At 39.3% G+C, this 215,764-nt stretch overlaps 3 long non-coding RNA genes across 5 annotated transcripts; 2 read left to right on the top strand and 1 right to left on the bottom strand.

Annotated features, from left to right (window-relative positions):
* Positions 1-34,688: 34,688 nt before the first annotated feature.
* On the bottom strand, positions 34,689-40,437 carry LOC130706076 (uncharacterized). 2 transcript variants are annotated; one of them, XR_009006471.1, is made up of 5 exons: positions 40,332-40,437; positions 37,667-37,878; positions 37,213-37,294; positions 36,094-36,216; positions 34,689-35,356 (listed from the first exon to the last, which is right to left on the bottom strand). It is a non-coding gene; the product is annotated as an uncharacterized LOC130706076 (long non-coding RNA). The 2 variants fall into 2 exon arrangements; XR_009006470.1 differs by lacking the exon at positions 40,332-40,437 and adding an exon at positions 38,769-38,906.
* An 18,932-nt stretch (positions 40,438-59,369) lies between these two features.
* Positions 59,370-78,549, top strand: LOC130706127 (uncharacterized). 2 transcript variants are annotated; one of them, XR_009006535.1, is made up of 3 exons: positions 59,370-59,444; positions 74,045-74,253; positions 77,958-78,549. It is a non-coding gene; the product is annotated as an uncharacterized LOC130706127 (long non-coding RNA). The 2 variants fall into 2 exon arrangements; XR_009006534.1 differs by lacking the exon at positions 77,958-78,549 and adding an exon at positions 76,369-77,002.
* A 23,371-nt stretch (positions 78,550-101,920) lies between these two features.
* LOC130706078 (uncharacterized) lies at positions 101,921-198,253 on the top strand. The gene is made up of 4 exons (XR_009006474.1): positions 101,921-102,030; positions 111,974-112,084; positions 154,834-154,892; positions 198,118-198,253. It is a non-coding gene; the product is annotated as an uncharacterized LOC130706078 (long non-coding RNA).
* The last annotated feature ends 17,511 nt before the right edge of the window (positions 198,254-215,764 follow it).

Genomic DNA, 215,764 nt, shown 5'->3' with positions numbered 1-215,764 from the left:
TACAGACTGAAAGTGAGGGTATGGAAAAAGATACTCCATGCAAATGGAAATCAGAAGAAAGCTGGAGTAGCAAATCTCATATCAGACAAAATAGACTGTAAAATAAAGACTATTACAAGAGACAAAGAAGGACACTACATAATGATCAAGGGATCAATCCAAGAAGATATAACAATTGTAAATATTTAGGCACCCAACAAAGGAGCACCTCAATAAATAAGGCAAATGCTAACAGCCAAAAAAGGAGAAATCGACAGTAACACAATCATAGTCGGGGACTTTAACACCCCACTTTCACCAATGGACAGATGATCCAAAATGAAAATAAATAAGGAAACACAAGCTTTAAATGATACATTAAACAAGATGGACTTAATTGATATTTATAGAACATTCCATCCAAAAACAACAGAATAGACTTTCTTCTCAAGTGGTCATGGAACATTCTCCAGGATAGATCATATCTTGGGGCACAGATCAAGCCTTGGTAAATTTAAGAAAATTGAAATCGTATCAAGTATCTTTTCCGACCACAAGGCTATGAGACTAGATATCAATTACAGGAAAAAATCTGTAAAAAATACAAATGCATGGAGGCTACACAATACACTACTAAATAATCAAGAGATCACTGAAGAAATCAAAGAGGAAATCAAAAAATTCCTGTAAACAAATGACAATGAAAACACGATGACCCAAAAATCTATGGGATGCAACAAAAGCAGTTCTAAGAGGGAAGTTTATAGCAATACAATCCTACCTCAAGAAACAAGAAACATCTCAAATAAAAACCTAACCTTACACCTAAAGAAATTAGAGAAAGAAGAACAAAATGACCCCAAAGTTAGCGAAGGAAAAAAAATCATAAAGATCAGATCAGAAATAAATGAAAAAGAAATGAAGGACACAATAGCAAAGATCAAAAAAACTAAACCCTGGTTCTTTGAGAAGATAAACAAAATTGATAAACCATTAGCCAGATTCATCAAGAAAAAAAGGGAAAAGACTCAAATCAATAGAATTAGAAATGAAAAAGGAGAAGTAACAACTGACACTGCAGAAATACAAAGGATCATGAGAGATTACTATAAGCAACTATATGCCAATAAAATGGACAACCTGGAAGAAGTTGACAAATTCTTAGAAAAGCACAACCTTCCAAGACTGAACCAGGAAGAAATAGAAAATATAAACAGACCAATCACAAGCACTGCAATTGAAACTGTGATTAAAAATCGTCCAAAAAACAAAAGCCCAAGACCAGATGGCTTCACAGGCAAAATCTATCAAATATTTAGAGAAGAGCTAATACCTATCGTTCTCAAACTCTTCCAAAATATAGCAGAGGGAGGAACACTCCCAAACTCATTCTATGAGGCCACCATCATCCTGATACTAAAACCAGACAAAGGTGTCACAAAGAAAGAAAACTACAGGCCAGTATCACTAATGAACATAGATGCAAAAATCCTCAACAGAATACTAGCAAACAGAATCCAACAGCACATTAAAAGGATCACACACCATGATCAACTGGGGTTTATCCCAGGAATGCAAGGATTCTTCAATATACACAAATCAATCAATGTGATAAACCATATTAACAAATTGAAGGAGAAAAACCATATGATCATCTCAATAGATGCAGAAAAAGGCCTTTGACAAAATTCAACACCCATTTATGATAAAAACCCTCCAGAAAGCAGGCATAGAGGGAACTACCTCAACATAATACAGGCCATATATCACACATCCACAGCCAACATCATTCTCAGTGGTGAAAAACTGAAACCATTTCCTCTAAGATCAGGAACAAGATAAGGTGGTCCACTCTCACCACTATTATTCAACATAGTTTTGGAAATTTAAGCCACAGCAATCAGAGAAGAAAAAGAAACAAAAGGAATCCAAATCTGAAAAGAAGTAAAACTGTCACTATTTGCAGATGACATGATACTATACATAGAGAATCCTAAAGATGCTACCAGAAAAGTACTAGAGCTAATCAATGAATCTGGTAAAGTAGCAAGATGCAAAATTAATGCACAGAAATCTCTTGCATTCCTATACACTAATGATGAAAAATCTGAAAGAGAAATTAAGGAAACACTCCCATTTACCATTGCAACAAAAAGAATAAAATACCTAGGAATAAACCTACCTAAGGAGACAAAAGCCCTGTATGCAGAAAACCATAAGACACTGATGAAAGAAATTAAAGATACAAACAGATGGAGAGATATACCATGTTCTTGGATTGGAAGAATCAACACTGTAAAAATGACTATACTACCCAAAGCAATCTACAGATTGAATGCAATCCCTGTCAAACTACCAATGGCATTTTTCACAGAACTAGAACAAAAAACTGCACAATTTGTATGGAAACACAAAAGACCCTGAGTAGCCAAAGCAATCTTGAGAAAGAAACACGGAACTGGAGGAATCAGGTTCCTGGACTTCAGACTATACTACAAAGCTACAGTAATCACGATGGTACGGTACTGACACAAAACCAGAAATACAGATCAATGGAACAGGATAGAAAGCACAGAGATAAACCCACGCACATATGGTCACCTTATCTTTGATAAAGGAGGCAAGAGTATACAATGGAGAAAAGACAGCCTCTTCAATAAGTGGTGCTGGGAACACTGGACAGCTACATGTAAAAGAATGAAATTAGAACACTCCCTAACACCATACAGAAAAATAGACTCAAAATGGATTAAAGACCTAAATGTAAGGCCAGAAACTATAAAACTCTTAGAGGAAAACATAGGCAGAACACTCTATGACATAAATCACAGAAAGATACTTTTTGACCCACCTCCTAGAGAAATGGAAATAAAAACAAAAATAAACAAATGGGACCTAATGAAACTTAAAAGCTTTTGCACAGCGAAGGAAACCATCAACAAGACGAAAAGACAACCCTCAGAATGGGAGAAAATATTTGTAAACAAAGGAACTGACAAAGGATTAACCTCCAAAATTTACAAGCAGCTTATGCAGCTCAATATCAACAAAACAAACAACCCAATCCAAAAATGGGCAGAAGACCCAAATAGACATTTCTCCAAAGAAGATATACAGATTGCCAACAAACACATGAAAGGATGCTCAACATCACGAATCATTAGAGAAATGCAAATCAAAACTACAGTGAGGTATCACCTCACACTGGTCAGAATGGCCATCATCAAAAAATCTACAAACAATAAATGCTGGAGAGGGTGTGGAGAAAAGGGAACCCTCCTGCCCTGTTGGTGGGAATGTAAATTGATACAGCCACTATGGAGAACACTATGGAGGTTCCTTAAAAAACTAAAAATAGAACTACCATATGACCCAGCAATCCCACTACTGGGCATATACCCTGAGAAAACCATCATTCAAAAAGAGTCATGTACCACAATGTTCATTGCAGCTCTATTTACAATAGCCAGGACATGGAAGCAACCTAAGTGTCCATCGACAGATGAATGGATAAAGAAGATGTGGCACATATACACAATGGAATATTACTCAGCCATAAAAAGAAACGAAATTGAGTTATTTGTAGTGAAATGGATGGACCTAGAGACTGTCATACAGAGTGAAGTAAGTCAGAAAGAGAAAAATAAATACCGTATGCTAACGCATATGGTATCTAAAAAAAAAAAAAGGTTCTGAAGAAACTTTGGGCAGGACAGGAATAAAGACACAGACATAGAGAATGGACTTGAGGACACGGGGAGGGGGAAGGGTAAGCTGGGACGAAGTGAGAGAGTGGCATGGACATATATACACTACCAAATGTAAAACAGATAGTGGGAAGCAGCCGCATAGCACAGGGATAGGGGTCAGATCAGTAATGTGGGACTGAGACAGACTTCCCCACTGGTCTCCTCAGATCTCAGAAAGCCAGGCCGTTCTCAACACACTCTGCTTTTCAGGATTTGTCCCCAAACTGAGACGCTACTGTCCAGTCTCTTGAGCAGCCGACGAGCGAGAGTGACCCCCTCTGCCTCCATCTCTCTCTGCCAGAACCTCCCAAGAGCCAGAGCTTTACTTCCATTCTATTACATGGAGATTGCAATGTTTTTAGCTCAGCAGAAGCCAAAGGCTTGGAGTTAAAAACAGACAGGAGTGATTTTAGATCATCAATTTCACAGCCAAGTTTTAGAGAAAAAATATATTTGACCACTGAACCTTCAATCTTGGAAATAGAAAGTTATAAAATAGGCAAAATATTGCTCAGTAAAGGGCACTAGCCTATTGGTATCACAGAAGCACTACATAAAGGGTGACAGTCTAATCCCTGCTGAAAGCAATTCTGAATTAAAGAGGCTAAAACCGGAATTTTGTTGGCTTTCCAAAACCTAATATGTAAGGGGCAAATCAATTACTTCAATTTAAAGTGATATGGAAACATACTCAATCCAGGCAACTTTTCATCTCAATAAAGTTCTTTATAGCTATTTTTTTTAATGAGGTACCGACTACATCCTAGGCTTTATACTAGGTGCTTTACAAAATTTTTAAGAACTTCTTCCAATTCCTAACATTTCAGTTATAAGTGTTCCCATTTAGAGATTTGGCGAATGAGAAGCTAATGGTTAAAAGCATATGTTCTGAAGACAAAATGATTATTTTACCTTCTAAGTCTTACTTTCTTCATCAATTAGATGGAGAAACCAATTGTGCCTGCCTCTAAGATTGCTGTAAAAATTCAAAGTGGAGGCCAAGAAATTAAAGTTGCCCATGGTGATAAAGAGGGTATTGGTGGAGTACACAAAACATTGTAAGGGTGAGGGTTTTGTGTCCAGGCAGCAAGTCAAATGTCCTTTGGAACACTCTTCTTCAAAAGCTGAAGAGAGGGGCTTCCCTGGTGACGCAGTGGTTGGGAATCTGCCTGCCAATGCAGGGGACACGGGTTCGAGCCCTGGTCTGGGAGGATCCCACATGCCGCGGGGCGACTGGGTCCGTGAGCCACAACTACTGAGCCTGCGCGTCTGGAGCCTGTGCTCCGCAACAAGAGAGGCCGCGGTGGTGAGAGGCCCGCGCACCGCGATTAAGAGTGGCCCCCACTTGCCGCAACTGGAGAAAGCCCTCGCACAGAAACGAAGACCCAACACAGCTAAAAATAAATAAATAAATAAAATTAAAAAAAAAAAAAGCAAGGAACATGACTTAAAAAAAAAAAAAGCTGAAGAGAAATAAGAGGCAATTTCTAGAAGCTCAGAAATATCCACTCCTTGATACATTTACATACATATTTTAGTTGCTCTGGGTGTAAGAGCACTTTAAAATCAGCATGACAAAGCAGTATTTTGCTCAAAAAGGGCTTTTTTCTTCTAATCATTTAAAATCCAGTTGAAGAATCTGCCAAATCCAGAATAATTATGTGAGAGAGCTAATCTTCCTTCCATAGTTATAAATTATGGAAAACAATGTTCCGTTTCAGCTCCGTGGAGTTTTGACCACAAAGCGCATTTCGAGGGTCACATACCACCCAACAAAACTGGGCTATCAGGATACTCAGACATGTTAGCAAAAGAAAATAAACCAAGACGTTGGGAGAGAGATCGCCTACAAATCAAGCACACACAGAGGTGACACAATCAAGTGACCCACTGGGAAAGCAATGCCAGCTGAAATAAAGGTGCTGGACCCCTTGCTGCTACAGAACTGTTGCCACCTTGGACTGAACAAAAATAACAGTGACGATGACGATGATGATGATAAGAAAGTTCAAAATTACCCCTGGTCACAAACCTCTTTCTCAGCTATTTCGCTCTGAGAGCGGCTGCCATATCTTTATGGGGTGACCGGCGACTGGCTGGACACGCGGACGACTTCCAAACTGAAAAACGCTTACACATTCAAGTCAGTGGCAGAGCGGAGTCAAGGAAGGGAGAATCATTCTTCCAGGAAAGAAAGTGAGTAACACTGACATGCCATTTTGGAGGTGCTGGAGTCTAAGTCAGCCCGTGCTGCCCCGGGTCAGAGGTCATGAGAAAACCAAGAATTATCCATCCCACTCTGGACAGTCCAGAACTACACCCTGGAAAGTTTGAGGCCAACTTCCTATGAAATGAAATATTTAACCTAAGTCTTTAGAGAGAGTGAGCACTTACATTTGGAAATTCTGGGTCTTGCTGTTTCCAGTATTTCCTTTTCTTCAATTCCATTCATATAGTCATTTTCACAGTATCATAATTTTCACTCTTTATTTTCAAAGTGGTTGTAAGCTTTGTGAAGATGGTTCTAGTTTGATTCCATGAAGAGTATTCCTTCAAATTTGCAATGAAAAAACAATATGCCAAGTAAGTAATTATCACCGATTCATGATCGAAGCCCCTCTTCTCTCCGCTGTCAACTCCCCACAGGCACAAACTGGGAAATCATGACAGAGGACACTATCCAAACCCTCTTTAACTGTCGCAGTTCAAAAACACGAAGCTGAGATAATTCTCCTAATCACAGCCGTTAAAAAGCTGATTTTGAGGAATAAAGGACGTGAAGGGAATTCTTCCCAGCAACTCGGAGAGTTATTTAGGTCCTCCAAACAGTCCAACTTCTAGAGAATTATTAAGGCAAAATAATAAAAAGATGATATGACTCAGGCATTTTTAAAATATCTATCTTTTGTTCCTCAGTAGCTTTTCAAATGTTGGGTCAAGTCACCCTCTTACGAATGCTCAGCCCTCGCACACTCCTGCACGACGGCGCCAAGCCTTCCGCCGGATCTTTGTTTCACAAGGAACCGGTGCACAGAACGCTCAGCCCTCGCACACTCCTGCACGACGGCGCCAAGCCTTCCCCCGGATCTTTGTTTCACAAGGAACCGGTGCACAGAACGCTCAGCCCTCGCACACTCATGCACGACGGCGCCAAGCCTTCCCCCGGATCTTTGTTTCACAAGGAACCGGTGCACAGAACGCCCAGCCCTCGCACACTCCTGCACGACGGCGCCAAGCCTTCCCCCGGATCTTTGTTTCACAAGGAACTGGTGCACAGAACGCCCAGCCCTCGCACACTCCTGCACGACGGCGCCAAGCCTTCCCCCGGATCTTTGTTTCACAAGGAACTGGTGCACAGAACGCTCAGCCCTCGCACACTCCTGCACGATGGCGCCAAGCCTTCCCCCGGATCTTTGTTTCACAAGGAACTGGTGCACAGAACGCTCAGCCCTCGCACACTCATGCACGGTGGCGCCAAGCCTTCCCCCGGATCTTTGTTTCACAAGGAACTGGTGCACAGAACGCCCAGCCCTCGCACACTCATGCACGATGGCGCCAAGCCTTCCCCCGGATCTTTGTTTCACAAGGAACCGGTGCACAGAACGCCCAGCCCTCGCACACTCATGCACGACGGCGCCAAGCCTTCCCCCGGATCTTTGTTTCACAAGGAACTGGTGCACAGAACGCCCAGCCCTCGCACACTCATGCACGATGGCGCCAAGCCTTCCCCCGGATCTTTGTTTCACAAGGAACCGGTGCACAGAACGCCCAGCCCTCGCACACTCATGCACGACGGCGCCAAGCCTTCCCCCGGATCTTTGTTTCACAAGGAACTGGTGCACAGAACGCCCAGCCCTCGCACACTCATGCACGATGGCGCCAAGCCTTCCCCCGGATCTTTGTTTCACAAGGAACTGGTGCACAGAACGCCCAGCCCTCGCACACTCATGCACGACGGCGCCAAGCCTTCCCCCGGATCTTTGTTTCACAAAGAACCGGTGCACAGAACGCTCAGCCCTCGCACACTCCTGCACGACGGCGCCAAGCCTTCCCCCGGATCTTTGTTTCACAAGGAACCGGTGCACAGAACGCCGAGCCCTCGCACACTCCTGCACGATGGCGCCAAGCCTTCCCCCGGATCTTTGTTTCACAAGGAACTGGTGCACAGAACGCTCAGCCCTCGCACACTCCTGCACGACGGCGCCAAGCCTTTCCCCGGATCTTTGTTTCACAAGGAACCGGTGCACAGAACGCTCAGCCCTCGCACACTCCTGCACGATGGTGCCAAGCCTTCCCCCGGATCTTTGTTTCACAAGGAACCGGTGCACAGAATGCCCAGCCCTCGCACACTCCTGCACGACGGCGCCAAGCCTTTCCCCGGATCTTTGTTTCACAAGGAACCGGTGCACAGAACGCTCAGCCCTCGCACACTCCTGCACGACGGCGCCAAGCCTTCCCCCGGATCTTTGTTTCACAAGGAACCGGTGCACAGAACGCTCAGCCCTCGCACACTCATGCACGGTGGCGCCAAGCCTTCCCCCGGATCTTTGTTTCACAAGGAACTGGTGCACAGAACGCCCAGCCCTCGCACACTCATGCACGATGGCGCCAAGCCTTCCCCCGGATCTTTGTTTCACAAGGAACCGGTGCACAGAACGCCCAGCCCTCGCACACTCATGCACGACGGCGCCAAGCCTTCCCCCGGATCTTTGTTTCACAAAGAACCGGTGCACAGAACGCTCAGCCCTCGCACACTCCTGCACGACGGCGCCAAGCCTTCCCCCGGATCTTTGTTTCACAAGGAACCGGTGCACAGAACGCCGAGCCCTCGCACACTCCTGCACGATGGCGCCAAGCCTTCCCCCGGATCTTTGTTTCACAAGGAACTGGTGCACAGAACGCTCAGCCCTCGCACACTCCTGCACGACGGCGCCAAGCCTTTCCCCGGATCTTTGTTTCACAAGGAACCGGTGCACAGAACGCTCAGCCCTCGCACACTCCTGCACGATGGTGCCAAGCCTTCCCCCGGATCTTTGTTTCACAAGGAACCGGTGCACAGAATGCCCAGCCCTCGCACACTCCTGCACGATGGCGCCAAGCCTTCCCCCGGATCTTTGTTTCACAGGGAACTGGTGCACAGCGATTCAGTTTTCACATGCTGTGTGTGTGTGTTGCTGTGTGTGAGTGTGTGTCTCTTCTCCGCCGTGGAGTAGGACTGGCGAGTTTAAAATTGAGTGAATGATATAAACTAGTTATTCAGTACTTGCTATTTCTTACATTGTCCCGTGTGCATTTTTCACAGGTGGTCACAGGAATCTCTCTCCCCTCACGTGCTCTACGCTGTGCTGTGCGATCGCCCCGTTGAGGGTCCCATCCCCTTGAGTCTGGGTGGGCCGTGCGGCTCCCCAAAGCTCTCAGGCTGGGAGAAGCCTGAGCGACTCAGAGAAGCCAGGTGTGTGTGCTCTGTCGGCCTCCCTGCTGAGCCCTGCCTTCAGTGCGTCCCCGCCCAGGTGCAGACATATGCGAGATTCCAAATTGTGGTCCTTCAAATCGACCCCAGCGGAGGCCCCAGAGACCATGGAGCAGAGATTAGACATCTTGCTAAACTCTGAGTTCCCGAACCACAGACACTTTGGGGGAAATAAAATGATTGAGATTTCTTTTGTGCCAAGTCCCAGGTGCTATGTTTAGGCAATAATAGTAAATTAAATAGAACTGGGTGCCATGAAGTGAAGAGCTGCCAAAACAAACCCTAACGCAGGCAGAATTTGTCTTGAGACTATGCGTGATGTAGAAGTCTGAAAAGCCTGTGGTAAAGTGAAATATTGCCACTGAAAGACACCCCCATCCTCATTCCTGGAACCTGTGAATATAACCTTATTTAAAGTTCTTTGCAGACTTGATTAAATTAAAGATCTTGTGATGGGGCAATTATAACTTACCCAGGGGGGCCTTAAATGCCATCACACTGTCTTATTAGAGAGACGCAGAGGGAGGTTTGACACACAGATAGCGAAGAAGGTCATGTGAAAACAGAGGCAGAGATTGGAGTGATGCAGCCACAAGCCCCAGAAGCTAGAAGAGGCAAAGAATAGATTCTCCACTGGAGTTTTCAGAGGGAACTCTGCCCTACTGACACCTTGATTTTGTCCAGTAAAACTAATTTTAGACTGGTTCTCCAGAACCGTGAGAGAATGATCTCTGTTGTTTTAAACCACTCAGCTTGTGGTAATTTGTTAGCAGTCATAGGAAAGCAGTAGCCCACAAAAAGACAGTCCATGAAGGCTGAAAGACACTAAGGAGATTGTTATTGGAAAGTAGAGGAAAGGAAACCCTCAGTCCTGGGGAAAATCAGAAAAACACCAATGAACTCAGTAAGCTGGGTAAGGGGGTTTCAGGAGAGGAGCTGGGTACGTGTGGCTTCTCTAGCTGGTTATGGTAGAAGGTGAGAGGAGACAGATGAACCGAAAAACAAACTATATTCCGTTTTCAAGAGCAACTACAGACGGCTTAGGAAAGCAATTCAAGACAGAAAAATCTTAAATAAGAAAGGATCTTTGGTTCAAATATTGAACCCAGAGTGCTAGCAGGAAAACATCATCACAGAGTAAAGATGAAACCATATGTCTGACTGTGAAGACCTCAGAAAGGTTTACATTCATGACCTGCAGACACATTCAGATGGACAAACAGCTTTCTAAGGCTCTTCAGGGTCTACCTCTGTTAAGGAAAAAATTAGGATTTTTAAAAATCTTAATGATGTTATTCCAAAGAAGTCGCACAAGTGGCCAATGTAGAAATGGGCTTATCGCTAAGAGATTTGTGAGTATGGATTTTCTCTAAAGCATTAGGTTCATAAGTTGAAATATAACAAACCCACAAAGGTCTTAAAGAAGTGTATTCACTGAAACTAAAAGGAACAGAGATAGTACAAAATGATGAAGTCTTTGAATCCCTGAACTTCTATAGGCAAAATACAGGATAAAAACAAAAATAAATAAAGAAACAAACAAAAATCTGCTCGGCTGTAAACATGAGCTACAGCTTATGAAAAAGAAGAATGTCTTTGGGAGAGGAACGAAGAGCCCAGGATGGATCCAAAAGCCTCAGAGAGCATCTCTCAGGTTGTAGGTCTAAGCCTTCATCAAGGAACCAGTAACATGGTCCTGCTGGATTGCAGAATTGCTATGGAACAGTGATTCTATTTTTGAATAGGAGGGTCTATTTTGGTTATCATAAATCTGACCATCACATATTTGCTATTTTGGGGACAGATAACCTGTCTCTTTTGTTCTCAGATCAGATTGAGAGAAACCATACTTGAGGAATTGCATCCAAGGTGTCTTATCTACATGTCTCCTGATTTAGATGACAAGAATCTGGACCTTGAGCCTGAGATGAAAACCAAAATAGAATGAGACTTCTAGAGTCTCAAAAGAGAGTGACTGTATTTTGCAGGCTGTGAGATTTGAACTCTTGCGGCCCAAGGGTGAATTTGGCATACTCTATTTCCTGAAGGTGGCCACCAAATGTTTCCCCCACAGAATACTTTTCTGAAACGTGCTTTGCGACTCTCCCATCAAGCAATGCAGTCTGTTCTTCTTCCCTTCAATCTGGGTGAGCTTGTGCGGGTTCAGTCAATTGAGTACAGTGCAGGTGCTGGCGCATGACCTTCAGGTTGGGTCAGCAATCCCGTGCTGCTTTTGTGGTCCGAGTCATTGGAGACACTCACTCTTTGGACACCGCCTCTGGGATGTTCTCCCACACTGTGCCGTGGGTCTCCTCACCCACATGGAGGAGCCATGGCCAGAAGTCCCCGACAACAGTCCCAGCTGAGTCCAGCCTTTGCGTTACCCCAGGCCAGATACCAGACATGTGAGTGAAGAACCCTCCAGATGACTCCAGCCCTCAGATATCTGAAAATCCCTCAGCAGAGGCCCCAGAAGTTCTCTGGCAGTCCCAAGTCATCCCTGCTGGGCTCTATCTGAATTCCTGACCAGTAGAATCAGTGAACGTAATACAATTATGCAGTTTTACAGTAATTAATATGGATAGTTTGTTACATAGTAACCAAAACAAGGATGATCAAAGAGTACCAAAGTAAAAGAAGTCACTAAGGAAACTTCGGAGAGGTAAACAAACATTAATACTACAACCGATCTTGTTTACATGCCTCAACAATGTCAGCAATTGGGCTTTTCGTGGGATATGAAGGTCCTGGAAATGGATAATGAGGCCATTAGTGCTCCATGCACCATATGCAGCTCCTGATTAATACGGGAAAACCAAATACATGCACAATAGCGGCACGGGGGAAGCATGCCCATCAATACGTTTTGTGTCATTATTAGAGAGATGCTTGACAAAATGTTAAGCAAGTCGTTTGTTTTCAAGTCTGCCTGATTTGCCAAAATACCAGTGATGTTTGAGCAAGGGGGTTGGAGGTGGGGAGGAGGCAGAGGGGAAAGGAATTTTAAATTATCAAAGAAAGTTTCAGCCCAAACCATTTTAATGAAAACAAGACTTTATAGCAAAGTTGCCAGATATTCCAGTGGATTCAAAACATTCTTAATTCTTAACAGCACACAGACGCTTTTTCTGTGATAACTTGCTTCCTTCACAAACACACGGATGCCTTTTGCAGGCAGCATGCTACCACCGGGTAGGTCTTTGCATCCTTTGTTGAAAACGTGGCTCAGTATTCGTGCATATGAGAAATACTCGGTTTTAGATCAAATTATATCCTCTTTACAAACCAATGTTTTTTTCCTTTCTTTTATTATTATTTATTTTTGGCTGCGTTGGGTCTTCGTTGCTGCGCGCAGGCTTTCTCTAGTTGCGGCGAGCGGGGGCTACTCTTCGTTGTGGTGCGCAGGCTTCTTGTTGAGGTGGCTTCTCTTGTTGAGGAGCACAGGCTCTAGGCACGTGGGCTTCAGTAGTTGTGGCTCGCGGGCTCTAGAGCGCAGGTTCAGTAAATGTGGCGCACGGGCTTAGTTGCTCCAGGGCATGTGGGATCTTCCCGGCCCAGGGCTCGAACCCGTGTCCCCTGCAGTGGCAGGCGGATTCTTAACCACTGCGCCACCAGGGAAGCCCATAAACAACGTTTTAAAAGGTGACAGAATCAATGTATTATTCTGATTTGGCACACGACAACCTGCTCAAATAAAGGGGAACAAGACTTCCAGGTGAGCAAGTCTCCTTACCCTAAAGAACAATCACAAGTGGATGCAATTATCCAAGGAGGCAACAGGTTCATGGTTAAGAACTGTGTCAAGAGGAACATGGGCAGGTGTCACCAGGCGTAAACAATGGGAATTGGACCGTTCGCTCAGTGCAGTGGGTCTCTATCTTTGCAGGACAAATGACCAGAGCCTGAGCAGCTTCAAACGACACCTGTTTACTAACTTACATCCCACAGACCAGAAGTCCAGAGGGGCGGACCCCCCTGCTCAGTCTCACAAGGCTGGATGCCCGATGCTGGGCTGGGCTGGACCCCCTTGGGGGTCGGGGGAAGAACCTGCTTCTAAGCCCATTCATGCTGCGGACAGAGTCCGGTACCTCCACGGACTCCCTGCCTCACGCAGAACCCTCTCACGCTTCGACTCGCTGTGACTGAGTCTTCTGCAACCAGCTGGAGAAGGTTTCAAAAGGCTCATGTGACTAGATGAGGCCCACCTTCACCACCTCCTATTTTAAGGTGAACTGGTTCGTCATCCTAACATCAGTGGAAGCACATTGTTGAAAAGAGGGAAAAAAAATCCTCTAATTTACTTTCAGCCCTCCCTGTATAGATGGCCAATTTCAACTCTTCGGCACTGTGACCTGTCAACGGGGTCTGAGTTTCAGAGTCACAAAGCATACTTTGAGTTCCCCCTCTGCTTCTGACCAACTCTGTCATGTCAGATATATCCCTTTATCACACTGCATTTGTGAAAAAAAGGAGGAAATACTACACATTCCACAGGGTTCATGTGAGAATTAAGTGAGCTAATAAGTGTAAAACGTATCTCGTCCTATGCTTTTTATTGACCTAGTGAGCACTCAGAAGAAATCCCCAAGCTCTGTCTGCCCTTCTTCTATAAAATTACAGGTGAGCTATAAATATACTGTCTACCCCCATCACCTCAGGTATTCAGCATCTTTTATCAGTATTCTTTTATGAGCATCCATTATGTGTCAATCTTTTGCTGCATGTAATACTCAAATGAAGGCAGAGCAGTAAATCACCGGCAAATGAATATTTAAAGTTAATTTTAAATATTAAAATAAATCTAAATATAATTCCAGTATTTATGGAGTTGGGCTACACCAGTTAATATCAATGTATATTTAGTGGGAGAATTTGACAAGTGTAAAAGAAAAAACTAATAAACATCTGGTAAATTTGATTTCAGGAGTAATGCCAATAAGCCCTGGAAATGTTCTATTAATTTTAGAATAAGCTTATTTTTTTGAGAGTAGACCCTGTATTAATCATATCTTTCTCTATTAATTTATAAACTAAGTTACTAATACCTATATTTGTCATTGTTCAGACAATTCCAGTGATGTAGATAAGTGTACTTACTTCCATGTTGCTGATGAAAATTGAGAATGATTTAAGTAGCTCCTCCAGGATCGTTAAATACGTTAATGGCAGGATCTGGAAAAATGCAGAACAGTCATCTCTTATTGCAGAGCAAGCCCCAAGTCTTACGCAAACCCATGCACCATAATGCTACCTTCAGTGTCATTCTCACTCCTTCCAAAGGTTTCTACCCTCGACTGCATGGAGGCAGCTTGTTGAAATGAGATGAAAACAAACCAAATTCAAACATCAAGTTAACCCAGGTCACAGTTTGGTTTAAGAACTGAGAACTGCTTGCCAATCCAAAGTGCATATCTTATGGGTTCAGAAATATTATCTTCCTAAGTTTATTTATTCCTATTTTTCTGTACAGAGCATCATAGAAAAATCATCCACTTTACATTCAGTTGTTGGTAATAACTGAGGTATGGACATGGAAAGTCACAGAGATCTGAAGGAAAACAGATGTTTCTGGGTTTTTTTTTTCACCGATACTGAAAAAAAAAATGCTTAGAAAAACATGTCTTGCTTGAGTACAATTTTCTCCAGAAGACAAAAGTGAAAAGAGCTGCATTTCTCCTGTAAATGAATTCAAAAGCACCAACTATGAAAAACTACCACCAAAATCATCATACTAGACCAGACCAGAAGGTTGGCATTTATAGAGACTCATCTGCAACTATTCCAGAAATTTGGAAGCACAGAGCTGGTCTCTATCATTGGAGTTGCAAAAGGAAAAAAAAAGCTAAAAGGATTTTGGAAATGGATTACTGGGGAGAACTCTAAAATTTTATTTCCCAATTAAAGTTTTTTAAATTTCTGGAAAATTTCTATCTTTTGGAAATGTAGGTGAATTCAAAAATTAGAGTTATGATTATTAATAAATGATTGAGAAGTCACACATATTAAGATAAAATTTTAAATTAGCTTTCAAGAGGTAAATGCAAATTGTTTTCCTATTTGGATAATTTGTCTAAATTCTCTTTGATTCTTTGCTCATTCCTTTCTGTTTGGCCGGTATATTTCCAATAAAATAACTCAAGCTACATAAGACTCCTGCTGGGCTGAGAGCTGTATTTCAATTGCCAAATCGCTAGTAATCCAAAGTACCAGTCACAGAAATACTTTGTCAATTAAAAAGTTAAGATGGAAGTTTTACTAGTTCTTATGAACTAGCAAAGACTATTATAACAAAGACTTTATTAAGGAAAACCTAGAATGTAGAAACTCTTTTGTAAGTAAGGCTGTTTTCATAGGATCTACAGAGAAACAGGTAGGTTTTTAATTCAGGAAGAATACAGTATGATCAGATGTTACATATTATATTATTTTTCTTCCTTACCCTCAGTAAAGCTGGTTTGACTCTCAAATTAGTTTGTGTACATAATTAAATATTTCTTTTATCCTTATGAGTAAAGGACAAATAACTTAGCATTATTTTATCCAGTCTCCTCTCCCCCATTTATCACTGTATTTCAAATTAAGCACCACAAATATTCCTGAAACACTACTCTGAATATATTACCTGCCTATGAATTTACAATATTGCCTTCCAGATCATAAGCAGAATCCTTTCCTTAGCGTTCAGAGTGCTCTACAAAAATCCTCAGAGGATTTTCCCACTACTATCCAGATTTTGATCACTTTGGACTGGACCCTTCACTTTTCCCACCACTACACTTTCCTGTTTGGGGATAGCCGTCCCGTTGCTGCTCACTTGATTGATACCTTATCTTTCCTAGTAATGCCACAACTTCTCAAAAACTATTTTCAAACTATTTTCAAATCAAACCAGATTATAAAAAGAACGTAACTCCATTCTAAAACATTCAGAAAATACATGAACCTAGGAATTAAATTCACTCTAATTCTATCATCAAGAGATACTCAGTTAACATTTTGATGCAACATCCTTGACAGACTTTAAATTTTGTTGTAGTATATACTTTGAAAATGGTATCACGCTGTACATAATATCTCATAAGCTATATTTTCACTAGCAACCACCCTACAGATATGCTAATATATATCTTTTCACACCTCATTCCTTGACTACTTCTCTGTGTATCCTTCACCTTTGTGTTCCCTGCAGCATCCGACACGGAGTGTGACATGCAGTCACAGAGATCAATGTACAATCAGTAATATACTGTAGTTTTGCAACTTTTGTCTATTTACAACTATTGGAATAAAAACAAATTCAGCGATGTTTAGTCACTTAATTAAATTTTATATAACATTTTGTTTTGTATATGAAAAACAGATAAGAAAATTTGTCACCTAAACAATGTATTTAATAGTTAATAAATTATTTTATTAATCACAGTACTATTACATAATTAATTTGTAATGAATAAATAATAATTAGCAAATAATAGCATATTTATATTATGTAAATAATACAAATACTCAAATATTTGTTAAAATAAATTGTATCAGAAAAGACTCTAAAAAGGAAGATAGCTCAAGAGAGAGAACCTTCTCAAACAAAACAAATTCTGATGATAAGATCTTTAAAATGATCCATATGACCAAAATAATGGGGGCAACACACCAAAGCCAGTATTTTGACTGCATGAAAAAAAATCTCTGAATGGGCACCAACTAGTGTGTTTCAAACCTGAGCAGTGGATGGATCCATGTTAAAGAGGGACGTGGGAATCCCTTGGACATGAAACTGCATCTGGGGATTCATGATCTCTGCTTCACGGTTCAGGTAACTGGCTTTGATTTTTTTTTTTTTTTTTTTAAAGGATTTTCTTTTATTTATTTATTTATTTATTTATTTGTTTATTATTTTTGTCTGTATTGGGTCTTCGGTTCGTGCGAGGGCTTTCTCCAGTTGCGGCAAGCGGGGGCCACTCTTCATCGCGGTGCGGGGACCGCTCTTCATCGCGGTGCGCGGGCCTTTCTCTATCGCGGCCCCTCCCGTCGCGGGGCACAGGCTCCAGACGCGCAGGCTCAGCAATTGTGGCTCACGGGCCCAGTTGCTCCGTGGCATGTGGGATCTTCCCAGACCAGGGCTCGAACCCGTGTCCCCTGCATTAGCAGGCAGATTCTCAACCACTGCGCCACCAGGGAAGCCCCTGGCTTTGATTTTTAAACGCGCATTCACAAAGCAGGAACCAGTTAGAAACATCTGGTGTGTTCTTGCCACTAGCTTACTGTAGAGCAACAATTATGCACATACATGATTAAATTACTTAAAAACCTTTTTTGCATGCTAGAACTGCGTGGTTTCTAGCTCAGCTGGAGAATAAAAATAACTTCTCCATTGCAAGGGGATCTAGACGTGACAAACCACGTGGTGTTTGCAAGGATGGCCCCAGGATATACCATAATTTAAACTGGAGATGACTGTATGCGGGTAGCGGTTATGTTCACCTTGAATAGAGAACATAAATCTTCCTTTTTCTTTTACTCTTCGGCTTTCATTTACCAATTCCCTCGACCAAATTCCTTCCTCATTCTCTGCTCCTAGCACTCCTCTATTTCAATCTCATGGAAACCATTGTACTGGAGGAAAGGGACGAAAAATGTAGATTCACTCAAGAAATCGTAACAGGGACTTCCCTGGTGGCGCAGCGGTTAAGAATCTGCCTGCCAACACAGAGGACACGGGTTCGAGCCCTGGTCTGGGAAGATCCCACATGCCGCGGAGCAACTAGGCCCATGAGCCACAATTACTGAGCCTGCGCGTCTGGAGCCTGTGCTCTAGAGCCGGTGAGCCACAACTGCTGAGCCCACAAGCCACAACTACTGAAGCGCGGGCGACTAGAGCCCGTGCTCCACAACAAGAGAAGCCACCGCAATGAGAAGCCCGTGCACCGCAACGAAGAGTAGCCCCCGCTCGCCACAACTAGAGAAAAGCCCGCGGGCAGCAACGAAGACCCAACGCAGCCAAAAATAAATAAATAAAATAAATTTATGAAAAAAAAAAAAGAAATCATAACAATTATAACAAGACTGTAGATATTAATTCACACTTTTTGCTTTGTCTAGGTTTCCACATTAACATTGCTAGATAATATAAAACATTAATAATTTAAGAAAAATAGCCACATATATAACAAAAGTAATGAAATTGTTCCCAATGTTATGATACAGTAATTAATACATTTTAAATACTGAGATTGAGTTAAATGTTTTAATAGTTTTCTCAGTTACTATGGAAGTTATGAAATGGATTCTCAACAGATCAGGAAAATCTATTCTTATCTTTAATGTATTTTAGTCAGTTTTTTTAACATTAGGCTCACTAAGAAATTGACATATTCACTTTAGTTTTATTCAGAATTCCTCACTTTCATTCTGCATAGATTTATTTTTCTTAATTGAAATTTTTATTCAGAGCTTAGCTTTTAGGAAGAATGAATATAAAATGCACTGTGCTCTTCTATCTAAGGTATTCCAGAAATCTCTGCATATCCTTATATTTCATCACCAGAAAATCATGCTAATATTTCCCTTAAATTAGTATTACGCTTGTTTATTTCCTAGGAAATGGTCTCCTGTGAAGATAGTAAAGAAAGACTATATTCCAGAAATAACACAAGTCACCTTTTTTTCATTAAGACTGTATTTTTAGAGCATTTTTAGGATCACAGCAAAGCTGACAGGAAGGTACAGAGATTTCCCAGACGCCCTGCCCCATACATGCCCAGTCTCCCCACAAGATGGTCCATTTGTTACAACTGATAAGCCTACTGACACATCATCATCATCACCCAGGGTCCACAGTTTATCGTAGACTCCACTCTCGATGTTATACATGCTGCGTTTGGAAATATGTAAAATGACACGTATCCATCATAACAGTATCATACAGAGTATTTTCACTGCCCTAAAAATGCTCTGTGCTTTGCAGACATCCATCTTCCCCCCCACTTCCTTCCAACCCCTGGCAACCACTGATCTTTTTCTGTCTCCATAGTGTTGCTTTTTCCAGATTGGCTTCCTTCACTTAGTAATAAGCATTCATGGTTCCTCCATGTTTTTCATTTCCTTTATTCAGTCATGCAAAAAATGTAATATTTTTCTATACTATAATTTCATCTCTTTTGAGGCAGTATGTGTCTGATGACAAAAAGAAATAAACATTGGCCAACTACGGAAGAACTCTCATCCCAGATTAACATTCAACTACATAGCCTCTTAGCTGTGACGTAATACCTTGGCCTTGGGAGAGAGCACCTATAGCTGGATACTGACGTCCGCTCACACGGAACCCTCTGTGAGTTACTGTACTTTACAGTCCTTGGATGTAGTCAGCCAGGAACACCAGCACGTGCTGAGATGCCTGCCTTCCTGGATTCTCCGTTGGTCTGTGTGATCTACATCTTCCTTGACTTGACTCTGAGGGACCTCATTTTCAACCGCCCCTAGCCTTTGGGGGGACTTTGAGAAACACAGAGATGGTTTTCAAACCTCCAGAGGCAAATGAATCTTATCCAGCCTTTTCTGTCTCAAGAAGTCTTGCTGCCATTTCTACACTTCTGCTACTGTGACAGGTGGGCACACATCAGGAAGACCCCATCCTCTGCTTGCTCACTTTCTCAAGGAAGCTGAAAGCATGCTTCTGTGTCACATTTTCTCAACTCGAGGCTAAACCTCCAAAGGCTACTCTGGAGATGGGGTAGGGGAATGCCTGGTCCCTACACAGATACACTCCCTGGGCTCCTCTTCTCTCTCCAGTTTTTCCTCCTTTTCCAGCCCATGGAATCTTAAATATGATCTAGGTGGTTGAGGGGAGAAAAACCAGCTCTTACTGTATATTCTTTGCTTATTGTTTAGATAGGAAACCTTGGCTCTTGCTATTCAATGGATAGAGATTAAAACTCCAAAAAGGCCTTTTCTCAATGACATGTACTCTGCCTTGAGGTTCCAAAGTCTATTTAAAAAAAAACAACAACAACAACCAAAAAAGCTCATCAGATTGCTTGTATCAGTACTGCAAGAATCTCTACCTGAGGGCAGTAATATAAATCACCATTTCCCCACTGCTCCCTGAATTTGAGAAGGAGGTGGGGAAGGATAGAGATAGCTGGGTGTGCTAGAACTGAAAAACACAGTTAAGTCTTTATAATTTCACTCTGCCACCCATGTAAAGTACTCAGAACAGTGCCAACTATATAAGCACTGATATATTTCACATCCACAGGAGATTAGCAGAGCATATATTATCAAGTTTACAAGATAAGGAAATTGAAACACAAAGGTTTACTTAATGCCTAACAGTCTCAGGCAAGTGGGAGAGGCTAAAACAGCTTCCCTGATCCTTTTCTGTTTTCTTTCCAGGATACTGTGTGGCCTCAGGGAGTTGGTTAAGAGATACTAATTTGTTCTTCATGTGCGCCAAGGCAGCAGTTCACAAATCTGTCTTCTTTTAAATAAAAATTCAACAGGTCTAAGATCAAAATACCACTTTTGAGATATTTTGCAAGTTATAAGCCTTTCCCTAATACTATGCCAATCTTTGAAAAATGGATTTCTCTGCTAATAGAACATGTACAAGAAGGTACAAGAGCTTGAAATCTGTCAGTGTCTCAGTAGGCTGCACCAGAGTAACACTTTGGGAATCTTTTGCACATATTTCACATATATTTCTATATAACTCCATATGTCTAAGAAAACAGGGCTTGAAAGGGGTATAAGTTTTGTAAGTGTGTGAATGTGAAAAAGAGTGTGCCTTCACCCCCAAATCAACTTTCAGGATGAGAAATAAAGTAATTAAAGAAACAGTGTGATAATATTTTTGCTAGGCAAAATTGTGAGGCCAAATTTTAGACATTTTGTTAGCTCTGTGGACTTTCCTGATATTATTTATAAAGGGCCAAGAAAAAATATAATAAGTGAGGATGATAAGTAGATTTCAGACTCACATTGATTTTTGTAGAGCATAAAGGAATATTCGATTCAACTGGGGCAAAGTAGATGGGAAAAAATTTCAAGTTCCCAACTCCCAGAAACTTGGTCAATATATATGATACACTTCTACAATTCATTTTCATAAAGAGGGCTGAAAAATGTCAATGGTGAAAAAAATGGAGAATTAATTTAATGATGTACTTTTGTCTAAAAAAATACCACCTGACTCATCTCTTTTTCTCTCCTTCCCATCTCACTGTTACTGGAATGACTTTTTATTTTGTGAAAAGAGAGAGAGAGAGAGAGAGAGGCGGGGGGTAGGGGGGAACTTACTTAAGGAACTAAATATTAAATATTTTCTCCTATAATATATTTAATATAACTACCATTACTGATTAATAAGACATCTCCATAGACACACAAGTGTAAGATAATCATTTTCTCTGTGGTTGCATTAAAACTGCTGAATACTAAGATGTTCTGAAATTGCTACTTTGTCAGCATCCATGAGAAAATCCTGTATTGAATACTGAGCAAATAATGTATCATAACCTGTTAGATGTTCCATAACAGCTTGAGAAGCCACAACATAAAATTTTGTACATGGTGACCTTATAAGGAAAGGCTTCATGTAAACTTCGGAAACATGCTGATGATTCAGGAGGAAATGCATTTCTCATCTAAGCCATTTTGTTCTGTTTCATCTTGTGTGGCTTTTACTTAATATGCTTTATTCCTTTTTTTTTTTTTTTCCTTTGAGGAAAAAAAATAGAAATATTTTTGAACTTCATTTATGTGTAATAGTGAATTTAGGCATATGTATATGTGGTGACTACTGAAACTGTGTTTGGGAACCAAATCTAAGAATTCTTTGCTTAGTGCTAGATTCCCAAAGACTCTCCATTTTTTCTAAAAGTTGTATAGTTTTATCTTTTATATTAAATCCTTGTTTCATTTTGAGTTAATTTTGTATAGAGTATGAGGTTTGGATAGAGGTTCATTTTTTTCCTATTGCTCCAGCACCATCTGTCAAGAAGTCTATCCTTCCTCTATTGAAATGCTTTTGTAACTTTGTCAGAAGTCAGTTGGGCTTATTTGTTTAGATCTATTTCTGGGCTCGCTATTCTGTTCCATTGATCTTTGTATCTGTGATTCCACCAATTCAACACAGTCTTGATTACTATAACTATATAGTGCATCTTGAAATTGGGTAGTGTAATCCCATCCAAGTTATTATTTGTATCTTTTGCTATATATTGAATGTTTTCAACTATTATTTGTTCAAGTTCTTTTCAGCCCCATCCTCTTTCTCCTGTCCTTCTAAGACTTCTATGACACAAATATTAGATATTCTGTTATACTCTCAAGGATCCCTTAGGCGCCGTTCATTTTTTTCCAAGTCTACTTTCTCTCTGATTTTCAGATTGGCTAATTTCTCTTGTTCTATTTTCCAGTTCACTGATTTTTCCTCTGTCTTCTCTATTCGGCTCTTAATCCCATCTGCTGGACCCTTTATTTCATTTTAATGTTATTCAGTTCCAAAATTTCTATTTGGTTCTTCTTCATATCTTCTATTTGTTGATACTTTGTATTTTGTGGTGAGACTTTTTCATTTATTTCAAATGTGTTCATAGTTGTTCACTGAAGCATTTCTATGGTGGCTGCATTAAAATGTTTGTCAGATTATTCTAACATCTCTGCCGTCTTGGTGGTACAGTCTATTTACTGTTTTCTTTTTAAATTTAAATTGTAGTTTTCCTGGATCTTGGTATGATAAGTGATTTTCAGTCAAAACCTGAATGATTTGTGTACTAAGTTATGAGACTCTGGATCTTATTTAAACCTTCTATGTTAGCTGTTTTGGGGAAGTGGGGATTGCTGCCTTGTTACTTGTAGCCAGGTTGGGGTAGAAATCTACTTGGCTTTTGTTGACAACGGGGGCAATAGGGAGAAGGGAGGGAGGGAGGTTCCTTTTTACTCCTGGGTTGGTGGGGCTTCCATCTTCCCTCTGGGTCTCCACTGACACCACTCTGGATGGGAGGGGTGGGAATTCCTTCTTTACTGCTCCCCATTTGTCCTCCACTGACACCATGGCATAGGTCTCATTGCCACCAGGCTGGGGTGAAAATCCACTGACAAAACTTCAGCAGCAAGTGGGAGGGCTACCTCATTACTGACCGATGGGATTGGAATCCCTGGAGCCTCAAACTTCTTCCCCTACACTGAGTGGGGAAGGGGTGCAACATTACCACCTGGCAGAGGTGAAAGTTCCAGCTCCTAACTTGACCTTCTCTGACATCGCCTTGGCAGGTGGGTTGGGGTCCCTCTTTACAGTCTGATGGGAGTGGAGGTCTAGGCTACTCACTCAACATTTACTGACATGGGTGGGGTGGGAGTAAGGCCACAATATTTTCTGTGGTTTTTGACTGGAGTAGAGTGGTTATTGTCTAAAACTTTTCTTTCTAAAGTGCCCTCTCCCTGTCTTTTGACTAGAGCAAGGAGGCTTTTGTTGGGGCTTTTTTTGTCTGCACCTGTTGGTGGGTCTGGATTGCCAGCTTCTTCATCTCCAAGTCTGGGATAATTGAGGGTTAAAGGAAAACAGGGGAATGCACCCCTGTTTTAATCCTTGGGTCCCAAGTTTCCCAGCTAGTACTTTTTCTTCCCTTCACTTTTAGAGTTTGTTATGTATATAACGGTTGTGGTTTTTAGTTGTCCTTAGAGGGAAAAAGAGGGAAAAGTATGTCTACTCCTTCTTCCCAGAAGCAAAGTCTTTTGGTGTGATTTTTAAACAGTGCTGTCTCAAAGGCATAAGTGAAAAAATTCACATTATCAGTGATTTTACAAAACACCATCAGCCCCAAGTTGAAACTGCCATTGGAGAACTTTCATGAGGAACTACTATAGGGAACCTACACACAGAAAATACTATTAAAGAGTATTCTTAAGATTAAAGGCATGTTAACATATATAGTAATCCCATATGTCAGTGTATTTCCAATTACCTAAAATTTACTTGAAGAACAGAACACTGTTGGCAGACTACTCCAAAATGATAATTCTCTCTCATATTTTTGATGGGAAAGAGGAAACCATATAACATGAGAAATGCCTTTGCATCATCAGCCTGAACCGAATGACTTTTCCCACAGTTTGTTCAGTTTGTGGATATCGTTTTCATCTGACTTCATCAACCCAGTTATCAAGGTGAAAATCATCCAGAAAACTGCCTTCGGGGAATAAAGATGTTGAGCAGACCACTGAGGCCCATAAAGAACAACTTGCATCCCAGACGAGAAAATAATTTTCATCCATGTTATTTTCACTTAGGAGGTTATCGCATCATAAAAACAGTAGATGTGGAAAACTAAATGAGAATTGGCCACAAGAATACAAATGCTCTGAATGGTGAGAAGAGCAGTTCACTGCAGAGGCTCTGGTATTTAGTATAAGAAGTCTGAAAAAGGCGTAATCTGTCTAAAAGTCACTTTTTGTGTAATATTTACTTGAGGCCAAGATTCTGAATGAAAAATAGCTATACAATCAATCAGGTAGTTGTTTCTAATTATCACAATTTTGACTTTATAGAAGCATGGTCTTGAGTTTAGCATCAATTTTGGTATGCAATACACTATGCATAAACATGCATACTAAAGAGGAAACTAAGGACGGGTGAGGGGAAGGGATCATATTAAAATAGCTCAAATGTTTTCTAAAAATATGACTTAGAATCTAACATTTGGTGAAGACTGTATATGCTTTGGACTATATGATTTCAACTAGGAACAGGGTCATTCTCATGCTTTTTCACCATCTGTTTGCAGTCATAAATCCAATTGTGAGAAAAATTCTACTCTTATGACATCTTTGTGTTAATTGAGTTGTGCCCTTTTTTGCAGTAGTTGGACATTTCAGGGTCACTAAAAGGGGTAATTTAATCAAGATGTAGGGTTCTTTCATTCTAGATACAAAGAGATGCAATGATGGTTTTTTGGTGATGTCGACATCCTACAAATCTACCTCAGTTTACACAGTAACTCACTTAGAAACTGTCCCCCTAATGACTTAATTTGCTTAATAAACAGCATTTCCAAGTTTCCTTTAATAAAGGCTCGCTGTGGATTCTTCCCCCAAATGTGCTGATTGTGTACAGAGTCCTTAATAGCATCAACATTACCTGCTGTCTGAAGCCTTCCTTGATATATTCAAATAAAGTTCACTGATCTGTCCTCTGTGCTCTCAAGACTTCCTACATATATTTACATAAGTGGTTCTCAACTGGAGGTGATCTTGTCCCCCAAGGAACATCTGACAACGTGTGGAGACATTATCAGTTGTCACAAGTGAGGGAGTGCTCCCGGAAGCCAAAAATTTCAATCGTGACAAGATGGAGAAGCCATGATCTAGCTTAAGTCACCCTGCCGGCCACACCTGACCCTGGATTTTCAGTTAACGAGGACGTGGCTTTATGTCCAATTCCACCCTGCCTGCCCCACGCTGCAACAGCCACTGCACCCGCTCGCCTCCTGCCACACCAGCTGAGTCCAGAGGAACCTCAGGGGTTCTGCTTCCGATCCCAGAAAATTTAATATGTTTTCTTAACTCACGTCTTAGGTGGGGTTCCTTTCTCAGGTTGTGTCTACAGCACGTTTCCATTTATAAACAAGAGTGAGCAAGGGAATGACTGTCAAAGATGCCCTAGTAGATGACCTAGCTGTCAAAGACAGTCTTTTCTGCCCACATGGTATAACAGCAGTCTTAACTCCTCCTGATAAACAGGGTCAGTTGCCGGAGCCTGGATGGTGACTCTTCTTCCTGCTCACCTCTGGCATGAGAAACTCAAAAGTCACCAAGAAATAGTCATAACATAATTAAATCCTTGGGCTTGTAATTGTCTGGTTTTTACTGCTCTGTGGATGCAGGAGGTGAAGGTCTCTTTATCTGTAGCCAAAGAGACCCTCTGACTTTCACACTTCCATTTCAATTGGTGATTAATACCCTTCAGTCTTTTATTTTCTTTCTCTAGTTCATCCATGGTACTCACGAGAAGCCATCCATTTCCACTGTTCTTATATCACCTTCCAGTCTTCCAAACACCTGTGGTATTGCACTGCTGTTGTCCCAGAGCATTCCTTTCCACCCACATCCCATCGCAGTTCTCCAGGAATGAAAGTCTTAACAACTGAAATGCTACAACAGGCAATTAGCACTCCACCTACGAACTGGATGGAGTACTCGTTGCCTACAAACAGTTAGTCGTGAGTAATCGAGCACCAAATCTCACGTTAGAGTCTGCTCCTTCTACTAGAGTGAGGAGCTAGCTACACCACAGCACAAGAAGCGATTGTACACATCTTTTCCCAACTCTGCATTCAGTCAGATCTTCCAAGGTGGGTGTATTTACACCATGGAAATTGGCAAGAACCACAAATCATGGCGTATTTTTTCCCAGAGAGCCAGTGCTTTAACATTTACCTGCACACCACTGGTTTCCTCTCCAGTCCCCTCTGGCACCTGCTGTCTTAGGTTGTTTTCCTGGAAAACAGATTTTGAGATGAAGATTTGTCTGCAGGAAGTTTATTGGGCTATTAAGAACAGTACCTGTAAGGAAGTGAAGGAACCAGCATAGGCAATAGGGAAAAGTTAAAATATAATGCAGTCTGCTAAAAGGTTTCAGACAATCCCAGGAGTTCGAGTTGGGATTCCCCAACAGAGTGGCTCAGAATTGAAACGGGGAGCTGGACCTTTGTGTGCCTGCACTGCTGAGTCAGAGGATGCTGGTTGCCCCAGCCGGGTGTGTGACCTTAGGGAGCCAGTTCCCTTCAACTGAGGGCAATTCCTGGGGGGATCCCAGCTGTGAGCCATAAGTGGCCAAAAAGCATTCCTGAAACATCTGGGAAAGTGAATGTTTTGGTCCTCAAAGTGGGATGCTGAGCAATTGTGTGCCTCCTTCTGTACCAATAAATATTCATTTCACTTTATTTCTTAAGTACATCATTTACTTAAGAATCGTACAAGATTCTCTACAGAACTTTCCTGTAGATAAATATTTGTATACATTGATATTTATTTTAATAGAAAATTCCTAAGAAATAGGGTTTTCAAATGGGTTGTGTTAACTTATGGTTCCATTGGCCAAGAGTCCCCTTTCCTTGCACTTTCCCCAACAGTAGTTATTATTAATATCTGCAAATACAACAGCTGAAGAATGCATTTAATTTTTGGTTAAACTGGCACTTTTTTATTGCTAATGAAATTAAACATATCTCATATACCTAGTGACTATTGTATTTCTAAAATTGTAAACTATCTTCTCATGTTCTACCCCCTTTTTCCACTCTGAGTCTTTTTCCTTATTGATTTGAAAGGGCTTTTAAAAATATTATTAGGATTCTAGCTCTTTTTCAGTGTTACACATTGAGAATATTGTCACCAATGGCTTTATTAAATTTTTTTGCTATTGGAAGTTGTTTTTATTGCATACATAATCAAAACTTTCAATATACTTTCTTGCACACTACTATTATTATCACTATCAATATGGCTAAATGTATTGAATTCTTACTATAACGTGGGCACTATTCTAAGTGCTTTGAATTATTAAGTCACAAATCTTTACGATAACCTTATGAAGTATGTGTACTACTGTTCACATTTTCTCAGATGAAGAAACTGGAGAATGGAAAAGTAATTTGCCAAAGCTCACACAGCTGTGACTGACAAAACCAATAGTTTGACCCAGGGAGTCTAACTCCAAAACCTGCATCCAGAATAAATTATATATATAAATTATCCCTAATAATCTCACATCACATACACTTAATGAGCTAAGGTTATGCTACTGCTATATTGCAGTGAATATCGGTAGAATTTAATATAATTAGATTAGGGTTTATTTTTCATGATAAAATTACAGTGTGATGGTATTGGGTTGGAATCTCAGGATATTTTACTTTTCTACTATAATTTATTTATATTTTCTAGGAATTCTAGAATATCCTTTTCCATTACCAAATCATTATAGAATGATTTGGTAATGGAAAAGGAATAAAATAACATTTGGTTTGGAGTGAAAAGGGGGAAAATATAGCATTCACCAAGTGACCAATCATTAACATTTAAATCAGCTCGAATTATGAAAAGGAAAGGAAGAGGAAGAGCTTTTTTTTCTAGCCCTCTTCTTTTGTTGTTCCTCTCCTTACAAAAAAAACTTTAAAAACCACAATGATTTATAGCACTTATGAAAATAAGTATTTCACAAATTTGTTTTAATAATAATTCCAATAATGTTACCATTCTAGATAGACCCACTGAATCCTCAAGATTATTTATACTTCATTGTTTTTGTGTGCTACCTTGATCACTTCTTAACTATATGTTTAAATCGCTGAAATGAGGGTGTTAGGAAAGTTTAGTGAGTTACTAGGACTGACGATTTGGAGTTCATTAACAAAATGAGCAGTGCATTGTTATTGAAAGAAATATCAATTTAAGTGACTGTCAAATTATAGCTCCTTCTTTCAGGCCTGGAAGCAATTGAGTCCTGTACATTCCACACTTCTGAGGAATCTTCTTTTGCATAATCACTTAACCATTTTGAGTGGGCAGCAGTACAGCTTTTAGATCTTTGCTTGTTTCTTTTTCATATGCACTCAAATCTAATTGTAATGCGTATCACTGAAGACAAGCAGTCATCTTTCAGAAACCTCCATTATCTTGGCAAGACTTATTTGATTAATAGCTGCCTGCCCCGTGTCAGGCAGGACTGTCTGTGCTCTGTGTTGGACATCACATCACCCTCACGCTCTTCAGAGGGAACCAGGCCTTTCTATTCTTCTGCAGATGACACCATGCAAGGCACGCATTCCAAAAGAGCATCTCAACAGGTTTTAAGCCTCTTCTACCATTTTCTGCAGTAACTCCATTTGGTGGTTTCTTTAGCTTCAGAACAATTCCAAGGCAGACACTCCCAGCCCTGATGCTGATATTTTAAATGACCTTCCCTGGGTTTTCTATGTGACAGTGCCACAAGGGAATGACGCAGTGGTCATTCAGTCATTTTGAGAGAGCCTGGAATACCCCTGGGGAGCTGTTAGAAACAATCAGCCCCTCCTTCAGGAAATGAAAGGAAGTGCCAACCCAGTGGAAATTTATTTATTACCTGTTTGAAAGCTGCTGAAATAACAAAACATCCTTAACAGACCAACCAGGGCTACACAAAGAAACTGAGGATATTCTCACGTTGGGGCCATGAACGTCATTCAGGCAAGCGAGTGGAGTATTTTGTTATCGGCACTCCCAAAGAAGGGAGAAGGCAACATGGTCATATAAAGTAAATTAAAAATAAATTAAGCATCAGTGAAAAACTTCCCTTGACCCAACTCATGGCAGGAAATCTGCTCAAAGCAAGCCTTGGGGCCAACCAGGTCAACAGCTCCTGCGTCAGAGCAGACGTTCTGTCACATCTGCACTGAGCTGGGAACGCACTACACTCAGGTTCTAGGAGTTAAAACCAGACCTGCCTCGCGAGCAGCTACTGTCCAAATCACTTCTCGAGCCTGCGGGAACCCTCAGGACTGAAAGTTATAATCATTTTCTTTCCCTTCCCAAGGCACAGCTCTGCATCTTAGAGACTCTGTGTGTGGGCCCTGGGGCCGAGGAAGGCCAGCCCCTACCCACACTGTGCTTTCAGTTAGGTCAAGTGGGAGCACTTGTCTCGTCCTTTGATCTTTCTGAGTTACACTGCAGGTGATCCCTCCGCGTTGTAAACCTCTGTCAATGCCTGAAAAGGAGGTTCTTTTCTCCCAATTTACTCTGCCTGTACTCTCTTGTGATAGTGTGTATTCTTGGTCCTCTTTTGAAAGTCTGCCTTGTCTCCAGTATATAGAAGTAAAATTATACAGGAAAACATAGGAAGAAGGAATTCAACCTCAAAGACTGTAACCTAGAAATAGGGCCTGAGTTGCCACCCTGCCTGGCCTGCCCTACGGATTTCAGACTCGAGACTGTAAAATCACCTCTCATCTACATTTCCAGCCTGTGCATCTGCCCTGTGGATTTCGGACTTGCCAGCCCCTGTAATCAGCATTAACTCCAAGCCATGGGCTGAGGTTCTCCAGGAGGATGTGAGCGGCAGGCCTTGGGTTCTGGGGGCCCCTCCCAGCAGCTCTGCTGGCCCAGGCACCTTCACCCCTCGGACTCTGAACGGGGCGCCCTGAGGTCTGGTTGCTGGAAGGCCCTGGAAGGGGAGCATCCTTGCGATGCCGTGCAAGCTCCTCTCCAGCTGGGTGGACCACATCCTCCTTTCCTGGGCCTCCTTTCCTGTCAGCAGTGGGAAGAGCCAGCACGACCAGGAAACACCCCCAGGGCAGGTATGCGACTAGAGATGCCAGTAAGCATGTGCCCTCCAGAGGAGACACCAGGGAGTGAATCCTGCCCAGAGACGCAGAAGCCGTTTTCTGACCCGGAGAACACAGACAGAGAGTCTTGGAAGTAGTCCTGCGGACCAGCCTTTCATGGCAGAGTCCCAGGTGATTGGCAAGGAGGCTCTGAGCCTGAATCTGGAGAGTGAGATTTGAAGAAATGAAAGTTGGCAAATTTAGCCCACAGAGGGACTCACTCTCTCTGCAGAGGCATACTTCTGAGGTGACTCGGACTGGAGACCACCCCCAGGGCCACCTGGGAGGCACGTGCTGAAGACGGCAGAGCCACGTGAAGGAGGGAGCCTGAGTCACTGAGTCACAGCCTGAGCCCCAGAGGAACGTCAGCCCTTCTAGGAACACTAGGATTGAACGGGGACACACTAGCTCCACAGGAAACCTGTAAAATGTCAAGACCTTGCCAGTTTCAACTGATTTCACCTGAGTTCTTGCGAGCGCAATCGAAGTCTCTCATTTCGAGGACACCCTTGAGTCCCCTGCCCCTGCCTGCCCGAGTGACCACCACGAAGGAGAGCAGGTGCCTGCAGGGGACGGAGCTCCCTGTGACCCTTGCAGGGAGAAGCAGCATTCCCTGCTGCAGAAGGAAACTCTAAATCAAGGGACGGCCTCACCCAGGGACGTGATGCCAGGATCGCTGACGGCAGCCCCTCCCCCGTGACGGGACACCCAGGCCGGAGGGCGGGGCGCGGACGTGCGGCAGGACTTGGATCCTCCAGGAGTTCCAGGCTGGTCTCTGGCTGCAGTCGGCTCTTTCCACTCCCTTCGGAGCAGCGACTAGCGATGCCGTTCTCCCGGTGTGCAGCCAGCGGCAGAGCGAGAGCTTCACTGTCTTCCAGAACGTGGCCGCCCTCCCCTCCACCAGCCCGACCGATGCTCCGTCCTGCTTGCCGGGCCTTGTCTTCTCTAGGGACAGAACAGTCCCCAGGGCTCTGCGCAGTCGGCTGTGCCCACGGGACACTGGCCGTCAGCGGAGAAGCTGGGGCCTCTGGAGCCCAGAGAGGCCTGCCGACCTCGCAGGAGCGTCTGCCCTGCCGGCCCCGGGCAGCTACGGGGTCTCCGCTCGCGCCGTCCAGCTGCCTGAGGCCAGGCCCGGTCTCCCAGGGTGTCCCCGGGCGCTCCTGGTCACACACTGCCGGGGTTGTTTCCCCAGTACACAGCCCACACGCTTTAAGGAGAGAACAAGAGTCAGCCAAACGATCATCTGCCGGAGCTGAGGACCGTCACAAAGCCCACGGCACAAGCCTAGGAAATCCTCAGGTCTCCAGGCGTGCAGGCCGGTCCTCTCCGCGGACAAACTCCAGCGACTGGCAGCGCTTAATCAAAATGGAACAGGGGGCTTCCCTGGTGGCGCAGTGGTTGAGAGTCTGCCTGCCGATGCAGGGGACACGGGTTCGAGCCCTGGTCTGGGAGGATCCCACATGCCGCGGAGCAACTGGGCCCGTGAGCCACAATTACTGAGCCTGCGCATCTGGAGCCTGTGCTCCACAACGGGAGAGGCCGCGACAGTGAGAGGCCCGCGCACCGCGATGAAGAGTGGCCCCCGCTCGCCGCAACTAGAGAAAGCCCTCGCACAGAAGCGAAGACCCAACACAGCCATAAAAAAATAAATAAAATAAAATAAAATTAAAAAATGGAACAGGGCTGCACTTGAAGACACAGCGCGCGTTCTCAGAACAGGACAGAAAGGGAGACCCCCAGCTCCTCCCAGCAGGCGCTGTCACCACCTCCACAGGCCACCGCGACCTGGGGCTCGCATCACCCAGAGAGCTTGAGCACCGCGAAGATGTCCCACGTGCCGCCACCCGTGTCCCCCGCGGCTGCAGGGACGAGACGCCGTCCACCTGTACCGACTCTGGCCCCCGGCCTGCCACCCTGGCCCGCCGGCCTCAAGCTCGGACCCCAAGCGCTGCCCCGTGCACCCCGACTCCGGCCCCGCCGTCCCCAAAGCCAAGGGACCGGCGGGGGGGGACCAGGTGAGCTCGGTGAAAAGGGAGGTCGGCGCCCCTTGTCCAGAAAGCCCCTGGCTTCCCAAGAGGCCGCTCTAGGCCCAGCCGGGTGGGTGGGTGCCCCGCCCGGCGCCGGGTCGGGCGGATGATGCAGAGTTCGGGCGCCCACGCGCGCTCCGCTCGTCCCCGGCGGGCAGGGCCAGCGCAGGGAGCAGGGCACGCGGGCCGGCAAGCGGGGCGGGACCGCCACCGCCAGGGAACCCTGATGCCCGCCTCCCATCCAGGGCGACGCGAGCATGGCAGCAGCGGAGGTGCGGCCGGCACCGGGCACCGGGCGTCAGGTGATGGGCAGCAAGGGCACCGTGTCCGTGCAGGCGCGGAGGCCCTCCCGGCCGGCGAGGTGCAGTTCCACCCCGGCCCCTACACCCACCCTCTCGTCCCAGAGTCTGCCACTGTCCTGGGATGCACCCGTGTCAGAAATTAGCCAGCTACTCTACTTGGCCAAAAAAATAAATAATTCATCGGCTGCTGCTGATGACTCACCTTCGGGAACAGACAGCCGCTCCAAGAGGCATCAGCGTCCGTCTAATCCCCTAACGCAAAAAAACAGCTTAGCACTTCTGGAGAACGCAGAACGACTTCAGGAGAAAACAGTGCATGGTTTGAATGAAAATATCTTCAGGAAAGTCTAAAAACTGCTTGCCTAAGAAACTGCAGCATGAAAGCAAAGAGTACCTGCAAGCTGAAGGAACAGAAAAACGTGCTTGAAAACTCAAACACACAGACGAAACAGGTTGTGAACGATAAAAAGAGCCAGTTAAAATCGCCACCTGAAACTGTCCTGAAGGTTGTAAATTTGCCTGATCTCTTTAGAGAAGATTATAGGATGACAGCATCTTGGAATTAGAGAAAAAGTGTGCATTAGAAAAGGGAGATCAACTAATCAGTCAGAAGTTGATTTGAAAAAACTCACGGATGTTGTTATATGTAGATGTTTCTTTTAAAAGACTTGAAGGAGAAAAATAAGAAATATTCAAAAAATTATCTGAAGACAAGACACTCGAATGAAGAATTTACAGGACAAGTAAAAAAAAAAAAAAACTTCAAACTGAGTGAACATTTTTGCAGACTGAAAATTCAGAGCTTGAAAGAGATTCAGAAACTTCTGCCGGAACTTCAGATACCGCCTACATTATGTCGAGAACGTATAATGCAACTTCAGGGAACACTGCTAGAGGGAACGGGCTGCTTACAAACAGAGACCAAGCTCCCCAAAGTGTACGGAAACACAAACTACACAAATCAGAACTCAGCCTCTCCAGGGAGGGATGAAGATGTGGACAAAGAATTGGAAAGAATCACTTTCTTCTATCAAAACCAGATTCTCCTCTGTGGGAAAAGAGCTTATGAAAGTTGAATGGCAGCCCTGCCAACCTAGAGAACGCCCAACAAGCTTAGAAAATGACCGCAACAGACAAATCGTGGCTAAAACACAGTTCAAATTCCAGCCTTCCCTGCGGGAGCCCTTCGGTTCCTGCTGTTCCACCTGCAGCCACAAAGGCCTGCAAGTATCAGGGGGTCCCCCTGGATCATAAGATCCCCAAGGAAGGGGGAGGTTTAGGCTGGGAGGGCTCAGAAATCCGGAGTCACGTGCAGGCTTGATCAGCTTTCACAGCGGCAAACCGCTGATCTTCCACAGCCACAGCGAAACAGTTGCCAGTGTTTTCTCTCTTTAAAAGTAATTTTGATTGAGCTCTTTTTAGTTTAACTGCTTATATTTAATTGACGCTACAATATTTCCTACTGTAGTTTGATAGCATTTTAATTTTAGCACAGTATTTTTCAAATGTGGATTTGTTTAACGTAACTCTCATGAGTACATATTTCCACTTCATTGGACCCTCTAGAATTAGATTGTATACGTATGACATATTGTATTTTGATTTTATATAAAAAGGCCACTATTACTTAAAACCACCTTTGAAGCTTAATATGAATAGAGATGTTTGAAACAATAGAGACCATTTCTGTATGCTAAAAAATATAGTCTACATTTTACACAAAATGTGGTTGAAGTTTCAATACATCTGGTCTACTTCTACCTTCAAAAATATTTGACGCTTCTGAGCTTTTGGTCACAACACTTAACTAAGTTTTATTTTGAGAGAAGGAGAGGTATTACTAGAATTCTTCTCTACTGAGAGAAATATTCAACTGAAGAAGGAATAACAAGAGGGCCACTTTTATTCTCGAAGCAGGTTAAGCACATGGTAATTGTTTTTAACCCGTCCACTTGTTGCACACACACTGATTGAGAACCTACGGCTGTCAGACCCCCGGCTGGGGATGCTGGGCTCACGGCAGCACCGCCCTCAGTCCACGTGCTCTGGAGGGTTCAGGGAGCAGAGACAGGCCGAGAAGACAGTACTGGGGAACGTCAGGAAGCAAACCCTTCCTAAAAGGGAGAAGTCACTACCTGAGGGAGAGCAGAACCTGGTCAGGGAGACAGAGGGAAGCGCATGCTAACTGGAGGAAAGAGGGAAAGCAAACATCAGAACAAGAGCAATCAGGGCAGTCAGGGTGAAACAGCAACTTACCGTCCGTGCGGGCGGGCAGCAGGCATGAAGCTGGTCCGATTATAAAAGGTCTTACCTACCATCCTAAGGCGTCTGGCTTTATCCTGCACTTTGATGAAGGGGTTTGAGCAGGGCATGCTGCAGAGTTTCACCTTAGAGAGAAGATGATGGCTGCTCTTTAGAACGCAAGCCTAGCCTCAGAAACGGGCAGCTAGCAGAGAGGTCGCCTCCTGACCTAGAAGGTGGAGAAGGATGAATGACTTTGGCAGACATCTAGAAGGTAGAACACGTAGGACACAGAATAGACAGGAGGGAGAGGGAAATGGAGAGACAGAAAAGTGTAAAGTTGTTTTGTTTTGTTTTGTTAAGATTTTCCAAAGAGGGATGCCTTTAACTCCGGTAAGATGCACAGAAATATAGACAAATGGGTCAGGAAAAACACATTACATTACCTTTCTGGCTCTGGTCCCCAACACAACCCAGATAACCAGATACACTTAGAAAGAGACCTTTGCCTAGTGTTGCAAGAAAAGGCTTTTTGATCAACTGTTGTGTGTTCTCTCCCTATGTCTCTTTGCTTGAGGGCTTAAATCGGGTTTATCATATTGATGTATGCAAGGCCCCTTTTCCCTCTCTCCTTTTTTCTTCTTCCCTTCTTCCTAGTAATGTAATCAGCACCTGCAAATCTCTACCGTGCAAATCGAGCTCAAAGGAGGACAGTAATCTACATCCAAAATTGCTATTCCTCCGTCTCCATCCTATCACTGCCCCTGAGCAGCCTAACATAATCACCATCTGGAATCCCTTACTTTTGTTTTTATGTGGCTTCATGGTCTATTCATCCCTAAAGTGGAAATGTAAACATTTTACCTCTTTTTAACTTTCTACTTTAACATTATATTGCCACTGGTGTCACATGCCGCTCAGTGCCTTGCTGTCTGTGCTGTATTATTCTCTTTTATGTGAACTTACCCTTGTTTATTTATCCACTCTACTACTGAAGCACATCGGGTGGTTTCCAGGTTTGAGCCTTTTGTACACTTCGGCACATGTTTCTCTTCCAGCGTACAGGAGGTTGCTAACAGGTTGGGGTTCCTCATGTTTTTCAGAAGAGGAGGATGCCGTTACACATTTTCTTCCCACACAGGCTTAAAAAACACTTATTTCAATCTAAGTGATCTGTCTTTTCACACTGACTATTGATCCTGAATCCACGAAGAGTCTCTTTTTACGTCACACCAGAAGGACAAGCCCCGCTGCCGAATTTAGGCTACTGGTTAACGCAGTGGAAAATAAATCAGTCACACAAGTCATGTGAACGAACTGGCCCAACGAGTGCAAACAGGGCACACAGAAGCCCCACAAATCCTCAGCAATGGAGGCTTGCTTGTTTCCTCTAATGGGCAGATAAAAAGTTGGAGTGAAATGTACTCCTAACCCTTAAGACTCTTGTTTTTTGTTTTTTTTTTAACATCTTCATTGGAGTATAATTGCTTTACAATGGTGTGTTAGTTTCTGCTTTATAACAAAGTGAATCAGTTATACATATACGTATGTTCCCATATCTCTTCCCTCTTGCAAGACTCTTGCTCTTAATCGGAGCGGAGACAGGTCCCCAGGCTGATAGGCAGCCAGAGCCTGAATCAGAGACGCACCAAGGGGCGGAGAGGAATGTTCCAAAGCTCTGAGGAGCAGCTGCACCATCGCTTTGCTGTCAGAGCTGCTTCTCCTTCGCGCCTCCCAAAGTCCTAAGCAGTGGACCCCACCTGCACCCCGTAGCTCCCCTGGCCTGGACGTGTCAGGAGTAGATATAACTGCGCAGGACGGAAAGGGGGACTTCAGTACTTCCAACAAGGTCCTGCCTTCTAGGCTAACATCCCCCCTCTGGTGCAGCATCAAAGGCTGTTTCACTATTAAGACATTTATATTTTGGCCTGACTTTCCCACCTAACATTTCTAGAACTTTTGTCTCAACCAAGTTTGAACCACATATTCAAAGAGTTTCTTGCTCTCTACTTTTTTTCATTTCCTCTAATTTCTCTGGAAATTGGGACTTTTTTTCTCTTTCCTAGCAGAGTATATAGTACTTACTCATTTCCTTCACTCATTCAACAAATATGTGTTGAGTTAGACTTGTGAGCCACATACTCTGCTACAGCCCAGAGAGATAATGCTGAAAAAAAGACCAAAATTCCCCTTAAGAATTTTAATTAATCACACTGTGACCCCCCCCCCACCCCATGAAAATTACAACAAGGAGGTGGCGATGGTCCCTGATCTATTCTGGCAGCCCTTGAGTGCAAAATCCTTCTTAAGGGAGTGAAACTGGGTGAAGGGGGGGGTCTGCTGAGGACGAGCCAGGATCTAGAGAAAACGTACTTCCTGCTGCTGCTTCTCTCTCTGTCCCTCCGGCCTCCGCGCCCATCCAGGAGGCGGCATCCCCCAGCCGACCACCACACCACCCAGCTAGGACACTGACCTTCCCACTTCCGTCCTGCCCACCCACCCCCTCCCAACCTCCCCACTACCCTCCTTCTGACTTCACCTCCTGCTGTTTCCACCGAGTCCACAATGACTCACGAGAACTCTTCCTTTCCACTTCCTCAGAAGGTCGACATCCCCCAGCTGGGTTTTCAAGAGGCTCTCTGTCTGGAATTCCCCTCCTCTTGTCACTTATATGATTAAAACTTTCTCATCTTTCAGATCTCAGCCTAGCTGACATCTCCTCGGAAGGTGACTTCCTCAGAAGAACAGAACCTGTAAAAATCATAAATTTGGTTTGGTTACTTCTACATTGTTTCTCTCCAATACCAGTCTATCATCTCCTCAAGGGTGAGAACCATTTTCCCTCTTATGTACCAGAGACTAGCATAGGGCCTGGTACATAATACACCCTAAAGGCAATTTTGCTGAACAAATGAATGGATGGTGTTAAATACACATTTAATTTTTTTTGTCAAATAAAATCTTTGTTAGAAAGATTAATTCCACAGGCAAGAAACAGAAATTAATTGGAAAAAATTTAAATATTAAATGAAACTGTTCAATTCTATATTATATTAGTCAGGGTTCTCCAGAAAAACAGACTCAATAAAATATACATGTACATAAATAAAATATACATATACATATATACATAATTGACTCATGCAGTTATGCAGGCTGACAAGTCCCAAGATCTTCAAGGTGAGTCAGCAAGCTGGACCCAGGAGAAATGATGGTTTAGTTCAAGTCCAAAGGCCATGACCCAGGAGAGCCAATGGTATAGTTCTAGTCTGAAGGCCCATGGTCTCAAGACCTCAAGACCCAGGAAAAGCTAATGTTTCAGTTTGAGTCCAAAGGCAAGAAAAAACCCAATGCCCCAGTTTGAAAGCAGTCAGGCAGGAGGAATTCCCTCTTAAGAGTCCTTTCTGTTCTATTCAGGCCTTCAACTGATTGAGGAGGTCCACCCACCTTAGGGAGAGCAATCTGCTTTACTCTGTCTACTGAATCAAATTTTGATCTCACCCAGAAACACTCACAGACACACCCAGAATAATGTTTGACCAAATGTCTGAGCACCTCATGGCCCATTCAACTTGACACATAAAATTAACCACCACAATCTCCCCGTAACATCACAATTGTTTCCTCTGCATATTGTTGACCTTCAAGGTATCCAGGTGAGCTCAAGTTCATGGTGCAGGGGGGCTCCAGAATACACTATGTGTGATTCCAAGATAGAGGACCCAGTGACTCCTGTCTGCTGCTAGACCAGTTGTCTTCCTCAAGCTGGGATTCTACGCTACAGGTGAATGCAAGAGAACATAACTAGAGTCAAAGCAAGAACCCAGAGCTGCAAAGTTATCGTCACCATCAAGTGACAGAGGAGGAGAAATGGAATTTATAATGCTTATTTATAACAATAAATATTTGTCATTATTATTGAATAAGTGTCATTTACTAACTGCTTGCCAAATACTGTCCTAAGCACTTTACATACAATACCTCATTTAATCATCGTAACAACCCAAGTTATTACTATTGCTCCTCTTACACAGGAGAGCAAACCGTAGCACAGAGAGGTGAAGTACCTCGTCTAAGGACCGAGACGATGAGGCAGGTCAAGGATCCATACCCAGGCATTTCTGCTCTAGAATCTGCACTCTTAGCTAGTGCACTTGACCGCCCCTCAGAGACATAATTGTGCACCAGCTGTTTATACACGTTACCTCTTTAGTCCTACATCAACTCTGCAGGTTAAAATTATTGCGTGAGGAAAATGAGAAAACAAAGACTAATGACAGTGAAGGAGCTGAGGCTGCAATACAAGTTGGTGGAAGAAACTATTTTTCAAACTATATCTGTTTGACCCCTAAACCAAGTCTCTTTCCAAAATTCCTCAGCTACCTCCTCTCTGTGGATTGAATCCAAGTGGGCTCATTCATCTCCAAAGCGAAGTTTCCAATCACACATGAAACATAATCTCATATTGATAGCATAATCAGGATCATGGAATTTTAGTCAGGTCACATTTTTTTCTATGCAAATTGTATATATGCAGTGAAACTGAGTTAAGTATCACTTTTATGCAGAAATCGTTTTACATTTCTGACTTCCCTTTGCTTTGATTATTTTTGATGGTAAAAATTCATCAGTTGGAATGAGTAACGCCAGCCCCTTATTTATAGTTCAGGAAACTTACATGGTGATTTGATGAGTACAAGATACGTCTAACCCCATTATATAGGATACTGAACAGTGAAAGAAAAGCACCTGGCCACAGATTGCTGAGATTCCAGCTTTAACTAGGTAAAGACCGAGGAGTGACCTAGGCAGCTTGACAAGGTTTGTCATCAGGTAAAATCCATTCCACTGTTCTCTGTACTTCCAAAAATTTACTTTTGTGAATGGACCGGGAATAACCTCGTGAGTCTGGATAAGCAACCAGGAATTCTGAGTCCACCCACGCATGTCTTTAAGGGCACTTGAACACGAATAACATACCCTCTGGTGCACATTGCCTCAAGTACTATGAGATCACGGACTCGATCCACTTGGAATAGCAAAATGAAGCAAATGCCAATATTCCTTTCAGCCAAGTCCCATGCTTTGAGCAGGACACTTACAAACAGTGCCCCTAGCCCCCTGCCCACCATTTTCATTGTGTACGGTGCCTCCTAGAATTAACTCATATTCTGTAGGTTGCTTTAATAATAAATTCTAAATACCTCAACCCGCTGTTCCAATGTTCATGGGTATACATTCACTTCATTGTTTTAAAATAGTTACTTGAGAACGATTGTTTACTTTAAAAATATTTCTTCCAGATAACTGTAGATAATTATGATGATGGGCTTCTGTTTAGACACTGTCTGTGAAAATAATATCCAATACATTAAAAATAACATTACAAATCGTCCACATTAGCTAAATGAGCAGCTGTGAAGTGTGTTCCTCAGCAGATATTTCTTAATAGCCTAGATTCCCATCTGCCCAGCATGGTTGCCTAGAAGCTGCCCGGATGACTAGATGTAATACAAGAAAAAACCACCTTTTTGCCTAAGTATATTTCCTCTGTTTTAAATATACACAAACAGTCTACTAGGACAAACTGACGTTATCCCCAGTCTTTTGCTTTCATGAGCAGAGTAAAGCCTGAGGCAGCTATGACAAGGGGAAACAATTCTGATTTCCTAAAGGCGAGTTTTCACTTAAAACCTCAGACAAGTTGAGGTTTGGTTGACAAATGTCTGAGGCTTCATCCCTGGAGAAGCTCCAACCCTCCACCCGCTGATGACACACAGACTAAAACCTTGTACAACCAATTCAGAAATAACTAGCCCACATCCTAGTATGAGCTATAGAGTCTGACACTGACATAATAAAGATGTGCGTTGGAAATACCCTTGAGGGACAGGTCTTGACTGCTGGCACAGTCCACAGTCCATTAGCGGCCAAAAGAAAAGGTCAAGCAGTATTATTTAATTCCGCAACTGACTGTTGTGTTCACTTGGGGTGCTAATATGAGCTCAAAGAAAATAATTCATTCTAGGATGAGTCCCAACAATCTTCCAATCTCTCATGGTACCGACTGACCACACAGAAGCCATTCTACTAAGATGTGCTTTCATTTTCAGTCCCATCATCTTTTTTAGAGGCTCTATAAAAAGATACAGCACAGCGTGCCAAGGAATATAGCTCAGTGATTGTAACTCAACAAGGCATTTGCTCCATTTCCCTGTGGAATGCTCTGCAAATATTTCTCTCCCTTAAGAAACTGATGGAGTTGTACCTGTCAAGAACAACATGCTGCTAGGCTTGGCATTTCCCCAAGTTGTGTTAGGAAGACCTTGAACTTGACTTTGTTATCTTAGCTTGAAATATTTCAACCCTACCATGAAATGGGACAAACCAGCCAAAGGAGTGGGGAGAGGAGCGTATATATATTTTGGAAGAGGAAGCGGCATCTTGTCTTCTGCAATGTATCACTGGCTAAGATTTTTAACTTAAATGTACAAGTTCAAGTTCACACCAGACTTTACTTCTTAAAAGTATGACTTACTGAGGTATGGGAAATGCAGATAGCTTATAGAAATAAAATTGCTTTTTTTTGGCTCTCTCCTGGGTCTTGTAGTTAGATATATCATGTTTCCAAATCCCCCCTTCCCCTGTCACGTGTGTTATTAAACTATGCCTACAACCTTCTCCAGGTCATTAAAAGGAGTATATTATAGAAATAAAAGTCAACTCCCTCATTACATGATAAAGGCATCTTTTCAATGTTTTCTCAATTTAATTCTGTATGCAGGAGTTGTATTTATAAGAAAATGCTTATCTCAAATGACTGATGAAAGAGTTGCTTCCCACTGCATGGAAGAGTTCATGATAGTTCCCTGTTCTTGGAGAGCCACTTAGAGGTTTATTCATTGTGAGCAGCAATCCGAGCTGTGTATACCAAGAGCCAACACACTGTAGCTGACAGGACCTCAGCTGAGAGCATTCTGGAGCTAAGACACAGCAAACCGAAAAGTAACAAGGTGAAATTCTATTAACACTTGGTAGGTCAGAAAATATTATAAAACAGTCAGAATGTAGGATTAAAGTAGATAGTTTGGGGAATTTCTGGAGGAAGTTTCGCTCTGAATTAAAATCAAGGAGTATCGGCAATGACTAGGTTTAGAACATCAGGATAACCCCATGAAAAATATTTCAAATCTAAGTGTCACTTCACATTCGAATTTATTTTAACCTTGGATTTTTCAGACAGCAAATAAATTATCTGCATGCTTTGCAGCAAACTGAACTTTGATACTAATTAGAGCTACAGTTGGGTGGTTTTCAATCGCCATCTGTTCCTTTTTCCTGAAATAGCTTTGGATTCCACACAGCACTAACATTGGAGGTTTGTTCTTTTGTCAAGTAACGTATGGACTTTCTGGACATTCTACAGCATGCCTGAACTTTATAATTTGGCCATAAAATATGTAGGTGAGTATAGGTATACACACGTTTTTCTCTTAAAATATATACTTAAAAATTCAAGCTTTTATGTTATCTTAAAGTACTGAGGTCTCAGGGAACTACTGTGCTCATTTAAAAAGCATCATTCACATTTTATACCATTTTCACTCCCAAGTTTCTAGCCCTGGACCTTAGCTTGGAAAAAAGTCTGCCATCACTGTTTTGGATAAAGAGTTGCTCAGAAGCAGCTTTCCCATCATGTGCCTTCACATCTCACAGAAAACTGAGAACAACGGAAGGCAGTGGGCTGCTAGTCTCATCTTCAAAACAGCCACACCATGGCCACACACAACGGCCAGAAAGAGGAAGGCAGCCCTCGGCTGATGGGCACTGGCTTCCTCAAGCTGCACGCCACTCAGAGCTCAGCAGAATCTGGGTGATGCTTTTTCTGAGTCTCATTCTGTGAGGAAACAAAGGCTGCAGAAGAGGGTACAGGATTGGGTGCTGCCCTGGGGAGGTGGAGCTTGAGGCTGCCATCAGGACAATGGACGTGACAAGTCATCAAACGCCAACCTCACAAAGATGACAGGGAATAAGGCAACAGTTGAGGAATTTGGGATCAGTGAGGCCAACAGGGAACGGGAAAACGTCTTTGAATTCAGGTAGAGTTGACTTTTAATTCATAAATCAGTACTGCACTATCACCATCTTTTCATATTCTCACATCATATTTCTTTCTATCCCTTTCTTCCTCTCCACGTAAAATTTCTGTAGGTACCAAATTACTTGAGTTGCCAAAATGAGATCTGATCGCTCCGGATGAACTGGTCATCTCTGGAGCCTACTGAACAACGGAAATGTGTATTGACCCGATGCTTGTTTAGCATATTCTGAGCCACAGCTGGTGAGCTGTTTTACTCAGTCCTCATTACAGCCGACTGAGACATGTCCCAGGACCCTACTTTCACAATAACAAAATAAAGGATAAGAAAGATTAAGCAACTGGCCCAAAGACACACAACCATTAATTCCCAAAAGAGTGTGGCACCAAATCTCATTCTTTCTTCTCCTCTTTCCATTGTGGAACATTCAAGAAGGAATTTCTGTTTGCCTTTAGTGGTGTCCAACTAGTCAGACCTCGAATCAACTGAGATCGCAGAATGACTGTGTATACGTTATGTCGTATCTACAAATATGGGAAGTAGTTACAAATAACTAAAACTAGGGAAATATTACATCAAAATATCCATTTCTGGCTTCTCTTGAAAAACTCCTATACCCACTCACAGACTGTAAGTTAAGCCCCTAGTGGAAGTCCACTTAGCTGAGGATAAACTTCATCTAATACCAGGTTGTGAATATAGAATCAGACTATTTAGAAATATGTAGCTGCGCGGAAGGAGAAATTATACTAACTAAACAAATGCTCACAATTTGCCTTGCCCAGTGTCACATTTATCACCATTCCTGGGAGAAAGTGTTTGCTATAAACAGAGGGAGAGCAGATGTGATCATTCCTTCAATGTGAGTCGAACTCTGAGGTGGCTTAGGATCCACTTCATCTTCACTTGACAGATACAAGCTGAAGCGTTAGGTACCGCTAAGCGGACGCTCTTCAGAGGCTCTGTGTAATAGCTTTCATTACTTCTTCTGCCCTGGCAAGCAAATCCACCTAAGTCTCAGAGGTCTTTTCTATCCAAGACCTATGAGCCCAGATCTCTGCTTCTTACTGAGACAAAATGCCCACTGAGCACTCCTGTACTCGGCAGAAGCTCTGAAATGTAATTCCCTCGTTCCCAAAACGTCCAAATGCTAGAAGTATCTGATGATTAAGAAGCTTTTCTCTGTGTCAAAGGAAGGTTCATTTCCCATAAGTAAACTCTTGGTGGGCAGCAGGGTATCATTTATAATCCTATATTTAAACACACAAAGTTGAATAGATACTGTGGGAGTTTCTGTTTAACTAAAAATAAAGATGTTTCCTTTAATCTGATAAGTGTTAGGAGTTTTCTATAAACCCTACCTCTGGTCCCACCCTCCATCCCTTTTCCCTTGTTTATTTCTGTCTTATATTTTTCACATCCTGAACCTCTGTCTTTCCTCAAGAACCCTTCCCATTACACTTCACAAAGTTCATGCTTCCTCCAATAGGACGTTATCCCCTGGGGTCCGTGCATCCTTTTTTGTTTTTTTATTCTGAAAAAGACACTTGAATTGGCTTTTAGTTGGGGGCATGAGCATGAGGGGGAACCCCAGGCAGTTGATTTCCCCCCAGGGGTGGCCATGCATCTTTACTTCTCCTCTTCCATTTAGTCCTCAGAAGCAGCATGATGTTTTTTATAAGAGCACTGGGTCTGACACAGCAGAGCTGGGATTATTTACTCTTAGTTGGATGAATGTGGATCTATAGCCGAGATTCCTGAATCTGTAAAATGGGAACAGCACTTTCCGCAGATGTTCCTTGTGAAAATCATATGAGATAACACATAAAACCCACTTACCACAGTGCCTGGTAACTGGCACTCAGTAAATTTTCTTTGTATAACCATCAAGGAGATGTTGACTTTGATTTGAGTTGATGAGGAAAAGAATAAAAATTGTGTTTGTTACTTGCCTTACACCAAAATGGTTCTTATCTCCCACCTGTATACAATAATGCTAAAAATACACCTCAAGAAAAAGTATATATTTTGGAACATGAATATTTAGCCTTGTGTAAAATGTTTCTGCCTTTTTTCCCCAACCCATAAAGTAAGATTAAAATTAAGGCTTACCTTGAAGACTCTTTAAGAATCCAAGTTAAATAAAATATTCTGTGAATTAACATATTTAATTCAATGGGATTTTTTTCCCAACATCACAACAAAGCCTTTGGTCAAAGAGCCTATATTTGAGAAAATTTCTGAAAAAGAAAAAAGAAGTTAACATTACATGCTCTGATTGAATAATCGAACCAAATGAGAAGGAAATGACTTGCAAACAACCCTTTGAGGATCGTAATTTCCAGAAGCAGAAAGTAAGGGTGAAGGGGTTAAGTGACTTGCCTGAGGCCATGCAATTAGCAGTCTGTCAGAGCAAGTAGTTGAGGCAGATTTAGAATCCAATTCTGTATGGCCTGTATGTAAGTTAATATTCTTTCTACTATGTCACATTGTTCAGTAATTTGCCATCAGATTTTCAAGGCCCTCTTCTTCAACATCACAAAACTGAAATTTGAAGCCAATGCACAAAATACAATTATTCTTAATTCCCAATACACTGCAAGTATTTTCAGAAATCTTTATTTTATAATATCAATACTCTAGGGCAGTGGTTCCAAACTAAAGACAATTTTGCTCCCTAGGGGATATTTGGCAATGTCTAGAGACACTTTGCTTGTCATGACTAAGGGGAGTGGGGATGTTTCTACTGGCATCTGGTTGGTAGAAATTAATGACATTGCCAAGCAATTTACAAAACACAGGACAGTGCCCTCCAGAAAAGAATCATCCACCATATAATGTCAGTAGAGCTAAGACTGAAAAGCCTTGATTGGGGCTTTTGCTTCATAGCAAGTGAAACAGACTTACCTTCCAACTAAGGACAAACTTTGCAAATCAATGGAATGTAAGTTCATATTTTTTAAAACACTGAAAAGAAAGTGAATAATTAGGGGAACAAAATCTGAACAAACACCATATTCCACAGAAGTAAGCCTAGCACACAAAACTGGTTTTGCCCTGAGGGCATTCACTCATCAGAAGAAATGGTTACCAAGCCAAGCTCCAGTTTGGGTGGCTTTTCAGGAAGAGGAGAGCAAATCCCAGGGGCCACTCACCCTGGGAGCATCAGTTTGCATCTTCTTCCAGTGGAATCTGGGAGCCAAGGGTTATACACACCCAGGGTTGCTCTGAACTAGAAATGAGTCAGCCTTTGTGCAGACTTGCAGCCCACATTTGTATCTTCCTAAGCTTTAATTTTTACTTACTACCAGACTGGTAGTGCCCAGAGGTGCACCAGTATCTGGCTCTGCCCTGCTTCCAGCCCATGAGAGGATTCACACTTCCTCACCTTTGGAAATTAGGAATGGCCAGATGACCGTTCTGTCACATCTCTTGATGGTACAATTTGGGCTACAGTTGTATCCAAAAATTACAGGCTTAATTCCGCTTCATTCCAAAGACTCCTGTGGCTGCCTGAAATAATTCCGCTTTTGCATGAATGTGCAAGACTCGGTCACCAGGTCACAAAGCAGAGTGACTCTACACTCGCATTCTCAAATTGCCACGATGTTTAATCCTCGGAAGAAGTCACTCTCAGCCTCAAACAAGTCTGTCTTCACGCACACAGATCGTCTTCCTCACTGGCTCTCCAAACAAGCCTGCTGCGTCTGAATCATCAGTGAGTGTGGAGTCCAGATACCAAGTAAATGTGCCACTTAGATATTTACGTTTGTTTTTTATCTTCTTGAACAGCCTATAACTCCATGATGGAGGAACGTACTGCTGGTGCAGGCTCTTTGCCTTATAATTCTTGGCCTGGGGTACAGCACGTAGTAGGCGATAGACATTAGGGGTGGGGTCTGGGGATGAGTGAACAAACTCCAAAAGAAGTCGCCACATAATGTTCCCAGTAGCGATAGTGATTTGCCCTTTGAATAAATATTTATAAGGTGCTCCCTTACGATTGAAAACAAAAATACAATTTTAGGACCTTAAATATGCACATCTGCAGAGATTAAGGAAAGCATACTTGTTACATAACCTCAGGAAATTATGGTCCTCTGTTATTCAGTAGAAGGTCTTTGCCACTAAGGACATCGTTTAAATGGTAACGTTTTCTAAGAAGTAGCTTTAACCCAGGCCTGGCTTAGATCTCTATGGAAAAGAGAATTCCAAAAACAGAGCTGCAAACGGTGTCAGCTTTGTGTGACCAGGTTAGTCCAGGGACACAGTTGCTCTGTGTAGTGGGAAGAAACTACAGCACCATTTAGGGCGAGAAAACAAATGTTGTCTCTTGAAATCTTGTATTTGTGATTGTCCATTTCAGAAACATTAGCTTGTTGGTGAATCTTTCCTTTTGAAATATAAATTATATATTAAGAGACTTGTGTATCTGATCTCTTTAATGGGAACTTCCTCTTTCTTATTTAATGGTGATTTATTATGCAGCTGAATGCATTAAATGTATTAATTTATGAGGTTTAATTCATCTTGCATCATAGAAGGCCACCATGCTTGAGTAATCAATGCTTCACAGCAAATACTATAGATTTACCTTAGAGTGTATGTAATTAATGCCTAGAAACACAGATATTGCTAAGTATATGAAATGTTTGACCCCCTTTTTCTTTCTTTTTTTTTTTTTTTGATGATCACAGGTATTTTTTACTCGTGTTTTTTTAATTTGTTTATTTTCAATTATTTTATTTTACTTTTATTGGAGTATAATTGCTTTACAATGGTGTGTTAGTTTCTGCTTTATAACAAAGTGAATCAGCTATACATATACATATATCCCCATATCTCTTCCCTCTTCCCTTTTTCCTTTAACAGACAGGAAAATGCCTCACCATTTGTAGGAAGGAGATCTCTCCTTCAGGGCATATGTGGGAATAAGGGTGGATACACGTCTAGCTTCAGGGAAGGAGAGCTCCTTGCTGGGAACAGCCTCAAGGGCTACCTGCTTCCAAGCCTGCCAGTGTAGACAGCAGCAGGGCAAGGAGGTATATAGTCATTTTACCTGCTCTCTTATTCCCTCTTTTCCAAAAGGAATATGTATCTGGAACAATGTAAAGATCCAAACCTCACTTGGATTCCTAGGGTCCTTGAACAATGGAGGTTTGGAAAAGGTCATTAGTGTCTATTTTTTACTTAAATTCATCTAAAACATCCTTGTATTCACTTCCTCTGACTACTGTAACATAGGACCACAAACTGGATGGCTTAAAACAATACAAAATGATGTTCCCGCTGTTCTGGAGACTCAAAGTCCAAAATCAAGGCATTTTCCTGATGCTTCCAGGGGAGGAGCATCCTTTGTCTCTTCCGAGCATCTGGTGGCCACAGGTGCTCCTGGGTTTGTGGCAGCATCATTCCAGTCTGGACCTTGTCTTCATGTGGAATTCTCTCTTTGTCCTGGTCCAAATTTCATTCTTCATGGAAGAACACCAATCATATAGGGTCAAGGACCTACACTACTCCAGTCTATCCTCAACCTAACTGAACTAATTACATCTGCAAAGACTCATTCTCAAATAAATTCACGGGCTGGGACTTCAGCATATCTTTTGAAGAGGCACAACGCAACCCATAACAACTCCCAACTAGTCACAGGGCAGACTCAGGCTGAACCACCTGGGTTCTTGCTTTTGTTCTTTGAATTAGCTGAACCTCAAGGAGTCTCTCTTTGGTGTCTTCGTAGCACCGGCTCGTGCCCAGCTGCAACCAGAGAAGGATGTACAGTTCAGCAGGGGCACCGATGCAAACAGAAGAGCACTTATGTCGTCTCTCAACTTGAGTGGGAAATTTTTCTGCAGATAACAGTTGCCCAAAACAAAAACAGGAGAGAAACCCCACAGAGGACGGTGGCTCTAGTTTTGAGAGATCACACACAGACAGAGCCTTACCGTGCAAGCAAGACCAGTTTCATCCGAGCCCCAGCCGTTCCCAAGTGCAAAGTCACACCTCCGTACTCTTCACGGTGCCCCACGTCGTACAGTTCTACATCATCTGGTGTTTCTTCTGGGACTGCATGGCTAGAAGCTGCCCAAAGGCTCAGCAGTAATAGGCTGCCTACACATAACAAGGAGGGAAAGACGAGGTGCAGTGATGGTGGAAGTGGTGGGGATAATCTTCCACACAAAGCCAAGCAACTGGCAAAGAGGTTAAAAGGCAAATGCTTTCACCAAGGCTCAGTTCATAGGTGACATTACGTCATTGAGTCCTCACATTAAGGATGTTTGCTTTAGAGTTATACAGTTTTGAGTCATATAATGGCCTTGGTACACATTGCAACATCAAGAATTATTACCCAGCTATTTGTGGTCATTCCTTTCTCCACAGAAGCAAAGTGGAGGGTGGGTGGAATGGAAGGCATATTGCACTCAATAAATCCGCTTGATTAAAGAGGATATAGGAAACTGGTTTCAGAGACTTCCCGAAGCTGATATAAAAATCCTTTGCTACTTGGGCCAGTCGCTATGCAAGATGTGTGACTGCTTTCTATTAGTGTCCACACCAGTAATTTGCATCCTTTTATGGCTCTTTTTTCAAATGCTCCTTCTGTAGTTCTTTTAAACTTCATTTGCATATCTTTCTCTCTCTTTTTATTTTGAAAATGCTGTTGCTTTTTCTATACTGGAGAATCATTTCAAATCCACCTCTCCTCTATCTATGTTTGGGACAATTTACGTGGAATTTTCCTCCTTGGAGCCATGTACAAAGTACGTTTGTGCTATTCAACTTCTGAAGAGAAAATGTATCTACTGTCTTTTTCTAGAACAAAAAAGCATAGGAAAAAATGAGCAAGTGTGGTACAGTGTATTTTAACTTATCATGAATGAGAAATGTTGCAAATACCTTTAAGTTAAAGAGCACGGAATGAATATGTTACTTGCCAGGTCACATTTAAACAGTTAGTTCATACCTGGGGGATCATCCAAGTTCTCCCTGACCTTGGCAATGAAACAAGAGCAACATTTTTTAAAGGATAAAAATGTTCTCGAAAAACATCCCAGAGGAATCTCATGTGGCCTTATTGTGCTTTCATCACTATCCATGTTTCTCTGCCTATTTCTCTTCCTCAGCCAAGAAATAGGGAGTCTTTTAAAATAAAGGTAGGAAAAATGTCATCTCTAATTCCACGTCTTGGATTACTGCTGGTACTTAATAGAGTCATCATGGAAAGAATCTTCTGAGACCGTGTACCGATTTTACTTCTCTTGAGGTGAATGACAGAGAAAGACCATAAATTGAGAACAGAGCAAGCCACAAATTTCTGAGCAGAATCCACTGGGAGAAATTTCTCTTGTTTATTTGTGTTTGTATATTTTAATGCCAGTGATCCCACTGGCCAGTTCTTCTTGCTCACAAGAAAAGATTTCATGGAATGAAATGAAAGGATGAAGGGTTGAATCAATTAATCAATGAATGAATAAGTAAATTAGAATATATAAAAGGCAAAAATGTTTGTAATCCTATAATTTTTCCCTTCTTTGTAGATTATGTCCTACATTTTAGGGGCTCAAATGCAATATTTTAAATGAATTCATGGCAATCTTGGATTATAGTAGCATTCTACAATATCATTTGCTAGAAAAGGATAAAATTTCAGATCAAGTAGGAATCCACTCAAAATGAAATTTAGAAAATCACATGACTCTCACCCGTGAGTTGATTTCTCTGGATCCTTGCAAGTAGCCACTTTGATTTTAAAAACATTTTTTTAACATTTTACTCATGCTTGAGCAGGAGATTTCATGCTAATAACAAAGATTGGTGACCACCAAATTGGTAGTTACAGTAAGACCCACTCAGTTATTCAAAATGCATAATTTCAAAAAGGTGCTTACTTGATGAAATGAAACCAGTGGACTGAAAGAAAAAGACAAAAATAATGAGGTGGGGTTATCCAGATTGTTGAGATACCCATAGGATCACAATAAAATGAGAGAATTTACCTCATTATTGCCATCTAGGAAGGGTGAATGAAAATTAGACAGTTTATGAAAGTGAATTTTGAGATTTTTTTCAGTAAAGGACAAATTTGTTAGATTAAATGTGTCTTCCGAATGTCTCACAGAATAAATATATTCCAAAAATGTACTGAGTTCCTATTATGTGTCAGGCATAGTGATACAAGGAAGTCAGAATCAGGAGTGAACAGAGAGTGACTTTATGGGGCTTACATTCTAGGGAGCAAAAGAAGCCTAGCGTCTCTCTGTGAAATTGAAGCATGCCAAGGATAAAGTAAAGATCCCAGGAGATTCCAAAGAGGAAATAATTTTTACAGAAGAGCAATACTGTCACTGGCTCCCAGACTCTTATCAACAACCCAGAGTACTTGAAGATATTGAAGAACTGCTTCAACATTCTGAAGGAAAAATAGTTGGAACTGAGAATTCTGTGCCTCGCTAAAAGAGCGACCCAACAATGATTAAGCTTTGCATTCGGGACTGCAGAGGACAAAACGTTCATTCTTCCTTCCTTCTGCCTTTCCCATTCAGCCTGAAGGCTTTCCTGTGCTTGTCCCTACAAAAGATCTGAAAGAGATGCCATAGCGATTTCCTTTCACATAGTAAAGAAGAGCCTCCATTTTAGGTATTAAAATTTTCTCACAGTCTTGTGTCAAATCTAGAAACTTCTCTCTCCCCCATCCTACTCCCCCCAGGTCCCCCTGCGGACAACACACACACATTCAATTCAGGTCTGACTCAGTACGGAGTTGGGAACCAGTTGGAGAACAATGCCCCTTTTTTCCTGTCTCTTCATTCCTCCTCCTGCCCCAAACTCTTCTGCTGTTTCTGAAAACTCTAAATTGGGCAAAGGCAGCTTAAAGTTGGGTGACAGTGCCCGGTAACAACAGAGGCTGCTGCCTGAATCCCCATAGATTGTTTCTCTCTTCGTGTTAATTAAGGTAACCACATTCATATGTGCTGTTATGAAGAGAACCAGAAAATTAATTTTGTTTGGTGAACTTAACTCATTTACCCCCAAAACATAACTGAACACCACCACATTCTGGTGTAGGGCTTTGCCGTTTAAAAGGGCCGTCACATTCCAACTCTCATTTGAGCCTTACATCCCTGTGAATATTCCTATATTACAAAATAGACACCTGAGTTTCCAGCTGGCTCTGTGACCAGCCCAAGGCCATAGGCAGATAGTAGACCAGAAATTTAGCCCTGCATTTTTGGACTGCAAATTCTTCTTTCTATTTCACAAACTCCTTTGTCTTTTCATCTCAGAGTCTCAATATCAGATCAGTCTTTTCCTTCACTCTAGTGTATTAGTGAATCTCTAAATGGGTTTACCAGTTACATTCAAATCCAAGAGAAGAGAAAACATTAATCACTGCTCTCTTCTTTCTTTCCTGGTTTGAAGAAAGGCCTGAAAACTCTTTACAGATGCACTGGAACATGGCGTGTTCATCTAAGTACAAGATCTGCTTTTCGTGGCACGTATAACAATCCCCAGAATGTAATAGGTCTTTCACCCAAATGTTAGCTGAAAGGAGCTACATGTCTTTGCTTTCTTATTCAGTGTATGTTGGGATAATAAGGTTTATTATGTGCACAGAGCAGAGGGTTCTTTATGTGAGTGACTCAATCTTCACAACAACCCTATGAGGTACTATTATCACTCTCATCTTACAGATACAGGAATGGAGGCACAGAGAACTGTAATCTTCCCCAGGCCACGCAGTTAGTATATGACAAAGCCAGAGCCTAGCGTGAACCCAGTCAGCCTGGTCCCATAGTCTGCGGTCCACTCCACTTAGTCACCGCTCAGCTCATGCCTTGCTCAGACTATGTCTATATACTAAATTAGACACTCATATCTCACTAATTCATCAGGCTTGCTGATGGATAATTAAGGGACCTTGTGAAACCACCCAATGAAGTGGGTCGTTTGAATTTCCTTAGATCTCCAGCCTCCTCACATCACTGCCACATTTTCCTGTGTGGAACGAATGCCAGAAATGCACTGAAACAGTCTATGAGTCAAAAAGAACTGAGACATTATTCAGCCCAACATCATTCCACTATAGGAATCTTTATTATAACTTTCCTATAACATCTGACAGTGGCTGTAGGGCTCTGGAAGCAAGAGAACCCTCACATTAGAGGTAGACCACACCATGGCTAGGCTATGCTAATTACTCAAAAAGTGTCCTTATAATGAGTTGCAATTTTCTCCCCTGTGACTTCTACTTATCTTCCTAGTTCTAGTCTCTGAAAAGATGAAAAGAAATGTAATCTTTTTTTCAACATAACAATTCTGCAAATGGAAGCCTAGGGTGGCCTGACTTTCAGACCTGGTCAATTTCCTTTTAATTTCCCCAGTGATCAACAGGCACAAGGAGGAACAAAAGATGGAAGAAGATGAAAGAAAAGATAAGAGATATGAAAGACAGAAGTACAAGTTCTAGCACACTTCTAAAATAGTCCAAGAAATAGACAAAAAAGTAAATAGAAATAAAAAATACTTGAAGATGACATGATCACTCATTTCTCACAATGAAAGAAAAGATGCAGGACCTCAGAATGGGATGGCTCATTGAATGTTGAAGCCCGGTGACATTTTGGAAAGTCTTTGTGTTTTGATCAACCTTTGACATCAGTCTTCTCAACTGCACGAGAGGAGGCAATAAAGCACTCTTTTCAAAGTGATGAAAAAATAATAATTTTGAACATGGAATTTTAGATACAGCAAAAAGTGGTATTTCAATGTGAAGGTGATCAAAAATATTTTCAGGGATGAATGACTACAAAATTTCAGCACAAGAAAACTGACTTTAACATGAGACTTCAATGACAGTACACCAATAATGAGAGGTATGTTTCTGGAAAGGAGCAACAAGGTATAAAGAAGTAGGTGAGTAAAGAAGTAAAATGTATTGTCTTCTGTGTAAGAATAAAACCTCATCTACATAGCAAATCCATGAAAAGCCAGAACTAAAATGCGACAAGGTGATGGAGAGAACAGATTAAGAGGAAAGCACACTGAATTACTCACTTTGCATGGAGAGAAGACACGGGTATCACGAGCCCTAAAATACATACAAGGATAAATCTTAGTAAGAGTAACCACTGGAAGAATAAAGATAGAAATCATAACTTTCAAAGCAACAACAAGAAGAACAAATTTGATCTAGATAAGAGAAGGTAGGGAAGGAGGGGAAAAAATCATGATTAATAGAAAACACAAAAAACAAAATGGCAAAACAAAGTCTGAAAAAAATGATAGTTGTGAGAGATGTATAAAATTATTGATCAAAAGACAAAACTCTCAGCTTGAATTTTTTAGCTACTTTTGAGCCATCTGTGGCTTTTAAAAGACATATTTAAAATGAAAGTATACATAAAGTAAGAAAATAAAGGGATGAAAAACATATGCCAGGTGAATTCAAACAATGCCACTTAAAAAAAGTAGATAGGAATTTTAATACTAAATACAGACAAATTAAAACACATGTAAAGAATTAAAGAGGAAAATTAAATGCTGGTGTAAAAGAACTAAAGAACTATACAGCAAGCAGATGCAGCTAAGATAAGTACATATATATACGTCAGTTTTAAATCAAATTATGTAAAGAAGTAATGACAAAACTTCAAGAAGAGTAAGTGAAAATTGAAATTAGAGATTTTTAAATATTCTTGCAAAACCTATAGATGAAAATACTAAAATGGGCAAAGCTATGAAATATCTGAATAACACAATAAATAAGCTTAAGCTAATATTCCTATACACAGCTTTATATTTCAGAAGGGTATGATATACTTCTTTGGAGGTATAAAAAACAAATTTTTGCTAGGTCACAAAGGAAGCCTCTAAAAATTCCAAAGAATGTACATCGTATAACCTATGATGCTAAGCACAATGCTACAAAATTAGAAATCAATAACAAAAGGATCGCTAAAATAGTCCCATGTGTTTGCAAGTAAAAAGCAGACTAGTAAATTACCTTTGATTAAAAAGGTGCTTGCAATGTAAATTTTAAGAAATACAAATTTGAATGACAATGAGACCACCACATATTTAAATTAATTTTAAAAAACTAAAGAAACACAAGGGAAATTTAAAGCTTTAAACACTGTGTATATCTGTGTATGTATTCACGTATCAGAAAGAAAAATATATTGAAAACAAATAAGCTAAGGTTCAACTCAAAAAGACTCTAAGCACAGAATAAACAGAAAGAAAAAAAGGAAACAATAAAGAGAAAGACAGAAAGCAATGAAATTAAATAAGAAAAATTATAAAACTGAATCTTGGTTTTCTGAAAAAAGTATAAATAGACTAAAACCAAATAAGACAGATTAAGAAGTAATTGCAAAATTTTTAAAATATGTAGAATAAAAACAAGGATATAACTAGAGATAAAACAACTATTAAACTAATACTATGCACAATTATACTCCAATAAATAGAATATATAAGATAAATTTTTAGTACAATTGACAAAATTAATTGGCAAAACTAGCTAATAAAAAACAGAAAATTTTGGTAGACAATAACTTTTACAGAATCAAAAATGGTAATTAATATTTCCTTTAAAACAGTCACAAAGGCAGATGACTTAAAATATATCTTCTAACAAACTTCAAAGAAACAAATAATCCTTATTTTAAACAAGCTTTTCTCCAGAAAAAAAAAAATTAAAGATAGAAAACCTGTAAAGTACTTATTTATTTGTCTTTTATTTATTTATTTTTTTTAATTTTTTTTTTTTTATAGCTACTTTATTTATTTATTTCTTTTATTTTTGGCTGTGTTGGGTCTTCAGTTCGTGCGAGGGCTTTCTCTAGTTAAGGCAAGTGGGGGCCACTCTTCATCGCGGTGCAGGGACCGCTCTTCATCGCGGTGCGCGGGCCTCTCACCATCGCAGCCCCTCCCGCTGCGGGGCACAGGCTCCAGACGCGCAGGCTCAGTAGTTGTGGCTCACGGGCCCAGCCGCTCCGCGGCACGTGGGATCCTCCCAGACCAGGGCTCAAACCCGTGTGCCCTGCATTAGCAGGCAGATTCTCAACCACTGCGCCACCAGGGAAGCCCTATTTATTTGTCTTTTAATTCAATACCTGGTAAGACTAGTACAAAATAAGAAATTACATGTCTCCAAATTAAAATGTTATTGTTTTATATGATTAAAAATTATATATTATTTAACATTATATGAATCTCTTAATTAAAAAAAGCTAAATTAATTCAACTATGTATTAGAAATATAATCCATCATGATCAAATACGATTTATTTTAGAGTTACAAAACGATTCAATATAAGAAAATAAATCATCATAGGTCCTAAAGAAAAATCATTGATCATTTCAATAGATGCAGAAAATGCCTTTGAAGTAAAATCTTTTGTAAAGCTAGAAAAAACAAGCATGTCTTTACATACATTATGTAATAAAATACTCACCACCATTATACTCAGTGACAAACATGAGATATATTCCTTTTTAGTTCTGGGCCAGAGTAACTGGCCTAGAATGTTTTGATCCATAGTCAGATGCATTATTCATTGCACCACTGTCCTCTCAAGAGAAATATGCCCAATAGCAAGTATATAAAATATAAAATATGCCTAGGGAGCAAATCTATTACCAACAGAGTACTGGAAATTCTGGCTAATGTAATAAGACAAGAGAAAGAAGTAAGAAGCACGTGTATTAACAAAAAGAAAAAAAACAGTCATTATCTGTTAAGTAATCATTCTGTGAGAATGAGCAGAGAAGCTATAGAATTGATGAGTGTTTAGAAATTTGAAAAACACATGATCAAAATAGAAGTCCCTCCTTCTGAGTCTCTTGATTATTCCTCCTTTCCTCCCAGATTTGGTAATGTTGGAGTGCGTCCAGAATTAATTCTTGTTTCTTTCTTCTTTAAACATTCTGGAAATCTCATATAGCCTCTTGGTTCAAGATACTATCTTTGTGTTGATGGTTTCCAAATTGAATCTCCATCCCATACTTATCTCCCAAAGAGCAGATTTTATTTCCAACTACCAACTCTACATTTCCACTTGATGTTTGAGAGTTATCCCAAACTCAGGATGTCCAAAACTTAACTCTGAGATTTCTGCCCTAAACCTGTTGTGCAAGCAACTTTCCCCATCTTGGTTAACGGCGATCGCATCTTCGAAGTTGCTCAGGTAAAAATCTTTGGAACTCTCATTGTCTCCTTTTCCTCTCACACTCCATATCCAATCCATCTATATAACCTATTATCTCATCTTTCAAGGTATCTTTAAAATATATTCAGAATCTGATCACTTTGAGCCACCTCCACAGCTCTGGCCCTGACCCAGGTAACACCACATGTCCCTGGAATTAATGACATAGCCTCCAAACAGGTTTTCCTTTTATCCCTTCACAGTGCCTTCTTCTCATTGCAGCAGTGATCACTTATCCTTACAAACTAACTCCCCCTTTACCAGCATGGTTCCCAAGGCCTTGATGAAGGGAAAATCCATGCCCTCTTAAAGGGACATATTTCAAGATCAGATAGGTTGTTCATACATACTAAACTCACTTTAACATTCATATATCCCAAAGTTTAGAAAAGCATTTAGAAATTTGTTTAGAGTCCCAAAGTATTAGGACTCTTTCCTTACACTGACTAGGTAACTCCGGTATCTCTGCTTTATTTACAGTGGACTGACATTGAATTGAGACTTCCGTCAGCCAGCTGAGTAAACAATTGGAAAGAGATCCAGCTGCCCAGCACACAGAATCCAGAATCTCCAATGACTTCACCCATACTAATAAATTTCCTGATTCTCCTTCCTTGGATAAATATCCTACGAATCCATAACCACATAAAGGCTCCAGATTTTTGTTGATATAAATGAACAAAGTCCTGCAATTATTATTTTCATACAGCTTAACTTCCTAGGGTGTGTTGAGATCTGGCTTCAGTCATAAGTCTGGAAACAATGAAGGCCTTGTAGAGGTGGGGCACACGAGGAGAACTGGCTTGATATCACAAGGTAATTGAAAAGGGTATGATGTCTGCAGGAGAGGGAGGGAATAGACTCATCAAAAGAGAAATAAGAGGTCCTCCAGGTGACAATGGAAATTCAGGTGGGATTGAGGGGTTGGGATGCTCCGATTACTCCAAATCTTACCTTAAGTCCCAAAACAATCCTTTGGCTCCTACTATTTCCCCCCAAAATGCCCTGGCATTCACTGTAAGAGATCTGGCATGGCTGTGAGTCCAACTGACACTGTAATTTGATGACCAACAAGATCAAAATGTGCATTGTTATTTGGAATTTTATCAGCCTTTCAGTAGCATTTGTAAGGAAATTTATTAGCTTGGTCTTAGACATTCCCTGGGGATTGATCTGCTTCTTGAGTTGAGAATTTAGGGATCTGAGCTGTCTACTCTTTCTCTTTGATCTGGCCTGTGCTATTGGAAGCAGTTACTCTACCTCAAGCGTTGAAATGCTTTACGTCTTTCATATTCTTCTATGATGGTAGCAGTAGCTTCCCTGAAACACTTACTTGAAACAAGCACCTCACTCCAGGTGATAATGTAATTGGTGGTTTTATCTCAGCATGCCATGTGCTGCAACATTCCCTTCCATGACTAACAACAAGATTTTTGTGGTCCTTCAGCCTCAACTGAGCTCCTCCATCTCCCAAAAACATACTAATCCCCCCACCTCCTCCACTCTTACTCTGTGGGATGTTGTCTTTAGCCCCACTTCTGGTACTAGTTTAGGTATTAGGCAGAGTTCTTGTTACAAGCAAGAGAAAATGAATCTGACTCATTTAAGTGAAATATTAATTACTGGTGTCATATCAGATACCTGTGGAAACTGAAAAATCAACCTTAGAAAATTGACATGAACTAAGGATGGACTCAAAGCCGAGATCACACCACATGAATAGTTTGGTGAGAATGGTAATCTTGGGCACTACATGGAATATCTCTAGATTTGCTCTTATTGTTCATTTCATGTCATTATCCCCTTGTTTTGGTCACCAAAAAAGAAGGGAAAAGTTGCTCTCTCTGCTGAGTTTCTGAAGAGTATTGATGGACCCTGCTTCCAGCATGATTCATACAATCCTCCAAATACATACTGGGGGAGTGAATGACAGTTATGACACCACTATGTGGTCATTCAGTACTATACTGTGCCCATGTGTCTCTGGAATAAAACTTATTCACAGGTAAGTACTCTCAGTTTATCTACCTCCTCTTTGAGACATTTTTGCTTTTACCTACTAGTTTCCTGGAGATTTGCTGTGATAGGCTAACAGCTGAAGCAGAGAACTGAAAGAAGCCAAGAGAGTAAATTGGCTTATTAAAGATTTAAAGAACTGATAAGGGACAGGGAGAGAGGAAGAAGCGAGGGAAGTCAGAACGGGCTGCTGGCATTGTTTTCTTTGGGAAGAGAGAGAGACGGAGACAGAGAAAGACTTTGGATAATTGGATATTGGATATTGGGGGAACGAAAAAGAGGGAGACAGAGTTACCATAACAAGAAAACTTTTGATGAAAGGAATCTTAGGTTGTTTAGGATGTAATTCCTCCTGTTCAAGAGACTGAGTAAAGGCAAAGTTATTTTTTCTGTTTTCTGTTTTTCTATTTTTAGAGTTGTAGCTATGTATCTTTTTGATGAGATACCAATAGGCACAGTTTTATTAAGATAAATATTTAAATAATCCTCTTTGTCCTATTTTATGCATTTTGAGTTGATTCCTACTTGATCTGAAATTCGATTCTTTTTATAGAAGGCATGTGTTCTTGTAGTCTATTGACAGTTCTGTGTACTTTTCTCATGGATGTCTCTTTTTCAGAGGGCTGCCATTACTCTGGACTTTCAGGGCGCTGTTCAATTTCTATTGCAATATAATACTTCTTAATGCCATGCTGTTTTGTTTCACTTTGCTCAATCTCAAATGAACAGAAGTCTATCCACACTCTAGACAAAGACAAAACATACTACAACTGCTGTCTGATTTGATGACATTATAAACTGAGAGGTCTTGAAAAATTATAATCTTGCTCTGCAATGTTTCCACCAACCCCATCCAGAGTGTTCCTTACATGGACTATAGCCGTTGCATGCAGTAAACTACAGTCAATTACTATTTTATTCCGCTGTGTTTTGACCATTGCTTTTGCCAAATGTTTCTGGGAAGAGAAGCATGGAGGCAGGAGAGGTATCGTCTGAGTAATGGAAAGTATTTGAAGTTTTCTAGTTGGTATAGACCTCAGTGTGCAGCCAGTGGTAGATCCATGAACGGTCTTTCTACGTTTTTTTTTCCCAATCCAGAGAGTTCACTGTATTTCAAGTGAAAAGCACTGTGGGCTTCCAATCTTACTGATCAATCCAGTTCTAGTGAGTTTATGGTTAATTGAAAAATGGTCACGATTCTAACAATAGTTTGATTGTGGTTCTTCATTTCTGATGTTCTGAATTCTCTGTGTCATCATATGCAATTTAGTGGGTCTTTACAAGAGAGGGCACTGGATCCTCTGGGACAGATATGCTTTAAAATGGACTCCTTGATGATTTCTTTACACATCTCCCTTTTCCCAGAATAGAAAACGCCCTTGTTGACGGCAGGGATCTTGTCCAATTTCCCCCTGTGTTTCTAGCACCTGTAATGGTACATGGCACACAGAACATGGCTGATAAACGTTTTAGTGTACATCTAAAGTATCCACCAGCACATTTCTGAACAGACTTTTTCTTCTCCATTCCCTCCTTTCCCAGCGACTCGCCCCACTGCTGCCTGACTGTGGTCCTCATCTCTCAAAGGGCACCAAACGCCTTCCTCATTGCCAGGTCCAGGACTCTCTTCTCAGTCCTCACACACATGAGGCTGTTGTGATGACTGAATTTGATGACCATTCTCTCCTCCTTCCAATGACCTTCCTTTGGTTTCTGACACCACTTTCCCCTGGTTGACGTTTCACCTCCTCCTTTCTCCCCAAAGCTATCCCCTCTGCTCCATCGCGTTATCTTAGGGTTTCTCAGGATGTCATGCTTAGTCCTCTGCTTCTCATGCTAGCCTTCTTTCTGTCCAATACCCTTTCCCCAAGTGTTTTCATCACTTCAGCTCTTCTCTAAGAGGGATCCCAGTGGACCCCAATGATCCTTCAAATCCTGATGGAGAAGCTCTGCATCTGTCCCTCACCCCAGACTTGTATTTCTCACTTTTTTTAAACGCTGGATGCTTCATTGGAACTGCACCCTCAGTATGTCCCAAACCAAATGTATAACTCTTCCTGCCATCCCCTCAACTTTCCAAGCTCCCTTTCCTTAGATGTTTAAAGACCAGTTAGTTAATGGCATTTCTAAATCCCCATAGGTTTCTGAACTAAAAATTGAGATTATCCTTAGTCCTTCTTTCCCCTTCTACTCCCATTCCCACATTCACTTTCTTACTGAACCTGGTCAAATATACCAAAATTTTCTCAGATGTGCTTGCTGCTTTCCATCCCAACTACTGCTGTTTGCATTCAAACCCACATCTTTTCTCTTTCTGTATAATCCATCACTCTCTCAATCACATCCACTTTCTATGCCTTCCAAACCATCATTCTGATCACAATGTATGTTTTCCTAGAGCAAATAGTCCCAAACCTCTAGCATGGCATCTAGAGCTCTTTATAATGCCTTGTAGTGTATCTTTCCAACCAACTGGCTCCTTCTACCCTGTTGGTTTCCAGCCTCGCCCTTCTCTGATCATTCTGTGGTCTTCACATCCCTGGGGCTTGGATAATCCTGTTTTCTCCACCTAAAATGCCTCGTCATTGCTCCTCTCTCCCCTCTACTCACTGGCATACCCAATCTGAAATTATTCTATAACCTCAGCCCTGGACTACACTCATAATTCGTGACTCACCACATCTCACTATCCTTTTTTTAAAGTTGTTGACTAAGATTTCAACATGAGTCTGCATTTCCAGCACGGTATTGCAACATGTGTCATCCTGTGGCTCTCCCTGAAATTCTGTGGGTACATGAGAAAGTGAAGGAAACATTCTCAAGATTTCAACACAGTTGAATTTTTAGAACAATATTTGCCATAGCTCTCTACACCTTAATTTGCTGGCTGGACATCCTTTCAACAAATGGGTAGAGAAGAAAACGCTTTTTTTTTTTTTTTTAAGAGCATCTTCTTAGCTGGGGCTTTACATCCTCACAGGTTGTCAGAGACATCTTTGGTCCAGGACAAGCCACGAACCACAGATCCAAAGGATAAAACCATTTCCTGGCCCAAGCCTCACCCTGAGAAGAAAACCTTTTTTTTTTTAACTTCCCTCTCTTCCCAGTGGGTGGAGTGTGCTGGGAGGGTTCCTGGAGTAAAGCACCCCCTACCAGATCCTAAACCTTCTCCTTCACTCTCTTCTGACCCCTCTCCCGCTTCACAGCGTCCACAGCAGTTTGACAAGGTCACACATTCGTCTGTTTTAAAGAGCACACATGATTCTGCCACAGGGTGAGGGAACTACAGGATATCAATCAAGTCCAAAATCAGTAAATAACTATAATCCCTTTTTTGTCAGTGAACGGTTATTTTGTTGTTGTTTGTTTTCTGGGGTTTTCTTGAATTTTATTTTTTTATACAGCAGGTTCTTATTAGTTATCCATTTTATACATACTAGTGTCTAGCTGTCAAATCAAATCTCCCAATTCATCACACCACCACCTCACCCCCGCCACTTTCCCCCCTTGGTGTCCATACATTTGTTATCTACATCTGTGTCTCTATTTCTGCCCTGCAAACTGGTTCATCTTTCCAATTTCTTTCCTTTTCTTTCTTTTTCTTCTCTGATTGCTGTGGCTAGGACTTCCAAAACTACATTGAATAACAGTGGCGAGAGTGGACACCCTTGTCTTGTTCCTGATCTTAGTGGAAATGCTTTCAGTTTTTCACCATTGACAATGATGTTTGCTGTGGGTTTGTCATATATGGCCTTTATTATGTTGAGGTAGGTTCCCTCTATGCCTACTTTCTGGAGAGTTTTTATCATAAATGGGTGTTGAATTTTGTTAAAAGCTTTTTCTGCATCTATTGAGATGATCATATGGTTTTTATTCTTCAATTTGTTAATATGGTGTACCACATTGGTTGATTTGCATATATTGAAGAATCCTTGCATCCCTGGGATAAACCCCACTTGATCATGGTGTATGATGCTTTAATGTGCTGTTGGATTCTGTTTGCTAGTATTTTGTTGAGGATTTTTGCATCTATATTCATCAGTGATATTGGTCTGTAATTTTCTTTTTTTGTAGTATCTTTGTCTGGTTTTGGTATCAGGGTGATGGTGGCCTCATTGAATGAGTTTGGGAGTGTTCCTTTCTCTGCAACTTTTTGGAAGAGTTTGAGAAGGATGGGCGTTAGCTCTTCTCTAAATGTTTGATAGAATTCACTTGTGAAGCCATCTGGTCCTGGACTTTCATTTGTTGGAAGATTTTTAACCACAGTTTCAATTTCATTACTTGTGATTGGTCTGTTCATATTTTCTATTTCTTCCTGGTTCAGTCTTGGAAGGTTATACCTTTCAAACAATTTGTCCATTTCTTCCAGGTTGTCCATTTTATTGGCATAGAGTTGCTTGTAGTAGTCTCTTAGGATGCTTTGTATTTCTGCGGTGTCTGTTGAAACTTCTCCTTTTTCACTTCTGATTTTATTGACTTGACTCTTCTCCCTCTTTTTCTTGATGAGCCTGGCTAATGGTTTATCAATTTTGTTTATCTTCTCAAAAAAAACAGCTTTTAGTTTTATTGATCTTTGCTATTGTTTTCTTTGTTTCTATTTCATTTATTTCTGCTCTGATCTTTATTTCTTTCCTTCTACTAACTTTAGGTTTTGTTTGTTCTTCTTTCTCTAGTTACTTTAGGTGTAAGGTTAGATTCTTTATTTGAGATTTTTCTTGTTTCTTGAGGTAGGCTTGTATTGCTATAAACTTCCCTCTTAGAACTGCTTTTGATGCATCCCATAGGTTTTGGATCGTTGCATTTTCATTGTAATTTGTCTCTAGATATTTTTTGATTTCCTCTTTTATTTCTTCAGTTATCTCTTGGTTATTTAGTACCGTATTGTTTGGCCTCCATGTGTTTGTGTTTTTTACATTTTTTCCCCTGTAATTGATTTCTAATCTCATAGCATTGTGGTCAGAAAAGAAGCTTGATATGATTTCAATTTTCTTAAATTTACTGAGGCTTGATTTGTGACCCAAGATGTGATCTATCCTGGAGAATGTTCCATGCGCACTTGAGAAGAAAGTGTAATCTGCTGTTTTTGGATGGAATGTCCTATAAATATCATTTAAATCTATCTGGTCTATTGTGTCATTTAAAGCTTGTGTTTCCTTATTAATTTTCTGTGTGGATGATCTGTCCATTGGTGTAAGTGAGGTGTTAAAGTCCCCCACTAATTTTGTGTTACTGTCGATTTCCTCTTTTATAGCTGTTAGCAGTTGCCTTATGTATTGAGGTGCTCCTATGTTGGGTGCATATATATTTATAATTGTTATATCTTCTTCTTGGATTGATCCCTGGATCATTATGTAGTGTCCTTCCTTGTCTCTTGTAACATTCTTTATTTTAGAGTCTATTTTATCTGATATGAGTATTGCTACTCCAGCTTTCATTTGATTTCCATTTGCATGGAATATCTTTATCCATCCCCTCACTTTCAGTCTGTATGTGTCCCTAGGTCTGAAATGGGTCTCTTGTAGACAGCATATAGATGGGTCTTGTTTTTGTATCCATTCAGTGAGCCTGTGTCTTTTGGTTGGAGCATTTAATCTCACATTTAAGGTAATTATCGATATGTATGTTCCTATTACCATTTTCTTAATTGTTATGGGTTTGTTTTTGTAGGTCTTTTTCTTCTCTTGTGTTTCCCACTTAGAGAAGTTCCTTTAGCATTTATTGTAGAGCTGGTTTGGTGGTGCTGAATTCTCTTAGCTTTTCCTTGTCTGTAAAGCTTTTGATTTCTCCATCGAATCTGAATGAGATCCTTGCCAGGTAGAGTAATCTTGGTTGTAGGTTCTTCCCTTTCATCACTTTAAATATATCATGCCACTCCCTTCTGGCTTGCAGAGTTTCTGCTGAGAAATCAGCTGTTAACCTTATGGGACTTCCCTTGGATGTTATCTGTCGTTTTTCCCTTGTTGCTTTCAATAATTTTTCTGTCTTTAATTTTTGTCAGTTTGATTACTATGTGTCTCAGCGTGTTTCTCCTTGGGTTTATCCTGCCTGGGACTCTCTGTGCTTCCGGGACTTGGGTGGCTCTTTCCTTTCCCATGTTAGGGAAGTTTTCGACTATAATCTCTTCAAATATTTTCTCAGGTCCTTTCTCTCTCTCTTCTCCTCTGGGACCCCTATAATGTGAATGTTGTTGCATTTAATGTTGTCCCAGAAGTCGCTTAGGCTGTCTTCATTTCTTTTCATTCTTTTTTCTTTATTCTGTTCCGTGGCAGTGAATTCCACCATTCTGTCTTCCAGGTCACTTATCCGTTCTTTTGCCTCAGTTATTCTGCTATTGATTCCTTCTAGTGTATTTTTCATTTCAGTTATTGTATTGTTCATCTCTGTTTGTTTGTTCTTTAATTCTTCTAGGTCTTTGTTAAACATTTCTTGCATCTTCTCGATCTTTGCTTCCATTCTTTTTCCGAGGTCCTGGATCACCTTCACTATCATTATTCTGAATTCTTTTTCTGGAAGGTTGCCTATCTCCACTTCATTTAGGTGTTTTTCTGCGGTTTTATCTTGTTCCTTCATCTGGTACATAGCCCTCTGCCTTTTCATCTTGTCTATCTTTCTGTGAATGTGGTTTTTGTTCCACAGGCTTCAGGACTGTAGTTCTTCTTGCTTCTGCTGTCTGCCCTCTGGTGGATCAAAAAACCTTTTTAATGGAGATCACACACTGTTCTTCCCTTAGAATTTTTAGCCTAATAACTCTTATGCAAAGTGAGGAATAAACTGCATTATCAACACTGGAATCTAGGCCTAGATTTGTCTTGATGTGGGATTCAAGGTTTTCATCTGAAGAAAGTGTGTTAATAATATTCCCTGCTTGCCTCTGCATAAAATTGCTTTGAGGAAATATTTAGCTTATATATGAAACACTTTTTAAATGTATGTATGGTACTATTATGCATTAATTCAAATATAAGTTGAATTATATTTAATATGAAATATATATATATTTGGTATATATATCTGACACACCAAAATCAGATACACACTCATGAGGTTTTCAAAAAACTATTCAAAATTCCGCTAATCAATCATAATCCTAAAATCAATCACTGATCCTAAAATTAATCCATAAGGATACATGTGTCATATGAGTATTGAAGATTTTTGAGAAGTAATATATACTTTCAATTTGTAATTTGAAAAAAAATTTAAATGCGACTAACCCAGACACAATAGTTTATTAACTTCATGTTGACATATTTGGCTGGTCTTGGATTCTTCCAGAGGACATGCATTAATACAGAAAGACAGAGGTGGGAGAGGATGGGCTCTTTGATATGGGTAGAGAATATTACATGGAAGGGAAACTAGGAGAGTATACTTTTATCCAAAGAACATCTACTGTAGACCTAGCCAGCAGTTTTATCCACAGCGGCATAGGTGATCTGAAAAAAAAGGTTCTGGTGCATCCAGACTTTGGCCACACATCACTACTATACGATAAGCTGAGCCCTTGTCAGAAGTATTGCCTTCCTCGATCAGAGACTGATTGTGTTCACAACTTGTCATATACGCCTAATATCACTCTGGAACTCTGCAATTAGCAGCATCCACACAGCACCAGTATCACTAAACTGAATTCCAAGTGGGTAAGAGCTAATTTAAACAAGTATCCTCCAAGAAAGGAAAAGAATCCAACCTTTCAAGTGCTTCATCATATTACACAATATTCACCATAAGTTACATCCTGATTCACTTAATGACTCAGCTACTCTCAGCTTAGGTAAAACATTGTGGGTTTTTTTTGCTCAAAGTTCCAATTGTGGAACTCTTAACCAGTAGGTTTCCCAAAGTGTTTTCTTTGCCCAAAAAAGGGTGCATCTAACATTAAAATGTAGTGTGTATATGATAACTCAGAGCCCACGAGAAAACTCTAACTTCTATCGCTTTAGGATTTAATTTGAACCCTAAGGCTCCTACAGAGAGTTAAATTAAGGGTCTCATGGTTGAATATGGGTCACTCCTCTCCTACAGTTAGTTGATCAACACTTATTTTGGAAGCACTAAGGCAATTTGCAAATCAGAGGGCATCAAATTATTAAGCTGGCTAAAGTTTCAAACCAGCCAATGTTTGCCATACATCTGTTGTTGGAGTCAATGTTCAAAAATCTTTTTTTTGTCTCTGCATTGTAGTTATTTACCCTCATTACCTTATGCTGAATAAGGAGAGCAAAGAAGACCTGAACTTGATAAAATGTCCCCTGAATGATCAAACTACACTTAATTTAAATACTAATAGTAAGAATTCCTATCCTATAAGGGTAAAGTCTATGCAGGTAATCTTTCTACTACTACCAGATGTATCTGTACATGTTGGCTGGGAATGAAACCCTAAACAACATCTTTGTTTAGGGTTTAATGGAGTTTAAACCACTCCTTCATCTCTCTCTTTCATTTATCAACACAGTTGACTTGTAACTGGAGTTTCATATATTCAAGGACCTCTATGGTGCTTTGTTAATCAAAAGCAAACATTTAAATGATCAAGTAACTGCTCTGTCTTTTGGGGATGGTTCTAAAAATTGTGTGGCTCACTTATTTTCCTAAACTTTAAAAATAATTCCAAAGAACTATTGTCCAGTATCTTTCCACTTAATATTAACATATTCTAAATTGAGAAATTCAATGATCTTATAACTTTAAAGTAAGAACTACACGAGCTCAACAAATCAACAGAACGTTCTTTTTTCTTTCTTATACTAGCACAAAAGAAAACGTTTTTCAAGAACTGAAACCAATGCATAATTTTTGTAGAGAAACACTTTTACACAAACCACTGAAAATTAGTGGTTCATGGGTTCATAGTTAATGTTAAGTATCTATCTATCCTTCTTTGGGCACATCTCCAAATTCCAATTCCAGGGCCACACAATCTCAGCCCAATATTTCTACTATAACCCAAAGGATTCACAATCCTTTGCCTTCAGTTGCAACATAATATGAACAGTGAGGCACTTTCATGACTACTGAGTAGTCATTTTCTCCAGACATTTTCTCTTCCCATCAGTCATCTGTTGAACTCCCTCATCTGGCTACCTGAGTGACCAATGATTAACCACTCAAGAGGACTGACTCATCACAGACCTAGTCAACGGCTGATAATAGAATTAGTCCAAAAGAAGCTAGAAGGGCAATAGTGTAACCCAAACTCAACAGAGAAACAAGACTCTGGGGTTCCAGTGGGCTTCCCTGGATGACCACTGATAAACCACTTAAATTCTCGGGGCCTCATCATAAAATGAGGAGTTAAGCCTAATAAGTAACTCTATTATCACGTGTATTACTTGTGGACATCTTAAATATATCCATATCCAAAAATAAACAAACACATCAATGGAATAAATAGAGATACATGAACAAACCCAAATAACTGCATGCATTTGTTTTTATAGATCAAGTAGCATCACATAACAGTGCTAAAAATGTTGCATTTAATAAATTATGTTTGGGTGATTGATACCCTCTTAAAAACAACTTAATTGCATCCCTAGCTTACTTATTAGGCTAAAATAAATTTCTAGGTGGCCCACAAATGTAAATATAAAAAACCAAAACTATAAAATTTTAGAAGAAAACATAGAGAATAGTTTCATCATATCTGTATGGGGAAACCTTTTCTAAATATGTCACAAAACTTCTATGGAAGGACATACTGATGTATTTGACACATTCTAATTTAGAAATTCTGGAATAAAACCAAAGATAAAATCAGAAGACAAACAGAAAACTGAGATAAATATTTATACTACTTATCACATGGGGTTGATTTCTTTAATATGTAAAGATATCTGACAAATCAATAAGTAAAAGGTAAGCATATCATTACTAAGTAGTTAAATATGAAAATGCAGTACACAAAATGGAGTATTAAAAGGGCTTTTATCATATGAACTATACAGAGTCTCATGCAAATGTTCAGATATCACTTCTGGAGTTAAGAGTTGAAGCAATGTCATTTGATTTTTTTTTTTCTAACAATTTTTCATTGATTGACTCTAGCGTGGAAACCACTGAACTAGACATTGCCTAAGATCCACTAACCTCTGAAGTTATGTCTTTGTCTGTCTGTGATCCAACTTATTTTACTATGTCATCTTCCCGACCTGACCCACAAACATCCAACACTGTAGCAATCCTCTTCATTTCTTTAACGGAGGAGCTAGATGTGTTGAGGGGAAAATCAGTCACGTACTGAAACTGGAACTCGTTCAAATTCATGCTTGAGGCCTCAATTACAACTCCTCAATACTTTTAAAATTTTGGGCATTTCATTGTCACATTCACTTCAGCTTCAACATCCTGAGTGATTTCCACTTCCTCACTCCTCCTACTCAGCTTGTTGCTTGTTCATTTTTACCAGATGACCTCATCTCCTTAACTCACAGAAGAAACAGAAGTCACCCCTTGATTTTCTGGCCACCCACCGTTCCATCCCCAAATGCAAACTTCCTAGCATCCCTATCCTTTTTTTCTTCCTCATTTTGGTGTCAGAGGAAGATATGTCTCTTCTGTACAAAGGAAGCACCTTTATCTAAGTTCTGAATCCCAGAGGCTCCTTCTACCTCAGTGCATTCTGCATTATTTTTCCTCTTCTCTCTCTTACATGAGCAACCTTTTCCACTGCCTTCTCTTCTAGCCCATTGGTTCTCATCCGGAAATAATTTGCCTCCTTCCCCAGGGTATTAGGCAATGTGTGGAGACATTTTTGATTGTCACAGGGGAGTGCTACTATACTGGCATCCTGTCGGGATGCTACTGATATCCAGCACACAGCGGCCATGAATGCTGCTAAACATCCTACAAAGCACAAGATGCTCCACCACCGGCAACACGCCCATACACAGTGTATCACTTGGCCCCAAATGTGCCGACGCTTACAGATCCTGTAGCCTACAAACATGTTTGGTCCTTGCTTCCGTCCTTCGTTCCTTCCTTCCTCCTTCCCTCCCTCCCTCCCTCTCTTCCTTCCTTCTTCTTTCTCTTTCTCTGACACACACAAACACACACACAACTACATTTTAAACACATTTTTTCCTAGACCCTTCATCCCTCTCTAGCTATTCTTATCTTTCTCTTCCTTTTTTCTTAGCCAAACTTTTTTGGGAAAAAAATGACTAAAACCCATTGTTCTTGCTTGTATCTAACCACTTAAGGCAATCTGGCTTCACTGAAATCATTCGAGCAACGCTCACTAATGACTTGATGTTGCCAAATCCTAAAACAAGTCTCAGTCTTAGCATAGAAAACTTCTCTGAGGCATTTGGTCTTTGCCTTTTTTTTCCTTTTTTGACAAGTCCCTCTTTAAAACTCTCTTATTCTATGTCTTTGCACCTTACATTCCTACATCTTGGAATAAAAACTTTCTCATTCTCCTTTCCATGATTCTACCCCTTTGTTTGTGGCACAATGATATTCCTTATTCTTTCATCTCTTCTGGTCTTCTAAGGCTATATTTTCAATTTTAAGCTTATTATATCTACCACCTAAAGGCTGATGGAATGTAAATATATAACTTTAAACAAAACAGTTCTGTGGAACTCAAGGCAAATATAACCAATCATCTGTGAGGGTCTCATCCTGTATATCCCCAAAGCACTTCAAATTTTGTATGTGAAAAATGAACTTACATTTTTACACTTGAAAGTAATGTCCATTTCCCTGTATTTTCTATCTCATTACACACATCATTATCCAATCTCCCAAGCAAAAATCCATGCATGAACCTGGAAGCCTTTCCATTCCCTATCATTCCATACAACCTAATCATTAACAATTATGAAATCTACATCATCAGTACCTCAAATATTTCCCATCCAAATGTGTTGCTGCTAGTGCCTTGGTTTAGGTACCCATCACCCCTCATTTGGTTAACTGTAATACCTACTAATTGATTTCCCCATCTCTAGCCTCTTTACACTGATTCAAAGGTCAGCTTTTAAGGCTTTGCTCCAACATGGTCTCCCTTCCCTAAAAACCTCTCTTAGTTCTTCATCGCAAGGGTCAGACTCTGGGAAGTTTTACCAAGCACAGAAAGCTTTAGTACTCTGACCTTTGCCAAGTTCTTAAGCCTTAGTCTACTTTGTTCCTTCCCCTTTGTGTTGCAGTCATACCAACTGCCTTATACTTTCCCAATCTCATCAAATTGTTTCCCATCTCCTTGCCTTTGATTTTTCTTTGAATTTTTAAAAAAATATTTTATTTATTTATTTGTTTATTTTTGGCTGCACTGTGTTTTCATTGCTGCGCACGGGCTTTCTCTAGTTGCGGCAAGCGGGGGCTACTCTTCGTTGCGGTGTGCAGGCTTCTCATTGCGGTGGCTTCTCTTGTTGTGGAGCATGGGCTCTAGCCACGTGGGCTTCCGTAGTTGTGGCTCGCGGGCTCTAGAGTGCAGGCTCAGTAGTTGTGGCACACGGGCTTAGTTGCTCCGTGGCATGTGGGATCTTCCCGGACCAGAACTTGAACCCGTATCCCCTGCATTGGCAGGCAGATTCTTTACCCCTGCGCCACCAGGGAAGCCCGCCTTTGACATTTTTTATCTTGGTACTAGACTTCTATTCTGATTTCAAGACTTAGGTAGGCATCTCTCTAGAAAACATTCTTTTGCATTCTTTGAGAATTAATTGCTCTCTCTCCTCCTCATTGCCTTTCTGCTTTGGACTTGCTTTAAATGTTACATCTGTCACCTTGTATTCCAATTTAAAAATACATTCTTGCTTCTCCTACTGAAGTATGGCTTGCTGAGGAAGGGTCTGTGCCTTGGGTGAGGGGGCAGTCAATGACGTAGTACTAGAGCCTGGAAAAACACTCAGGATGAGGTGCTCAATGAATGTTTGCTGAAGGAAGAAAAGAGGTAGAGAACAAGGCAACCATAAAATTTTTACTAATAAGCCAAGAAACACAGTCTAACAATTTTTAAACTTCAGCATCCATAGCATTTACGAAATGTCTACATACCCTTGGTGGTATACTGAGCTCTGTGCAAGGCAAACTAGTTAAACTGGTGAGGTGGCGTTTAGGTAAATATAAAACTAATAACTAATCCTTAATATTACTCAATTTGATGCAATCCTATCATATCAGAAGCCACATTAGTGAATTACCATAGCCATAAAGTATCCCTTTCTTTAGCATCTCAGTGGATACTGACTTGCCTCAGTTAATTTTGGTTCCTTAGAAACAAGAGCCAAATTTCTTCAAGTGTGCTCTGAGGAACCTAGTCCTATGAAGCTTCCTCAAGTAAAAGGGTCTCATGTTCAATCATGTTTGTGCAACGTACATGTCATATCTCTCTTCTGGAGATGGAGAATGTCCATTAGCATCTAAAAAGCTCCAAGAAAATTATAAAGTAAGGAAATCTTGTTTACACTTGTTGAGTGTAATGTTTCCACGAACTCATTTGATCATGGAACTTCTTTCATGCCTTATCTGTAAAATCTCATGAAACTAGTGTTCTGTGAAACAAGCTTTGGAACATTGGTCAGAAGGCTGGTTCGAAAACATCACAACTTCACCTCCTTCCTGTCATCAATTCTCTCCTGCTCCACTGACCCAAGTGAGGACGGGGCTGGGAGTACTGGCTGGAGGGATGTATATTCATTCCAGAATCCCTTTACTTAAATTTGTTTAACTGAAGTGGAAACAGTCTTGCACTTTAAACAAATCTGATTTTTCATAATATATCATAGGACCAATATGATATGATTATTTTGCTATAAGAATCAGCAGGCAAGGGGACATGCCTTAAAGTCACTTTAAAAGGTCTTCCATCAAGACAATTATCTGAAAGTAAAGTGAATAAAAAGCTGAAGGATCCTATTTCATAAATAGGTAGCACGACATCAAGCTTTTCCATTTCAACAGGGGTCTGTACTGTAGCTACAAAGAGTTATGGAGCTGAAAGGAATTTAGAGATCACTTAACTCAGCCAATTCATTTACCAGTGAGGATTTAAGGCCCAGAGAAGATAAGAGACTTAACAAATATTATTTATATACTTAGAGGAGTTGACAACACAGAGCCTGTGATTTTCATTTCAGTGCTTTTCCTACATTCCACTTCCTGCTAATGAATTTAAGTCAAGGAATAGAGTTCAGGGTTGGAATCAAATAAAACATACACTGATATTAACCTGATACATATTCAGTTTCCTGTCACTTATAAAATGCTGTCATGGGCATCATTCATTATTCCCATCTGCCCTGCAAGGTGAGTCAGACCATCCTTGCTTCCTTCTTACCAAGATTTACAACCTAGCCCTAAGTGAAAAGTTCCCCAAGCCTGTGAGATGATGCCTCATTAAAATGTACCGAAACTTAGTTGTGCTTCCCAGGGACGCATCCAGGAATACTTTATATAAACCAAAGATGGGGTGCATATACTTCAGTGGAAACTGTGGTTCTGAGAAATTCGTGGGAAACCAGAGGTCCTATTAGGCTATTTTCTGCTGCTGCACAGCACAGGCAAAATGCCCAACTCTTAATGGCTAAAAATACACATTTTCAGAAATCCAAAGTGTTTAATTTACATCAAATCTAACAGAAAAGACAAGCAGTCTGGTACATGGGGAGCTCTTCTAAAACCACTCTCTCGAAGACAAAAGAAAATAAGACTGGTATTGAAGTGGAGCCATTCTCCAAACAGCTCCCGTCCGCTGGAACCGAGGCCTCGCTAAATGCAAACGATTAGAGCTTCACGGAAGATTAGAAAACATTCTATTGCAAACAGCTCTCCCAGATCCACAGAAACAGGTCAGTGCTATGTAAACACTTTGCACCGCTTCGTAAACAGATAAAAATATCCAATCAGTTTGGTGTAAACAGATCAACAGCAGGAGAAGCCAGCATCCTTCTCAGATGGGGCTCTGTGGACAAGCAAAGACTCAACATTTGCTGATTTGGAATTGCATTTGACTGTTCTCATTTAATTGGTTACTTTTCTGAAATCAGGCCATTTGTTGAGAAGCCAGTGGCAGGATCACAAGGAATTCAGGGTGGTGCATAGCAAGTTCCAGATACTACTTGCTAACTTCTAGCTCTGCCCCATACTACTTCTGAGACAAACAACTATTTTCAGGCTATAATTTAAAATAGGAGCTGAAAAGGGTGGACGTGAAAATAACAAATGGCTGAGAGCTCTTGGGCAGACCTTGGGGATCATGAGACAGGAAATCTAGGGGTGAAAAACAAAGCCTGAGCATGAGTTCATACCATCCATGATCTATGAAGTATCCGGCATATTCGGCAGAGTAGTTAATTCTCTCTCACTCTACCACAGTATCCTACTCAGCCAACCTAACATCCACCTCTCCTGTCTGCCTTCACACTTATCAGGAGGAAAGGGGAAGTAGATTATGAACAGAGAACGGGTTCACCCCCTCAGACCTGTATGCTATTGCAAGGAACAACTGGATTGGACCCCCCCCTTACTTTTTTGTTTGTTTGACTTAATTTTTTAAATTAAGTTATTTATTTATTTATTTAATTTATGGCTGCACTGGGTCTTTGTTGCTGCGCGCGGGCTTTCTCTAGTTGCGGCGAGGGGGGGCTACTCTCCATTGCAGTGCGCAGGCTTCTCATTACAGTGGCTTCCTGTTGCAGGGCACGGGCTCTAGGCACGTGGGCTTCAGTAGTTGTGGCATGCAGGCTCAGTAGTTGTGGCTCACGGACTCTAGAGCACAGGCTCAGTAGTTGTGGCGCACGGGCTTAGTTGCTCCGTGGCATGTGGGATCTTCCCGGACCAGGGCTCAAACCTGTGTCCTCCGCATTGGCAGGCGGATTCTTAACCACTGTGCCACCAGGGAAGTCCCTGACTTAATTTTTTAAATTGAAGTAGAGTTGATGTATAATATTATATAAATTGCAGGTGTGCAATATAGTGATTCATAATTTTTAAAGGTTATACTCAATTTATAATATTATAAAATATTTACGATACTCCCCCGGACCCTTTGTACGCTTTGCTCAAACGGTGGAGCCTTCGCACTCAATGCCAAGTTTTTGTTACAGATCAGTTTTTCCATAAAACCGTTTTGAACCAATCAGTAATTTCTAGGTTCTGTTTGTTTAAAGTGTAAGAGTTCAAACTTTCACATTCTATTAAAGTTTAGCCCTAAAATGAAAAAAAAAAAAATCCCTATAGCTTATTTTAAACCTTATAGCTTGTACCTCTTAATCCCCTACCCCTTTATTGCCCCTCCCCTTCCCTCTCCCAACTGGTAACCACTAGTTTGTTCTCTACACTAATTAAAAATGATACATGCACCCCCAATGTTCATAGAAGCATTATTTACAATAGCTAAGATATGGAAGCAACCTAAGTGTCCATCAACAGATGAGTGGATAAAGAAGATGTGGTGTATATATGCAATGGAATATTACTCAGCCATAAAAGAATGAAATTTTGCCATTTGCAGGAACATGGATGGGCTTGGAGGGCATTATGCTAAGTAAAATAAGTCAGACAGTGAAAGACAAATACTGTATGATATCACTTACATGTGGAATCTAAAAAATACAACAAACTAGTGAATATAATGAAATAGAAGTGGATTCACCTTACTCTGAAGTGTCTTTGAAGCTCTTTTCATTGACCCAGTCTTTACTGAGTTCCTTTGATTGCCCATCCTTTTACTAAGCATGTGAATAGTAAAATAGAGAAAATATGGTTCCTGCTGTCAAGTAGTGCACTTTATATATTTAAATATATTTTAAAATTGTGTAATATTTTAAAATATCTGCCCATTTAGAATCCCTGCATCCTATAATGGCAGGTGGTAGAAGAAAGGCAGATCACATATATATTAAATATAATACAACACTCACTTTCACCCACAAATATGTGACTCCAGTAATCAATTTTGACAGTTTTCAAGAATCATGGATCTGATACCTCCAAGTGCTCTCGCCTCACATTCGGCTACAGCTGCGGTGACGAGGTACACGTGAGCCGCCGTCATCTTTGCACAGGTGTGGCCAGGACATGCTTCACCTCAGGCACTGGCCCCTCCTCTCCAGCCTCCTTCCCAGTACCTTCTCCTACCAGGAGGCATGGGAAGCCTGCATAGACTATTGGCTCAAAAGCCAAAATGCAGAAGAGCTGACAACCTGTGAGAAAATCCTTGAAAACGGAGAAGAGAAACTCACAGAAAAGTGCTTTTTTTCCTTTCCTCCATCAGACTGGCAGTTCTGAGATGCATTCCATAAAGGTTCTCAGATCATCATGAAATAGCACATCTGTGAAATCACGCATCTGTCACATGCAGTGATCACCAACTGGATAACACATCTTGTATTAATATTCCCTCCTTCCTGGTTGCGCTCTACCGGGCTCTCACGTCTGCTTCCTGGGAGCGTATTCCACATAGACCCCTGCCAGCAAACTTTATCTCAGGTCAGCTTTGGGGGAGACCCAGGTTAAAACAATTCAAATGGTCCCTTGTTGCTTGAGTTGTTTACTAAAGTTCAGTGAAACTGAAATTTTTTACATTTTCTTCATTGGTCCCTCCCTTAGACACAAAATTGTAGGAATCTGGCAAAGATCTCACCCAGAGATTAATCACTATCTTTTACAAAAGTTTCTCTTTACTTGACTCCTTCATGGAGCTAGATCTAAGGAAGGAAGGGAGGGAGGGAGGGAGGGAGGAATCAAAACATATTTGTGAACTCCTTAACTGAATCTGAGAATCCATGGCATTTTTGAGAGACCATTTCCTATGATTAAGTTTTCATGACAATGAAGAATTCTAAGAAGAATTCTATGCTTTGTTTTCATTTATTCTTTTGTTTTCTCTTTTTCAAGCCTCTAACTCTTCTTTCTGGTCAGTTGTGTGGTGGGACGTACAGCAGAGAATCGGGGATGGTACAGAGGGAAGAGTCTGGACCCAGAGTCCATTCGAGCGATGACCCAGACATACCCTGGGAGCCGTGGGGACAGAGACTAAATTAGAGGCACCACTAGAGCTTAAGTAAAGCGTCGTTTTGTGTGTCTTTAGAAAACTCACAAATGGAACATACTGTATACACTGCAAATTCAATTTTTCACTTGCTATTCATGAAAACTTTACGTATCCACTTGTCCTCTTAAAAAGGAGCATAGGGGCTTCCCCGGTGGCGCAGTGGTTGAGAATCTGCCTGCCAATGCAGGGGACACGGGTTCGAGCCCTGGTCTGGGAAGATCCCACATGCCGCGGAGCAACTAGGCCCGTGAGCCACAATTACTGAGCCTGCGCGTCTGGAGCCTGTGCTCCGCAACAAGAGAGGCCGCGATAGTGAGAGGCCCGCGCACCGCGATGAGGCGTGGCCCCCACTTGCCACAACTAGAGAAAGCCCTCACACAGAAACGAAGACCCAACACAGCCATAAATAAAATAAATAAATAAAATTTAAAAAAAAAAGCATAAATGTTACATAGTGTAATGATGTTACATTTTGCTTAATCATTTTTCCTGCTGCAGGATATTTCAGCCTCTTTGATACACATCAAACTGACAGTTATCTCCAGGAAAGGGACTAGGATTGGCCTGGTAATCAAAGGAGGATTAACCTGCATCTATGAATGTTAATGTCTTCACGTGAAAAGACGCTCAACATTATCATCAGGGAACTGCAAATCAAAGCCACAATGAGATATCACCTCACACCTACCAGACTAGCTATCATCAAAAATAAAACAAATAACAAGCGCTGGTGAGGATGTGGAGAAAAGGGAGTCCTCATGCACTACTGGTGGAAATGTAAATTGGTGCAGCTACTGTGGAGAACACTACAGAGGTTCCTGACAAGGTTAAAAATAGAACTATCATGAGACCCAGCGATTCCACTCTGGGTATTTACTGAAGAAAATAAAAACACTAATTCAAAAATATACATACACCCCTATGTTCACTGCAACATTAGTTACAAAAGCCAAGATATGGAAGCAAACTAAATGCCCATCAATGGATGAATGGGTAAAGAAGATGTCTGTCTGTGTGTGTGTGTGTGTGTGTGTGTGTGTGTGTGTATTACTAGGAGAGACTGTTCATAACAGATGTCTCCTGACAAGTAAGTTATTGGTACAAGCGAACTACCTTATTGCAATAATGCTAAGATTCAGACTTAAGCTAAAGATAGTAAGAGAGAGTGGGGGAGGGCAGCAGGGAGAGAGAGAGCAAATTGAGTAAGAGAGTGAGATACAGTTTGGCCTGAGTCCACATCCGACCCTACCACACTGACTTACTCTGGGATATATCAAGCCAGCACAGCCCTCAGAAAGCTAACATATGCCAGCTTGAAAAGGCCAATTTCTGGCATATTCATTTGTCAACATCTTAACAGCAAGCACCTCTATTTTTCCAAAATCTCTTGTGCACATCAAAATGTTTTCTATGCAAATTAAAGGTGGTATTTCCTTCATTCCATCATGGCAGATTCATAGAATCATGCAATGTACAAGATTTTGAATCACTTAGAATTTTATCCTGGTGTTAACTATTATATTTTTTTCATTATTATCGAATTGTACAGAACATAAGTCTAGTAGAATTAAGGGGACAGGTTTTAGAATTAACAGGCTTTCTAGAGAAAGGTAAAGAAGGAGTTTACAGCTAAATATCCCCATTGGAAATGGAAGCCTTACACATGAAAAAAAAGAGCTTAGAGTTTAGGATGTAAGTGAAAGTAACAGATCCAAATGAAATTTACTTCAAAAATTTGATAAAGTTTCATAAAAATATGCTTTCCTTAAACTCGCCAAATACAATTATTAAGATCCTTAATATGTAGCAATAAATCCTATTTAATTATGTCACTATATATGTGTATGGTTGCAGTAGAAAAGATACACGGTGTTTTCCATTATATACAAAGTAATACATTCCTTGGGCTGTAAACTGCTCTCAGAATATTTTTCAACTATCTAACGTTGTTTGCATCGTTATCTTAGATTCAGGTTGATGGTTACACACTACTGTTCTTTCTTAGGAATTCATTCCCATTCAATATTGTTGAGGTTGTATTTTAGGGAAACTTGAAGGCATTTCTTCTCCATACCCTCCTTGCAATCATCCCATTTCTTAACACACAGCAGTGTTTCAGAATAACCTACTGTTCATCGTCTTCTGTAGGTGTCCTGCCACCAAGGATGGCTTCAGTGATGCTTGCGTTGTTCTGTCTTGCAAAGCAATACTAGTTGATAATCATTTATGCCAAACCAAATAAAACCACTCCAAAAATGTTTTAATTGGGATTTTTGTCAATCAAAACTACGCAGCCACTTAATAGTTTAAACATGTTCACTATTAATAGACCTCCAGTTGTCTGGTAAATTGTTGCCAATAACTCAAGCACTTAGTAAGGCATTTGAAATCCATGATGTGTCTTTCTACTTCCTAATTTATTAAAACTAGATTTTAAGAGACTTTGATGATGAATTTGGATCTGGTTCTCTTGTGACAAACCAGTCTTGTGACTGCTTTCTCTAGCTAATAAGTTAGTTTTTAAAATTTTGTCATCTTCTTGGACATATGACTATAAAAGAGATTATGAAAATCTCTCAAGGAATTTTGATGAAAGTCATAGTGTATAGAATCTTAAGCATTTGTTTTTCAGAAGAAGGTAAACATGCTATACACTGAATTATGGAGAGACTGAAGAGTAGACAGTGCTGTTTCTTGTAGCCGTCCTCCTGTAGATAAGAGGTTGGAAGTTACTTGTGAATGTGGAAAAAAAAAACAAAACTAAAAAAACAACAAAAACCCTGTACATTTGAAACCTGGAAGCATCAACAGAGTGTGCTGAACTAATCAGGTCCCAAAGCCAAACATTGTTCTTGTCATTATTCATATGCTAACAAGGTTTAGCTTAGGGTATAATGGTAACCCTCACCGTAATGAGCAAAAATTTCAGAAAAAAAAAGTGTAAAAGTACAAACAGGTATTTCCCTGAACCACTGCTCGCAGGAGGGATGTTAAACTGTGTAAAATGAAAAGCATCTAAATATGGTTGGATTATTTACAAATTGCGCTTCCAGCGAAGAGGGAACTCTTCTCATGAGAAAATGTGGCCTATAACCTTCCTCTCTGCTGCAGTGAAGCACACAGTTCAGAGAGAGCTGAGAACGAAACTCACAGAGGCAGAGACCTTGGAACCCAGCCACTCCCATGATAACATCCCAACTTGGCAACCAGCACTCTCCAGGGCACTTTAAGTGTGGATAAACAGTGAGTAACAAATGTTTAATATTTGAGGCAAACTTTGAGCAACTGCATCATCAGAGATGTGGATGGACCTACAGTCTGTTATACAGAGTGAAGTAAGTCAGAAAGAGAAAAACAAGTATCGTATATTAATGCATATATGTGGAATCTAGAAAAATGGTACAGATGAACCTATTTGCAGGGCAGGAATAGAGACACAGACGTAGAGAACGGATGTGTGGACAGAGCAGGGGAAGGGGAGGGTGGGATGAATTGGGAGATTGGGACTGACACATACACACCACCATGTGTAAAAGAGATAGCTAGTGGGAACCTGCTGTACAGCACAGGGAGCTCAGCTCAGTGCTCTGTGATGGGAGGGGGTGGGAGGGAGGTCCAAGAGGGAGGGGATATATGTATACATACAGCTGATTCACTTCGTTGTGCAGCAGAAGCTGACAAAACATCTTAAAGCAATTACACTCCAATAAAAAACAAAAAACAAAAAAAAACAGAGATGGAGAATCTGAAAGTAGTTTTAAGGGCGCTGGATGCTAGGAGTTTGCTACATCACTTGTGGAGCAGACAAGAATCCGAATGGAAGCGGCAACAAGCCTGGAAGGGGTCATTCTCTCAATGACAACGACAAAGTGTTAGCAGGATTCCCCGTGAAGAGGAAATGGAAATGGAATCTCCTATCAGACATATTTAATGTAACCATTTGGTTCTCTTTCTAGGGTGTAGACACACTCTCAATAAATCTCTTTAAAATATTTTTCTATAGTTCTTTGGGTTAGGAAACCTAGAAATACCTGCCCAGATGGATCCTAATCCCCAGAAGCCTCACATTAAAAAAAAAGACTAATATAAAAATTCATCATCAGAACAGGAGCTCTCACAGAGAGGAAACTATGAGCTGGTTACAGAAAACAGGGTAAAAACTGGACTTCAGACTTCTCCTGGGGAGAACACAGACTGCTGTTACTAAAATGAAGACACAAGGTCTTACCAGGCTGATGCGGGACTGAATCAGAAGTCTAGACCTTTGTGACTCTATGAAGCCTATGAAGATGGAGGGGGGCCTGCAATTCCGGCTCTGGTACTTGGAAGACACATCAGGGAGGTCAAGGGGCAGCTTACTGACAACTAAGAATCTGAATGTCCTTACTGATTAGGCCAGAAACACAAATACAGTCAAAGGGGTCATTTAATTCACAATCTCAAAAAAGACAGCAAATTATGAGTGAAAGATCAGACACTCTAATCACACAGGCTCTGGCTTTCTTATTTCATAGTTTAGAAACATCAGAAAGAAAATGAACAAATGTCTAAAAGGCTGACTGCATATGCTTACAGATAACAAAATAATTGTAGAAATTCTAATATTGAGTAGAATCCATGTTGTAGCCTATATTTTCCTGATATGTTATATTCTTCACACCTGCAAAAAGAACATTATAGCTGAAAAGAAATTAATGTATGTAAAGGCAAATTAGGGCAGCGTCAGTAAGGTGGAACCAGCCCTGAACTTGAAGTCAGGAGGCCTGGGCTTTGGTGTGATTATCTAAAAAGTGACTGTCTGACTCTGAGGAAAAGAAGAAAACTAGTATAAATGCCACACTTTGCCAGCCCTGAGCATGTTGCTGTGTATATGCTGTGCCTCTTAATCATCTTAAAACCTCTGTGAGCGACGTAAATGACTGCTGTTTTACAGCTGAAAAAAGTTCACACACCGTTGTCTACGTTGGAAGAGAATCAATGAAGGGGTTTCTCAACGAGTATAAGTTTTTTTGGTGAGCAGAAAAGATCTTCCTCTGGATCCTATTACATGCCATGATCAGTATTGTCATTTTCAGATAATTTCTGATAACTTGATTCCTATCTTGATCACATATTCACTAAAAGATTCAAAGTCAAATGCATTTTGTTCTTTTTTTTTTAAACAGTTTTTTTTGTTTTGTTTTGTTTCGTTTTGTTTTGTTTTTAAAGAAATTCACGTTCTTTTTATTTATTTATTTATTTATTTATGACTGTGTTGAGTCTTCGTTTCTGTGCGAGGGCTTTCTCTAGTTGCGGCAAGCGGGGACCACTCTTCATCGCGGTGCGCGGGCCTCTCACCATCGCGGCCTCTCTTGTTGCGGAGCACAGGCTCCAGACGCGCAGGCTCAGTGATTGTGGCTCACAGGCCCAGTTGCTCCGTGGCATGTGGGATCTTCCCAGACCAGGGCTCGAACCTGTGTCCCCTGCATTGGCAGGCAGATTCTCAACCACTGCGCCACCAGGGAAGCCCTGCATTTTGTTCTTTAGGTTGAAGCAAAAATTTAAGTTGGGAATCCTAGGCCCCTCAGAGAGTGGTTTGAAATCCACTGTTTTGATTGTTTGAATCAGTGATTCTGTGTGTCAGCAGGAAAAAACCTGATAGAATGTTTTAAAATGAGAAAATACATAAATATTGCTTAGGCTATACACAAGGAAAGCTGTTATTAATACTGCAGATCATTTCTTTTCCAGGCATTTAGTAAACGTTCTCAAATAGTTAAGATGCGTATTTTGGACACCTCTGCAAGTGAGAGTAAGCATTTGCGTTAAGTCAGAGTAGGCTGTCTTCTGACCTGAGAGTGAAGGTAAAATCCAATCTCAGTTATCTGAACTGTCCTCAAGATGTGAGGCCTTGGTCACTCTCAGAAAGAGTAATTTCTCAGATGAGATAACTCATTTCTAAGGGCCTTTTATGGGTCATAGTTTGTACATGGGTCATGGGTTGCACACTCAAAACAGGTGATTGCAGAGAGTTTAATAAAGAAACAGGGAAGCACCCAAAGCTCTCACCCCGTGGGCTTGAAGGGGCAAAGGAAGGGAGTTGTCAATAGATGCTTGCCAAGGGCTGTGGCTTTAAGGGAAGACATGCAGCTTGGCCAACCGATGGCTTGACTCAGAGGGAGAATAAATGCCTCTGCTTTTCTTTTCTTTTATCTTCATATTTCTTGCTGTGCTTCCACTGGCCATGCCAACTGGAAGACAGAGGGAAAGAATGGTCGATGGGTCCAGAGCAGAGTGGTGAAGGGTGGAAAGCAAACAGGTATCCAAAACAAATGCTTTTCTCATAGAAATTCATTTCATCATTCTTTTAATCCTTCATTGTATGCACATTTGTGAGCACCAGTTATATTCAAGATGTAGTACTTCATGTAAAGGTTGATATAGGAAGAGGAAGGAGAAAAACTGCATTAAAAATTGTCCATGTTCTCAAGGAGTTTACAGGATATAGTAAGTATACAAATAACACAAGGCAGAGTATGATACGCATAAGAGAAGTACAAGGAGGAGTCATGGAAATTCAAAGTAAAGAAAGAATGATTGAAGCAACCAGGAATGGCTTCGTGGAGGCACTGCATTTGAACTTGGTCTTGTAGAATAAGCAAGACATTGTCAGAAACGGGTGATGGAGCTATCCCACAAGGAGGGAAAAACGTGCGGGACAAGGGGATGGGAAGATGTAAGCCATGTCCAGGGAAATCTGACTGGAACACTGTGTGCCTTTAAGACATGGGAGATAAAATTTGATAAAACCAGTACAGCTGCCCCAGTACAACATACACGTATGTTCCTGTACACGCACACACATCTGTTTATTAAAACAAGGCTGTGCTAGTGCAAAACTTCAGCAAGTCATTTCTGAGTAAAATACAAATGCTGTGAAAGTGAATTATATAATCTGATATTAGTGTATCCTCTGGTGGAAGGCAAAAATCCAATATGCACCCTGGACATTATTTCTTTTATTCTAGCTTTATTCTAACTAGCACTGTTTCCTGTGCATGACTGCTGTTAGGATAAGAGCACCATCTAGTGTGTTCTGGTCTTATGTTAAGTCCAGGACTTCTTATCTGCTTCTAATGTTATTCGAATAATCTCAAAGATACCAAAACAAACAAACAAGCAAACAAACAAAACCTCCCACCCATTTTGGGGAGGCTTTAAAACTTCCAATTTAGTAGATGGAAATTTGTTGGGATTTGTAGCATTTCTAAAGAATCCCCCTGAAAGAAAATTGCCCTGTCTCATTGGTAACTGAGATGAGAAAAGTTTAAATAGTATTTCTCATCATTTTCCAGTTTGCCCAATTTGGCCACTAAAATATATATATATATATATATACCAAAGTCAACTCATTTTCAGTGGAGAACAAAGGACAATTTTTTCTAAGTACAATTTTAACATGTAAATTAAACAACTCATTACACATTAAACCAATAATCACCATTAAATTATATTTAATTATATAATTAAATTATATAATGTAAAACAACATTAAAGCTATAAGGACTATTTTAGCAATTGAATATGAAGATAAACTTTGAGCCACACATCTTAAACTAACTCTGAAAAATCATCAGATCATGAAACAGGCAAGCTGACACTCAGGAGACTCTCAATCCTGTTTGCCCTGCTGTCGCCTGTTTTAACAGAAGACAGGAGAATGAGGAGAGGCGTAAACAAGCCACAGACAGCAGAGAAAGCAAAGAAGGGAAAGCAGAGAAAGATGGAAGGAATTTGGGGAGGCAGGAGTGCAAGTCACACATTCTATCTCCCCATGTCCCACCCTTCAGAAGTTTAAGTTTCAACATCAGAACTACAATCCCTCAATGATTTTTAACTAAGCCAATAATTTCATTATTAATCAACATTAAAAATATACCAACATAACCAAAAAGAATATGCCTAAGCAGATAGTATTCAGCAGAGACAATGCCCACCCGCAGCTAGGTACTCCGCAATGTACCCAGAACACTGAAAGAGAGAACGCAGCTTGTTCTTTGGTGCCACCGTGATTAAGTCACTCTTCTATTTAAATTTTTGTCTGTTGATACATCTGAAAAGAGCTGATACAAACTCAAATGAAGGTCAATCCAGCTTTTCCTGATGGAATATTTCACGTGGAGAATACGCAGATTGAATGTCAACAAAGAGCAAGGACGCTGAGGTTGCATCTCCCATTGCTTTCTAGGTCTATGCTTTCAGGACCACTGCTTTGGATGGGAACTTGGCCTTCAACTAGAGTACGACACTACCCACGTGGGCAATGGCTTGGCTTGGTTATGGCCTCACATGGCCATATCTTGTTATCAGCTAAATTAAGTGGGAGAAAATTCCCACTTTCTCAATCAAATATATTTGAAGCATACAAATACACCCCAAAGTTCACAAAACTAGTATTGAACATATTTTCACTATGGGAGTCCAGCTGTCACCCTTCTGTGGACACACCATCACCTGGGGAGTTTATTAGAAGTGCAGAGTCCAGAGCCTCATTTTCAGGCCCACCGAATCAGGATCACCTCAGTAGAGTCAGGGATTTGGTATTTTCAGCAAGTACGCCAGTGATTTTGAGGCGGACTATTGAAAGTATGCTTTTATGAAAGCAATGTGAATCACATGGGTTCTTTTTATTCCTCTTGGCCGGTAGAAGATTTTTCTCTTTACTTCACAAAATCACTGTGGTTTTCTCTTTGAACAAAAGACCACTTATATTGATAGATTAATATTGCATAATTTTTAGCAACGGTGATTCTTATAGTTTCTGATACATTTACTCTAAGAGTTCAAAGTTTCAGCATCTGGAATCTTCCATTTAAAACTCTAAAAGTATATTCTTTTAACTAAAAATGAAATAAGATTTTAATAAAGATATAAAATATTTTATCCAGGGTCCACTACAGACTCCTCCAAGACAATGCTCTTTCATTTTCCTCCTTACTAGAAGCCTTGCTATACTCCAGTCACCAAGAGCAACAAGCAGTAACCTGTTCTCAACATCTTATTTTATTCCTTTGTATCTGTTTCTGTTTCTACCTCTGATGGAAGTTTCCTTTCTCCTCAAACCCATCTGCTTAGCAAATGTCAACACATCTTTTGAGACACAGATCAAATGTCACCTCTCTTGTGAATCCTTTAATGAGCTCCCACCCCCATCCCTCCACTGCACTCTGTACACATCACAGAACTGCACCTATTTGTTTACATGTCTCCTTCTACCAACCAAGCAGTAAGCCCTTTGAGAGAGGATGATTTCTTATTCATTTTATAGTCCAATGTCCAGCCCAGAGTAGAGAGTGAAAAAGTGTTTCTAGATTAAACCTGTAAGCGATTCTAATCACCTGGTCATCTTGAAGTCTGGAGCAAAGTAAATGTGGTTTTAAGGTAATAGTTTGAAGTGCTATGGTAAAATACTAAATGTTTCAGTTGTGAAAATATCAAGGTCCTCTTTTGGCCTCAATATCTTTTTTGTAAACTGATCCTTGTTTCCTCATCGACCCCTAATCAAAAAGATATGTATTTGAGGGAAGTAAAAATGTGTGTGCAATGGTAGAGGTGTAGAAGCAGCATCTATAAATCTCTTTCCTAATTTTACTAATCTGAGATTCTTTGAGATGCTTTATTTCATTTTCTTTCACGTATAAATAACAACGTTGTACGGACCTGTTGCTATTTGGGGAAAAGAAAATCTGTCACATAAAATTCATCATTTCCCAGTCAGTTATAGGAGCCTCCAGAATTCTTCAGGGTTTCTTAGAACCAGAAATGTGTCAGAAATGAGAAGAGAGGTCTCTCAGGAGCAGGTGTAGACCCCTAAGTGACCAGTCCAGCAGAGCACATTCTATATCATATATTCTCAAGATATTTGCCGAAATAAACCTACAAGACTTAACAAAGTGAAGAGGTATTTGTTACAGATTAGTATAAAGGAAAAATATTCTGCAGAATTTTACATTGCAAAGAACCATATCAGTAGAAAAGGTAAGAGCTGTTTGTTGTAAGCTATTATTTTTGGTTTGTTTTATTTTAAATATGGAGGAGGAGGGAAAGTGGGAGGAGAGTGAGAGACAGTAATTCAGGATGGAAAAATCAGTGATTTATCTTATTGAGCTCCGAGTTCTCATTTGATGAGTGAAGGACCTTAATCAGGTCATGATTTACTGCTTCACTACTGTTATTTTATTCTGTAGCTAAGATCTTACGGAAAAGCCCTCACGAACTTTTTGGCCAAACCCAATATATATGAATTCTTAATCTGTTAGCAATATAGTATAGGTTTCACTACCTGGTAAGTAATTTGACCTATATGGAGAATTATTTACCTAGGATAATGTTACAATGATTAATAAAATACTTAGAAGTATTTTTTCCAAGCTTGTTAAATAATCTTTACTGTGAAATAGATACCCTCATCACTAAATGTCTTTCCCAGGTTAGTTCCATTATTTCTTTATTTTTAAAGTAAAAATATAAATATCTGTCAGCAAGTACGAAAAGCAGCAAATCAATCAAATTAGATTAAAGCAAAATAGCCCCAAAGAGCTTTATAATCAAAACTGAAAGGGATCCATTTTTTATCCCAGATAAATTATATGCAGGGACATGAGCTCCAAGAATGCATTCCTAAGAAAAGACAGAAGAGCTAAACTTTGAAACAGACATATAGTACAAGATAACACAAAATTATCAGTGATCTTGTGATATCCAGAGTTGAAAAGAATGTATATCTTTTTTTTTTTTTTAATTTATTTTATTTATTTATTTATTTATTTTTGGCTGTGCTGGGTCTTCGGTTCGTGCGAGGGCTTTCTCTAGTTGCGGCAAGTGGGGGCCACTCTTCATCGCGGTGCGGGGACCGCTCTTCATCGCGGTGCGCGGGCCTTTCACTATCGCGGCCCCTCCCGTTGCGGGGCACAGGCTCCAGACGCGCAGGCTCAGTAGTTGTGGCTCACGGGCCCAGCTGCTCCGTGGCATGTGGGATCTTCCCAGACCAGGGCTCGAACCCGTGTCTCCTGCATTAGCAGGCAGACTCTCAACCACTGCGCCACCAGGGAAGCCCAAGAATCTTTTAATCAACCTGGCCTTCCTATTTATATGACAGCAAATGGCTCAGAATCAAAATCAGCCTGCAGCTCCTCCTTCCAAGGAGTGTTTGACAACTCAAAAGGCTGACAGTTTCCAAGTGCACTGCATTATAATGGTTCTTTTCAGCCTGATCCAGGGCAAATTTTCCCATGTAAATTTAAATTTCTGTTCTTCATCCTGATCTCATTTTCAGAGAGCAATTGTCTTTGAGCAGGAACTAATATATCCACTTTTTAAAAGACATTCACTGTATTATATGCTTGAAAGTTGCTGAGAGTATATCTTAAACGTTCTTACCACACAAAAAAACTGTAATTATCTGAGCTGATGGATGTTTTAACTAATCTTACTGGGGTAACCATGCAGCAATAGATAAGTGTATCAAATCATCACACTGTACACCTGAAACTTACACAGTATTATACGTCAATTATCTCTCACTAAAGCTGAGGGGGGAAAGACATTCACACATGGTAAAATGTAACCTTCCATAGAAATTAATCATTATGTTTACCATATCTCTCTGACAGCCATTTACAATACTTTTATCCATATCTCATGTGGTACAATTTTGAACCAATTTCCAATAGAACTTGGATTAAAGGAGAACGTGGATCAGAGCCAATGTGTTGAGGTGCTGGAAACACCAGACCATGTAAGTTACTGCACAGCCCTTGATAAAAACAAAGATTCATCACTTACTAAAATAAAGATCTTTCATTTAGGAAACTATGCCTTTAATTTAGAGATGAACAGGACATGTTCAAATATGAAGGACATTTCAAGGTAATTGATTTTCTGAAAATAAACATGAATTTTTAAAAAAATGTATTGAGCAGTAACTTTCAGTGGGCAATGTACTAGGATTAGGGGTATACCAAAATTAGTAAAACAAAGGTTCTCTCAAATTTTCTTCATCTCAAGCATTTCAAAATACAGCACATTTTATAAATTCAACACATATCTATGACATGTCACTTTAGTGTTTAAAAATGTTTAAGTATAGTTTACTGAGGTATAAATGATATACAACAAAATTCACACATTATAACTGTGCAGGCTGATGACTTTTAACAAGTAACCATATAATCACTACTCCATTCAAGATACAGAAGATTTCCGTCATCAACAGGGGTTCCCTCATGGCCCTTTGCAATCAGTTTACTCAACCTCCCGTCCCAGGCAACCACTACCCTGATTTGTCTGTATAGTTTTGCCTATTCTAGAATATTATATAAATGGAATCATAGATTATGTACCTTTTTTTCTGCCCCTTTTGTTCATCATCATATTTTTGAGAGGCAAGAATGAATACATTTCAGAAGAAATTTAAAAACATCCAGTATCTACAATGTATTAACCAAAAAGTCCAGTATTTTCTTTAAAAAATCAGAAGATATTCAAAGAAACAAGAAATTTTGATCCATAGTCAAGAAAAAAGGTAACTGATAGAAACCAAATTTGAGATGGCTCAGTTGTTGCATTTAAGCAGAAAAAGAGCTTAAGGCAACTTTATATATTTCTCTTAAAAAGGTAAATTTAGTCTTAATGAGTGAAAGGGTAGGGAATCTTAGCAGAAAAAAATGGAAACTATAAAAAAAGAATCAACTGGAAATGCTGGGGTGGAAAAGGACAAAAACGGAAATTTAAAAACTTACTCATGGGCTTAAAAAAGAGCCAGTAAATTTGATAACTTAGAAAATATTTGATTTCAGCAACAGAAAGATAACACAGTGAAGAAAAATAAACAAAATCCTCAGGTATGTATGGAAAAATATATACTAGTCTAATTTATGTTTAATTGGCGCCCTAGAAGTTGAAGAGAGTGAGATTGGGAAGGAAAACTATATTTGAAAAAATAATATACAAGAACTTTTCAAATTTGAGAAAAAACACCAACTTACAAATACAAGAGACTCGGTAAATTACGAATAGTATAAGTATCAGAGAACCCTACCTCGGCACTTCATAGTCATGTTGCCGAAAGTAAGGAAAAAGAGAAATCTTGAGGGCAGCCACAGAAAAGAGAAATTGTGTACAAGAGAACAGGGATAATAAAGATTGCTGATTTTGCATCAGAAACAATGTGAGCTAGAAGATAATGAAATGGCACATTTAAAGTAGCAAAGACAAAATAACACTGTCAGTCAAAATTTCATATCCAATGAAAATATTCTTCAAAGTAAGGATGAGATCAAACCACTTTCAGGTAGACAAAAAAAAAAAAAAAGAGAGATAAAAATAAAATTAAAACAACAACAACAACAAAAACAGAAAACTTTAAAGTTTCCCATAGAGTTCTTATAACACCTTTTCAATCACTAATATTTACAGAGTACCTAAATAAGAATATGATACTTTAACAGTTTTTAAAAGCCCTTTTCCCTTACATTGTGTCCTTACTAGAGATATTAATTTCTTCCAAGGTTATTGAATACCCAACATAAAAAGTGCTACAAGGGTTATGAAGAGGAACAGATAAAAATTGTTCTTTTAAGGAATTTATAGGCAGATAAAAATTTCCTTAAAGTACCATGATACAATGTAGGAAGCAACAGGGACACTGAGACACCAGATAAAATACTGGAAGTATATGGAAAGAAGAGGGAATACTTCAGAGTGGGAGTATGAAAGAGAATTTTTAAGAAGTTGACATTTGAGATAGGCTCTGAGCTGGCGGTATTTGTTTATGGATAAATGGGTAGATAATGGCCATGTGCACACTAAAGAGACAAGAATTAACAAAAACAACAAGATTGGAAAACTATGAGTGTCTACAAAAAACAATGAGCACCTCCATTTGTCTGGAGCTTAAGCTCCAAACAAATGGAAAATTTTAAAGTAGGCAAAAGGTAAGTCTTGGATCATGAATACTAAGAAGGGACTTGTATTTTAGTCTTTGGATAGTAGGAATCATTGAAGATAATTTAGGTGAAAACGTTTTGATATGAATGTATGTAAATGTGTTATGAATGAATACATGCCTTCTAATGATCAGGAATATCACCTAATGTATCATGAAAGTTCAGTACATTTTATGGCTGCTTAATCTTAGAAGAGTCTAAACATAATGTATTTGTGCAGCAAAATGTAATTATCAATTCTGACTTAAAATTTTAGTCAAAGGAAATTTCAGCTCACTGAAACCAAAATTAAAATTCAAAGGGAAAAGCTATAAACAAAATAGGTTTACTCATTTGTAAGCTTACCCACTGTTGTGACAGGTGAAAAAAATTAGATAAATTATTATTTCTTTTCCAGGGATCAAACTCCAGAGTTGATAACCATATGTGTACAAAGTGGTTTTCCTTCAAAGGAAAGGCACAGTGGTTAAAAGAGGAAAGCTGGCCTCCAAGCTGGTCTCTGCCTATAACAAATGTTTCTCAGTATGTATAAAAAAAGGAGTTGGACTAGATATTTTCTGAGGTTCCTTGCAGCTCTAAAATTATGTACTCTAGAAAAGTATTTGCTAATGTCTTGGTAAAAGTTTCTAAGTCCTTTTCCTTACTACTCAAAAGTGATATGGCTTAGGAAGAATCTCTTGCCATCCTAACACGCTTGATATTCTCTTTTTAAAATCCGTTTGTTTGTATTTAACAAATTTTTATTGAGCACCGATTCTGTGTAAAGCACTACACTGGACACTTGGAAGGTACTGTTGAGTAAGACAGACAAGAAGTTTGATAGTCCCTATCAAAATACAAGGGAGTCATTGAAGTAGCTATGGCAAACTTTATATCATAAACCTCTCCTCTGAAGGACAGGCTGACTGAGGATACAGGCAACAGAATCTCTGGGCTTATGGACTCGTTAGTACCTTCCAGCCTTCTTGGAATGATGCATCTGTGATGGGTCAGCTCTATACAATGCTGCTCTTCCTGGAAATTTAAGATAATCAACCACAGACTTCAAATACATGCTGTTTCCGAGAATGCTTACCTACTCCACTACTAGAAAGGAGAAGAAATTAGAAAGGAAGCATTCTAATGACCGAGCTTCTGAATTTTTTACTTACATTCAGGTTTAAAACAATAGGAGTTTTCATAATTAACTGCCTCTTTACCAGCCACATTCTTCCACTTTTACCCACACCCTCCACTGACAAACAGAACAATAGTAAGCTATTTATATGCCAGAGAAGCAATGTTTAAAAATGTTAAACACAACCAATTCTATATGAAGAAAGGCATTAGTAAACTTACAGGCCACAGAAGAAATAGAAATAAACAGGTAAATCATTTCTTCACAATAAAATATAACCAACACTTAAAAATGAGAATACCCAGTTTCGACAAGGACGCAATAAAAGGGACTCCGTTATATATGCTATGGAAATATAATTTGATACAAGACTTTGGAAGGCAGTTTCATGATCCTTATCAAGAAACAAAAATATTCATACCTTTGACTCAGTAATTCTGCTGAGAAGATCTGATTTTTTTTATTGGGTAAAAAAAACCATATAACATGAGATCTACCCTCTTAACAAATTATTAGGTGTATCGTGCAGTATTGCTCACTACAGCACAACGTAGTACAGCACATCTCTAGAGATTTCTCACCTTGCATGACTGAAGCTTTACACCCATTGAACAGCAACACTCCATTTTCCCCTCCCCCAGTCTCTGGCCACCACCATTCTACTTTCTGCTTTGATGAGTATAAAGAAACATCACATAGGTGGAATCGTGGAGCATTTGTTCTATGACTGGCTTATTTCACTGAGCACAATGTCTTTGAGGTCCATCCATGTTGTAGCATGTGACAGGATTTGGTTTTCTTTTTAATGATGGAATAATATTCTATTGTACTTATATAACACATGTTATTTATCCATTCATTTGTCAATGGACATTTAAGTTATATCTATCTCTTGGCTATTGTGAATAATGCTGTAACGAACATGGAAGTGCAAATATCTCTTCAATATCCGGATTGTAATCCTCTGGATAAACACCTAGAAGTGAGATTGCTGGATCATACGGTAGTTCTATCTTTAATTTTTTGAGGAACTTTCATAATGTTTTCTATAGCAGCTGCACCATTTTACATTCCTACCAAGAGTGTATAGAGGTTCCAATTTCTCCACATCTTTGCCAAAACTTATTTTCTGGTTTTTAAAATTATTTATTTATTTATAATGACCATCCTAATAGGTGTGAGGTGATACCTCATTGTGGTTTTGATTTGCATTTACTTGACGCTTACTGAAGTTGAGATTTTCATTCACCATTTGTATGTCTTCTTTGGAGAAAAGTCTATTCATGTTATTTACCCATTTTTATTTTTGTTTTTTGTTATTGAGTTGAAGAAGTTCCTTATATATTTTAGATATTAGCCCTTTATCAGATATATGGTTCACAAAAATTTTCTCCCATTCTATAGGTTGCATATTCACTCTGTTGCTTGCTTCCCTTACTGGACAGAAGTTTTTTAGTTTGATGCTATCCCACCTGTCTATTTTTGCTTTTGCCACCTGTGTTTTTGGTGTCATATCCAAGATCATTGTCAAGATTAATGTTAAGAAGTTTTTCCCCTATATTTTTTCTAGCACTTTTACAGTTTCTGTCTTAAACTTAAGTCTTTACTCCATTTTTATTTTATTTTTTTTATATCTCTGGTATAAGGGTCAAATTTCATTCTTTTGCATCTGACTATCCAGTTTTCCCAACACCATTTGTTGAAGAGACTATCCTTGCTCTATTGTGTATTCTTGGCAACCTTGTCAAAGATCAGTTGACTGTATATATAGGTTTATTGGACTTTCCATTCTATTCCATCGGTCTATACGCCTATCTTTATGCCAGGACCACAATGTTTTGATTACTTTAGCTTTGTAATATGCTTTGAAATCAGAAGCATGAGAACTCCTGCTTTGTTCTTCTTTCTCAAATTGTTTTGGCTATTCAGGGTCCTTTGTGGTTCCAGATGAATTTTAGGATTATATTTTCTATTTCTGTAAAAAACACCATTGGAGTTTTGATAGGGACTACATTGAGTCTATAGATGGCTTTGGGTAGTAGGGACATTTTAACAATATTAAGTCTTCCAATCCATGAACATGGGGTGCATTTCTGTTTATTTGTACCTTCTTTCATTTCTTTCCTTAATATCTTATACTTTTCAATGTATAAATCATTTGCCTCCTTGGTTAAGTTTATTCCTAAGTATTTTATTCTTTTTGATGCTACTGTAAATGGGATTATTTTATTAATTCCCTTTTCAGATTGTTTGTTGTTAGTGTATAGAAATGCAACTGATTTTTGTATGATTTTAGATCTTGCAACTTAATGAATTCATTTATTAGTTCTAACAATTTTTTGTGGAATCTTTAGGGTTTTCTACATGTAAGATTATGTCATATGCAAACTGACAATTGTACTTCTTCCTTTCCGATTTGGATGTCTTTTATTTCTTTGTCTTGCATGATGCTCTGGCTAGGACTTCTAGTACTATGATGAATAGAAGTGGTGAGAATGAGCATCTTTAGTTCATTCCTGACCTTACCGGAAAAGCTTTCAGTTTTTCACCATTAAGTATGTTAGCTGTGGACTTTCCATATATGGTCTTTATTATAAGGAAATGTCATGCTATTTCTAGTTTGTTCAGTGTTTTTTAATCACAAAGGGTGTTGAGTTTTGTAAATGCTTCTTCTCCATCTATTGAGATGATGATGTGATTTTTACCCTCTGTGGTAAATATCACATGGATTTTCATATGTTGAACCATCCTTGCATCCCAGGGATAAATCCCACTTGGTCATGGTATCTGATCCTTTTAATGTGCTGTGAATTTGATTAGATTTACTAGTACGCTGGGTGAAGATTTTTGCATCTATATTTATCAGGGATACTGGCCTGTAGTTTTCTTTTCTTGTAATGGCTTTTTCTGGCTTTGGTATCATGATAATTCTTGCCTCATAAAATACATTTGGAAGTGTTCCTCACTCCTCAATTTTTTGGAAGAGTTTAAGAAGGACTGTCATTAATTCTTTAAGAGCTTGGTGGAATTCAAGGTGAAGCCGCTGGTCCTGAGCTTTTCTTTTTGGGGAGGTTTTTGATTACGGATTCAGTCTCCTTACTAGTTATAGTTCTGTTCAGATATCCTATTTCTTCATCATTCAGTCTCAGAAAGTTATATATTTCCAGGAATTTATTCATTTCTCCTAGATTATTTAATTTGTTGGCATATAATTGTTCATAGTAGTCTCATAATTCTTTGTATTTGTGTGGTAACAGTTGTTATGTCTCCTCTTTCATTTCAAAAAAGTCCTTTTTTTCTTTTCTTGATTAGTCAATTTTGTTTACCTTTTAAAAGTTTTGACAACCTTAAAAGGTTTGTCAATTTTATCTTTTTTAAAAAATCAACTTTTAGTTCTATTTATTTTTTTCCCATTTTTTTCTACTCTATATTTTATTTATTTCTGCTCTAATCTTTATCATTTCCTTCCCTTGGCTAAGTTTGGGTTTAGTTTGCTCTTCTTTTTTTAGTTCCTTAATGTGTAGAATTAGGTTGTTTGTTTGAGACACTTCTTTTTTACAATGTAGGTGTATAGTGTTGTAAGCTTTCCTTTCAGTACTGCTTCTGTTGCATCCCATTTTTGGTATGTTGTGTTTTCGTTTGTTTGTCTCAAGATATATTCTAATATATTCTAATTTCCCTTTTCAATTTTTCTTTGAGCCACTGGTTGTTCAAGAGTGTGGTATAATTTCCACATATTTGTGACTTTTCAAGTTTTCCTTTTCTGTTAATTTTTAGATTCATTCCACTGTGGTTAGAGAAGATACTTGATATGATTGCAACCTTAAATTTGTTAGGACTTGTTTTGTGATCTAACATGTGCCCCATCCTGAAGAAAGCTGTAAGTGCACTTGAGAAAAAAATGTGTTATTCTGCTGCTGTTGGGTGGAAATGTTTTATATATGGCTTAAATTATATAGTTCAAAGCTCTATTTTTTTCTCTGTCATTCAAGCAGATTCCCTCCTAACAATGAGCAAAGCTGCCTACCTGGTTAGCAGCCTACCATGTTAGCAGCCTTGAGTGAAAGCCCAACCAAGAAGTCCTGGAAAAATCTCTGATTATGCCAGCCCACGTCATATGCCTTTCTCTGAACCAATCACACTTTCCAGGAAAATGAGGTAGTGTTCTGAAGACCATGCCTATGCATCTCACTGCATGGCTGACACTGATTTCAATAAGGTAATGAAATGAATTTCCCATAGGAACTGGGTTTCTGTTCCTATGAAATGGGAAGACCTGTAGGCTGAAAATACAGTCGATTTTCTGTCTATCTTAACCATGAAGAAAAATTTTATGACACAAAACTGTTTAGGGCATCGTCATTTATAATGACTAAAACCTTAAGACACACTAAAATATGCATTAATAAGAGAATGGTTAATAAATGATGATATATTCGTATGACCATTAAATTTTATATACAAATAGTTTTATTAACGTGGGAAATGTGTTAAATGTCAAATGACAAAATAAGGACATAACTCTACAAGACTGTCTAGCAGATCACAGCTATACAAAACATTGTAAAACACATAGGAAGACATCTAAAATGTTACAGTACAAAGAGTAGCTATAAAAAATTTTTGTTCTTTTTTTGTATTTTCTTGTTTTACTATAATGAATATGGATTTTATATTTAGAAAATAATCAATATTTTACTTAAAAGAGAGACAAAAAAGAATTTCTTATGTTTACTAGCATTTATGTTTGAAGGTAAGTCTTACAATTAGGACACTGGACTCACAGGAGGAATTATAGGGTGTAATAAATGTTTAAAAGCAGAGGCTTAAACAGACAAATTGTGCTTCAACCAAGTGAATGGAGTTTTCATTTATTTTGAAAATAAAAAGACCGTATTAGCAGGCATTCGGGGACTTGGAGTGGTTCTGCTACATGACACTGAGGTGCCTTTCTTAATTTCTCTATAAGTGGTGCAGGGCATATTGGCACCTCGTTTAAGAAGCTGAGGTGTGTTCACTGTGAAACAGCCTATAGTCAAGTTTTAATAGAGGCAGAAAAGGATGCTTTTGTTCATTAACTCCACAGGGCTCACATTTGGCCTGGAACTTCAATAAAACCAAGAAATAAATGAGACTGAGAAATAAAACTGCATGAACACTGGAAAGGTATCTGTTGATTATGTGGTACTAAATAAAGTAGCATTTCTTTTAACTGTACCTGTTTCTAAGCAAAGTTAGAACTGATGATTCTCCGGGTGTGAGAGACCGATAGTAATTCCATGAAACACCTTCCATCTGGATTCTTGCTGCTACTGTTCTTGCTATTTTAATTTAAAAATCTTATATTGATTTGTTTACTTATTATAACTAGCAATTATATCTCAGATTTAATTTTTATTTTTAATTTTTAATTAACACCTTAATTATGCTACTGTGAACATACTGCCTCCCACTTTCCCTTTGTTCTTCACAGGCAAGCTAGCATGGCATGCTGCTGGTAACGGGCCATGGGTGTCCTCCCTCAGTACCATTGAAGGAGTAAAGACGCAAATAGTGATCAAAACATAAACAAACTAACCTGGCGAAGGAGCAGAATTCACAATGATAAAATCCTAACTTAGGATGTTCATTAGAGTTACAAACTCATTTACATTAGTGTTTTCTAATCATCTGCCATGTTCATGCTCACTGGTACAACTCTGTCCAAAGAACTGGATATGGTCCCTGCTCTGGAGGAGCTTACAGTGTTCTTGCAGAAACGAACATACAAGCCACTGTGATGAGGTTAAAAAGGGGGAGGACCGTAAGAGGGAAATCTGCTAACAGAGCAGAAAGGAAAGGAATGTTAGCTCATATCTGAAGAGTGAACAGCACAGAGAATTTCAGGCTAGGGCTGCAGGATCTTTTTTTTTTTTTTTTTTTTTTGCAAAAAAGTCATGGGCTTATGAAAGTGCACTCAGGAACAGTGGAGTTCAGTGTGACTGCAGCCTAAAGCATGTGTCGAGGAAAGTAAGCTGTAAGCAGATTATTGAGAGCCCGGATGCTGTGCTAGGGACTGAACATTATCCTGTAGACCACGGGAAGCCACTGGAGCATTAAAGCAGCAGAGGGTGGCATGAATAGGTCTGGGCTTCAGTAAAAGAAAGCTTGTGACAGTATGAATGATGGATTTAAAGGGTGAAAAACTATAAACAAGGAGGCCAGTCAGATGCAATAATCCACATGAGAAAAGAAAAGGAAATAAACAAAGGCAGTGGCAGTGGAAATATAAAAAGGGCACACAATCGAAAGACAGTCCAGAGTTAGAACCCACACATTAAGAGTAGTGAAATATATACGGCCTGATTTCTCTGTGTCCATCACTGTATTAAGGGTTCCACACACTTTTGTCTCATTAAATCTTCCTAACAGTCCCATGAGGCACGTTCTGTTTCTTATGCCTGTTTTACAGATTCAGGAACTGAAGATTAGAGAGGTTAAGTAGCTTGCTCAAGATCACATAGGTAGGAAACGGGAGAGGTGGGACTGAACCCAGGTCTAACTGATTCTGGAGCATGACAAATCCCTACAATAAATACCCTCCAACCTGCCTAGGTAAGCATGGGAAATGAGGAAAATGTGGAAATGAAAGATGACCATGTTGTTTATGGCCTACATGACTTGAAAAATGTGAATTCCATTGACTGGGGTAAGGAACATATGAGGGAAAGCAGGTTTCTGGGAAAACATTATGTAAATAAATAAACATATATACGTATACACACACACACACACACACGCATATATAGTGTTGAACACATTTACCTTGAATATTGAAAATACATGGAAGTTTAACTTAAGGCTAATGTGCTCTGAGTCACTCTCATGGAGACTGTTGGAGAAACCACGGCAAAGAGTGCGTTGCCATGGCAGAGCACACGGTTAGAAGACACCAGAGCTGGGGGCAGATGTCTGTGGCATTACTTCCTTTAAGGAAGGCACAAAGCGCGAGGACTCTGAGAAGGAGGAAGGGAAGGAGCTTTCAAAGATGTGGCCAAAGACCCTGGAGAATTCAGGGTTAAGAAAGCCAAGGCAGAAGAAGGTTTTGAACAAGAGATACTGAAAAATAAAACACACCATTTCCAAAAGCATAGTCTCAAATATCAAAGAGAGATCACGTTGCAAGAGAACTGAGGAATGTCTGTTGGATTCAGCATTGGGGGATCGCTGTTGACATTGAAGAAGGATGGTCGGGGGGAAAAGGCATCTGACACCAGACCACTATGATACGCAGCGTGAAGGGCCTGTGAGAAGAGGGTGGCCTCTTCTGGCAGAATTGATTCTTTCCTGGTGAATGTGGCCACCTCTTCCTCAAACCCCATAGCGGAGGGATTACAGCATCACAAAGCAACAGCTACGCTTTTACAAGAACACTCAACATGTTCCAAGGGTTAAGACGTGGGCTTTTTCCTCCTTTAGTCTCTGCTCTAAGCCTAAGAGAGACCCTCAATCGTTTTGTTACAAGAGAAAGCTTGCTCCTCAGTCCTGACGTTTTCTGCCTCTGGAGGACACTCAATCACCATAAGCTACTCCTAGCTGGTTTCTGCCCCTTCACCAACTCAGACCACCTCAGTGAGGTACTTACCCAGTTGGTAATTGGGGAAGGTAAACTGGACAGGCTCAGCTCTTTTCCCTTTATCTCTTTGGGAACCAGCCTCGGGGCAGAAAGAACACAATCACAGCTGCTTTTTTTCCAGGCAGGTCTCCTATCTTTCTGGGGGGCCAGAAGTTTTGAGGGATAGCCTGAAAGACACCAACATTTGGTGTATTGGCCGCAAACATTGCGAAATGAGGTGAAAGCGCAAAGCTGAGTAGGAAAAGAAAATAAATGCATAGAAAGAATTTTAATTGGGGCTAAAACATGTGGTTTGGAGCCTTCACCGTAAGTTTTACAGCAAATACTTTGTTTGTAGCGACTTATATTGGACCAAGTTTCAGCTGCTGTGGCATGGGCCAGCACCTTAGGGCACATGGTATTTTAATCTGGATCTATGGACGCAGATTATGGCCTGTTTCTCTCCGGGACGGCACCTTTCCATGGAGGTAAGTCTAGAAGGGCCCTGACAAAGGTGCTTGAGGTAGCGAAAGCCCTCGGCAGGCACAGGCAGCGCAGGGCTAGAGCTGTGGCTTCCTGACCTAGAGGTACCCTCTCATGTGATACGCTGACAGCGGAAACCCCGACAGAGGCCTGTTACAAGAGAGGTCTTAGTGCTCAAGGGCAGCTGAGGCAAGAGTTAAGTCCAGAGAGAACTGGAGTTTTTCTGTAAATTTGTAGACCCTGATATAGCTGCTTTTAAACTACAAGGCAGCTGAGTCTCATGTGTGCTGGGGACTCTTTCTGAGGTTCTATCTTTAAATTGTTGTGACCAGGCTCTGATAAGCAGCAAGGGACCAATGATCAACTGCCCCAAATTATTTTCTCTATTCACAGCCAAGAAAAGGACTGTGGATTTATGAGGCTTGCCCACAGGTTCAAATGGAAACGACTCAAAGAAATACAGGACAGTTTTCAAAGTGATATAGTTATTGTAGCGGGGGCTTTCACTGGCTTCATAGTATTGTGAGGGAGTCTGCCTGAGAAGCGTAGGGAATTCACAAGCAGAGGAAGGACAGCGTCTTGAGGAGCACAAGACAGACATCTTGGGTCTCATCGGAGCCAAAAGGGCACAGGCGTCAGAAGCATCCACAGAAATTTCATTTTAGAAAAATGTCGCCAATGCTTTTCTGGTTGAAATAAATATGGGCGCAAGATGAAAAACATCACTAAAAGGCAAACTTCTTAGGCTTAGGCCATTCCAGAACAAAAGGCAGAGGCGTTAGCCACAATGGCACAGGATTAAAAATGTCTTTCTGCAAGATACATGGCAGCTATATGAGCAGACAGAGCTCTCTGTCTATACAGACCAAAGTGCCAAGAACACGGAGCTCAACGAGGAAATGGAGGTTAAGAAGCGACGCACGGGCAGATTTCTCCTCCAGAAATGGTAGGTGCGCTGCACTAAACCCCTTTGCTGGAGACTGACCCCTACTAAATTTAAATGAACAAGTCAGAGTTTCTAGTGAACACCTATCAACCAACCAGTGGCATCTTGGTGAGGATAAAAATTGAGACTTTTTTCCATCACCTTTTTTGGGGGCAGCCAGTCTTCCAGCCTCCTCGTATTTTAACCCTGTGTAACACTCTCTGCTGAGGGTATTACTGGACTTAGTGACTCATTTCTGAGAAACAGAATAAGACAGAAGACACAGTGTATGACTCAGAAGTTAGACCATAAACGAAAGTGCTATGTCACTGCCTTGCTTTCTCTCTCTCTCAGATCACTGGCTCCAAGGGAAGCCAGCTGCCATGTTTTGAGGGCACTCAAGCAGCCCACGGAGAGGCTCAAGTTGTAAGAAACTGGGGTGTCTGGCCAGCGGCGGGTGAGAAGCGGTAGGTTGCCCATTACCACGTGAGTGAGTTTGGAAATGAGTCTTCAGTGTTCGGAACTGATGATTACGGCCCTGGCGACAGCTGGACTCACCCTCATGGGAGACTCTGGGCCAAAACCAACCAGAAAACTTCCCCCGGGATTCCCAAACCACGGAAACTGTGAGATAATACATGCTTGTTGTTTTAAGTTGCTAAGTTTGGGGGTGATTTGTCACACAGCAATAGATAAATTAATACTCCGCCTTTCATTTAGAAATAACTGAGTTTTAACCACAGTTTTAGCTAACGTTTAATGAGTTCAAAGGAATTTTACCTGGGAAAACTGTTCTAAGGCCTGAGGATTGTCTGTCTTTCTTAAAGTCAGTTTATATAGGGGCAGCGTGGTTATAATCTTATGTCCTGTTACTCTTTGGACACTAGAAAGACAGATGTATCTGATACCTTGTGTTAAATTAATAAAATGTATGAAGTCCTGAAGAAATAACCCCACTCTCACATATTCAGATACATTGAGAAAAACCTCTAATACAGATTGGGCAGAATAAAAAATTGGGAATTACTTTAATTTCTAACTTTTAACTCGTATTGTCAAGAAAATTAAATTTTAAACATTAATTTCTGAATCGATAGGTGTGGCCTTGAGTTCCCCCTGAGAATTTGAGTGTAGACGAGGGCTTCTATTGAAGTTTTCTGGCATTTTATTATTGCAGCACTTATATATTTTATTATGTCTCTTAATATTGTTATTAAATCTCATTGCAGAACCAGGGCTATGTTACCTCAGAAAGCATGGTTGGACATAATTTGGGATATGGGAAACAGAATAGGGAGTAAATGTTCAACTTTAGAGTGGCCCTGGAGTAGATTCATTAACGGAGCAAAAGACTCATTTTGGAGCTTTTTCAGGGTAAAATGTATCTTTCCCACGAGTGGTCCCAGGAGGATTCCAAAGGACCCGTGATTCGTCTTTGAGAGAGAGGTGAGGAATGGTCTTAGGAACACAATCTCCCAGACAGAGAGAGCCCTGCCCGAGGAGTTAAGCCAGGGAGGAACAAAACAAAACACAGCAGAGCAGGGCAGAGCACACCCGGGGAAGCGGAGGGGAAGTGCCAATGCTTTCTTCCTCTGAAGGCTGTTCTAGTGATAGTACTGTAAAACCTGCTCCTGCCCTGCCCCTTTACTCTGCCCTGAGCAGGTGGAGTGATTTATCTGACTGACAACTTTCAAAAGAAGGAACTGGGCATGCAGAGCCAGCCCAATCGTTTTCCCTCTTGAGAGCTCTCGACTCCCGGCTGCCAACATTCTCCATCGCTCCTGGGTGCAGGCTCTCCCCCAAGACCAGTGCCCTCACACATGCCGTGACTGGGTGGGTAAGGCTGACGAATCTGGGGTTCATTTACCAGGCCCATTGGCCCTTACAACTAAGCCTTCATCAGTTTTTTATTTTAAGCAACAGTTTGATTTTCCATATATTTTACTCTTCATCTTATTCCTCAATTTGTTTTGAATCTGACAAGGAAGAAGAGGGTTATATCCCCACCAGGGAAACCAACACTTCTGTCAAAATTCTAGTAAGGGAAAGGATTTGGTCTGAAATGTTCAAAGGTAATGATACTAAATGTCCTTTTGATTGTATGTTTTTATCACAATCAACCTAAGTATGATTGAGGTGTTCACAGGATGCCCCTTTGGAGTATATATTTTCTTTGTTTATGTAACAACAAATAACACAGGAAACGGTATAACTAATAGTCATGTTTATCCTGTGCTCAAAACTGGAGTTTTGGAGCCAGGCACATATGACTTCTAATCCCAGGTCTGGCAAATCACATAACCTCACTGAGGCCATTTTTAAAATTTGTGTCTTCATGTTCATCTGTACAACAAGGAGTAGCAGTTACTCTGGAGGGTTAATGCAATGATTAAAGGAGATAATATATCCAAAGTCAAGCACAACACAGTGTCTGATATACAGTGGGCACCCAACATATGGGAGCTGTGGTTATTAGATCCTAAATTCTATTTTGTTCTACTCTATAATAATTCACCAAGTACAAAATCGCAAACCAGAGGATTTTTCCATCATAAGGAAATTCTCTGAAACTGTAATTTCCTTAAGATAGTCTTATTATCACAAACAATTGTTCTGTTAAGCTTGCAATTAGTAAATCTGTTACTTTAAGCAAATGTTAGGTTATCATCTCTCCTTCTCTAAATTCATAATGTGCCATTTCAAGGTAATTCAAGCATTCTGTCAGCTTTCACCACTTAATTTGTATGAATCTAGGGGTAAACTGAGGTCAAGGAATAAAGGTCCCCATGGATATGGCTGTAAAAACTCTTTTAATACTTTTAATATTAGATTTGCTTGTAGAATGTCCATGGTACAATTTAGTAAATTCTGGTTTTGCTGCCTTAGTAAAAAGTTTCTAATATCAGTCCATAAGGAATTTTTTGGATAAATTCCTTTCTTGGTAAAATTATCCCATTAGCTGCACAGTCCACCGTTGCGAGACTCTGTTGTGAAAATGAGACTTTAATAACTATAAGTGTCTAAAATTGATCTCTTTCCCAGCATATGGATTTACTGCTGCCAAGCTAAAAAAGAAGCCTTACCTCATATCTTGTGCACAGGGGGAATCTTTTAGGCTCAACCTTCCAAACTGGCTCAGAGATGCTCTGTAAGATACTTTCCCTGAGTGCCTGTGTGTGCACTGGCTGATTTTATAGACTTAAATTTTCCCACACTTCCTAGCTTCCAGCTTACTCTCTCTCCCCTCAGATCCCCACCTCCCTTCGTTCTGTGCCCCAAATCCTCCAGCCACCCCCCAGCTTTTACCTAGTTCCCCAGGACCACACTCAACGTAGGGGAGGAATGGCTTGTAGAAACCATACAAGCAGTTACTTAATGAAACAAGATTGTATTTCTAGCAATATAAGTTCAATATAATGCCATTAAAAATAACAATAGTACTCAAACACAAACTCCATTTTATTGGAGTGGCTTACCTGTGCTTATATATATATTTTTTAATTTCAAAAACTATTGTTACCTGGAATAAAACAATAGTTAAGTGTACAGTTTTAGAAGATGAACATTCCCCTCTTAAAGAAGGAAAATCAGACAAGATTTCCTCATTAAACATTAAAGAGGCTATATAAAAGGAAACACACCTGAATACTATAGTCTTAACACATCTTAAACTCTTTTGGTTACTATAACACAGAACAGATTTTATACTTCCCTAGCAAAATAAACAAAATCTTTTCAAACATTGAGAACAACTCATTTCCACAGATAAGCTTATTCATTGATGGGAACTGGCTATATAATTATATCTACTTCTAAGTTCTTTTCAAAATTTTAAAAAAATATACCTGATGATTCCAAGTACATCAGAGGGTGGTTTAGTCAGTCCTGGGTCCATCCTTGCCTTTCTGCTTAATAACTGTATGATCACAGACAACTTTTCAGTTTCCTCATTACTGAAAGAGAATTAAAAATAGTTTCTACCTCTAGCCTCATCAGGTTGCTGTGAAAATTAAATAAGAAAATGGGTAATGTAATTACTACAGTACCTGGAATATAGTAAATGCTCAATAAATGTTAGCTCTTACCATCAGAGAAAGGGAATGTATACTTATTTGTAAGAGTTTATCTAATTTACTCATGTATTGGCTATATTGAAACAATTTTTTTCTCAGTTTAATTTCCTTTGAACACAGTCGTTCTACAAGCTCAAACATGTACACGGAATTCTTCCTGACATTTCATTACTTTTACATTCCTTGGGCTAACAGCAGGCTTTTAATCTCAGACAGATTTTCACGCCTTGATCATCTTAAAATATTTGCTGAAACTAGTATTCAAAGAAAGTAATGTAGTGACACTAACATGCTTTAGATAGAGGTTTTCATTCCACACAGTATGGAGAAAAAAGTTTGATTGGACCATTTTCAACCTAAGGCAAATTTGGAACTATATCGATTTATTTTGGAGCTCCCTTAATGCCTTCCTTGATAACAAATTTGTGCTTAACTTTTAAAGTTAATCAGAGCAATATCATTTTCCTAGTGGTTAACTTTTTTCTACTGTTTTTTTTTTTTTCTGTTCAAGATCTTGGGTCTCACAAGAAAACAAAAACCAAACCAAAACAAAACAAACAAACAAAAAACCAAACAAACAAAAACTTCTTCCATTTCAACCAAGTACTTTATTCCCTGTGGACTAGACATCTCATTTTTTTTTTTTTTTTCCAATTTTTATTTATTTATTTATTTATTTATCTATTTTTGGCTGTGTTGGGTCTTCGGTTCGTGCGAGGGCTTTCTCCAGTTGCGGCAAGCGGGGGCCACTCTTCATCGCGGTGCGGGGACCGCTCTTCATCGCGGTGCGAGGGCCTTTCTCTATCGCGGCCCCTCCCGTTGCGGGGCACAGGCTCCAGACGCGCAGGCTCAGCAATTGCGGCTCACGGGCCCAGCCGCTCCGCGGCATGTGGGATCCTCCCAGACCAGGGCTCGAACCCGTGTCCCCTGCATTAGCAGGCAGATTCTCAACCACTGCGCCACCAGGGAAGCCCTAGACATCTCATTTTAACTTCCATATTTTTCTTCTCTGTTATCCTCATACTAGAATCATTTAATGTCATAACAGATGTCCTTTATATGTACTTTCAATTGTTAAACAAACCCACCATTCTTGTCACTGTTCTCAGAAGATTCATTCACAAGTCTGTTCTTTCACTTCCAAGGAAACATGAATCATACCATGAAGTACTGTCACTGGCATTTTAATCTTGACTATTGGAGAAGTTGATATTTTCCTCTTAGATTCTCTCCTCCGTGGGTTTTTCTTCAATCTTCTAGTTAATTCTCCAATTAATTTGCAGTGGAAAATCATTGCTATCGCTTTATATTTCTAGAGTGCGTTATTTAAATCTCTAGTTATGCTCCTAACGCATATGACTTGGTATTAGAGTTGGCTTGATTCAAGTTCACCTGCCCATCAGATTACAGTCCCCGTCAGTGTAGGGGCATTGCTAGAATCATTACATTTCTTACAGCCCTTGCACATAATTTGAATATAATAGGCACTTATCAAATGTTAATTGAATTGAATATCATCTCCGAAATGAATATTACTGATTCAGCCACTTACATTTCTTGGTCACATACTACGTGCCAACCACTCTGCAGTATAATTGTGGCCCTGTATAGCTAGTGCTCTAACAGTAGTACATTATGTTGCTCTTTCTTGAATCTCATCCTCATTTTGCCGAAAAGTATTGTTATCCTTTTCTTCTCAAAAAAGGAAAAAAGTGACTCAGAGAGGCTGTGCAAGGCACAGTGGCAAAGCTGAATAATGAATGAACTTGATTTTTATACACACCTCTATTCAAGTGTTCTAGATGATAAATTTGGCAACCTGAACAGTTTGTATACATTTGTACTAGTTGTAACATTTTTTTTTTTTTTTTTTTTTATTTATTTATTTATTTATTTTTGGCTGTGCTGGGTCTTCGGTTCGTGCGAGGGCTTTCTCTAGTTGCGGCAAGTGGGGGCCACTCTTCATCGCGGTGCGGGGACCGCTCTTCATCGCGGTGCGCGGGCCTTTCACTATCGCGGCCCCTCCCGTTGCGGGGCACAGGCTCCAGACGCGCAGGCTCAGCAGCTGTGGCTCACGGGCCCAGCTGCTCCGTGGCATGTGGGATCTTCCCAGACCAGGGCTCGAACCCGTGTCTCCTGCATTAGCAGGCAGATTCTCAACCACTGCGCCACCAGGGAAGCCCTAGTTGTAACATTTTGAAGCCAAAGGGTATCAGGTTACTGGTTACCCAATTCTACCTTTGAATTTTTCAGGTGTAATATTATTAGAATTTATTTCTTAACAATTTTTGAATAATGTGACTAAGCAAGGAGAGTTTGAAATAAATTTCTTTCACCTTGTATACTGTTTATCCTACTTAAAATAAAAGCATATTAGAAACTTGACCAACTAATGCAAAATCTGGATGCAGGTGAGGAAACTTCCCTTCAAAATGGCAGAAACCAATGTCATAACACAATGGGTAGACACAGCTCCCATAGATAAGTCCCTACTGTACAAAATGCTGTGTACTAATTTATCTACAGCCGAAATGTTGGTTTTCCCTCATGAAAATACTGCTCCCAAATTCCACTCTTTCTGAAAAACAATTAACCTGTCAAGTTTAAAGTTTTTCGTTCATAATTTGGACTGTATCCTGCCATTGATATTTATTTTAATCTCCTATTGATTTCTGTGGGAATTCTTCTTGTAGAATTAAGGCAGGATATAGCCTCAAAGGAATTTCTGCAAAGAAGGTTCCCACTTTCATCTCTTTGTGTTGGATTTTTATTAAGTTTAGTTCATGACGTTGTATATTTAAAAATAGGCCTACAGGCTAAAGCTATGATAAAGTCTTCTATTTTTGTATTCAGGCTGAAAGGTCAATGAGAAGTCTCACAGGGAAGAACAATGTTATAAATTATTTTTAACATGTTTTGGTCCAGTTTCTAAAAAAATCAAAAGGTATTTATATTATTTTAAAATGTCTTTTTTACTTTATATATCCCCAAATGTCTATCTCCCATGAGATTTCTTTTTAAAATACCCATTCAAACCATGTTTAAAACATTTTAAAACACTAGATATAATATTAGGTAGTCATTTAAAATTATAGTAATGATGACATAGAATTATGGATCTTGAGAATTCTTTGGAATGAGGTTAAGTTTGAAAAAAGGCAAAGTAGAAAATTATATATATAAATATTTATAGTAATGTAAAAATGCACATAAATAAAGATGGGTAGATCACAGAAATTTTAAATTTGTGTTATAATTAGTGGATGTTATGCCTTATCAAATTTCCTAATGTTTTGTATTTCAGGTAGTAACGTTAAAATTCAAATGCAAACAAATAACATAACTTACCTTTTAAATTCATCAGATTCATATGAACTTAAAGTCATGACAAAAACTGAAGTGAATAAGAGCAAGGTTATTAAGAATATGCTGGTATTTCAATTTTTAAATTAGTGGTCCTTGGATCACTTCTAGAGCACCTAGGGGCACATATTGTCATCTCGTAATCTTTTTTTAAAATTTTCTGGTGTCATGAAAATCTCTTAGAAGTTATGGAATAACAATAAAATTTGACCAAGACAATTTCTGATGCTGCTCTGCCCACCTGATAGATAGGGTTATTGTCTGGACCAAATGAGAGAATGTTTATGTAAGTACTTTTAAAAGTACATGTGAAAAGCAGCATAATAATTTTCATCGTTACTCTGAATACCTTCCAGATTAGATCTCTAATTTGATCTCAGTTATTTAATAAAGAAATGTCATTAAATGAAAAAAATTTTGAAGTTTTATTGTAATGTGTACTCACGTTGTTCTCTGTCCCTCAGGAAGACACTGATGCTAAAATGAACTATTATTTTAAAGACACTCGTCTTGGGAAACTCTCCTGCTGAGGAGGAAATGTCCTGGTTCCATTATGAAAACTGCAAATTAACCTCATCACTGTATTTAACTACAGTAGTTCCCCCTTACCCGTGGGGGACACGGTCCAAGACCCCCCAGCAGATGCCTAAAACGGCAGGAGTACCAAACACTATATGTGTCTCTTCCTATACACACATACCTATGATAAAGTTTACTTTATGTTAGGCATAGTAAGAGGTTAACAACAATAATAGTATAATTGAACAATTATAATAATATACCGTAATAAAATTTTGTGCATGTGGTCTCTCTCTCAAAATATCTTATTGTGTGAACTGAACGCCTTTTCCCTCTGAAGTATGCACTCACCACACACACGCATTTGAAGTCTGAGGCTCGACAGCAAAACTAGCACGAGTTTCTCTTACCTTCTTCACAATTTCACGGACGGAGGGTTCGTTCTTATCGTAGGTCTCAGCAACCTCAGCATAGGATTTCTCTCCTTCCTTACTAAGTGGAGAACTTTCACCTTTTTACTTAAAGGAAGGACCGTCAGGCTTCTCTCAGGCATCTCCGAATTGCCAGCATCACTCTCATTTGGGGGTCATTGCTCGGGAAGATAAAGGTCACTGGAACGCAAGTACCGCGATACTGAGATCGTGGCTCTGATAACCCAGGGGCCAATGAGTGACTAGGGGCGGGGTTCGCTGGACAAAGGCGTGGTTCTCGCGTGGCCCCGGCAGCTGACCTCGCGAGACTTCATCCCGGTACTCAGGATGGCGCGCGATTTAAAACTTCCCACCGCGGAAACCCCGGGAAGCGAACACTGCGGATACGGAGGGACCACTGTACCTGAATTGGTGGTAAGAGTGTGAATGAAGTAGAGCTGAGTCGCTCACGTCCTTTCTCCATACAGAATTCAGTTTGGGGAGTGTGGTCAGCCGACTGCCTTTGAGCCAAGGTCACACTCTTTCCAGAAGGCTCGTGGACGGTGGGTGCCCAGCAAGGCCGGGGCACAGAGGCCTGTCCACTTCCGCCCAGCTTGGAGCCTCTAGCGCGCAGACCTCGCTCTGGAGCGCCCCGCGGCCCGGCAGACATTGTGTCCGATCTGCCTCTTCTGCATCGTGGCCTGACCGCTCCTCTTGTGCAATCCCGCTTCCTCCTTTTCTCCTTCACAAAAATCCTCTGCAGTCCTGTCTCCACACCAGTGTCTGCTTCCCAGAGAACGCAGCTGACTCCCAGAGTAGCTCAAGAAAGCCAGCAGCAAAGACGTGGTGTCAGGACTGGCTCGCTGGCCACCATTTGGGACTGAGGACACCAGCCCGAGCGCTCCGTGACCCGGGAGGAAGCCCAGCTGCTGGAAAGCTGCTGGTGGCGACTTGGGAGCCTCTTCTTGCGAAGGAAATGTCATGACTGATGGAAGCAGTGCACAGGACAGTGGATTTAGTGGTTGTCATTAAGTCATGGCGCTGTCCTTCCTAATGAAAAGCTAATAGTATTGAACAAATAATTGAAAATCAAATGTGAAGACCAGAGGGCCTCCTTGGTAGCCTAAAAGAGGCCAGTTTCCTCTCTCGGGAGAGGAGAAAAAAGCTTAAGACAAAACTAAGGATTTAGACCATAGTCACTGATCTTCAAAGACAATTGAAGGTTTAGCTGAAGCAGGCCTGTTACACCAAGCTCAGGGCCCTGAGATCAGGGTATCTGGGTAGATGCCTCTTGAGATTTTGATTCCCCACATTTTTTTTGTTATTATTATTCCTACACCTTATTTGTCAGAGCACTTTTAGGTTCACAGCAAAATTGAGTAGAAAGTACAGAGAGTTTCCACATACGCTCAGCTCCCTGCTCGGGCACCCAGACTCTTTTGAACGCTCTGAGCCTGCACAGGTGAACCCCTCCCGTGAAGAACGGGCCCTGCACCCACGGAGGGGGACAGCACGGCGCTCTCCACCGCAAGCCCACAGGGGTTCTCTCAGGATGTGCTCGTACCCCTCCTGTGGCTGCCAGGCCTATAGGCGTGGTTAAGTCACAACATCACCCGGACGGGGACTTATCAGACCTGCTAGAGGAATAAAGGGCCAAGGCCACAGAGGAACCGCAGGAATTAGTCAGCATGACCAACAGCCATGTAGGATGGCAGGAGACAGGGAGTCCTTGTGGGATCGCAGTGGGAGGTTTTCTGATCAAGGGGACTGGCAAATAAGATAGGACCAGGGAGAGGTTATTGACCTGGAGCGTTCTCTTGTGATATGGGACTTAACCCCCTGCCAAGAACCGCAGGGGAGGATGCAGAGATGGCTCCTAGCAGCCTGGAGAAAGCAGTGATCCATGTTGAACAGAACTGAAATTCCCGAATTGCTATGGCAGATTGTAGAGAACTGATTAAAAGGCGCAGAGAAGTGGGCCTGCTAGAGTGGTAATATTTTTGTGAGGCCAGGAAATCATTCAGGTTTTTTTTTTCCTTCCACAGGAAGGCTCAGGGGATACTGGGCACTCAAGAGGCTCACAAATTAACCGGTTAAGAGGACATCAGCTTCACTAGGAGCCAGCGGTGACTGTCGTGTGCAGACCAGGACTGAGGGTAAGAGAAGCTGTCCTAGAACCTTCCTCACTGATAGCAACAGAGATGCTGGGCCTGAAGCAAAGAAGCTAGTTACTGGCTTTTAAACACCGGAATCTGGGGGGGTGGGCAGGGTTCACAGTGATCATAATGACCATCAAGGTCAGAGAACAGCCAGTGCGGTTTCACCCGTGGAGAGGTATAGAAACAGCACATTCCAGACCTAAGATGACTGCTCTGGCCCATACCTGGGGGAATGAGCATTCTGCAATTAACATCTGAAGGCACAATGAAGCACCAGCTCAGGAGCAATGCTCTGAGGATGGGATCCCATCTCCCAGGATACATGCTACATACCGAATTAGAAACCCCTATATGATGCTTTGGTCCCCAGTAGGAAGAGTACGTTGGTTTAGGTGCAGGAGTAACGAGCACCAAATGACCCAACCTTACACCTCTGGGATCTATCAGGTTACAGGTCCATGTCCTCAAAGGAGGGCAGTAACCATAATGGTTAACGCTTAAGAAGCCCTTACTATGTGCCAGACACTTGTAAGTGGTCTGCATGTGTTCATGCATTTAATCCCATCAAAATATTGCCAGGTATTTTACTATCATTAACCTCTGGTTAATGTGAAACCAAAGCACAAAAAGGAAACTTGCCCAAGTTCACATATTTACTAAGCGTAAAACTCAACCACCACGAATACCAAAATTTATGATACAGTAAGTCAGACAGCATTCAGCTGATATTGAACAGCCAAGGTCTAACAGTCACACGAGATCTTGCAGTCAGGGCTTCACGGCCTGCCAGGGCTCAGTGGCAAGTCAAGATCTGTTTACTTATAATAGAGAAGCCGTGGTTTTTCTCCCAAATCATCAGAGCCCCGGCTGTTTCTCTCACCACAGGGTCTATTCAGCATCCGTAGGATCCACTGAGCCATAAAGACCAAATATTGCACCAGTGAGAGAGCATTCTTGTTCTCTGAGTCAAACGGGCTATTGTTTAGGGCCACTGCATATGGGTCAGTGCAACTCACAGATATTTAATTTATAACATATATTTTTTTAAACCAAAGAATGGCACTTTTTTTTTTTTCCATTTTAGAAGAGCAGATACTTTAGACCATAGGACACTCCTAAATCTTATGGAAGTGGAAGGTCTCTGTACTTCTGTGGCATTTATCTTCCAGGCTGTGGCACTCGTGTGCATCATCTTACCAAAGTAATAGGGACCCTGCTCTGTTTTCTATCTGCATGATGTCAGTAGGGTGATGTCCAGAGCACTGATGAGGTAACTACTCGTCCCTGCAGAATGACTTGGGACACAGAACTAGAAAGTTGATATAAACCTGTGGCAAGACAGTGAAGATGTATGGCTGTCTCTGTCACATGAAAACGAATTTCTGCTATTTACTGCTTTTGGAGATAGAGAAGAAAGCATTTGTCAAATCAGTGGGTGGTTAGGAAGGGCTATATTGATCTGTTCCAGTGAAGAGACCACATCCTGTACAAATTTGCAAGATCGAATCCCCACTTGATTAAATGTTGGATAATCTATTGTCATTCTCTGTAATCAATCCGTCTTTTTCACTAACCAAACTGGACAGCTAACTATGGAAGTGATGTAATCTTCACTCCTACATCTTTCAAGCCTTTAATGACATAGCAGATTTTTGTAATTCCAACAGGGCTGTGGTATTGCCTTTGACATATTCCAATTGTGGGCAGGAAAAACTCCAGAAGCTTCCATTTACCCATTCCTAACAATGACAGTAATAATAACGAAATCTTGTATCGCTTTTACTACCGTCCAGACACTATTTTGGGAACTTTATTTACATCTATTAATTCATCTAACTTCCTAACAATCCTAAGAAATACATGGTATTATCATCCAACTTTATAACAGGAGTTATCACAGTTCAGGGAGCCAATGTGGTTTCCATCTGTTGATGGAAATATCTACAGTTGATTTCTGTTCTTTGTTATTCATGGCAGTTATGTACTATAAAGTTGCCCCAACACTGGATTGGTGAATAGTGAGCCATTGCTCCTAGGGGAAAAATATATATTTAAAGTTGTGTGTGTGTGTGTTTTAAATCCTAAAAACAGTTTATCCTGGTCAGTGCTCTGTTCTTGATCTTACAAAAGTGAAAACAATCTTCAAAAGTGTTACGTGACTTGCCTGAGGCTGTTCACCAGCAGGCTGCAGAGTTGGGTTTCAAACCCCATTCAGCCAGCGCCAGAACCGGAGCTTCTCGCAGAGCTCTGCCCGCTGCTGTCTCCATCCTCCGGGCATCTCTATATGAGAACTGAAACAAGAAAATAGAGCCTCTCCTTGATGGACCTCAGTAGGGAATATGTATAACTGTGTAACTAACGATGCCTCCTGTTCTTAATGTCCGTGAATGCTGGCACAAGCTCTGCCAGTAGTGATGCTGAGGCTACACATAAATTTTACTGAGTCGGCAGATTCTCAAATAAGCCTCTGTGGATAATGAGGACCCACTGTATCTTCATTTTGCATTTGGTAATTGGGAAAATAACCATGGTTGTGTCCTCTGGTCAGAATTCTATTATCTCCTGACCCTAATGGGCTCTGCTCTCGCTAGACTGTACTCATAGTCACTGGCCTCAGGAATCAGGTAAGAGCAATTGTTGGATGGTACCACTGTCAAATGAATAAGTGTGAAGGATCTAATGCTCTACCTACTAGGTCTTCTGAGACAGCATTCATTGGAGAAACTTACAGAGATAAAAGCAATAGTGAGTGTGTGATCTTCTGTGGCCCTTAGAATTCTGGAACAGCACAGATGGATGTTATGGGTCCCAACATCTGACTGATGTTGAGAGAGGTACCCCAAATTTGGGGCTTTAGGACTTTTAAGCTCTAGGATTAGAGAAGTATCAGCCTCTCCCCTGGCATGATCAGAGGCTGGTGTTCAAGCCTTATAGTTACGATAGTAAAACAAGGCAGATCCTTGGTGTCCAAGTTTCTCCCCTGGTGTGATCAGGGGTCTGGGGTCTAGAACCTGTAGCCTGAGTCCACTCCGCCATCACTCTACCAGCCTGGGTTGCTGTAAACATGTTGCTAGAGCAGTTTTCAGGGAGATCTGCAGGAGGCTTTGCCTGCAGAGAATCAGAGGTAGATCGGCTAATAGCTACATTTGATCGTGAAGAACTGGGTATCTCCCTTTCCCTTCTTATGGTTATTCTTTTAAAAAAAAAAATTTGAAACATAGTTGATTTACAATGTTAGTTTCAGGTGTACACAATAAAATTTGATGTTTTTATAGATTATACTCCATTTAAAGTTATTATAAAATGTTGGATATATTTCTTGTGCTGCACATTACATCCTTGTAACTTATTTATTTTGTACCTAGTGGTTTGTACCTCTTCACACCCTTTCCCTATCTTGCTCCTTCCCCAAGCCATCTCCCCACTGGTAACCACTAGTTTGTTTTCTCTATGAGTCTGTTTCTGTTTTGTTATATTCATTTGTTTGTTTTTATGGTTATTCTTATTTTATGGTAGAGTCCTTTGAGGAATGCTAATAGGGAGACTCAAAGAATATTACTGGGCTGCTATTGCACAGATTTTCTTATGTATTCCTGACGTCTCCTTCAGTCAAAGGGCTCTGAGATTGTGAATCAGGCGAAGGGTTGCCGTTATCCCTGTGTCCAAGACAGACCTTTGTTCACCTGAACTGTCCTTGCTCAGATGTACAAATCAAGTAGGACTCGAATGGGCTCGCCATCAGTTTTCATCCTAGGAACCCCAAGTTATCTAGCCACCATCACTGATCTTGCAGACCAGACCGAACCACTCTGATTACCATGCAGTGCCAGATGCCTATGATAGTAACCACATGTCTCTTGCTCTTGGTGATTAAGCATGACCCTGTGACTCTGTCACCCCAGGAACTTCCCTTATCCATTGAAATCAGGGAGTCATTTCCATTTCAGCATCTTTCTCCAGCAGCTCTATAGCCTACAGACTGCCAGGAAAGATGTCTGACCTGCCGGCATTGTTCTCAGAAGGCACTGATGAACGCTCTGTCTTCAGGGCCCTCCCTGGCTCAAAGTGAGGAGGAGAGAAGCCAGCCACACCTGTTCAATTTACCCCAACCTATTTTACGTCCCAATATCTTTGGATTTCTTTACTCATGTTATCCCAAAATTTTTCTGCCCTCTCAGGTTGAGTTAGCAAGAGCCACCCGAGACCTTATTTTAGTCACTCAGTGAAACAGTTAGCATTATTTCCAGCTGTTGAAGTTCCACTGAATCCAGAATTCTGGCACTTATATAAAGAAATTCAGCCCAAACGAAAATTAGGTTTTCTCTCCTTGCTCAAGCAAGCACAAACATATCCCCCAGAATATGAGATTCTCAAGCAATGAGATTCTGAGTCTTTAAACAAGGCAGGAAGTTAGATCCTGGTTCCTTTACCCCTCTAAGTCATACTAGATTATCCAATTCCAATGCCAGGAGTTCCATTATTACCAGCCATGGCCCTAACTGTCTCACAAGATTCTGCTAAGGTTGTAAAGTCAACTGGTGTGGAAATCCACAACCTGAAGATATATACAACACATTTGCTCTTCAGCTATTTCAGTTCTGCTCATGAAAAGATGAGAGATTCATTTAGCAATCCTAGGAAGCCCCTGAGATTTCATCTATCCTTGGAGTCAAGAATTTTAAAAACTGGCTAATCATTGTCTTTCTTTAATCTTCAATCTTTTCATTGTCCATAGAATCAGCTATCCAACCCATAGCATCAATGCTATTTCTCAGCAGCGGCAAGCCAGCCCCTCACATCCTTGCCTTTGACGGACACCGCAGATGGTATCTGGTTTAGCTGTTTACCACTGCATGCCATGAACAAACACATTTCCATTCCTTAATACCATCTAGATGCCACACTGCCTTCAACCTCAGATGACCAAATAACCCATTTCAGGTGACTTCCAGTTCCCTGGGGTTTCTGACTGCCACTCTTCCTAATATCAATTTCTAAGTCCATGAAAATATTTGTATTCGGAAAAAAAAAGAAACCCCTCCAATGCTAGTGCAACTAGTCTAGAATCTCACATAAAAGGAAATCCATAAAGAGTACAGGCTTCAGAATCATTTAATCTCCCAAAGCAGAAATGTGTGCCAGGGCTCGGATTATTTGTTTCTTCTCTCTGCTTTGCAGAGTGCTGGATTCCTCCTAAAGCTATTTCACATCAAGGCTCTGGGAAGTATCAGTGCAGGTTCTATGGGGAAAAGAGTGACTTTCCTTGTCTCTGTGTGATGAATAAGAAGAAGTTAAGCAGAAGCCTCTAGCAGACTTTCCTCATGTTGTTTTGCCACATGAATGAGTTAAATCCTTTAATGTACGTTCATAATTGTGGATTCTGCTTATAAATAATCTTTTCTATTTGAAGCAGCACACTGGAGTAGGAATTTCTCTCTGGATTCTTTATTTTGCTACAACCGTGTGGTAAGTTCTATTAAAGCAGGCACTTTATAATTTTTTCACTGTGATATTCCTAGTGTTCAGTAGGTACTCAATAAATAAGTGTGGGATGAATGACAAGGCCTGCTCTTTGAGAAATCTTCCCTGTACCACCCAAAAATGCCTGGGGATGGACCATCCTAGCTGATACCTGCTATGCTCTGGATTTTAGAGTATAAAATATCTCTTTCCCTTGGTGTAATTTTTGTGAGGTTTATTTTCCTTTGCCTCTTGTGATCTGAGCGGTCCCTTAGTGGCCAAGGTTTGGATGTGGATAAAAAAGGAGTAAATGAAGCCTATTTTTAGCCTAGACTCCCTTACTCTGTGTAGTCTATACAAATGAAGTCACCTTGGCTCTTATGTTTCTGGCAAATGAGAGGGTGATCTTATACAAGAGTCACTTTAAGACAGGGCTCCAGGAGCTTCCCTGGTGGCGCAGTGGTTGAGAATCCGCCTGCTGATGCAGGGGACATGGGTTCGAGCCCTGGTCCAGGAAGATCGCACGTGCTGTGGGGCAACTAAGCCTGTGCGCCACAGCTACTGAGCCTGTGCTCTAGAGCCCGTGAGCCACAACTACTGAGCCCGTGGGCCACAACTACTGAAGCCCGTGCACCTAGAGCCTGTGCTCCGCAACAAGAGAAGCAACCGCAATGAGAAGCCCGCGCACCACAACTAGAGAAAGCCTATGTGCAGCAACAAAGACCCAACGCAGACAGAAATAAATAAATAAAATAAATATATATATTTTTTTAATCTTAAAAGAAAAAGACAGTGCTCCAAGAATCGTCAGATCTCCTGTTGTCTGCCTTGGTTAGCCAAGCTTCCTCCTCAAAAGGCCCTGTATGCACAAGTGTGGCAACGTAGGAAATATAGTACTTTGTATAAGCTAGGATTTTGTGCCAAAGCAGAACCCCAGTGAGTCAGGCTGAATCCAGTGGAAGCATTTTATTTTCTCTTATGCTAGTTAGGTCTAAATATCCTTGAGACAAGGAGGCTGTGATGCCTGTCCTTCTTCTCCCAAAGCTCTAACAAGCGTCTCAGAACTCACCATAACAGTGAAATGCGAAGCCCCACCTGCCCCAATGGGAAACAAACACAGAGACCATGTTTCCTCCACCTGTAAGTCACCACCCCAGCAAACGTGGCTGCCATGAGCACCCTGGAATCTGAACAATTCAAAACCTTGCCTTGCCTCCTTGAGACAAAGATGAGAGTAGAAAGGCCAGGGTTTCCTCCTTCCAGAAGCCAGTACCACACACTCGCAGGAGCCCAGTGCCCAAACACTCAGGATCTGAGGCCAAAGACTTAAAACAATTACAAGTATAATTTTTTGGAATGTCTCTTCTCCATATCTTCTTTGTGCCCCCGAACAACAGGGGGAAGCTCATAGAGAATTCAAGGCTCAGGATTCCAGCCATACATCCTTTTCCTTTCTCCTGGGGGGTCACATCTCATAGGAGAGAGAAATTCTCATTAGAATGTTTGTAAAAACATATTGTCATATATTTGGAAAGAGAATGACATAGCGTAAGATAGCTTTTGAATGACATATAATCTCTCTTCCTGACCCTGAGAGAACGTTCTTCAAGTCACTTAAAAAAACTTGTTGTGTGTAATCTTAGAGCTCTTTAGTAGAGGGGAGTTAGAGGTTCTGCTAGAAGCAGATGCTGAGTTAAGGATTCCAGGGCGACTTTTGGGAGGTGGTCTCAGGAAGGAAAGGGGATGACGTGAGCAAAGGGTATTTCAAGGAGCAGATTACTGTTCAGGGCTCCCGGCAGATGCTGTGGAAATCACGTTCCTGCTTCTACCGCAGAGGGAAGGGAGCTGGGTTATTTATCCCCCGATTGCTAAACATCATCTCCTGGAGGCTGCTCCAGGGGCATCACTCCTGAGGCATGCCAGAAAGAGCCCCTGGGCAGAGGTTTCCGGGAGACTCTAGGCTCAGTCCACAGGGGAAGGCGGGTGCCCAGGACGTGGAAGGAGCACCGAGAGCTCCTACACATAAACCACCTTTGGGTGACCTTGTCTTAGATGAACACTCCTAACCAGAGCACCCGCCTAAAATCTAAGTCCTTTGTGATAGCTTCGTGAGGCCATGAAATAGCAATGGTAATTTTCCGTCTTCACCAGTACAGCGGTTTCTTTACGTACAGTTCTTGCAGGGGACGATCTCGCCTCATCCTTTATGAAACGGTAATAAGGGTCCTCTTTGACATGAACCTATATTATTTTTTATAATTTATGGTGCTATGCAACATTTCTGTCCCCTCTCCTGAAAGAGGAGTAGTAGATACTATCGTTTTGAAGGTTTACTATGTCCCAGGCATTGCTTTCAGTTGCACCCATGGTTTAAATCACTAAATCCTCACATAAACCTGGGAAGGAGGTGCTAATGTTGTGCCCAATTTACAGATGAGGAAAAACAAGGAACTGCCGGGCTAGTTCAGGTGCCCCAGGTCAGAGAGCAGGAAAGGACAAGACGCACCAGCAGGCTGGCTTCAGAGCCTGCATGTGACCGTCATCTGTGGCCGGTATGCCCAGGAAGCATAGCACAACCGGTTTTGCATTCTGTTCTTCATATCGAATGTTCCAGTTTGATGCTTAGACTTTTGTGAGCTCCATGTTGCAATTCAGTCTCTGCCTGAGAGAGGGGATCTTCCTCTAGGACTGATAAGTCAGCCCTCTCACCTACCGTGTTTGTGCAGCTCGGTGCACAGTAAGAGACCTCCCACTTGGTCCTTATTGTCAACATCTAGTCTCGTTTAGCTGGTTTTGGTCGTGTTTTTTGTTTTAAACCTGTTACATATTAGATCTTCCTGTTTCGTGATAATATAAAATTAACAAAAGGATTAGAGAGTCCTCTGTCACTGGATTAAGTGCTCTTAGAACGCCTAGGGCTGCTATCTTTGTCCATTTCATTTAGATGATAAGAAAGGTAGAATATTTACCAAATTGCTATTTAGTCCTTATGGATAAATCTCTGGGATTAGAAATGGATTAAGAGATTTATGGGAAATGATAAACATTCCAAATGCCCACATTCAAAGGAAGATAATCGATACTAGAGGTAATAACATGATATACAAACTTCTTGAACTGTTGCACGTAAAAAACAGTATCACTGATAAAGTTCATCAGTAATCAGACGCTCATTATATTTCATAAAATGTATTAATTTTTTCCTTGATTATATTTTTACACTGTTGAAAAACAGAGTTGGGTGTTGGGTGTTTGAGAAATCAAGTTTACTTTGAAATGTAAGTGAGCCTGTCTACTACTCTTATTTCTGTATTCTGATAACAGAATGTGTAAACATTTTGGAAGGCTCCAGGGATTTTCAAATTTCAAACCTTTTTGCTGGGATGCCTTGAAGCATTTTAAAATGACAAATACTATCAGGATCCTTTTGGTTCCAAACGTTTTTGATTTATTCCCATGTTTAGACCAAAGAAACTTATTAAAACCTGGCAATTTACTTTTGACTTTTTAAACAAAATTTTTAAACTTTCCATGGTTATGGAAAAGAGCGGCAGTATGGCATTTTCCCTTTTGTGGCCATTTTCTAAGTATAACTAGAATCAAAGTTCTTTCATTATTAAAGAGGATAATGTGTCAGAAAACAGTTGTTGTTTATCTCGGGGGAAAATCAAGTAAAAAATTCTTAAAATATGGCAGCAGCTGTACTTTCGTAATGAACAGCCCAATTTCTAGTCAAGTTCATTCAGAAAATTTCCAAGAAAGTTTCTGACACTTCATTTCACTTTGATGAAATAAGTAAAAGAAAACTAGGTTTGTATACTACGGTGATTGATTCTCCAAGTTGCAGCCTTCTGGCAGCTCAATTTATATACCATGTTTGTTTCTGACACAACTGTCTTCAGAGTAATTCACCTCTTTTAAATTACCAGGAACTCTCCTGGCAACGCTTCCAGCTTTTCACAACTACATAATCTATACAGTTTACCATATCATAATTGTCCATTGTTCTGCTTCAGGTCAATATTTTCGCTGCTTCATTTTTTGTTTTGCCACTCACTTGAACAATCTGTAACATGTAAAATGACAAACCCATTTAAAATAGTCGTGCTGATAGTTGTTTGTATAAGGCAGGCAAAGTCTAGAAGAAAAGTTTGGGCAGTCAGGAATCACCCTCCAAACCCCGAGAAGATCAGCAAGCCGAGGAGTAGTTATCAATCCATCTGGAAGCAGATCACAAGGATCCCCACCTACTGGTACATGACAGCCGCGAACTAATGCTCGTACCATCAGGCAACGGGGAAACCCTCTGGGGTCATCCTCCTTCCAAACCCGTGCAATCTGATGACACGATAGATTCTATAGCCCTGACAGGTAAGAAACTCGAGAAGTCAGTAAAGGGGAGGCAAACAGGAACAGGGATCCCTTCCCGCTCCGCTTTGATCATCCCACAACCATTTGGTCTAATTTCCATGTGTTGTTTAGCTTCTTCCTATACCCAGAGGACAAGAAGACATTTTGCAGTATTAGATCTTGCTCATGGCACATATCAAAACCTCGGTAATGGATTTAGAATTTAATGACATATGGAGAAAAGGCTAACTTTCTCCTCAGATAACTCTTCTCAATGAAAATAAATTGGCTCATCTATCTACCTGTCTGCACTGTTGAGCACTTTATTGCCCTACGATTATTAAGATTTGTTTCCAACCAGCCAACCAACATTTCTTTTAGTTAGTTTTAGATTTTCTTGGGGTGGGAGATAGATTCTTTGTTTCTTTTTGGTTTTATTATTTTGTAAGACGGAGCATCTTTCCAAAGTAAAAAATAAGGATGTTCAGACAACATTAGCTCCCAAGCCTGCCTCCTTCTGTGCCCTTCCTTCCCAGGTAGGTGGGTATTTTCAGGTGCTTTGGGGTTAACCTTCCACTGTTGCTTTCTGAAAATACAAGCAAGTGTGCACACACACAAGCATACACAAATATGTGTGTACACACACACACAAATTGATTGTATCATAAACACTCTTCTGAACCTTCCTTTTTTTAATTTAAAAACACATCCTGGGATGACACATCGAAATGCATTTTATTTTACCATTTATTCAACCATTCCGGTAATGGTGGATATTTGGGTTGTTTCTTGTATTTTGCTGTTACAAATAGTGCTGCCATACCCTGTGCCTGCCTCATGTTTTTGTTAATTTTCTGCTAATTCTAATGAACTGATTTTAAAGGAAAACCCACAATTCACAAATAATCCATGTGATCTGCAATTTGTCCATCAGATGATCTACACAAACCTAGCGGAATCATTTCAGAATTCAAAGCAGACATTTCATGTCAAACTTCAGAAAGCTTATTCCAAGTGAGAAAAAAATACCAAAAAGTGAACCAAGTACAGGAAAGTAACCAAATTCTGCATGATTTTCCTTATGAGGAAATAAAACCTATGAAAGATGTGTCATCCCTAGCAGGCTGAACCATCTGGTGACCTAATAAGCATTAAATAATAATTACAACAACATACATGTTAGAAAGCTGTATTATATTATGATCCTTTGTCATCCACCTGCCAGCAACAATTGGAAGTCAAACAGTGGTTTCTCTGAATTAATAAAAACTCGACTGAGAGAATGTGTTTAGGGAAAGTTCTGGTGGTTTTTAGGACAGATTTCTAGTAGATCCATTTCATCATCATATTTCATTTTTACTCACTACCACATAAAATAGTATTTCAAATAATGTGAACCCAAATGCTGATGATGGTTCCATGTTTGGTGCTAAGAATAAAACTTCTGATTTAATTTCAGGCCTTTTATGTATTAAAAGGACTGAGATTTTAAAATGTTAAACTACATCCAATAACTTGCTTTTAAAAGCAGTAGGAAACCCTATAAGTTGTTCTTTCCACTCCATTTCCCTCTTCCCTTGATTTTTAATGTTGCGTGCTTGTCATTCAAGACAATTCTCTTGTTAAAATAGCCATAGGCTAGGCAAACTGAGGAGCTATGAGAAAAGGCAAGGGAATTAAATTCAGTTTACAGGTGAGCCAAACTGCCTTGTAATTTCTGTGACTTAGTGCCATGGAAAAGCTAGGAGAGTGAAGTCACAAGGTGGTGATTCCCATTGCAATTTAAGTGACCTTTAGCAAGTTACTCAGCATCTTGGTACCTCAGTTTCCTCATCTGTAAAATGAAAATAACAGTGGTGCCTATCTCATCTGCATCTTGTGGCGATTAATTGAGCTAATATTTAAGGCCTTTGCTCTTGGAACATAGTAAGTGCTCCATACAATTTAGCTATTTTGAGGTCTAAATTATATTACATTTAGACCCATATAGGAAGAGAAATTGTGGGCTCAACTGATCTTTATAGCTTCCCAACTGTCAGCATGGCAGAGTGGAAACAATCTTCCATATTAAGGTAGGCGCCTGGAGGTCTAAAGACAAAGCCAGAAACTTCCCCAGGAAATAGTAGCAGAACACAACAATGTGTGAAAAAAAAAAAAAATGTGCTATAGACTCTCCTAAATTCTCCAGCAAACAAGATGGCCAAAGTTATTAAATAGTGTTTTGACTGACAGAGAATTCAAATGAAACCGCCATAATAAATTAATTTTAAAACTTCCAGATTAAATATCCTCTAATAATGTCTTTTCTGTTATCTCCCTCCACACTCCCTTCTATAAACCTAATTTAAGTTTTCCTATTATATATTTCAGCATCAATGCATTTATGAAGTTTATGCTGTTGATGCTTTGGTGGTGATACTCTTATTCTTATTTCTTCTTCTTTTCTGAGTTGAATGAGCCATGAGGGCAAGAATATTTATTCTGTTCACCACTGTTTTCTTCGTTCCTATTACCAAGGGGAGCTTGTGAAAAAATAACATGATATTAACCAGTTGAATTTTGAAAAATGCTTGAGAAAGAAGGTTTTGGAGTTATCAAATAATTAATATTCAAACACTTTTCTTTGCCAATTTTTAGACTCTAAGATCAATTTTATTTTGTGGTCGATCTGGGTTTGTGATGATACAATTACATCATCAGAATAATAGACAACATTATGAATTACCTGTTCTCTGTGGCAAGAACATACATGAGGAAAATCTAAGCAAGGTTACTAATGCCATCATTTCATAAAATGGAGGAATCAGAAAATGCTCTCTTTTTTTCTTTTACAACAAATATGTTGTCAGATCGTTAAGGGAATTCCTCTTGCCAACCACAGTTTTTGTAGTGATATTAAAAGACAGAATTCAAGTTGAGCTCATGGGTTGATACATTATGTAGACTTCAGAGTAAAGGAGGAAATTACAGAAAGGTCAAATTAAGCTGGAAACGTTCTTCTGCAGATAAATAGAATTGCATAGAATTCTATAATATCAGCCAATTATGACACAAAACTGTAATTGGAAACAGTGTTGAATAATGTGAATATTCCTGAACCAGGCCTGCTTTTAATGAAAAATAGGCTGAGAAAACCAGCCCTACAAAGAATTTATGTAATTGGATATTAAATGTGACTTCTCCTATCTTAGAAATGCAGCTGAAGAAAACATGTATCAAGTTCACACATAATCTTACAAAAAGTGTAGACATATATGTAGGATTTTCTTTAAAAGAGCCAAAATTTATATACAATCTATGCTCCATCTTTCTGTGGGTACCATTACCTTCTCGTTTCTATATAAGAAACAGATCTGGAGGGAGGAAAAGAATTATCAGGTAAGTGGTGGAAACGCTGTGTGTTTACCTCCCTTCCCCATTTAAGGGGGGCTTTAGTGGAAACATTCATAGATGGTGGGTTTGCTACCACAGAGGAGAATGACATGTCACCTCCCTGGGTGGACACTGGCTGAACCGAGCTAGCATGGCTTGTGCTCTACGGAAGCAAAGAGTGCTTGGAGTTATTTCTGTATTTGTCTTTGTTTGTTTGTTAATAGTTTTATTCACATACCATAAAATTCACCTGTTTAAGCTGTCCAATTCAATGGTTTTTAGTATATTTACAGAGTTGTGCAACCATCACCACAATCAAGTTTACAACACTCGATCACCTCCAAAGAAACCTTGTACCCGTCATCTATCATATCCCCAAGTCTCCCACATCCCCAGCCCTAAGAAACCACTAATCTACTTTCTGTCTTTATGTATTTGCCTATTTTGACGTTCATGTAAATGACATCTTATTTGTTTTTATGTGGCTGGTTTCTTTCACGTAGATTTTCAGGGTTGATCCATGTTGTAGCATGTATCAGCATTTCACTTCTTTTTATGGCTGAATAATATTCCATTGTGGGGATATAACACATTTTGTTTATCCACTCATCTGTTGATGGGCGCTTGGGTTTCCATCTTTTGGATATTGTGAATAATGCTAGAATGAACATTGATATGTTGTACAAATATCTGATACCTATTTCCAATTATTCTGAGTCCATAGCTAGGAATGGAATTGCTGGGTCATGCGGTAGCTCTGTTTAACTTTTTGAGGAACCGCCAAAGCATTTTCCAAAGAGGCTGCACCATTTTACACTCCATCAGCCATGTGAGGATACTGATTTCTCCACGTCCTCACCAACACATGTAACTATATAACTTTTTTATTATAGCCATCCTAGTGGGTGTGAAGTGGCATCCATGGTTTTGATTTGCATTTCTCTGAAGATAATGATATTGAGTATCTTTACCTGTGTAATTATTCATGTATATATATGGAATATATATATTCTTTGAAGAAATGTCTATTCAGCTCCTTTGAAAGCTCTATTCAGATTTTTAATTGGGTCATCTTTTCCTTACTGAGTTGTATGTGCTCTTTATACGTTCTAGATACAAGTCCTTTATCAGATATATGACTCGCAAATACGTTCTCCTAACTGCGGCTTGTCTTTTCACTCCCTCATAGTGTCCTTTGAAGCACAAATGTTTTTAATATTGATGAAATCCAGTTGATCTAATTTTCATTTGCTGCTTGTGTTTTTTGGCTCATATCCAAGAATCCACTGTCAAATCAAATGTAACAAAGATTTACTCCTATGTTTCTTCTAAGAGCTTTTGAATTTAACCATTGCGTTTAGACCTTTGATCCATTTTGAGTTAATTTTGTGTATGGTTTGAGTTAAGGATCCAAATTTATTCTTTCATCTGTGGCCTATCTAGTTGTTCCATCACATTATGATTCTGGAATGAACTTGAACTATATATTCCTTAGAATTGGGGAAGGGAGATTTTTCCAGTTGTCATTTGGAAAAGTCTGAAGGAAACTGTATCAAAACTGTGAAGTGTCCGAGATTCTAAACAACTTGCAAGGTAACAACTTTGCTAACACCAGTTCACAGATCTGGCAGAAGACAGGAAGCTCCTGGGTCAGAGACAAAACACCTTACTGCTCATGCAAAAGAAGTTAGAATGACCTGCATGTTTGCACCTGTTCTCCGTGCCTCCAAGTCCCACATGGGCAATGATCGGCCAAGGAGCCCTGAGCTTAGGAAACCCAACCTTTCATTATGGGCTGCAAACTCACCTGCCTACCGGCTGCCCTGCAGCGGAGACATTCTCTGAACTAAACTTGTCAGAAGACAACTCTACCTTCTGCTTTCGAGGGAGGCACCTTCTCTACCTTCCAAGGCTGTGTACATTATTGGAAAGAGGCTCTGGGACAAAGGCCATCAGTGCCTCTCCTCTCAGGATGGGCAGAAACACAAGCGACCCATGGATGATTGCCTCCCAACAGCTAAATGGAGCTGTTCCTATGGAGAGGTGCCCAGAGCTAGGAAGTCAAAAGGGTTTAATATTCATTGTCAGGATCAAGACAAAGCAGGCACTGAATATGCGTGAAATGATGCAGCTTCTCTAAGTGGTTGCAGCTGTAGACTTTTCCAACTCCTGCACTGAAAATTCAGAGCAGCCCGAGGAAACCCTGTGCCTCAGCTTCCAGAGGAGATAAGGAAAAATAGTAAATTAGAGTGTGGTTTTGTCTTCAAGTTAGTGTATAAGGGTCCCTTTCTACCAAATAGTTTTCCCCAAACCAATTTAAAGTTCAGTTCTACAATTTGAGGGATCAACAAGCAACTGTCCTAGTCAAGTTTTTTGGATGCCAGGTGTGTCTCTCAACATCTGAGAGAGAGAAGGAAATTTTCTTTAAGGAAAGATAATATTGAGGTTCAGAGGACAACCATGAGGCAGAATGAGGGCCCTGGGCACTGAAGGACCAAGAAAAGAGAGGAAAGTGGGAGGGAACCCCTGAAAACTAGGCGAAATGTTTCTAATTTTGCCTCATCTTGGTTTTTCTTTTCTTTTCTTTTCTTTTCTTTTGTCCCAAAGAGAAATGGAGGAATCCATCCCCAGGTGAGAGCAGTTACTCTGTTTTATTTTTCGATCTTCTGAAGGCAGCAAGGAAGTAAAAAGTGGAGTCCGTATATTTTTTGTGGTGCGAGCCTTCTTACCTACACCTGTCAGGAGGCAGCTTGGTGATGTTAAACCATTCCTCCATGAATGTGATGGAAAACTTTTATCACTGGGATTTATAGAAAGCTCCCTGGAATTAATAGTGTGCTACAGCCAAACTCTGAGGCCAATTTATAGCACACACTAGTACACACAAACACACACACACACACACACACACACACACACACTTACTCTGGGGGACTCTGTGTGACCCACCAGTAGCCCTCAATAAAAAGTGCTATTTCTTCGTGATGTGACTTCTCCATCAGAAACCCCTATTCTTGGTGACAGAACAGCTTTTACTTTTCACAGCTAATGTCATTCTTGTTGCTATACTAAGCCGAGGACAATCCTGTTTTCTGTCTCTCCTTTCCCTGTGTCCTGCATGCAGGAAAGCTGCTGGGAAGTTGTCAGGGTGGCCTCAGGCCTCAAACTTGGACAGACACCAGGAAAAAAGGAGAAGCAGGATACAGGACAGAGTTCCTCAAATACTTCCTTCTGAACAATAAAGATATAAAGAATATAAATATACATCAAGAAATAGATAGCTAATAAGAAGCTGATGTATAAAAACTAAATAAATAAAATTCAAAAGTAAAACAAATGATGGAAAATAATAAATGTTTATAAACAGGTGAAAGGAAAAAAAATATATATATATACATAAAGAAGGAAGATAAAGAAAAATGTATGGTGTTTCAATGAGGGAAGGAGAAAAATGAGTTAGTGGCAAAAAAAAGAATTTGCTAGTGATTGATCTAGGTATTTATCATATTTAGCATTTAATATTTGTATGTAGAATTCATGGTAGATGCTATTTGGGAATTCATTTAGAAAGGTAACTTGATTCATGCACTCCAGGAATTCCTAATCTAGTTGAGGCAAGTATTAGATAGAAGCAATTCCTGGAAGTAAACTCAAATCACAGAATCGAACACATAAACACTGTTGAAAACAAAACAGGGTCAGAACTCTTTAACCAAGGAAAACTTTTTGGAAAAGGTAGACTTCACATAGCTCCAGAAGAGAAGGCAGAAATGTATTGGACACAGTTTCAATACATTGACACAGTTTCAAAACATTTCAATTTCAACACAGTGGTAGGACATTTTTGAGTGCAGAAAAGCTCTGAAGGAAGCAAGTTTCCCTGTCTGTCTTCATCTCCTTGTTTCCTCCAGACACTCCCTAACCCGTGTGTAGCTGCACCACAGAACCTGGCTGTTCAGGGGTCATGAGGAAGGTACTGTCATTTTCATCTTTCCTCCTCTGCGAAAATGACTGTTGTCACAGAATTTTAGAAGATTATTGCTTAATGTGTTCTGTCTCTCAAGTTCCGCATTTGCTCTTATCTGGTCTCCTGAAGACAATGCCGTAGTTCTTTAAGTGGAATCTAACGGATGGACTGCAGACCCTGGGTCAGGCTGATAGGAAGCAGGCTGGCAGCATGGATCCCATTTCACATTTTTGCCTGTGTGGGATCAACCGCAGAGCTTATGATTGTGAAGGGTTCAGGCAATTAAAACATCAGGTTTTTATTGAAAATCAAAGCCAACAGTTAAGTAACCATTAAAGTGAATATTAACATATCATCTTTTTAAAAATGGAGAAAATAAAGTAAAAAAATTTAGGTTAAATCAACTCCCAAAATGTTTTTAAAAAATCTTGTTGGACATTATGCTTTAAACTGTAATAGGCATGAATATTAGATGATTGCAGCCTTCTGTTATCACTCTTACGCTAACAAAAGAATATTTTAACTTCCCTCATGATGAGAACACAGGGTTTAGACAACCCCAGCTTCTAGCTCAATAATATACCTTTCGAATTATGTTAATAGTCAATTCTCATATATTTAATCCTGCAGAAAGCCAAGTCTTCTTACTATTAAAATTCAACTTTTCCTATTGTCAGTCTTCATGTCAGCTGAGTTTACTTTTGAACTTTTATCCTTAAAAGTTTCTTTAGGGAAATTGTTTTGCTAGCCTCATATACTGTGATTGAAACTATAGCAATATGTTGTATAGATGTAGTTCATCATCATATAAAGAGACATTATTTAAGCTCAAGCACTAGAGAGAGAAGAGTTCCAAAGTCGTATCGTTTAATATTGTCAGATAAGAGTTGGGCAAATGTGTGGTGGAAAACACTGTAGAGTTGGTCAGCTGTTTACCTGCTGTCCTGATGTAACCTCACAGATTAAACTTAACCCACTGGTAAAATGGTGTGTATCACAATGATTTATGGATAGAGTTCCTGAGTGTTAGCTATCCATTATAATTTGGAATCATGTTTCCACACAGTGTAGACTTAAAAAAAATTTTTTTACTTATGTTTTGATGGTGTAATACCTAGATGAGATTTACTTTTAAAATCTCACTATATTGTATAATCAATATTAAACTAGAATTCAATTTATTTTTTGTTAAAGATGTTTACGTCTATGTTTATGAAGAATATTGGTCTTTTTCTGCCAATGTTTTAATCAGGGATTGATATCGGAGTTATTCTGGCTTCGTGAAATGAATTGGTAAATGTTCTTTTCTTCCATTTTCTCCAAGAGCTTGTGTAGGATGGGTATTGTTCTCTCCTACCATGTTTGGTAGAATTCACCAGTGAAGCATCATGGCCTAAAGTTTCATTGTGGAAATGTTTCTATTTATGAATTCAGTTTCTTTAATAGATTTAGGACTCTTCTGATTTTCCATTTCTCCCTGTCACCATTTTGGTAATTTTTGGTAATTTTGGTAGTTTTTGTTTTGGTAATTTTTGTTTTTTGAAGAATTTGTCCATTTCTTTGAAGTTGTCAAATTTGTAGGCATAAAGTTGTTAGAAAGTTGTTTATCCTTCTGTAGAATTGGTGTTATCTGTTGCTGCATAAACAAAAACTTAGAAGTTTAAAACAAACATTTAAAATCTCTCATGGGTCCTTGGATTCTGGGTGAGGCATCCAACCAGTGGAATTAGCTGGGTGGTTCTGTCTCAGCCTCTTTCATGAATTTGCAGTCAAGATATCAGCTAAGTCCGCGGTCATCTGAAGGGCTGACTGGGAATGGAAGATCTGCTTTCAAGTTTCAGGGTGGCTCGTGCACAAGCCTGACAAATTGATTGTGGTTGTTGGCAGGAGCTCCTTGTCACCTGAACCTTGCCACCAGGCTTCTTATTTGTGTCCCATGGCAGCTGGCTACTTCCAGAATGATCTAATGTCAAGAAAGGCAGAAGTCACCATGTCTTCAAGGCCTAACCTTGGGAGTCACACTTGGTCATTTTCACAGTATCCTTTTGGTCCTGCTTGTTATGTCTATTAAGGTTGAATGGAAATTCCCAAAGTCATGAATACCAGGAGGTAGGAATAATGGGGGGGCCGTCTTAGACGCTGGCTGACACAGGATCTATCATTCCTGATATTTGTCATTTGTGCCTTATATTTTTTCCTTGAGTGGTCTAGCTAAAGGTACTTTTAATTTTATTGATATTTTCAAAGAGCCATCTTTTTGGCTTTATTAAGTTTCTCTATTCTTTGTGTTCTATTTCACTGATTTCTGTTCTGTATTATTTTCTTCCATCTACTTCCTCTGTGTTCAGTTTTATCTCCTTCATCTCACTTCTTAAGGTGGAAGTTTTCATCATTCATTTTAGGACTTCTTTCTTTTCAAATATACACATTAAAACTCTAAATTTTCTTTTAAACACATTTTAGCTGTAGTTCCAAAATTTTATCATGCTGTGTTTATTTTCATTCACTTCAAAATAGTGTCTGTTTTCCCTTGTGATTACTTATTTGAGTCATTGGCTATTTAGAAATGTGTTGCTTAATTTTCAAGTATTTTGGAATTTTACTAATATCTTTCTGCTATTGCTTTTAATTTCATCATGGTCAGAGACATACTGTGTAATATTTAAACTTTTGAACTTTATGGAGACTTGGTTTACAAAGAATTTACCATGCATATCTGAAAAGAATGTGTTCTGCTGTTGTTGAATGAATTTTCTAGAAATATCAATGACATCAAGTAGAAGATTTAAACAGTGCTATTTAAGTAGCACTGTTTAAATCTTCTATATTCTTATTGATTTTTTGTCTACTTGTTCTATCATTTACTGAAAGAGGATTGTTGAAATCTCTAGTTATGATTGTCAATTTTCTATTTTATTCAGTTTATGTATTTTGAAACTCTGTTATTAGGTACATACCCATTTAGGATTGTTACTTTTTACCCTCGATCATTATGAAATGTACTCTTTATGTCTAGGAATATTCCTTGTCCTAAAGTCTCTTTTTTCTGATACTAATATAGCCACTCCTGCTTCTTTGTGAATTGTATTTGACTACTATATCTTTTTCGACCGTTTTTATTGTAACGTATCTGTTTATATTTAAGTAGATTTCTTATGGACAGAAAATAGTTGATTTTTTTTCCCATCTGACAACTTCTGCATTTTATTTCGATCAGCTTCCATGTCTTTATTAAAGAGGGGTAGAGAGGGGCCAGACCTGACAAACGAGGGGCAAATTACTGTCCAGGAAGGTGGGTCAGGCTCAAAGGATTTCAGGGCAGGCTGATGGTCTGAGAGGAGTCTGGGAGGTCAGGACCTTGCAACAGCTCAGGAGTGATTTCAGTGTGCGATTTCAGACACGGGGCCACCAGCAGTGCCGCAGGGTATGCGGGGAAGCGTGGAGCTGGCCAGGGGCCTCAGAGCAACTGCTGCCTGATCTCCCTAGGCCAGAAAGCCACATGTTCGGTAAAAGGTCAGAGAGAAAATATTTTAGATTTTATGGGCTGCATTTGCCCAGGGAACCTAGTTTGCTAAGCCCTGCCCTGGCTTATTCCCTGGCCCTGGTCTGGTTTGGGCCTTCCATGTCCACTTCATTGCTTCTCCATCATAAAGAGTCTCGTACGAGTCGTTCGTCCCATCTGTGCCCTGCACCTGTGCAGCACCCTCAGGTTTGCTTGCCTCACTGACCTCGCCAGCCCCTTCCTCCCCGTCACTGGGGTGTGAGCTGGCGGGCCCTGCAGGTCCCCTTCACTGCGGGCTTCCCAAAGGAACAGCATTATCATCTGTTTCCGCAAAGCTCTCAGGCCAGACTTCTTGTTGCTGCCCCTCCTATGGCTGCTCTCTCTCTCATCCAAATACATTCAACCAGGATTAAACTGCAGCATCTCAGTGCCTTGAGGGAAGCGTGAAGAAAAAAAGGTGAATATGACTCCTGGATGCTCTGGGAGAAACAGCCTGAGGCATCTCCATGTTTGCTTTTAATTGTAGTATTTGGATCATTTAAATTGGATTGATTATCAATATGGTTGGACCTAAATCGACCATCTTGCTATTTATTTTCTATTTGTCACATTTTTCATTTGTTTCTTTTTTCTCCTACCTTATTATATATATATATATTTTTTTTTGATTCAGTATTTTTGGATATTATACTTTTTCTCCACTGTTGAATTACTAGCTATTCTAAGATTTTTTAGTGGCTGCTCCAGAATTTGCAAAAAGCGTCTTTAATTATAACTGCCTGCATTCAAATGATATCGCACCATTTTATGTATAATGAAAGGAACTTTGCAACAGTAGATTTCCCATCCTTACAATCTATCCTTTGTGCTAGTGTTGTCATGCTTTTGTTATTATGAGTTACAACATTCAACATACTTTTCAAAAATTAAGCAGTCGGTGATCTTTTAGAGACATTGACATATTTACCCACATATTTGCTTTTAGTGGTGGTCTCTCAGCTTTCATTTTGTTTAAAGAATTATTTATTTGTCCTTAATTTCTAAAAGACACTTACCAGATATAGAACTCTAGATTGGCTCTTTTCATTTCAGAACGTAGAATGATTGCTTCATTGGATCCCAGCTTCCACTGTTTCTCTTAAAAGTCTGTGGCCATTTTTATCTGTACTCTCCTATAGGTAACATGTTTATCTTTTTTTCTGACTTTTTAAATATTTTCTCTCCTCCCTAGTTTTCAGTTTTGTGATTATGGTGTTGTTTTATCTATTTATTATATTTGAGATTATTTCAATTTTTGCATGTGTAAACTTTTGGTCATTATGTCTTCAATTTTTTTTTCATTTCCCCTCTTCTTCTGGACCTCTATGTTATGTACCACTTTATATTTTGTTGCAGGTAACTGAGACTCAGTTAACTTTTTTTCAGTCTGTTTCTCTCTATGCTTCATTTTGGAATTTTTTCTCTTGCCGTGTCTTCAGTTTCACTAGTCCTTCCCCTCCCCCCATGTCCAATCTTTTTTTTTTATTTGAATTTTTGAATTTTATTTTATTTATTTTCTTATACAGCAGGTTCTTATTAGTCATCAATTTTATACACGTCAGTGTATACATGTCAATCCCAATCGCCCAATTCATCACACCACCATCCCCACCACCCCCCAGGGCTCCAATCTTTTATTAAGCCCATCCATTTAAAATTTCCCGTCAAATATTGTATTTTTCTTCTCTAGAATTTCCATTTATTTTTTAAAAATATATCTTCCACTTCTCTTATTATTTGGATCATGTTGTTCTCTGAATCCTTGAGCATGTGTGTAATAAGTGCTTTCAAGTCCTTGTCTTCTACTTCTGTTATCACTGTCATCTCTGGACCTGTTTCTTTTTTTTTTTTTTTTTTTTTTTATAAGCCTATTCAGGATCAAATATTTTTGCCTTGTTTTGTGTCCTCAATTGGTTTTTCACTTCAGTTACTTTTTTTTTTTTTTTTTTTTTTTTTTATTTATTTATTTTTGGCTGTGTTGGGTCTTCGTTTCTGTGCGAGGGCTTCCTCTAGTTGTGGCAAGCGGGGGCCACTCTTCATCGCGCTGCGCAGGCCTCTCACCATCGCGGCCTCTCCCGCTGCGGAGCACAGGCTCCAGACGCGCAGGCTCAGCAACTGTGGCTCACGGGCCCAGCCGCTCCGCGGCACGTGGGATCTTCCCAGGCCAGGGCCTGAATCTGCGTCTCCTGCATTAGCAGGCAGGTTCTCAACCACTGCGCCACCAGGGAAGCCCCTCTGGACCTGTTTCTATTGACTGATTTTCTCCAGGTTATGATTCATATTTCTCTTCTTCTTCCCATTTTTAATTGCAAAACTTTTCTTCTTGGAAATTTTTGATTTGGTGGTAGATAGTGTTAATGAAATGACATTGATGTTCTGAATGTGCTTTTTGTTTGTTTGTTTTTTGTTTTGTTTTCTTTTAAAGAGTGTTGAGTTTTGTTTTCCTGGAAGGTAAATGCTTTTCAGCAGAAAGAAGGAGCAATCGTAGGGCTCACCTCATTTGTTCCTGTTCCATCAGGGATCACAGTGCTGTGCTGCCCATTGCCCAGTGTCTAAAAACAGGCGGGTGTTTTCCTATATTTTTTTCTATTTCCCTAGTAGCTTACGGTGAGAGGGCAAGTCCTAAATCCTATACCAGTTACTCCACCATGATGGAAGAAAAAGTCTTAAATACATGATTGAGTTATGGTCTGGCTAAATAAAACCAATCCAGTATTCTGGCTTACCTACCACTGTATACTCTGAAATTTGAAGATGCTCTCTCATGACTATTTTTCATCTGTGTAACCATGAAAAGTAAAAGTTCCACTGGTGTTTGGTTGGGAGTTTTTATTTAGTCAGCTCTTTGGCAGCTGAGGCATAATGGTTAAGGGCTTTCTTCAGAGTCAGAGCACTTTTGGGAATACACTGCGAAGTTATGTGATAAAGGGCATGGATACGGCAAGTGTGAAGAATGAGGACCCTTACGGCTATCAATCTGCCATGGCAGAGCTCAAACCATGGGAGAAAGAAGAGGGCAAATTCTGAACTGGCTGAAACTGAATAAAATTCTGCCAACGAGAGAAAGGAAACACAAGTGAGAAATTTAATTCAGTTATAGGAAAATGAAGAAAATTAATTTCTCAGACATCGGTAAAGAGCATGGGCTATAAGATCAGACTGCTTGGTTTCAAATTCAAGATCAGCCACTTATGGCTTATGTAACATGGAGACCTTGAAATATTTAATCTTTTAAGCTACAGTCTTGTTATCTACAAGGGATAATATGGTAGTTATCTGAATAGACAATGGTGAGAATTAACTGTGATAATGTTTATAAAGTTTATTTCCATGTATGTGACATTGTAGGCCAGGATTCAGCAAACTTTTTACATAAAGGAGCAGAGGGTAAATAATTTAGACTTTGACAGCCATAAGGTCTCTGTTGCAACTATTTAATGCTATTGTTGTAGTGTGAAAGCAGCCATAGATAAAACATAAGTGAGTGGGCATGGCTGTTTTCCAATAAAACTTTATTTACAAAAGTAGGCAGTGGTCATATGTGGCCTATGGTCCATAATTTGCCAACCACTGCAAACCGTAATTAGTGGATCTCTCATCTGTAACTCCATTTTAAATTACTGGAGTTCAGGAACCATGTCCTTATTTTGTTGTATTTTTATATCTCCTAGCCAGTGCCTGACATAAAGTAGGTGCTTACTCAATGATTTTTAAAATATAATTATTTATTGAACTCCTACCAAGCACCAAAGCACCAGTAAAATGCCTGCTCATATTCTGAGCTTTTCTGTCCAAGGAAGCAAGGTGGAAGTTCTACCTGAAGAGTTGGAAAGGACTGAGCCCATTCTAATATAAACAATCCTGCAAATAAGCTTTATTTTCTTCCAGCATTTAGATCACTTATGTTTCCTTTGCACCTTGCAGAAGTAGTTAACCTATTCCCAGTGCCACCAGGCCATGTATTAAAGCCTCATTATCTGGCCCCATTCTCTAGACAGGACATTACAAGTTTCCTTGTATGATCATTTCACTTTGAACCTAATGGAAGGGTGGGTTCAGTTTCTGATCCTCTAAGCGTTTGAGCCAGGACACTTTGTGTAACTCTACTACGTTCAAGATGAGGAAAGCAATGTATAATGTCTGATGAAGAGGATATCCTGTCCCTGCCCTATCCCCCATCCCTGCCTTCACACGCCAATCACGCAACTCTGCTTACCTCAATAAATATACCCTGATGGGATTTTTGACCCTGAGGTTCATCCTTTATCACAGGGTTCTATTAACTTCTTCACCACGATATTTTAGAGAACGTAGTACAAAGTCATTTTCATCTTTAACTCTCTTTACAGGTAAAATAAGACAATTACAGAGTTATAAAATGGTCATTTTTGCTCACATTGAGACAGAGGGAGTCATTGCAAAACATCAAATTAATTCCATTGCTATCCTTGCCAATAAAGCAAGGATATTTAAACTCATAAATTTTTCTGTGCATGTTCCTTTGGGAAAAAAAAAAGTAAATGGCTACATTACAAACACTGAACGCCCTATTCCGGTGTCTCTAAGGGTGTTTGCTTGTGCATGAGAGAGACAGAAACTATAATATAAACACATTTAAAAACCACTGTATCTTCACTAAGGCAGGGTTGGCACCACTTAACTGGCTTCAGTCATGTGGTAAAAATGACTACTTAGCCTTGTTTAAAATCAGAGCTTCCTATGTTGGCTGCCCATGCCGATTCCTCCTAGAGAAGCAAAAACAATGCCCTGATAGCTGAGACATTAGGGATGGGTGTTGATGAAAAGATTTCCTTGTATTATTTTCATTAGGTTTCCTGCTTGCCTCATCCATGCTTGATAGACTTGGGTGCCAAAAAGTGGAGATTACTTTTATGGAGCATCTTGTGTAATTATTTCCTCTAAAATTTGATGATCTTCACCTTAATGATATAACAGAGCATGGTCTTTACTGCAATTAGAAACAAATGAGCCGGGATGTGCGTAATCACAAAATGCCCTAGGGAAACTAGTTTGAGGCACTCTCAGATAAGCTCATGTCCATCTGTGGTCATTGTCTTCCAAGTTCAAGCATGATGCCACCCACCGCTGTGTTGATATTCTTGCTATCAGTGTTCCGGAAGATAGTAATCTTTGTTCCAGTATGTAAATAGGATGTATTTCTACTTTATATTAGCCGCCCCTGTCTTCAAGTTCTTTGAGCTTCTCCCTTGGCCTCATCCTAATACCTAAGCAGCCCCATTTACTCCATACTGGGGTGTCTCAACTACAGCATTTTTGACATTTTGAGCTGGATAAATCTTTGCTGGGGGTAGTGGTGGTTGTCCTGTACATTGTAGGATGTTTAGCAGCAGCCCTGGCCTCCACCCACTAAATGCCAATAGCTTATCCTCACCCTCCCGTGCTGTGACAACCAAACGTGTCTCCAGATATTACCAAAGTTCCCCTGAGGATGCCTGGCACAAAAGTAACCCTGGTTGAGAACTTATTGCTGTATACTAAGTTGATTTTTCTACCAGTGGTTTCCATAACCACATAAATTCTGACATAGTTTATCATTTATCATGTCCCTAAATAAGCATTTCTCTCAATACATCATTTTAAAGATAAGGAATGGAGATCCAAGGCTATGAATTCAATTAGCCAAGATGACATAGCTCACTGATGACAAAGCCAGGGCTCGACCTCATTTCATCACAATGCTGCTTCTCACGTGCCCCTGCTCCTGTGTACTCCATCACAGAAGGTAGTCAGTAAAGAGGTGTGACATCTTCTGCTCTGTGCTACACCCAAAACCATCATTAAGTAGCTAAGTAAATTGGTTATCCATTCATTCATGCATTCAACAAGTATTTGAATGGCTCCTCTGTACCAAGTACTATAGTAGGCGCAGGAGATATAGTAATGAGCAAACGGGACTAAGTCTCTGCCATCCTTGAGGACATATAAAACAGGTCAGGTGGTGATCAGTGCTGTAGAGAAATTTAAATCTATAGAGATTGAGAATCATGTAAGGGTTGTGATTCTTTGCAATCCATCTGAATACCTGAGAAGAACATTCCAGGCACCGGGAAAGCAAGTGCAAAGGCCCTGAGATGCAAGTGTGCTTGGCATGTTGGAGACCATTACGGCTGGAACACAGTGACCCAGGAAGGGAGTGGTAGGAGATGGGATTGGAGAGGGGACAGAGGCAGATCACATAGACCACAGAGACAGACGGTGCTGTTGATTTACTCTGAGATGGAAAGGTAGATTGTCAGGTTCAGATCCCAGCTCTGCTACTTACAGTTGTATAACCTTGGGAAGTCACTCAATTTCTCTGTTCTTAAGTTTCCTCCTCTGTAATTGAGGAGACTTCGTGATGCTACTTGAAAAGGCTGTATAAAGTTTTAAAAGTTCACTTAGTCAGAGTACTTAGAATAGTGCCTGTCAGTACTGGAAAAAGTTAACAGTTTCATTAGCAACTTTTAAAATCATTCTGGCTGCTGAGTGTGGAGTAGATCAAGGAGTGGGAGAGAGTGTGATGTGGAAACAAGGAATAGTTAGGCATTTATTGCAATAATCCAGAGTATTACAAAGGCTGTGTAGAGAAATGGCCTGACTGTTCTGGATAAAATTACTGATGGTTCAAGAGGTAAAGTTTAAGAGCAAGTGAGAGATCAAGGATGGCACAGCTTCTTCAACTCAGTCAACTAGAAGCACGGAGCTGCCTGAGATAGGAAAGACCGAGGAAAGACCCAGTTTAGGGTAGAGAGTTAGAAACACACTGTAGAGCACATTTAGTATGAAATGTTATTTGGCATCCAAATATGCTGAACAGTCAATTTGGTTCATAAATCTGAAGGTCAGGAGGGAAAACTTAGCTGGACATACACATTTGGAAGTTGTCAGACCACACAAGCTCTTGGAAGCCATGAGACTGGAGGCAAATACCTTTAAGGAGCCAGTGTGAACAGAGAAGGAGGAGGCTGCAGAATGAGCTTGGGAGGCTTAGTCATTTATAGAAGAATAGTGTGAGTAGGGTAAAGGGCTTTAAAAAGTACAAGTGGAGGGCTTCCCTGGTGGCGCAGTGGTTGAGAATCTGCCTGCTAATGCAGGGGACACGGGTTCGAGCCCTGGTCTGGGAAGATCCCACATGCCACGGAGCAGCTGGGCCCGTGAGCCACAATTGCTGAGCCTGCGCGTCTGGAGCCTGTGCCCCGCGACGGGAGGGGCCGCGATAGAGAAAGGCCCGCGCACCGCGATGAAGAGCGGTCCCCGCACCGCGATGAAGAGTGGCCCCCGCTTGCCGCAACTGGAGAAAGCCCTCGCACGAACCGAAGACCCAACACAGCCAAAAATAAATAAATAAATAAAAAAAAAAAAAAAAAAAAAAAAGTACAAGTGGATACTCTGGAATCCAGTAGAAGAAAGTGTTGCAAGGCAATGGAAGGATTTCCAGTTCCAGTAATGTCGGACCAAATATATAAACAAAAGATCAAAACTATTTTCTTAAACGTGTCAGAGAGCTAAAAGGAAAGTGGTCATGGTTTAATCTGCACAGACGCTTGGAGTCTCATTGTATTCTAATTCTGAATTTTTTGATTCTTTTTTCATCAACTCCAAATGATGAACCCAAGACCTGAGGCCTGTTTTATCATGGGCATTTGCTGATTCTGGAGAAGGTGGCTGAGAGGTTAGGAAGCTGAATAGAACTTTCAGAAGCTCCACAGACCTTCCATGAGACCCACACTAGAGTTCATGGTCCTTCAAGTGGGAGTGGGGTGTGGTAAACCCTATGCGCTTAGCTTTGTATACCAGTGAGCTGTGTTCTAAGAGTTATGATGAATCCCCACAGAGAATCTTCTCAAGTTCTACGACTACTCTCAATTTATTGCTGTAATTTTTAAGAACATATTTGGCGCACAATAAAAAATGCCCTGGCACACAAAAATAAACCTTTTTTTTAAAAGCAGAATTAAATGTCAGTAGAAACAGATCCACGGGGAATTAAAAATTATTTAGCTCCTTGTGTTTCAGTAAATAAAAGACAGGGTGAAGAAACTGGGCAGATAAGTGTAAAATATAAAAGAAGATAAAGCAGAGTTGAAAAAAAAAGGCCAATAATAGCAAAACTAAGAAACCAATAGGCAGGTTTAAGAGCAGATTAGTCAGAGGTAGAATTAGTGAAGAAGAATAAACTATACATAAAGAAATTCAAAAAGATACAAAAGGTTAGGAATATGGGAGGGAAGGTGGCAGACATAGGGAATGCAGAAAGTAGGTCTAACAAAAAGGTATGGTAATTCCAGTAGAAAAGAGAGAGAGAATACGACAGAAGAAAATTTGAAAATAGAATGGCTAAGATTTCCAAAACTGTTGAAACATAAAAATCAATTGAAGCAGGATACACATGAAGGATAAATAGTTTTACATGTACACAAAAGGATAGCATACTAACAATTTTGAAAACCAAATGTAAAGATAAAATATTAAAGCACATAGAGAAAAAATGGCAAATTACCTTCAAAAGAGCAAGGGATGAACCACCTGCTGACTTTTTAGAAGACACAATGGAAACCAGAGGAAAAAGTAGTGCTGAAATTCCATTATGCCAACCCATAATTTTGTCAGTGGGGATAGCCTTCAAGAAAGAGGATGAAATAAAGGTACACTCAGATAAATAAAAACAGAGAGTTTATCACCAGCAGAAGCACACTAACATACTGAAGTGAGTTGATCAGAATATAAAGTTCACAGTTGCAAATAAGGAAATGCAAGAAGGAATACAGAGCAATGCAAAAGAGTATTATGTGGTAAATCCAACTGAATATTGATTGTATGAAACAATAATCATCATATGCCATGGGGTTTTAAATGTATTTCACTAAACTATATTAAAAACTAAAAGTGTACAATTTGGAAGGAGTTAAATGAAATCAAAGACACCTCATAGGTACTGACCTTGTCCACAAAAGGGATAGAAATGCAAATCAAATTTGACTTTGATTGGTCAAGAATGCATCCTGTTGTCTCTAGGTGACCTTAGAAAATAAGCAAATATTATATAACCATAGTGTTTTTACGTAATGAACACATTAAAAACAAAGCTATTCCCCTCACTGCTTCAATCCTCTACCCCCTACCAACCTTCACCCAACTTCTCCACTAACTAAAGTGTTTCCAAAAAGAAGTTGTGATCAACGGTTCCAAGTTAGGGGCCTGGTTTGAGTCAATAAAGATGGAGAAATGACGAGGAGACATAACAATCTAGAGGTCACTGACAAGAGTTATTTTAACAGCATAGGAGGGTGAAATTTTAATTGGAATGAGTTTAAGAAAGAAAGGGAGGAGGGGAAAAGGAGACAACAAATACAGACAGCTTTGGGGGAAAATTCTTCAGTAAAAGGGAAGAGAACATGAAAAGACAGAGCTGAAGACAAGATCAATGCAGAGTTATTTTTTCAGGACAGTATAGGATGTTTGTGAGCTGATGGAAATGATCCAGCAGAGAGAAAACCTAACCCTGTAGAGACAGTGGGAGAAAATTTCTGGAGCAGTAACTTTGTGAACAAAGTGATGGAATGCAGTGCACAAGGAAGGGGTTGACTTAGGAGGAGACAAGTCATCCATCAAATCAGGAGCAAAGGCGGACAGCTGCAGAGCCACGTAGCTTGGTGGATATGGGTGGGACCATGGAGGTTCCTTCCTGATTGTTTTTATTTTTGCAGTAAAATAGAAAGAATAAAATAGAATTGCCAGGCAACACTAAAAGATCACCAATATAAAGTGAGACTAGCCAGCCACGCTCCCTGTCTTTCTTCAACAACCTCGATGAAGTTTAAAGGAGAGGGAGAATTAAGCAGGTTGGTAACTATTTCAGATGGAGAGGAGGGAAGGGGATGGTTATTTCACATAATATAAACTGGGGAAGGACAGAAATGAGAAGATCTGAGTGGTGAAGGAGGATGAAAAGCTGTTAGAATCAGTAGATTATCAATCCTGATGGAATTAAAGAATCACTAGGGTTCAGGTCCTTGAAGTAGGGACCTGGAAACATATGAAGCGGTGCTGGGAGAGTGGGATCCTTGATATGAGATGACAGTGGGGATGTAGCTAACCAGAAAGTCAGAGTTCAGGTGTGGTCAAAGGAATCAGAATGTGATCAAATCAATCAATTAATCTTAGAATTAATCAACTAATATTCATTTAACAGGTTTTCAAATCATTCTAAATTTCAAACCTGATCATGCTGTTATTGGAAGTCCTTTAGACTACTCTGCCCAAGCTCTGAGCTAGTTTTCAGGATAAAATTCAACCTCAGGAGGTTGGCATGAGGGTCCCTTCATCATCTGATTTCTCCTTACTTCTCTAACAGCAGCAATAACTTCCTTCCCCCAACACTATTCCTAAGCTATTAACTCCTATCAAAGAACATCTTAGATGCTACACTTTATGAGACAAAGCCCTACAACCACACCCCATCAAACTGAGCTTAGACATAAGATCTGAGTTTAAACATTACATTGCATTTTCACAATTAATGGCTTCCCACAAATCGGAAGCTCTTTGAGGACATGGACTTCTTAGTCTGTAATCCTCCTCTCCCACCACTACTTCCATATATTTGTGGATTAATTTAATTACTAAGTGAATGAGTAAATAAACGAACCAACAAATGTGCATCTACTTGAGGCAGAGACCAAGTTAAGGATTTAGCCTTGAGACTGCAGTTAGAAATAGGGATACAGTTCTTCCTGGTGAGGAGGAGTCTCTGGGAAAAAAAAAAAAAGAAAACAAAACAACAGTTTTAGGAAGAATCTAACTTATCAATGCATCCCAATTCTTAAGAACATAGTAAGTAATACATTAGTAACCGGTAGCTCAGTGGAAGCAACTGGACATTTATGAGTTAATCCCAAAAAGTGAGATACAATTCAAGTTTAAAAAGAAACTAGTAATGGTATCAGGATAGATTCTGTATAAAAGCCAGTTGTCTCTGGTAGTTTTGCCTGTAAATTGACCATTTGACACCTCTGTTAATTTTTTCCCCAATCTCAAAATGGCTATAGTACAGTCTCAGCTGTTTATATAAATGAAGTCATTAATCTTTGGCAAGAAACTAGAAACAATGACGCTAACTCTACCTTTATTTAAATTCTGTTAAGCATCTTTGGTTTCTATGTTCAACTGTTTATTGGTATCTAGGTAGTTATTTAATTAGCTACTTGTTTAATGAAGCCATTTATTACTGCTCAGATAGCCATAATCAAGGGCATGATACAAATAAAGTATGCAAAAGATTAAAAGAAATTCATCAGCCAAATATGAGCTCCTATACAATGGAGAGATTTATTATTTCAGGTCTGGTATTGAGATTGGCCTGACTGACTTTCTGGCTTTGAATCAACAATCTATTATCTCATTTTGAGATAAAATCTGGTGAGCAATAGTCATATCAGTTGTTTTGCAGACATAATCAAGAAAAGGTAGGTTCATTTACCTACCACAGCACCTGGCAAAACAAATTACTGCAGCAAGATGCAACATACTATAGTTTTTACTCATTAAACTTCATTCTATGCTAATTTTCTGTGCTGTTCCAGGTTTTAAGAAGACTGGAATTTTGGATTATATTATGTTATGTAGACAGAAAGTGGTTTTTTGGGGGTTTTTTTAGATTTATTTATTATCTTTTTTTTTATTTTTGGCTGCATCGGGACATAGTTGAGGCATGCGGGATCTTTCATTTCAGCATTCAGGCTCTCCATTGTGGTGCGCGGGCTTCTCTCTAGTTGCGGCGTGCAGGTTTTCTCTTCTCCAGTTGTGGCGCACAGGCTCCAGGGCACATGGGCTCTGTAGTTTGCAGCATGCGGGCTCTCTAGTTGAGGCACACAAGCTCAGTAGTTGTGGCGCGCAGGCTTAGTTGCCCCACGGCATGTGGGATCTTAGTTCCCTGACCAGGGCTTGAACCCACGTCCCCTGCATTAGAAGATGGATTCTTTACCACTGGACCACCAGGGAAGTCCCAGAAAGTGGTTTCTTTTACATTATGACTTAACTCCAACAAACCATAGTGTTTTGGAAAACACTTACCTATGAATTGCTGGAGAAAAAGAATTACTCTCTTTTCTTTGTTTTTTCAAGATGATTTTTAAAAGGAGAAATACAGATGATAATAATTAAAATATTACACGGCTTTATACGACCAAACATATGGCCAAAATATGTGCATTTAAATAATGTACGCATTAGCGAATGATTTTAAAGTTAATGCAAAGTTATTTCTACTTCTTTGGCTCCTCAGTTGCCTACAAGATAAAGTCTGCATCCTGACCGTGGCATGTCTGCCTGAGTTTCTTCTCACGAACACTTCTCCATATGTTCAGCCCCCATGACATGCAAAACACTCTTCACCCTCCCTATCGTGTCACGTTCCTTCCGTGATGGAACCGGCTCCGTTGCTCCCACTCAAAATCTGAGTTAATTTCATTAAGAAGATGTTTTTCCTAAGGAGGAAAAGAGCATGGAGGTTCAAGGAATTAGGAAATAGAAAAGCATGTGGTGAAAGGATTAGTATGCGCTTAAGTTGGAAACCAAAAAGGAAAACTCCAAGGAATTTAATTTGATTTTAGCACATTTTATTTCATGTGGTTTTAACTAATCAGAAGCATTTGGTACCTAGAAATATAGTGTTATGTAAACCAAATTATATAGTGTAAGCTAAGGCTCTATACACTCCAAGTGATTTTTTTCACATATAAAACTTTAGTCTCTTTGCCAGTTGGCAATACAGGTGGATCATTAAATGTTCACACCATAATATCGCTAAATCAGTTGGTTAAGTGAGGTATAAATAATGTCACTCAAAGGAGATGATTGAGTTTTCCCCATAGTAATTTTCAGTAAACTGTTAGACTGGGGTATTAGAAGGCTAAATGATTGAGCTGACAGTTTTCAATCTCAGAGTTTTATCTTCAGATAATGGCTTTAGAAATGAAGAATATGCACAAATTCTGTCAGGAAAATGATGTGGCAGATTGATACCTTCACATGACATGTTTTTATAACCGTAGTCATACACTGAACTTAGTTGCTATAAAAGCACAATAGCTCAACATTTTATATCTTTCTAGCCCATTAAAACCATTTTCAAAATTCAAGTAACTGAATTTCATTCGAAATACGTTGTATATAACTACACCATCTCATTGTTTTATTCGGATATCTTTTTGTATGACGAGTTAGCAGTTGAGAATGGGCAAGTCTATTTTTGTCCTTCAAAACTCTTGAACAAAATTGGAAACTCGGAAATATTATTGACATTTTTATTTGATTTAATTTAAGATAATTTCTTTCACAGTCACTTAAGCTCTCATTTACACTTACAAGCTGAGAAAGCTGCCCCAAAATAAATCCTGCAAAGCTCTGATACAGAAGTATTTCAGTTCAGTTCAACTAGGATTTCCTGATTCCAGTGATGGACACTTGGGGAGATTACAAAAGGATTATGAGCATGGCTCCTACCCTCAAAGGTTAATCTAATTGGAAAGACATAGCGTACATGCATGATTCTGTTTCATACATGTTTACGTGTTGAGTACCATGTGTGGTGCTGTAATGTAAATTAATGTAATGGTGTGCTTGAATAAAGGTTCAATGGATAGGAATTTATTTAAATCTGGGGGAAATCTTAATAGAAAAAGAAGAGTTATGAGTATTGAAACTATAAGGCATAAAATAAGATATTCTACTGTTCAAAATCGTAAGAAATTAGATATCAAAGCCAAAACAAAGAAAGTCAAGGAAATGGCATGATGGCTCAAAAATTCAAGAACATGCTGCTAAAATAAATTCGTACATATCAACAGGTAAGAGTAAAATTATGGGCACAGCAAAATCATGTGTTACTGATCTTAAGATGGGCAAGTCTGCAAAAAAGGATAAGAGCTTAAATATTTGGAGGAAAAAAAGATTATTGTAGAAAAGAAAACTTAGAGGGATGCATTATTTTAACTATTCTGTAACCCACTCTCATAAAACACACTCAAAGTATGGGGCTTCTCTAAAAGAATCACACTGTTTTGACTGAGTAAGAATATTCTATTTCAGCAACATAGTTGAAATAGTTGTGATGAAATTCTGTCCTATGAATGATCTCTTTCAGGAAAAAAAGTAAAAGAAAGCTCAGAGATTCTAATCATTTCCAGAATTGAAAAGGTGTCATGTAAGGGAGAGGAATATATGGCCAAATGCAAATGTATTAAATTAGATAATTCAGATTTCCAATTTGGACTCAAGAGTATAAAAATAATAATAATATGAACCACAAACTCTTCTTATATATATACATGTACATAAGTGTATGTTAGATTCTAATATATATTCTACATATCTATAATATCTATTATATTCTAATATATTCATATAATGTATATATTACAGGACTTACCTCAAGAAGTAATTTTAAGGATTAAATGGTTTATATATGTTTAATCCTTAATATTATTATGTTAATGTTGTATATTGTTTAGATTAATTCATTCATCCTATATATAATATATAATAGTATGTATAATATTTTATATATATATATTTAATCCTTAAAGCAAGTCTCTGAGGTCAGTGCTATGATTGTCCCATTTGCAGAGAAGAAAAGAGGCCTACAAATGATAGCAAAGTGCCTAGACCACACAGCTGGTAGGTATCAGAGCCAGGATTTTAATACAGTCGACCCTCCATATCCATGGGTTCTGCATCTACGGAGGATTCAACCAACCTTAGATGGAAAATTTTTTTTTTAAATATTCCAGAAAGTTCCAAAAAGCAAAACTTGAATTTGCCAAGAGCAGGCAACTATTTACATAATATTTACATAGTAGTAACAAGTATTTACATAGCATTTAAATTGCATTAGGTATTTAAAGTAATCTAGAGACGATAAAAAGTACAGGAGAGGAGGTGTGTAGGTTACATGCAAATACCGTGCCGTTTTATGTAAAGGACCTGAGCATCCTCGAATTTTGGTATCGGGGTTGGGGAGTCCTGGAACCAAACCCCTGCAGATTCTGAAGGACCACTGTATAGGCAGTCTGGCTCTAGAGTATGTGCTTTTAACAAGTATATTCTCTCTCTCTCTACATAGCAAATTGTCTCTGAAAACAATTATTATTTTCACTAGCATGGACTCGCCCATATTCCTGCTGGTCCCTGTAACTGAAAAGTGTGTCTCCCACTGGCCTTTTAGCACTAGTCAATACCTAACCATTTCTCAGATATCAGGTCAAGCATTCCCTGAACTACTAGTCTAAATCTGTTTCCCCTGTTATTGCTCATATAGCTGTATATGAGCTCATACAGACCAATTATTTTCCTCAAAACACTTATATAAGTTCATAGTAAGTAATATGATAATTTGCTTAAAATCTATCTCCACCACAAGACTGCATGATCCTGTAGTATAGCACCTACCACTATAACTGGTACATAGTAGGAATTCAGAAATATTTGTGGAATAAATGAATAGAGAAAGGAAGGGAGGCAGGCGGGAAGGAAGAGTCACCCATTCTTTAAAAGTTGAATAACTTCTGCAGGAAACCCTCTAGAGCTTCCCCAGATGGAAGTGGTCAGTTCTTCCCCAGTGAGCTCACCTCCCTTGTACCTCCATGTGCATTGTTTTTCAGGTCTGCTTTGTATTATCTTTAATTCATCCATACCCACCTTCCTCACTATAATGTAAACCTCTGGAAATCATGAGTGGTGACCTATTTTCCTTTCCATTTTCTGCAGTGTTCACTCAGTATATTGAATAGCAAAGTGACTGAGCTTTCTTACTGAACTGAATTAGATAAGATGATGATAGCTTTCATGCATAATTTGTCCTTTTTGGGGCCCCAAATTTGGAAGGAAACATGCTGGAAGGCCTAGAAAGAATTTGTATGCTTTGTTACAGTTAATTCAGAAATATGAAGTTCCATATGTACCTTGCCTGCACATGCTGTTCTCCCATTGCAAAAGTCCCATTTAGCAGGGAAAATCTATAAGGAAATAAACATTCAAATATGCCAAATAAATACACCATCTTCTGTCTTTAAAATATAAACCACATGCTTTTTATTTTTTTTTTATTTTTTTATTTTTTATTTTTATTTTTTTTTATTTTTACAAGAGATAAATAGACTGACACCAAGCATTGTACATGGATGACCACAACAAAAGCAACAATGATTGCAATTACCAAACATGAGCTTTTTATGTTTTAACAGACTCTGGACTCCATCAGCAACTTTGAATACAGTGAACTTAGAGTACCCCTAGGTTTGGAATTTCAAACGCTTTGTTTGGTCATATACATGTATTGACCCATACTAGGAATTCTTTCCCAGGAGTGGTGATGGGGTTTCACGATTAGTCCACACTTTCTCACCTCATTCCTTTGTGGGCCAAAGCATCTGGGAGATAGATAACTACTAAGCTGGGTCTGCAGCCTGGGGCCAACGAACAAATCACCATCCAATGTCCTCCATGGAGGCAGAAATCAAGCCAACCAACTGCGTCTCATTAGCACCATGTCCTTACCAACTGGGCCAACCCACCCATGCTGAATTCATTCATCTGTCCACAGGAAATGCCATATTAGAAAATTGGCTCACCAAAATCCCAAAGAGAGACTGAAAATTTGGAATATTTTTGGCAGACTCTAATTTAAAACCAGAATTTGGAATTACGGAATTAAGATAGCAAATGCTACACTATACGTGGTCAGAAGTAGTGTTTTCAAAAGATAAATTTTTTATCTTACTGCTATCTAATTTCACGAAGGTCAGAAATAAGAGACTTGGTCATTGAATGCTTGCTGTCCAAGGAGCCAAGGGCAAAAGGGTGGTTGGTCAACAGCCTGCGCTATATCCTTAGTTGTTTCAGATCCTTCTGGCAATGGTGGGTTGCCCTTCAAGGACTATGACTGAGAAAATTTCATCCTGTTCTTTCTAGTAGGACCTGTGATCCCTTACTTCCATCTCCATTCCAAGGTCTAACAGACAGAAGTCTGCTGGACAAGGGGATAGTTAATCTCAAAACAATGTCATCTACCCTCCCATTCAAATGTAACTCCCCTTCCACCCTGAAGTCCCCATAAATTCCCACAAGAGCCCCTGCCTTAACTAAAGTCTGTTACAGCTTTGCCTGCTCTCTGTGAAGGCTAAGAGGTTTGACTTTCAAATGCTAAAACATAGAACATTCCAATCCTGCTTCTGCTCCAAAAAGAAATAAATGTCCAGCTCCCTGGCATCTTAAAAAAAATAGATCTAAAGATCCTGCAATTGTTCTAATGGGTATTATGTGTGCATCAATTAATTGATGGATTATATAGACTAGCACTGGTGTTTTAGAAAGAGATACCAGCCCATCCAATCACTTCAATTTACACATTAAGAAATCAAGTTTCCACACCTAGCTATGGAACATGGGCCAAAGTCCACTCAGGAGAGATGCTCACCCCATACTCTGTCCTCAGCCTTATACTATGACATTCTTTAATAGACTCGGAAGGAAGCTAACAGTAGGTTTAATCTGCTAGCAGGTAATGAACACCTCACTGCTCTCTGTTAGAAAAAGGTCTCAGGAAATGGGAAAGAGAAAAGAAAGGCCAAGTGACACATGCATAGTATGAAGGTAATTTGTAGCAGAGCTTCAGCTAAAATCTGAGCCTATTAATTCTTTTTTGTTTGTTTGTTTTTAACATCTTTATTGGAGTATAATTGCTTTACAATGGTGTGTTAGTTTCTGCTTTATAACAAAGTGAATCAGCTATACATAAACATATATCCCCATATCCCCTCCCTCTTGCGTCTCCCTCCCTCCCACCCTCCCCATCCCACCCCTCTAGGTGGTCACAAAGCACCGAGCTGATCTCCCTGTGCTATGCGGCTGCTTCCCACTAGCTATCTATTTACATTTGGTAGTGTATATATATGAGCCTATTAATTCTTGCTGTCCTTATAGAGTGCTGAGTTAAAGAGCCCCTACTGACAGATTTAGAGATAGACATTTGGATCTCCACTGGAAACTGTGATCAAACTTCTAAAGCCCAGAATAGACTAAAGCCCGGAATAGACAGCCAGTCAGGTAAGCGGCAAATCGTGCACAATGAGGTTTTTAAAAGATGGTACATTTGTGCTTAGGGTGACACGTGCTATGCCAAGCCCTTTCACTCCACATCGTGGAATCTAGAGCCTGATGTCCTGCAGCACGGTTGTTCTCATCTGGTGCACGGTCGTCTCATTTGATGATCACGTTCATCTACAGATGGCAATGAAAGTGCTTATTCCTGCTTGGCACCTTGAATTGTGAGTCCTCTCCAGCAATCTAATAGGATTGTAGGATCAAGAAATTGCATAACGTTATTATAATAAATGAGAAGTAGCACTACCTGGGGTCTCACCTCTTTCCAGCCAAATACGAGAACCTTGCTTTTCAACATGAATAATATCCTGAAGCCCAAACTGCGTTGAGTTGTTTCATTTTCTGGTCCTCAGTGCACTGATAAAGATTACTGACTATACTATGGTGTGATTTATCTATATTTGATGCCATAAACAAAATTTTCTCTAGGAAGTAATTGTGCATGATGTCCATATCATTCATATTGCAAGTGCTTAATTTATGATAAATATTCTATGAGCACTTCCAGATAATATTGGCTAGAAAACAAAGTAAAATATTAAAAGGGTACTTTGTACTTCCTACTTTGGCAAACAGTGAAAAACATTTTAAACTTTTAAAGAAAAAATACTACAAAGATTTCACTGTAATGAGGTTAAGACGAATGCTTAAAATTCTTTTAGTTTAGGAACCGAAATATATAATAATGAAAATTAAAATGTTATGTAAGAATACATCATGGTACAAATATAACTGTTTAAATAGTGTACTTTTTTTTTTAATTAACGTGTAGTTTATTTACAACACTGTATTTGTTTTAGGTATACAACATAGTGATTCAATATTGTAGATTATATGCTATTTAAAATTATTATAAAATATTGGCTATTTTCCCTATGCTGTATAATATATCCTTGGATCTTACTTATTTTATACATAAAATGTACATATTTTGTACCTCTTAATCCTCTATCCCTGTCTTGCCCCTCCCCCCTTCCCTCTCCCCACTGGTAACCACTAGTTTGTTCTCTGTAGAACTTTTTTTTTTAACATCTTTATTGGAGTATAATTGCTTTACAATGGTGCGTTAGTTTCTGCTGTATAACAAAGTGAATCAGCTATACATACACATATATCCCCACATCTCCTCCCTCTTGCATCTCCCTCCCACACTCCCTATCCCACCCCTCTAGGTGGTCACAAAGCACCGAGCTGATCTCCCTGTGCTATGCGGCTGCTTCCCACTAGCTATCTATTTTACATTTGGTAGTGTATATAAGTGTATATAATATATATATATATATATATATATAAGTATATTATATTTAAGTTACTCATGTAACACAACCAAATGTCTTGTTATTATTTATAATCTAACTAACCAGTGAATTTGCTTGTGATCCCATATATTTTTCTCTAGGTCATAGTATACATAGTAAGCTATCATTACTTTAAAATGTTGAATTACTTTTTTCATTATATTACTCTTTCTGTGGTTGGCTCTATCTTTGCTTGTCTACACAATTTCTCTCTTCCTGTTTTACATTCCTTTCTCAAAATATAACCCTATTTATAACAATAAACATAACTTCTTCTATTTGACAAATTTCACTCTAGCCAAATCAGGCAAAAATACTTCTGTATGTATAAATATGCCAATAATTGATGTCTGTCTGTGATCCATCCTGGGAAAAAAAGACACAGGATTTACAGGAAACTGTTAGGTATTATCATTTGGCATAAAAGTCGCCCAACTGAGAAAGTGCTTATCTGTTATCACAGTTTCTTAAGCCTATTAATTCAGTTCATGAGAAGAAAATATCCTACCTATAAAACATCCAGCATATGAACATGCTTTTTCTTTTGAGTCTTGAGAAAGACAAAAGTAATCAAACTGCTTTGAATTTCAAAAAAGAAAACCATGTTCGTGAATTCAGATAGTGAAAGTAATTAGTCACAAATTTTAACTCTGCAGTAGGGCATGAAGATGAGACTGGAAATGGACTTTGTAAACACTCCACGGACACATTGTTGAGAATTTTTCAAGCTTTGCTGGTCACGTTGCCATTTAAAATAAATCTGCCGTTAATGTTGACTCAGAGATCTTAAAAAAAAAAAAAAGGACAACTCTTCATAACCTCAAATCATCCTTACTTTTGAAACAAAATTATTTGCTATTATAATTTCTTCTTAGGCAATGTGAATAGAGATAACACTGGAAGTCTTTTTCCAAAGAAATGAGATTTCCTCTTATTGTGAAGATGAAAACACTCCCTCTTAGTCACAGTGAGTGGAGGGAAAAATCAGTCATTTGATTGTTTCTTGGTTTAGGTGTGCCTTCTAAATTGGATGGCATTCTCAGACACTTGGGATACGTGACAATGACTTCCCCTAAACAGTTCCTAAGTGCTAAAATAATATAGATTTCAGAATCTACATTTGCTCCAACTTAGTGAAAAGTTGGATGATGAAGAGAAAACAACATATAAAATGGCTCCTGGTGGCTCAAAACAAAAATCAGCTAATAAAACTAATCCCAGAGAACCAAACCGAAGTTTAGTGTTCTCAGCTAGGTGACATTGCCATTAAACTGGGATTCTGGTTTTAAAATAAGACAGAAAAGAATACATAAAAAATGAAATAAGATTGAAGGTATCTTTGCAGTAGAAGGGAACTCGTTTCTATAACACAGATAAGCCTTCTAATGGCAATGGAGAAATATATCAGTTTTAAAGAATAAATGATATAAATGTCATTTCCTGAGTATAAGACTTGAATTTTTTGAGACTTGTTTTATGGTGTTTTACTGATCCTGGAAAATGTTTCATATGCTCTTGAGGAGAATGTGTATTTTGCTGTTTTGGGGTGTAGTGTTCTACATATAGATGTATATTAAGTCTGAGCACTTCTCTGCATGCGAGATTTTAATAAAGTTTTTCTTAAAAAGAGGAAAAAAAAAAGAAGTAATACTGGCTTTCCAACACTTGGGAAAATCTCTAATCTCACTAGTGATCAAAGTGGAAATTCAAACAACTAGATACCGATTCTTTGCTTTAAAATTAGCAAAGATTTTTATTCCCATGTTTGATGAAATACCCAGTGTGGTTAAGGATGCAGCAAAATAGTTATATTCCCTCACTGCTGGTGGGAGTAGTTTGGTGCAACTCTTTCAAAACACAATTTAGCATCCCATTATTTTACTTTTGGTTCAAAAATATATTAGAGTGTTATTGATAAAAGCAAAAATTAGAAATAATTAAAATGTAACTATTAACAGAGATATTTATGACGAGCTCATAGAAACATGGGGAAAAAGCAGGAGACATTAACTATTATTTAAATAATTATACAGAGTTTGCCCCAGGAATGTGGCAATGCTTCAACATCGGAAATCCTCTCAACGTAACTCACCGTATTGGAGAATAATCACATTACTATGACAGAATATTTCAAAATGTTTTAATATTCATTATGGTAAACTTGCCTGTGACTTAATGTACCTTCAAAAAATGGATTGTCTAATCACTTCCCTCTCTTTGGGGCCCAAACTCCATGCTTAGCAGGGCAATTGAGGAGATAAAGTAGGGTCAGAGTCCCACGAGGGCTTCTGTGTACGTACTCATTCTTTCTCACAAAAAGACTCAGCAAACAACAAAGTCATACAATAAACCTTGAGGCTGTGGTGCAGAAAAAACATTTGAGAAATCTCTATGGGCACTTGTAATTTTTAAAAAGCTCTTTAACAAATTAGGAAAAGTATTTGCTTGTATTGATACTTCTGAACTCGTGGTGGATACTGTACATTGACTCAGTACCCATTTAAGTAAAGTCTGGTAGAATTCTTGAGCTACCAAGGTCAGACAGCTAAAAACTACATTTTCTGTGCTTTTATTACAGCTAGAGTTCTGCGTGGGACCTGGCTTCTGCCAAACAGACCTATTACAGGAGACCTAGAGGTAAATGGTAGACACTGGCTTGCGGTGGTGGAGGTGCGGTTCTTCTGGGCAAGCTGAGGCAGGTGTCAGAGCATCTGGTCCCAAAGGACCTGGGTGCTGAGTGGCAGGCCACCACCATGTGCTGCTGCACGACAGCACTGCCGCGGTGTGGCTGGGCATTTCTCATGTGGATCTATTCCCAGTTACACAGGATCCAAGCTCAGGGGTCTGACTTTCTTGCTAATAATATGGTGTACTAAACCCTTTTCTGCTTATATTAGCCAGAAGAGAATCTATGGTCCCGCACAGCAAACCACAAATGGTACAGCCATAAACCCAAAACTTCAACAGATATCGTAAGTAATGGAGGAATGTTAGAAATAGCCTGTACGCACTGCTAGATTTAAAATGGATAACCAGCAAGGACCTACTGTATAGCACAGGGAACTCTGCTCAATATTCTGTAACAAGCTAACTGGGAAAAGAACTTGAAAAAGAATAGATACGTGTATATGTACTGAATATAACTGAATCACTTCGTTGTACACCAGAAACTAATACAACATTGTTAATCAACTATGCTCAAATATAAAATAAAAATTTTTTTAAAAAAACAAACAAACGTAGTGCTGAATGGAAGAAGTAAAAAATTTTAAAGAGTAATTTAAATGTGGAGAATGTGACTTCATAAATATAGAAAGGAAGGGAGAGAGAGGGGCTTTTCAGTCACTTTGCTGGTGACGTTTCAGACCCTCTCGGCCTCACCTGCTGGGGCTTTGGCCACTTTGCTCTGCCCCTGCTGCTGCTGCAGAGGCCGGTTATGTGGGACGGGCCAGCCTCCCACCGGTACAGCCTGCCGGCACCTGCCAGCACGTCCGCTGTACACATCAGCTCCCGGCAGGAGCTGCCCCTCTGACACAAAGCTGTACAAGATGTTGCAACACCGAGCGAGAGCTGCTCACCAGCTGCTTTGACCAGTAGGAAGCACGAGCCGGTGGATCCGTTCTTGCCTCTCTTCCCCACACGGACTGTTCTGAGAAACAGTCATTTATTCAGCTTCTTGGAAGATAGGTTCTGCAAAACCAAATAACCAGATTTCCTTGCTGCCTCCCATCTGCTCTTCCTCCTCCCTGCCTCATTCTCCTTTAGCCTCACTTCTGTCCCCGGGGATTGCATCTCTTAATAATTCCTTAGCACAAATGCCTTTTCCTCGGGCTCTGTTTTCCGGAGAGCCTGGCTCAGATGGGCAGACAAGCAAAGGAAACTTGTATGACGCGATGCTCATGCGTACGTTGACCCCAGAAACATGATTAACTTAACTTTTCCATCTGAGGTTCAAGGAGGAAGGCGGGGATGGGGAAAAGAGGTGAACAGAGAAAGCAGTAAGGAATGAAATAGGAAACAGTTACAAAATATTGTCAAAACAAAGGCTTGATCTTTAAAAAGACCAGTAAGATAAACCTTTAGCAAGACAGATAAACAAAAAATGAAAGATTTAATTTATAATGGAATAAATAATAACATATAAAAGAAATGTTTAATTATAAAGAGTTATTGTGTGTAACTATACATAATAAAGTTGAAAGTCCAAATAAAGTGAATGCATAATTTATAGAAACAGAGAATGCAGAGGAAAAGAGAGTTTCCTATCTCAATATATAAAGCTAGTATAACTTTGGTAACCAACCGTGTTACAGACAGTACACACAAACAAAAAATATATAACGTAATTTATCTTACAGGTATGAAGTGAAAATCCTAAATAAATTCTTTTTTTTTTTTTTTTTTTTTTAGTTTATTTTATGGCTGTGTTGGGTCTTCGTTTCTGTGCAAGGGCTTTCTCTAGTTGCGGCAAGTGGGGGCCACTCTTCATCGCGGTGCGCAGGCCTCTCACTATTGTGGCCTCTCTTGTTGCGGAGCACAGGCTCCAGACGCGCAGGCTCAGTAATTGTGGCTCACGGGCCCTGTTGCTCCGCGGCATGTGGGATCCTCCCAGACCAGGGCTCGAACCCGTGTCCCCTGCATTGGCAGGCAGATTCTTAACCACTGCACCACCAGGGAAGCCCCTTTAAATAAATTCTTAATTATGCAATTCAAATAATATTTCTAAGTGAAATCTATCCATCTTTTAAAAATTTATTAATTTTTAAAAATTGAAGCATAGTTGATTCACAATGTGTTGTGTTAGTTTCAGGTGTACAGCAGAGTGATTGATAAAATTATGATGAGTTTTACATACATATATAATTTTTTTCAGATTCTTTTCCCTTATAGGTTATTACAAAATATTAAGTATAGTTCCTTGTGCTGTAACAGTAAGTCTTTGGTTATATATTTTATATATAGTAGTGTGTATATGTTAATCCCAAACTCCTAATTTATCCCTCTCCCTCCTTCCCCTTTGGTAACCATAAGTTTGCTTTTTATATCATGGGTCTATTTCTGCTTTGGATGTAAATTTATCTATATCTTTTTTTTAGATTCCACATATAAGCGATATCATATGATATTTGTCTTTGTCTGGCTTACTTCACTTAGTGTGATAATCTCTAGGTCCATCAAAATATACCCATCTCAAGTTTATTGCTGGAAAACAAATATGATTTAGTAGCAGAAATTTTATCAACGTGATTCACCACATTGTCTAAGTGAGAACAACTATGTTAGCAACTAAATAGTTGAAGTAAAAAAAAAGCATATGAATTTTAATTCAACACCCACTTATGATACAAAGTTCTATGAAAATAGAAATAGATGAGAACTTTCTTTACTTGATGCAGACTACCTGCAAAATGAATTATAAGATCTCACCGTATTTAATGGAAACATTTAAATTATTTTTCCTTAAAGTCAAGATAAGTCAGAAATACCATTTCTCACTGCTGTTGCTGAAGACTGCTGGATATCTTAAAAAATGCTTGAGGACCAGGAAAAGATAGAAATGTGGTTTGATTTAGATAGAAAGAGATCAAATTGTCCTTATTTCAAGATGACATGGTCATTACTAGGGAAATTCTATGAAACTCATAGAATTTCTCAACAGATGAACTTTTAGGTTTAATAGTGTAAGAAAGAGTCTGACTCCACGGTTTCGATGTTTGACTGTTGACAGCTTTGAAGCCTAGACCCTCCCTCTTCCATCCACTGCCCATCTGGGCTCGCTGGTAAGAAAGCCCTGGTGCTCTCTGCTTTGGTGCCGACAGGAGACTCAAACCAAATAAGCCCCTGCCCCTGCACAGACCCGCACAAGCCAGTCTCCCTTCCTGGGTGAGGGTACCTCTGCATCTCAGAGTGGTCACAATAATAAATGGGGTTGACAAGTTCAAGATCATTATGCTAAAATCAAAAATGCAGTAGGTCCTTGTTGATTATTTCATGTATAGTCGTGTGTATAGTAGTGTGCTACTGTATAGCACAGTGAATTCTACTCAGTACCCTGTAATAGCCTATATGGGAAAAGAATCTGAAAAAGAATAGATACCTGGACATGTATAACTAAATCACTTTGCTGTACACCTGAAACTAACACAATATTGTAAATCAGCTAGACTCTAATATAAAATAAAAATTTTAAAAAGCAAAACCAAAAATGTTCCTTTGCCTCAGCAACTGCAAATAATGAAACAGAGAATACGATATTCACAAGAACAAAGCATGGATAAAATAGCTATGAATTAAGTTTAAAAGAATGCATACAATTTTTGAAGAAAATATTAATATTCTTTTTAAAAATATGAAAGATCATGGAAAATGGAGACTTGTGTTTGGTACCATCTTATTACCTTACTTCAGTGGGGTTCTCTCCTACAGAGCACTCTCTGAATGATACACAATGAAGTTGTATAATATGTACATCCTGATTGTATTCATAAATGGGACTACACACATCCGTTCTCTAAATCGGAAAATGTAGTGCAATTCAAATAGAAACCCGTGAAGGATATTGCGGAGGAATATAATTAAATGATCTTAAGTTTAATGTGGGAAAATAAGAATACAAATTACAATCTGTATAAAAAGAGTACATTGTCATTATCATTAAAACCACATGAGTATTCTTCCACTTCCAGTCAAGATGGAGTAACAGAGACCAGATTTAAGTTCCTACCTAACACAACGGAAAAAAGGCAAAGTACCTGAAATAATGGTTTTCAAGACATTGGATATCAGGCAACAAACAAAAGTGATTCCTGGGAGTTGGGAACAAATTAAGTGAACACTGTGATTTCCCAGGTTTATCACCACGAGAGAGCCTCCCGGACATGGTGCAGTCACTTGCCAAGACCAAAGTCTCACCTGGCCTAGGATTTAAAACCATCCACCTGGGCGGGGGTGATAATGAACCAACCCAGGCCTGCAGATGGAAGTGGCACTGCCCAAAATGCTCCAAAGTAAAAACCCGGGTCTTGCACAAGCGCCGGCCAAGGCCATTGGCTGCTTTGCTCCCCCGTTTCCTCCCATCTACGTCTCAACATTTCCTGCCCAAAATGCAGGAAACCCCATCAGCTTCCTGAATTGAGCCAAAAGCCTGTGAGCTCACCCAGTGTCCATCACTGTGAACCTCACTGCTTAGAGAAGCGGAGCAGAGCCTGGAAAGAAAGGGTGCAGAGTTATTTTAATGACTTCAAGTGGGAAAGTATTTCATAAAAAAATACCCCAGGCTGTTGCCTGAGGGAAGGAAGGAGATTTAAGGAGAGAAACAAACACACACACACTGAAGAGACTGCATTTTGATGATATTTTTTTTTTAAGACAACAGTAAAGCTGTTAAGGTACATTTTGAGAAATGCAGACTTACATTAAGCTTCCTTGGAGAAGGTGTTAATTAAAATATTAAACACTTTTCACTTTATGGATCAAATGATCCAAAGCACAAAAGAATGAACACATCTATCTTCTGTTGATTGAAAAAAGGGAATCTGAGTTCAGTTAAGCAGACTTCAGTTGCCTTTATATGGGCTTCAATAGCTGGAAAGAGTGGGAAAATAATCCAGATGAAGAAGACTGATCTGGAATCCATCTTTTCTCTGAGAGGACGAACAGCAAGCTAGTTATCAGGTGTCTACCAACCAGAGCAGATAGTTTCACAAGTCATGGAGAGTGAAAAATACCTGAAAAGGAAGAAGGAATACTGGCATCTTTAGGGTTTGGGGGAAGACAGATAACTGCACTGTAATATTTCATAATTGAGGGAATTCCTGAGTTCAGAGCTCTAAAGATAGATAGTGTTTCTGTTGCTTTACTAATTTTGAGCTATTTGTTTCTTAAAGGGCTCTGCTCTAGGCTTAAGTGTAGCTTTACATAAGCAGTCTTACATCATCTGAGGCAATAGCTATAGACACGAACATTTTTCTTTTTTCCATGAAGCCCTTGTAGAAGAGGCAATGGATACAGTCACTGTAATCAATAAAAATACTTTACCTAAACATTTTTTATAGAACAGATGCTGACATATTATGAAGCTCTCAGCATAGAATAAACAGATAAAGGCTCCTTTCCACTTTTTCAGTGGGAAGGAGAATTAATTTTAGATTTTAGAACCTAAAATCAAATAGCTGGAACAAAATGTTTAACTGACGGAAACCTTAAACTCTTAACTGCTGTACCTCTATGATGTCTTGAGATTGTTCCACTAAAGCCTTTTTTTTTTTTTTTCATTTCTTATCGCAATACTTTAGTCACCACTTGTACATGAGCTAAAACTAGCGAATGCCCTGAACTGGACAGCTTTGACGCCTCTAAGTTGAGTATCAAACAATACAAACATGTTTTAAGTTCTTATACTTCTTAGCTTGGAAGATAGATTGAAAGGAGATAAATAAACATTCTAGAAAGGGAGCAACTGGCAGGATAGGAAATGAGATTAGGCAAGAAAGAGGGCTGAAACAATTGACTATTAATAAGAAAAAAAATCAAATCCCTACATCACAACATACACAAAATAAATTCCAGGGAGATTAAAGAAAATGGCCAAAGGATATAAACAGGGAAGTCATAGAAAAGGAAACCCAAATGGCCAATAAACATAAAAAAAGATGCTCAAGCTCAGTAGTCTTTGGAGAAGTTCAAAGTAAGACCCCATTAATACCTTATTTTTCACTCATCAAACTGGTAAAAATTTGAATGCAGAAAATAGCAAATCCCGGCAAAGAAAGGGAAAAAGTAATCACAGGCAGTTGGTGAAGGGTGAGTTGGTACAACTATTCTGGGAGGTCAATTTGGTTATTCTTAATTGCAGTTTTTAAATTTGCATCCATTAAAGTTGAATATACACACTCCCTAGAATGGAGAAATCATGCTTCTGGTATAAACTCTAAAGAAACTTAGCATATGTGCCCAAGGAAACATGTATAAAGATGCCCAGTGAAGCATAATTTTCATGGGAAAAATTGGGAAAAAATGCTCATCAATGGGAGAATGGATAAACACAGATATATTTATATAATGCTACTCAATATAGCTACAAAAATTAATAAACTGATCTTTACAAACCAACATGATTAAATCTCTCTAGAATAAAGTACTGAGTAAAAAAACGATGCAGAATGAAATATAAAGTGTAATACCTTTGATTTAAATTTTTTAAATCTACAAACAATAATTCCTGTTTATGGATATAAATCATTAACCACTAAAATATAAATATGAAGCATATTAATTTTTGAATAGTTGTCTCTGGTGAAGGAGAGCTGAAAACATAATTGGAGAAGGTACAAAGGAGGTTTCATCTAGTCAGTGAAGCAGTATTTTTGAAAAGATAGGCTTAAAACTAACAAGATAAGAGATTAATAATTAAGTATGGATGGTAAATATATGTATGTTTAGTATATAATCTAATTTTCTGTGTACTTAAAATGTTTTCATACTAAAAAAAGTCCCAATGAATTTCTAATAAGCCTATTGTGCTTTAATCTTAATGGAAAAAAAGCAGGATGTTGAGTGTAGCCCATGATCTCAACAACTAAGCCAGCAATGGTAAACTGACAGCCCTCAGTCTGACAAGGGCCTCGGCCCTGTTTTGCTTGGCTGTGCCTTAATATTGACTCACACAGTGTTTAAAAAAAACTGTGAAGGGTATGTCAACATTTAAAAGTTAGGAGATATCACATAAAAATCCTGACTTCTGCCTTTTTTTTGCAAAATTAGGAGGTCAGGCAATGCGAACCATAGTGCAATGGGACAAGATGGGTGGAGCTGGGTTGCTGCCGGCTCTTTTGGTCCAGAGCAGTGTAGTAACTGCCCACAGCACTGCCTCCTCCAAAACTGCATCCGAGTCCCACTGGTCACCTACCACCACACTTGCCCTGTTCTCTTATTCCAGGAGAAAAGCCAAATATTTCACCTAGCCTTCTTTGTTTGTTTTCATTACCTGTCTCCTTCTCATAGGCATCTAAATTTGTAACCCCTACTTAAAAAAAAAAAAAATCATGGAACAAGATTGGAGAGAAGTAAAACAAATATTTTTCACTGTTGTCTCTGAGTTACTGGATAGCCAGTTTTCAAAGCTTAAAAAGAACTGTATAAAACTGTGAAAACAGCCAAACCCAAAGATCCTTCCATGTTCCTACTTCAGGTCCCAGCACGACACAAAACTACCCTTCTGGGATTATTTCCTGCTCCAGATTTTCTCCACTTTCCTGTCACAGGAAAGCTCCTAGCATAGTTCCCAAGCACATTGAGCCTTTTAAGATCCAGAGTTATTTTTTCCCCGCAGGCCATTCCTTTAAAAACAGAAAATCCCTTCTATTTCCATGTCATCTTTCAAAGCTCTTACTCATAAATTCAAATACAAGTCCTCTGTGATGCTTTTCCTGATTTCCTCTGATAACAGAATTTTTCACCCACCTTTGCTCACATGACCAGGAATTCTATCTCTGGTAGCAAAAAACATTGGGTACATACATCTACTTGTCACTACACAGTGGGAGGACAAATCTTACCCATCTACCTATTGCTTCCTTCCTAGTGTAGAAAGGGCTTGTCTAGAAAATAGGGATGCTCAAAAATATCAAATAAAAAACAGTGTATTAATCATCATTATACAATACGCTATAATTAGAAGATATAAGCCACCAAATTTAATCTATACTTTCCTTCCTGTGATATATCATGAAAGTTGCTGTCTTGATTCCACTGTAACGTGCATGTGTTTTTTTCTCATATAAATGCAAGAAATGTAAAATATAAAATCATAGTGAAGCAAACATATAAAAATTCCTATTTGGGGGGGTTTCCAGATAAGTGAAATCTATTTCATTATATTGCACTTTCAATATAGTAAGGATTATTTGTTCTCACTTCTCAAAATTCTTAAGAGTTTATAAATTTATAAATGTAAGTTGGATGTATTATTGAGTGAGAATTAGATGACTTCTTACCACCATATTCAGTGAGTTTTAAGAAAACTCCCCCAGCAAAACATACAGCAATACATATTCCAATAACTATAGTTTTTACCAAATCACTTTTGGATTCAACCTAAAGGATTGATTTCTGTGCATATTCCTGCCATGAGGCCGTTTCTCCTAACCGCCCTTCGTGAAAATTTAAGTGCTGTTTTAGTCACTCCCTAAGCTCAAATAACCCTTCATGAGTTATCTCTCCATCCGATACCAGCGCCTGATTCTCTGCTGACTTCTCTCTAATAGCTGAGTTGTTTAAATTTTCTCAAGACACGTTTTACAGAAAATTTATCTGTTTAGCAGACAGAAAAATAAGGGATAGAAGAATGGAAAAAAGCTAGTAGGAGCTACAATTTTATATCTGGTCTCACAGGAATAATCATATTTTTCCTTCCTGGCCATGTCACAGGCATATAATCTACCTTTACACTTAAATTGTTTAAAACATTTAGAACTTAGTACATTTAGTAAACCTTCACAACTGCCACTTTAAATTTGACAATAATATCAAAATAAGGAAAAGTAAATAGATAACAGCTGCATTTAATTCCCACCGATTGCCTACCTGCATGAAGACACTGTAGTCACATTTTGCAGCTCTTGGGAATTCATTGTAAGTTAGCCTTAGTAGAACATGACAGCTACCTTGTTAACGAACATTCTTTCCTGAAGGATTCCAAAAGTTATAAATATAACAGGCAAGAAGAATGCCATATGTAACCTCAAAAGTCAAAGATTACTGATGTGTGAGCCAGAAGTAGTAAAAATAGCCTGTATGTTGCATGAACCAGGGTATGGTTGCTGGCAATCATCTCAGGGTAAATTTCTCTACCGTGATCAGAGTCACAGCATAAAGTAACTCAAAACCTGAAGCATTTGTTAATAAAGAAAAACACACATTTCACTAAATGTGGCAACAGCACTGATGAATGATTTACACTCAAGCATCATATTGTCTGAAATACTATGCTTTGTACCCTTGACAGTGAGGGGAAAAAAGCAGTAATCAGGAGATCATACTTGCAAGGTATTGACTTTGAAAGGAAATGTCTGGTACACAGATTATGCTGATTAAGAATTTAAAAACTATACATTAAAAGCATAGTAATTCTTAAAATTCTTAAAAATGGTGTCATTAAGTAACACTTCTTTTTATCTCATCTATCTAAAAGTTACATATATGAAATACCTAGCTGGTATGCTCTGTATATTGGCAGAGTTCTCTGGTCTCTAGTTTAATATACTTGGGCAGAATCACCTAGTTAACAAACATGTTCACAAGGGACCTGAAGCACAAAAATTATCTAAAAGCCAAGAGAATAATGTTCCTAGAGTATTCAGAAGAGGGTAATGACTTACAGTAAAGATCTGGGACCAGGTTCCCTGGTTTCACATTCTGGCTCTGCTACTTCTTAGCTGTGCTGTCTTAAGAGAGTTGTGTGTTTTGGTTTTCTCATTTGAAAAATAGTACTAATCTCATAAGGCTATTGAGAAAGAATTTTACAACAACAAAATTAACAAATGTTTAATTGAATGTCTATAAAAATAATATACTAAAATTGTTTATTTTAAAATCTAAATGTTATTAGATTAAAAAAATTTGGAAAAGAAACAATTTGAGACTTGGATTCTTCCCATTTATAAGTCCTAAGTATATGATAATTTCTATTAAGCAACCATAAATTTTCTCAAAAATATTAACTGGTTATACATTAAATAAAATCTTACCACCAAATAATTTCATAAACAAATTTAAAAACTATTCCCAAAGCAAAATATCATTTTTAATGTGAGATGTGGGAGTATTTTAACATAGCTGATACGATGAGGATTATAGATTCTAAAATTAAGCATGCCTAGAGTTTATAAATATCTTAAATGGCTCAGGAATTGATTTGTTAGAAAACAATAGGGGAATCTAGGTGAGAATGACGATCTTTTGGCTGAAGGTTAAGATAGCATACATAATTCTCCATCCATTCACTTAACTGTTCATTTCCAGCATACATGCATAGCAGTGTCTGAATTGTTAAGCCCACCCGCCAAGGGAACCAACTTTACCAGCTAAAGTGCTTGTGTGCAGTTGCTTTTCTGCCTGTAGTCTTACAGACTCTATTCATTTCCAAAGTAACTTAGGTCAGCACCTTTTCCCCACCCCTTCAGTAAGGCTGTTTCATGCTTATATTCACATAAAGTATAGATTATTTTGTCACATTCTGCATTTCATCCTGAGATTTCCCAGCTTCCAAAATGATTATGTAAAATTTGCATACATCAAGTTTCATTCTCTGTGGTAAAGTTCTATAAATTTTGCCAAATGTGTAATGTCATGTACTCACAATTAAAGTATTACACAGTATATATTGACATATATACACTAATATGTATAAAATGGATAACTAATAAGAAACTGCTGTAAAAAAAAATAAAATAAAATTGAAAAATTCAAAAAAATAAAGTATTGCACAGAACTGTTACCATCCTAAAAACAAAACCCTGTGCTTCACCTATTCAAACTCACTCACTTCTCCGTGAACCTCTGGCAACCACTGATCTTTTTATTTTCTCCATAATAAAAAAGTTTTTCTTTTTACAGAATGTCATGTAATTAGAATAATACAGTAGGTAGACTGGCTTCTTTCAGATAGTAATATGCATTTAAGTTATTCACTTTTTTTCACAACTTAATAGCTCATCTATTTTTATTGCTGAATAATATTCCATTGTATGGGTGTACCACAATTTGTTTATCCTTTCTCCTTTTAAGAAATATCTCAGCTTCCAGATTTTGCCAATTATGAATTAAGCTGCTATAAGCATTTGCATGCAGATTTCTGTGAGGATGTAAGTTTTCAAATCAGTTGGACTAATACCAGGAGCATGATTGTTGGACCTTGTAAGACTATGTTTACCTTTGTATGAAGCTACCAAACTGTCTTCCGGACTGTGTACCCCTTTGCCTTCCTACCAGCAATGAATAACTGTTGCTGCTGCTCCACAATCTCATTGGCAATTGGTATTGCCAGTCTTTTTGGATTTTAGCCATACTAAGTAGATGTGTAGTAGCATCTCATTGTTATTTTAATTTGCAATTCTCTACTGCGAAATGATTTTTAGCATCTTTTCATGTGCTTAATTTTCTTTCATCTATTTTCTTTGGTAAGATGTCTTTTCAGATCATTTGCCCATTTTTTGATTGGGTTTTTTGTTTTTCTATTGTTCAGTTTGAAGAGTTCTTTGTATATTTTGGATACAAGTTATCAGATATATGTTTTGCAAATATTTTCCCCCAGTCTCTGGCTTGTCTTCTCATTCTCTTAACGGCTTCTTTCACAGAGAAAAATGTTTTTCTATTTTAGGGAAGTCCAATATATTTATTTTTTCTTTCAAGGATCATGCTTTGGGTGTTGTACCTAGAAACCATCACCAGATGCTAGGTCATGTAGAATTTCTCCTCTGTCTTCTTGCATAAGTTTTATTGTCTTGTTTTTTTTTTTTTTTTTTTTGGCTGTGTTGGGTCTTCGTTTCTGTGCGAGGGCTTTCTCTAGTTGCGGCAAGCAGGGTCCACTCTTCATCGCGGTGCGTGGGCCTCTCACTATCGTGGCCTCTCTTGTTGCAGAGCACAGGCTCCAGATGCGCAGGCTCAGTAGTTGTGGCTCACGGGCCTAGTTGCTCCGCGGCATGTGGGATCTTCCCAGACCAGGGCTCGAACCTGTGTCCCCTGCATTAGCAGGCAGATTCTCAACCACTGCACCACCAGGGAAGCCCTGTCTTGTATTTTTTATTTAGGTCTATGACATACTTTCAGTTAACTTTTGTGAAACATGTGTGATCTCTATCTAGGTTCATTTTCTTTTTGAACAAGCAATTTTTTTGTTATAAGTTCTGTCCTTCATTGAATTGCCTTTTCTACTTTGTCAAAGATCAGTTGACTGTATTTCATTGATCAGTTGTGTATTTTACCAATATTACACTGTCTTGATTGCTGTTGCTTTTACACTGTCTTTTTTTAAATTAATTTTTATTGGCGTATAGTTGATTTACAATGTTGTGTTAGTTTCTGCTGTACGGCAAAGTGAATCAGTTATACATATACATGTATCCACTCTTTTTACGATTCTATTCCCATATAGGTCATTACAGAGTATTGAGTAGAGCTCCCTGTGCTATACTGTAGGTTCTTATTAGTTACCTATTTTACAGTAAGTCTTAAAATTGGGTAACGTGAGTCCTCCAACTTTGTTCTGTTTTCTTTAGTATTGTGTTGGCCAGTGTAGATCTTCTCACTTTCTGTATAAACATTAGAATAAGTTTGATAACACTTGCAAAATAGCTTGCTGAGGTTGTGATTGCTGAGGTTGTGATGGAAGCATTGAATTGCTTCATCAATTTCAGAAGTATTAACATCTTAACAATTTGATTTTCCCAGTCCATAAACTTAGGATACCTTTCTATTTGTTTAGATGTTCTTTGATTTCTTTCATCAGAGTTTTGCAGTTTTCCCCTTATCAATGTTCTACATATTTTGCTAGATTTATATATAAGTATTTCATTTTGGGGGGTGCTATTGTAAAGTATATTATTTTTCATTTCAAGTTCCAGTTGTTCACTGCTGGTATATAGGAAAGCAACTGACTTCTCTATATCAACCTTACATCTTGTGGCTTTACTGTACTTATTTATTGGTTTGAGGAGATTTTTTATTTGTCAATTCTTTGGGATTTTCTATGTAGACAATAGTGCCATCTGCAAACAAAAACAATTTATTCCTTCTTTTCCAAACTGTATACATTTTATTTCCCTTACTTGTATTATTGCAGTAGCCAGGGTTTTCAATATGATGTTGAATAGAAGTAGTGAGAAAGGACATAGTTGCCTTATTCCTAGTATTAGGGGAAAGAATCCAGTTTTTCACCATTAAGTAGCCGTAGATTTTTTTGTTGATGTTCTTTATCAAGTTGCTCAAGTTCCCCTATTTTCTTAGTTTGCTGAAAAAATTTATAATGAATGGGTGTTGGATTATTTTCAAATGCTTTTTCTGCTTCAAATATGATCATATGCATTTTCTTCTTTAGCCTGTTGATGTGGTAGATCACATGATTGGTGTTGAATGTTGAGCCAGACTTGCATACCTGGAATAAATCTCACTTCTTTGTGGTATATAATTATTTTTATGCATTGTTGATTGATTTGCTAATATCTTGTTTACATTCATGGGCATAAGAGATATTTGTCTTTAGTTTTCCTTTCTTATAATGTCTTTATCTTATTTTGATATTTGGGAAATGCTAGCCTCACAGCTGTTTAGGACAATTCTATTCTTACTGATGATTTCGCCTGCTTGATCTATCAATTACGGAAAGAGGGTTATTGACGGCTCAAGCTATAGTAGTGAATTTACTCATTCTTCTTTCTATTCTATCAGGTTGTGTCCAGTCTACTGATGAGCCTATCAAACATATTCTTCAATTCTCTTACAGTGTTTTTATTTCTAACATTTCCTTTTGATTCTTTCTTAGTTTCTAATCTTCTTACATTACCAAGCTGTTTTTGCATATTGCATGCCTTTTCCATTACAGCCACTAACTTATGAACTGTAGTTATATAAAATTTCTTGCCTGGTAATTGGAATACCAGTGTTCTATCTGCATCTGGATCCAATGATTTATTGTTTTGCTTCAGTCTATGTTTTTTTTTTATTGCCTTTTATTCTGTCTTATAAATTTTTGTTGAAAACCAGACATTGTATATTGGATAATAGTGACTGAGGTAAATAGGCCTTTAGTGTGAGGATTTGCATTTACCTGGCTAGGACTGGGCTTTAACTGATGATCACTGTGCTTGTAGGTACCCAAGTCTACAGCTATTGTCCTTGTTTTGTTTCCTCTCTTACCTTTGAGCTCTCCTAAGTCATCCTCCTTGGAGAAAGTCTGTGTCTTCCAACTCTTTCAGCTGTAATTCACTGTTATTTATTATACTGGACCCCAATTAGCATGTCAGTTGTCTGGGAGGAGCATTCTATAATCTTATGAAAATATCTCAGTCTTTTAGTCTGCCTGTATCTCTGTGCTGTGACCTTGGCAGATGTTTTTCCCACCTTGCATAAGACAAGGCAACTTGGGAACAGAGTAGGAGGAATGCCCTTTCTGGCTGTGACATGGTTCAGGTAAAGTCTTTTCCCTGTAGAGTAGACAGTTGTTATGCAGAACATTCTGGGGGTATTTTACATAGGTTACTTTACCCCTCCCCCTGCCAAAACCAGGAAGGGAATGTTTTGGGTTCTTCACCATGAGAACCAGATGAAATTTCTGAAATACACCTAGGAAAGTTTGGAGACCCCGTAAGACTGGAGTTTGTCAGACTCAAGCTAGTGTACTCTTAGCCTCCAGCCGTTCATCAGAAACACCACTTCCGTGTTCTTTCATTTTTGTGGCTGTAGCTGTTTCTGCTCCAGGAAAGTAGATGTCAGCTTGACTCTAGATTCACTTATCTTTCTGGTTTTCAGCGTGGTAATCAGTGCCACAACCTCAGTTCTCTAATAGGTCCAAGAAAAGTCATTGATTTTCAGTTTGTTCCATGCTTTCTTGTTGTAAGTGTGGAAGCTACAACTTCCAAGCTCTCCTAATGTTGCGACTGAAACTGGAGGTCTGAACTGAATGTTCAAGAGGAAATTTTAAATACTAATTTGACCAACATCTGCTTAATCCGTGCTCTATAAATCACCTAAAAATGCAGGCAAATTTGTATAGCATACATACTGTGTACTTTTCAAGGGGTCTAAAGCTTTTATTAAATTCTTAAAGAGTTGAATGATTTGAAAAACTAAGAACAACACAATAGAGAATAATTCCTTTCATTTCGGTATGTAAAAATGCAACTCAGGTCCCCAAGCTAAGGAGTAACAAGAAAAGATAAAATACATTACTTTTTTGCTTTCATTTTAATATCTTTTAACAATGAACTTAAATTCCAAATTAAAAGGCAGTATCTGCCATATACATTCAGTTTGTGAAAAGTTACCCTGCTTCAATAGTCCACCAAATAATTTTGACAAAAGATTTGTAATTTCACTTTACATAAATTCATTCTAAAGCCAGGCAAAATAATACGGTTTTCTAAGACGTTATTGAAGAGCAGACTTACCGAGATGCAGGACTAATGTAAGGTTCTAACAAGGCAAAGAAGACGCTCAGTGGTTTTTTGGGGGTTTTTTGTTTGTTTTTTTACTTTTCTAAAAAACAAAGACTTAGCCTCATCTATTCATAGAAGAGAGCAGGCTAACAATTACAAATCTGATGTTGGAGACATCTCTCATTCTGTATGTTACACGAATACTATTAGCAATAAAACAGAGAGATCAAAGGTTACTTTTTAATTTTGTACCACTGTGTAAATCATTGTACTTATTTTCAGGTCTGATTAGATGGCATTGCTGAGAGAAGGTAAAAAAAGAGCTTACATGTGAGCAGTAAATTAATATAACTTTTATTAAAAGAACATTATGGTGGCAATATCAAATCCCCAACTGTTCTCTGTCATCTCTGGCAGATAAAAAGGAAAAGAAGCCCCACCGTTTGCGGGGAGAAGACCCTGTGGCTAGTCCATCACTATTTTGCTTTTGTTCCGTATTTCACATGACCACTCCACTTCCTAACAGTAGTCTTTGAAAGATGAAAGTGGACTCTCACTGAGAATTTCACACAAATGGATTAATTTGTGTCGCCATTTTTGGCGTGTCACCATGGATACGGCCATCTGACGGCCTCAGTGCAGCTGTGAGCTGATTGACGGTCCATTCACAGTTCAAGGCTTTACAAAACCAGTAACAAGAAAGAACGCTCATTAGTGGACAAAGACCCTACTTATACATGTGGGTGACTAAATGTTACCTCTCAGGAAATCTGACATTCATATCAATATCACCATGAAAGAGTGTATTAAAAAATGTAGACTTAGTATACATATATGTATACTAAATATATATCTATATAATACTAAATATGTATATATATATATATATTTGATACCTCGCTTTCTTTTCTCTTCATTTAAATCTAGCTAAATGACAGTGGAATGGAAACACAAACAAGAGTGTTTGTGCTGTAAATCCTATATTTTCTAAAAAAAAAAAAATCAAAAGACAAAAAGCCATTTCTTGTTATAAACTTACAGACTGGTATTAGATTAATAAAAGGGAGTACTTTCTGTCACTTCCTATGAAATGGGAAATCTGCCTTCTGTACGTGTAGCCCATTGTGAAGTAGAATATTGACATTTTACATTGTCACACACCCAGATGTACAAAAATGTAGCTTTATTTCTCTGTAATTAAACTTAGCTCATGAGACTCCAGGGCTGCTTGGTAGTGACATACATTCCTCGTGCACTCAAGGTATACCTCATATAGTCCGGGGTATCTACCTGTCAGTTCAGGAAGCGCCCTCCTCACATCTCTAATTCTCCTCTTCCGGGTGAGATCTGGGTTGCTGAGTTGGCTTTTCCGTTGCCCTTTTACCAAGGAGGGGAGACTGTCCTGTCCCACCATGCCCTCGCTGGCCCCTGCAAGACCGGTCCCTCTGGCCTTGAGCACTGACCCCCCGTCCTGCTGCCTCTTCTGCTGGTGTTGACATCCATCCATGGCCTTCAGCCGTCGGGTGCCTGTTCCAATGTGCTCCTCAGCCTCGACGCCAGGCCCTGTGTCTGTCTGCTCAGCCCCTTCCGTGTACTTCCTGGGGTGTTCGGGAATGCTTACCTGCTTTTCGCATGCTACAAGGAGGTGCCTGAGAAGATGAGGCTGACCTCAGACCTCACTGCACAGACGTCCCAGTACCTGAGACACAGAGAAGGAAGCCTTTCAGCTAACGGGACACAGAGGAACTTTGTCAAACTCTGTTGAATCATGACCCGCTCTAACTCTTCATATTATGTCTCATCAGAGAAGGGAACTACATGTGAAGCTGATTTTGACACTTTGATGTTCTTTAGCCATGAGTCTCCCTTTATTTCTACCAAAGGGCCAGAAATAACAACTCCTTCAGGACTTTCAGTGCTCAAGATCCCTGCTGTTTTTCTTGCAATCAGAATCAAAAGGCATCATTTGGCACATAACCCATGTATAATATAAGCTAATCCATCAACATGACAGCATAAATGAACCTGAGATCCTACTGTCCTCTCCATCACTGTTGGTTTCAGTAGGATTTACTATTCCACGTCCTCTCTTTTTCTGTTAAATTGGGCAGAAACACCAGATCAGAATGAACGTTTTGGCACTGCTTCCTTAGAAATATTTCATGTGAATTAAAATTTTAGCACCGAAATGAATCAGAACACTGATCGACTGTGGAACGTGGGAATATCTGCACACATAGTGCAGGTGCATCTTAAATTGAAATGCTCTTTGTTAAAACAGTCTGATGACTCTATCCTAAAGCAGTGGAATCGGGTAAAAATAATGTGCGTCCTATATGGGAATAGATCATGTAGGTAAAATGTGGAGCTAGATGGGATATACAAGATTTACATAGTATGTCTTTTCTTCTGTCGTTGTTTATAAATTATCCAAGTTCATTACAGAACTTGGTGGTTCAGAAATACACCAGGGAGGAAGGGGGAAGCAGCTGGGAGATCTAATCCATGTGATGAAAAGGAAAGGCAATTAATGAGGAGAAAAGAACTAGGGAGAGAAAAACTCATACGGCAAGATAAAAAGTATAAGAGAGCAAGTAGTAGGCAGTATAGAGAAAATATAGTACTTAATTTTCAATTGTCTGGTATGTATCTGTTGTAAAGGCTGTTTTCTACTTCCTCTTAGATAATAATGATAGTATCAGATCTATTTGTTTTTCTTACACTTGTGTTTGAAATCCAATGGTAAACTTTGAGATGATACTTTGATCAGGAAATAACAGAAGAGTCTCTTTATTCAGTTTTCTGTGAAGTCTCAATCCCAAATCTTTGAAAATGAAATGTGGCCAGAAAAAGGTCAAAAGTTCCAGTCTTTAAAAATATTAAATAACACTAACTAAAGGGAAGAATGAACAACCACCCATATGGAAAAAGTTATTTCACTTATAACAATTATTGTTATAGATGGAGAGGTAGCTGACCCAGGGTGTTTTGGGGGACTGATTTTTCAAATATATGCAATTGGAGAACAGGAAGGAATGGGGAAATTGCTCTTAAAAGAGAATTAAGCAGAGTCTTTCATCTTAGAAAATCCAGTTGGAAATCTCAGTGTGTATCTTTTAAAAAGTCTTAGTTCATTTTTTTATATATGAAACCTCTTGGGTGTCAAAAGGATTTCAAGCAAAATAAAAATTGAAAAACAAAAAGCTCTGAAAAGAAAGTTACAAATTAAATATAGAGATACATTGATCTGGATTATTATAAGCATGTGGGTAAATAGCTATTAATTTTGCTTCTGGAAATTTCAGAGTGTTTTCACCTTTAGCAAAGGAGCATTTTAGTCATTTTAAAATTTTATATCTATTTCATCTGGATGATGAAAGTCATGACATTTTTGTTTTCTAAGATCTTGAACATGATTTATCAAAATAATACATATTGGTATCTGGCTGTGATATCAGTATTGACTCCCCAATGTCATTAATTCACTAAGAATGAATATAACCATATTATTGGCTGAAATTATAAGTTTAAAGATGATTATAAGGAAAATCTTAGCACTGGTGATGGCAACACATTCAGCAGTTAATAGTAAAGCCTAAATATTTGTGTCAATAAGACAATAAAGTATAAATCAAATTGTACAACTTGATTGTGACCTATATTTATAAAAATCTTTTAAGTTAAAATTTAAAATAGAGATTTAAAAGTGCTTTGCAGATATTGAAGCCTTATGGGGAAAGAAGCCTGTTTACAAGCCCAGAAATAGCAGTGGTGAAGAAGAGTAATTTCAAGTGCATGTTTCTGTCATTACTGCCACAGCTGAGGGCAAGCATGGGCAGTGACTATTTGAATTGTCAGCAGTAACTGTGTCCTTAGTGGGCCTCCCTGCCTTTCACTTTAAAAAATTGAAAGCAGCAACATTTCTCAGAAATGCCATATTTATATTTCAGAATACAATAATACACACATCGTACATTTGAGAGGAAAATTTGACATTGATTTTTAAACATAATTATCCATGAATAATTTGAATCCATATAATTAGAATTTATGTTCTATGTATAATTTTATTCCCTGCCCATGGTTTACTCTTAATTAGATACTTGGCCTGATAACTTTGAATTTCATGGTTTATTCTTTTTTCTCTGCCAATTCCATTTTACTTCCTACTGATATATTTTTTTAAAAAAACAAAGAAACCCCAGCAACTATATTTAGTCCAGATAGAGTAACATGAACTAAATTTTCTTGAGTAGATACCAGTGCCAAACACTCTGCTACATGCTTTATGTTCTTTATCTCCTTTAAACCTCATAGCACATCTATACCAGGCACAGTTAGTGTCATTTTACAAATAAGCAACTTCAGGCGCAAAGAGGTTAAGCAATTTGCCCAAAGTCTCAAAGCTAATAAATGGCAGAACAAAGACGTGAATCTAATTTTAATGATACTTAGCACTTGCAGATAAAATTCTTCAAAGTTCTTGAGTCCGTGTTGTACACTTTATTTTATTAACATACCAATCACTTTATTGATAAGGAAGTTTCCATAAGTTTGATTTAAGCTAAACTAAACGTGATTAATTTAGGATAAACTAAATATGAAGGTTGTGTTTTAATCAATTAAGACTAAAAGGCAGCAAGGGAAAATTTTTTAGAGAGGCTGTCAAGTATCTGGGAGCTGAAATTTAAAGAAATGTAAGTACACAACACTTGGGCTGAGAGTGAATTAAATGTCAGCAAAAGAAACAACATTTTAAGAGCGCACAATGCTTTAGCCCTTGTCCTTCACGTAAGGGGGCGTGGAGTGTGGAATGATTTCATGGTCCTATAGTCACCTCTTGTCCTGATTTCTCATCCTGGTGAAATCTGGATCCTGCTCACATCATGCCTTCTATGCTATCTTTTCCACTGCATTGACCCAAAGAAAGAACACAATTTTTTCTCTCTACTTCCCCAAGCAATCAGTATCGAAGCCCACTGTGTGTGATAGAATTCAGCTGAGTATTTGAGAGGATCAGAGAGGTTTAGCAGAATACACAAATAAATAAAATTATAGAATGTGATGCATAATCCGGTTACTATGATAACAGGATAACAGGTCAGACAGACCTAATTACACAATAAAGAGCTCTCTGAGAAGTAGCCTTTAAGCTATTACACAGAACATCTAAAGACAGATGTACACATCTAAGAAGACTGAAAATCTATATACCATAATGTTGAGAGTGGTGAAAAATATTAGTAATGTTTTCTTCCTCACATGTATTGTTAAAAATTTCTATGATAAACATTAAAATGTCTGAGAAAAAAGGCAGTTTTTAAAGTAACTTGAAATCAAGAACCATAAATTAAATAGTTGTGACTTTTTCTGGAGGGCCCTTTGTACAACCCATTGGCTTAAACATCAATGTATTCCTCAGTGCCTTTCATATAAAAAATTAATCAGTGAATGAATATAGAAACAGATGAAACACACTTTCCTATAGCCCATGTTCACAAAACATACTCAGAGTACTGTGAGTACTGAAATATCTAAAAACTTTATTCAATTTATGTAATATTGTATTTATATATAAATTTGATGAAAAATACAGAATATTACTACTTATCTGATTTTTTTAAAAGTATTACATAGAATTTCATAATTATTAAAAAAAATCCTTGGTTTAACTAGGCACTAGAAGAAATTAGATTGGTCTCTTTTAACTTATTACTTCACTTTATTTTTACTGATATTTTTAATTTTTTACAAATGTTTTGAATTCATTTCTTTGAAATTTCAGGAAGATATGGACATTGGAACAAACCTTTCACAAATTAGAATAGATTATTTATTTCTAATATCTTTGACCAATATAAGTCCATTTATGTATTTTTTTCCTTCAAAATATGGAGAGTCAAACATATTACCATGTAAGTAAAAAGATAATTTTTAATAAGTGTTTTATACCTACATAAACTGCTCTATTTTAAGGCTTTTCACTGAGTAACCTTAAAATCAGTTTAACTATCAACAGATATTTTTTATAATTCACTTAAGATAATTAAACATTCTACATATGAAAAATATACCTCTTATAAATATTGTCTTTTAATGCCTTTCAAATGGTGTAGTTAAATGATCATTTTAAAAGATGGTGAATTATTTAGAATTTCACATGTTATACTAATATCTCTTCAAATATAATCTCCTGTTAAATAGCCCATGAAGCTTCCAAATAAATTCAATGGGTAAAATCCTAGACACAATAGAGTTCAAATAAATTTCAGCATTAGAGACACATGGACCCATGTAAGTTCTACTTCAAGGGATTGTTCTTTAGAGCAATAATTGGCAAGTGGTTTGAAGCAATCAATCAGAAGTTTCCATGAGTAAGTAGGAGCCAAAATATTGTGGTCTTGGCTCAAGGATACCCTGGTGGAATGTCCATTCAAATCCATCATGAGCAGAATCCACTTTGTTTTACATGACACTTGTATTCTTCATCAAGGGAAGTGCTAATCAACATACAAGAGCTTTTATTTCAACATTTAAACCTTATAAAGAACAAGTCATGGTAGCTCTTCCAACTAATCTCCAGGACAGGAAAGAGAAGCCAGAATAAGCAACGCAAGCCTGTTGCCCCACCAGTGACATTTATCTTGAGCTTGAGTTACTTCCTGATGTAGATGTTGGAGAAAGTTCATTTTGTATGTGACTTCAATCCAAACCAGCTCCCTAAAATGAGGTGAAAATGAAATTTTCAATCCTTTGGACCCAAAGAAGGGGTAAGATATGATGAGTGCTACTGCTAAATGACGCTCACTAGTACTTTTGGTAGGATTTTCATTTTCTCTTGTATAAAATGGGCTCACCTTCTGAGAGTCAAATAGAGGAAAAGACTATGTTACACTTAAATCCAAATTCAAATAGGTTCAATTCACATTTGCTGAACAAGGATCATCTATTTCAAGAGACAAGAGAGCTCTATAATGAGAGACTGCCAGCAGTTTTCCTTTAAGGTCTGGAACAACATGTGTCTAGCAATCCTTGTGCCAAATAGGACAAAGGAAAGAGCTGGTGAAATGAGGTCATGAGAACAGAAGAACTTGCTTGTAATTTTATTAAACTTTTGAAGGCCTTAGTTTGACTCTGTGATGTAGAATCCAGCTAGCTTGTCTTAGCTGGTTTCCAAGTCAATAGATCCTTGAATGGTCCTGACTTATGGCTTGTACCTCATCTGCCTCAAGCGTCCCAGGAAACCAGGAAATTCAACACAGAGCCCTCTTCAACCACAAAGCTTCATATAAGGTGTGCACATGACAATCATAGCATAGGTATTTGATCAGTAAATCTGAGCCCAAGATGACCTCATTCTATTTTTTATTTCCTCAAAGATTTGATGGAAAAAAGAATGGAAATATGAAAACTATCTCTAGAGGTTTTATTCATTTTAATCATCAAAAGAGTTAGATAATGGAGAAAAAAGGAAAAATCATAAATATATCTCAATCTCATTTTTTTCTGAAAAGGAAAGGCTTATCAGAGTTGATTTATGGATTGTCAGATTTAAAGAAGTTACATTCTGGGAGAATTCACAATTTCTCTTCCCATAATATATCATAGAAAACTACCTGTAAAAGATAATGAAGGAAGAAAAAGATTTTACAATACTGTAAACCTGAGAGAATGTTTACATACAGAAAGTAGGTGCTTTCAAAAGGGAGTCAATGCACACATTTTAGTTGAGGTGTGGGATAGACAAGATGAGGACAGGAATGGTAATATAGTACAGAGAGTTTAAGGAAAACGTAGAAAGAATGAGAGGCTCCTCAGTAAGTAATTGAAGCACTAGTAGTGTTTTGAGGAATTTGAACAATCAATACATTCTCTTAAAAACACCTGAGGCAAGGAACTAGGCCCATGTCTATTGATCACTTTCTCTATACCAGTTCTGCTAGCCACATCCATCCCCATGAGGTATGGATTAATTATAAATCCACCCTGGAAGGTGTGGACTTAATTCTCTCAAACTCACCATGACATATGAATTTGCATTTTAAATGACTGATATTCAGAGTCAATATCTTGCCAAAACCCATACTGTTTTGAAAACCAGGTTGACAAAAAAGGCAGTAGTGGCCAGTTATGGAAGCATGGCTCAAGAGAAGTAGAAGCAACAGAATTTGAATGAAATTTAGGAGCTTGTTTTCATCTCAAATCACACTGTACTGCTTTCTTTCTCTAGAACATATGGTGTTCGGCACCGGTGTCCCTGGGGAAGGGGTTCTTCCATGAGCTCTCACACACCCTCCCTGAGCTCATCCCAATCACTACACTCATGTAGTCCATGTCTTGATGTCTCTTAATATGTCCGTTGAGCCCTCTTGGCAATTAACTTCTTAAGAGCAAGAACTGTGTCTTTTTCACAGAGTTAACCATGGAGGCTCATTCAGTGCCTGGGACACAGGACAAGTGTTACACATATTATGGTTGAGAAGGATGTGGTAATAAAGATAAAAGGAAAGAAACATACTCAAATGGTATTACCAAGGTATAAAGGCAGACCCCGTTTAGAAGAAGAGTAAGGATATATCCCTGCATGCTTTCTAGGTAACAGGATGGCTGTACCCTTTGAAGGGGGCTGGGAGGGCCTGAAGGACCCATCAACAGTTCAGGAGAGCCATGCTTAGCAGAGTGCTTGGTGGCAGAATGAGGTAAAGGAAGCTCTTTGAAAGGCTGACTGATTGTGCCTTATAGTGAAGAGCGTTTCCATTACACTTGAAATGATTCAAGCTTCTTACCTTCCCTACCTGGCCCTGCATGACCTTGTGCGTGTCTCTTTCTCCGGCCCCATCCCCTATTTCTATTCCTCTCATTACCTTTATTCCAAATCCAGGTCTTCTGTCTATTTCTGGAACATGCCAAGTGTATTCCTACCTGGGGTCTTTACAGGGCTGGTTCCATCTTAACATTCAAGTTACCACTTCTTCCAGGAGGGTTTCAATAATAACAGTATATGAAATGCCTTCCTCCACCCCCAAGCATTGTCATGCTCTTTCAATGCTTATTGATCTCTGAATTTATATTATTTATTCGTTTGATGATTTACTTGCTTTTCTTTCATCTCAGCTCTGGAATTTTGAGCTACATGAAAGCAGGTACTTGGTTGTTTCACTTTTGAATCCCCGATGCCTGGTGCCTATAAGTGCTTAATAAATGTTTGTAAATAAGTGAATGAATTGATCACCCACCCTGCCGCCTTGCTGGGTAGCATTATCAGTGAGAATGGATAGACATGAAAATAATAGTTAATAATAGTTAACTTATTATTACTATATTCTGGGCACTAAGTGCTTTATGTGGATTAAAATATTTAATCTTCAGAGAAACCTAACATGATCCCAATTTTGCACATGAAAAACTAAGGCCCTGAGAGTTTATAATGTTTAGTATAGAGCATAGCACAACGTAGGTACAAGAGAATGTTAAGTTACATGAAATGACAGCATCTGGTTTTCTAACTTATCACCTGGCATATGAAATTGTTCCCAAAATTCATGGCCTACACGTCTTTGACCCTCCCACCATGGGGAAAATTTATACTTTACCTTCAGGATTTTCCAACCACTGTGTAGGTTATCTAAGGTGTCACCTGCAGCAGTAGATGTGCCAATCCCTTTGTTCCCACAGAGCCCTCTACCTAATTGTGTTAAAGCTCATAGCACATTTACATTGCACATGTGTGTTAACTTGCCTGTCTTTCTGATGAGATAGAATTCTTCGAGGGTAGGGATACTGTCTTCTTACCCCGCTATCATCCGTGCCTGTCATAGCACCGAATAGATTCTCAGAAAGCGTTTACTGAATACCATTGTTCATAAACTGAAAAAAAATTTTAATTGCTTGTTCTTACAAACATAAGGATACAAATTTTCACTAGTAAAATGTATTTTTTAACATATTTATTAGAATATAATTACTTTACAATGGTGTGTTAGTTTCTGCTTTATAACAAAGATGAATCAGTTATACATATACATGCGTCCCCATATCTCTACCCTCTTGCATCTCCCTCCCTCCCACCCCCCCATCCCACCCCTCAAGGTGGTCACAAAGCACCGAGCTGATCTCCCTGTGCTATGCGGCTGCTTCCCACTAGCTATCTATTTTACATTTGGTAGTGTATATATGTCCATGTCATGCTCTCACTTCGTCCCAGCTTACCCTTCACCCTCCTCGTGTCCTCAAGTCCATTCTCTACTAGGTCTGCATCTTTATTCCCGTCTTGCCCCTAGGTTTCTCTGACCATTTTTTTTCTTTTTTTTCTTTCTTTTTTTTTTTTTAGACTCCATATATATGTGTTAGCATACGGTATTTGTTTTTCTCTTTCTGACTTACTTCACTCTGTATGACAGTCTCTAGGTCCATCCACCTCACTACAAATAACTCAGTTTCGTTCCTTTTTATGGCTGAGTAATATTCCACTGTATATATGTGCCACATCTTCTTTATCCATTCATCTGTTGATGGACACTTCCGTTGCTTCCATGTCCTGGCTATTGTAAATAGAGCTGCAATGAACTTTGTGGTACATGACTCTTTGTGAATTATGGTTTTCTCAGGGTATATGCCCAGTAGTGGGATTGCTGGGTCATATGGTAGTTCTATTTTTAGTTTTTTAAGGAACCTCCATACTGTTCTCCGTAGTGGCTGTACCAATTTACATTCCCACCAACAGTGCAAGAGGGTTCCCTTTTCTCCACACCCTCTCTAGCATTTATTGTTTGTAGATTTTTTGATGATGGCCATTCTGACCGGTGTGAGATGATATCTCATTGTAGTTTTGATTTGCATTTCTCTAATGATTAATGATGTTGAGCATTCTTTCATGTGTTTGTTGGCAATCTGTATATCTTCTTTGGAGAAATGTCTATTTAAGTCTTCTGCCAATTTTTGGATTGGGTTTTTTGTTTTTTTGATATTCAGCTGCATGAGTTGCTTGTATGTTTTGGAGATCAATCCTTTGTCATTGCTCCATTTGCAAATATTTTCTCCCGTTCTGAGGATTGTCTTTTCATCTTGTTTATGGTTTCCTTTGCTGTGCAAAAGCTTTTAAGTTTCATTAGGTTCCATTTGTTTATTTTTGTTTTTATTTCCATTTCTCTAGGAGGTGGGTCAAAAAGGATCTTGCTGTGATTTATGTCATAGAGTGTTCTGCCTATGTTTTCCTCTAAGAGTTTGATGGTGTCTGGCCTTACATTTAGGTCTTTAATCCATTTTGAGTTTATTTTTGTGTATGGTGTTAGGCAGTGTTCTAATTTCATTCTTTTACATGTAGCTGTCCAGTTTTCCCAGCACCACTTATTGAAGAGACTGTCTTTTCTCCACTGTATATTCTTGCCTCCTTTATCAAAGCTAAGGTGACCATATGTGCGTGGGTTTATCTCTGGGCTGTCTATCCCGTTCCATTGATTTATATTTCTGTTTTTGTGCCAGAACCATACTGTCTTGATTACTGTAGCTTTGTAGTATAGTCTGAAGTCAGGGAGCCTGATTCCTCCAGCTCTGTTTTTCTTTCTCAAGATTGCTTTGGCTATTCGGGGTCTTTTGTGTTTACACACAAATTGTGAAATTTTTTTGTTCTAGCTCTGTAAAAAACGCCACTGGTAGTTTGATAAGGATTGCATTGAATCTGTAGATTGCTTTGGGTAGTAGAGTCATTTTCACCATGTTGATTCTTCCAATCCAAGAACATGGTATATCTCTCCATCTATTTGTATCATCTTTAATTTCTTTCATCAATGTCTTATAATTTTCTGCATACAGATCTTTTATCTCCTTACGTAGGTTTATTCCTAGATATTTTATTCTTTTTGTTGCAATGGTAAATGGGAGTGTTTTCTTAATTTAACTTTCAGATTTTTCATTATTAGTGTATAGGAATGCAAGAGATTTCTGTGCATTAATTTTGTATCCTGCTACTTTACCAAGTTCATTGATTAGCTCTAGTAGTTTTCTGGTAGCATCTTTAAGATTTTCTATGTATAGTATCATGTCATCTGCAAACAGTGACAGGTTTACTTCTTCTTTTCCAATTTGGATTCCTTTTATTTCTTTTTCTTCTCTGGCTAAAACTTTCAAAATTATGTTGAATAATAGTGGTGAGAGTGGGCAACCTTGTCTTGTTCCTGATCTTAGTGGAAATGGTTTCAGTTTTTCACCATTGAGGACGATGTTGGCTGTGGGTTTGTCATATATGGCCTTTATTATGTTGAGGAAAGTTCCCTCTATGCCTACTTTCTGCAGGGCTTTTATCATAAATGGGTGTTGAATTTTGTCGAAAGCCTTCTCTGCATCTTTTGTGGTGATCGTATGGTTTTTCTCCTTCAGTTTGTTAATATGGTGTATCACATTGATTGATTTGCGTATATTGAAGAATCCTTGCATTCCTGGGATAAACCCCACTTGATCATAGTGTATGACCCTTTTAATGTGCTGTTGGATTCTGTTTGCTAGTATTTTGTTGAGGATTTTTGCATATATGTTCATCAGTGATATTGGCCTGTAGTTTTCTTTCTTTGTGACATCTTTGTCTGGTTTTGGTATCAGAGTGATGGTGGCCTCGTAGAATGAGTTTGGGAGTGTTCCTCCCTCTGCTATATTTTGGAAGAGTTTGAGAAGGATAGGTGTTAGCTCTTCTCTAAATGTTTGATAGAATTCGCCTGTGAAGCCATCTGGTCCTGGACTTTTCTTTGTTGGAAGATTTCTAATCACAGTTTCAATTGCAGTGCTTGTGATTGGTCTGTTTATATTTTCTATTTCTTCCTGGTTCAGTCTCGGAAGGTTGTGCATTCCTAAAAATTTGTCCATTTCTTCCAGGTTGTCCATTTTATTGGCGTATAGTTGCTTGTAGTAATCTCTCATGATCCTTTGTATTTCTGCAGTATCAGTTGTTACTTCTCCTTTTTCATTTCTAATTCTATTGATTTGAGTCTTCTCCATTTTTTTCTTGATAAGTCTGGCTAATGGTTTATCAATTTTGTTTTTCTTTTCAAAGAACCAGCTTTTAGTTTTATTGATCTTTGCTATCATTTCCTTCATTTCTTTTTCATTTATTTCTGATCTGATCTTTATGATTTCTTTCCTTCTGCTAACTTTGGGGGTTTTTTTGTTCTTCTTTCTCTACTTGCTTTAGGTGTAAGGTTATGTTGTTTATTTGAGATGTTTCTTGTTTCTTAAGGTAGGATTGTATTGCTATAAACTTCCCTCTTAGAACTGCTCTTGCTGCATCCCATAGGTTTTGGGTCATTGTGTTTTCATTGTCATTTGTTTCTAGGTATTTTTTGATTTCCTCTTTGATTTCTTCAGTGATCTCTTGGTTATTAAGTTGTGTGTTGTTTAGCCTGCATGTGTTTGTATTTCTTACAGATTTTTTCCTGTAATTGATATCTAGTCTCATAGCGTTGTGGTCGGAAAAGATACTTGATATGATTTCAATTTTCTTAAATTCACCAAGGCTTGATTTGTGACCCAAGATATGATCTATCCTGGAGAATGTTCCATGAGCACTTGAGAAGAATGTGTATTCTGTTGTCTTTGGATGGAATGTCCTATAAATATCAATTAAGTCCATCTTGTTTAATGTATCATTTAAAGCTGTGTTTCCTTACTTATTTTCATTTTGGATGATCTATCTATTGGTGAAAGTGGGGTGTTCAAGTCCCCTACTATGATTGTGTTACTGTCAATTTCCCCTTTTATGGCTGTTAGTATTTTCCTTATGTGTTGAGGTGCTCCTATGTTGGGTGAATAAATATTTATAATTGTTATATCTTCTTCTTGGATTGATCCCTTGATCATTATGTAGTGTCCTTCTTTGTCTCTTGTCATAGTCTTTGTTTTTTTTTTTTTTTTTTTTAAAGGATTTTCTTATTTATTTATTTATTTATTTATTTATTTTTGGCTGTGTTGGGTCTTCGGTTCGTGCGAGGGCTTTCTCCAGTTGCGGCAAGCGGGGGCCACTCTTCATCGCGGTGCGGGGACCGCTCTTCATCGCGGTGCGCGGGCCTTTCTCTATCGCGGCCCCTCCCGTCACGGGGCACAGGCTCCAGACGCGCAGGCTCAGCAATTGTGGCTCACGGGCCCAGCTGCTCCGTGGCATGTGGGATCTTCCCAGACCAGGGCTCGAACCCGTGTCCCCTGCATTAGCAGGCAGATTCTCAACCACTGCGCCACCAGGGAAGCCCATAGTCTTTGTTTTAAAGTCTATTGTGTCTGATATGAGAATTGCTACTCCAGCTTTCTTTTGATTTCCATTTGCATGGAATATCTTTTTCCATCCCCTCACTTTCGGTCTGTTTCTGTCCCTAGGTCTGAAGTGGGTTTCTTGTCAACAGCATATATACAGGTCTTGTTTTTGTATCCATTCAGCCAGTCTATGTCTTTTGGTTGGAGCATTTAATCCATTTACATTTAAGGTAATTATCGATATGTATGTTCCTATTACCATTTTCGTAATTGTTTTGGGTTTATTATTGTAGGTCTTTTCCTTCTCTTGTGTTTCCTGCCTAGAGAAGTTCCTCTAGCATTTGTTGTAAAGCTGGTTTGGTGGTGCTGAATTCTCTTAGCTTTTGCTTGTCTGTAAAGCTTTTAATTTCTCCATCAAATCTGAATGAGATCCTTGCTGGGTAGAGTAATCTTGGTTGTAGGTTTTTCTCCTTCATCGCTTTAAATATGTCCTGCCACTCCCTTCTGGCTTGCAGAGTTTCTGCTGAAAGATCAGTTGTTAACCTTATGGGGGTTCCCTTATGTGTTATTTGTTGTTTTTCCCTTGCTGCTTTTAATATTTGTTCTTTGTATTTAATTTTTGATAGTTTGATTAATATGTGTCTTGGTGTGTTTCTCCTTGGATTTATCCTGTATGGGACTCTCTGTGCTTCATGGATTTTATTGACTATTTCCTTACCCATATTAGGGAAGTTTTCAACTATAATCTCTTCAAATATTTTCTCAGTCCCTTTCTTTTTCTCTTCTTCTTCTGGGACTCCTATAATTCGAATGTTGGTGCATTTAATGTTGTCCCAGAGGTCTCTGAGACTGTCCTCAATCCTTGTCATTCTTTTTTCTTTATTCTGTTCTATGGTAGTTATTTCCACTATTTTATCTTCCAGGTCACTTATCCATTCTCCTGCCTCAGTTATTCTGCTATTGGTCCCTTCTAGAGAATTTTTAATTTCATTTATTGTGTTGTTCATCACTGTTTGTTTGCTCTTTAGTTCTTCTAGGTCCTTGTTAAACGTTTCTTGTATTTTCTCTATTCTATTTCCAAGATTTTGGATCATTTTTACTATCATTATTCTGAATTCTTTTTCAGGTAGACTGCCTATTTCCTCTTCATTTGTTAGGTCTGGTGGGTTTTTACCTTGCTCCTTCGTCTGCTGTGTGTTTTTCTGTCTTCTCATTTTGCATATCTTACTGTGTTTGGGGTCTCCTTTTTGCAGGCTGCAGGTTCGTAGTTCTCGTTGTTTTTGGTGTCTGTCCCCAGTGGGTAAGGTTGGTTCAGTGGGTTGTGTAGGCTTCCTGGTGGAGGGGACTAGTGCCTGTGTTCTGGTGGATAAGGCTGGATCTTGTTTTTCTGATGGGCAGGTCCATGTCTGGTGGTGTGTTTTGTGGTGTCTGTGGCCTTACTATGATTTTAGGCAGCCTCTCTGCTAATGGGTGGGGTTGTGTTCCTGTCTTGCTAGTTGTTTGGCATAGGGTGTCCTGCACTGTAGCTTGCTGGTCCTTGAGTGAAGCTGGGTCTTGGCATTAAGATGGAGATCCCTGGGAGATTTTTGCCATTTGGTATTACGTGGAGCTGGGAGGTCTCTTGTGGATCAGTGTCCTGAACTTGGCTCTCCCACCTCAGAGGCACAGCCCTGATGCCTGGCTGGAGCACCAACAGCCTGTCCTCCACATGGCTCAGAATAAAAGGGAGAAAAAAAAGAGAGAAAGAAGAAGATAAAATAAAATAAAATAAAATAAAGTTATTAAAATAAAAAATAATTATTAAGAAAAAATAATTTTTTAAGTAAAAAAAAAAAGAAAGTGGATAGACAGAACCCTAGGACAAATGGTAAAAGCAAAGCTATACAGACAAAATCACACACAGAAGCATACACATACACACTCACAAAAAGAGAAAAAGGGAAAAATATATCTCATTGCTCCCAAAGTCCACCTCCTCAGTTTGGGATGATTCGTTGTCTATTCAGGTGTTCCACAGATGCAGGTACATCAAGTTGACTGTGGAGCTTTAATCCACTGCTCCTGAGGCTGCTGGGAGAGATTTCCCTTTCTCTTCTTTGTTTGCACAGCTCCCGGGGTTCAGCTTTGGATTTGGACCCGCCTCTGCATGTAGGTCGCCTGAGGATGTCTGTTCTTCGCTCACACAGGACGGGGTTGAAGGAGCAGCTGCTTCGGGGGCTCTGGCTCACTCAGGCCAGGGGGAGGGAGGGGTACAGAGGAGGCAGGGCGAGCCTGCGGCAGCAGAGGCGTCATGACGTTGCAGCAGCCCAAGGCGCGCCGTGCATTCTCCCGGGGAAGTTGTCCCCGGATCACGGGAGCCTGGCCGTGGCGGGCTGCACCGGCTCCTGGGAGGGGCAGTGTGGAGAGTGACCTGTGCTCGCACACAGGCTTCTTGGTGGCGGCAGCAGCAGTCTTAGCGTTTCACGCCCGTCTCTGGGGCCTGCGCTGATGGCCGCGGCTCGCGCCCGTCTCTGGAGCTCATTTAGGCGGCGCTCTGAATCCCCTCTCCTCGCGCACCAGGAAACAAAGAGGCAAGAAAAAGTCTCTTGCCTGTTCGGCAGCTGCAGACCTTTTCCCGACTCCCTCCGGCCAGCTGTGGCACACTAGCCCCTTCAGGCTGTGTTCACGCTGCCAACCCTAGTCCTCTCCCTGCGATCCGACTGAAGCCCGAGCCTCAGCTCCCAGCCACGCCCGCCTCGGCGGGGGAGCAGACAAGCCTCTTGGGCTGGTGAGTGCTGCTCGGCGCCGATCCTCCGTGCGGGAATCTCTCTGCTTTGCCCTCCGCACCCCTGTGGCTGCGCTCTCCTCCGTGGCTCCGAAGCTTCCCCCCTCTGCCACCCGCAGTCTCCGCCCGCGAAGGGGCTCCTAGTGTGTGGACACCTTTCCTCCTTCACGGCTCCCTCCCACTGGTGCAGGTCCCGTCCCTATTCTTTTCTCTCTGTTTTTCCTTTTTTCTTGTGCCCTCCCCAGGTACGTGGGGAGTTTCTTGCCTTTTGGGAGGTCTGAGGTCTTCTGCCAGCATTCAGTGGGTGTTCTATAGGAGCAGTTCCACGTGTAGATGTATTTCTGATGTATCTGTGGGGAGGAAGGTGATCCCCGCGTCTTACTTTTCTGCCATCCTGAAGGTCCTCTCTCGTAAAATGTATTTTTAAGTAATCTCAAAATGAGTAGTTTGATAAAAAATAGTATTATTTTTATTATGGAATAATTAGGTTAATTCAGTCACACAGTTCATATTTTAATCATGTCAGAGACGGGCATCTTGCAAAATATATATTGGTCTTAGAAACATATATGAACGTGACTTTTTGGCCACATTATTAAAAGTATAACTGTGAGGTTTCAGATTCCCTTCATATATAAGTAGTAGTTCATCAGCTCACTCCCCTAACACACAGTTCATTCTAGATAAGAAAACCTTTAGCAGTTCAGCTTTGGGATTTGGTTAAGCAGATCGTCTGAAACAGCGGATGTTTTTCTAAGGCTTACCTGATTAATCCAAACCTCTGGAGTCTACTCTACCGAGCTCGAAATCTTAGAAGGAGAGGTGTTCTCATAATACTTTTCAACACAATTTGTTTCTGGCTTTAGCCAAAAATAATGTAAAAGAGACCTGTTGACACATTAAGGTCCAAACTTAGATTTTTTTTTAAAAAAGGCTTGGAGGTTAAAAAAAAAAAAGTCTTTGAAATTTAAAAGAAGTTCCATTCTGGGTTGCAGTTCGAACAACAATATAAAGCTACAACCCAAGGGTAAATGCACTGGACAGTCATCCTTTATTTTATCAGATTATGGTGTGGTCCCCCTTCAGGTAGGAAGAATCCATTGAGTCCTTCTCCGCCTCTGGTAAGTTCATCTCAATGAAAAGGATGAGGAGGTGATGAAAAGATAAGAGTTCTAAGGAGGGCAGCCTATAATAAGAAACACAATAACAGGAAAAAGGTGGTGGACACACAGCATTAAAAGGGGCCTTAAGTGTGAACTTGGGGGGAAGAAAAGTGAAAACAAAGGAACGGCTGAAGCCAAGAAGGAGAGCAATTGATTCTTCTGCCCTGTGGACGAACGCTTTGCCTGCGTATTTGGAGAATGTTGATTTTCCCCTCTCAGACAACTTCAATTGAACCCATGTTCTAAGAGTGACCAAAACAATGTAAGGTACCAACTGGACTTGAACGAAGAATCTAGTGTGCACACCTACAGATAATTTAACATTTCCAAAAGCATTTAAAATGGTTTTAGCAATCTAGGAGCGATTTTGCTTTTAGTGTTCTGCAAAGCAAAAGCACAATGTAATTATCTTAATTTGGTCTATTAAGTACTTGTTTGAAGTGGGCTAGAATTCCAGGAATCTTGTAAGACCGAGCTCCAGCAGCATTATTTAGGGACATAATTCCATACAAACTGGAGCGTAAATAAAACCACAATACCGGGCTTCCCTGGTGGCGCAGTGGTTGAGAATCTGCCTGCTAATGCAGGAGACACGGGTTCGAGCCCTGGTCTGGGAAGATCCCACATGCCACGGAGCAGCTGGGCCCGTGAGCCACAGCTGCTGAGCCTGCGCGTCTGGAGCCTGTGCCCCGCAACGGGAGGGGCCGCGATAGTGAAAGGCCCGCGCACCGCGATGAAGAGCGGTCCCCGCACCACGATGAAGAGTGGCCCCCACTTGCCGCAACTAGAGAAAGCCCTCGCACGAACCGAAGACCCAGCACAGCCAAAAATAAATAAACAAACAAATAAATAAATAAATAAATAAATAAAATTAAAAAAAAAAAAAAACACAATACCCAGAACTTGTATGAAAAGAGGAAAAAACCTACCAATCTAGGGTCAGCCTCTTACAAGAGGCATTTGGTAAGGTTACAGTATTAGCCTGCAGATGCTATAGTGTAAAAAACCTTGTGGAGAAAATCTTTTCCATTTCCCTTTATTTGTAAAACTAAATTGGTATCACCTGCCATGATCATCCACCTTATTCACTGGGCTAGTTCTATCTTTTGGTTCCCTAAATTCAAGTCAATCCTCAAAGAACAAATTTCTATCACCACAGAAAATATTCAAAAGACTCTTAAAGTGACTTTTTAAATGGAGCCCAAAATCACATGAGTGGAACGAAAGGCATAGTATTTCAAGGCATGAAGGAAGGGTGGAATAACTTGAATGCTCCTAGTGGTGGTGTTTCTAATCTTTCCTAATGCCCCATATTCACGTGATAATTGTAAGGTTGTGTTTACCCCTGGTTTCTAAATCAACCACTCCTTTTCCATAGTTCCTAAAAGTATTTCAAGCGAAATGAAATACAGTTACAAAATGGGCATCTGTACGACCCACTGGCCCACTTGTGAAAAGTGGTGCTCGTTACTGATAGTGGAATTAGTGGGGAATTGGAAACCTATTTAGAAACGTTAGGAATTATCTCAGGAAGGGTAAGATCCTTATTTGGACTGAAGCTGTCTGGAGAAATAGGAAAAGAAAGACTCAAAGGCTAGACTGCTATTTGTGCATCGTAATGCATGGTGGCCACAGCACCGCTGGGTGGAGATGACATTCTCTTCCTGCAGAGCGAGCGAGGGGAGGTCATAGGGAGCAGCGCCGAGATGTTCTACCAGCTGCCCGCTTCTCTTCTCCGGGAGCAGCAGAGAAGGTTAAAAAGCCTGTTTACGGTTCAACGATTTCTTCCTATTCAGGCTACGCTGTACACAGAGTTATGAATCCCACAGAAAGGCTGGCTGTAGTTTTCTTTTTCACGTTCTCCTGAATCCTAGGAGAGTTGCAAACAAGAATGGAAGACAGAGAACTCTTACACTGAAGACAGTAAGGACTTTCAGTGGGATGTGCTGCCCGGGGCTCCTCTCAAAATGTAAACAGTCATAACCGCCCGGGTTTGGGGGCTGCCTGGGAGCCCAGGCTGCCATCACCCATGCCAAACCCGTGGGCACTTAACACATCTCTGGGGTGAGTTGAATCCGGGCCACACATGGGAGCAAACCAGATGACACTGGCAGTCTGTCCAAGCCACACCGGCATGGGAGGCACCCACCATTTCCTGATTCTAGCAACAGGTTGGGGACTCCCAGATAAACAAGTGTGTCATTACAGGCTTGTGGCGTAGACAGAGGTTTAGGCCGACATGACTAATCCATGGCAATTTTTGGACTTTCCCTCTGCTGGATCTGAAGCACCTCTGAGAAGCCTTCCCTGATGGCCACGGCTGGGAACTGGCCCAGATGACAGGGGTGCTTCCTTCTCTGAATTTCTGGATTCACGGTTCTCCGCTTGGGATACGCTGGCAACCAAAAATCCAGCAAGGACCCTGAACCAAGGGGTTGGTGCAGGGTGAAGACAAGATGTTAAACAAACGATATCCAGATAACTCCTTTCATGACAATTGCGATAAAGGCTATGAAGAAGTGCAGGACACTGAGAAAGCATAGCTCGTATATTCTATACCACTGATTCATCACTTAGTATTCAACACTTACTTGCTTTCTATGTGTAATGAATTCCCATGCTTCTGATAGGTCTCTAACCTTTCTGGGTAGACTGTAAACTCATGATCGTCAGGGACTTGACCTGAGAGAGCATTATCTTGCAGAGATCCTTATCATAGCCTCTCAAAAACACATGATGGTTTACTTTTGCTGAACTGAATCATGTGAAAGAACACACTTCTGAAACAAAGACAAGGGGGGATGATTAGAGCCGAGCTCATTGTAGCTGCTGCCTGCGTTGGGTGGGGCTGTTAAGGAAGGGAAATTGCTCTAGCAGTTTAAGTGTCTACACCCCTCTCAGTTACTATCTGAAATGTGTGGGAAAGGAAAATAAAAAGAATTGACTTTAAAATCCTCCACTTCCTATACCTTTAAAGGAGGGGACCTATAGCCCTTTGTGCAGCAGAGATCGATCATGAGCCTTCAGAGATGCTCAGGTAGCAGTAGAACCGAGGAGGGGGTAGAAAGTGATTTATTTTTTGGAAAATAAGTGAGGAGAATTAAGTTGGGGGTGAAGGAATGCTGGGGATATAGAGCAAGGAGACCGAGCACCCCCAACTCTTTGTGCTAAACATCAGATGATCAGTGATACATGGAAAGAGAATGAAGGAAAACAGGATGTGCTTAACTCTATACGATAAGGTGATGGATTTGACCATGAAGCCTCCTCACTCTTCTCACATCGCATCACATCACACGGGGCCACACCTGCTTCAACTGGAAAGTGCCAGCTCTCTCTCCTTCCTTCACCAAACTGCACTGACTTTCCCAGGTTCACACCAAGCACATTGGGAAAGCCCGAAGCCACCTTCCAGCTGCTGGAAAGAATGCTTCTCCTCTCCTACAGCATAAAGAAGGCTCCACCCCGGCACCACTGTCAGTGGATATGCAAACTTCACGCAGATCAGCCACACTTAGGCTGTGCTTTGCTCTTTCACTGAGAAACACGGCAACAATCACAAGAATTTTCTATCATTCTGGCTACAAAGCTCTCCAGAAATAGAGTATCTATTAAGTTGGCTTTCAGAATGTAATATTAGAAAGATCAAGTCTTTTTAAAACCACAGAGAGCATATAAAGTTGCAGAGTCCGGGATTGTTAGGGCAGAACTCCAGGCTCCCCACCGGGTCCAGCCCTGCAGTGACAGTTGTTCCTCTTTCCAGCTTGGCTCATAACTACTAAGACCTCTGCTGCACACATAATGTTTATCGTTTTTCTCCCCAACTGTTATTCATGATTGAAACAGCCCTTGAAGGCAGGTATGGGAAATGAAATATTACTGAAATATAAGGTGACGATCACCATTACATTTCAAGCTAAATTTTCTAACTAGGACTTAAATCATTTAAATTTCATATAATTTCAGAGACTACCTTTTTTTCTTAAGAGAAAAACACCTTATACATTATTGGGTGGATTCAAATAGAAAGAACCAGAGGAAATTATCTTTGACCAGCAGCGAAGATAAGTGGTTATATATCTTAGCTGTCAAATGTAACTATTCTTTATAAATCCTGAATGGCAACTGCTTTTTTCTCCCCTTCCTTTTCTGGCCTTCTATTTATTTTTATTTATTTATTTATTTTTATGCCCAGGTGAGAAATTAGAATATATCTCAGTTCTGGCTTAACTTGTTAAGGTATCAAACAGGATGTACAAGTCCTCTTCAAAGGGGCACCATTACTTGTTAAATAAAATTGCAACACATGGTTAAGAATTCCTTTAATAGCCCTGCAAAATAAAGTAGATCACTGACCATCAATGCTCTGCAGCAAGATAAAAATGAACCTGTGACAATCAACATCTTCTCTTCACAGATTTATAGCTCATGTAACTATGATGCTATGTCACCCTTGTTCTGCTTACGAAGCTCCAGACTTGTCTCTGTCTAAATCTTCCAAACCTTGACTCAAGCACTTTGTAATGGAACTACAGTCAGTGATGCATTAAGTTAGTAGGCAAAGAAAGGATCTAAATACTATTTTATATATAATGGCTGGTTGAGGACCACAATCCATAAACCTTTCTCCTTAAACGAAGCAGGAGATTCTGAAAAATCAAAACCATGGTTTGGCTGCCTTTCTCTTGTTTCAGCTTCTTTTGTCTCTTGGTTCTCTTACTTGTGGAAGCGAAGGGCCAAATCCCTAAAGCGGAGCCTGTTAGGGATATTTCCAGTCTGACTCAAACAGGAAATACCACAAAGATCGTGAGGGAGCTGGTTCCCGAGAGATTTCTAGCCCAGGTTACATACTCCAGAAGTTGAAATGTGTTAGGTAGTATTCAGAAGAAAAATAGCACTAAATTGTGGGGGGTTACCCAAGTAAATCCCTTCCCGATAATCTCTTACTAATAGTTGGATTTCAGTTAAAAACGATTTACTGTAAATCTGTATCTATCATCCTTTCGTATAATCTTTCTTTAACTATACTCTTGTCTTGGTTAGGAATTAGTTCTTATTGAATGACCTGAAAGTGATTACCATTATACCAATGCAATATTAGTCATTAACTTGCCTAAATTGCTAATAGTGTGATTGGTAATCTATACTGAAACATGCTTCTCTTTGGTCATACTTCAAGCCAGCACAATGCCAATGCAATTATTAGCAAATGATTAACTTGAATGGCCCTTGAAGAATCTGGAAGTATGAAAAAGGAAAAGTTGTCATCGCTTTCTTAAAACTAGAAATTAAGCATGTTTTTTAGACGCTAGAAGCTTTGCGTACACCCTTATTTCCTCACAATCAAATGGAATTTTTAAAATTCTATTCATGGCAAGAAATACTCATTTTAAATGGTGCCCCCTAGATTTCTAAATATCCTGAATAAAATAAATTACCCAGTCTGCAGTTTAAAATACATGAAAATAATATGACATGAAATTAATAATAAATATAAATGGGAACCTAAAGGAAGTAAGCTTTTGGTATTTTAGAACATGGGAAAACAAGTATTTATCCAGGTATACACCTCACTAGTGTTCTCACCAAATTACTCTTGTTCACGGATTGTGTATCTTGGCTAAACAACTTTTGAGAAAAGGAAACTCCCCTTTACCTCTGCATCCAATTTTCCAGTTATAATGCGTAGTTCAAAGTACACTAAGGCCGACCTCACCCAGTGCCAAAAAGTTAAAATTATGCTCTTAAGGTTACAGCAGAAACATTTGAAATTGCTTAGTGGATGATTCACTTGTTTCCTTTTTTCTCTCAGCAGGAATGAGTACTGCCTTTTACAAGCTGTTCTCTGAGTTTTTATTAAATATCCACAAAAGAGCAACAGTATGATCACTGCCGTTAGCTAGAATAACAACAACCCAGGAGCCAGACCTTGGTTTCTATACTAGGTCTTCAAGTCATCCTGATGCAGAGCAGACTGCATGGAAATCAGGATACCCATCTCACTGGAAATTAACATGCTTTACCTCTCCAAGTCTGCCCCCAATCACACGCACTCTGCTTGGTTTTCACAGGGTTATATGTGTGGAAGGAATACTAAATCCATCTACAGTGAGAAGTTTCTAATATTGATTAACTTAGCAATCGTCAAACATCCTCATTTTACAGGTTGTAACAGTGACCTAGGCAGTGTTCAACCCTCAGGCAGCCTTACCATGCGGGGATAAAGTGAGCCTCAGGGGAGAAGACATAAATTTAAGAGTAACTGGGTAATTCCAATAAAAGAAACAAGTTCTCCAGTTCTGGTTCTAAGGACAGGGAGGGGTAAATGGGAGCAGTGAATGGAGCATTCCATGGAAAAGTAACAGGATAAGAGAAGGTCTAGGTTAAGAGAGGGCATGGAATGGAAAGTGGTTGGACAGACGCTAGAGAGTAGTGTGCTGTGTGCGGTGTGCATGTTGGGAGGTGGAGGGTAGGCAGGAGGAGAGGGGATGATGGAAATACTGGGGTGGAATCTGGAGCTCTTATGCCAAAGGCTACAATGCCTCATATATCTTGAAAGTGAGATATCAGGTAAGAGTATCAGTCTTAAGTATTATCAGCCCTGGTAAACTGGTGCCTCAGTGTCTGCACCTTATGTCAACTCAGGCTGAACATACTGGACTTAACATATGTAGTGAGAAGGAATTCTGGGGAAACACAGCCATTTCCTTAACCTGAACCCTTAGAACACCAACATACAGGAACAATTATGAACCAATTATCCTAGATATATCTATGGCATAATAAATGACAATAAACCCACTTTTATGATGCTTTAAATGAAAGATCTCAAAGAAATTTACAAAATCTACAATAAGAGCCAGTTTACGAAGGATAGCATGGAAAGGAAGATAAGGATAAAAGGATAAGGATAGAAGGATAAAATGGAAAGTTGCATAGATTTCAAATTTTAATGAACTTATGTGGGTGAAGAGCTTTGTAAATTTGTAAATCAAAATATATTTTATATTTGTTTTTAGTATTCTCCTTTGAGTTTTAAAGATAAATTTAAGTATGTACATCTTTATATATCTGCAACAGAAAGTTTATAGTATACTATAATCTCAAGTAGTTTCCTAGAAGCTAACTAACTAAAGACATGATGTATTCTAACTATAATGAATAGCAGTTCATTAGTTTTTCCTTTGGAAAAATATGATATGTAAATCAACTAATATATTAATGATTGGCTATTTTTATCTAAGAATATGTTTCAGTGGCAACTGTATTTGTATCAATCTAGTGTATGGTAGCTTAAATTGAAACAAATTAAATTAATTTAATTGGCATGGGTTAAACTAGGATAAGTATGTGCTGGTGAAGTGAATGTTTGTCCCCTGGGTAAAGGAGGAGACTTTTTCTTCCTAAGTAATGATTTGGGCTCAGTGTTAACAAATAAGAGTAAGTCATAACATGCTAACCCGCAAGAGGTATGTCACAAAATACTAGATCATTTGACAAAGAGCAAACAGAAGCCTGGAAATTAAACTATTTCCCCAAAGCCAGATCTAGTGGAAGCAAACTGCCAGAGCTGCTGGCCTCTGTATTTTTTTCTTAGTGGTACCCCAGAGAAGAGGGAGGTCCTTCTGAGGGCCACTGGGGAGGGGAAGGCTGGTTGGCCTTATCTAGTGCTTTCTGCTAGGGTAGTGCATGTCAATTTTAGGGTCACATGGGGGATCTTGTCATTGTACAGATTCAAATTCAGTGGGTCTTAGGTGAGGCCCTAGATTCTGCATTTTGAGAAATCTTCCAAATGATGCAGATGCCCTTGGTCTGTGGAACACACTTTAACGGCCATCTTCCCGGTGAAAGGAAGAGGAAATTCTCTTTCTTTTTTACAAGTTTCCTTCAATTTCCCAGCTCGCTTACCGCAGAGCAGCAGGTCGGTAAAGTCACAACTTCACAAGAGCTCAAACACAGAAAACCCTTTGAAAGGAAGAATTAGATTGACTTCAGAGGGATCGCTAAAGGGAGAATGAATATTTATTTTAAAAAAAGAAAGCATACTCATTCAGATTAAAATAAAGGATAGCCAACCTTTTCAGTGAAATTGCCTGCCTAGAAATATAGCCATCACATCTTTGAGGACAAATAAGACAGCACCTCAGGTTTAGACTCAATCTTCTTAAGTTTCTACAGAGTCCGTTTGGCAGAAATATTATGAAGAAACTTGGAGTCTGAACCCTCCTCCTCCACCCCCTTCCCTAAGTGTCTAATATTTGCATTATATACAAAAGGAATCTTTCTACTCTATGATCTGTCAAGATTAAAAATTTTCTTGGGCCAGAGACATGCTAAGATGAAACAAAATTATAACTGAACAAATCCTACTCCAAAGCTGTTTCCAAGTAGGAATGAATATCAGAAATATTTACTTCACATATTTTCCATTGGATGGCCTTTTCAGATTCTTGCTACATTAAATACAAAAGTAATATTCATTGGGCTACACTATTTTTAAAATGTGTTCTTATAATCAATTGTCAAATCTTCTTCAAGCTCGTATATAGGTGTTGGGCTCCTAGAATCTAAGTGGCTATATAGTAAAGCACTATGGTAGATAATTTAACTTTAGACTAATGAAATGCATATAGTTCCTCAAACAACTTAAAAATATGATGTTCTGTTAACAGTTATATGGACATATTTTTATTTAGGTAACTGTAGCAAAAATAACTTGTATTCAGTATAAGAAGAAATTACAGATTTGAACTGTGCATGAGTTTTATTTAAAAATTTCGTTTTTGCTACATTTTTTTTATCAAGTCTATACTTTTAAGAGGGAGAAAGTCACAGAAATGTGTCTATACATTGACCTTTTCAATTTACATAAACAGTCTTCAACATTCAGAAGAATAGCAGGAAATCCTAATAGATTTAGCATTTGGTGTCTAGGAAAACAGACACATTTGGTAATCACACCTATATACCCTAATGTCTGAGCAACCATTAGACGGTGTTTACTTTTTCAGTTATGTAATTAGAAATCTATTACATTAGGGCATTTTGGAAATGGGAAATTAAGAATCATTTTCTTTGCAAGTGGTTATAAAAGGCAGAGTTGATTGCTGTTGATTAAAGAATCTGTAATGAAAAGTAGTTTTTCCCTTCTTCCAAAAGGTTGCATTTTTCTCAAAGAGGTACTGGAGGCAACAGAAGCAAAAAATGCCACTTTGGTAGACGTTAACGTGAGACACGGATCTAATATATTTACAGCCAACAGCTTTAAAAGTCATATGCAATCCCACAAAAGCAATACTGATTTCACTAACTTTGACATAAATGTCAAACTTGATAAGCACAAGTTCAAAAGATCTATACAGAAGTGTACAAAAGATAAATATCTATACAGTAGTCCTCCCCACTTATCTGCAATTTTGATCTCCAAGGTTTCAGTTACCCACAGTCAACTGTGGTCCAAAAATATTGAATGGAAAATTCCGGAAGTAAACAATGCATAAGTTTTAAATTGCGTGTCTGTTCTGAGTCACGTGATGAAATCTCTCTCCATCCAGCTCTGACCTGCCTGGGATGCCCCAGCCATCGACATCGTCGATCCAGCCATCCACTTGGTCACAGCTGATGATCCAGCATCACTGGAAGCAGCCAACTGTCCTGACGTGTCATCGAAGGTCAGTACCAGCCTAACGCCATATCACAATGCCTGTGTCATTCACTCACTTCCTCTCCCGTCATCGCAAGAAGAAGAGGGGTGAGTACAGAACAATAAGATATTTCGTGAGAGAGAGAGGCAATACTCACAGTCATAATTGTCATAATTTACTATTAGTTATTGTTAGTCTTTCACTGTGCCTGATTTATAAATTAAACTTTACTGTAGGTGCGTGTGTATAGAAAAACACATAGTATATACAGGGCTTGGTGCTGCGATTTCAGGCGTCACTGGGGATCTTGGAATGTATCCCCTGTGGATAAGGAGGGACTACTGTACCAAAAAAGTATACAAAAGACATATATCTGTACAAAAGATCAGAAAGCCTATACTTTCTGATATGAGATATGCTTAATAATTTTGAAGTAGAGTAAAAATTCCTGTAACCTCTGTTACAAGATGTCCTGTTCAGGCATAACTATTTACAGAGAAAATATAAAGTGAATATGATATATTGTTTCAGCTGTCAATCACTACATAACAAACCACCACAAATTAAGTGGCTTAAAGCAGCAGTTGTTTTCTTTGCTTAGAATTATGTGGGTCAGTAATTTGGCCTGGCTCAGCTGGCAGGGTCCCTCCCACCCAGTTTTATTGAGATATAATTGACATACAGCATTTTTGCTTTGCCAAACTCCTGAACTTCAGATAAAAACCATAGAACTCTGTGGCATCATCAGCCACTACCACAGCAACAACAAACAGAACTTAAGGGTCTTCCATCATACAAAAATTACCTCTAAGATGAACCACAGACCTAAATGTAAGCGTTTCAACAAATACAAAAGAAAAAGGCAAAAAAACACATACTGGGAAAAATACTTGAAAAATACATATTTGATAAAGGACATATCAGAATATATAAAGAGCCCTAAAAGTTCAATAATAAGAAAACAAATTAAAAATGAGAAAAAGATTTGAACAGACCCTAAAAAAAAAAAAAAAGAGAGAGAGGGAGAGAAAGCGATCGGATTTGTGGTTACCAGAGATGGAGGGTGGAGGGAGGGGAACTGGTCGAAGGCCATCAAAAGGCACTGCAAACTCCAAGTTATAAGATAGATAAATACTAGGGAGTAACGTGCAGCATGATCAGTGTAATTAACACGCTGTCTGTTATGCCTGAAAGTTGTTAAGAGAGGAAATCCTAAGAGTTCTCATCACAAAGAAACTTTTCTACTTCTTTAATTAATATATGAGCTGATGGATGATCACTAAACTTATTGTGATAATCGTTTCAGGATGTATGCAAGTCAAATACTTATGTCAGACACCTGAAGCTTATATAGTGCTCTATGTCAGGCATACCTCAATACAACTGGAAGAGAAAAACTATAAAATTTCTAAAATAAAATGTAGGAGACAATCTCCATGTCCTTTGGTTAAGCAAAGAATTCTTAGACATCATGCCGAAAGCACAATCCATTTTTTAAAAAACTTGACAAATTGGAATTCATCAACGATTTTAAAAGACACTTAAAATAGTGTCAAAAGACACTATCAAGAAAGATAAGTCTCAGACTAGGAGAAAATATTTGCAAATTATATATCTGGTAAAGGACTAATATGTGAAATATAAAAAAATACAACTCAATAATAATGACAAAAACAAATATGGACAAAAGATTTGAATAGATATTTCATCAAACAACATACACAGGTGGCCAAAAAGCACATGAAAAAATGCTCAGTATCATTAATCTTTAGGGAAATGCAAATTAAAGCAACAATGAGATACCACTGCATATCCTCCAGGACGGAAAAAATTATGTACAGTAACAAGCCTTGGCAAGGATGTAGAGAATCTGGAACCTTCATTCATTGCTGGTGGGGATGTAAAAAGGTGCAGCCACTTCGGAAAAGAGTTTGGCAGTTGATCCAAATGTTAAACCTATGCCACAGGACTCGACACTCCACCCCTATCTATTCAGGAAAATGCTAACATATGTCCACGTAGACACTCACATGTGGATGTCGATTGGAGCATTATTCATAATAGCAAAAAAAATAAACTGGAAATGCTCCAAAATTACAATCACCTGATGAATGGATGAACAAAATGTGATATATCTATACAATGGAAAACCCGCAACTGAAAGAAACAAACTACTGGTACACGGTACAAAATAGAAGAACCTCAGAAACATTATACTAAGTGAAAAAAGTGAGACACAGAAGACTACATATTTTATGATACCATTTAATGTAGAGCCTAAAAAAGACAAATTTACAGAGACAGAAAGCAGATCAGTACTTTCTGGGGCTGCGTGGGGGGTGAGGATTTCAAGACCAGATCTGTAAGGAGTTGTATTTAATGGGCACTAGGAAACTTTATGTGATGAGGAAAATGTAAGTGTCTTGTGGTGACGCTTGCACAGCTCTATAATTCAGTTAGTTTATAGTAAATAAAAAACACGTCAATAAAGCTATTTAAGAACAGTTAGACATTGAGTGTACCAAATTTCATCTTCAGTGCTTCCTGGACTTTAGGACATCTCTTTACACTTAAAAACACACACAAACACACACACACACACGAGCATGCATATACATATACATTCAGCTATTGTTCTACCCAGCCTACCTCTCAGATCTTTTATATCTCATCTCATTCTTGTTATTCCATATATTTATCTTACGTAGCAGATTCTTCCCTAACTTTTTTCATAATCTCATTGCCTTTGAAGCAAGAGCCTTCTCCTTCATAGTACCTAAAACTTTCTTTATGAGATTCTTTTCAAACAAACTATTTTTTGTTTAAGTAATACATTTGACATCAAATTTTAAGCAAGTAAAAATGTTCTGCGTGGTATTAATTTTATGGAATTAAATGGATTGTTTTATTTCACATAGCTTGTTCATGGTTATACATGACATTTTTCAATTAAAATGAAAACTATTCCCCAAGTGCTCCTTGGCAGTATTAAATGGAAGTATAATTTAAAAGCACAAAGTACAAATAATGATTAAATACCGTCTCAAGAATTTGTTATACACTGGCCTGCTTGGACTTAATAATTTTTAAATTACTCACCTTCATGTTCTCACGTTGATCTTGGCCAAATTTTTTGTTAAGAGATTGTCATTTGTGATTATAATACAGTACTCATTGTTCAGAAATAATTTTCCGTCAGCTCACTATCTGTAGCAGTTGTTTTTATTCACACAGCATAACCTCATAAATATAGAGACCAACCTGGTTTTCGCAAATGTGGGAAAACCAAAACAGAAAGTTCTAGTTTTTAGAGTAAAAATCAGCAATAGAGAAATTTTTAAAGTATCATTTAATTGTTACTACGTTGAAAAAATGTTGAATAGGAACAACACATGTGGTTGTATATCTTCACAAGTTTGTCAATCAAACAGAAGGAATCACCGTTCTCTGTATTTTATACTCTTTTTTTTTTCATTTAACACTACTTAAAAAATATTGCTCAATTAAGCAATAACAAATTACACAGTTTCCCACTCTGTCCTGTTTTATTACCTAACATCCAAACCAAAAGCAATGGAAACCAGTCATTGATTCTGGGCACATTGTTGTTTCCATTTTATCATGAAAACTAAAGAGACATTAACTGATGCTTGGAAAACTAGCTCTCATCACAGAAACTCAGGCTGAGTCAAGGAAACCTTTGAAGACACAGCCCACTTTCCTACACTTCCTGAGAGCTACTTGAACAGGTTTCCACACTTGCCAAAAAGTCAGATTTATCTCAGGAAGTAAGCTTAAAATGTTCAATCATTAAGATTTATTAAAGTATAATGTTAATACATCAAACTGATAGGATCACTTCATGTTTCCCCATGTGTGTAAAATGCACTGTTCCTTAATTACTATCATTTTCACACGTAGAAAAAGAACCCATGGAACACAGCTATGCTTTGAGGTAAAAGCAGTTTACCACTAAGAAGACTGTATTTTCTCTGCAATGAATAAGAAGCTGAGTGCCCCTAGAACCTTTTCAAACAGTCCCAATTTGGGACTTAACGTGCGTGTACTCCTGGACTCTGGGCACATTGTTTCTGTGTTTTCTTGGTTAGGAAGTCACTTCCCTCAAGCTGCTGTGTTTCATTGCTGTATGTCCTCCACATGCTGGAGGAGTGTTTTCAGATAGTTTTATAATGAGTGTAATAAAGATGGTCTAGTTGATATCCAAATTTCCTTATCCCTTGCAAATAGGCTATTCAATTTTGAGACACTCAAGTCTAAAAGTCAAACTTATCAAAATTTCTATCTCCTTTTCTTTTTGTCTAAGAGTATATACTTATATAGTCTCATTATCTTTCTTTCACCTGCTTAAATATTTTCTTGATCTTTTTATCTTTCCAATCACTGATATTTTCTGTTTCAAATTAAAAGTAGGAAATTGTTTTTCACTGCTAAAAAATATTAACAGCAAAAAAACCACTCCTTTGAAACATTTGTCAACCTCAGGGTTGCAATGTCATTCGGCTGAAAGAAAATGTGAAGTGCCAGGATTTCTCTGGTCAGCCTCCCATAACATTACCTTGAGTCTTAGTTGTACCTGCGCAGACCCTTCTGCAGATGACAACTCAGTGCATAAGACTATCCAGTTGGGTATCTTTATATCCCTGTGAGCAAAAATGCAGCCATGTTTTTATACCACTCTGTGGCGCTTGTGCTCACACACAGGCACCCTTTCATTTGTGATGTTGGAGTTTGTATTCCTAAAAATCAAGCTGGTAGGCAGGTGCTGCACAGAGAACCACAGAGAGAACCACCTTCACTCATGGGACCCATACAAGGACGGGATGTGAAGAAAAACTGACAGACTGTAAGGAAAACAAGCCCCATAAGCAGATGAACAGAGAAGCAGAGGGCTTTGTGGATTTGTCAGTGCTTTTGACTAGCAGTCCAAATGGACATATTTCACTTTGGCTGGAAATAAGCGAATCAGGGAAAAGAGTTCATGAGAAATGTGCTTCTTGGTCTATAGTCGTGTTTGTTTAAATAGCGAATCAATAAAGCAGTGGCAGCAGCATAGTTTTGAGCATCACGAAGCTCCCTTACAGAGAGGGACAATGACATAGACAAAAAACAGATCTCAAGGGACAATATTTTCAACAAAACCAGGCGACAAGATACCACCCAAAACCCCAGAAGCCGAGTAGGTAGGACGAGATGCAGTCCTGTGTGGAGATATAGGCATGGATATAGATAGATATATATAGAGATAGATAGATAGATGATCATATATGAGCAGCTGTGCAGAGGTAGAAATAAGAGGAGGTTTGACGATCCTAAGAGCCAGACTTCAGAAATTGCTTACAAATATTCATTTCTAAAAGAGGAGGACCACATCTTAGTAAAAATATATCAGCAAGCAGATTCGGGGGACAAATGGTAAAAAGAGCAGAAATTTGCAGACTTCGGAATTCTGGAGAGTGCCGAGAGACCATAGGTACAGGCTAAAGGGCTGCCAAGAGATCAGAGGATGCTGGGTCAGCCTAGGTTCCCAATAATTAGGAACTCACAAGAAAAAAATCACCCTTTGGGTAGGACAGAGCCCACTCTGAGGAAATACTGCTGGAAGCAGAACCCCAATGGAGCGGGCAGGAACACAGTTGATGCAGTAGAAAGGGAGCCCTCACATCAGTGAGCAGGGGCCCGAGGAAGCTGATCTCAGAGAGTATTTTTTAGTGGTAACTGCAAAGACGAACACTGTTTTTCACACTTCACAGGACCCGCAGGTGGGGGGGCACCCAAACCCTGAAGGTAGAATACCATCCTGCTCCATCCAAACCCATCACACGTGAGCAACAGGAAAGGGCCGTGATTGATGGCTCGTCAAAGAAAGTGTAAGAAAAAACTGCTCGAAAAATGTACCAACAAAGGAGCACACCAAAAACAATATATAACAGTATTTCAAAATTAGCTCAGAGGAATTAAGAAAATGGCAGAAGCCGTGAATAGGCAGCAGAAATCACAAAAAGAAAACTCTGAAAATGGATGACTAGAGAACAGGAGGAAGTACAGCAGAGAGAGATCAGGAAAGGAAAAAATTCAGAAATAAAAACTAAACTAGAAGAAACACCCAAAGAAAGACTACAGAGAACATGGTGAGAAAAAAAGTTAAAAAGGGGGAGATTTTTTAAAAATCAAAATATATGGAAAGGTATAGAAAAGGGTTTGTTGAAAAAGGTAAATATGGAAAAGAGGCCATGAAGATGCAGCACGTGTAACCATGGAAACTGGAGAATAGAACCAAAACAGTGCAGTAAGCCCGGAAAGAGACACTCTGGACCTAGGAGGGCCACTCAGGATAGCCAGCACCAGGACATATCCAAGTAAATCAGCTGACCTTTTAGAGAAAGAAAACAACTCTCTGGACAGCCAAACAAAAGAACCATAAATCTTGCAAAAGAAAGAAAATCAGAATAGCCTCAGACTATTTCACATCCACACCTTGTGCCAAATGACAATAAAGAAACGTTTTTAAATTCTCAAGGAAAGAAAAGTGAGCCTAGGATTTTACATATATAACTAACTGACCCTCGAACGTAAATGCCAGAGAGAAATAGTTATAAACATGCAAGAACTCGGGGGTATTATTCTATATGGTCTTCCTGAGAAATCGATAGAAAAGCCTCAAACTTGAAATAACTAACTATAAAAGATTCATCCTAAAGAACAGGGTCCTATTGCAGAGAGGTCCGTGGATTTGGTGGTAGGAAAGGTGAGGACGGTTTCTGTTTTCTAAGCGTTTTTCTTTCTAAAGCTTTCTGTTTTCTAACACCGTTCTGATTTCAAGGGAGTATAAAAGGAGGTCATTAGATGAAAATATGAGTTGGAGAGGGTTTCAAGAGATGGAAGAGGACAAGTCATCACTGATAGTGGGAAAGGGAGTTTAAGAGAGAAACAAAGCGGCAAATAATGTTTTGCCGTAGTGTCGGGGGCTCTTTCAAAGTTCGTGTGTATGAAGGTTTCCACAGAATCACACGCTGGGCACTGTCGATCAGGAGTGGCTGTGGATACCACCAGTGACTCACAAACACCACAGGAGCAGGAAGGGGGTTGACACAGGAAAGCAAGTGGGATGCTGTTGGGAGAGGTCCTGGACTCCTTTGGAGAGGTATGAGGGAGGCGTCTAGAAATGGCACAGGTGGGAATTGAGCTGGAGGGCTAGGTCACGAGTTTACCATCGGAACCCTGTCATACTCCGCAGGCTGAAGTGGACTCGGGTGGGATGGTGCGGGGCTAATCATCCTCTCTGGGAGGGAACAATGTGAAGGACGCGAAGCTGATTGGTATTAGGCCCATTTTACAGTCAAGAAAATGAGTCAGGGACGTCCCTGGCAGTCCAGCGGTTAAGACTTCACCTGCTAGTGCGGGGACTGCGGATCCGATCCCTGGTGCGGGAGCTAAGATCCCACATGCCTTGCGGCTAAAAAGCCAAAACACAAAACAGAAGCAATACTGTAACAAATTCAATACAGACTTGAAAAAATACATTTAAAAGAAAAAAGAAAGAAAAGAAAATGAGTCAGCAGAAGGTGATGAGTCATGAGGCCAGGACTGGAATACGGAGGGTCTGCCTTCCAACGTTAGGCTTGGTTGGATGTGACTGTGACATATTGCCTCACTTTTAGTAGATAGTTATTTTTAATGGTTTGTTATTTTCATTTTGCTGTTACTTCTGAACATAAATACTGAATGTTTACCATCTTACCAACGAAGATCCCATCTATGGTCCTGATATCTGATTCTCCAACCTAAATTAAATTGAATTTGAGAAATACTATGTCTCTTATGAGATTACAGAGTTACCTTATTCAGCTTCACCGACCTAAAAACAAAGGCCTTACAAAGAAAAGTATATTTTTTAATTACTAATTTTTCCAAATCTGAGTTCTATTTATTTTTTATTTTTGCTGCATTGAGTCTTCGTTGCTGCGCGCAGGCTTTCTCTAGTTGCGGCGAGCAGGGGCTGCTCTTTGTTGAGGTGCGCGGGCTTCTCATTGCGGTGGCTTCTCTTGTTGTGGAGCATGGGCTCTAGGCGCGCGGGCTTCAGTAGTTGTGGCACACGGGCTCAGTAGTTGTGGCGCACGGGCTTAGTTGCTCCGCAGCATGTGGGATCTTCCCAGACCAGGGCTTGAACCCATGTCCCCTGCATTGGCAGGCGGATTCTTAACCACTGTGCCCCCAGGGAAGTCCCCAAATCTGAATTCTAAAAGACTTTCTTAACTTAGACAATTCTACCTCCTGGTTCTAAATTTCAATTAAATCGTGCCGATTTCTATACTATGACAACCTATTAAAGTGCCATCCTTGAAAAAGTTGACATACTCCAGGAGAATGACAAGCTCATTTTTATCCGTACTTAAATATTTAATATAATACCCAAAAGCCTGGAAGGATTGTTCCAGGAAGATATTATAACTTGAAACCCAGAATTTGCTTTGAATATTATTTACCTGCTGTGAAGGAATTTTCAATAAACCCTAAGAATACTTAAATCAACAAATACTTATCAACTGTGGTGATTGTGGTACCCGGTCCTGCTTCTGTCACTGGTGTTGTTAACAGACAAGTGCTGCTACTCGCTGTCTTGCCCCAAAATCTTACCCTACAGCAAAATAAAGCACAGGATCCCTTGTAAAGACCTTTTAAAATCCCCCCAGCAAGTGGCTGTGAGCACAGGTGTTCATTAAATTTGGTTGTCAGTTTGCTTGTCATTTATCCATGGAGCTTATTTTCACTTTCTTAGTTTTTCAGGCTCACAGAAAAACGGCTAATGACTATTCATGTGGTCCCAGGGGAAATTTCTTCTGGAGGAAATAGACGGAAACTTCTAATGTCATAACTCAACTGCGTAACCTTCACCAGGAGGTGAAAAACACCAGTAGGGCTTCAAATCTTGAAGAATCAGTTCCTGAAACCCAGAATCAGTTCTTGAAATCCAAAATGGGTGAACAGTTTAATTTTACATCTTTATTTTTGAGTTTAAATTTCACTATAAGCCAGTCACTTTAAAGTTTTTGGAAAATCACTTTGCCTAGTTTAAAGAATTATTTCGAAGAAAAAAAAGTTTAAGGTCTTGTAGGGTCAATCCTTTATAGCATGTTTACAGGCCTCATACGAAAATACCTTTAACTACATCCTCTTCAGGGTTGCCAATAATCACAGTACTTTTAAATTGCAAGAAAATCCTTATAAACATTTACATATTCCAGAAAAGATCTAGTGTAATTTCTATCCAAATAGATTTTTATCCAAATATCCAATCAAGTAAATTATTTGCTGTCTAGTACATAAACCCTCCGCATATTTGATTTAATGTTTTTTTAAATAAAAAACAAGTAAAACTGTATGTGTATACAAGCCAGTCTTTACCAAGCTCTTTCAGTTGCTAAACCAATAGAGATAATGTCAAAATGAGGCAAAGCTTAGTTAAACATGTTATGTCTTTGTTTATTCTTAGATATTATGGTGTATTCCTCTGATAAACAGTACTAGAAAAAAGGGACTTCAGGTCTGAAAAATATTAATTAATCAAAACTAATTGGTTGCCTAAAGTTAGGTTCAAAACTAACACTAAATAACATATAAAATAATGTAAGGGCTATTTCAGGACAAACAAACAAGCAAACAAACTATAATATGGAATGCAGCTAAAGAAGCCTTAGGTAAATTTAATTTTTTTTCTTTTTTGCCAACAGTATTATGGTCACAATGGTGACCCTCATGAACTGAGAATAGCTGATATATTATTACCATAAATGGGAAATTTACCCAGATAAATAGATTCTTTGGTAGCACTTAACACTTTCACAGACAACAAACAAACATTTTTGAACTTCAAGAGCTGATTGGGGGTTTCAAGAGCTGAAGCCCTTTTGTGTTGCTTTATGAATGTTGTCTTTTTTTTTTTTTTATAAATTTATTTATTTATTTTTGGCTGCGTTGGGTCTTTGTTGCTGCGCGTGGGCTTTCTCTAGTTGCGGCGAGCGGGGGCTACTCTTAGTTGTGGTGTGTGGGCTTCTCTTGTTGCAGAGCACGGGCTCTAGGCGTGCGGGCTTCAGTAGTTGTGGCACACAGGCTCAGTTGTTGTGGCTCACCGTCTCTAGAGCGCAGGCTCAGTAGTTGTGGCCCAGGGGCTTAGTTGCTCCGCAGCATGTGGGATCTTGCCGGACCAGGGCTCGAACCCGTGTCTCCTGCATTGGCAGGCGGATTCTTAACCACTGCGCCCCCAGGGAAGCCCCATGAATGTTGTCTTATGTGGCCTTTCAGGCACTAACATGACATGGTAGGCTCACAAGTATTAGAGCTGCCTCTTTGGGAGCAATGCCTGGCAATTTTTAATTTCTAAATCTTAAAACTGTCAAAGGCTTCAAGGATTAATTGTATACCAGTTCTCTAAAAGTAACAATTTCATTCAATTCTAATAATAGGCCCTTAGAGAGCAAACATAGTGTTTGTTAGTGTTATGTGTTCCCTTATTTCATTCCGTTGTTTAGAAAGTTACGAATGCATATTTTCATAGACAAAACTTTGTCTGGATCACCCTAATGTTATGACCCAGGCACCAATGTAAAGTTGGAAGTAACCGATTTATGGCAAACACTGTCTTCACAAAAACCAAATGACATAGTTACAATTCCTATAATCTTAGCAATTTCAATGAACTAAATCAGTTGCATTATTACTTGACAGCTTCCTGCAAAAATACCATTTGCATAGACACTGTATAGAGGAAAAATATTTTTAAGCAATTTTAGAGTATCACAATTTGTGAAACATTAGACTGATTCATTTCTAAATATTAGAGCAGAAACAAATATTTTCTGGCAGTGTCAGCTCAAAATCTGATGCGTCTCCCTTTTTCTTCCTTTGAAGTTAAAAAACATTTTGTGTGTTTTTGTATATTTGTTTCTTTGTTTTGGTTTTTGCACAGATTGGGCTAGATATATTGTAGCCAAAAATGAGACTTTGGTTGCTTTGTGTGTATGTGTGTGTGTGTGTGTGTGTGTGTGTGTGTGTGTGTGTGTGTTATATGTGTAAATGTACACAAAGAGCAAGGAATCAAATGGGCAATAAATAAATAAAAGAAATAATATAAAATAATATAAATAAACCTTTAGGTTAATGATATTTGGTTTTAGTTTTCACTCTGACAAAACAATTTAATCTACTGAGGCTTTGGTCTGAAATTATGACCATTTAATCATGGTTATAGATTTAATTATGACCATTTATTTCAAAAGATTGGTGCAAGATGTAAAAAGCATGTATCATTCTCTTACTTTCTAAAGTTGTTAGTTAACAGGATAATGATGGTAAGTGGTCAACAGGTGTCAAAGTGAAGGTTGAATGGTGTCCTGCAGAGGTTAGCAAACTTTTTCTGTATAAGGACACACCATAAATATTTTAATTTTGCAGACCATATGGTCTCTGTCACAACTGCTCAAATTTGCCACCTTCACCCAAAAGCAGCCATAGACAGCACATCACCATGAGCATACATGTTGCTCATGGCCACTGAAATTTGAATTTCAATCACTTTTCACATATGATGACATATCATTCTTTTGATATTTTTTCCTACAAATAGAAAATATAAAAACTATTCTTAGGTAACAAAAATGAGCTGCAGGCCTGGGGAGTGCAAAGAACATTAAATAAACCAAACCGCGACTCTGAGCTGGAGCTCTCCTGAGCTCTCCACTCTGCCGCTCAGTGATGTCACCTCCTTGGGCCTCAGCCTCCTCGTCTGCAGAATGGGAGAGTTGAGAAGCGCCTTTCAGTTTAATATCTAGGGATTTTAGTGAGATCATCATCCCCTAGTTGATATTTAATAACTGTTATTGATAAGATATGGAATGGTGTTTTGTAGTTTGCAAACTGCCTGTGTGTCTTATTTCCTCCTCAAAATTTTCTGTGAGATGGTATAATTTTACCAACTTTTTCAAAAAGGAAATTGAGTGTTTAAGAAATAATCCTAAGGTCACACACAGTGAGCAGTAACAAACTCTCATCTTGAACCCAGATTATCAGACCATGTCAAGTTCTCAGGACATTTCTGGCACAGCAAATATATATATATATATATATATATATATATATATCCCACTAGATCACTGGTTTATTACACAAGGGTAAAATTCAGAGCAGCCACGTGGTTGAGCTGCATAGCGCAAGGTATAAGGAAAGGACACACTTCTCCAGGCACCCCATTCTCCCTGAATCCTCATGTTTTCAATATTTTGATCACCTTGAGAAACTAACTGCAGAGCATTCAATCAAAATTACTACTCTGGTCTTATCTTCCCCAAGATACAGTCTATAATTCTGAGAAGAAGACAGTGATGTCGAAAGAAAAAGAGAGGAAATTAACTGGAATATATAATAGCACATCTGTGTCTCTTCTACATTTCTTGTAAAATTGAGACACTGGTAGCTGACACTTACATTTCAAGGTAATAAGCATTACATTTATTTTTATACCCTCGTAAATGCAATGCCTATTTTCAATTTGCCTATCAACATAATGGGCTATATTCTTTATGTAAAGATGGTATCATCACTAAACAGAAATATCAAATCTCTAAGAATGTTGTACTGGGTTGACTAAAGAAAATCTTTATTTTAGGTCTTTTCTTCATCCTTGACCAATTCCTTGACCTTCAAAAAGTTACAAATATTCTGTGGGCCTTGGTTTAACCACCAGCTCCTATGAATAAAAGAAGTTTATAAAGTGTTCATAATTATTTGGGGTGAGAATGTAGAATAAATTGAAGGAAAATAAGCCAATAACATCTTAATTCTCTGATCTGAAGTACAGATAATTTAATTTTTGTGAATTATGTACATTCATTCAGAAGTCATTTTGAATACCTATTGTATGCCAAGTATAGTTCTAGGCCTTGAGGGTATAATAATGAGCAAAACACAACTTCTCTCCTTGGAAAGCTTACATTTTGTTCAGGGAGACAGATAAACAAAAGAATATATGACTTCCAGGTGCTAAAAAGGGCTGTGGAGAAGAACAAAAGAGGGAGAGAACTGATGGAATGACTGTTGCTCAGAGAGGTCAGGCAGAGAGAACAGCACATAAAAAGGCCCTGAGGTATCCTCAGCTTAGCAGGAGTAAAGAGAGCAAAGAGGCAAGTGATGGGAAATGAGGTCAGACAGGGTTTCCTCGGCTTGAGATGGAGACCCTGGAGGTCTTCTTTGCAGAGTAGTGTCATGATCTGACTTAGGTTTTATAAGGATCCTTCTGGCTGTGTGTGAAGTATATACCATAAAGGGGCCAGGTCAGATGCAAGGATAACGAGAAACAATTGCAGAAGTCCAAGTGAGAATTTATGACGAGTTGAGAAAAGATCGTAGTAGAGGAAGCTGTCAGTGTTGGTCAGATGGTTTGAGTCATAGGTGAAAGGACGAGCTGTCAGAAGTTACTGACAGTTTGCCTGTAGGAGTGAGGAGAGTCAACCCTAACTGAGAATTTTGGCCTGAGAAGCTGGAAGATGAATGTACCGCTCAAAAAGATGGGACGGTGTGAGTACATCCAAGTGGCGGGGAGTGTGCAAATCAAGAGTTAGATTTCGGACAGGTTAAATCTGGGAAGCCTGGTAAGTATCCAGACGGAGATGCTAATTAGGCATTTGGATATATGAGATCCGAGTTTGGCAGAAGTCCTTGGGAAATTAGTCCAACTGGGAAGTAGAATTAGCTAGAGAAAAAATTTGAATTCACTGCTGTGGAGTCCGCAAAAATTAAGGTGAGGAGAGCAAAGGAGGCTGAAAAGAAGCAATGAAGCATACAGGAGGAGGAGTGAGAGAAAGCAGCATTCTGGAAGCCGGGTGAAGGAAATGTTTTAAGAGCTGTGTTGAATACGGCTTACGGGTTGAGTAAGAAGAGAACTATAAACTTGACACTGGGTTGGCAAAAGTTTCTGACAACCTTCAAACGAGCTCTTTCAATCCAGTAAAGGACAAGAACTTGATTGGAGTTGGTTCGAGAGAGAAGAAAAGTAAAAGATGTGGGAACTAAAAGTATAGTTGTCACTTTTGAGACTTGCTGCACAGAGAATTAAGGTCATAGGTGGAAGGGATTGTGGCATCAAGGGAAGGTTCTTTTAAGATGGAAGATATTAAATATGGTTGTACAGAAAAAATACTGAAGCAGGAGCAAGGCAGAGAGATTAGAAGAGAGTGATCCTGGAGCAGATAATAGTGGATGGGTACAGTGCACAAGAAGGGTTGCCTTAGCCAAGAGGACAGATTGTACAGTAATGGTAATAAGAAGGAAGATTATATGGTACAGACAGAGGTAGTTTGGTAGATGTGCTGAGAACACATGGAACATCTCTTCTGACTGCTTCAGTTTCCTCAGGGAAGTACCTAGCAAGATTAGTTGAGAACAATTGAGAAGGTTTGGGAGTCTGAGGGAAAGTTGTAGAACAATGGCCTAACAAAATAGGAGAACAAAGGAATTAGAGAGATGTAATGTATTTCCTGGCAACGCTAAGAGTCCACTTGAGATTAGTGGTCATTATTATGTTTTTCTTTAAGTTGTCACAATTGTGTGCTTTTCTCCAACCTTGGTCTGCTTCCTAGATAAGAACATTCAGAGTAAGATTTAAGGAAAGATTGAGGGTTTTCTGGGAGAGCACTAGGGTCAATCAGAGTTCCCTGTGAGGTCAATGAGTTCTTGGTGTCTCAGACATTTTGGGAAAATGAATGGGAAACATAAGAGGTAGTTTTCAGAGAATGAGATCCTTGAAGTTAAGATTATGAAGAGCGACAGAGATGTTGGTAATAACAAATTCTAGAGTATGACCATGAAATTGGGTATTGAGCAAGGATGGAGAAATAGATTGTTGGAGATCAAGGACATGAGAGTCCATTTCTCTTCTGTGATACGTAGGACAGGGCTGAGGCTGTCAGAGAGGCATCTGAGAGTAAGCGCAAGAAGAATCTGTGGAATCCTTTGGCTGCCCTGCTCATTGTGTGAGGACCTACAGAGAATGTTGTTATGGGGCTGGCACAGCTCCGTGGGTTTCCTCTTCTGCCATGTCAGTGGCATATCCATACACGTGGAATCCTGTGGACACCTCCTGGCAGCTATGACAGTAGAAGTAAGTCTCTATTTAAAAAAGAAAAGAAAAGAAAGATATATTATATCCCAGTTATTGACAATTCTGTACTCTGAAGATGGCCCAGAAAAATTATCCACTCGGACTCATTTAGTGGTCTTTCTCAGAGAAGAACCATGGCATGCAGCTATGATCATTAAGGACACACAACAATGTCAGAAGGTCAACATCCTCTCCTACTTCCTGATAGGTTGCTTTCTTTGTCCTCTTTAGGAAATAAAGTGGTTTGGAGTATTGCTTCAGTTCTGTAGGCCCTCATTTCCACAACTCCAAATAGACCTAGGGTGAAGTGTGGAACAAAAATGGGAAATGGACTGCTTAGAAATATTATACTCTATGCATTAAGGAAAAGGGGTAAAAAAATGTTTCTCCTGTGCAACCTAGCTCACAGGATAAGTAAGCTGGTTAAAAGTTAAAACTGAGATCATTTTGAATGTCTTCAATATCCTCCTGTTTTTACTAACATTATACCAGGAGTTATTTTGTCAAGGCAAAATAACTTGCAAGAATATAACTGTAATTATAGTATGCCATTATTTGGACATATTGCAATGGCATAACCAATTATCCTGTCATTGAATGTTTAAGTTATAATTTCATAATTATAAATGATACTAAAGAGAGAAATAATTTTACATATGTCTGTGTCTGCATCTCTCATAACATGCTTTGGATATATTCTGGAAGTGAAATGTATTAACCATTTTAATAAATGTGATATATAGTATAGGTAAGATATGGATCTTGATACAGATATATATAGAGATCTCCAATAAGATTGTAGCATTAACAAAATCTCATCGGCAATATATAGGAATAGCTCCTCACTATTTTGATATGCTTTTATTGGAACTAAATATTAAATTTAAAAGATTTCTCATGGTTTTAAGGGTAAAGAATTTTTTTTAAAAGATGTGTTGAGTGACAGAGGATGCCAATTAGAAAGTGATAAACTTATGGGAGAAAGAAAATTACTAAAGTACATTTGGGTAAAGCTGAAAGAAGGGAGACACAAACAAAAAGCTGCCATGGAATTAATGTATAGCAGTGATGATAAACTGCATCCATTCAGAGAGCTGACGATGACTCATTGTTCAAAGTAGAACACCTGTCAAGGTCTGACCTTGCTGATATTTTCATTGATCTGAAGTCAGAAGAAGCATGGAGGGAGACTGTCACACCAGAATTAATCCCCACCAACAGGGAGAATATATTGGCAATGGGAAAATTATCATGGGAAAAAAATAGGTGAGTGGTGTTAGAGGAATGGAGAAAGCTTCCTTTGTATAATTCTTTGAGACAGACCTCAGATACAAAGGAGAGGATTTGATTCTTTGTTCTGGATCTTTCTTAAGAAAGACGGATTAAGAGGGTTTGAAAGCTCTAAAAATGTAACTATCTAGGCAATAACTAATTATTCTGATGAGGTAGAAAAGTGACAGGTAAATGAAAAAATACTTGAGTTTCACAGGCTGTTCTCAGTAAATTCAGGTCATAAGAGATGTGTACAATAGCAGAAAGATTAAGCACATAGCCGAGGACAAATGTAAGATTCTGGCTCAGCCAAGTCAAGAAGGTGAAATCCTCAAGAGAGCTAAGGACTTACACTATTAAATGCTAAGGAAAAAACAAAGAAGAAAAGATAGACCCTACTTGAAATGATTGTTTGAATGTTAATAAATAATAGAAAGAAATAAAGACACCTCCTAGATTTTTATTTTATTTGGTGTCCTCTCACTTGTATAATAACATTCAGACTACAAAGAACAAAAAATTTAGTGAAAATAATCAATAGTTATTATTGATCGATAATTTAGTCAAGCAATGCATATTAAAGCCATTAGGTTGAGAGATATTGGGGAATAGGATATTTGTAAAGTGCTAAGTATCTGCCCAAAATTATTTACTAGCTGGAAAGGGAAAAATAATCTTTATATTGGAGAGATCTAGTAGTGACATCTTAATAAAGGGGCCAATCTTTGCATTGTGGAACATTCTGATGTTGTGTCTAATTATATGATTCAATATATGTCAAAAACACTTAACATGAATATTAATAAGCTTTTCATACTAATTTCCAATTAACAGAAAATGCTAGAGTTCAAAGAATCAATTATATATATTCCAAATTTATGATATTTTTCCAAAAAATAATCCTGATATCCCCCCCATCAATGTTATAAAGAAATTTAAAAGTGTGGGAGAAATGTTCTAGATCAAAAGAGATATAAACAAAAGTAATACATAAACTTTATTTGGATATTAGTTCAATTCAATCATAAGGAACTAGAAAAAGAAAAGGAAATTAAACCCAAAATTAGCAGAAGGAAGAAAATATAAAGATTAGAGCCAAAATAAAAACTAGAAAAC

This window comes from Balaenoptera acutorostrata, chromosome 21 (assembly GCF_949987535.1).
Source record: "Balaenoptera acutorostrata chromosome 21, mBalAcu1.1, whole genome shotgun sequence".
In the NCBI taxonomy this organism is placed as follows: Eukaryota; Metazoa; Chordata; class Mammalia; order Artiodactyla; family Balaenopteridae; genus Balaenoptera; species Balaenoptera acutorostrata.
The sequence above is the reverse complement of the archived record's forward strand: the minus strand, read 5'-3'. Positions and strand labels throughout refer to the sequence as shown.